The sequence below is a fragment of the Aythya fuligula genome, chromosome 12, assembly GCF_009819795.1.
Source record: "Aythya fuligula isolate bAytFul2 chromosome 12, bAytFul2.pri, whole genome shotgun sequence".
NCBI classification, from domain to species: domain Eukaryota; kingdom Metazoa; phylum Chordata; class Aves; order Anseriformes; family Anatidae; genus Aythya; species Aythya fuligula.
In genome coordinates this window covers 12,037,896-12,326,253 of record NC_045570.1, presented here as the reverse complement: position 1 = coordinate 12,326,253, position 288,358 = coordinate 12,037,896, and the positions used below count along the sequence as shown (strand labels likewise).

Here is a 288,358-nt window from a genome sequence, read left to right as displayed (position 1 = left end):
TGTTTCCCTATAACTTGATAATGATTTAAGGTACAATAAGTTAGATTATTTTTTCTAATCAGATAAATAATAGCTCAAAGGCAGACATTGCTAAAATTAGTTGTTACGCTTCACTGAGACTGTCATGAAGAACAGAAAGCTGTTTCTCTTTCCTGTATAGTACAGAAGATTTTAAAGCAATCTGTGCTTATTTGTTTGGTCTTTTTCTATAAGAAGACTAAAAAATTATTATCATGCACATTTCATGTGTTATTAAATTAGATGTCACCTGCTCTTTGAGTGAGAAGTAAAGATCGAGTTCTGTCTAGTCAGAGGCGAAAACTCAATCAAGTATTAATAGCTGAATTAATTCCAGCAGTAAGATACTAAGGCCAAGCAAAATGTCCAAGGTCACTACACTCCAGATGGTACACTAATATATTTACAGGACTGATGCCTCCTGGCATTTTCAATTTCTTATGTTGGGTTGTCTTTGGAACCAATCAAACTGAGAAGCTGGCAGCTGCAATTTGCCCACAAAATTAAATTTAAAGGATTATAACTCCAGTTTTAAGCAGTGATTTGACTGTATTGATGGGAAACCACTATTCCTGGCTCTTGATTTTCACTGAATGATGACCGTAGCATATCATAAATTCAATCAGGACAAAACAGACTGGTTGTTCATACAGATTTTTTCATGTTCACAGCCACTGATTTAAGCCTTAGCTAACAGAGTCAACAATTAGAAAGGTAACAAAAGGACCCTATATGAAGTAAGTGCTCCTGATATCTCGGATGTCTCAAATATTCTTCATTCTGCCACACTAGGGGAATTTTAAATGACAGGACTTTTCATTGGGTAATTGCATAACACATACATATTTTTATATATTGATGTTCCTACAACAATCAGTTATAGGAACAAGTGTTCCAAATCTATACCAGATTTTTTTGCATTTGTGCACAACTGAGTGCCCTCTTTTCTAACTGCTGTCTCCTTTGCCAGTACAGCCAGGAATTTCCTAGAAGTTTGCCAGTCACAGGTCACAGCGCCCACCTATGCACCCATGCAACCAAAGCCCAACTACAAAAGCAGAGTGGCCTGGGATGGCAGCAGCAGTTATCTGAACAACCTCCATGTTCAGCTAAAAGATGATTTGTGGAGCACGAGGAGCTCTGCGGGGCTCTAGGCTATCTTGTCACATAGTGAGATAGTAGGAAGAGACAGAAAAGCCCAGCTGATTATCCAACACAAAAAGCAAACAATTCCAGCTGTCTAAAAGTAAACAACACCCAGAACCAGGTGTTGAAGATGCATCCCCAAGCTTGGTTATTTCAGTTGAACAGTACAGCCTGATGTTTATACAAGTAAGGAACAGTGTTTTGCCATCTTAACATTTGACCATAACACATGTTTATATATATGTGTGTGATATATATACATGTATCTACACACACACACAGAGACACTATTTTGCATATATACACACACGTGTACATATTCAAGTAAAGGCCTTATTCCTAGGTTCTTTTATGCAGCACAGCCTGCCAGCTGTCTCTCTCTCAGCACCTGGCTTTGGCTCCTGCATTCATGGCCTCCGTTGTCCACACAGGCAGTGAACAGAGGAAGGCAGCCTGCTGGGCAGCACGACTCTGGAAGAAATGCAGTGCAAGAGCTTTGCTCTCTGTGCTGCCACCACTTTCCCCAACAGACACCTGAAGCCTTCGCTGATTTCTACCGAAAAGCTGTGCTTTGAGAACTTCTCTGGGCCCTTCAACAAGCTCCTGAGCTATACTAAGGAACCAAGGCAGCGTCCTCCTCCAAGGCAGATTTCCGTCACCCACTGGTGTCTTTCCAGAGCAACCATTGCAACTCCTGTGTTGATATTCCATCGAATTGTTCCAAAAAAATTACTGCTAACCCAAGTAAAATGCAATTTAAAACTTCCAGTTCCTCCAGGTCATTCTGTATGGTTTTTGCATTAAAATATAGTTATTTAATATAGTCTTCTGCCTGTCCATCCTTCCAGTGACCTTACTATAAATACCCATATTTGCCCTATTTGGTTTTTGCCCATCTCACTACCTGGCCTATGCTTCTGACCTCCATCAGTTCCAGTTTAGAGCTTTTATTACTGCATTAGCACACCTGTGACCAATGTGTTTTTTCCCTTTTAATTTTTTATCTTAATAAAAACTTCAACTATTGCAGTACGGTATCGGTGAACTAAATATTGCAACCTTCATAAATAAGTTATCAATCATGTTCTATTTATATTTTCATGTACAAATACACACATACAGAGTTAAAAGCAGAAATGACTTAAGATTTTTGTCACATTAAATGTGCAGTAGCTCCTGAGCAGCTTCAACAGAACTAAAAACATCTTTAAAAATACACATGCTCAACATACTGGTTAAACCAGGGTCCACAATGTGCCAGAATGGAGCTAACACAAAGAAGAAAATTGAGATATGACAGATTTTTCTTTTGGAAAAGACTGCCAAGGGCTGGGAGAAGTGGCTGTATTGAGCAGCCAACAATGATACAGTTTACAGTAGATACCTCCAGACAATAGGTGCTCAAACTCTGAAGAGAAAAATACCAATAACTCTTCAATTAGACTTGCTGATATTGGACATACAATGAAGCACACAATGATTCTTAAATTATTTACCTCAGAAATAATTCCCATATTTCAAGAAATTAAGCCATCAGTAGTGATGTCTCTCCAACCTCTTGCTTTCCAAGGAGGAAAAGTAAAGCAGAGATCAGAGTGATCTGCTGAAATCAAGCAATTCAAAATGTTATTTAATAATATGTGACTTTTCTTGTCAGAAATACCTCTAACATTACCTCTGGAGAAAGAGACACATTGTACATGATAAGAGATAGGCGATTTGTTTGTTTGTTTTTTACCTCAGAGCATGACCCAAATAGTGACTCAAATACCCATGCAATGTCAGAGCCCTCTGTGATTTCAGTGGAAAGTTCAGCAGTCTGCAGCCCAGGTGGTTCCCATGACACACAATGTCAACATCTGCCACTGTGATGGGCTGAAAAGCAGTCGCACCTCTGGTCACCGCGAAGCTTCACCGAGCAGCGTGCCCAGGACCCTCAGGCATTTTAAGTGCTTGTGTTCCTTGCACATTATTTTTCCCCATTGTGAGAGCAACAGGCACATCAAAGCAGGTAACATCTCTCTTGCACAGTGGAGTTATAAAGCAAACAATTCAGAAATGGTTATGTTCTCAAAGATTAAAAAATCTTGGATGACAAATTAATTCCTCAAAGTGATAAAGTGACATGTTTTCACAATTTCTTTGTAGTGATGATCAGGAGGCACAAACTTTACAAGGCTCAAGCACCAGCAGCACTTTTATATAAGACTGTGATATGTCTGGGCCCATTTGTACAAATGGCCCTCATGGAAATACTCTCTTTAGAAATGCAGAAAGCAGAAATTTAGCTATCTTTCACTTGCAACAGCAGCACCCTTAATTCCAAAATTCAATTTAAAAGTGAAATACAGTCCACAACTATTCTGAAGAGAAAGCATTGATTATATTTTCAATGCCTCTAATACAGCACTCATTTAAGAATTTCAATGCTTTCTTCAAGGAGATGTAAAATTGAGCTTCACTTTTTCCTGTATCAAAAATAAAAACCTATATTGCCCAAGGGTGAATGTATATAGGGATTTTACTAAGATTTGAGGTCTCCATCTTGCACACACGCTGCTGTACCTGGTGTAAGAAGGTACTGGGGATGCAAATGTCACGACCTCCAGGTAGGAAAAGCTAAGGAGTAACAACTGGAAAAGAGGAGGTTTGGCATGTTTGGTTTTTGTTTTGTTTTGTTTTGTTTTGTTTTTGTTTGTTTGTTTGTTTTGTTTTTGTTTTTTGTTTTGTTTTGTTTTTTTCTGTTTTAGAAAACCCTGGATGTGTTCAGTAACGCATGGGGAGTGGAGAAGACAGACGCTCAAATAGGGAAATGCTCTAAACCAGACCTGATTGATGATGGTATATCTCTGTTCAGACTGTGAACTGCCAGTGACAACATGTAGATGTTGAAAACATAGAACCATAGAATATCCTGAGTGCGGAGGGGCTCACAAGGTCATCAAGTCCAACTCCTGGCTCCACACAGGACCACCCAAAAATCAGACCATGTGTCTGAGAGCATTGTCCAAATGCATCTTGAACGCCAGGCTCAGTGCCATAACCACCTCCATGAGGAGCCTGTGCAAGCACCCAGCCATCCTCTGGGTGCAGAACCTTTCCCTAACACCCAGCCTGACCCTGCCCTGTCCCAGCTACATGCTGTTCCTTTGGGTCCTGTCGCTGTCCCCAGAGAGCAGAGCTCAGCGCCTGCCCCTCCGCTCCCCTCATGAGGGAGCTGCAGGCCACCATGAGGCCTCCCCTCGGCCTGCTCTGCTCAGGGCTGAACAAACCCAGGGACCTCAGCCGCTTATACGTCTTGCCCTCTAGATCCCTCACCATCTTCATGGCCCTCCTTCAGAGGCTGTCGAATAGCTCTATGTCTTTCTTATATCATAGTGAGCAAAACTACACACAGTGCTCAAGGTGAGGCCTGCACTTGATCTATCAAAAGCCTTTGCAATGTGAAAGGTCTGTTGGGGTACCCTTCTCAACAGAATGTCTGAGCGTTCACATTCAGAACATTTCAAAACTACATTTTATATTTCCACAGGGAGTATTTGTATTCCTCTGCACAAAATTAAGCAGCATGGTTGAAAGCAAGGGAAAAAGGTCAGGGAAAACACCAAACCATATACATTAAAACAATGAATAAATACAGAGAAATTGCAGAATCTTTGACTAGTACAGATAAAAAACATCCCAGTCAAATGTTAACAAGTAAATGAAAAGAAACATGGAAACTTGGGGTTCCGGGTGCAATACAAAGGTCTCTAACCTCTTTTGGCATATTTCTCATCTTTCCCAGCACATGGCAATGATAAGACTCCTCCATAAGAATCATCCACAATACGTTACTTTCACTGTACAAGCTAAGGAGAACCATGATGTCCGTGTTTAATCACAAGCAGTTTGATCAGCTAATTCTCCATCTTCTCACTGCTTTCACAAGGGTATGAGGTGCACACATCCTCCTCCAGTTCTTACACTTCTCATTTTGTTCAATGCAGGTGAAATTCAATAAATATTGTAGCTTAAAGTACAATCAGGGCTACAGATTCATGAGAAAGATCTCTCAAAATCTCATTAAATAACACCATATACAGAGATATAAAATCTCACAGTGCATTCATATTGTGAGAGCAGAAATTAACACTACCGTTTCAGGTATTCCTGCCTGACAGGAACTTGCAGGTATCATATTTAAAATGGTTACCAATATCTCTGGATCTTACCCTATGTATTAGAAGAATCAGCAAGGAAGCATTGAGGCTTTGACAGTTGTTCTTGTTTTTCAGTCCTTGCTTTGTTTCTGGATCGATGGACAGATAGCTGTAAACAGATTTTTGCAATGCTGTCTTAACACAATTACAGTACACAGAATTGATTGACTGTCTATGGATAGGCTATTCTGTAAAGGCAAGACCCAGAAAGCAAAATCCGAATCACAGTTTGTGATGTTTGGATAGTAATACAGAAAGCCAATCACTGTGAACTACCCTGTGAGAATTCAAAATGAACTGCTGCACCACTTTTTAAGATACCATGGATTGGTGATAGTTACTATTTATAGGAAAAGATTTAAAACTATACCATGCACTTCAAGTTCAGGTTATAATACATTTTCTCTCATTACCTTAGAGCAAGTGAGCCAGAAAAAAAGTTAATATGAAGTGATATTTCACAATACACTAAATACTGTAAGAAGAAATACAAAACTGTTCCACGTTGTTCTTTTAATTTTTTTTACATGCTTTTCTTTTTTTTATTTTTTTCTTTTTTTTTGGAAAAATATAAAGGAGCAAATTCTCAGACTGGTAATAAAACCTTCAGCGTTCAGATATGCAAGAGACAAATGCTTTGCTGTGAATAATGAAGAGCTGTTTTGAATTCTTTAGCCTTCAGGAGGTTTTTATTAGATGATAGCCTAAAACCAAAAGTGATTTATACATATATAAGAATATATACATAATCATATACATATAAGCACAGAATGAAAGTACATAAATACAAGGACTTCGGAGAAGATGCTAAACAAACTTACTCAAAAATTAATAAAACAATAGTCAGTTGGTATTGTGACTCAGTGGGTTTCTTTGAATAAAATAACCTTTCAGTTTTAAAAATATGCTTTATCTCCACCTACACAACTGTGTGACACAAACAGAATGGTAGAGAAACTATTATTTTAAGAGGAGAGTGTGTATAATCTTACCTCAAAGTATTCGCACAAAGCTGAAACACCGTGTCCCCACAGTAAGGATTTGTTTCTTACGTATCAGAAAGCTGGTTTCATTACCAGTGAGTAAATTTTGTTCTTTAGACTGAAATTAATAACCATACATGCCTAAGCTTTTCCATGACTAAAAAGTAACATTTTTTTGTATATGAATTACAGTTATTCTTGGTGTCCATTCTTTAGCAAGTGACAACCAGTTATTAATGCACTTAAAAGTGCTCTGTCTCCTTTTTGAGGGTATCCAGCAATGGCAGCACTTAGGATTCTTAATATCTGTTTTTTGTATGAATGCTTATTTTGCTTTAAGATATCTTCAAGATAATAAGCAGAAAATCATAAACAATTATTTGAATTTTAAAAATTCAATTAAAAAATCTTTATTTAAGTTTGAGGATTGCTGGGGTTAGACTTTTTTTTTTTTTTTTTTTTTTTTTAAAGAGCACTGTAAGGGTCAGAGTAACCTGTTTTGTTCAGACAAAGAAACACTTGGGAAAAAAAAAAAAAAAAAAAAAAAAAAGATACCCCTACCCCTCCCTATACATTAACTGCCATTTTGCCATTTACCAGGGAAGGGAACTGGGGAGAACAAGCAAACCTTCTTGTGCCCTGTATCCCAAGAGGACAGAAGCTCATAGGTAGGTACCTCAACACCACTGAGAGGCAGATGTGACTGCCCTTAAACACAAGTGCTCTTCTGATCACAGCAGTAGTAAAAGGACATCTGTAGACTCTGACCACACACAGGTTCTCTACAGCCCATGAAAATGCAGAACATGCTGGATGCAATCCTGATCTCGCACTACCCTAACTTGAAAGTTTTCAGTAGCATGAGAGAAAAGAATAGCCTTCTGATGACCATGTTGACAAGTCACCTAGAGAATCACACTGTATCCAGCTTGCACACTGCATCTGGGGCTAGACTTATCTAAAGAGCAAAACAGCTTGAAAAAGTTACGCAGGATTTACATGCACCATTTCAGCTTTGACACAGATTCCTATTATACAATCCTTGTGCTACTTACTCTTAGCTCATCTTTTGCCCCAATTTATGTAGGAAAAATAAAAGTTCACTGAGCAGAACACTTCTCAGCTGTGAAAGAATCATAGTTCCCTTCTGTGTTTAACTTTCTCCCAAATGATTCTCAGTTCTGCACTGGGCTCCTCACTTGGGGAGACAAAATGTCTCCATGTGCATTTTTAGAAAAGGAGCTGTGACAGTTTCAGGAACTGTCGTTGTACAGTGCAATGGATAAGCCAGAATAAATGATGCATTTTTAGTGGGTTACTGAAACTGCTTTTACTGTGCATTTTAACTCTTGGCCCTACGTACCAATGACCTGATAGCCTAGTTTTCCCAAAATGCTCCTGGGGAAGCATTTCATCTATCACTTTATTTTTATGGCAGCCTTAAGGTTAAAGCACCTTGGGGTACCCTACAATATTACATCAAATAAAATGTCAAAGCATATAAAGAAAGTCGTAAGTGCAGTCTAAGAGATAACGTCTGTTGCCTAATTCCAAAAAAGCCGATAGTTATTCCTCAGAACTTAACCATAACAGTAATGAATTTCTTTGATAAAAGCAAAAAAAAAAAAAAAAAAAAAAAAAAAGACTATGACTGAGAGCCATACTGACCTGTATTTTTAAGGGTCTTCTTGAGTGCAGAGAAATGATTGTCAATGAAGAAGAAAGAAACTTGTAGTAATGCATACTTCTGACTAGCTTTGAGAAAGTTTACAAGAAATTACAGTAACAGTTCACAGGGATCCTTTTTCTCTCCACCATAAAAACTATTCTTATTTGGAATCTCTGTGTCCCTTTGGCAAACTGTAGTAACAAATTCCACACTGTTTAGTTAATAGTATTTCTGTTGTTGTCTTTTTTTCCGTAACATCGAGATACCCAGACAAATGCTACAGAAGTGGTTTGCTTCTGTTATTGTACTTGCTTACACAACTCTGGACTTGGTTTTTGTACATCACATGTTCAGCTGGAAAGAAACAACCAACCAAAACACACACACTTTTGTTCTTGTTCCTGTCAGACCGAGCAGATAGGTAACATAACTCTTCCTGGAGTTACTTGTCATTTCTCACAAAATGACAAAGTGGGCATTCATATAACAGATCCAGACTCTATATATTACTGCTACAAATAATCTTCAGGGTAACACATAGACTTAAACTCAGCAGGTCTTCCAGCTACTAAGACATTTTCATTTGAATCCAATGAATTAACAGAGCCCATAATCAGCTTTCTGCCTCGTTTTAGTTTAAGCTGTCTCTATGTACTCCTCTAATCTTATTGTGCTTTGCTGTACCAGAGTCACTGGCAAGGCTTCCCCTCCACCACACTGAAAATGCAGAGAACGCGTATTAGGAGAGCTCTTGTAGCCCAAAGGGAAAGAGGGATGCTCACAGTCCTTCCTCTTCCTCATATATGCTACCCCCAGGGACTCATTCTCATCTCTGAAAAATAACAGTTCTGTTCTACCAAAACGCTGGCAGAGATGCCTTCTTACCTCTGAGACTAACATAAATAAAAACTGACATTTTATTTTGTGGACAACTCATCATTTCTGTTCAGCTGAAGACGCTCAGGAAAAGATGAATAGCAAAAATGTCCAGCTGGCTTACTTTTGATGTCTGCTATACTTCCTGAGTGTAAACTCTAGGGGACCTGCAGATACACTTGACCATAAATGATGAGTAACCTATTAATGAATTGAAGCCATCCATACAGAATTTCAAGTGCACAGAATACGAACTGCAGAAATACTGCACATACGCGACGTGCATATGCAAGCACTGTGTCACTTCATGCCAGCCACTGCTCCAAATGCCTGAGCTCTTTGACACAGGAACTTCAGCAAGCACAGCAAGATCGTGATGGGAGCGTGTGAGTCAACTGTCACATAAACCGTGAATTATAATGATATTCCTCATAATGTCAAACTTTCTAGACTTTTCTCTACTCTAAGGGAGAAATGTTTTAAAGTAAATTCTGCTCTTTCAGATATGTTAGCACTCCCATGGTGATTTCTACTCTGAATTTCTACAGAAATCAGCCGCTTCCATTTCACGCATCTGACATACTGACGTTCCACTGGATCATAAAGTTTACCAGATTTTGTATTTTATGTAGTCAATAAAATGTAGCAGGCATAGAAACCTAGTAATACTAGAAAGAAAAGAAAAAAAAAAAAGTGTAAAGAACTCTTTCTCAGTTTGGTCTAAACTATAAACTTGCCTATATTTGAAGCCAAACAATAGCAAAGCGTTCCGCCCAGGAACTCTCACCACATTTTCCTAAGACAACTGAAAGTTAAAAACTCTTTAAAGTGCAACAGCCCACCCAACAAATGGGCCTAAAAGATGTTCTCAGGCCTTTGGAAAAGTCAATTCTAACCTTCTGGGGGGTGTTTTCCCAGCAGGGTTCAAATGTCTGCCTGGCAGATTGTTCCTGCCTTCCACAACATACGCCACATGAAAGACTCATTTTACTAAAAGATATGCATGTCAAAAAAGCACATGAAATGTATTAACTACTGGTTCTGGACATCAGCTACATAAATAGTTTTTCAGAACTGCAGCACCCAAAGGAACCCCTTTTTGTAATTAAAAATTAGCATAAGCATTTTTTGACTTAATATTACAGCAAGCATGGAAACGGTGTGCTTTTGTGGGGATCTCCTTCTAAAGAGGTTCTGAGCAACCTTATCTGGGCTCTCGGTACTTCTATGGATGGCAAATCCTCTGCTGTTCTCAATGCACATTCCTCTACTGCTGCTCCCACCTCTGCTCAGCCCCGAGTGGGTCAGCGCTGTGTCGGCCCCTTCTTTCCACTCCTTACGTACCATAGCACCACACTTTATTTCAAATGCTATTTAATGTCATTAGAAATTTATTCTAAACTAGAAAAGAAATACAAATCATAAGGTTATCGTGCAGCAGAACTCTTTTAAATAAGTGTATTTAGTATAGGCCCCAATTAATTTCACCATTCACCAACATAGGTTATAGTGTTACTAGGCACTGAGGAAGGTCTGTGCTTTCAGCTGAGGATTTTTTTTTCTCTCTCTGACACACACACAAAATAGGTCTAAAATCAGTAATCAGCAGAAATGATCAAAGGACTCACGTATGTTTCTCATATATTTAACAGGAGCCAAAGCAGCACTTTGGTGCATTTTTAACTCATTTTAATCCCAAATTCTAATCACTCAACAATAACCATGTTGTTGAAAGCTGATGAAGTTTTATATCTACTCTTTGAAGCAAAACATGGAAAATTAGCACAGATAATACTTCAGTGTCAAAGAAGAACTGAAAGCTTTTTTTATTTCGCTTTTGCAGGTGCTGTCAACAGAACAGACAATAACATAGTATTTAGGCTTCACTAGCACTAAGTGACAAGCTCTACAGCAATTGCCTGCAACACTCACTTTCTAACCATTTGTACTTTCCCCCATACTCTGAATCTGAACTGCTATAAAGCCTGTCATATTTGATGGGAAATGCCATGAGGCTGCAATATCAGCAGCTTACATCATGAAAAGGGATGCTGACCATTTCACTGAGGGCCACCTTCTCTATCAGCTTGGGTTTCTTTCCTCTTTCATTTCAGAGCTGCTTTCTCTTTCCTTTTTTTGCCTTAAATTCCCAGGTAAAAGCCAGAGACGGTTTGGGAATGGTGTTTTCCTTACACGTTTTTTCCTTTTTCTGAAAACAAAATGCATGGACGTGTAAGGCTATCAGACATAACCTTTCCCTGTCCTGTTTATGAAAGAACATCATATATGTAATCATACTTGCCTATGCTATTGTAAGATCCTCTATGACAAAGACACTGTAAAAAAAAAAAAACTGCTTTGGTGTATTAACAAATACAAAAGTAATTATCTGCATTCTAACAAAGTTTTTGCACCAGTAGATATGCAAATGCCATTACCGTATATACAAATTAGACATGCAAATGAGTTGTGATTATTTCCACGCACAATTATCCCATTTGCACCTGCAAGCATGATATTTTCATATACAAATTAAGTTGGTGTGTTTTTTTTTGTTGTTTGGTTGTTTGTATATTTTTTTAAAAACATGTTGTCCATGCTTATTTAAGTTGCAATACAAAGACAACATTTTGATTGACTCCAAGCATAACCTCACAGTAATGGCACGTGGAACCATCCTGCCTACAGTTCCTCCAAGAAACAGAACAACATGAGCATCCGCGAAAGACTGGAAGAACAAATGAGACACCAAGTCACAGTCCCTATACCAAACATTTAACAGTACAAACAAAATTTTTGAACATGGGTGCAATGGAGCATTTACACCTGTTAAAAGCTAGGAAATATTCAGGAACACATCAATATCTTCCTGCTTCCTATCAGAAGGCAGCTCCTCTGCTAGGTGGTTTACCAGTGCCCAGTGAGCCCACTACACGTGCAAATACTGAGCCACGCTCCACGAGCAGGAAACCCACTCAGCTCTTTTTATGCATCTCTCTTGCTACTGCTTTGTAATAAGTGGTCTTTAAGTTCCAGAGAGACTATTCATCCATTCTCATCTCTCCGTTATTACGGTTACATATACTGTACTGGGGAATTGGTTTACTGTGATTATTTGAGAATTAATTCTATGAGCCTATGTATAGTGCTAAAGTAAATAATTTCAGGGCTTTTTTTTTTTTTTTTTTTTTTTTTTTAAGCAAATAACTAACTCAGCAATTACTTGCAATAGAAATGATGATTTGTGGAAATCAGACTGTTGTAGTCACTAGTTTATTATAGAACAGTTTATTTCATGCTTGCAATATTGCTCACGGAATTGAAGAAAAACCCCTACAGTACAATAAACAGATTATAAAACGTTGCATCAGAGCCTGGATCTTCAGTTCATTAGACATAAAAATTCAGTTCCATTAGCTCTCTCCTTGAAGATCTCTCTCTTTTACGCTAACCATGTTTAGCAGCCGTTTGCTCCAGCTGACCTTAATTTAATCTATTTTTCACAGAAGTGTTGCTTCAGGGTTAAAACATTTTTGTTGCTAACCACTGCACATGTTCTAGTACTTGGCCCTAAAGATCTTATATCTTTCAGCGAACATTTGCTTCACAAAAACACCGTGGGAGTTATCATTTTTAAAAACATATAACATAATTGATTTGTAATTATCAACAGGGAGAAATACCATTGCTTGTGTTTGCTAACCTAATTGTAAAATATATTGTTCCTTTCAAGTCTTAATGTATTGCCTCAAGTGATCACTATTTAGGCACCAACAGGCTAGAGTAAATAGAGTGACAGCAGGAAGTCTGAAAGATAGCATTACCCAGTTCTCTCCGTAATAAATGGTGTTCTCTTTCCAACTATTGTTCAGTCCATTAACGTAATTTCTGAGGGTTTTTTTCCCTCAGTGGGATGCAGACCAGGTGTCAGTTCTTTGAAGCAGGATCGTATTTTGTAACATAATTTACCTCGCCGGAAATTGTGTGCCATATGCTTAGCTAAATGAGGAAAGTGTGTAATTAATGCACAAACATCACTTTGCGTGCACCCATGGGTGCGCTCCCATATGCATGTATAGGCACCTACACACACCGCGGTCCTTCCTGTAGGAACTTCCATACTCAAAACCATTTCAAATCACACCGCTCAGCTACCTATCGTTCTGCATCTTACTCGTCTGATGCTCTCTATTGAGTGCTCTGTGCTTCTTAAGGCAACACTGAACTGAGAACAGTGATTCCCTCACAGCTAAAAATCTGTCAGTATCAGCACCACAGACAAACTTGAATACCTGTCTTTGTCACTACCACAGAACGTAAACAGATCAGGGAAAAATAGCAATTAGTTGGCCTGAGGGACAGTGGTACACGGGGCACACTCTAAGCTACATGAAGTCAGAACAGTGCCCACGCTTCAGTAGCTTTGGAGCAGCTGCCGTGGGCATAGTTCATATTTATAGTGTGTCCCCATTTGATCAGACAAAGTGTGTCTTTAGAAAGTGAGAAAATGTCCACTTCATTTCTAGCTTCTAGATTTTCCCTTAATATCTCCATTCCTTACTCATCCAGCCTTCATTTCTTGTAGCAGCTAACATGGTTACAGACTTTCTTCCCATTTCAGGTTCTTATGAGAGCTATATAAAGAAAGGTCTCCCAAGGGATTCATTATGGGGTTTTGCTAACTTTTAAACAATTAACAAGACTCGAGCTAAAAGTCTCGGGCAACACAAGTTGATTCAGCTGGGTTCTGATTCAAATTTGGTGAAAATGCAAGCTCTCAGAGGTTTTGCCCAGATTTATTTATGTACTTACTTATTTAACATTCAGTATCAATAGTTTCATTATCGGCCTAAAAAACATTTTTTCACTTGCAAACTGAATTTCCAATTCAGCAAGAGATAAAGCTTTCTACAGCATATCTTCGCCCATTTTTGTATAGCAGTTTTGTTCAGTCCAAAGATCCACCTGGCTGGATTCTTCCCCAAAGACAAGTTCTTCACATTTGTATGGACTATCAGCATACTAGGTTGTGATGAGACAATTTTGTTTTAAAATCAAGCTGTAGTGACATCATAAAATAAATGCAGCTACATGATGTACATGAATTAGACCTTTATTAAACATGTATAGACCAGTTTCTTGTTCGGAAATTAAAAATTAAGAAAAGCTAAATTAAATTCATAAATTATTCTCAGAAGGAGATCTTATATTAATAGTTATTTTGTTGATACGAATGGTCTCTGTCTGCTCTGCGCTTGCTGTCACTTACCCACTATATCCCCTCTGTCTCATCAGTAGCTTGCTAAAACGTGAAGGCAGCATTAAGCTCAAAGGGTACAGCAAATATAAAAATAATCCCAAAATTGCATTGTTGAGCCAGTAAGAAATTCAAACTGCTCAAAGTGTAGTACTCAATAGATGCATGAGGTCAACGCAGTCATATCACCATCAAACTATGATCTTTTTTGTGTTGCTATTATGGTACAGAAAATATGCTTAATGTTGAACTTTCAGACATCAGCGATCTGACTTGGAAGAGAGATGATACAGCAGGCCAAAAAGCAGTAAAATCAGCACCCGATAGAAATTTGTTTTTCCACAAACATGAGCAAGGCTGGAGAGCTGGAAAGCAGCTTCCTTCAGCTCTTGTGTTTGCGGAGCAGCTGCCTCAAAGTGCCCCCCAGCTCCATGCTCCCCCCTGGCACCCAGCGGGCGAGTGTGAGGCTGGGTGTGCAGCACCCCGTGCACCCTGCAGGTCACCAGGAGGGAGCAAACAACCCAGTTCAAGGTCAGTAAGAGCCGCACAGCACTGCTTTATGAGCAATGCCAGTTGGTAAGAGCATAAAAAACCCCTCTGGTTCCATCAATTGCCGGGACTTTATGGGGAGGAAAGCAAAGTTAGTTACCAGTAGTTTATATTCACTTTGTGCTTTCAAAGCCACAAGGTGCTTTAAACAAAGGGAGAAACAAGCCAAAATGCGTAGTGGTGGGTTTCATCCCCGCACAACTCTGCCTGAGGATGGTCTTGGAGCTGGCGAAATGCCCTGTGGCGGGGTGCCGAGCACACGCGACCCTCTTGTTCTCAAACGCCCACGGCCAGTGCACCACGGCACACTGGAAAAATGTAACGCCAGTCCTTATTTCAGAAATCTTGCTGTCTGGCATAAACAAGGAGACCTCACAGAAAGATTTGCAGGTTCTTAAACTACTGGTACACCTACACATCTACTGTGAAGTGATGCGTCTTCTGCTTGCTGACCTTAGCACTTGGGCTTTTTCCTGTAATTGTGCTTTAAAGGCAAGTTCTTGGCTGAACAAACCAAGCAGATGTTGGACTTCATTTGTCCTTTTTTTTTTCTTTTAATCCTAAGAGCAACCAAAAACCGCTTGCAGTAAGGCATTTAATTTATTCATCTGCAAAGGGCAAAATATACATACAGGCTATTTTTTTTCCACACTATAGCCTACTTAAGTCAATCCTTATATATAACACCACAGCTGAAGCAAGTTTGGGGTTTTCTTTGTGTTTTTCTTTTTCTTTTTTCTTTTTTTTTTAATTTTTCCTGCTTGGGGAACAACACAGCCCGATCTCTACAGGCTGCTTTGAAAACTGCCTAAAAGGCTTAGAAGTATTCTTTTTATACACACATATATTTTTAAATATGATCACACCAAGCCATTAATGTCTGCATGATAAACTAGCAACTTTAGCTTCTGCTATTAATTCACCATCTAACAGCAATTTTAGCCAACACTCAGTAACACTCGGTGCTATAAGTAATGATACAGTTCAAACGCAGACTCTGACAGCTTAACCTGCACTGACCCAAACATATATAAAAAGTCTGGCTTTCATGTTAGGCTGTTTGGCTGATGCATCATAGCTACACAGTAAAATACTTCAAAATGCCTCTGTCAGTCCTTTGGGGAGACTCAAGGAACACTTGAGAATTGTTCCCACTGAGCCCTGGTTTCTTATAGCTAGACAAATAAATATTATTACAGTTTGAACAGTCACCATAGTCATATTACAATATTCTCTTGATGCTTGCCTATATGTATATTTCACACAGGCCCCTTTATTCAGTCCCCTCTGCCCACTGAAAGCAAACCTTATGCAAGCGCCACAAAACTACATTTGGTCTCCTGCAAAGCCTCCAGCTTTGTGTTGCAAAAGAGTTCAAGTGGAAATGCCAAGCCACTTAAAATGTAGATGGTATCACTTCACGCTGGATTAGGCCAAGCATTGCCGTAATTCACAGTTTGCTTCAGTATCTGGAAATCTATATAACTTGTTAGATTTAAGGACCATAAAGAAAACAGACACAAATATGATAAGAAGTCTAAACATAAAGAGACCAACAAAGAGGGAAGGTATAATTTAAAGGGAAAACAGGTAAAGCTAATAGGTATTACGTAGCAAAATATTTAAAAATAAAGAAAAGCAGGTATGACAAAGAGATAAAAGCTGTAATCTCTCAAATGCATTATAAAGTGTGTTTTCATGTATTGCTTTGGTGGTGCACTCAGCAAGGAAGAGAAGAAAGCTCCATCTGTGAGTACCGTGTATGGTTGGGCCTGAGCCGATCGATACAACACTAAGTAAACAAGCAAGGAAGAACTACTATTGCTATGCTGGTTTTTTGTTTATTGGTTTGTTTGTTTAATCTGTTATGCTAAGAGGCACTCAAACACATCTTGGTTTTCAGTTTACAAAGCATCACGTGGTTTATCATCTTACAGAACAGCACACCAACATCTGAGAACAGGCCCGCACACAGGACCACGCACCGTGTTCTGCAGGTAACACATCTGGACTGTGCAACCGTGCATAGCAAATCACATTGCCAATACACTACTGCAAAAGAAACTTCTGAACCTAAACTCATTCGACATGCATTCGTTATTTACTTTGTACCTTAATCTCATATGGAATTTTATATTAGCATCATCCCCCAAGTTTTCAATTTAAGCAAAAGAGGTCAGAATGCCTAATTTCAGAAACATGCAATTATTTCCAGACTTTACACATTTTTATGCCTTGTTATTTATTAGCATTCTCTTGCCTGAATTAGCAAAGTTTGTGATCTACAAAGTTCCATTTTTCTTCACGTATATATTAGCCCTACAAAAAAGAAAATGCCTAGTCCTGACAACTAATAAATTATCAGTTATCATCTGAAAACACGGACTTGAAATGCAGCTCTTACGCCTGCTTTCTCAGGTCCCAGGACTTTTCACTAGAAACATGTTTGGCTCAAGCATGACACAAAGATACAAAGAAGAACACTACAGAAGAGAATTATAGCATGGCATCTTCCTTACAGTACCAGACAAGGATGTTCAAGTTCCCTGACACAGAAAAACACATCCTCATATGGCCAAGAGCCACAGAACACCCACCCACACCTTAGACAGCTGAGACAGCTCCAGAAATGTGAAAATTGTTCACAAAATGGAAGAAAGACATTCACAACTCTCCAGCCTCCTGCTCTGCTCCAGGAGGGGCCCAAACTAGCCTGCAGCTGGTCAGCAAAACCCAGAGACCACTGCAGCATCCTGGACCACAGGTTCCCCAGCCTAGAGAGCCCTCTGCTACCACAGACCCTCTATGGGGAGGTACATTTGCACTGTTCAAAGCTGCAGGATATTCCATAGCTAGCGGGTCTGCCCCCCTCATAAGGGGGCTGCTGGCCTTTCTGGTTTCATTTTCTTGAGAGCTGAAGGCGATGAGTGCTGATGACACCAACCCTGTGCAGAAGACACCTCTCAGAAAAGCATGTACATACAATCGAAATATATTTAGGCTGTTTTCCCATACGTTATGCACCATTGCTGACACTTCCAAGTAGTGAATGAAGTCTGAATGATCAGGATCTGAGAAGATAGCACAGTAAAGAGAAACTCTCCCTGCATTTCCAGCCCCACCACTGGCTTCATCTCTGAATGGAACACAGCAAGCAGCAGCCCCAAAAGCTGAGAGCTTCTCTTGCACACAGACAGGAGCAGGTACTGCTGTGGGTAACCATGTTCTTCACCTGCACTGGACCTTCACACATGAATGCTCCACTGAGCAGATGTAAAAATATTTTAGAAAGGCTTTCAAGAGAAAGCTCTTATTAAAAATCCTAAACTGCACAGTGTGTGGAACAATAACACTGTCTGCCTGAAAATGTCATATCCTTGTCTGAACAGCCCAATACCTTATGTGCTCTGAATAAAGATAGAGATGTAATTGCTTTTCTTGTTACGACTCACTTGCGCATCATAGATTTTTTAATATCCTGCACAACACATGTATTGTGGGAAGGAAGCAGGTGACAGCAGTAAACATATGTAATGTTATTTTTCTTTATGATAGATATGAGCAGGGAAATCTAAATGATGGCTTAGATTTTTAATAATCATCTGTAGAAATCTTATGGGGGAAGTATGCATTTTGCCAAGAGCAAAATCATTAGAACTTTAACTCTAACCATTGTGGGAAATTTCGTTCAGCTAATTGTAGCCATTAAGTGACAGGTTATGCAATGAAATTACTTCAGCCTCATCTACGTTTGAAAACAGGATGCCATCAGCAAAGTAGCTTTTTCTGAGAATGAATGGGTTTAAATATGCTTGGTGCTGTTACAAGTCTAATGGACTGCCATGTAAGAGGAGCTGAGCTGCTGCTAAGCAGCTTTCAAAAACCATACAAGGAAACGCAGAAGAGTTCTCAAAGAACTGCAGCTGGGAACGTCTTTATGTTTGCTTATACATGGAATACCGCTAAGTACCGTAAGCTAAATGATTCCTAAAACTTGGACGATTTAAAGCCATTCCACCCTGCCTTGGCACTTGTTGGCCTGACATAGTAACAGGTTGCATGACTACATAAAAATTTTTGTTCTTATAGAACGAAGCATGATTATTTCTAACTGTCTGATAAAGCTTCCCACTCTCTCCTGCACACTGCCCGAACTGCTAAGCTCTGACTGCGGGCATCTCCCCTCTTTCACAGCTTTGGTCCCTCAAGCCCTATAAACCTAGGTCTGTAAAAGGGTTTACAGATGAAGCCCCCCAGAAGGCAATCAGAAGCCTGTTGGTTGAAACCAAAGCTTTCCATGGAATAAATCTGAACAAAGATGCAACATTTCTCAAATGAAAATACATGTGCATAGCTGTGCTAGGGCAGCACAGAAAACTCGCACAGAAGCCACTGATAGGCACGCACCACACAGAAACGCCTGGGATTTCCACGGGTACTGCAGTCTGTTCAGGTATGCTGCACCAGGCATCCTGAAGAAATGTGGAAATTCTGATTTACCTGGAAAACTGCCCAAAGAGAGGAGGTCTCCCCATCAGCAAAATGCAGATCCACGGAAGTGGGGGTGCATCCCCCACTAACACAGTGCCATAGAGCTGCAGTGCCAAGAAACCAAGGGGAAGGAGAAGAGGACAGAGGTGACAGGACCTCTGTCAGAGCCTGCCCAACCTGCCAGCTTTGCCTCAAGGATTCACGTTCCTAGCCCACACATGCCGCACTGCCTCAAGGAAAGAAGAAATCCCTCGTGTTTCCTGAAGCAACGACACAACCCCAGATTATGCTTTCTATGAAAAGCATATAAAGCTTACTGCGGCGTTATTAATTTAATTAAAACAGCTAATCACTGTTTTGCATTTGTAAATTGTGACCTCAAAGTTTCTCATTATTAAAATGGAAAATCAGAAGCAAGAGGCACACCTGTACCCTTGCCAGGATTTAACAAGTTTGCCTCAAAGCTATGCCAGGTCAGAGAGTAGGATCAACCCATTCATTTATATGATGATGCTTCTGGCTGTTTTTGGAATTTCCCTCAGCTGCGAATAAATTCTAATGAAAAAGAAAGCTAAAGCAAATTCGTCTGAAATCCCCAAAGCTCAAGGCTGTTACAAAATGAAAAACAGTGCTGATGAATTGAGAGAGTATATTTCAATTCTAACCATATCCAAAGTACATTAAACAAACCGGTATTACAATACTGTCCTGGGACAGTCTGAATTCTGCTAAGTACATGGAAGTTAAGGAGCATCCTCTTGGGATTAAAGTCTGAGCATGGCACCTCCAAAGGGTTTTCTACACAAGGACTTAAATGAAGGCAAACCAACTTATTTTGTTAATCCAGTGTGATATTCAAGTATGTTAAGTCATTTATATGTATCTTATTGGTGGTCCTAAATTCGTATAGCTTAATCCTTATCAAAGTATTCAATTACAGTGATCTAAGGCAACTGCAGCCCTAATGGGAGATAGAGACTAGTGGTTTAACTTGCTTATTCACATTGCCTTCCAACCTCTACTCAATTTCCCAGCTTTCCAAATCAAACCCAAGAGATACAAGGCTATCTACTGTAGGCACAGATCCCACTTATATTTCATTTTTTTTCCAGCTGTACAGTCATACACAACCCTGTTAAGTTCCTAATAAATGGTTTCTTTTTTCCCCCGGTCAGATCTTGTGGACCGATCGGTTTGCTAAATAGGTTCTCAACTGCTCTTCTTCAAATGAATGCAGTCTGACTCTTCAGAATTGTTAAAAGGTCAGTCCATTACAACCTCTCTTCAGGTTTAGGCTATTCTCTTGCAAAACCAGCTTGGTAAATTGGTCTGAGTAAACCAGCATGCAGGACTACATCCATATCTGTGGGTATGAGCCACTATTCTATGAAGAAACGGTCACACAGCACCTGCCTACAGCTCCACCCTGTCTCCAGAAGCAGCAAATTACGTCCAGTTTTCAGACAATGCCATATGTAGAACATATTCACAGAAAAAATCCCCATCATCACTAATTTTTGACTCACAGACTTCCTCAGTCACTGCCTGGTCACTCCGTGCTTTGTAGTCCACAATGCACTTACTTTCACAAATGCTTCTTAACCTCATGTTTGTTTATTTGTTTGTTTGCTTTTTTCATCTACAATACTTTAATGTTATACAGTGAAAAAGGAAATTTTAAAGGACCTTTAAAGAACTGGATAGGCAGATTCCATAGGTAATGAAGAAGCAAAGACTTAGCTTCATTTGATCTTGGAAAACTGCAATTTGAAAATACATTTGTTTTCAAAATGAAGACTTCCAATAAAAGGCTTTATATACAAGGATAATATTTCTTGGTCAGAGCAAAAGCACACAATTTGCTGAGTTGGTTACATCAGTTCTGAAAGAAAAACCCTACTTTTGCAGATAGGAAGGAATTCAAAGTTCTCATGCTGTGTCCCTTCACTAACTGACCTTCATCTGAATATCTGGTCTGAGTCTCCAGCTCTACCCTTGCTAAAGATAATGGTTAACACCACGAAAAGGAAAAACAGTGAAAAAAAAAAAAAAGAACTGAAAATATGATATCCTGGTTTAAATAAATAAATAAAATAACATTCCTGGTTAAAAATTAGCAGTTTACCATCAGTCTGAAAAATAAAGACATAATTTTGAACGTTGAGAGGTTTTAGTTTCAAGGCCTGAAAACACCTTAAGAACATGAAGTTTAAAAATTGGGTTTAAATGCTAAGAAAATCCTTAGCAAAGCTAGTGGGAACTAGCATTATCTTCATTTAATTCCCTTGAACTTCAGAAAACTAATAATGGTTCTAAATAATTAGAAACTGTTATTACATTGAAATGCATGATACATACTGATTAGATCATATTACAATGAAAAGAATAATTTGAATTATTTACACAAAAAAAAAATGAGACAAAAAAGTGAGACAAATTTACAGACCATAAAGACAAAGAAAAGAATTCCTCTAATAGTAACAGCTCATTGCACAAGTAGTTCTCATAAAATATTAGTTATGTCTGAATTGCATCAAGTAAAGAATTTACACAAAAAAATACACATATGTACTTACTGCATTAAAGTCATTTAATGCCTTGGCTATCTCAGTTCAAAGCTCATTTTTAAGCTACTAGATGCAAGCCAATGATTTTTCATTAAATGCAAAATATTCAGTATATTACAAATTATCCAAGACTATGATGTGAAATGCTTTTGTGACAGCAGCTATATTTAATATTCATTGTCAGCTTCTCTGAGGATAGACTAAGAACTAATAAATCCAGAATGTATTACTATTATAATACACTACACAATTTATATTTAGGATTTTATACTAGCCGTAATACTTAGTACAAGGCAGGTACACTGAACACGAAAGATTAGATATACAAAATATATTAAGATATTAAACTAGCTATTAAAACATTCTTGCTACACCACTAGTTTAAATCTGAGGTTTAAATGTGAACACAACCTGGGAGCAACATTTCTGGGTTTTTGGTGACTTTTCTCCTTGTCTGTAACAGCAGAGCTGAACTCCTGGCCCTAGCTTGGTGTGCCGTGGTTACACTGAAGGAAGGGCCATTAAAACCTTCATACAATTTGATTCATAGCCCAAATAATGCACAAATCCACAATGAAATTGCTAACTTTCCTCTATAGTATCTCTGAGCAATTTTTGTGTGTTTTTATGTGAAGTTGGACCTATAACTGCTTAACCTGTGCTTTGCATGATGCATGTCCACAGTCAACAGTTTACGTAACTGCAGAAACTTTTACAAAACATGACTATAGAACATAAATACTTAAAAAAAAAAAAAAAAAAAAAAAAAAAAAAAACAGCTTCTACATTTCTCCCTGAGTATCTGTGCACTATTGCCTGAGAGATATCAGATACAGCCCCACGCATTTACAGGCTGGTTTCTGAAGCAACGGTATGCAGTCCCATCGCCTGCCTGCAGTCTGCCAGTCCTCTCTCTAACCGTAACATTCGAGCCTGCTGGCTGCTTGCAGATAGCAATCTTGAGTTTCTAACAAGGTTTGTGACTCTAAATGCCTCCACAGAGAAGAGAGATTCTTTTAATGCCTACGCTGAAGAAAAGCTCCTGCACAAACTGAAGCCTCCACAGACGAGCCAGGGAATGCTCCCGGTACTCACAGAAATGCCGCGCTTGTTGGGAAGGCCTCAGCCACCCCTCCGGCCTCCTCTGGAGTTTTGGCCAAAAGCTTCAAGCATGGAGAGCTGCCCAGTTTGTTGGAGGAGCAAAAGGGGAGAGGGGACTGTGAAAAGACAGAAGTATTCATCTGATAGAGGGTGGGAAGGGCATCTTTTTTAAAGCCTTCCTTGCTGAATCCCACTGTCCTCCAAGGCTTAGCCAGCCAGCCCTGCCCTTACCTCTACAGGCCTCAGCAGGTTTCTTGCTCTTCAGCCTTAGCAGCTGCTCCCTTGGCTTTACTCCAGTCACTCTATTTCTTGCCAGTTCCTTATAGAGAATCATACAAGCAGATCACACCCAAATCCTTGCTTCCCTGCCATTTTTCCCACCAAGCAGCAAAGCAGCACATCTATACCCTGTTCTTGAAAGTCATTCTGGCCAAAGCTGGTGAGGGGAGCAGGCATGCTGGGGGAAGGATGGGGTAGTTTCTCAAGGGCTACCAAGGTCATGATAGTATCTATAATTCAATAGGAAAGGTCAAAAAAGACTGAGGAATACAACAGGAAGACTAAGGAATACAAATAATCATATTTGACCCAAATGGGTGATGGATGACATGTCTCTGGGGAGCCAGAGCGCAGCAGGCCATCTGCAGAGCATGACAGACATGAAGACATTCTCCACCACGTACAGAATGGGAAGACGGAAGAGACGACACAGACCTTTGAGGCATTCATTCCTCCTCAGATTTTGCATTTACCACCCAAGAAATTGCATCAACATTTAATCATGTGTCCTTTGTTTGGCTCGGTTCAGTCCTGGACAATCAGCACATTCATAGCCCTCAGCAATTTAAAGTTGAGTGCCCTCAACACTTGCAGGGGAGGCAAGGGGTTGTGAATACAGCTCTCAAATCCCCACAGAAAAGAAACAGAGCATAAAAGCCACCCATAATTCTGAGGAAATTGGCAATGCTGGCACCAACTTTGTTGTGCTATTGTTGATCCTCCAGCATGTCAAAGTTTAGCTTCAACAGCCTTAGTAAAATTCAATTAAAAAAAGGCAGTCAGCTCAGACACAAATCCAATGGAAACCGGCTCCATTAGCTCTAGTCCTTACGAAAACACTTGTTAAGCAGTAGTTGTAAACTATTTATGTCTCAACAGACCTCTCTTTAAAATGAATAAAATTACTGTTTATCTAAAATGTAAGCAGTCAGCCTGAATCCATTTACACTTGTAAAGTACTCAGATCTCTGAATCGAGTCAATGTACAAATGATCACTAGCAAGTAACAGAAAAGTTTCTATCCTACTCGCAAGAACATAGTATGTGCTTCTACTTATGTCTTTGGCACTTACACGCCTGGAATCTGTTCAGGTTAAAAAAGAAAAAAAAAAACACAACACAAAAAAAAAAAAAGCCTCAAGTTGCTTTTTAAACTACGACAGCAGTGTTAGATCTTGCAGAACCGCTGGCACACATCTTAAACTAGTTGGGGGCCATCTCTGCCTTTCCTCAATTTTCCACCTAACTGACATCAAACTGACTTACTTCCCTGGGGGTGCAGATGGCAGGGACTGCTGACAATGAAATGCATAGCAAGATTGGTAAGAAAAATAGTCAGGATAGACCTCTATCAAATACAGTAGAAAAGGTCCTATGAAGGGAGATGAAATCATCCCCAAAATGAAGTAGTTATTTCCTGCTCTCTCATGTCCTTCACAGTTTTCAAGACTTGGAGTGATATGCTATGACAATATGATGTTAGGTTCAGACTAAGAACATTTGTCTTCTCAAAATGGCTTACAAAAGTGGAAGTTTGGAGGTAGTTAGTATGCTCTGGTTTTACAAATAATGACAATAGTACCAAATCCAGAGATTCATGCAGCCCAAGGAAATGCTGCCACCAAAGCACCAAGTTACAAAAAATAAATAAAAAATAAGGCTTACCAACTCACAAGCAAAGCCAACTTGGCACTTGGGCAGGTTATGGCTCAGCGAAATGCCATTCTTTAACATTAGCATACTAGCACTTCTAACGAACACTGGAGCAGAAGAAAGAGGACATCGGCTTCTCAAAAAAGTTTGGCTCTTGCAAAACAAAGGTAGTTCGCTCAGTCACCTTCTGAAGCTCTTGCTGATCACCTGGGAATTTGGCAAGGTTTCCCAACTACTTGTTCTTCTGCTGAACTGCCTACTAAACTAGTAGCTTTTTTCTTTTGCTGTTCTCCTAGTGCAGTACCATTCAGCAAGGGGAACAACATTAGTCCCCCAAAAACAGGGGGCTTAAATTAGAATTTACTTGTAAGCGTCATATTTCAAGAGAAGTCAAATCATTCTCCGGCGAAGACAGACTGCCACTACACGAAATCTTGCATGGTTTTTCAACCTCACGTTGAATTTTTGTATGACAAACCTGAGGCTGATAGCCTCTTTCACTGCACAAAATATATAGAACTGGTCATAAGTCTTTAAAGCCCTGATGTATTCCAGTCCATTAGTTTTTATGGTTCAATTTATGTTGTATTACGAGGAACTGTGCTGAACTGCCCGAAAGTACAGATTTGCCAAACTATCCAAAAATAATCTGGAAAGCAAGAAAGTCAGGATACCAGCCAAATCATAAGCAGTATGGGCATTTTGATACCAGTTCAGCTGGTAATAAATTTTTTAAAGCACTGTTAAACCTATCTAGACGAATTTGACTTTAAATCACACTTTCTGCTGAACGCTTAAAGAACTATCGATTTAAAACGAAACAGGCATACTAATACTAATACAGGTTCATGTACTGCATGAATGATGACAACAGACAACTTCCTTTCTTTTAGCTTTGCACACCATACAATTAACCAAGCTATTACATTGCCTTATGGCTATCAAAAGTGATTACCTCTATCAGAAACACAAGCTCAACGTGACTTCTGTAATATGGAAGAATTCGCTAGCAAAGACAGAAGTTTCCAGGAAGTAGAGTTAGAGAAGACACAGCATCATTACCATCACAACACATCTTCCTAACTTAAAGGAGTGAAACACTGTTAATTTAAGCTTATCTTCTGCAAGTCAAACACATGTTGGGAATTGATATTTGCTTACTTTAAAATTTATGTGATAACTGTAGTATTACCCAAACACGGAGTCATTATACAAGCGAAGAAGATCCTCTCTGATCACTTCCACATGAAACCATGGCAGGTACCAAAGGTTTGAATTATTTCTGCTTCTATTCTATGCAATATTTGATTGAGAATTCTAGGCTCCAGGGCCATCACTGTGCTGCTTTGCATTTCATACATATTCATGGAAAGACTCTCTGAGAGTCACTTCCATAACCGACATCTGACAGTCAGTTCTTCCCTGACTTCCAAGGCGTGCAGCCATCCATAACCCCTCCTGAAAACAGGGCAGATTAAAAACAATGTCAAGGACATTCAACAAAACTTGGTTGGAAGGTTGCCTTTTTAATGGTGGCCCAATAGAAAGAATTTCTTTTTTAAAGTAATGAAATAGGGAGAAAAAAACAGCACGCTTTGCAATACTAGAGAAACCGCAGTCAGATGAATTCCATTGGTACCCATGCAACATTTATAAGAAGAGAATCGAACAAAATCAGATACTGGTGAGAGATACAATGCCAGAAATTGCACTTAAAAAGAAAATTAGAAGTAAAAGCTTTACTTAGCTATAAACACCCTTTCCAGAGAAAGGAGAGAATGTGAACAGCTTTGATTAATAAAATACAGTTGTGTTTCTGTCTCCTTTTCCTTTTCTTTTGTTTTGCATTTAAGTGCACACACATCAGAACTGGTGGACACACACAAAGTAACTGAGGTGCACAGCAACAATACAAATGGAAGCAATTACCCGTTTCTAGAAGTTTCAAGTGGGCCTCAAATCAATGTCTCTTTTAAACCAAATACTTTCTTGAAACTCCACCTTTTTCAAGTAGGTTTCAGACTGAGCGTTGACAACTAAGAGACTTCTGCTGACCTAAGGGAAGGGGTGTATTAGAGACCACTGGAGGACTAGTCCATAAACAGAGCATTCCGTAGGATTTTACATAGCTACGCTGTGATACACACAGGTTTTGCACTGCCATTAAAAGCAAGCTGAGAGCAATTTTGTACTAACTAACCAAAGGTAATCAGAATTGAAGAGAACTTAATACAGACTATCTTTGAAAAGGTGTTCTGAAAGAATACTGAACAAAAGAAATTATATCCAATTGTTATTTGTATATTAAACATTTCCTCCTAGCCAGTAATACTTGTGCTATTTTATAAGCACTTTTAGCAAACCTGCTGCAGCAAGATGTTCAAATTCATTCAGATTTAGCATCTTCAGGCCAAGAAAATGGACTTTTAACAAGTCACAAATTAAAGTGTCAAGACCAATCATACAGACTCTTGTTTACAAGATTGTTATTTTGTTTTCCTGGTTCATGAAAGTTTGTATTTCTCGGGAAATGCTGTCCTACCATTTTCACCATTAAAAAAAAAAAGAAAAAAGTTATCATCACCAGGTTTTTGACACCTCATCTTAAATCACAAAATTCTTAGGCTAGGACAGAACCTCTCCTCACACAGGTCTCTAATCTTTCAGATACAATTTCAATAAAGCCAAATGTTTTAAGCTAAGGGATTGGCATCTGGATTTTTAAGAAGTACATCTAATTGTTTATCTCAGAGGGAAGCTGGGGAGGTGACCTTCAAATCATGATGTTTATAGCTGTCATTTTTACTGGGCTCTTTAACTGTATTCAAAGAACTTCCTTAGCATATTCATTTTTCATTCAAAAATAGGAAGTTCCGTAAGTACAAATCCCAATTCACAGGCACAAGATGAACACAGATTTCAGAAAAATCCTTAAGAAAATTAGGCCAGTAACATGTCCTATGTAATGTTTTACGGTAATTCACAGTCTGTCAAAAGACCATATGCTGGCCCCCACTTACATAGAGAACAATTTGCCCACTGCTAGAATCCTTTGAAGTAGCATCATTCTTCCTTGCAGATGTCATTGGTGGATAAAAGTAAGAAGTATCTGAATGGACTTAATCTGCAGTCTATTTTGATCAAAGGAAATGATACCATTTGGACTACATTGAGTCCTGCATCAAGAACTTCATGCCTTTTTTTTTTTTCTGTGAGGCGGTAAACAATTGGAATAAGATGCAAAATAACAAATATACTTTCATGAGCACAAATATGTTAAAGACTAATAATTATATGAGATAATATTTATCTACCAATAAATAAGAACTACTGTGTTCTGTATCAGCTCATACAGCAATGCTCATTAAAGCAATATGTGCCATCACCTCAACGTGACAGCTTCCAGTACTTAAATGGTTAACAGCTGTTACTGGCAGATTTGATTTTCCATCTTTTCTATATAGAGATAAAAGCAATGGAATATCTTGTTTTGATAGGGACTTTGGCTTGTGTTGCTCATATATATAGACAGAAATTATTATACTTTTATTTTAGAGGAGGTGAATCAAAGAAATGCACTTTGCGATTGGCTACGGTGGAGGTAATGTTTATGGCACTATCTTAAAAACATACAAGTGAGTCAGAAACTTTCATTAAAATCTCACTACACAGTAATCCATCTCTAGCAAGCAATCTATTTTTCTTTGAATTGACAGGTAAAAAGACACTGATTTCACTACTGCTACTTGCCTTGCTAAGAGACAGGAGCTATGCTGAAGGTGGAAAACTTTCCATACAGTTTCTTTCAGCTACTGGAACAAAGCTAAACACTCACAAGGGGAGGGTTGTTTTGTATTGTTCTGTTCTCTTTATTTCCAATTCATATATCCAAATCCTACAAGGGGTGAGGCAGTCACTGAGATATCATGATGGGTCAGATTCAATACTTTTGTATGACTGAACTGCAAATTCTTCCTTTTACCAGCTGCTTTTCTTGTCTGTATTTCACAGATTCTTCAGGAAATAAAATATAGAAAAAAGCTATTGTGGCTTCTGATGAACATTTTCCATTTCTTATTATATGAACTTTTAAAAGATTATTGTAAACTGATGTTTTGTTTGCATTCTACAGCACCCCACCAAACCAATCCGTGACTGCTTGGTGCTACAGAAACGCCTGGAACAGTGCCTATGCGTACACTGAAATAACAACTTGAAGTTCTCAAATGATAGCTTCGCTGGTCTCTATTTTTCACCCGGGTTTTTTAAAACATTTAAAATGGTAATTAAGCTTCGCAACATGTTTCTTTCATTCTGGAGGTAGAATTAAGACAGGGCAGTCAAACAAGTCCATAGGAAAGTAAAACTCAATCTCAAAGTCCTTGCATTAATCATACAATCCCAAAGACACTGTGTAACGTTTAATGGTAGTATGTTTAGTTCTGTCAAAGACAAGCCAGGGACTTGCACAGAATAAGCCACAAAACATCCTCTATGTCAATTCTTTCTTAAGGCCTCATTAATTAGCAGGTCAGCAACATGAAAAACCACAATGGTTCCCTCAGTATCCATCGAGGCAGTGCATAGAGCAGACTGATTTTTTTTTTTTCTTTTAAACACAACTGTTATTGCGTTCTAATTCCAAGTACTAACATTTCTTGCATATTTATTTGCTGAGTAGTGGATCTAGATCTGGTATATGATTTTCAAAGAGAAATCGCATGGTTGCATTATCAGGTTTGTAAATTGCCACAACTTCCCTTCAACAAAAGTGGTGCAGCAGTGATATCACCATGAGAAGAGGAAATCACAGGCGACTGTCACATTTTACCCCCACACCTTTTCACCCCATGCTCCATGAGGAAAACACACCTTGCAGTGCAAGATCAACTGCTGGAACAAAAAGCATGATGATGGAAGGGGGCTGAGTGCCTCAGCAGCTACCTCTGAAATCGCTGGGGGCTGAGCCACTCAGCACCATGCAAGATTGAGCCAAAGACATTATCGGGTCAAGATTTCAGGAAAAAGAGTTGCAGCTCTCAGACTTACTGAGGAGTTGCATTGTCTTACTGAAACAGCGAAGAACCTTGGGGAGGCTGAATTTCTGCTGTTACAATGCCTGCTGAGGAGGTCTGAATGACATCAATTAAGAAGAAACTTGGCAGGACGTAATCTGTTAATTTTATGCCATTTACATCCATTCTCAGAGCAATGCCAACTGTCAGCATTTGAACTGTTTAAGTTCTCTTTTCCTCCTTCTGTCTCCGCTGCGCAGGACTGCAAAAGCTTAAGTTGTAAAAGGAAAGCTCGGCAGCCATTGTCACTCCAGGCTTCAGTGGGTCTTTTCCTATGCCAGAAAATGTAACTGGCATCACTGTTATTAAGTTTCAGGAGCACACTATTATTCCCTGTGCATCTGTTATTGCCAGGATTGTTGCAAGCTTGTATGCTGGCTCTCCTCCCTCTGTACCTCATGAATTGCCATACCTCATGGGTGTATCTGCCTGGATGCATTTGCCTCTGCCCTCAAAGATCTCTTACTGCAGCACATAGTGAGTACAACTGCTGAAAATCATGCTAAAACATCAACTACACACCTCACAAAAAAAGGGGTAGCTATAATTTCAATAAATTGAGCTCTCTAAGAGGATCAGTGCAAAATTATTTAGCTTCATTTGCATTTTCTATCTATTTCTGGCAGCTATGCAAAAAGCTGCTTCAGGTATACCTGCAGATAGGAACTAAACAACAAGCATAAATATAATAAAAACCTGAACAAACGTTTCCACAACAGTCATGATCAGCCTAATGTTGGAGCAAAATACCGTATCGGACCTGCATATTATCACCAGTCTGAAAAAGTGCTTGCAGGGATGATGGGCTGTCATCCTCTACCCTCTCCTGATACAGAAAGTGGAAACAGCTGCTACTGGCCAGGGCAACACAGGCAGGCTGATAAACCCTGACCCAACAGGCCATGGGCTTCACCAGTGTAAATTCTGACTTAAGCTTAAAAATGCCCTTTCACTAATCTGATAGTTTGCTTTTTCCTACCTGTAACAGCTAAAAGATAAACTAAGATCAAAATATATATGGCTTTAAAAACTCCACAAAAATAAATTTCTATTTCCTTCTTCACCGTTGTTATTTCTCAAGATTGTTCATTATTTGCTTCTTCTTGGGTATTTCCTGTTCTTCATCCTAGTTGTTTCTTTTTTCCTGCTTTAACCTTTCTCTCTCCATATTTTTTATTTTCCCCTTCCCTTACTCCACGTTTTTTCCTTTCCCCTCCATGTTCTCCATCCCTCATTTTTTTCCACACACTACTTAACTGATTCTCTTTCATCCTACCAGCAACCACCTATCCTCAGTTGTCTCTTGTTCACCTTCATGGCCACTGATCGAATGTACTCATCAGAAATGCTTAAATTGCACTGATGTTCTCAAACCATTTATACAAACATTTTATTTCCTGTCTTCACTCCACATCTCTTATTGTTTTCTTCTCTTTCTCCCTCAATTTAAAAGATGCTTTCCCCGTTACTATCACTACCTTCTTTATCCATTCATTTCTCTGCATTCAGTTAAATTAATGTGTAGCAGACCAGAAGCCCTTGAACTACTGAGACGCTGGGACAGGGGAGGTGGATTTTGAAGGGAAGGATTTACTCCTGTGCCAGTCTCTGTCTTGAACCTATTAAGCCTCTTAAGGCAGTCTCATACTCCGAATTTGCAATCTGTCAGGGTCCTGGTTTCAGTGAGGTGGCTCAGAGAACTGAATAAAAGCTTTGTGGTGAATAAAAAACAAACATACCACTGAGCCCATCTGATTCCACCAATGACACCAGGTATTTGTCCAGTTACCAGTAATTTAAGCCACATACTTCTCTGAAATATTGGCTGAAAATATTCCAGATGCTTAAATACAGGCACTGCTTAAATTCTTGTACTTCTAAAGTGGGAAGTAAAATGGGTTCAGCTCACTGTGTAGGGTGGGTAGAATAAAATTGTCTTCCATTGAGCTTACAGTACCTGGACAACTCTGGCGGACGTCACCGCAAGCAGTTTTCATAAAGGTTGTTAGAGTGAATGAAAAGATACTGGGGCTAATATCAGAAAAGCTTCTATGTTGACCTTGTATCAAAGAACTGTGTCCTGTATGATAGAGGGTGTAATAGCTCACACTGAAAAGAAGAAAAATTTATCCCAGGCTTGGTTTTGAAATATTCAAGGTACAAGTGCTTCTGCTTACACACAGGATTCTTGTTACGTTCATTCTGAGCCAGCTCTAAGTACTAGGGAATTAAAAGCTGGGATATCCGGGCAAGGTAGCACTGGGCTTTTCTGCAGATTGCAACATTTTCTGTTAACATAATTACTGCTGAAATCTCCTCTTAGCAGCAAGCACAGTCAATACGACCCAGGAGCCAAGGGAAAAGGAAGAACAAGGAAGCCAGACACCTTGGGTCAGTTGGGTGGCCGAGTAAGAAACTGCTAGTGAGAGCAGATCCGAGCAGCCTGTCATCGTTCTCATCTCCAGTGAGTTCCCTTTGGAAGAACGCGGGAGCCGCTCAGAGACTACGCAGCTGCTCCACGTACCCTGCACACACCCTGCACACCTCAGAGCTGGAGGCTCACAGCACTCACCGGGGCTTCCCAGGGCTCCGGTTGCCTCCTTTGTGCCAGGAGGAGAAAGTGTCTCACAGAGATAAAAAGGTGTGTTTTACTGCTCAGAAAATTGAGAAACATTCGAGTCTTGTTTTACTCTTCCTGTAATGACAAATTACACGTTAACTTCTAGAAGGCTAAATTTTATACAGTTCTCTTTCACCGAGACAACCTGTTTGAAACACTGTCAAAATGCATCAATAACTTAACATTATCTCCCCTGCAGGAAGTATCAAGGTGCTCATAGAAAAGCTAGCATTGCAATATAACTTGCAGGTGAGTTAGAAAAAAAATGGCTATTAGGGTATGCTGGTTATAGCACAAAACCTTAATAATTCATCAAACCTTTAGTACAAAGCAGAATTTAACCTGCACTTTGTAGAACAGAGAATTCTTCTCCCATTATTTAGAAGTTCACCGACCTCCATTTTACTAACTAACCAGTCACCACTTCTGGCAAATATAGATTCATTTTCCTAACCATTATAACTTAAATCCAGATACATCCTCACTCATATTTAAGGGAGCATCACAAACAAGGATTTACTTCAGAGTCAATAGAACTATAGTGTTAATCCAATTTCACAGATGCAGTGGACCAATTTATTACTCCAGGGAAAAGTATTTTTTTTCCAGCCTAATGATGATGAACTAAATAAGCAGCAATCTCAATTGCCCATCATCAAAGTGTTTAGCACTAGTAGCTAATTAGTAATATTGACTTGCAACGTCAGACTACAGAAAGATGCATGTGAAGTAGGAAATGGACTGCGAGCATTTCTCAAGAATATTTCATAAATATTTAGACTGCCCATAGACACATAACACTTGCAGATAGGGCTTACAGGGGGTTAGGACAGGTAGAAGTCCCATGCATTAACTCCCACACCCTGCAGCACTCTCATCCTTATCATCACAGTGGTATCTCCCAAACAAAAAATGCACATTTCTTGAAAGAACTTACTGGCTAAAAATCAGTATTAGACCTTCCACTTTTTATTAACAAGATGTTTTCTATCAGCCCCATGTGAAATATATCTGCATTCTTCCATCTCCAGTTTGGGTTCCCTCAGTCCCTAGTAACACAATAGTTCCCTCCAAAGGTAAATAAATGACATCACTCGAGACACAGTTTGTTCAAGTAATTTTGTAAGACTGTCACAGCACTTTCCTTTTACTGCAGTCAGATAATATTGGGACGACAGTGAGACAAAACATCAGGGATCTTCTCTTGTACAAAGCAAATTATATGTTTAGTTAACCAGGAGTTTCCTGAATAGGTTAGCTGAAGACAAATCTATTCTAACATGCATCAAAAAAATTTATTTTTTTTTAATTAAATCGATGTGTTAACACAGTGATTATTTTTTCAATTTATCCAAAGATCTCAACTACAGTACGAAGAAAATGGAAAGAAAGATACTGCTGTTGCATTTATTAACATGAGCTATAGAGGAATAAGACTTGAAAACCCAGTGAAAATATTCTGTTCAATACTACAGAGCAGATTTCCTACAAGAAAAGAAGTGATCCGGTGTCTCCGTTCAGATCAACTGTTTAACATTCTTTTGGGAATATATCATAGAGATGTACAGACAGAAAGAACTGCATTACAACAAGCTCTGCTGCAATACCCAGGGTGCATATTGTGATACAAGATTTCTACCAGTGTTTTTAGTCATTAAGTGTCTTCTTATGCAGCTTTTGTAGAGCTTTCTACTGACATGAAGAATATATTATGTAAACTACATTTTGGGGGCAGGGTTGGGGGAAAGGAGGTTGCATATTAGTAGTTTTATGAAGCCTGCAACATTTCTGTGAAGAAGCAGAGTATCTCAGCTACAGCAACAGTTCATTTTGATTCTTTCGTAAAAGCTATCAGTTGACAGCCAGTAGAGTTTGTTAAATGTATGACTCCATAAGATTTCATTAGCACCAAAAGTACCAGTCTCCCCAGCTGATGAACTATCCCTGACAATTTATAGATACATTTAGAGCAAGTTTGCTACTACCATATTTTATGCCAAATCTATTTTGTCTCTTACCAAATATAAACCGAACATCCCATCCAATATTTCTTACCAGTCAGGGCTCTCATTATGCACAGCACTCCTTTGGGATGCTTCTTGTAACCCTGAAAGAAACAAACATGGAATAGATTATGTTCTGGGACTGGGTTTTGATACTACTTCAGATGAGCTGATAATACTGAAAGAATGTATCGGCTGTACTAGGTCCCCATGCAGATTGTGGGCTGCTCTTTACTACAACAAGACTCCTAGTGGTAACATATGCAAATGTGACTATTTTACCCTGTTGTGTGATCACAGGTATCGCTGATGCTCTGTATGTACTACTTGAATGAAGACTGGCTAGTTTTATTCTCATACATTTTTTAAGAAATGTTTATTATGTAGAAATTCGGTGTTTGTATAGAGATACATCACACTGTCCTTTCCTATTGCACTGGGAAGAGGTGTACTACAGCTTCCATTACTAGGATTTATGCCTAAAAACATCATTCTTCCTTAAAAGTTGAAGCCCTGAGTTTTATCGTTGGTGTCTGACCTTGTAAACGTAAGTTCTGTACTTGCCAATAACAGCCCCAAATTTTGTCCCGGTGATTAACTGCACACTTGATTCATAACACTGAGCCAGCTCATTAAACTGGCCCAAAGCTAAACATTTGAAATAGCCCAATCAAACACCTATAAATTACACCTGCAGTTCATCGTGGGTGTAAATCTGGACCACCAAACCCAGAAGCAGGTTCCTGTATGCAGTCTGCCAGAGCAGAGCACAGCCACCCAGATGCCAACAGGGGTCCCACAGCAATGGGACCAACTGCTCATACACCTCTTCTCATCCGGGAGGGAGCAGGAAAACATTGCTCTGAATATTTAATGCATGGCCTTAGTGCATTTCAAGTACTTATACTCTCACCTTCAACACTCCTTTATTAAATATCTCTTTTCTGGTTTATTTGGTTTCACCTTTACTTTTCAGATGTTTGTGCATGGTTTTTAGCCAACTGAGCTGGCTGCTCTCCATCATTATGCCCACCATTCTTTCTCCTTTGGTTTTTCTCCCTCCAAACTTCAACCACATTTTTGTGTTTGGGGTTTTTTTGAGTGTAAATTCAAAAGCATGCTGCTATTATGTAAGCAAAACCACAGTCTTATTTTTTTAAGTAAAAATTTATGAAATTCCTCCAGAATATATTAATTGTATCTGCCAAGTTACATGTTTTCAATTGTCAGTATATGTAGAGACACAGAGCTTAACCAATATCTAAAAGGCAAAAATCAGTAAACTCCAGGATTCAGTGAAGAAGAGTGAAGTGTTGACACTGGCTTTGGAAGGTTACAGTCCTACGACACAGCAATATATGCTTAAACTGTAACCAGCAAAGAAGCACTCTTTGATTCACACATGATTCACTCCACTGTTGTTATTATTAGGACAAAGCAGTGTTCTCAAAAGATGAGAGAATCTCAGGTCTGTACATTGAATAATAGCACTTCCTAGGTATTTAGCAATGCTGAAAACCTCTCACTTTGCAGACCTATGGAAAAATACAGAAACAGAAACAGTGGTGCTTACTTTAAATTCTTAAATAAAGCTTCTAAGAGATCTTATGTCCTGATACATATCTTCTGGTGGGGGAAAAAAAAAAAAAAAAAAAAAAGAAGAAAGACAAAACAGAAAGAGCTAAAAAGGTACACACAGCTGATAGCAAGACTAAACTAAAGCTGAACAGAAACTCTTATTCACACTACTGTGATGTTCCCATGCTAAAAGGATGAGTCCTATTAAAATGGAACATCAGCATCAAAGAGAACAAGCAGAGGTTATAAGAGGGATGTAGAAAAAAGCAATGCATCTCAAAAGAATTCCTGCCAAGGAGATGCCAGCTGTCTCCACTGCATTTACTGTCTTGTAGCTTAATAAAATATATAGAAATTATTATTTTGCAAAAGAATGATGTTGTAATTAGGTGATCCTATCATATGACGCTTTTTTCTTACAACACTGCAAATTAAAAATGTCACATTTACACAGCTAAAAAAGAGAGGGAAAAAGAGAGAATTACAGATTCATGGAAAGACAGAGTACCACTATTTTCATTCAGAACTCATAAAACCTTACTTCATCCCTCTTCGGTAAGTGTTTTCACTCTTAGATAAACAAGGTAAACTCCGTGTAGAGCATCCTATAGCCTAATCCTGTATTCCTTCTACAATCAAGGCTCCCATCAGCTGCTGTAAATCCTTGACCCTTGTGGGGCAAATACACAACCAGAGTGCCAAGTGCAGAACTGCAGGTATCTGATAGTCATGCCACTATCATCCACAAGTATTAACCAAGAGCTGGAAAGGGGAAAAAAATAAAAATAAAAAAAGAGTGAGAGAAAGTGAAGAAAAAAAAAAAAAAAAAAAAAAAAAAAAACCTATGGTCCTCTTTAAAATGGGCTGTAAACAGGTTCAAAACACAGGTTAAAGAGAGAAATAAAATATTTTTCCTCCCTATGTTCCCCCTCGAACATTTTACTTCCATACTGTGCATACACGACCACCACCAACTCCCTGCCTAATTGAGATGTCACATTTCCTCTGCCTGAATAAGGAGTGTTTGCTGCAGAGGCCTGCACCAGAGCGGAACGCCGCCACGCCTGTGCCTGCAGACCAGGTGCTGCACATGGTGTCACAGTGCCATTAGCCAAAATTGCTGTGCTCAGCTGTCATTTGCTCGCAAGTCAGGACACTATGCAGGCAGAATTGTTTGTCACCTCCTAGTTTTACAGAGCAATGTAATTTTGAGAAGCAAGAAGGTTCTCTAAAATAGAGCTGAATAGCAAGAAGATGCCACAATAAAATTTTGATCCCAGAAGAATAACAGCAGTGACAAAAACATCCCACCAGTTACAAAAAAAAAAAAAAAAAAAAAAAAAAAAGTTTTCCCTTGTCTGTCTATCACAAAGGATAAGTAAATGAAGGAATAAGAAAATGACTGGTTTAAGCTCCAAGAGTGTCCCTAGGTTAAAGAGCTCAGCTGTGCGGTTTAGTGTCACATTGTCCTTGGAGCACAGGGCTCAGTGGGAAATTTGCCTTGCACAGGACAGAAACATCCTAACTCATTGTTATCCTTCCCCTCAGCACAGGCTAACAAAGGTCCTCTTTGCCCTGACACTTGGCTCCCCGACTACATCCTTGGCTGTACAGGCAAGTTTACAGCTGCAAACCCACAATGATTAATACCTTCATTTTCGCTCTGATTTTTGCACCCTTAACCATGCCTGAGCACATCACTACCCATCCTAAGTTATATATCCAGGTCAAAGGACCAAAAACCAGATTGCTACTTATGTTTACAGACATGGAGCCTTAACATTCTTTTTGCCTGAAATGTTTTCAAATTACACTGCTTATAGGACAGACCGAACTGGAAAAGAGGACAAGTATTCACAAGCCCACCGCTATTTCAGCTGCAACGGCTGGCCAGGTAAGCCAGAACAACTGGGAAACTAGTGATACAAAAGGAACAGCCCCCTGTACGCTGTCAAAGTCAGTCACGTTCTTTGCAAGGATTTTTTTTAATCTTTGTTTTCCTTATTCCTGAGCAGAGGTCCCAGTATGACTGCTGGGAGCTGGATACTGGTCCCCATTTTTGCACAAGATGTTTCCAGCCATGGTGGCAGCCTTTTATTACTAATGCTGGAGCTCCCTGGCTGACTGTGAGGAGCAAGCTGGTTTCAAAGGGCATCCGTCTGTCTTTCTGGCTCCACAGGATGCTACGCTGGGTTCTCCTGCATATGTGCACACTGTGCAACCCTCTGCTAATTGCCACAAATAACAAGCACTCAAGCGTGACCATCTCGTGCATTCAGCTGTTCATCAGAAAAAGCCCCAAGAAAAAGGAGCAGATCCAGAGAACAAAGAATGGGCTACGGGCCACTGGCAGCTCCAGAAACTGCCAGGCAGGAGCTGGCCTCCCTTCTTCTGGAGATGCATTCAATCACATGTGCTGTGCTGCCTTTGAGATCTCAAAAGCCGCAGAGCAGAGCACAGGGACAGCATTTGGGGAAAAGGGGAGGCAGCAGGGCTGGGGACACCCAAGAAGGGCAGCGATGGAAGAGCAGCGACTGGCTTCTAACACGTTGTCTGCTCTTTGTATCCCATCTGCTGGGCACGGTGAATTGATAAATTGTACTTAACACAAAGTCGGGTTTGTTCCTGATGCACAGCCTTTTAAACTTTGCATTCCCAGCTCAATCCCATTTTTTGTTTTGTTGTTGTTTCTCTGGATGCTTGCATCCCGTAACAAGGGAACTGTGAATCTCAGGGATACAGAGAACAGTACTATAACTGAGTGCTCAGAAGCTGTTTGGGGTTTCTGAAGAGGTTCTTAAGCAGAAAGCTGCAACACAAATTCCACCTGGGTGCTTCAGCTCTCACGTGCATGCACTACAGCCATGGCCAAAGGTGTCACATTTATTGAGCACACACCACTGGGCCAAAATGCCTTAGATAAGTCACAGGGAATTCATCTACATGCGTCTTTTCAGACATCTAGATGCGTTTCAGCCAGGTCCACAAGTCCCAGTTATACACAACACATCCCAAAACTCCAGGCCAAGATTCCTGGCAGAGAGCAAGGAGTGGCACAAGAGATCAGGCAGAAGGCAGCCCAAGCTTCTGTGCCTGGTGCTGGGCCCGCTGGGCCCAGCAGCACCAGCACAAGTGCCTTCACTGCAGCCAACTCAGGCCAAGGGATGATTAAAAGCATATGAGACCAGGCTTTGGGGACCTGGAGAGAGCACAGGAAGTACAGTTCAGCTGCAAATGCTCCAGTGGGCTTGTGCAACAAGCCTGCCAGCTCAGGCCTGAATACCAGTACATGAAGGCATGTTCAGAGCAGCCACGAGGCCTGCCCATGCCACCTTGCTTGGCTGTGTTAGGTTGCTGCCTAGTTCAGCTCTTCCTCCCTTCTGAAACCACAGAATTCCTCCCTGTCTCCCCTTTTTCACTCTCCTTTGTTTCTCCCCACCAAGGTCTGTCAGGAGCTCTTTCTGGACATCACTCATTTCTTTCTGGGAAGATCAGCAGGTCCATCCACACAGTTGCCTTCAGCAAAGAGAAAGTAGCTTTTCTCCTTTATTTTCTTGTATTAAACATTTTCCCACTTTGTCTAGGGACCTCAGGCAGGCATTAGTCACACAAGCACAGAGTGTTCCCAGGTGCACCTGAAATCAATGGTGCAGCACAAGGGCTCCCTGCCTCCCACCAGCTGCGGCAGTGGCTCCTCACGCCCGCAGAGCCACGTGTAAACCACAGCTGCCTGGTTTACCGATACCCCTCCAACTCCGTATCCTCTCCAGCTCCTTCTGAGGCGTACGGCTGCGCTCCCCACCGCCCCGCTGGCTCTCCTGGCGCGCTGCAGCGAGCACCGAGCCGCGGCACCGCCTGCCTGCAGGGCTCAGCCGGCCCCCGGGGCGCTGGCGCAGCTGCTCCGGCGCCTCCGCAGCAACACAGAAGCTGTGCCGAGGATTTGAGGGTCTCACTCGCAAGCCCCAGCGGCACCTGGAGCTGCAGATCGATGGGTAAGAGCAGCTTTGTGTCTAATAGGAATATGGATTCTTCCTTGCAATGGATTTTCTCATCATGTTTGTGTTAGGGTACTAAGTAAAATAGACCAAGCTAGTTTCTTCCCTGTGCCACGGTCTCCAGATCGAGCTGTCCTAGAAAGCCACAGCACAGACAGTTGGCTTCAATGTGGTGGATAAGAAGTGCCAATTATGTCTGTGAAAAGGTAACATGACAACTCCATTTCCCAAGCAAAAAGGGGTGGCCTACCTTCTGCAAATACTTCTCGCACTGAAGTTTTTTCTGTGTGTTTCATTTGTTTGCTTTACACCTGTCTCAAAACTCAACAAGGCAGCGGGTTGCACCCTAGCAATGGACATGGCTGGGGAGAAAAAAAAAAAAAAAAAAGAGAGAGAGAGAAAGAAAAATTAAAGAAAAATGGTTAACAAAGCAAAACAAGTTCAGAAGGGACACACCAGAGGTGTGGAGACACGACCACAGCCCTGACCAAGCACAGAGAAGAGTCATCCCAGGGCTGCCATGTTTGTTTGCTGAAAATAGCACATCCACTAAATATCATTTCTTTCTCTTCCTCCCATGGGAAGAAAAAAGGTGTCAGCAAAGAAAACCTGAGGCATTGAATCCAGTTGTACACACAGCTACTCTACTTTTAAACTTTTTAATTGAGACTTTCTCTTGTACACTCCTACAGCTAGATGAAGAGACCGCTCCAAAAGGGCACCACACAGTTTAATTGACTGACCCAGGGCCAGCTGACCTTTAATCAGCCAATTGCTTGGCCAGCCAATGCTTTTTGCCATCACAAAAGAGTGATAGTACTGAACTATATTTAGTCACACCGCATTCTCTCACCTACACGTTGTGTTTGGCCACTGAAGGACAGAATAACATAGAGTCCCGACGCTACAAATCCTCCAGCATATTTCCTCCCTGCGATGGAGAACTGCAGTGAATAGCGAAGAGGTTCTTTAACAGAAGGTATTCAGGTATTCCCTATCTACAAAGCACACAAAAATCAGAAAGAAACAGAACTCTTTTTTTTTTTTTTTTTTTTTTTTTTTTTTTTACCCCCTGAAAATGGTTTATAAGAATAGATTTATGAGAACAAACCCAAGTTTGCTCTAGAAGGGAATATTTCAACCAATGTTCAAGGTACTATTCACTTTGACTTAATAATTTAAGTGCATTCAGCTCTCTGCTTGAAATCAAAATAAAGAAAGAGTGTGAAATATGCTTAGAACTACTTGTGTTTCCCTTATTAACAGCATATTCTCCATGCCTTATTTATTCCTTCTGCTGGCATATCTGCTGCAGACTTTGAATCAAAGTAAAGCTACGTTCTTTTTATTGCCAATTTTGACTGGATCCCTGATAATAAACCATTAAAATGACAAGCAAATATATAAAACAAATGGAATCATTGATGCTTATGTATCACACTTCTTGAATATAATAAGCACATCTCTCCCCTTTCTCTCTTGTCTTACATCTGAAGAGGATTTTTTTTTTTTAACCTAAGTCATAATTCAGAATTATCCTGCTTAGGTATCAAATCATGTCTACCACTAGCTCTTTTTGGAGTTTAATACTACATTTCATACAAAATTAAGTGAAGGCAAAACCGGTGCTCATCTGTGTAAATGTTCGTACTATTTCCCTATTTATAGACTACTTTAAATTGCTCTCACCTTAATGAAATTTAACACAGGAAAGTATTTGCTGCAAGAAATTAAACGTCCGGGAACATTTTCAATTTTCAATACAATTTATTGGTCAGTTCTAGGGGATGCTTCTACACGGATCTGTGCTCACTTAGGTCTGTGGTAGGCTTTATCTCAGCCATGTAACATCCACAGCTTCCACACTCAGGGGCCCACACACAGGTTTGCTCCTTGCAAATTTTTGGGCACATGATTCAAGTCACCACCACAAATCTGTGGCATCCAGGTAAGGGAAACATTGCATTTAACAAGATTTTATTGCAAGTTACCCAACTGGAGACAAAAGAGTCAGTTCCAACTGATCTCACATTCGATCTCACAGAGCTAGCCTTGCTGTACCACCACGTGTCTGTTCCTACCTATACGTCTGTGAGCTCTCCCACTTCTGTGACTTTCACGAAGCTCTTGGAGGGGCTGGATCTCAACTCAAGTCTGTCAGAATGCAAAGCCTAGGATTCCTCAGGATTCAGCAGCTGCTGCTCTTTGAGAACAGTCCTTGAGAATCCTCCTGATGTGGCGGATGACTTCATGCACATGGAAAATGAGGGCTTTCCACAGAAGTATGCCTACTAATGCTGGTACTGAGCAATGACATTGGTCTTTAGCACGGAGCTGTGCGCTGCAGGCACCTTACCAAGATGACACTTTTTTTTTTTATTGTTCCCAGAAACATATCCTATAGGATGAGATCCAGATACATAAGAAACGATTACAAAAAAAAAAAAAAAAAAAAAAAAAGCGCTACATCTTAAGCAAGAATTCACAAGTTAAACAAGAAACAAGAAACTAATTTGGCCTGAAAATTCATAAAGCACCTACCCTCATACTGCCCAAGAAGCGTGGGCCAGTTTCAGCACCATAAATGAATTCCTACCAAGTAACTGTTCACTAGGTGGGGGGTTCAAATGTAGGACCTAAACAGAGTAGGAAAGAGTACTGGAGACACACACACACTTTAGAACAAGCAGACCTGCTCTAAATGTCATGCATTTGTTTTGCTCCAAGCAAAACTCACAGAAGTTCAATGACGTTCCTGATTTCTGAAATTTCTCTGCAGAAGGCTTTTATTTCTAGAAGCTTCTAGTCATAATCTACAGCTTGTAATTTTGTTTTAAGTTCGCTATAGTTTGCAATCCCCACTTAAAATCCTGGAAACATTTGTTCCTCATTTCTGTGTGGTCATTTGGCAACCACCATAGTTATTTTTCTTGATAAAATAAACAAAACCACTCAACTAAATTCAACTCAAGCTGTCATTAGTCCAATGCACTACAGCAGCATAACTTCAGGGATGCTTTCCACTCAGCAGTAATAGCTGCTATTATAGCTGTAGGGGAAAAACAAAACCAAAAAAAAAAAAAAAACCACAACCACCTCTGACTAATGCATCAAAGCAGCTTCCCTAGCTCCATCCCACAATTCTCAACTCAAAATCAGGACTTGGTGGTCAGCAGCAGTCAGAAGTCTGGCACCGACGACTTCCAAATGATCATTCTGCTTTTGAAACGTAAGCTTTTGTTTTTAACTGTATAAATCTGCCAGGGTTGGGGGATTTATAATTACATGAAAGCAGAACTCGTAAATGATTTATCAGTTCAAAGGGTACCTCAGAGTGGCTCTTTGCCGCATCGTATTGCAGCGTGCCATGGACAAATCCAAAAGCCCTGCTGGGTGAAAGCCCAGTGACTCTGCAGTGCACCACTAAAACAGACGGGTGAAAACCAGGCAGAACTGACAGCTGTTCTGTTCGCCAGATAAAACTATAAAAGTAAGTCGGCATGTTTGAATCAAGAAAGTTACCCCATACAGGAAGTGAATTAAAATGAACTGTTGCAGAGCTCCAGAAGACAGACACGTGTGATTACTGCTATTAATTAAAATCTTTCCACACCTAATCCTGCTGTCACTAAAACCAGTGGAAAGACACCCTCGTCCCAGCTTGTGGTAGGCAGAAAGGACCTGTATGTTAGAGAGAAGTTTAATAAATATTTTCAAGGAGCAAGCACATTACCTTCCATTTAACAAGCTCTGAGCTAAAGCCTACCTTCCTGTTATACATCATTCATCTACAGGAAAGTCTTGTCAGCATTACCAGAACTTATTTCAGGAAACAACTGTATTTTATAATCCAAAATGGAGAGTTCATTATCTCAGAAACACACAGAGCCTACAGTCACACATCTAGCTTCCTACAGCCAACAAGCCTGAGACACCATGAAGGAACATTTAGGGTTCAATGTAAGGATATTGCAGGATGGTGGAGACAAGAAGCCGGAATTTTATTTTAAGTTCTGTTTTTAAATTTAAGTTCACTTATGTTTTTAACAACAAATTCTGAGTTCCCATGAATTGGGATGCCCTTTATCTCATCTGCTTTTTCACTTCTGAACTTTCAGAGCTGCCATCCTCCAGCTCCTCTCCACAGCCACGGAAACAAACAGAAAATCTGAAGTGTTCAACACGCTCAGGGTTTCCTGCACTGTAGCAGATGGTTACAAACAGTCAGTAAAGCAGACATGAAAAGGAATTTAGAAAGAGGAAAAATGCTCACTGCTGTTTCCATTCAAGGCAAAATCATGTTCTCCCACTCTCCTGAATGCACTGAAATCAATGTTCAGTTTGGTTAGGACTTACAGGAGTGATCAAAAGTGGCCTCACTCCCTTCTTCATGAAATCAATTCACCATGGACATGAACAGGATTGAGAGCAGCTTCCAAGTTTTCTGGTTTCATAACTCAAGATAAAATTTAGAAGGACATCCCAAAATAAGGTATTTAAAATTTTTAAGCCAGTATTAGTATTTCAAAGGAACTGACTCACAGTTTATGAAAGTTGGGGCTATGCGGCATTGCTAATCGAGCTCATTGTGGCAAAATAAGGCAGCATATAGCTCTAATTAAATTACTGCAGTCTACGTGTGAATAATACCACTTGTTTGTCACCATCAGCCTGAGAATTCTCTACACAAAAGACCATTCTCTTCTCCTGTATATTTTACCACTTTCTAAGACTTCAGACTACTTCTCTATGGTGCTTTTTCCCTTCTAACAGAAAGCCTCTCTCCCTAAGCTGTAGGGGTGCCTTTGAAATTCACACATTGGAATTCATTCCCATTACAAACCTGCTGATCCAAACAAGCTTACAACAGCAAGACCCGTGTCCTATATTTGCTAACCTCCTCTCTATATACTTTCAGCTTCTTCCCACGTCCTCCGCTCGCCTTGCTGATAGCGTGTGCTGTCTGGTTTGGTCTGGCTGCTGCCTTGCAGAAGGAACACAGATTGAATTCTGCCTGACTTTGCCACTCCAGGAGCTTTAATGCAGGTCTTTTTCCTCTAGCTGAGGATTTTCACCCAACTTGTGGAAACTTAATAACCCTGAAGCCTCTACATCTCTGTCAGCTTCAGTGGAAAGGGGCCACTGGATTCAGAAGCTGTCAGCAGGGGACTGATGAAGACGCACAGGCGGGCGGACAGGCCTCCTGCATTAGCCTGGTTTCCGAAAGGAAACCAGCTGAAAGTCCATCAGCACACAAAGTATGAAACAAACTAGTTACAATAAAAATAATCATTTGCCTGAAGCTGAATGAGAACGATGTGAAGGGGTCTCTGATTCCGTGACCCATGGGATTTTCGGCTCACCCAGGTGATTTAGGAGCCCTTTGCAAACGGCAGTGGGTGCTGCAGGGGCCGTGCAGTGCCTGCACGAGCGCCCCGCGGCCCTCCCAGCTCAGCAGCTCGGGCATCCCTTCAGGCAGGAGGTCAAGGCACCACCGGCACGACGAGGCAGACCAGAGGAACGGAACATTACCCACACACTGTTAGATAAAATGGATTTGTCCTACCAAAATCTAAGTATGATACAGTATTTGAGCTTTTACTTTTCACTTATTTCAACATTCTACTTCATGAATGCTATAATATAAAAGGCAATTCAGCCTTAATTATAGTGGTTTAGCTGGGTTGCTATAATTTTCCTGTCCCTTAATTCTCCCCATGTTTATAGCTATCTAAGAGCTTAGGCTCTGGTAAATTTTTTATTCTTCATAATTGCTAAGCCTGAGAGGAGCAATAAGAGCTCCATGCTTAGCATTTCCTTCTGTAATCTACCGGCATACTGTGCCAAATATAAGCTACTTGAAATAAGTCACTGTGGGTAGCAACGTACATCCTTTAACTCATGGTGCACAAAGTATCTGATGCAGTTTTTCGACGCACCCACATACCTATTCTTATTAAACCCTACCTCATAGCCAGTCAGCATTGTAATACTGCTTCTACGGCAAAAGCATTCTTCTATTTTTACCTTGTTGCTATCCTATGGTAGGAAATTACAACTTTTTCCTACATTTTGACTTTGCTGGAGCAATTCACACCTGAAACCCAACAAAGGAGAATTAACGCACGGCACCACGTTCACGGGATGGGGCTCACCAGATCTGTGAAATGAAGGGCAGCAGCAGGAGGGAGCGTGAAAGAGTCAGATCCTTCGCCCAGCAGCTTCCTCTGCACCGACAGAGGATGCTCTCCCGCTGTGACGTGACATCTTCCCTGCTAAACCACCTCAGACGTTCTGTGAACAGAGCAGCAGCTACAAAACACAGGCCCTACGTGTGTGTCTGTGTAACCTCCCCAGAACCTGCCGCCCAAATGGCTGCATCCCCCCAGGACCAGCCCTTCTCGTGCTTACTGACCATTTTCATTTCCCTCCTGCCATGTGTAACTGCAATTTTCAAAATCTTTGCCCAGGGCTCTTTGCCGGGCTCCACTGCTTTACATGATCAGAGCTAAATTCCCTTAGAGTACTTCATTGTCTGTTCCGAGTTTGCCCAAGCTGCTTTTTTTCCTGAAAGATTCCGATCTAAAGCCACGTGGCTCAGTGCCTCACAAAACAACTCCACACCTAATACACAAGCTAGCAAGAAAGCACAGACTCGAAGACAAGTTTACAAAGGCTCCCTCAGCAGGGCCCGACTCTCTGACAAACAGCTTGCTGCAGCTTCAGTTTACAGAGTTTATAATTGTTCAGGGAGGTGCATTACAGAGTAATCAAAATGATAACAATTCTCAAAAATTGCAGCGGGCTGTGTGGAAAGATTAAACAGCTTGGTCTTATTCTCACTGGGAAACAGGAGACTTAGCAAACACTGAATTAACATTTTTAATATTATGAAGGGGAATTAATAGCATGATAAATATTGGAGGGTGGAAACCAAGTAATAACCTATTGACAGCAGGTATTCTGCTGCTATCTGGAGGCTAAAGAAGGAAGAATTTTTCTTGAGAAACTTCAGCAGGGATCACAGCATGCAAGCAAGACTCATACAACAAGACTGTGGGTGGGGTGGAAGTGGAGCAATACATGCATCAATGCAAAGTCTCCTCAACTGGCTATACACCAGAAATTCAGGGACCCCTTCTAGGGGATTTCGTACTGGTGCCACTGAGCAGCAGGGGCAGGCTGCTGGGACTCCTGCTTGCATGCACCCAGTCACTCACAGACACCCACAAGAGCAGAGAGGGTGCTCTCGGTGACCCCAGATCCATCCATCCACCCAAAGTGGCAATTCCCCTCTGGCGTTCAACACATACAGTACACCCTTTGTTTCTTTTGACTTCTAAGCAACGTAATTTCCAGGCAGTGTTGCTATCATGCTTAATTTAGATTTTAGAATGTTCTAGAAACCTTGACGTGATTTGAATGATGGCTCCTTAAAGCATTCTCCAAAGCTGCCTCCTAGTCTCTACACTAAGGATAAGAAATTGAGAGGAGGCAGTCAGGGCATCATTCACTTTCTTGTCAACTATTTAATCATAAACCCACATTTTTTATACTAGAAGAGGCCTAAAAATAGCCTCGTATCATAACTAAATATTTAGAGCTAACACATAGAGATGTAGATAAAATTTCCATGCCATCCCTAAGCAAGCAGCGTAACTTTCAGAAACTTGCATCCTGAAAAAATCTGCATCTTCTTAGCACTGGGTCATGTAGGATTAATGCAACCCACAGCCAAGGCTGAATACATCAGCTAGTGTTAAGTCTCCAAGCTCAGGTATTGCAGTTTAATAGCTGTAGCCATCTGCACAGCTTGCCTGCTGGAATATCCATCCAGCTTCTTAAGTAGCTTTGGTCACAGTCTCCCAGCTCCTGAAGGCCCTTTGCTACCAGTATCTGCGCTGGGAAGCTGCAGCTAGTTCAGCTGGCAGAAGCAGAGGAGAAGGAAAACACAAGCTACAGGGCTGCAGGAACAATTCTTTGTTTGATGTCCAAGTCCAAAACCACTGATTTTCCCACAGCAATATAACAGAAATTTGTATTTCGGAGTGGCCATATATAGCCACTATTTGACTGGCTATAGCTGAATGTAGAGCATCTATACTGAAGGGCCAAATCCTATTACCAGACACTGTTTCTGTATGGCTCTGAAGCAAAGCTGGCACACAAGGCAGCCAGCGCTACGCTCTCTTCACGTCTCCCACAAACATACCCCTCACAGCACAACACTGTAAACTGACAAATCCTGTACTGGTATTATAGTAACTTATTTATTTATTTATTTATGCAAAAATGGATGTCATTTTAGCACTTATTTCCTGGTTTTGAGGTAATTTACTTGAGCTTTGTAATGCATAAGTGACAAGATGTGGGAAGAAAGGTTAAAAAAGCCAGCAGACCCTGTTCTGGAGTACAATTAGCACACGACTTTACTTTCACAGGGCAGTTCTGGCTTAGTAAACATAATGATAGCCTTACCCTGGGGTTAAAATGACAGGACGCTCATTTTTATTACTAACATACCTTGACAAAGGTTCCAAGATCAAAGACAGACTGTCTGCCTAATTGTAAAATAATACTTTCTTCTCCACTTTTAATTACATGAAATAGCTTTTATATATTATTAATAACATTCCCCACCATTAGAGCAAAACTTGATTAAAGGCATCATTATGCACAAACACAGAGAAGGTTTGTATAACACAAACAAGAATGAGTTGGGGTTTTGGATTGCGAACAGGCAACAAAGTAAGAAAACGTGCTCACTTCAAACCCAGCCAAGAGCTGGCAATTTGAAGGGAAACTCGGTTCCCCGCAAGAGGTACTGCCATCGCCAAGAGGCACTGCCCGTGACTTGAAAGGCCTGCCGTGGAAATGAAAAGAGACATTCCCCGCTCACCAAGTTTCTCTTCTGAGAATGAATTGCCACAAAATTTCTAATGCTTCTCACAGAAGAAACTTTGTGATCCCAAATCTGACCCAGAGTCCCTCAAACCTCTCTCTGTTCATTTTGGGGATTCTGGAGGAGTCCATAGGTACAGCCGCTTTAGCCACGGCTGGTGACTGGCATCCCCAGACATCCTGTGATTAGTTTCCCCTTCAAACAACATCACACTTGTCATCCAGAAGAAATACATTTCCTGGAATAACACAAAACACTTATAATTAGCAGTTTATACAACCCCTGGCTATGAAATGCAAGTAACATCCTCCTGCTCCTCTCGATACTGTTATCATGTTAATGAAACAAAAATCAGCAAAGTATTCTTTGATGCAGTTCTTTTAAGTTTGACATGTCTGCTCCCCAAGAAAATTTGCTGCATTTGGAGGTTTGAAGAAGTGATCCAACATATTATTCCATCCATCTTCCGTGACTCATATTTGACAGTTTTGGCCTGGCCTTAGCACTCAGTGAGCCATTTCTATAGATGAGTAGCTCTCTGCTGAAAAATACTTTGCAACATTGTGATTGTATTTAATAGAGGAATACACGACCAAAAAAAAATAATTTACAATAGATAATTTTTATGGATGCATTAAAAAAAACTTTGCTTTCCAAGTGAAGGACTCAGATTCTTTGCTAAAAAATGAACAAATGGCGGTCACTTCATAATACCCAAACCACTGAATACAACTGCTCACCAAAACCAGCCTGTTACAATCACCTGTTCCAAGACTACATGCAAACAAGCCACAGACTTTCACCATATTTCATGTGGCCATTACACTTATTTTTTCTAGGTTTTCTTGCCATGTACTTGAAGGACAGCTGTATCCACTCCGTAAAGTAACATCAGCCAGCCCAGGAGCAGAGCAGACCATGGCTCATGTAAGTAACTCACTGTAACCCAGAACTGGACCACCCAGACATGTATCATTAGGCATTTAACCTGCACTGTTAAACTACACCTAAAACAGCAAGAGTCCCGCAGCAAAGTTCTTGGTAGTAGCTAAAACTGCATTTCTACTAGTGTGGAAATGGGAGTGGATGAATGTGTCTGGAAGGAAAGATTAACTAGAAATGATGGCACAATTTTCTTTTAAAGATGTCTTGTCCCCTTGTGTAGGGACCCCATGATGTTTGCAGACCCATCAGGCTGCAGAAATGAACAGTGCATCTTCTCCAGAAAGCCAGAGGATTTTCTTCTTCAGAAAATCGCCCTGGAATCAGATCACGGCCAGAAAAGTTGGTTTGTCCAGACCTAAGAGACCCAAGACCTGAGCTGTGTGCAGTCTGACTCTCCAATTTCCAGCATTAGATTTATGTCTGGTGGAAAGATGTGCATTGTTTGGGCAGCACACTCACTCAGCCTTTCAAAGCACAGCCCCAACATACAGACAGGGGAAAAGGGCTCTTCAAAAATAAGTTTGTTGCTCAACATAGTCTTTTGCAGGACTCTGACTTGCTTTTGTTCATTTAAATTTCTAAGTACAAGTTGGGAGTCACAAATGGAAGAGGGATGTGACTGGCACTACAGCTTCAACTTGTACGAGACGTCCCTCTGGGAAATGTCCTTATTTTGTCTCTGCCTCACCTCCCAGTAACACAATTGTGATGGTTACACTTGTCCTCCTGTGTACCCATCCTCACACTGGAAATCACAACTAAATTATGAAACTTATTATGAAAAATTGTCCCACACTCTTGAAAATAAAACCCCAAGTCCACTCCACCACAACTAATTAATTTTCTTAAAACCGCATCCCAGAGTGATCAAATGAGACATGAGCTCTTTCATGAGAAGAAAATCCCACTGGAGTTCCTCAACATCAAAAATAACAAACACCAGTGTTTCAACATTTGCATCACCATGTTTGAACCCTCATGTTTGAATATGTAAACAGACATTTGCATGTAAGGATTATGTATTATTAATATTGATTAATATTATTATTCAAAGGTGGCAGCCCGCCTACGCTGTGTGAGGTTTGTTTGTATGCATGCAAAACCAGCTCGTGAAAGGAAACCGAAGTAGATTGATAATGGTTAAGTTCATTACGAGAAGGTAACACAGGAGCACATGAAAGAGGAAACAAAAAACCCCGTTCCACCTCTCAGCACCGACCATTCACAATGGGCGCCCTGTGAAGCGTTTCAGCATAGCGCTTCCTCTGTGTGCCCAGGCCTGGGAACCTTTGTGCACATTTTCATATAGTTTGTATTAAATATGGGAACTTCAGCTTCTCTCGTGAGACACAGTTCTGCAGCTATTTTCCCTAAATAATAGCCATCTGTTCTGAATGACCTCCCCAAACAACTCGCTCTGTTAATGGCAACTTTGCTACAGTTAATACACCAGTTGGGATTACTCCAGCCAACTTTCCATGGGCCCCTATTGTTATGAAAAGCTATTATCAGGCAATTAAATGACAGCAAGAATGTAATAAAGTACAACAGTTTTACTTGTATCATTATCCTGGGTGCTGATGTTAATGAAAGGCTATCACACCCCAGACTGTAATTCCTAGATCCTGTCATACAGGAGAATAACTCCCGTCAGCAGCTATTCCAACCTTAATGCTTTGAGCAATTACAATCCTTGCCGAAACCCTTCCCCAGTATTTTGCCCCAAATTAAATTAAGGACAGCTCTGAGATTATCTTCAGGACTTGCTGCTGAAGGCCAGATGTAAACCTGAGGCTAATCCTACCTAAAGTTCGGCCCTTTTTTGGAGGCACTTGGCTGTTTTACCGTCAGACAGGCGGGCCTCCCTGATGCGCGTTCACGATCGCTTGTCCTCTGCGTAAATGAAACAATAAAGCAGCTTCCCAAAGTCTCTGTTCTGTACTTGTCTCAGTAGAAAATAATGAAGTTGAATTGCCGGTGCAATCCTGTTAGTATCCCTCTGGCAGGTTGAATTTTCACATAACACCTTTCCTTTTCTTTTCTCATTTCTGGAAATGAGCATAAACTTAAATAAACCTCTCTAAGAAACAAGAGGCACATAATTGCCACAGATACCACAAGCTGTCTAGAACATTTCATCTTTCTAAATTATCCTGGGTCTGAAATTTATACAATCAGCATTTTGTATTTCTGATATATAACTTAGCAGTAGGTCTAAAACAAGTTCTTTTTTTCCCACCGTGAAAATAATCTCAAAATTTATGTTGACATGAAGTAGTACTTTCTCTATCACTGCGAGGATCCGACTGCAGTCATACTGGTTGGCATAGATTCAGCTAATATGCATTTATAGTTCTCCTTCCTTGACAGAAGGCAGTATATTTACCAGCCTGTATGTGCAGTTAGGCTAAAGTGTTGTTTTTCACTGGGACTCATAACCTCCACTCTCTGGAATATTTATTTTCTTCCTAAGATGCAATAGGGGAACTTTATGCAACTTACTATATCACTTCTACATCAATACTACATACGGGCTCCTTCCAGAGAGCTGATCGAAACAACTACATGGAAAAGCTTCCCTGTATAGCTTACCAGATGAGAGAGAAAGAGGAGCATGGAAATGAACTGTAAGCATTCTTAGATTGTTTTATAATTCAGGTGGTCTTACAGTGACAACATTAATTTTATAAGACTAAAGCGTTTGATTCAATCTAGTTACACAGGCAACGTGCAAACGGCTGCCCCAAGAGGCACTTTTTAGAGAAGTATTTTTTCAAATTCAATGAGAAACCCAGCATTCAGTTACACCACCTCTTCGAGGATATGCAATTAGTTTAGTTGCACTTCTCACAAGGAGCCACAGCAGCTGCCAAGGAAGATGGACAGACTGGATCATTCCTCCTAGCCCACTCCCTTTGCTATCCCATTAAGCAGGGACACAGGCAGAATCTCTTTTCTTGCTTTTGGGCAAGCTTATAATCCAAGCCAGAAATGGGAAAATCTATTGTGATACCTTACTCCTTTTTGCTATCCCACTATGCTTCATATAAAATATGAAGTTGTCTTTAAAAATTGTAATAAAGCACAAGAATATGTTGTAAGATATAGAAATCCTGCCTGTGTATTTCTTTCTAGTGAGAAAAAGAAAATAACATTAATATAAGAATACAGACAGATCTCTTTCTGGGAAGAACACTGATAACGATGCAGAAAAGTGGAGTTTCCTTCTATAAAACAACTTGCACTAGTACAAGGAAGACTTGAGCATCGCTCATGCTGCTGAGAGAGAAGGCATGTATTTCCCAGCTGCCGTATGAATGACAATTTCATCTCTTCCAACTCTCTGCATTGTCAACCAAAAGAAATATGGTGGAGATTTGCGTAACAGCCAAACAACTGACATTTGCTTTTGGTAGCCCCTCTGAAGCTGTGCACCTTGAAAACCCATATTTTTTATTAATACCCGTTCTGTTCCTCATCGTAACGATTGTTTGGATCTCTTTTTGAGACCTGGCTTACTGAAAATATCCTGCTAGAATGGCTGTGTCCTTCATACCTACAGTGTAATATTACATGATTCTCCTATTGACACCAAAGATATATCCAAACACATGGGTATTTCCCAAAGATCCCAAGAGAGCGTTTCAGGCTTAGCAGAGTTACTGCAATAAGCTTTGTCTGCATACGTTGCAATGGACAACTGCTAAAAAGGTCCGCAAGGTCAAATAGATTCAGCAAATCGTACTTCTGAAACTCCAAGGTTGTGTTTTTTCCCCGCCTTGTGTTATGGGTGAGCAACATGTTGGAGTAGATCTGGATACCAGGGTTAATTTAAAAAACACCCACGGGGAGATTACAGCTTCTACCCTACTTGATTCTCTCACCTTCCTGTTCTTCCCCCCCCCAGTGCCACGTTCACCAGGTCTCGACTTCGCTCTGCAGCAGGGAGGTCAGGCAGGGCTGCAGGGCTCTGGCGGTGCAGCTGCTCCCAGCTGCCTGCCCCGGGTCTGTCCAGCCACCGGGCAGTCCCCAGCATTGCCCCCACACACACACACTTATCTCCAGTTTCCAGGATCTCACTTCCAGGACCCTTCCTCCAGCCAGAATCAACACCTTCTCACTTCTTCCTTTGGCAACCCTTCTTTTTAATAGACGCTCTTCTTTCCAGAACCCACACGCCTCAGTTCTCCCGGCCTACATAGTCTACATGCAAAAGCCCAGTGCTGGTTCATGGCTCCTCATTAACTGGAGGATTTGGAAAGTGCCACTTGTTTAGACCACACATTATCAGAATTTACAGTCAGCCTGTACCAGGCTTCTGCCTGAATTCAAAATCCAGTTTGGGACATTTACACACACACAGAGTTACAGGCCACCTGTTAGCACTCACAACTTTGTCCACCTACAACACTCTGGGATGAATTCAGTAAAATGCCGTTTATGATGCACAGTCAGCACAAATTGCTGACTGCCTGGAATTCTGCAGTTAAGGTGCAAACCCTTGATGAAACCTGAAGGCCAAACAAAGCCTGCAGAACCACTGAGACATAGCAAGGGCTTCTCTCAGTATGCTTATGTTTACTACAGGCAGAACTGCGGGCACATGTGTTGACTAGAATAGTTTCCAACCCCATGGTAATCAAGACATTTGTATTTTGGGGGCGCTGTGTGCCCTTGATACGAGTTGCACAAGGGGTAAAGGGCAAAGTCTGGCCTTTTCCTTTGATGCTGAGTTTCCATTGGAAGTGACAGCCCCCACCAAAGGGAAGAGACGAGGGGGGAACAGTTCAGGCAAATACATGAACTAGATGTTTAAAAAGGTGGAACCATATGTTCACAATGCAGAAAAAGAGGACTAGCTTCTGCTCTCCCTTGCACCAGCACAGAACCTGAATCTCCCAAGGGAACTCAGCAGAGCTGACCCTACATGAATAATGAGTTGTAAAATCAAGCCTTGAATAGCAAATCGTATTCTTCCTGATAGAATCCATTTCATCATACTGCTGCCTTACCTGTCCTTACCTACACTAACTCACCTTAGAATAAGAATGGTTAAGGTTAGTATACCTCTGATAACCATCAAATAATAGATAAACTGCTCATTTGCTACATAAAAACCTACATGTTGCCTTATAATTAGGCTCTGAGATGAATGGAAAAAGGGTTGTAAATAAGACTTTTTTTTAATTCTAACAAGCTTTGGGAAATAGCATTTGAGACATCTACTTGCCTGTTTCACCTACAAAGACAGAGAACAGGCACTGTTAGGTTTTTTTCTTCCCCCCTACTGAGTGTTAGTCAGGCAAGCTTATTGCCTGCACACATCATTTGACATCCTGAACACAGAATGAGTGCTCCACTGGCAGTGAAGGAAGATAAAAACGTTCCCAACATTTGTCAGATTCCCTGATTGGTTCTCGCTGAGCTGTTTGGCATGGAAACGTGTGTAGGAATGAAGCTCTGCAGAACAGAGTGCAGGAAAAAGCTCCTGCAACAAAGCATCATCTGTTTAGAGGTGAACACTGAGTTCAGAGACCAAGACAGGCAAATGCATCACAATGATGCATTTTGATAATGCTTTTATGGAAATTAAGAGGAACTTAATTGTTAAGTCCCAGTTAAGTATGTGTTCACTACTTGGCTAAAATCCATTTATTTTCAAGAAAGCACACCAAAGCACATGCTTAGCTTCAAGATGGATGTAGCTGCAGTATGCACAGAGTGCTCTGCTTAATAAGGACAAACCCAAAGAGCTGCTCTACCTTCAGGCTCCGGAACCTGCCCCTTTATAGCCACGGTAGGCACGCAGTCAGCTTGGCTGGAATTTTACATCCAAAACAATGGTGGAACACTTGAAATCTACAGCAGCAAAAAAAATCCAAACCAAAAGAGAGTTGAATTACCCAATAAAACTGTATTGAATGCCATGCTTAACTTGATTGAAATTCACCCTCATCTGTTGAAAGGCTTGTAACCTTTCAGACACCTAGAATTTCACTCTCACGATGCACAGCAGGGTACATGAGCCACTTTTCATGGGACGAATTTCATTTAGAACTTTCTTCACAAACCTAAGAGCCTCAGAAGTCACATAATAGTTGCATATAATTTATACACTAGCAAACTCCCGTGTTCATTCTAAAAAAAATGAAAGGTACCCTATGATGTCTACTGATAACCAGCTGATGTAACACTCAAAATACCGTGTATGTACACGAGTCTTCATTTCTGAAGCCACTCGTAAGACTAACACACAGCGCTATGCCTAACTAACATACATAAAACTATTTCACTAAACAGATTATGTAGTATGAAATCATACAGTTGGTTTTGCCTTGACTTCAGCAGGATTAACATGCTTATGGTAAGTGCCGCACCTTGTGTTCTGCAATATATAAAAACAGTGTTTAACAGTATAAAAACAGTATTTAATACTAAAAATGTTTAGTAGTTGCTCTGCTGTTACTGATGATGAACTAAATCATTTCTAACACTCGGAGCTGAGCTTTGTCACCAAAGCACCACGTGTCCCACCACACAGCATCACCTCCCAGGCCGAGCACCTTCACTGTGCATGGCCAGCCCGCAGAACATCAGCACCTCACCTTGCTGAGCCAACGCCCTGCCCCAGCTCCTCCCAGCTCCAACACAAGCAAGGCAGAGTTCTGCCCTCCAAGACTCAACCCCTTATGTTTGCAACCAGATGTTTACTTGGAACTTCAGTTCAGTCTTATGTATTTATTAACAATACATTTATATAAATCACTGCACAGTAAATAGTCCAAAAGCAGTGACCAGCAGCCTCTGCAGGTATTGGAAAGATCAAACACATACACAGCAGAAAAACTTTAATTAAAATTGGAACCCAAGAAAACTTGGGGTGTTCCCTATTACCCAATATGCACAAAAGGGAGTGACTCAGAGAAGAACTTGTGCCTTCATTTTGAGCACAACAACTGGCACTCCTGAACTAGAGGAATCAGGGTCACAGAGCCACGGCTATAAATAATTCTGAATTTAAGGCTACAGTTAAATGAAAACAGAAAATACAACTGACAGCACCTATGCTTCTTGTCTATCTCTATATTCCCTCACAATTGACCTTGAGAATACTTTCATATTAGCCTAAGGGTGAAAAGAAATGTTCTTCACTACAATCATTTAATAATAGCTTGTCCTCCTTCTGCTCAACATGCAAGTAGACACTGCTTTTGTAATACCTTCAGAAGGTGCTTTGTTCATACTGTTCGCTACTGCAGAAAGCATAGGAACTGCATCTGCCTACAACATTATAATACAAGGGCTAAGCATCAAGCATTCCGGTACAATAAATCACAGTATTACAGCACAGGCCAATGCCATGAAACAATTCACCTGCCATTCAACACCAGCGTTTAGAAAACTGCTTCAAGGGTGGGGACTCCTGCCCCTCAACTGGAGGGGGAAAAAAATATGAAATCAAACTGCAAAGTGAATTTTGATTCAACAGGCATTTTGTCAAGAAAAAATGTCTGTGAGCGGTTTGGAGATGGGGTGAAATCAGATTGTTAAACTGTATTTTGTTCACATTTATGAAATGCTACAGTTTGACATTGTCATACGTTTGGTGATAGATGGAGGAGAGGAGGCACACACTTCCCACTGCCACTGGAGCAGCCCCTGAACCCTGGAGCCGCACTGCCCTCTCCCGAGCTTTCAGCACACTCAGCAGAGGAAAACACAACCTGCTTTTTCAGAGTGCATCCGCAAGCAGGCAAAACATCTACAAATGCAGTTCAGGCATGTTGGATAAACTTTGCTGTTTTGCAGCCACACTGAGAAACGGCAGAGAAGTCTAAAGCATGGATGCCACTGCCTGCTGCAATCCGTTACCTTTTCCTTCTCGGGATTAGACACCACAGATTGTCAGCAACAGCCAGGAGCTGGGGACCTTTCCAGAAGCCTGGACATGAGCAGTGTTGCTGTCTCAGGTTACCTTCTTGTAAATATGATGAGAACAACTTGAAATCAGGAAACTGCACAACAAAAACCTTCTCTCTTTCTCTGAAGAGCAGGAGCTCATCCAGGATGCTGCAGGATGACAAAACAAGGTCTGTCACAGGAACTGGGAGCTTTGCTCTCCTACAGCACAGCAAGCAGTGCAAGGATTAATCAACCAAATACCATCAGCAGCAATTTTGAAGATAGACCCTTACGAAGCAGCTACGCAGTACTGTCATTCCGGAAGGGAAAAATGCATGTGCACTCACATCTGTAATTACCATGATTTCTGCGTTACCATAATAAGTATACAGACCAGCTGCCAGGGAAAAGGCTGTTTGTGACTAGAACTAATGTAACTGCATACATCATTCTACCATGCAATGAGCTTCGACGGTAGAAATCTGGATCCAAGCTGTGTATAGCATATTTCCCTTAAAAGCCATTTCAGCCACTTTGTAGGCTAAATATAGGCTTAATTTTCAATAAAGCCAGTTAAATACTGCTTATCTTCATTTTCAGCTATCATAAAGTAGCCACTTGAAATATTTTTTTCCTCATTTTCCCTATTCACATAGTTCTCCATCCCTCTCATCTGATTTCTGATTTCAGCTCCAGCCCTGCGTTACAAGCCTGTGCCACCTGAACTGGTGAGCAGTTCTCTCCCATCTTTCCTGCAGGGGTTCACGAGGACACACATACGCCACACAACTCCATTTTGAAGGGCAGTGAGTTTAAAGGATTATAGTTTCACTTCTTTCTCTTCATGCTTAATGCTGGGTTTTTCCTTCCCTGTGACACTACCATTGCATTACAGGCCGTACATTTATTTAAACAGCAATCACAGGGCACAGAAAGCAAGATGACAGTAAATAAACCAACAAGTCTTTGCTGCAGCTCTTATGACCAAGAAGTTCGACAACTTGAAGTAGGAGGATTTCTGCAGTGGAAAGAGCTAAGGGACAGAAAAGGGCACAAGCTCTTACCCTGTCCTGAGGGCCCACCGCTACCACCAAGCTCAAGGCAGACTTGATGGCCAGAGGAGCAGTGGAGGAGTGCTACTGCCACACAACTCTGCACGACTACTCCTTGTGTTAGCAAGCCACCACTCCTGGGCTATGGTCATTTAATGGTTACTTTTACTGAAGCACCACCCATATATGCTACCTTCTGTGCTCACAGTTCTTTCTTGCAGGCACCTTTCCCCGCGATGCTTTGCTCTCTTCCATTTATAAACATCAGTTCTCTCTTCTAAACTGAGCTTAAATTAATGCTGTTGTTTTGTTTAGCAGCAGCAAGAACTTCAACTACCAAAGCACCTTTTCAATGCCAAAACATCTTTGTTTGTGCACCAGCAACAATGATTAATGTCAACGCAGCCCTGGGAATTGTGTTTGTTAATTAACTGCTGCTGTAGAGCTAGCAGGCAGAGTAGGAAACATGGCGTTCCTACAGGGTGTACACAAATACTTATTATTTTTCTTATGCAAAAAAAAATCCCCGTGGAAGATGTATTGTTTGGTTTTGTTTCAGGTAACAGATGAAATAGTTACTCTTTCTGCTAGGTGTTTTGGGGTAGGGTCTCCTCGCCTGGGCTCCACAAGGCAGAGAGCTGGAGCAAGTGAACAGAGAAGCAGGATGGGTTCCCGTATTTTATAGCCCTGTAAGCTGGGTCACCCCTGGAGCAAGGCAGTGCCTGCTCTAAAATGAAGTGTGATAAATTTCTAAAGGGATTATATGACACGGTTCTCTGCGACAGTACGAGACTGAGCTCAGGGACCCAGCAGCCCCTATCTGGCCCTACGTCGGAGCACTACCTCCAAGCAGCAGCCGTGAGAAGCCCGAGGACACCCGGTGCAGGAGAGCGTCTGAACTGACCCGTGGGGAGGGTGATGCTGACGGGAGGCACGCAGCATCCTCAAGAGGGACCACTTAAATCAGCTGCTCCTGACAGAGCTCTCTTCGCTGCTCCAGAGACCACAGCCATTTGGGGCATCCAGATAATGGGATGGCAGAAACAGCTCGATGTAAGTAGGATCTATAGCCTGAAAGCTCCTGGCTGAGGTCTCACACCAAACAAACTTACTGAAATATGCCCTGGCTAGGAACTGATCCATAACAATAACCTCTCCCTGTGGCTCACTGCAGAACCCTTTTTGCTATCCTGAATCCTGGGATGCTGCTGTAATTGACTCCATCCATTACCTTAAAACGTTCTCCAGTTTATCCTGCCTTTATCACATCTAGCCATTGTAAAAATCTCTTCTGTTTTACATCTTCCCTGTGCTTTCAGCAATGCTATTACTCCTATAATAAGCTTAATGAGGACACTGAGTGGAAGAGTCTTCACATAAATCATCACAACAGAAAATGCTCCGGAGATGCATATAGCAATGTCACACTGCCCTCTGTTGAAATCTGAGACACTAAAGCAATTTGGAAACAACTTCTTCCTAAGGACTAAAGGTTAATTATTTAATACTTTCTAACAGCAACAGCTCCTTGCAGCCATTAGAGAGGATGATTATTTTCTTCCACAGATTACAGCATACATATTGAAGTAAGTTTAATCAGCTGTAAGAGAGACATCCTCACAACCCCCCAGTCTGGGGGGCAGCACAGAGAAGCTGCGAGTTCTGAACTTGAGTCTCCCACTTAGACTTGAGGACTCGCCCATCACTAACCAGAACTGGTTGAGCCCTTGGAGCATCTGAGTTACCAGTTCACACAAGCCAAGCCAGCTTTCACCCAGTTCCCATCAACCGCCACAATGACCACATCCACAGCCTCTGGCAACCATGGCAAACAACCTCTCCTTCAGAAAAACCAAGGAGAGGTGATACTTCTTCCTTGGCAAAACTGGTCACTGCGTGACCCCAGGAAGAGGTGCTGAGCAGTGCGCAGGTATCGCTAACGTCTGCCCTCTGTGCTGTAAAGGACTCTCCTGCTGCAGAGCTCATCCCGTCTCCACGGCATATTAAAAGCATAAAACACAAATCATTCTTCTGTACTTATCAGATTGTGCCACATCCCCTATTTTTCAAATCCCAGATGACACTCTGTGATTACACCACAAAGCACCACAAAGAGTTTTGACGCACAGACCTATACTTTAATTAGCCCACTTTGCTTTGAACACATTGCCCCAGAGATGAGTCAGGAACAATGTGCAAGAGAAGCGTCGTACTCTGCGTTCAGCAAGTCTATTCTTAGGTACAGGAGGAAAATTGGACTGCTTGAGAAACAAGTGGATACTCCGACCCTGTTCAGCTGGAGTTTACTCTCAGTGGGTTGGAAGTTGGAGAAAACATCTTTTGGTATTATTGGCAGTCGGTCACTGTCCAGAGAGGCAATGCGCTGGAATGAAGGGCTCGAGCCAGCTGCCCTGGGTGCAGCAGCAGCAGGGTAGTGCTAGGGCAGTGGGAAAGAGTGATGCCCAGCGCATCCTGTCCTCCTGTGGCCACGCAGAACCGCCGCAAATGCCGTGTGTGAGAGACGATGAAAGCAGCTTTGCGCTGACATCTAGTTCAGAAGGAAGGAAAAAAGACTGGCCTGTATAATTCAATTGTATGCTTTGCCTGTTTAACAGCAGCGCAGTGCCCCCTTCAGAGACGTTCCCTCTGTAAAGCTGACAGCGTGCAGCCTGAGAACTCCTGAGTAAAGCCCATTCAATGCTGATTGTTTGAATGCATATTTTTATCCTATGTGTGACATTCACAAAAGCAAAGGCAGGCAAGACTCTTCAAAATGTATTTTCTAGTAAAGATAATGCTTTCTACCTCAATGACAGCAACAATACCAAATCCAACTTATCAGCATTCTTCTCTGATCTAAAAAGTAATTCATCAGCCATCCCATCGTATCTAATAAGGATGTGCTGTAAGGTCTCAACTTTGAAAATCTGAAGTCAAAAGCATTTTTAAGAACCCCATGGAGCTTGTTTCATTATCTAGCATTTGCTGCAGACACCAGAGCACCAGCCTTTTCTTTATTTCAATTACACTACAGGATGTTTTTTCCAGTGACTCTAAAGATTTATTTTTTTTATTTTAATACTCAACAAATTATATCCTCTGTAGCACGGCCCAAGAGGACAGGAGTTGTGGGGCTAAGCACTAGGTAAGTCTAACTCAAGCAAACTACTGACTATTTTGCATATTTGTTTCCCATTTCATCACCACTACAACAGGAATATACTAGCTGGCTTTGTTTACAAGACTCTTTCAGATCATAGGAAGAGTGAATTGCTATTATTTTGTCACCCCCCCTTGCAAGCTGGGACAACTATTTGAGGACATGTAAGGATAACACTATGATGGAATCTGAGTATTCTCCAAGCAACATTAGATTTAATTACATATATACACACCTCTCCCTGAAAGGAAGGTGGTCATAAAAAGCACACTGAGCACCTCCCCTTCTGTCAGGAATTTCAACAGCAACAGCAATTTGCAGACAGATTGCCAGTGTCACTTAAGAACAAACTTTGTATCAGAATAGAGGTAGGTATCAAACTTTTCTGATTTATAGACTTTTTCATTATTATTACCAGAACTACGTATAATAGAAAACTGAGCATGTGTATTCTGAAGGCTAAACATTTAGGTGCATGCTTAAAACACCCTGTGAAGGCCATAGGAAACAGACTGAGATCACGAAACCAATCCCAATAGTTGCCAGATGTGGACCTAAAAACGAAAGGCTACATCATTTCACGCTTGGAGTCAAATTCTATTAAAAAAAAAAAAAAAATAGCACATTGGGCCAACCAAGAACCCTGTGTTAAAACTCATGGCCAACCCCGCATCAGACTGAAGGAAAAAAAAAAAAAAAGAAGTTGTCAATGCTTCAGCTGAGTAACGCTTCACCCTATGGCAAGTCTGCGTGCACAACAGCTTTATAATGCTCTTTGGTTTAATTTTTCAATACTGATCCTGAAATATTAAACTCAAGTTCAGTCTTTAAGACTTGACATCAGTCAAGCCTAGAAAGAAATCTCAGAGAGAATGAAGATAAATGTGTTGAAACAGCAGGGGTGGGGAGGAGATTAACCAGAGACTCCTCTGTAGCCCTGTCCTGGTTATTCTACAAAGAAGAAGGGTATGTCTTTTTGTGCTAACAGTTTGATGCTAAAAACTCATATACCGATCTAATAGAGGGAAATCCATAAAAAAAAATAAAATAAAGTGTAACAACTTTGGTTTGTAATAGTATTAATAAAACATAAGCTTAGTCAATGGCAAGACTTGTGTAGGTCCACATCTGCACTGTGTGTTACTATCTGATAATGCTATTTCGTTGGGAAAAAAAAAAAAAAAAAAAGTAACAAGCACAGAGCAAAGCTACATCTGAAACGAGAAAGGACCTTTACTTTGTCTGCTCCCTTCTCGGTTTTCTTCCACCTCATGATTTCCCAGTATGTTTCAAACATAATTATCCAGTAGGCCAGTACTGCCGTAAAACTCTGGATAAAGCAATATATATTAAATGCATTCATTTCCCTTTGCGTTCAATAAACATGTCTAATTATCATTTGAACCCTGAGTTTAGATTGCTCTGCTTTCTAACAAAACAGAGGGCTTAACAATTTTGTGGGTTTCGGTGGTGGTGGTTTGTTGGGTTTTGTTTGCTTGCTTTAAAATCTGCCAGTTCGTTTGAAGAAGGCCATTTGACCAGCGTGAGCAACTTCCTCCCTAGCAGCAGACAGGCTCTGATTTTTCCTAGCTTCAGAAGTTTGCACACACTCTGCTCTTCACTACTTGAGAACAAAATAAATCAACCCAAACTCCCAACTATTTCTTTCACCTGAAGAGCCACCAAGGGCCCAACAGGGCATCTCATTGCACCACCTCTGTGCTGCTGCAAGCGGCAGATGCCGCGATGCGCTGCTGAACCCAGCCCCAGCACTGCCCCTCGGCCCCTGCAACCCGCCCATCTCTGCCAGACAGCTCCACAAAGAACTAGCACTTCACCTGGTTTCTTCCTCCCTCTGATGATGGGGAGAAGATGCTAATACCTCTTCAAGTAACTTCAATTTCCAGAGCTAGCTTCATCTCAGCAGCGCGCCCAGGGACTTAGTGGCCTCGGGACATACAGCGCTCAGGTGTTCAGTTGGATGAGCTATTCCTAATAGCCAGCGTTATCTTTCAATCTTATTTATATTATTTTTCCTAACCACTACCACTTGCAAACAGGACATACAAAAAAGGACGATAAACAGTTGTCCATTCATGTTTTTCTACTTAATGTTTAGGAAATTCCTTTTTATCTCAATCAAAAACAAAGCAAGGGGTTTACTGCACCTTTTAAGGGCATTACCTAACGTTGACAAATAAGAGCATGAATTTGCTATCACCTTGGCAGGAACTTGTGTTCACTGGAGACAGCAGGGTCAGACCAAGCCAGTGACCGCTGAAGACCCAGCCAACGCCTGTTCCTGGAAGTGGAAGAGGAACCTCATTCCCCAGGGGGTTGTCTCAGACATCCACAAGAAGAAGCAGAACGTTTTGCTCTCTGCTTCGGGGGAAGCAAAGGTATCATGTTTTGTTCATGTTTTCCCATGCAGTTTCCTGTGAATATTTATAAGGTAGGTTTAACGTCAATACATTTTCAAGCAAACCCAAAGAGCGCATCAGACAATCTGAGAAAGCATACATTAAATGCTGAGCTACTAAGTGAGATCTCGAGAGAAATAAGCCATGGAATTAATTTATAACACAATTATGTTTTTCTGAATAATATGGCCTGTTACATGGAAGGTACCTATTTAAATATTTTCATTTTTCTTCAACCTCCAGAAAATAGTTTGAAAAGCATTCTTCTCCTTAAAAGCTCTCTTCAGTGTTTTATATTACACATGAAGTCTGAATTTCTTCTACAATTATTAAGATAATTTGTCTACACGAAATGTAAAACGGATAATTTCCCAGCTATGAAAATACCAGTATTCTGCTTCAATACATGCTGTTATTTCCTTATCTACAAAAAAATCAACTGATGTCATTATCTACCTGTTACAAAGATACTTCAACTTCCTAAAAAGCCAAGATAAGTAAAATTGCCATTTCTCAAAGGTCTACTTTAAAGCAAGTAAGGTACATTTTATATTTAAAGGTGAAGTTTCTTCTTTCACCCTAAGGACTTTACATTCTCATCTTGATGTATTAATTAAATGCACATTTACGGTGAATTTTTAATTATCTCCCTAATAAATGGCATCACAAGGAATAAAATGGTCTCTTCACAAGTCTCTCTCGACTCCCCCGTGCCTTGGAAACAGCTCTGCTTCCACAGCAAAATAAGAATGCAAATTGCTAGTAGGGCTGTGAATGCTGATGGGCAGGGACCAGATGGCTGTCTTACACTCTCTCTTGATCAAGGCATGCTGCAAAATACTGCATCCAGAGTCAGCCACGCAAAACGATGAGACCGCTCCATTTCCTTCCTTTCACCAAAAATCAGAGGGAAAGGAGCATTTTGTGAGGTCATTTTCTATGCTCTTCCCTGGGGCAGTTTATGCTCCTCTGCACACCTAGGCAGAGAGGGGAAGGACAAGAAATTTGAGGTATTTCCACTCCCCAGTGCCATTGCCACTCACTGAGTCAGTTACAGATGGGAAATCTTCACCCCATGGAGCACTGGTCTGGGCGTGCACAGCAGCGACTGCACCTTGCGTGGCCAACCCAGGACCGTGACAGTCCAGCACGACCCGGGCTGAAACAATGCCACAGCACCAGCAGCAGCACGGGGGTTTTGCCTGCTAAAATACATGGCTATAAGGGCAAGCATCAGGACTGCTCTGAAATACCATCTAAGGTCACTCTGTTTCAAAGAAAAGAATGACTACGAAAAAAAAAGAGTCACACTGTCAAATAAGAAGAGGGGAAGAGTTTCAATCTCTGTACAATATAAGTGTAGCCCAGGCATTCAGACGGTAATGGTACATGACTAGTTTTTAAATGTCAAGTGATGGCAGCACACAGGTGGGAAACAGAACATTTACTATCCAAATGGCAGAAATTGTTGACTTTTTACCCATATTTATTTATGCATACACACAAGATAAATACACAGGATGGCCTCTAATCTTGTTGGAAGATTTGATTCTTGGATCTCTTTCCAAGATCTACGTTATACAAGACACTCCAGATCCCGTCAGGCAAAGTTTACAGACCCGTATTTATGTCAGAGTAAACCACGAGCACAATAAGCCTCTCCTCAGTGAGCTACAGTCTCCCCCTTAAAGAAACTGCTAGCAGTTTCTGCTGAGGGCTTTGCTTTTTATCACCCAGCTATCCCTCCTGTAGAATACTGATGATCAAATCAAGCCAATACTTTACACTTCTAAACAGCTTTTACTGCATTAAATGAGTAGAGATAAGTAGTACTAATTCACTCATAGCTGGAGCTATGGATCCATTTCTTTTTTTGGAAAAGCTTGAAGCCAATTGGTATCATGCAGCTAAAATCCTGCTTGCTGTTTTCAAAACAGACTGCACCCCGTGGCCTCAGTGCCTTTGGCTTGTCGCCAGTCCCTTTAAAAACAGGGGGGAAAAAATCAGAGTACATTACTGCTATACGGAATACTTCATTGATTAACAAGGAACTTACGACTATTTCTTTAAACCACAGCCTAGTTCTTCTAATCAATTTTCTCCACCTTTAGTTAAGAAAGCTATTCCAGCTGTGCGGAGTAGCAGAAAGTAGCAGCATTTCTAAACACCTTCCACATCCAAGACAAGACCCTAAAGTATTGAGCTACAGTGTTGCACAGAAAAGCATTAATGGACTACAAGACCACAGTCATAGCATTAATTGCCAATTACACATTAGTCATTTGTGAAATTGAGCTGCCTGTGTTTGTTGAGCAATGTTTAAAGGTCTAACAAGCTGTGAATGATTGAGAACTGGTATCTCCTACCTTTTACTCAGATGTGCCTGCATACACATTGACCACATTGAAGAGCAGGTGTGTAAATCATAATTTTAACATATACAACGATTAGCATCATTGTGGTATTTTCCTGTTCGACTGAAATGGGATGTTTGTAATTAACAATGCTTTAGCCATTACCTGTTTTCCAAACCGCCTCCTCTTAGCTGCAAAGTCTTCAGAAGTTTTGAAAGACTTTTTTCCCCTCACTAGTTCAGAAGCTATTATTTGCTCAAGGTGTTAAACAGCGAAGAGTCAATAGTATACATTATGTATCAGCATTACATGCTGGCATGATTCCCCTGCATAAGAGATTAGTCTACATCTCCAACATGTTGATTTCCTAATAAAGCATATTAATTTGTCTGTGACAGTTACTGCCTTAAACCACCACAAATTAAGGATGAAATAAAGTATTTTATTTTGAACATTTTCATTTATATGCTCATCTGTTGAAGTAGAGACATTATTTTCATGCAAGTTATGTGCATGAATCAGATTCACTTGCTTGTAAACTCTTAGTCACTTGTAATTAAGCAGCTTATTTTATATTCAATACAGGGTAGAGATTTACTGTGTGTGCACTGTCCTGGCATGTGCACAAGTTCCCTTGCAGACCTGCACAGTACAGGCACTACAAACCTCTCTTTTTTATACTTCATATTCCAAGTCACGCAGCCTAGAGGAGGAGGCCAGACACAAACTCAGGGGGTTGACTAACCTGCTGAAGGACACACCACCCACATCCCTAACACATATACAAAAGACACTGAAAAGCAAACATCTCTCTTTTTTTGGTCCTGGCTGGCCATGGTTAATTTACAGCTGCTCGCAGGAGCCGCACGTGCCAAAAGCGCAAGTAACCAGCCCGGGGAACCATGCCGGGCGGCTGCTGGCCGCGTCACTACCACCACAATAAAACAGCCAGATCGTATATCATGGGCCTAAATTGCAAAGCCTCCCCCATGGCATGGAAGCCAGAGCAGAGCCCTTCGATTTGAGCGCTCAGCAGTCAGAATTTTCATCAGCTTTAATGCACGCTTTATTACCCCCCCCAGAGCAAGCAGAGACGGGGACAGATCCTCTTTGCCATATTCTGCTCACAGCTCCTGCTCACAGCTCCTCCAATAACTCAGTGTCAGAGCACGGTTCCTCATTTTCATATTCCTATCTCATTTGTGTCACAGGTCCAAACTGAAACAGGAGCATTATTATGCCAGATATTGGAGGGAGGTCACAGATGCATAGCGCTAACTACAGCAATTACTGCCAAAGGAACCCAGCAGTTGCTACCGAGTGCTAATGTAAGGCACCTCGGCGTACCTGTCAGCCGGGGGGGACACTGAGGACTGCGTGATAGCAAGGTATGGGTGACTTTGCAAAGCAGCGTGCAGTAATCAGGATACACTTAAATAAAAAAAGTCTATGGCACTTACAGTAAAATAGCACAGATAGCTTGAGCCAAAGTCATGAGCATCATTCAGGAAGTTACTCAAGTATTTTGCAAAAAGGTCATTCGTTTCTAAATCACACTGCGAGCTGCGATGCCTTTTAAAGCCAGAGATGCTACCAGGCCACAGGCTCTTCTCCCTCCCAGCTAAGGCCAAGTCACAGCTACAAACCCCAATGGGGCACCAGGGAGACCTCCCACTGTCTCACAGAATCGCCTTTTCCTCTCCAAAGAAATCACACTGAGTGGGCCACCCTCTCACACAACAGCGATGCACTGAGTAGTAAACATGGAGACAGTCCCTGGTTTCCTTCTGGTCCCTTACGTCATCTCCAAGAAGCTCTTAAGCAACTGGTGTTACCACTGTGACATGAAACACACCAGAAATTGTACTATTAATCATCTCTTGCACTCGTCACCCACTGAAGTGCCAACCTTTTTTGACAGACCAATTGTTGAGGTTGTGTTAATAAAGTCTCCCTTCACCGAAGTAGTTCGGCAAAAAGCAATTTACAAATTCAAGCTGAAATACTGTAGAAATTACTAAGGAATTTGAAGAGGAAAACATGTTGAATTATACATCCTTTGGCTGAGTTTTTAACAGCAAAATATTTATCAGAAACTTTGAAACAGTACTTTCTTCCTGAAAATTCAACAAAGCAAAACATGGGTATCTGCCAGATCCCATCTGCATCTTCCAGCTCACGATGTACCAGTGCAGCTGCCCCGGCACCACGGGGAGCACTGGGGAGGTGGGGCACTGCCCGCGGGGATCTGCCCCTGGTCCTGGCTCAGTGCTGGTATCTGCACTGAGCTTTCAGTCCCGTGTTCATTTCAGTGTAGACCTGAACTCACCTGAATGGCTGCACCACGTTAATGACTACAAGAGAGCATTCGTCCCGGGAGTCGTATTTTTCCAGGACAGACATAGATCACAGCTTTATGTCCTTAATGGAGACTCTGTCAAGTGGCAGAATATAAACCATAGACCTGTAATTAAGCTTCATCCCTCTCCGCCACCCTTTGCTCCAGCAGCCCCAGCGAGCAGCCCCTCTGCCTTCCTTAACTGACCTAAACTGCTGACAGGCTTCTTCCTCAGCACCTTGGAGGGCTACCTCCTGAATTCAGAAAGGAGATTAAAGGTTCAAAAGTCTCCTACCACCTCTCACCAGGAGGTCTGGCTAACACCCTCAGATATTCCCCTTCTTGCAGCTGTATGAAGACTGCTAATCATTCCCCACAAGTCGCGTTGGCCTGCGCCAACCCTGCTCCACCCCAGCACCCCCAGAACCAGACTCCTCACCAGAACCAGACTCCTCACCGTGGTCACGCCAAGCCCATCTTCATCTGCTCCGTGCTTTGGAAAGCCCTTGCTCGTCACTTCCAACCTATCTAAAATATTTAATGAATATTTGAAATGGGTACCAACGTTTAGCTTGCCTCCTGGAAAACAAGGGGGAAAACATATGGGTAATATGCAGCTTGTTTTGCAAAACAATAATGAAGCATCTGGTAACTTCTCCAGGAAAAGAAATGAAAGCTGAGGGGATATTTTACAGAACTTGGAAGCATACATGGAATGGAGTGCTGCTATCCAGCATGTGTCTAAACACACACAGTCTCCTAGCACAGCTTGAGGAAAGATATTTGGTATATTCATTGTAAATCTCTGGCAAGCACACCACGGCTATCTGCTCACACTAGCAGGCACAGGATCCAGCCACGCTCCATGCAGCCAGGCCAGGCATCAGCCACGCCTGGAATTGCACAGAGAGGGCTCGGGACAGAGCTGCAGGCAGAATCCTACCTCCATCGTGGCATCAGCAAACACCTCAAACGCTAACGGATTGCTTCCTGCTAGAGGCAACAGACCTATCCTAAAATTTTGATATTTTTTCCCCCAAATAGAAAAAAAAAAAAAAAAAAAAAAAAAAAGTACCCGTGTTTAAAGTCTAGTTCCCTACCCCGCTGTGAGGAATAAGCAAATTCCATTTTTATGATTGAAATCTGAGGCACCAAAACAGATCCTCCAGACACCACTTTTCTTGCATTACCCTGCTCCTTACAGCCCTTCGTAACACGCCAGACTTCACGAGCACGGCGTGGCTGCACTCACACTGCTCATTCACATACACCCAGTGCTGCATTTTGAGCCACGCTGGCTGCGGATATAATAGACCCAGGATTTGCCTTAGTACTATAAGAAAGGAATATTAATTAGAGAACTGTAAGACAATTTATATCCAAGTTGTTACAAAATACTATAAAAAGGATGGGTGCTGAGAGAGGGAAGGGCATGCAGCTAGCATGCAGTCAGCAAGGACATGATCAAAGCCAGGACAAATAGACCACAAATACCATATAATGTGCAAACACCTCTAAGGTATGCATAAGAATCTGTGAAGCATCCTCGCAGCAGGAGGCTGAAAGCACATTTGGCACGGCCTAATTTGCCAACATATCACAGCCAACTAATAAAAGCATTTCTCAAAGACAAGCAAGTTCTGCTGGGCTGGCCTAGCACCATGTAGTAAAATTAAAAAGCTGTTCTCCATACAGCACACAGCATCCATCCAAATCTTTGTTACACTTTCAGCCGTGCATGTAATACATTGTTAGAGCACGCTGCCTTTTGCTTAAATTACCAGCGTGAGGGCATTCATCAGAAGGCAGCCTCACGCTCGCAAGGACAGCTCAGCAGCCGGCTGTGCTCTGGGTCCCTGCTTGCACCCAGCAGGGCACAGGATGGGACAGGATAGGATGGGATGGGATGGGATGGGACGGACCTGCTGCCCCACTGTGCTCAGAGGGGGGCTCACTGCAGCTTGCTGCCCCGGGGCAAGCAGGCTGCGAGGCCAGACACTGAGCTGCTGCACCCACAGACAGCAGCAAGCGCCTCTGAGAGACCTGCAGCTGGCCTCCATCTGTGCTGAAGATCCTCCTTGTAGGTTTCCCAGAACACTCCTAACAAACACCGTGACTTGGGTGTGCTTCTTCAACACACCAACTCTGTCCCCGCTTTGCTTTGCTCAGGAAATGCACGGGGGAATCGCATGCTGGAACGGCCCCGTGAGCAAATACTGAGAGGCTGGGGTTTAGGGGTAACCCAGTCACCACGCAGTGACCGCTGCCACGGCAGCTGCAGTAAAGCTTTACCTGTTCCCTGCGTGTGGTGCAAGAGCAACAATCCCACCACACTGGATAAGGAGGGCTCCATCCCTGCTCCCCAGCGGTGCTGACAGTTAGAGCCGACCCCAAGGCTTGTTTCAGCTCTCTGTACCCATCTCTGCAGACAGAACTTGGGTTCCCAAGTACCCAAATTCTTCTGAAAACCAAACTAAAGCAGAAAGGAACCCTGTCAGAAATTTCAGCCTTACCCCAAACCAGTGCTCTGTACAAGTATCTGTGATGCCTCAGCTTGCCGATTTCCAAGGAAGAATTAATTATTAATAACTTAATGCAATGAGAGCTGCTGTTTTCATTCTCCTCACAGCTGTCAGGGAGGCACAGATGCAGCACCACCTTCTGTAATTGGAATCTTTATTTTACAAACAGTGCAATAGACTGTGTTTTATCTCCTTTGATCCCTGTGTAATACAAACAAGGCTCACTAATCAAGGCTCCTTCCCCTTTGTTTGCCCTTCAAATGCTGCAGAGAGCCTCTTCCTGCTGGATATTGTCGTTATGTACGCTGCACAGTGAAAATGTGTGTGATACAGCAGGCATCACAGGTTTTGTCCTGACTTTAAGGTATCTCCGTAGTGCCAACTGGCAGCACAACAGCCTGGCCAGGTGCTGTTCTGCTGAAGATACCGTTATGTACCAACAGCTAACAAATCTATCAACAGATTTCCTTTACGATTCTTGGTGCTACTGAGTTAAAACATACTGCAGAAGAGTAATAGTGCCTGGATGGTATACAAAAACATATCTAGCTGGCAGACCTGAAGCACAAACAAAGCAAAACAGCTCAGCTAAACCCCAGAATGGATGGAAGTGCAAGCAAATCCTAACCCTGTGGAAACTCCTTCAGTCAAAGCCAGAAGCAGAGGCTATTGCTGCGGCTGCAGAAACCCATCTTCAGTTGGTAATTTGTCAAATCTCAGCTATCTGGGGCATTTGCCAAAGGGCAGAATTGTCTGTGAGCATTTCAGCCACAACACTTTGGTCATTTCTGAGAGGGCCCCATTAGAACAACTGGCTACTCCCCAGGTTAACTACAGATTTTTACAAGCTTTTTTTTCTTTAAGAGCAGGAGTGTCCCTGTGCTGTGGAGCAAGGAGACAAAATACAATAAACAGCATTACTTTTCATTATAACCTGCCTGATTTTGATGTAACTTCATAAGGGAAGTTCCCATCTATTGAGTTTCCTTAGAATATGCTGGAGCCAAGACATTTCAAGGAATGAGTTCAGAGTTCTTTTGGTCTCCCTACTCCAGCTGGTTCTAGGATGCATGAGGGGTAACAAAACTTACAATTTGTAAAGATAAATGCCAAATCATCAGGGACAGGAGGAAAGAGCAACACGCAGAAATAGTTGGGACTGACTAGGGGAAGAAAAGAGACAGAAAAGGGGATGAAAACCCAAACAAGTTTTAGCTACGTGCAGTACAAAAAGAAATGCAGAACTGATGAGGAAGCAATACACTGGGGAAACAAGCGCTCACCTGACAAAGAGCAGTGTCACTGGAACGCCAGAAAGACAGGAAAAGGTTGGATGAAGAGCCAGGAAAACTGTGCATGATGTGAGGAGTCAAGATAGTTACTGAACAGAGCTGGAAACTCCATATGAGGTTTTGCAGTGAGCCGAGTACCTACAGTAGGGAAATCAGGACTAACCAAGTAGTGAATGGGATCTGGGTAAGTGAGGAACGAAGTTTATATCAGGAAACAACCCACCTAGAGAAGGGGCTTGTTTGAAACGGAAGGAAAATCCAAGGAGTTTCTGGGTAAGTAAGTGGTAGAGCATGTGTCCAAAGAACACATCTTCTGCCTAACCTTCAACAGCACACTGTAGGGATATAGACATCTTCATTAGTTTAGGAATGGGGGAAAACTGTTTAAGCATAATTAGAAAGCTAATTAAACCAGTTTTTACATTATGTTGTTAATTTAGCTTGTGCAATCCACTGGTAACACTGCAATCCAAGATTAGGCCACCTTTAGATCATCTTTTTTTTTTTTTTTTCTCAGGGTGTGAGCTGGATCTCAGTAGCTGAGGCCTGGATGGATGTCTCTACTGCAGTAAGCTGTGGCCGCTTTTTTCCTTAGCCACAGCAGTGGCCGAGTAAGCAGGATTTGTGTTTTCTTATGCAGAGAACTGATAAAGATAGGCCAAGCTTACCTGCTTCCCAGCCGTGCTGTGCTAGGCCGACTGCTTTTCTCTTTGAGCACCCAGGGAAAGGTGAAGCCCACTCAGCTGCCCCTGTCCTGGCTCAGAGCCCCCAGCTGCCTGCGTGGCTTTCCTCCCTTTCTTCTCCTCAAGAGGTGGAAAGAGATCAGGCAGCAAGGAGATGAGGAGGCTTTGGCTCAGATTCTGCATTCCCTACCTAAATCCCAAGAGCTCAAAAGCTTTCAGCTGCATCCTATTCACATCTTTTCCTTGTCAGATATCCCTTGATGAGAACAGGTCCTGACAGGAGGGGAGGAAGAAGGAAATTACATAAACAAAAGTGTAATTAAATTCCCTCTGCAGATGAGCTGATCAGGTCTAGGCTGTTACTGTACTTCATTCTGTCACATTCTGGACTGCTTTTCAAAGAACTCACTGCTAAGTGAAATTAGGAGGGTAGCTTAATGTTTCCCTTCTCCAAGAAATGCCATATGTCTGGTCTCTCTTTTCACTCTTGCTGTCTTACGCCATTCCTACTAACGTGAGCACTGCCTGGATGAAGCAGGAAGCATGTATTTTCAAGGTACTAAAATGAAACCACCAAAACCATGGCTGAATTATGCAGGAAGAAAGTGTGCTTCTACCAAGTGCTAGCATCCAGAGGGTACAGACCTAAGCCGCCTTAGTAACTGCTTGCAGCAGTAACAAAATGCCAGTTGACTGACACTGTTAACATTTCTAAGGCATCTCATCAATCACAGCTTAAATCTTTCCCAGTGAATAACTTAGGAAAAATAAGGCCATTCTTCCTGCTTGTCCTGCTCTGATGATTTTCAGTGGCTCCATTATTCTGAGTTACTGATGGATGCTTTGTTTCTCCCATTGCACAACTCCTAGGTACAAATGCCTTTCCATTCAGCACAGATTAAGTCCTTACCCCACTTCACTTTTCTAATTGGAAACAGGCTTGAGGCAAATTTGAGAAAATTGGTTCATGCTTCCTTCTTTCAAAATGAAGGAGTTGTTATTTTTAAAAAGCACACAGAGTATGTTGGTGGTAAGTTTTCAACACTGCCTGAAAAAGAAAGAATATGAGTTCCTAATGAGAACACTAGGTATTATACTAAATTGCTGTATTTTTGTTCCAAGGTCACTATGTTGAACTACCTGAAGATATGCCTCATAGGGAGCAAACACGATTAACTCCAAGTATTTTGTCTGTAGACAGCAATTCATTCTGATGTTCTTAGAGCGCTTGAAGAGACCATGACAAACTGCAAAGTCCAGATATTCATATTTACACCATGGTTCTTGAAATCGTGATGCAACTGAAACAAATTTCAACGAAGAGTATGTGTGTTTGACTCTATGCTACACTGAAATGGCATAACTGCAACGAGTCCAATGCATTGCTTCTGCACACCATTACTTCTGTACCTGCCTCTACAGCAGCAGAGTATGTAAAGATGTGTCATGGCATTTCAACCTGAGCATCAGCACCTCCATCCAACTGTAAGAAGCCATCTACCGGGACTTCTTTAAGGGACTGGAATGGAGCTGTGAGTGCCATTTGCTACCACTGTGTTAGACATGCCCCAACAGCATCCTCCGTTCTGGGATATACACCAGAAATTAACTTTTAGAGCAACAACATTCATTTAAGAAGAAAAAAAGCTCAGTGAAACAAGACAAGCTATAGTTGCATATACTTGCAAGAAAAAATAAAATACAAATCACTGAACTACAGTAGGCTTCCTTTTCCCAATTCCAATGAGGCTGCTTCTACACAAATACATTTTTGCTTGATTTTTGATAATTTATTTGCAGCATATGCAACCTGAGACACTGTTGCAAGGCTACTATGAAAGGTGATGAAATGGTTGCTTGAATTAGTAATGTAATAGATTAAATGGAAACTTTACCTTCTTTTTCAGATATTTGTACCAGCTGCCTGTGAAATTATGGCAGGCGATTTGTCCAAAAGCTCTCCAAGAAGTCCAATTTATTATAAAAATTATGTCGAATTTTCTCTCAGTATTCTGATCAGCTGAAAGTTATGCCTTTTTTTTTTTTTTTTTTTTTTGAGATGCAAAAGAAGGGAATAGTAAAGTTATAAAGTTGGGAATAGAAAAAATGAACTTTCAAGAAAATTGGACGGAAAAGGAAGTGAATCTTTCAACTAAAAAATGCAAAGTAGTCACCCTCAGTGATTAAATCAGCAAAGACTACATCATGGTGAAATCAGGCTTGCTGTGCTGTCAGTTTTGTTTTTCAACTTTAAAAGATTTCAATATAGTTTTTTGAAATAATTGCTTTATATGCATATTTAAATTATTTTTAGGGTACTGGATTATTATTATTTTTTAAAGCTAACAGCAGGGTGACAATGATAGCTTAAAGCAAAAACAAACAAACAAAAAACCCCAGCACCTTCCATGACACAGCTACTTCTGAAATTCAGACTCCAACAACTACCGATTTAGTGCATTAGAAGGATTTGCATGCATTTAAATTCATGACTTAAAATACCAGCAACTGTGCTCATACAAAATTAACACGCACACACACTTGCCTACGTTCGCTCATTAGGATTTAAGTGACCTTTATTAAGAGCTACCAGTGTTTTCCCGGGCTGAGGAAGCCATTTACATAAATGATCCCTAGGAGGAGGAACAAGGCTTCCAAGCCCTGCCCTGCTCAGCCTGCTTTAAGATCTTACCCAAAGTAACTTCTAGAGGAATTGGTTCCTCATCTTTGAAGCAACATTTGAGACGGCAAGCAGCCACAGTGCTCTGCACCAGTGATGGACTGCATGGGAACACGGTTCCGATCCATCTGTACAAACCAGTAGGCTTGGCTCAATTTCACTACCACTAAATGATTTCTCATTATAGTAGCCACAGAGTTGATTGGTCCAGTTTGGGAAGGCATTGAATATGAAAGGGAATGGCTTTACAAATACTGCACTATACTTAATGATACACATTTTGAGAGGGTATTGTAGCACATACTTTGGGGAGGACTTTGTACATGCAGTTAGACAGATGGCTGGATGACTGCTTGTCTACAGAGTTTATTAACTGTATGAGTTACTAATGATCATATTTCCAGCCAGTTTTACCCACAGCTTCTAGCTTTTATCTCAAAACTGCGCAAGCAATTGCTTAATCTCTGCACTCAACTGCTCACCCCTCGGCCGCGCGTACCCCCGCCCAGCACGCAGGCAGGCGCAGCTCAGTAACAGGGCACTGCGAGGCCACAGAGCTCGGTGTCCTGCCAGCGTGCATACAGCAGGCGCAAAAGCAGCCTACACGCTGCATCTTTTGTGCACACAAATCCCCAGTTACAGGGGACAGCTTTCCAATGCCTGCCTTCTAGACTTAGGTGTAATTACATCATTCCAGGAAAAAAGCTGAAGCATGAAAGCATTCCTACGCTCCTTAAGAAGGTCTAAGTAATGAAATGGAACTGGATGATCTTTAAGGTTGCTTCCAACCCAAGCCATTCTATGAAGTAAGACTGTGAAAGGAGTTAGGGCTCGCAGTAGAGCCTGCCACTTCAAGGAACACACCGCTCTGCAGTCCCTGGACATTTGGCCTTAGGGCTCACACAACTGTGCTACTTAATGAGCCCGTGCTCACCGTCATAAAGAAACAGAAATCTGCTCTTGTTAGCATGTATTCAAACATCCCGCCCAACCGCAGAGAAGCAGAGAACTATCAGAGGCCGTGCAGGCAGCCCTATGGAAACAGGAGAATTTGTATGAGCTGAGAATTCAAAAGGAGAAGTTGTTGAGAGGGAGCTGCTTTCGGAGAGGCTTGGGGAATTATTGCAGGATCAGGGTTTTGGGGTGGTTGGTCAGTTGGCTGAAAAAACACCTTTATATGTCTCTCTAAAACTAAGATTATACTTCAGCTCTGATATAAAAGGAAAAAAAAAAAAAAAAGATATGTCCTTGGAGAATTTCACTATCAGCGGTGTATTCCTTTAAAACAAAATTCACGGAGTGAAGACCGAATGATGGCACAATGTTATCCCTTTCATCAAATCTAGACAATAATTTCCCTGTAAATAGCAGCATTAAATGTTTGCCTATCTCAGCTGCAAAGGATATACAGCTTATATGATCCAAACAATTGCCGGTAATAAGCTCAGAAGTAAGGAAAAAACATTATCCAGGCTAGTAAAGTGGCAACCTGCTGTAATATATCTATATAGTAGAAGTTGTAGAAATGCTCACTTATCTATTTGCCTAATGCAATGTCCAGTACATGAAAATTATACTTTGCACCATCTTATTTACTACAGAGGAGAAGGTTAATGCAGGAGAACATATTAAAGGTCATTTTCATTCCTTGAAATAATTAAGTGTAGCACTTGCAGAATCCTTTTGAGAGGATTTGCAAGAGTGCTTTTAAATAACTCCACAGGTAACTGCATTAAAATAAATCCTCAGGCAGCAGAGATCTAACAAAACACGAACAAAACAGCAGCACCGTTTTGAGGAAGGATAGCGCTTTCTTCTTCCAGGTTTGTTGAGTTTTTAAACCAGCAGTGTCCACTGCACACCATTTCATTCTATGGCTCTTGTAAGCACAACAATAAAATTCATTTCCCTTGTACTTAAAACGTGGCTAAATCCAGGTTCTCCTACTGGAACAAACCTTTAACGGAGTGCAAATATAACCCAGCCTTCACTGTCCTCTCACCCAAATCTCTCAATGGTACCAAAAACACCAGAGCTATCACAAAACTATAAAGGGAAACTCATGAAACAAGAACAGGAATTAAACTGAAACCACGAGGTTCCAGGGGGCAGCTGTTGTGCTGGACCCAGCAACTCCTCGTCTCAGCACACAGGTGATGGTGGTTGGGGTGGAAAGACCTGCCACCGATCACAAGGCAGCAAGGTGAAACTGGGTGTACAACCCAAGTGAGGAAACCTGGCAAACCTCATGAACACTGATGTCTTTGAGAGAACAGCACTTCCTGCGCTGGCTTGGGTTGTGGTGTCTTTGTTAGGTAGGGCACTTGGAAAAAATTATTTTTAATAGCTCTTACTTCAGTGATGTCTTCTTCCAAGGTTAAAAATAAGATCTACAAAGCTGATGATAATGAGATAAATGCACAGAAAAGGAAAAAAAAAAAAAAAAAAAAAAAAGGAAAGTAGTATCCTGTATTTTAATCAGCAGATCTAACATACATGGCAGGAATCTGTGCGGTCATACCAACCGGAGGACTGCAGGAGTAGCGAGCCTATTTTCCCTGGATGAGGTTATAAAGGAAGCAATGAGATGTGTCAAAATTATTCTGTACAGAAACTCCCACTTAGTACATTTTGGTGGTCTTTGTTCGTGCTGACAGCTACAGGGACACTGCTTTACTTGAATTACACCGGGTGACATTTTTCAAAGCAGTGGCAAGCTCATTATAAGCACTGCCTCACCTTGTCTCCATTTTCACCGCAACGCAAGGCAGCATGAAGCTGACCAGGCTTGTGCTGGGGGCTCGCTGGGTGTCAGCACCCACCAGGGTGCAACAAGAAGCCTGGCTGCCAGAACCAGCCATCAGCTTTGTTCAACCTCCTAGAGTTCATCATTTGCACAGTATATCACTTTTCAGACTAAACAACAAGCAGTGTCCTGCACGAGATCACTTCTGCTTACTTGTCTCTGCTTACTGCTTGCAGCCATTTCACTTGTTTATGCATGTGGAAAAGTCAAGGGGATGGGAGCTTTCAGAACTTTCTTGAAAAATCCCTAAGATGAGAGCTGGATGTGGTGGAGCCATGAACTCAAAGCCCAGTGCCTGCCCATTAATCCTCACGCTGTCCCTGGCTGGGAGGCGCAGGCAGGGCTCCTCTGTGTGCCCACCGCACCCCTCCACTCCGGGCAGCCCCAGGAGACACTGTGGAAGGGCTTCTCCTTCCGACACGAGTCACTGTGGCACAGACATCAGAAACATCTTGCTGCTGAACTCTGCTGTCATTTACATGGCCGTATTTTCACCCTCAGACACATTACAAGCATAATGGAGAATGCATAAATGAATGCGCAATGATTATAGATATTTATATGCATCCTGCGAGTGAGAGATCACGCCTATAATTCATGTGTGGCAAAGCCACAAAATTATGAAGGTCTTCTTACCACTGCCATTTATAATTCAATGGGAATCCATTACGTTTTTATTTCTTGTGTTACACGAGGCAATTTATGGCTGTCTGTATATCACATCATGTTCTAAAGGTGATGATAATATAAAAGCAGCCTGACCTCAAAATGGAATAACTGATTCAAGCAAAATGCTACTGCACAAAAAGTATATTTGGTTTCTTCGAGAAATAAGTAACTCTATGTAACATTTGCTATGCTTTAGTTATGACATTAATTTTGGGAAATCACTTCCATCAAAATCTGTTTCTTTATTCACTTCACTCTATTCTCATGTTTCATTTTAGGAGAAGAGGTATGGTTTTTTTTCTTTTATAAAAATATTTATTTAATCACAATCAAACATACAAATTCAACCTGTTTCAGAAGCTTTACATTAGCCCATCCTCTAACTCTTTCACTATGGTCATTCCCAGGCCATTCTGAGATCAATACCGAGCTGCTCCCAAGCCAGATGGAGATTTTAGGAATACTGCAATGTAACCACCTCCTAGCTGTGCCGTGAGGCGTAAGCGTGTGGTGCACTCAGCGGTACTGTGCCGACATCACTGGAAGAGGCCACAAACACGTCAGATAGTTGTAATGCCTAACCACGCAGGACTGGATCGGATAATGTCATACCCACTATCTTCTACCTGGAAATGAAGTAGCATTTGTCACAGCAATATCCTGTGTCCTCCACAGAAGCTGCAAGGCAACCAGATGATGCTGATATCCCATTAGATACATCATGCTGTTCCTGAACACAAGGCACAACACGAATGTTCCTTTATTGCTGTTATTATTTCTACGGATAAGGGTTCTGTGACACTTGTTTTGTTTCTTAACAGCAATACAATTTGGTTCATATTTTGGCAAACTTACCACACTTTATGTTTCAAATTCTTAACTTTCCAGTACTAAGGAGAGGATTGCCATAATCTGGTTACTTTTTTTTTTCTTCTCATCTGTGAAATCTGTTCTGTTGAAGAGCTGCCTGTCTGCGGACAAAAGTATTTCAGAGCAGATTCATAAAAATTGACAGCTAGCTAAACTTTATACATCTTGACCTCACTGAGAGCTCAGTTTCACCTGCACTAGAGGCATTTATATTGGCATAATGTGTTACACAAGTATAGTTGAAGTCAAATTACACTTAATAAGCTAGACTGTGTTTTAAAAAAGAAGATGAAATAATGGCTATAATATTTAATGTTCCACTTAACTGTCACATTAATGGTAAATCTATCAGTAAAGATGATGGAGCTGCAATAATTTAGCAATTTCCAAACCAGACCACTAGAGCTTTGTGAGTAATAGCAACCAACAGCATTGTGGGAGCGATTCATGCCTTTTCTGATACAGAAAATTAGTCTCTTGAAATTCCTGAATAGTCCCAACTAACTGGGACCAGTTATGAGGCTACCCGGGGCCAGTCAGCGTACCAGCGCGTGGCTCTAGCAAGCACAGAACATTACCTGTTTCCCAGGCATGTCTTAGATGGGGTTTCATGCAACACCTGAATGACCCACTGGTTGTTACTCCTACAGTGCCCAAAGACAGACAGCTCCTCTGCAGCATCAGACAGGAATTCCTCAGACTCACCTGCACTAACTGAAGGGAAACATTTCAAGCCAGACCAGGCCCCTGAACCGACTTCGTGGCATCTCATCAATGTGCCAGACCAGAGGAGGCAGTTCAGGAATAGCCTGTCTGAATCTTGTATTTGCTGTGTAATATATTTTACTTTATACAGGTTATAGTCTAGGTTCAATTCAAGTAGTAATTACATTTGAATTACAATATAGATTAATTCATATTTTTAAATCCATTTATTAAAAATTATTTAGTTTTAAGTTGCTTATTGCTGGAAATGCAAAAACAAGTTTATGTTTATCCTTCTGCATTTAGTGCCTGGCCTACTTCATCTGTACAGCTTGTCGTTTAGTACCTCGTAACAGATCTTAAATTGTCTCACACTGTATTTTATGGCAGTATCATTTAGTACATGCTTTAAGTCACTGAATATTCAAAAAAAATCCAAGAATTGATTAAAAAAAAAAAAAAAAAGTAAAAAAAATCAGGACAGCAAAATACTTGACCATCTGTGTCAAAACACATCCTGTGTTGAAAAGGACCACTCTCGGTATGCACTGCAGTAAATGATATTAGCCTGCCTGAACACGCAGTGCACTTTCACTGTTACACCAGTGAGATACAACTCCCATAAAGGAATGATGGACTGCTAAGCAAGGATGATGAATAGCGAATTTTTATCAATTCTTCAAAAATTCCAGAAGAGGAAATGATGCTGGTTCAACTGCTTTGATTCTGTAAACATTTTGCCCTTTCCCAGAAATGTCTCTGGTAGTAAAAGTGGGAGAAAATGCTGAAATTATTAGCCTTCTAGTGATGTATTTTAGGTCCTCCCCATCTATCAGGAGACTATTTTCAGGTTTTTTTGCATGTCATCCTGACTACACAGCACTTCATACTGCAGCACTAGTTCCTTATTTTCATAGTAAGTGAGCTTAATGTTGGACAAAGGTGCAGATCCATCTCCTGCAGCCTAATGCTTGAACTTTGGTTGAACTCTTCACTCACCAAGGAAAACTGTGAGTGTCCAACCAGCCTCCTCTTTAAGGAGAGACAACAGCTTGAGTTCCACTGCTCACTGCAATGACTGCCAACACAGGCTGAGCAGATGCTACATGGCCCACATACTCAAAACCATTTTTTCCTTGGGCACTGAACGTCGTTCCTCAGCCACATGCTAGAACCAGGGGAAAGCTCCACGGTCCATTACAACCATCCTGAGCTATTTGATCGCTGAGATAAGAAAGCCTCTGCAGATTATACACGAAAACATGCTGGTTTACAATTAGCTGCTTTAGGCTGTGTGCTGTATAAATTTGTGCTTGGTGAGCTCTATGCAAAGCTTTCTGAACAGAAGCAGAAACCCATGCTTCTATCTTTAATACTGACCTCCCCCAGCAGTAAGTTGTACGGCCACTGCGGTCTGTTGAGAAATTTAGTAGCCTCTGGCCACAGATAAGCATCCGCTAAGTAACCTTCCATAAGATGCTCTCAAGGTTAAAAAAATGTGTTTAAGATTATGCTGGCTTTCACTTCACATTCTTGTATCCTTCCTGAATTCCAGCTTCCCAGGAGATTCTGCTCCACGATTGATGCAATGTGTTTTTCCTCTTGTTCTTAAGAGCTGATTAATTCCCCACAATAGGTGGGGTACATTCTTTCAGCACTGGAATGAGAGCTGGCCAGCACAAAGCAGCACAAAAGGAAGATAAAGCTCTGGTGAAAACAGACCTGGGCTTGTGGCAAGTCATGAGAAGTGCTCAAAGCTCTACCAGGCACGAGACTTTCCGCCAAGCAGCTCACTGCATCGCCCTCCCCGAAGTCTTCAAGTCTCAACTAACGTTCTGGTTATTAGGAAACATCAACGCATCTTAACGTTGACCTGGGATATATACAAATGAAAAATTTCTCTCATCTTTGAGGCCTATTCAGGGAAGGCACGAAGAAAGAAAACTACTCAGTATGCAGGCTAGATGAATATTGTCTACATAATGAACCTGACTTAAAAGACAGAAATTATTCCAAGTATTTTCCACAGAACATTTTAAAAGACAGAGACTTTTATCTTCTCCATGTATATTTTCCTCTCTGCTCATCCTCTTAGCTCACCCGTGTAACTGCCAAAGAAGATTTTTTAGAAAATACAGACCAGCTTTCACTACAGCTGAAGTCTTACATTTCATTGTATATCTCATCTTTTACTTTTCACATTACAAATGGAATTAGGATGGAATTAACACACATCCAATAATAAAACCACTCATAAGATTACTGCAAAAAATTCCTTTTAAAATCAGAGGGCATGAGTAGTAGTGGAGGTTTGCCTTTGTACAGTACCGATACTCACACTTACTAAAAAGTCCTCAGCCATGAAGATTTGACTACTGTAAGCACAGCTGTTACTCTCGGGCAGGTCGGTAAGCAGAAGGAATGGAGTTTCCATCTGCAGTGCTAGCTGCTACTGCTTTGTGCAGACATACCCAAACTGATTGGTTTAAAACACACACTGTTTACATATGCAAAATACCACGTTTTTTTGCACATATTTTGAATGCAGAGCTCAAAGCACCACTGCACTAGTGGCCTAGAGAAAAATTAAACCTTAAAGGTGAAGTCTCTCTACCGCTGCTGATTTTCTTGAGATCTGTTAGTTAATTTACCAGTGCTATCAGTGATTTTACAGGCCAATGCTAATGATTTATATTTTTTTTTAATACAGAAAAAAGGCAGAAAAAATAGATGTTATAGCCACAGAAGAGAGACCAGGAAGGCTGATGAATACTTGCTGCAGTTGTACTTGCATGCAAGGTGATTACTGTATCTTGGGTCACAGCAGCTCTTCAGGATAAAATTTCAGATGTATGCAAACCACGATAACCCCTATCTAGGGTGGTGAGCTGCTAACAACAGAGAGTGTTTTACTTCTTAAATGAGATTCTTCTTTTTCCTTCCTCCAAGGTCTCTCATTTCTACAAGTTATTAGCATTAAAATACTATTCCAACAGAGAAAAACATTCTTCTCCTTTACGTTATACTTTGCTTTGTTTGTTTTGTCCAATAGCCACTTTTTTTCTGAAGTGTGGAGAGAAAGGAAGAGGAAAAAAAAAACTATTCAAATGGGGAAAGGCCTGCTTTAAAGGTAAAGTTTAATATTTTACAGCAGCCTGTAACTTATTTCAGCAGAAGTCCAAATACAATGTGCTTCCTGCCCCAAGCTTTGTTACACAGCGGAAATCCGTTGTATAGATGGGTCAAAACCAACCAGAGTTACTGTATTCAAAAACCAAACAAAACAAAGTTCCCATTTCCATGTGTAATTGCACTCAAAGTGCATTTGATAGCATTTACTGACATGCTGCAGTCACGATCTGGCACGTAAACACACAAATTTAAGCAGGGAAGACTTGCTTACTTGGAAGGAAGAATAGATCTGGGAGGTGTAATAGACAACAACGCTAGATGATCCCCAGCTACACAACAGGCTCAGCAGTGGCAGCCTCACCTTCCATCTCACCTACTCTCCGCTGGGGCCACATCCTTTCCACTCTAAGCCCACATCCTTGAAGTAACCCTCAGATTTATCTCCGGGATAATCTCTTACAGCTAAAGATGTGTTCAGGGGTGTTTTGGGGGTATGCTGCTTCATCAAAGTGTTCTTCAGTACTACAGTTCTGTTCATCCTGCTATGCACGTCAAAGAACTACTTGTCTTTGGTTACCCCCCTCCTGAACTACAGCCCTTCTCTTGCCTCCTCTCCTTTCACCAACACATTTCCTCTCTTTTTAGCGGAAACGTGCAAGGCAGTGTCCTTCAGACACTGAAGCGGACTGGTGTTCCAGCATCCTTTCAGACATCAGCTGGGCATCCAGACCATATCTCCCCCTCGCACCACGATATCGACCTTTCCCTGAATGCCTTCAGAGAGCTGAAGAATCACTTGTTCGTTCTCTTCAATAAAAGTCTCCTCTTGCAGCCAAGGAGGAGAGAAATATCCTAAGTGGTCCAATAAGTAAGCAATGAATGTCACAGGGAACACTGGCCTAGGGTGCTTGAACTCCACAGCACCTCCTGGCAACACCAGCCCTGTTTCTCTCTGTGACAGAGGGAGGAAGAGCTGGAGAGCCCACTGGGTCCTCTGCTACATTCCCCATTCCGCTCTCGTAAAAACACAAGTACTTCACAAGCTTCAGGGATCCTGTGGCCCTACACATCCCTACATCAATTGTTAAACCAGAGAAAGAAGAAACCCTTGACAGCAAGCAGGCCTCCCCTGACAATACAGGCAGAGCACGGTACGTGCCCTTCCCCTGTACGCCTCTTTGCAGCAGCAGCAGTGAAGGCTTTCTGCTGCTGAAGTACTTTGTGTTTGCTTCATGTATATAGCTGGAGGTAGCTGGCCCTACAGTTCAGTAATACATGTAACAAACAGAGGAATGTCACCAATCCAATTAAAACCCAAAGTCAGCTCCCGCTCTCAAGAAAATGAACACAACATCTGATTTTAAATGGTACTAAAAGTCCTCAAAATTGCTATTGTATTTCTTAGCACTTTAAACAGACACTTGCAAGCTGTGTCACCCTGCAGTAGTACAGCCAAAATTCAGATCACCTTACCCATGCCAGTAGCACCATTAAGGGAAATGGGACAATTCTTCCCAACGTGATGTAATTACTTGTACTGTACCAAAACGGTGGGTCATGGACCCGAATCTAGAACAAAAAATCTAAGCCATCCTTAAAGAGGGCACAATTTGCACAAAATCTAGGAAACTGGTAAGCTATTTGAGTCATTCACAAACAAATGTGTTTCTAGGGACTTCTTCTATATTCAGCCATAAGAATTTAAAATAAAGCCAATTTTAAAACTTAATTAAGCTACATCTGGGTAAGTCAATAAAGGAGTTACCCTAGTGCCTTCACCTCCTTGCAGAAGCAGAGTAAGGAGCGCTTTGTGGCCATGTCTGCCTGAAGATTTCAAACCAAAATGCCACCTGCCCATCGCTCTGCCCAGCAGGGCCCTGCTCCAGACACCAGGATGAACTTGACCAGCAAACTGCCCTGCATGTCCAACCCTAGCTTTATGATGCCACACACGTTTTTGTAGATGAGGTATCGATGCAGCTAAAATGAGGTGGTTTAGCCCTGAAACACGCGGCACCAGTGCGAGCTCCTACATCACGCTGTGGGAGGGTGGCTTATGGCATGTGTATCCAGTCACCCCAGAAAATACTTTTGGCATTGGTTAGGAAATCGTTGCTGGGAAAAAACAAACACAAAAGCAGGAAAGCAGGTTCCCTAGGTTCCCCAGCATTGCAGGCGGGGGGCTGCTCCCTTCAGCTGCTCCCAGACTCGAGGGGCAGAGCAGCACCCAACACCCCGCAGCAGGCGCAGGGGAAGAGACAGAACTGGAGGAGGCTGCAGCAGGGAGCAGGAGACGGGCGCATAATGGCCGGGCCGAGTGGCACAGGGAAAGGACATGGATGCTGAGCACATCTGGACCAGCAGGGAAAAAGGAGGAAATGCAGCATGGCAGCTGGCACGGGAAGGGGTGGGAAGGATCCCTACACAGCAAAAGAAAAACAAATTCTCAGCTTTGTGAGGGGAGTATCTGCAACCACCCAAGCACCACCTCCAGCTGCTCAGTCCCAGCAATTCCTTTCAAGGCAGCATGCCACGCCGCAGCCAGCTGAGGAATCTCTCCAGCACCCCAGGCTCCTGGCCGCACCTTATCAATAAAGGTGGCAAGCTAATAAGCTGCTCTGCATAAGAGGCACAACTCCTCCTGCAGAAGCAGGGAAGTCTCTGACCCTCCAGCAATAAGCAGAATGAAGCAAAGGTTCCTCTGTCACTGAATTCTTTTGGTCACACAAACCTTACAGATTTATGCTGCAAACTACATTTGTTCATATTTATTAACAAAGCCATGTGGTACAGCAGTCTCTTTTTTCACGTGCTAGTTGCTCTCTTGCTCTGCAAAGCCAAATCAGAACCTGAAATTTCTCATTTGCCTGATTTGTGATGCATTAAACACCTCGCTGAAGAGTTAAACGCCACGACCACCGTTGTTCTTCACACTTTTCTCTACCTCCAGACAGTCACGTCAAAATAAAGCACAGCATCGTTTCAAACATAGCCCAAGACACCTGAACTGGTCAATCACTGCTAAAGAAGTAATTCCACCATTTCAACTCTTATTCAAGAACTGTGAAAAACAGGAGTTTAAAAAGCAGCCACAGGAGAAGCCCCTTATATCTACACCTGTATAATTGTCAGAGATAATCTGCTCCAATAGAGTAAACTGATTCATCACAGAGAAATCTTCTCTTTTTACAGGTTTTCACCTAGTATATTAAATATCTCAGCATGCTGGTTGATACAGTTCCACTGTCAAAGCATTCTCTGAAGTTCACATCACTTTAGTCTGACTTTGACCCATGTCTTAAAGGAAATCTACTTTTTGTAATGACAATAGTAACACCTTCCCCCCCCCCCCCCCCCGGATAAGACAGGACAGAAAATCTTTGCTGTGACAGTCAGAGTGTTTGTGCGAAGCAAATAGTCCGTGATTCCACAGATGAGCTTCTCTGTTTCAGTGCTGGGCCGAAGAGGGCAGCTTTGTCCCACAGGACTGCTCCCAGCAGAGCCACCCAACACCTCTGCCCCCCCAGCTGGAAGCCACCACCGAGGAGTCACCAGCAGCCGCAGCACATTCCAGAGTGTTGACGCACTGCACTTCCCTGCTATCTGCATGCGTGCCTTTTTGTTTCTGATGAGGCAGATTTCAAAAATTGGCTCCCGTTTAGTGCTTACGTTTCAGAACACCTCTGCACTCTTCCTGTGTGGCAGGCCAGGCTGTGACAACGCTCCTCAGGGACAGCTGGAAATGGCTCGTCTGCCATCCAAGCCCCCAGCACAGCAACCTTTCTGAGGCTTTGAAGGAAAAACGTAGAAGGCGTTTTTCATTGTGCCGCTGTGCACCTGCAGACTCTGGCCAAGGGCAGAAGCGGAAACAACAAAATTCTTCAAGAAAGCCAGATCCTTTGTCTCCTGAACATGGGCAGGAAGCGCTGGAAGCGTCACGAGAAAGTTTTTCTAATGAGATCTTAGCCCAGTCTTGCCGAAGCCAAATAAAGCTGTGAGAAATCAACATGCTAGTAACATCTGGCTGCTTGAGTCAAGTACTTGAAGGTGCCAGATCCTCGCTTTCACGGAGGGTTCTGTGCTTCAGACCAGGAGCACAGAACAGCCCCAGCACACGGGCTCCAGAGGGCTGCAGGTCAGGCTTGGAGCCAGCCTGCTGGGTGAGGCTGGAGCCACTGCTCTCCCGTAACCTCGAGCAGCTTCAGGTGGGGCTGCAAGCTACTCTGTTATGCAAATATTACTAATTACTAGACATTTCAGCTCCAAGACACTTGAAGCACATTTAAAAACATTGCACTGAGAGTGCAAATAATACATAAAAGGTGATGTGTGCATGTTGTTTTATTTTTAAAATCAAGTGTTTTGTTCTTTTCAAAACCAGATTTGTAAGGTTAATTCAGCATAATTTGTAAATAATGCATTAAACTGGTGACAAGTCGAAATAGCTGCAAATCTACTTCCAGCAATTCATGACCATTTATCTTTCCTGTTGTTTACTGTAAGTAGATCTTAACACAATGATTTAGAGGCATGTTTTTTCAGGAGTGCACTCAGACAGACCCTAATGTAAGTGCTCATGCACAAACTTCACATACCACAAAATCATTCATTTTCTGATTCTCTGAATTTCCAAAATTTATGTAAATCCTGGGAAGTCCAAGCATGGATTTAAATGCCTTCAATTTTCCGTTGTGCTTTAAATACCTGTATTCTTCCATTTGAGATTCTGTTTGGATGTTACTGGGCAACTCTTACTCTTTTTAATCTCTGCTAAAGTGCACAGGGATGGGCACGGCACAACCATTTGTACATTCAAGATGAAATATCAGCAAAAGAAAATTGTCTAGGGCAGATATATTTCAGCATGAATCATTAATCCCTAAAGCTTGAGCCTTTTCATTATTCATTACACATTTTTCATCCTGCATCACTCCCTCAGTTAGTGAAGTTGCAATGAGGTACTTACAAACCAGCAATGTTAGCACGTGACTGGGGACACCCGTCCCGTACCTCAGCACTAATAAACTGAGTAATTCAAAGGTAGTCAGAAGATTAAAAATGAATTTTGCACTGCATTGCAAAGATGACAGTCACGGAAATTTGGCATTTAATAGACCAGACCCTTCAATCTCTGTGACTAGTTTCCCTGAGCTGTTTGCAGGGTACCTCTTTCTGCCAAAAACACCCAAACCTAAATTCTTGAACTTCCAACAGGTTTGTGCTCCCCCTATGCTGTCAGAAGCTAGGATTTTGTATGCAATTATAAATATATTTCTTCTATTAAGAATTAGATATTATTTTATCAGTTCTAGCAGAAGACTGAGACGTAGTATTTTACATTCCATTGCAAAGGCTAAATTCAAAGTAGCGCACATCACAGCAGCCTCACTGCAGAGACCAGCATCACAGCTGAGAATGGCCTCTAGTGTTTAAATAAAGGAAAATACTGGCTGCTGATGCCACCACACGGATGGATCAGTTTCAACAGGATAGGGGAAAAAATCCATACTGACTGATTTCCAAGCCATTAGGAGTTCTTACACATACACTCAGTGGCTAAAAGAGGCACAATGCAGACTGCAGAACAGGAACAATACATAGGGGATCGCCAGTGATACACTTAAACCATCTGCATTTGCACAGTGTTTGGCAGCAAAGCCAAAAATAAGGCAGCCTGGGTCTGGGGCTATAATAAAGGGAGTGCATATAAATGAGTAAAAGTCACTGAACCAATTTACAAGGCATTAGTGCATTGGCTCCCAGACTTAAACCCCTTAGCAAGAATTCTTTCAGAGCAGCTCTCTCCACCCTCCTTTTGGCAAGCGCTCAGACGCGCTCAGCCCAGTGGGCAGATTCATGAGCAGCTTTTATATAAAGCACATGTATCTACTTCCCTTCTCCCATGCGCTAGTTTAACAAAACAAAACCTCAGTCTGAAATCCTGTGCCCTTGGGGACATGGTGGCAGCAGAGTGAGCTGTGGGTCCATCTGATCCATGCCGTACGAGGCCGGGAAGCCTCACGCAGTCTGTGTGATGCAGCAGAGCCCAGACCCCACACCTCACGCTGCTCCACCCCATCACCGGCACCTCGCGTGCTGCAAGCAGGGCGCCGCAGCCTCCCTCCCTCTCCATGAGAGAGTATGCCAGAGAGATCTGGCCGGCCCCAAGAGCGATCTGCCAGCCAGCTGGGGCTGGCACGCTGGGCACCAAGCAGGGCCGTGGCTCCACAGCAGCGAGGCAGCGTGTGTGTGTGTGTGTGTGTGTGTTTGTGCTCCTTACCAGGCCACAGTGCTGCTGAAGATGCTCCTGCCACCTGCGTGACAAATCTGGGCAGATGAGGGCATGGCCGTGACCCGATGTGGGAGATGTTAGCGTCAATGGCACGACTTCATGCACAGAGAATAAATCATTGCAGCACCAGAAGTTCGATATAATACAATAAAAGGGAAATCTAGAGACTTCAAGGGGCATCGAGGAAAGCATTTAAGATATGGGTCAGCTCATGTCCTGTACACACACAGCGTGGTTTCCCTTCCAGGAACTTGTTTATTCGCAAGGACTCATCTGGAACTGAACAAAGCACAGCGAGACACGTTCCTGCTCTGGCAAGTTTACAAGTGGGTATGGTGAATCGAGGTCGGGAAAGACACAGAGGTGAAATGGCACCCCAAAGTCACCCTGAAAGTAACCCCAAGCCTGTGACCTACTCTTCTTTGTTCCCTGCTGTTTTCACCCCTAATGCTATGAAATCTTACTCTCAAGATAAAACTCTGCACTTGATTAGCCTCATAAATCCCAGCTTCACAGAGCTATTTGTGTGATGCAGCTTTTGGGATGACATCTCTCCAATGTCTGGAATTTTTATTTGGCACAAAGCTTGCAGATCGAGCAGTAATCTGACTTTTTATCTCCTCTGAGGCTCTCGCAGAGCACTAAGAGGCAGAAAAGTTTGATTTAAGTCTTTTTGAAAGGAAAATCAGCATTATTTCAACCTTTTTTTTTTTTTTTTAAGTTTATCCAAAATCTTCTTTTGTTTTAGAGATTCATGGCAGACATTTAACTTCAGAGCAAGTCAACCGAGCCAGCACTGCTGAGCGCAGAGATGAGATCCACTCCTCTTGATCACCCCACACTGAAGTCAGGAGCTTGCAGTGAAACATTTCAGCTCCCCATTAATGGGGAGAACGTCACAGAAAAAGCAGCATCAGGATGCATAGATCAGTTATGTAAATAGTGTAGGAAGGAAAGAGAGGAGGCCATATCTCTGTTTTTCTCCAGCTCCCTATTTCTGATACACTGCATCCCTTCCAGAGAGAGGAATTGCAGCACACTGTCAGAACACGAGCACAGTGAGTGGAGAAACACGAGGCAGGGCTTAAACAAAGCCCCCGCCCACCCAGCCTCTCCTGCCACAGCAGCACCTCAGCCCTACCGCTCCATCCCCTGCTGGAGGCTCTGTTTGGTTCTGTTGATTTTTTTTTAAACAAATGCAATGCGCATAGTTTGCACCGCACACTTTACCAGAAATGAAGATGGATGTTACCTGTTTCAGGTCAGACCTGGGATAACAGAGCGAAACTTCTACACCAAACATGGGCTTCCTACTTGCATCACCACTCAGAGATGAAAGCTGGGCTGGTTCTAGAAACAACCAGCTATGATGATGAATGGCAGGTAACTATTACCATCAGTTTTGTTTAAGTGGGAGAAGTTTGTGTAACTTTTAAAGAACATTTCTAATGAAAGCAGACACGTTCTTTGGGTTAAAAAGTTTCACTGAAACCAGGCTTATAAAAGTATTAATTTCTGAAAAGTTTCAGACCAGCTTCACACTTCTGCATTAGACCTGTTCTTCAAACCCAAACCACAAATCAAGGTTAGTGGGCCCCAGCTAGCCTGCAGGCCTGTTTGTTAAAATCCCTATGGACTGCATTTTCATTGAACTAATCAGAGGGATTTATTGTTCCTTTCTTTCAGTTCAATGGTAAGGCAGTTTCATTTTACAGCTCCTGCTCAGAGTGCTATGAAGACTTTTAGTACAATTTGGCTGTATTTTCTACCATCTTTATTTTCCTGTCTTTTCCAAACAAGGAAACAAGATAGTTTGGAACCATTCCCCACTGAACATATTAGACTCAAGTCCTGCAGTCATCAGTCTTCATGCAGCCACAGGTCTCTCATATGATGAGCGATTTGCCTGATTAAGGAGCACGGGATTTGACCTTCCAGGAGAGCTCGAGCTTAATGAAATGCATATGGCACAGCCAGAGCACTATTCTGGAAAACATTAAAAAGAAATGCTATCACATGGCCCCAAAAAAACATCAAATTCCCCCAGCCTCAACTAAAATTCCTCAGCAGTTTGTTTTTTTTTTTTTAATACACCTTATATTAAATAAATAAATAATAAATTAAATAATTGGAGCTACATTCTTTTGTTTAACAAATCTGATGAAAGGAAGCTGAGTCAGACTCCCTGCAGGATACGCACCTCAGCCTGTGACAAAAGCAAAGCATTTACCCTGTGGAAGTGACTAAGAGTACTGCCCTGATTAAAAGTCCCAAAAATAACAATGCAACTTTCTGCAGAGATTAAGCTTTCCACATGGAGCAGTAATTGTTATGTTTTAAACTTTAAGCAGTGTTACTTCCAGAGAGGCTTCAGACAACTGTCAGACACAACTGCACGTTTAAAATGGGAGGGGATCTTACAATGATTATCTAAGCTGTTCAGAATTAGCATTTCAGGTTTATTTTTATAACTGACGGCAAGCCTGCGCTCCCTTCTAGCACAGGTCTTAGCTGGTCATAAAAATACGGACACAAGTAACATTGTTGTGGCTGAGTTTCCACTCTTGGCAGACCTTCGCTTGCAGGGTGCCTGTAACACACTGGTTTTGGGAAGGCAAATTACAAGGTCGAACCTTACAAATCGCTGCAGAAGTATTCTTCAGCCATGTCGCCACTTGTACAGCCCCCCTCCAGTGAGAGTCAAATCAAAACATCAGCTGCAGCTGTGTCAATAGCTATCTTTAGTTTTGACAACAGCTTATTAAGGGCTTATTTATCAGATGCAATTTCACTGTAACTACAGTTAGTTGCAATGACAAAAAATCCACGCTTATTCAGTGAAAGCATGGGCTTTTCTACCAACTTTGCTGGAACTTCTGCTGGCTAGGAACACAATGAACTTGTTTCTACAACTTTAGTATCCATTACTTCTTTGAGGCAAACTTCACAGACCATTAATCAGATGGGGCAACAAACAAGCACTTCAGAGGAAAACCGAAACAAGATGTAACTAAAAGCTATTATCCTAAGGGTCATCTTGCTTTGCTGGCTACACAGAACAGGATGAAATCTGAGTTTCAGATCACCTGACTGATCTCAGCAGCAGAAAAAATGTAATTCTGAAAAAAGATGCAAGATTCAATCTCACATTTATTGTGTGCCGTTATCGCTTCCATTAATTTATCCTAACCCAATCCCAGGTATCCATGTATAATAAGAACAGTCAAATGTAATAGATTTAGCATAGTCAATGAGGGCTCTGTTTCTGCCCGATATAACACATTATTCCTTCCAGCAGTTACAAGATGACAGTTATTACTTTAGATTCACAGAAATGTCAAACTCAGACTGTGCACAAGCACCTCCAAAGCGAAGCTAACGTTCACCCCATCCAATAAAGGAAAGACTATTTTAAACTCTCCTAGCATAAGCAGTCTGCAAGATTGCTCAGACACCAGCCACGAAGTAACACAGGCTAAGACAGAAACCTTTGGAAGAGCTGCTGATCTGAACCAGGCACATCTAATCCAGGTGCCACAAACTCGGAAACAAGCAGCTAACAAACATCTGTGAGAACAACTCTGGGAAAAAAAGAGCAAGTGAGCCAGTGGGAATGGATGGATATAACGAGGTCGAGAAGTTGCACAGCAGTGCTGAACAGACAATGCAAAAGACTTGGTGGTGTTTGGAACAGGAACTTGACAACAGCAGACTAAGGCTGTGGAATGAGAGTAAATAGTTCTCCCTCCTTTTGCTCATCCCTAGCACGAGTCACTGAGTAGTGGGAAGTTCCTACATGCTAAGGATGCTCTTCGTTTTTTACTCATTCCTTTGCCTTCCAGAAGTTTTACCATTAAATAAGATTTCAAATATAAAATGAGGAATCTAGAGGGTAAATACACCTGCTGATGTCTAATCATACACAGGACATTTCCTGTTATCAATACTCATGTAAGTTCCCAGTATTTTGTTTAAAACGTTACCTCCTTGCTTGCAAAAGCAAGTTGGTTTTTTTCCAAAGCCTTACGATTTGATAGTAATGATAAAAAGTCTGAAAGTCTACAGGGAAACCTCCTTGCTAGTATTTTGTGTCAGCAGCTTTGAAAACTTGATGAAATTCACTACCTAGAAAGCGCGGTACCTACAATACATGGGATTAAATAGAGGAAATGAGGCGCTTTGAACCATTAGGAGCTCTGCCTTCTGTTGAGAGGGATGCAAAGATAGGTTGCTCATTCCATAAAATTTCAGTGCTCATTTCTTTATAGCCAGAAAAAAACTTCAAAGAAACAGGTCAGTACAGATGAAATTTGTTAAACAGAATATGGAAGACTTTGAGATTTTCATAAGGTTTCTAAAATTTAAATGAAATTATCTTCCTTAGAGCTCATGGTTTTCAGTTACTCTACTGAGCTCGGAAACAGAACATGCTGAAAATGCCTTCAGAAGCATTCTCATTCTTTTCCTTGAACTTTTCACTAGTGATAAAACAAGTTACCTAAAACAAAGCTTATTTAGTAGGCATCAAAACAAACCTTGATAATCTAGGCCTGCTGCCTCAGGGCATGCACAGAAAACATAGCGCTTTTCCCCTTTCTTTCTTTGGGTAATGGACATGAAGGGCTCTCTTATCCTCATCCTTTGTTTAGATTAGCTAAATAGCATGCTTACTCCCAAGTCCCAGATACAAACATCAAAGGCTATGCAACGGTTGTAAATACAGTTGAAGTCATTTGCAAAAGTAAATCATATCTGGGACAGCTGTCTGCTGTGGGTACCACTTTATCATTGAGCTACATCCTGACCAGATAGCTGCAGTTCCCTGGAAAACCCCTATCAGCATCCTCCCTGCTCTTCTCTCAGCAGTGAAATAGGAACGGCTTATTTTCTTGTAAGGGATCTTAATTCTAGTTGGTCTCCTTAAATAAGACGTTGAAAAATGTCTTCTCATTAGTTGCTTAACTTTTCTGAATAACTAATGTATCAAAATTTTTAAAACGCCATTCATCTCTGCTGCTGTACATCATAAAAATGTGAAATAATAAAACCAACCTCAGCCTTCTAGAAAGCTAGGAAATCAATCCTATCACCTGTGCTGGGATGTGATGACAAATAGGAGCAAGAGAATATTTAACCATGGATCATTATTATTTAAAGTCCTACTTAAGATACGCTGAACATTTGCCTACTTTTATTGTAACTGTTTAAAAAATACAAGTGGGTTTTGAGCTAAGTCCCACATTTCTTAGATTTCTGTGTTATATACTAAAAAAAAATAAATAATCCTCTTTCACTTGTACTGTACCATGCCAGAGGCACACCTCTGTGCTCGGTTTTAACACGCAGGCAGGGGTCAGGCAACAGCAGGTGGAGCAGGAGGCACCTCAACCCACAGGCTTTGGGTGCTCAGGCTAGGCTGTAAGGCAGCCCACGGGATCACCAGATTGGCCTCACTGAGCAATATCCTAACCAAAGCCTCATGCAAGTGACAATATTACAGACTCTGAGGTCTCTAATACTAAGGTTCTGGAGAGCTTCCCTGTGTCTGTGAACTGCACAGCCTGAAACTGTCAGCTTCAGTAACGGAACGCAAACACTGCATCTGTCCCTCCTGACTGGCCTGAGTGGTCTAGAGGCATAAACCAACCGTGATCAGGATGATTCAAACACTTTCTCCTTCTGCAAGGCCCACCCACACTGTCCTGCATCTGGCGCCACAATTTTACCTGGGAAAAACAGTGTTAAATTTCATTTTCACGTTCAGCATTGGTGGATCTTACAAGAACCTTCGTCTCATTCACATGTGGGCTTCAGCTCTTCTGCTTGTGGATACAAAAATCCTTACGGAAAGGACATCTCCAAATGACTTTAAAATATCACATTTGTGCAAAACAGGCATAGCCCATGCTGGTCAAATATCAGGCACTATTTAAGGTAACATTTTTGATAATTTCTAACATTCTTTACAAAATGACACTAAATAACTTACTGACTTTTGTGTCTCTCCTAAAGCCAATTTCCTTTAATTCAGCTACCTCATCAGAGGCAGCAACAAATAAGTCGGTATAGCAATAATAAGGCTAACTTTATCTTGTTTCCTCCACTCCCTTTTCTCTCTGAATTACTAAGACTTGGAACAATAACAGGATGCCGGGATGCAGGATGGGAAAAGGCTGACTCCCAGATGGAAAACCTTGGAGATTGGATTGTGAACACTCCCAGTATTGCTCAACGAAAAGAGAAGTGGATTTTTCTGTTTGTTCTTCACTTTCTTTGTCCTGCTTAACATTTCGGGATACTGTTGATTTTAGTTTGCCTCATTTGGGAACAAACTGAAGCTCCACCAACTCTGACTCAGGTAAGGAATAAACAGTATTTGCTGTCCTTCAGCTGTGAAGTTAACTGTAAAGATTTCTTATCTCCACCAAAAATGCCTCTAACGTTTTAAAGAATTTAAGTAGTAACAGTGGACTGGCTATGAATTTAATACCTATCCACACCAGCCTTTGGGCCTAATACTGCTATCATATAAACCAAATTAAGCATAGGCAACAGCAGAGCTGTTCCCGGTTTACACTGGCAGAGGAAAATTTCTAAACTTCCTGGGCTATAGCACAATGGTCCCGGATCGCTTCTTTGTAGTTCTGTTCTGTAATATTTAGATTATGTTGCCCATGTTCATTCAATATGGAAAAAAGACAGAAATTACATTGCAAATTGCACCTGTAAACCGTTTATGAGATGATTTCACCTGCTGTGTGGAGAGTTACAGGCTTGGTACAGTTTGTAGCGCGCAGGTGTACGCTGGGCTCAGATTTAACACGGTGTGTTCCATCAAACGAGGGTTGCCCTTGGTGTTTAAAAGGCGCTTTGACTTGATCATTAAAATGCCAAGAAGAGGTGAAAGCCACCACACAGACCAGCCAACTTTGGCACAGCGCGCTTGCTAAGAGAGGTGCTTAGGGCTTATAGGGAGAGTTTATATAAACACCTCAGTGTCTTGCTCTCTTCAAGTCTCAACCTTAGACTACCAGGTTTTACAGCCTCTGTTTGCTTCCTTTAAAAGTTTCTTGAGCTCAGAGGTCCAAAACAAACCATTTTTTTCTGACAAGGTATTTCACAAATGGTGGCTTGACGCAAAAATTTGGTTGAAAAGGTTTTTATCTTTTCCTACAGACAGTGTAGCAAGCCCCTGAGCTAACAAGTTTGCTGTACAGCTTGCAGAGACCAAGCATTTATGCATAAGAGATGAACTGATAGTGCTTTTTGTGTAAGAATTCTAGTCCGCAGTAGCAGGGCTGTCAGTGCACACAGCACCTTACAGCGCCGGTTGTCACGCTGTAATAAAGGTAAAGGAAGGAAAGAAATGCAAGGAAAAAAGATATGGAAGAAGATGAATTTCTGTGAGAAAATCTGTTCATTTTCTGCTATTGAAAGCACTGAAAGTTGGTTGCTACTGTAGTTAATGAAGGTGTAGTTAATCAATGCGTTCCTGCTTCCATTTATTATAAATCATCGTATCAGCATTTGTGAAAGCAGAAGGTGTTATAAATGTTTGTAGGAAAAAAATATTAGACAAAAGCAAGGATACTCCAATGATTTACAAAAGGTTCTCATCTCAGGTTAATTTGTGCCTTGCAACAACAGCCAATATACCAGAAACATGTCACAGAAATGCTGACTTGCAATTCATCTGAGGTATCTCCAGGAGTTACTTCTCAGCCATAAAAAAAATAAAAAAAATATTAAAAAAAAAAAAGTGACCATCAGGAGAAAGGGACAAAGTTTTAATTTAGCATACGAAAGCCTTAGACTAGTACAGTAACTAGAGAACTGTATGTGAACTTACAAACAAGACAACAAATGAAACAAAAGGAAAAGATAATCTCGACAAATCATTCCTGCTTTGTCCGTGAACCGGGTTTATTTTTCAGAGTGCTAGAGCTGCGCTGCACTAAGAAATACTTCCCAGTGCCTTGCTCTTTAACGTTAAGATCATAAAACTGTTTCTTAAACATTTTAAAGCAAATGCTGACTCTGAAAGTAAGCCATGAGGCAGCTCTGTGCCATTCAGTAACCTGTAGCTTGCACAGAGCTATCCGCTGGGCTCACTGCTAAAGAGAGAGCTCAGACAAAGGAGGTTCCACCTAAACAGTTAACGGGTTTGCTGCCAAAAGAAAAGATGGGTTTGTTTCATATCCTGCCTCTGTTGAATGAAACAGCTGAAAACAGGATATAGGTGAAAATCCCTGGTTATGGTTTAGAGGCTCCCCTGACTTACAGCTGTATGGAACAAAGGATTGCACTGCATATCCACAAATCAGTGTTTTAATTAATATTTCAAATGGAAAATGGAAAAACTTCATTTTATTTTGGTCTGGTTACATGTTTACAGAACTACAAGCTTGTTGTATCTGTCCAGATAATATTTTGTATTTTCTAAGAAGGCAGAGGTTCACAGAATAGAGAATTATTTCTAGCAACTGAGCTTTTTGTAACTGATCTTAGTGCTTATTTTTGTCACTTGTCCATAATTCTGTTTTTACTCAGGTTCTAGAAGTTTAATTCAGAGGCTTAAGTGTTAGTACCAAAGAAAAAATAAGAGGTTCTCTATTTGTGAGAAATGTGTTGAAAACAAAAATGTTTTGGTGAATTTTTTTTAAATCACTGCCTTTCCATTTGTTATCCTTGGATGTTTACAAATCAAAAACCCCCTCCAGCTTCCCACTGATACACTGGTTTCCCTTCTACTTTAGAAGGCATCAAAGAGTGATTATTTGTGTAAACTGGAGCTTTGCTAGGACAAAGAGAGAGATGACCAGCTCACAGTCGCTATGCTAAAAGTTGTGTAAAAATTCCCCACACACCTCTTTTAAAGCTGATCAGAATTTGGATTAGGAGAGCAGACCTTAGTGCATCCCCAGCTGGATAGCAAGAACCTGGCAGACGTCCTGCTCAGGGCTTGTCCTCAGCCATGCCATAAGGGATCCAGGACCGGCCCCACTGCAGGCCCAGGAAACCCACCAGCAGGGCTAATGCCAGGAATGACGATGTGCAAAATCAATGCACATCACTCACCATACCCCTTCCACCTGCCTCCTAAATCTTGCAATGAGTCTGGTCTCAAAATACAAAAAGTTCAATAAAAATTTGCCAAGATCCTGCTTATGGTTCTTCCATATGGGGATGTAAGTCAGCCTTCTCATTCAGTAAGAGCCTGAGCATCGCTCCTCTTAATACGAATTTCAGATCTGTTGATAAGCACAAAACAAGCTATATGCTGCTTGTAAGATTTTGCTGAGTATTTTATGTACGCTCTCTCTGTAGCACTCTACTGAGATGGATGCTATCTGTGCCTTGAGCCTGTTTTGTACACACACTGCCATACACAGCTGTTGCGCAGGCAGTGAGAAGACCTAGGGCCATGCCCCCTTACGTGTTTAATTAAAGCCCACAAGCACTGGAAGAGCTCAAAAACTGTGTTTTTCAGGGCAGGGCAAAGAGAGAAACATCCATCCACTGCAGGTGTTTACACTGCCTGCTTCGGTCTTGGCACTCTGCGTGTAACCTAGCTTTACAATCAGTAAACCACAAAGAGGCAAGCAGGTGGATGGACACTCTGGCAGACTTATCGCCAGACAAGTATTTTTGTGAGACAGAGTGAGAGGGAGCAAAACTGTCTTACAAAAGATTAGGAGCAACATGTGGAAGTGTTATCAGGCAACCTCCACGGTAGGGTCCAGAGTTGATAGTGAAAAATAACTGATTTTTCAGACGAAAGACAAGCACGGCCACCTGGTACACAGTGCAGAAACTGCAGGACACCTTTCCAAAGGACAAGTGGAGTGGCAGGAGTATTCTCCTGCCCTAACATCTCTACCTGAAACGTCAGGAATGACACCTGAATAGAGCACCACCATAGTCAGAGGTAGGCCAAAAGCAGACACCTTGTAAATTCAGCAGGGTTTTTCTTCATGGTTCAAAATCCCAGAACAACAGCATTCTTGCCTCAGCCTAGCTGTCACCATAACCCTCCTGTTCCTATGGGATTTTGCAACCATCTTTTGCCAAAACTTGAGGAGAAAAGGCCCTCTCTTTCTATTACACATTCTTTTAAAAAGCCCACTGCCAGCCTTCACCAGTCAGCAGCAGCCCTCCTGGCCCTGCACCATGAGGAGCAGTCCTCCTGCCACCTGGGGATGTTTGTGCAGGTAATGCACCTTGTGCACAAGGCAGCAAACCCTCAATGCACCTTGTGCACAAGGTGCATTACCTGCAGCACGCACAGGCCCTTGTCCTCGTTATGTAGGACCATATAAAGGGAAATTCCACTTCCACGGTATGTCTGGAGGATACAGACAGTCACATTCTTTCTGCTGTCTTTGTCCACGTTTCTGAGCAATGCCTTGGTAGGATCAGTCTTCCTTTTCCCCTTCCTTTTATGATGCTATCTGTTATGAATTTGTATTCTGGAAATCCTCTCTAGGAGCGCCAAGTGTACCTTAAAACATGCTGCTTGAGAAGACTAAGGGCCTAGTGCTGCTGTCCTGCGAACAATAGGAAATCCTGCCATTGATGGGAACTGTTCCTGTGTTAGGTTTGGCTTCACAGTCTCAACTGGCACAGAGTTTTAGCTCAGCTTCCCCCTTGATTTTGTGGGGTACTCCCTTCCCCCTCCTCCAGTCCTACAGCTGTATTCAGAGATTTGCAGTATCTGACTGGATTTTATTGTCACCTTCTTTTAGATAAATAGGATTTGTCTGCCAGAGAACCAGTTTACTCGTGTTAGGGTTAGACCTACCAATCATTACTACTAATAACATAACAGATTTTTTTCCACCACGTAGTCTATGACTCCAAACCTACGATTAAATAATATATACTGCCTATTTGTTCAGTTCTGTTAGCGATAGGGGGATTTATGCTGTCATTAAAACATAACAAATATTGCTACACTGTGAATATTTTAATATCATCCAAATGCACTCCAGCTAAAACACATATCCACATGGAAAACGAGAAGCAAGGCAGAAAGAGAGTACAAAAAGCATGGATGGGTTCATTATACAAAGATAATAACGGGGACAAACACACTTGCTTTGTACACTCAATTTGCCAGCAGCAGCCTTGGTAGAAGTTCAGGATTAGTATTGTGGCACTGTCCAGTAACTGCACTTGGAGATGACTTAAGCTTTTAACAGGAAGAAAGAGGCCCATTTCTCTTTGGAATATATTGTGTCCTTTTCCTGCTGGGAAACGGTGAGCTTTATTATTTGCCTTCTATGGTTTGGTCTTCAGCTTCCTCAAATGAAGAGGAAGGCTTCATTCATATCAGAAAAGTGTTTTAGGTAGTCACAATTCAGATACGAGCAGTGGGGAAAATAAATGTTCCACTTAGGTACCACTAACTGAGAGTCAGAGTTCCCACCTCAGCTTAAGCAGTATCTCCAGCTGTGCTTCAGCTTCAGGCAGCAAACCCTCAAAGTGCAGCTCTGCTGGGAACAAGAGCTCCCCAAACAGTCAGCCTGCTTTCAAGCCGTTTGCTCCCAGGGGTGCTCACCATGCTGAGCTCCAGTGGGGCAGCAGCAGCTGCGGGGCTGCATCACCACCACAGCTCCCACCAGCGAAGATGTGGGAGCTGCGAACTCCCAGGGTCAGCCAGGTGAAAGCCCCCAGCTCTCCCTTTTATCACTTTCACAAAGATCAGGTGTAAATAGCACCACCTGCCCTGAAACAAGGCCACTCCTGCCCTCACATCTTACATGCTGACCCAGCACCTACCACAGCTGGGGTTTGTTTCAGGAAGAAGGAAGCTTGGCTTAGGTGGGGGTTTTCCTCATTGCCTCTGGGCTGGGGTTGTGAAATTCATTAGATTAATGACCTACTTACGCCAGTGCACAGATAACGGAGCAAAACACAACACTGTTAAATCAAAGCAATTTCCACCTGGAAATGAAACCTTAGGGAAAACAATCTAGCTCTGAAGTCTGCCATAAAACTTACAACAGCTTTCCTCATCTTTTGAAGCTTTCCTGTGTCTGAGGACTGAATTTCCAGGCTTTCCAGCTTCGCTTCATCAGCATTGTAAGCTGGAAATTTGCTTCCCTAGTTTTATTTTGATTCAAAACTGAGGTTTTCCGGACTCCAAAAGCTAAGCTATAAGTAGCTGTAAGTAAAAATATTGAAAGGCTCATTGTAAATTCATAAAAGTAGCAATAATATCATCTGTATCATCTCACAACACACAGAGAGCATAACAATGGAAATGTTCCAGGAAAAGGCTGTAACTATAGGGGTTGGCAGAAAAGGTCTTGAAGTTAATTAAGCATGGTCTGGAAGTCTGGTTGAATAAGGGCAGGAAATAGAGAAGAATGAACTGACATTTGAATTGGACATTTTAAAAGGGGGAAAAATACTGAATACTAATAACCAAACAAAACAGATCCAGACACACCCTGTTTTTCTAGCCTCTTGCCCAGCCAGAAAATTAGATTTATGTATATGTATATGCTTTCTTTATCTGCCAAAAAATAACTTTCAGAGGAAATACCAATGCATTAAGTTACTCAGTAGCATAATCTGGACAAGGGAATCAGAACACACATACAGCTGAACATGCCTTCTCTGCTTCAGAGTACAGTTAGCACAATAAATATCCCTTACTGAGACCTGCGCATGATGCTTGTGCTAGAGACAGATCCTTTTGCTTCCAAGCTTTTGTTGAAGGAAATGTCAAAAAAAAAAATCTTATCTGCAGCAAACACAGCTACATTGTACTTTAAAAAAATTATATTTATTGCATACAGTTCCTCAAAGGATGGGGACTTTTCCTTAATCAAAGCTCCTCAGTTGGAGCTCTGTGCTTGGAAGCCTCTGTGATACTAAAGCTTTATCTGGAAACAAAGGGGAAGTGGAAAAAGCTTTATAATATATTATTCTCAGAGAACACCTTTTTTTTTCTTAGCTTGGACAAACTCTTAAACATTCAGTGACAGCTCCAGCTGAACTCTGTGTACAGCAGAGCTAACCAGGGGGCAGCATCAAAACAGATCAATTCTGAACTGCACGTACCATTTATTGCAGCAAACAAAGCTTCTGGTTAGAGATGCCTGAGAAACCTTTTTAGCAATTCCAAGCACCTCCAATATACCAGAACTGTTCCATCTCTGCATGGGGATAACCAAATAATTACTGGAGGGTTCCTTTGTCCCCCTCTCAGTCAGAGCCCTGCTCCCCAAAGTCGGACAATGCAGTTGTGGGAGCTGCTGGGATGGGGAAGGCTGGGTGCTGAGACACCTGCCCCTCCGCCTCTCCTGCCAGAGCTGCCGCAGCCTGGGCTACACAAACATTGACTGGCTGAAAGGAAGCAGGGAAGGGGCCGGCTCTACAGCCACTGCAGGTACTGCCAAGGAGACTGACAGAGACTCGGTCATTCTTCTGTGTCAGTCAGACCCTTCTCAGGAACGAGTACACCTGACTGCAAGAGCATCAAACATACTTATTGCACACACAGAAGAGAACAGGTTCCTTGCCTGTGCATAACACTGGCCCTTCATCACCATTTCCAGCATGTGTCCTTAGCAATAATTAATCTAGATGGGAAAGATTTTCCTCTTAGCTTTCTATTTCAGACAAAGAATTCACAGGGAAAAAATATTTACTCCTCCAAATTCTGCATGCAGGGTTTATTCCACTTATCTTATTAGCTCATTTCAGAACAGAAGGGCTGTATTTAATGCAAAGTAAACCCCTCAAAATAGCTCAGATTTCAACAGCATTTGGCAACTGTCATCAAAAGATGTGGCCAAGAACAAATCGTCTGTCATTTAATTGTTAGTTTCAACCCTGCAACATCTGGAAAGAAATCATATTGCTCATAAGTCCTACAAGCTTGCCGAGTTCCAGAAATGGAACCTTCTAAATGACTAAAGCACAGAGATCTGTGACATGATGCTGACGAGGTGGTAATATCCCATACCGAAATCCAAACTCCACCTCTGGGCTTGGACACACCCACTAAACACCAGAATACTTCTGCTCCTCATTCAGCCCTCATATACGTGCACCCGACGCTCAGGAGCTGTACAGAGATGCAGGAGGCTTATGACCTTACGCTCAATGCGTCTGTGCCATCAACTCTTAAGAGAAAGACAAAATCTTCTGTTTACGATACTATATTCATTAGTTATGAAGCGTCACAAAATGGCTTAATAATCTTGTTTGATCACAAATAAGCATCAAAAGATTTTAACTCTGGTTAATCTGGACACTTAAGGTAGGTCCTCTGCTTAAGCCCACCTTATCCCTTGTTGCGTTTTGTACTACCATGTTTGTACATGAACTGAAAGACTTCATGCATAGAAAGACAGGACAATACCTTATTTAAAGCACAATAATGCAATTTGCTGTCACTTCAGGGAAGGCATCTGTAGTAAAGCATTATATGACTACAGCAGCACGTCCATCTTAAGAACTCTTAAGCAGCACCAGTCCAGCAGTATTTCAGTGTTTCATCTATCTGTTCAGTTTCAAATTGTTTCTCTCTCAAGTATCTCTACAGCCTCTGTGATGACAAATAATACTGCTGTGAAAAATGAGTAAGACATTGATTCTGCACCTGGCATGATGCATGATCTGCATGCTGAGAGTGTGAAATGAGGAAGATTCTTAAAACTCACCTAATGATTCAGTGTGGCTATAACAGACCTTCACGAGTATTTGTCTCCTGGGAGAGGGAGAAGGCCACCAGTTTCACTAAGGCTGGTGGATTACTTTCTAAACATACCTGGATGCTTACAGAAAAGGAAAACAGTCATCCGTTAAAATGACAATTATACAGCATAACTGATCTGGGTGGAAGAGCAAAAACCAGTCAGTGCTGTTACAAATGCTGATTGTAATGCTTTCAAAGTATTGTTTTGCCTCCATCACAAATGCCATCCTCACCAAACAACCTTCACTTAAATAATGCACCACTGTCATGTCAACAGCGGAAGTGATTCAAGAATTATTCATTTACTCCAAAAATAATGCTTTCTCAAAGTTCATGGGGAGACCAGCCCACTAGTTAAAACTTGCACTTAATTGGCTTTTCAGTTATCAGATTTGCAAGTAAGAAACTCAGATTAAAAACGTATTACTGCAGATTGACAGAAAAATGATTTAGTTCAAGATTGGAACTGGAATCAAAGCACGTGCACATGAATCACAGAAATAGTCCTTCTTGGTTTGATAACTTTACTATGTAAGATCTCTGGTGTGCCACATACGAAGGAAAAAAAAATAGCCTACCCTCGGCTATGTGGAAGTTGCCAGATTTCATATATACTACACAGGTACATAAAAATACAGTCAGATGTTTTCTTTGATCGTATATGGGATTCATTTCCACAAACAGAAATGTTTCAGATCCATGGAGGTATCTGAATGACGCTATCCACAGAAGGCTGCCATTCCCCAATGATCACAGAACAACTGTGCACAAATTATCAGCCCATCTCTTCTAAATCGACCCAGAAAAGGGGATTGTTTGAGGTTGCCTAGAATTCTAACAGAAACCCAATTCAGAGCTCATTCGAAGTGTATGTCTGGCATGCAGACAGGTACATCAAGATCTAAGCCAAACAAATTGAAATTAAAAAAAAAAAAAAAAGAAAAAAAAAAAAGAAGAAGCTTTTCTAGATTTTAGAAACAGTATGAAATATGGCCCAAGTATCTCTAGGAGATACCTGATTGTAAAAATTCCCTTGAGGTTTGCTATTCTTTGTTCTTACTGAAGAGAGAAATCACTGAACCACCAAACCTTAGTATCTGCTATCAATCGTGTCCACAGTGGCATGTTCCTCACCTCATTACAGTCAAGAGCCACATGCAAAAACAAACGAGCTCCTATCCCAGCTGGGAGCACATCATTACTCCGTCACTGCAGCTGCTGTCCAGGGACCAGCTGGCAGAGAAACAGACACCAGCTCTCCAAAAGACTCTTACGCACCTAGAGAAGAAGTCCAGCCAACATGGATGAGCACAAAACACAGCGTCTCCTGCCTGCTGTAACAGCTGACTGCTTCTGTAGTACTGCACTGTTCACAGATCAAAATAAGCAAAGCCTCCTGTAGGCTGTTCTTTTCCCACTCACGCTGACATTTTTGTTTTTGTTAATCTAGCCAGCTAAAATATTATCAGGCACATCACTGATGTAAAACAAACTCCAGTACAGTCCGAATTTACAGATGCAGGATCAGATCCTACCTGACTCATCTTGCTTCTCCTTCAGGTCTGTGATGTGGTGACATTTAGCAAACAAAATGCAAACCCATTCCAAAATAACCCTTTTCCAAAAAAGCTTCCTGGCAAGGAACAAAGAAGATCTTTGTGACCCCTTATAACTTTCTTCCTCACTCATTTCTCTAAAATCATTCTCTTTACAGCAAATGTCCTCTTAGACCACATATTTGTAATTTTCAGTTCGCATTTGCCTGTGTGACTCACTCAGCCTTCTCACATAGCCACTCTCAGTATTTCCTGCAGCTCTTTAATCCTAGAGTCAGCAAGTCACTTGCTGAAATGCAGGCATGGGAGTCAGGAAGCTCTGGGAAGACATTACTGTAGGTTTCATTACCTCTTTTCACCCTCTTCAGTGCATGGGCATTCTCTCACTAGCTTGGAGGGTAGCTCTGTTGTCAAACCAGTGCTTGCCTCCCCATTTTTATCCAGCTCCATAGCAGAAACCACAGGGAGACTGGGACTCCTGTCTGGCTGCCTGCTTTCCACCACTCTGTGTGGTGTCCTTTGCTTGCCAGGGCAGGGAAACCTTTCTTGTTGACTCTGCTGTCCATTCAGGAGCGGAGTGTTGGGCTCTCCTTCTAATCAAAAGCAATAAATCTTCAGCATGCACGTAGGAATTTACAGTTCCTTTATAAACAAATTTCTTAATTTCTGAAAGAATTACCTGTCCTGGCTGAGGACTCCATCCAACCATCAGAGGAAGTTTTAGTTTTTATCATCCAGGAGAAAATTTTTTGGTAAGTTAAACAGTAAGGGAAAAAATCATTGATATATTTTCCCCAGACCTACCAGAAACTTAGAGCTAAACTCATGAAGAACTTTCAGATTAGAATTATTCTTTTTTTTTCCCCTGGAACATGAGGAGGCAAAACAGGATCCAAAATCAGAAGTGCTGAGTTCTCTCTTCAGCTATATTGAGATACAGTGCTGCATCACCAACACCAACAACTGACCTACACCAAAACCAAACAGCAGTGCCTTCACAATACTCAGTGACGTCTGGTTTTTCTTAAAGTAGCACATTTAGTTAAGATATTGCTGGAGCAGCTTTTCACTCAAAGGTACTATCACAAGTATAAAATGTCATTTTATCATCAGTTTTCAGGCAGGCATTTGCACTCCAGATTGTTTAGTCATCAGAGTACCTATTTACTCAAAGGTACTATCATGCATATAAAGAGTCATTTTATCATCAGTTTTCGGGTAGGCATTTGCACTCCAGACTGTTTAGTCATCAGTGGGAGGCACTTCTCAGATGCATAAAGATGACAGAAGGACAATCAAAAATATAATACTAGGTAGTCGGGCACTAGGCACATTTAAATCAGTTCAATAATCTGGAAACCAAAAAGCAGCACAGTAATCTCAGGAAAGACCTGTTTTGAAATGAATCATTGTATATTGTTGAGAACATGAGACATGACAGCTTTAATCAGAAATACGAGAAACGCTGAGTAACCATCCAGAAAAAAATTGTATTTGAAAGAGCAACACAAAATGATTGCTCCAAGTCAAATGTTGCACAATTTACTCCGTTTTTTTCAGTGATGTTACTAAAGTTTGAAGGTCTACCATAGTTCCCATTCTCACTGAACTCCCCATGTACTATTCTCACATTGTAAGCTCAAGGGAGCAAAGGGAAGACCACATTTTTGCAAGTTAGATGCCAATCAGAAACTGCAGCACAGGTAACAATTATACCTATGTGATTGCTTTGCTGCCTTGTCTCTCTGGGTTTGTTAGACGCTGGTTAGAGCAATGTTGTCTAATTATGAGATGAAAAAATTGGGAGAAAAAAATCCGAGACTGTAGCTACTCCTGACCCTGGTCCACCGTCAGGAGATAGCAAAACATTTAATTCCTCTGTGCTTCCAATGTACCTTTTGAAAGGGATATAGCTTTTCATCTAGCTGCAGTACTTTGCACAGAGAACTGAGGAGGCTTTATCGATTCACGTTTGCACAGCCAGTTAAGGTACCTGAAATGTAGCGTTAGGTACTGCTAGAGCTACTTTCTTTTCATAATGTTTTGTCTGCTTACCAAACATGCTCCTTCTGCAAAGCAAGCTAAGTACGCATTAAGCTATAGGCATTGCAAAAAATACATAATTTATCCCTCTAAGGTTTAATAGATTACCTTTCTGTTTCCCATTGCTTAATGCATTCACACATTTACCTTTGGTCTTAAGCATTAGACAGAAATTAATGGTGAAAGTGGATCCTGTAAGGCAGTGTTGTTTTGGTACTTCACACTGGGTCAGATTCTGCTCTCATTAAGTTCAGCGTGGCTTCATTAAGCACAGGAATTTTAGAAGTGTCTAGATGACGTAACAAAGTAAAATTTTTGCATCTGAAAAAATCTCAGTTTGAAGTGTTGCATACTCTGCACTGCTGGGATTAATCCAGTGCAAATTCAACAGATTGTTTTCACAGAGCTACTTACGAACATGAATGGGGAGCGGCAGAGAGGAAGGGGAAAGACAAATGAATATATTGATGAAAATACTAAAACTAAAGCTATCCAAAGTTAAATTCTCTAGTAAAAATTCTGCCAAGAAAATTTTCTTGGGCCTGCAAGTATCGAGTTACCAGAAGATATTCGGCACAGATCCCTTGGACAGAAAGCCTGCCATGTGGTGAGGAAAACTATTTCAGATCCAATAAGCTGTCATTTTCCAGTGAGACTTTTTCACTTTTTACACCGAGGTAGATCAACCCAGGGTGCTCTGGTGGGGTCTGTAATGCCTCTGCTGTTCTTGCAAGCCAGTTCTTCCTTGCCAGCCACCCTGTTGAGCACCCAGAGCCCGCACCCACATGGAGCCCCTGAGGGCAGCACAGGCCCTTGCAGGGACAGGGCCAGCCAAAAAGCCCCAGAACACTCAGCCAGGCCGGGAGGGCCCTGCCCCACCACCCCACAGGCCCAGCAGCCCCAGCTGGGCCAAACGCTTTCCTTCAGGCTTGCCATTTCTCACAGCTGACTGAACGCGGTATTTCTGATATTTAATATTCCCTGCATCTACATTGTTGCAGGCGTGACAGCTGAGGTTTGACTAACAACCAGAAACAGCAAAATTTCCAGTACTATGGAACGGAATATATCCTATCCTGTATTATTCATTTATCAGTAATTTTGTTAATTTTTTCCGCTGTGATGAAACTCTCATTTTTGCAAAGGAGTTTTCATTTGCATTTGCATTGTTCAGACTCCGACCAAGATCCTGTTAGCAAAAGCAATCATTAAGTTTCCAGCTCAATAATCAATAATCCTTTAGTTTCCAGCTTTCCTGACAATCAGGTATGCAAATTACCTGAACAATATCGACAAAATCCTTTTAAGATGTATTACAGGAGATCAGGAAGTACTTGTTTCTTTTCTGATATATAATAGCCATTTCTAAACAAATTTCTCCCTCAGGAAAATCCTTATCACTATTTCTATCTTGCCTGGAATCAGCTTCAAATGCTGTAAAACAGAAATTCTCTACGACTAGTACAAGATTTTAATCTGATCAGCACAGCATTTCAGCTACAACTGTCTGCTTATTTATCAAAGTCTCCATGCAGAGACCTGGCGTAACTTCGACATAACATGCAAGCACAGAACAAGTTTCTTTACTAACCACACTACCCTCACACAAGCAGCAATACATAATTTAAAGAGAAAATTACACCAACTAAGAGGCAAATACCACAAAGAAAAACAAATGTTCACACGAACATTTCATCAAATGTGTTTTCATTACATGGACACTTTATTTATATTTGCTGCTCATCAAACTTACACTTGATTACTTACAAAAACAACTCATAAAATGCAAACTTTTAATTAGTACAGTATTGTCTGCATCTCCACCTGATTTCTTTTTTAATAATTACTCCCAATCTGCAAATAAAAACTACACCACATGAGCCATGTGTCCCACAAATCAGTTTGAATACCAAAATTTCTCAGTTAACTGTCTATAGCACCCTGCAGACCAAGAGTTATTTGCTGAAATAATTCAGCACATAAAATGAATAATGTTGGTGGAAAAAAAAAGCATCATTTGCTGAAAGAAAATTTAAGAGCATAGCAAGAAGCTTAGCTATTTGAATAATCCATTCCCCTCTAAACTTTAAGGAACATTTATGCCCCTGCTTGAAGTGAAAAAAAAAAAGTTTGAATTATTGGTCTAATCAGTTAGAGACAGAAGGGTAACTGGAGACTGTGTGTTAAGGCAGACCTGCAATGTGACCTCATGTCAGCAAGGCCGGGAAAGGCACACATGGGACAGGTCAGTCACAGCGCAAACTGTGCTGTCCTCTCCTCCAGAAGTGTGGCCACAAGGGTCGTCACTTCAAAGGGTGCTGCTTATTTGCTCTTCTCACTCCTGGCAGCCACAGTGAATGTGAAAAGAAATGAAAAGCTGATCCTTGCATGTCACCCGTCTGTCACCCATCCTAAACTTTCTTGCTTCTGACTCCATGGGACTGCATTCCCCTGCTCAGGCATGGGAATCTCTCTCTTCTGCTGCTACCTCTGCCATTTCAAATGAGATCTGCTGCTGGAAAAGAAAACTATCATGGCCAGAAAAAGACAGAGCATTTAGTAAAGCCTGTCAAGAGCTAACAGCCATGGAACGTGGCCTTCACACCAGGACAGTGCCCTTATCCAGTTACTGCTCGGCAGGGTCCTGCTTCTGAAGTGTTTGTACGCGCTGCCAAAGAAGGGTATTCTTAAATACTGTGATAAATTCAATTACGGATTCGACAGCAACAGAGGCTTCCAGCTGCAGAACGGAAAACTGGCACGGTATCACAGAGGAACTCCTCTCGGAGTCAGACTGTCCTATGGAGTCATACACATCAAACGCCCCTAGGAAGGACAGCATGCACAGTGCTCAGGAGTGCAGTGTTGCTTCTACCAAAATAGGACATGCTGAAAGATGCCAAAGAAGAAGCAGGAGTCACTTCCTGCAAGAGGCTCTTTATCTCAGTCTGCGTGACATGCAGTGCATACAGGAGGGCAGACCTGAACTCCATCAAGTTGCTTATAAAGGGACCTTTGCCTTTCAAAGGATGCTGGACAAGTATTAACAGGCAGCCCATTAAAGGGAAGTGAAACCGCCTTAAAATGAGAGAACATGAAGATAGGTCAGCCAGTGAAAGGGTTAGCTTATGCTTCAGCTGAAATGTGCATCTATTTAAAAGATCCAGCCTAGTGCAGAGAGGTTATAAAAGGCCTCCAATTAAAACAGCGGGTTGCGGGTATTACCACAATATACAGCAGTATCAAACACAAGCCCAAGGGACATCTTAGCCTTCTCATACGTGCTTTCTCTATCGATAGCCAAGCTTTCAAACAAGGCTTGAACTGCAAAACACATACTGACTACCTACTTCAAAGAAGAGTTGGATCCTCAGGCGTAGTCAGGATATTACCACAGTCCCAGAGCTCCTAGACAGGTAACTGCACGCTCATTATGAATTTGAGCCTTCAATTTCTGATAAGCAGCGCCCCTACGTGAGGGTAGAAGGGGTCCTGGAGTTGCTGTTGCTGGTAATCTTTCTCAGCACCAGCTGGAGAAGGCCTACCTGAGGGTGTGGCAGGCTCTGAACTGATGAAAAGAGAGGCATCACTAGAAGAAGATTATAGGGAAGACACAAACCTTCTCCTTACAAAGCAGATCCATACAGAGACCAGTATGCTTTAATGGAGATTTGACTATTTAAGCTAAAAATGCTTTCTGCGAGGATATTTGTAGATGCATCAATCACAGTGAAATGCATGGCAGCTTAAGCGGGCAGTGCTGTCCTCAATTTCCCCAACTAACCTCTTCCCTACAGCAATTCAGGAGATCCCCACTGGACCACAGCACCAAGAGGAAATGACAGTTCAAACACTGCGGTCTGTTTTTCCAAAACTGTGGTCTGTAGTAGTTGACATTAACCAACTGCTTTTCCTTTGGTTACCACGTTTTATAATTTTATGAATGAAAGACAGATCACAGCAGAATCACAGCAGAATCACACTCAATGCCGTACAGCTCTAGTTGTAGAATATTTGTGTGAACAAATCACACAAAGCAAAACAACTCAATCTTACTCATTTTCCTTAAAAAAAAAAAATCCTAGCCAAAATAAGTGCGCAGAATGCAGAGAGACAGCTGAATCAAAAAAGTGTTATGTAAATCCCCCCCAAAAAAGTACAAAGCACAGCTTGGCTATTAAAAAGCAGCTTCAAAGCCAGCCCATTCAGTGATTTCCTACACATTCACAAAAGAAAGAATGATCTGCAGATCATGTAAAACAGTGTAGAAGAGAGCAAAGTAGAGGAAAGCAAAATTTCATGGTAAATAAAATCTTTTTACTGATAATGATAATGCACTGATAATGCACTGCAAAATAACATTGATTACCTAGTTACCAAAGAGTAATTAGGAAAATGTTTCAGCAAATCCTGCCCAAAATATTAACCTTGCATCTATGAATCTGTGCGATGTCAACTTCTCCATCACAATAAACTGTTTTATTTTTGATGTACACACTGACACAGCTCCTAAAAGCTAATGGAAAGTTATTTATGTGTAATTTGAAGTCTGATTATTTGAGTGTTAAATTTCCCTGACAGTGCTTTATATTGCAAAGGGAAAATTTAGTGGAGAAATGGATCAACTCTTCCACATCAAATGAACTTCTCAATCTGGTGTGAAAGTCAGGCCTAAAGTTTGCTAATATTAACAAATGAAGTTAAAAAAAAAAAAAAGAAAAAAAAGGTTTTGCCTGAAGATAAGTTAATTAATTCCTTCTGTATATGTTAAAATCTGACAATAAGGGATAAAGGAACTTTATATATGCCTTCACACATTTCAAAAGACAAGGAATTGAATCAATAAACAAGCTCTCTGAGCAAGATAATTTGCTACACTGTACTTGGAATTGATTGAAAATTCCGTATGAATCATTTTTTTTCTGTAAAAAGAAAAAAGTTTTATTTTAAATCAATATTTTCCATATGAAGATATTGACTACAGTATATTTTGTGTCAGGCCAAGTCAAAACATTGCATTTTGGTTTGTCAAGCTCTACCATTTCATTTCAAGTTGAGTTAACATAAACTTTGATCTGGTTCAGCCTCAGTGTTGCGTCCCATGGCTGCTCAATCCCAGGAGCTATGATCTGCAGCTGAACTACACCTTCCATGATGCACAAAGGGTGATCTTTGCTGCTGATCCTTCTCTTCAGATTAGCTCAAGTGGATGCTGACACCTTTAAGCTAGCTTTAAAAACATTAACATTTTTTACTTAATTCAAATACTTTAAGTGGTTCCTACAGTTGCCATCTCATCTAGTTGAAACTGTTTTGTGCCTGGTATTTCAATTTTTGATTCTAAGGCAAATGTAAAGAAATATAGAGAGTAATCAAACTTTCCTCTAGGAGAAAATCATATTTGCACTTCTTTGTGTGCTCTCTCTGATTAATCTGATTCTGTTGTTATTTACACACTTTTCATACTTTATATTACTTCCTAGGCTCAGAAGAAGATGAAGCTTATTCTGCTTTTGTCATTGTTCTTGGCTCCAGCATTTGCCTACAAAGAGAGTCAGAAAACAAAACAGAACTTTTCTTCAAACAATACCAGTCATAAACGACTTAAGAGAGACTGGATATGGAACCAAATGCATATCAAAGAAGAGATTGATACGCCATTACCACACCATGTTGGCAAGGTAAATAGGCTGTCAGCAATGAATAATTAGAAATGCAGGCAGCAGATGAGTATCTTGAGAAGAATTACTTGTTTGCAGTTTAGGCAGAATTCACAGGAGAAAAAGGAAATAGAAGTCAAACTTAATGCTAATGTAATAACCTGTTACAATCTTAAAATGGGCCCAGAGTAAATCAAGAATGTCAAAGAGATTCTAATTCTTTTGAAGAATACAAACAAATTTTAGAGAATGACAAGTATGGAGCACCCACAGTGAAGAAACAATTGCATTGCATGCAGGTACACAGTTAGGAAGGAAGTCTGGCAGCTGATATACGTTGATATTTTTCTGGTAGCTTAAGATTCTCTCGTTCAAAAACCTGGGAGATCAGCTGATAAAAACATATGTGTTAAAAAACATATGGTTTACGTCCCCAGCTGGGACAAAAAAAAAAAAAAAAAAAAAAAAAAGCTTAAGTGCTGTTTAGGAGTACTGTTACACAAACAAAAAATTTGTTTCACAAAGTGAAGGAAAATATTTTTTAAAAATAATAACAAACACTGACCTGCCTGAAAACTTGTTTTCTTCAAGACAGTGCTTATAAAATCCTATGATGAACTACATATCACCCAGACAAAGTTCTCCCAATCTAGTCTTTCAAATTGAACTACTTTGACACTTTTCAGATAAATGCAGTTGTACGTTTTCCTCCCATGTACAACAATCAGCATCTGTCAAGGCTGTTTTGGTAAAGTGAAACAGACCTTTCTGGATCAGTGCTGCTCACTGGCAGAAAGCACAAGAGAGAGAGAGAAAAGAGGCCATAGGGTACTCTCAGCGAACACTGGGTATCTGTTTCATTTCAGACCAATTCAGTAGCAGATTGAGAAGAACACTTTTATTCCTGGAGCTGTCCTAAATAAGAGTAATTCACTTTGTACTGTGCTTTGTGGTCTTTCAACAGTGGAATGCTTCTGATTACTTTTGCAGTATCTGTGTTCAGTGCATTGCATTTGCAGGATTGAACACTTGATAAATCCCTTAAAAAAGGCCACAGCAGCAGCACAGCAGAACTGAGTGACAGCTGCAGGAGTATGCTGATATGTTTGGATTTTATCTTTCTTGACCTTGGAGGCTTCCCTTTGTACGTTCACTCTCCATTTTAGCAAACGCAATCTTGGAATTGTATACTTTTTCCACCAAATAAGTAAATAAAATCTGAGAAAGAAGGCGCAGACTATAATATCTTTGAGACAAGGGTGGGGATATTTCTCCTCTTACATCTCCGGAGTTGCAAGCTGTTCTACAGCAGCGCCAGCAGTCAGAAGCATGATTAAGTATGTGGAACGAGGAAAGAAAATTTTAATAACACGTTTCAAAATAGAAAACATAAATAAAAGAATGTTCAACAGTAAATGACAACTATAGGATAAATAAAATCCTGAATACCAAACAGCTGCAATTTATGATAACATCAGTAACAAAAGACTAGAAATTCTTGGTCAAACCCAGCAATTACTGATAAATAGCTTGCTGAAATAATAATGCTGATATAGTGCACAGAAAATTGTGGTTTAAACCCTGCTAGCAGTATACTTAGAGGGGTAAAGGTATGGAAAGGGAAGAATCGTCAGATCATCTCCCAGTTAAATAAAATAATGTGCAAAAACACTTAGAATTGGATTAAATAATATATGGAAAATGATTAATGTTTATTCCTTTTATCCCATCCTTTTTTTCATAGCATATGATCTTAGATTTTAAACTCTGTGGAGTGAAAATCTAATCTTGCTGTCATAGCCTTGACTCTACAGACTGACTATGAAGTAACTGCATGTGACTACACCCAAGAAAACTGTCAGCTATGGCAGGAATTCTGCTAAATGACAAAAAAATAGAGAATAATGCTAAATAATGTCAATAGCTATGAACACAGATTTGATTCCATAATTCTGTGAAATCTAAAAAAAATCTCCACTAAATTCTGAAAGGTATTTGCTAACAAGAGAAGCTCAAACTGAATGTGGTGGTGCATGTATTTCAGACACAATGAGGTTAACGATTTTTATATGTAACTGCATCAACAATTTATATCTTTAGGAAATGTGAGATATAATGATAAAAAAAAAATGCTTCTTAATATATAAGCAAGCATGTTTCAGTCTGGATGCATTTTTCATCCTATAACCTGGATAGCTGTAGCTACTGCTTTGTTCAGTAATACCCCATCTGGCAACACAATTCCTGAGGGCTGTTCTGGTTTCAAACTGAGTCAGAAGGAGAGGTCAGTCATATTTGTGTGCACCTTCTGGTAGAAACTGTTTTGAAACCAGACTCCAAATCCCGCCTTTATCTCTTTGAATTATACCTTCTAGATCACATCGAGTGTAAGGAACAACAACGCTAAGTACATTATCGAAGGTGAATATGCCAATACCATCTTTAAAGTGGAAGAGACCAGTGGTGATGTATATGCCTTTGAGAGGTTGGACAGAGAAAAGAAAGCAGAATATGAGCTGACAGCTCTCATTATTGACAGAAGAAACAACCGGTCACTGGAACCACCATCTAAATTTATTATCAAGGTTTATGATATTAATGACAATGCCCCTGTGTTTGTACAAAAGGTATTCAATGGATCTGTCCCAGAAATGTCACCAGTAGGTATGTTCTTCCATCACTCATTTTCCTTCATGTTGTTGGCTAAAAAGCAAAATTTATACTAAATGTGTTGTTTGATAATCCTTTTCTAGGAACCTCAGTTACCAAAGTGACAGCTGTAGATGCTGATGACCCAACAGTTACAGGTCATGCCACAGTTACCTACCAAGTCATTAAAGGAGATGAATATTTCACAGTTGATGACTCCGGTAGGTCAGATATGCAAGTGTCAAACTTCTACCTTAAGCTTTTATAAAAACACAATTTTAAGCCGCTTTCTTTCTGGACAAGGGAGATAATAAGTCAAAAATTTAATTTCAACTATAATTTGGAAAGATTTTTCATTCACAATGACACAATGCCACTGTCTGCATCTGAAAATGAACTAATAAAGCCAGGATATTAGGTACCTTGAACTAACTGAGAAGATGAAAGGTCATTTTCTTCCAACTGAGGAAGAGGCTGACTAGGACATAATACACATTTATGTTTCCAGTTTAGCATGGATACCATTTCTTTGACCAACCAGTAAAAGAGGAATACATAAAGAAGCAGCATTCCTAAAGATTAACTGAGAAAAAATGTATTTAAAAAAATAGTCAAAGGATAAATAGTGATTACAACCCAAGAGTATTCCCCACTTTGCAAATCTGGCACACGAACGATAGGTTACGCACTTCACAAATTAGCTGAGACCTGGAGTAGGTCATTACATACAAAATGAACTGCATTTTATTGGGATGATTTTGATTTTGAAGTTTGGATTCCTGTTTCTACTCAGTAACTCATCCCATTGCCTTCCTAAACTTCTTTTGTTTCAAGTTTGTCCAGTTTTAAAAATAATCTCAACATCTCTGGTAAGCACAAAGCATACTGGTTCTTTGGAGCAACTAAATCAGATAATGAGGTGGCCAAACAAACTCTCTAGATGCTGGAGTGGCTGAGTGTAGACGTTTTTTGGCTGTTTCTAAGCAGCAAAGATCAATTTAAAGGAATGTATCAAAAATCTCCCAAATATTCCATCGTATAGAATGACTTCTAACATTTTTGGTCTTAGAAAAATATCACTGTAAAAACACTAGTTTCAGTTGAATGTGTGGCATAAGACAAAAACTTGCTCTCAAAATTAAAAGATGTTGGACATGCTACAAAATCTAATCATATTCAACATTATATTTTTAAGGTGTGATTTTTACAACCAGAGCTGATTTAGACAGAGAGAATCAATCTACGTATGAAATTATTGTTAAAGCAAAAGATGCCCCAGGGTTTTCTGGGGATTCAAGCACAGCTACAGTCATTATCACTTTAACAGACATCAATGACAACTTCCCCGTATTCAAACACCGTAAGTATAACACAAGTGATGTATTATTTGGAAACCAAAGGCTGATATGAATAAAACAAATTTACATGAGAATTCATTGTAATTCAACTTTCTTAAAAGTGAACGAAATTATCTTACATATTCAGAAGGCTTCTGTATTTCAGCACTAGCTGCATTTCCTGGGTGAAGCACACCTAGAGTAGAAAATAAAAATCAGTATTAGTTTTTGGTAACTTTATAAAAAACTTAAATATTTTGAGAAGAAATTATACTTCAAAAAAACACTTCAGTGTTGTCTGTAAGAATCAATAATGCTAAATTCTCAATGATTTTCTGTATGTCTATAAATCAAGAACAATCTTTAACTAAGCTCTAACTTCCATGTGCACAATCTTTATGACTTGTTTGTTGTTTTTTTTTAACAGAATCATTTCACTTTAAAGTTCCTGAAAACGTTTCAGTAGGAGGAGAAGTTGGCAGAGTCAAAGTGGAAGACATTGATGAACCACAGCACAGAAATACAAAATACAGTTTCGTCAGAGGAGATTACAGGGACACCTTTGAAATTGTAGCAAATCCATACACAAATGAAGGAATTATTAGACCAAAGAAGGTACTTTTCCCTGTAACAATGAAAGATGATGATTTTCTTTTTCAATGTGTAACAAGTGTTTGATTCGGTTTGGGACTAGCAGCATGGAAGTCACAGTGCAAAAGGTATTCATCCTGAAAACCCCATTCTGTAAGTTCTGCAAGAAAAGCTGGTGATTTACCAGCCCGTTTCAATTGCCAGTACTGGGAAAATCTGGGATTACTGCAGAGTGCAATGGGGACTATGTCAGATTTACAGATTACATGCTTCGGGCTCCTCTCAAACTTCAGACATTTGGATGCTTCAAAGAGTGAGTGAATTTAAGAGATGAACCAACTAACCAAGTCAAATAATCTTTCTCTTCTACAGCCAAAGAGAAACCAAAGTAGAAAATGTGCACACATACCTGACCACTCTTCTAAAAGTGCTCTTTACAAGCTTGGCACTTGCTCCCATCTGAGCCACGGCTCCCTTACTTTCCTCAATGTTTTCAAAGTTTCCCCTTTACTTCCTGCTGACTCTTTAAGAGGGCCCAGACTTTCCAAAGCCTTTATTATGGTTTGTTCTTTGTTTTTTTAATTCTCAAACCTACTTAATTTGTACCAAGGGACATTCTTGCATTATGCAGAGCACTGCCAAGCCAAGCATTCATTGATTTTATTGATTTACAGTGAAAAGGGGGGAGGGCGGACTACAAATTACCTCCTGTAATCCTCAGATTGACATGAATGTGTTTTTTACTTCCAAGCATCTCTAACTATTAATACCAGAAATGTCATTAAGAATAAAACTTTAGTGAAAAAAAGCAACCAATGTTCCAAGACTTGCAGTAAAGTCTTTGGCCGTGCTCACACTAGATGTTAGCAGCAGTCCTTCACCAAACGCAGCCCTTCCCCTGATCTGCCCAGGGCCTGGAGGAACGTGTAGTTTGCCAACTTCTGCCCTGAGGAAGAGCCCCTCACACACACACGGGCTGATCCAGAAGCAGCTCATCCTTGACCAGGCAGTGGGCAAAGTTCTCCCCAGTGTTATGCAATCTGCTTTCAGCCACGGGTGTATGTCATCATTTTAAGTATACAGGCAGGTGAGATACTATTTCAAGTGATAGATAAGCACTGCCATTTCCATTTGCACTGTCTACTCAAACAAAAACACAGAGTCACCTGTGTTAACTGTGGCTTATTTCACAGCATATGATCTCGGGGTACAGTGCATAGGGACCCAGTCTGGGAGACAAGAGACAGCTGGGGCATTTCTTAGTGCCCTAGCTCCTGGCCTTCCTTCCATTGTGGGATTCTTTTCATAATCTCGGTTATAGGAAAAACAAGAAAGCGGATGTCACTTATCACTGAATTCCCCAGCTATCACTCAGTGCAGCTATGAAGTCTGCCTGGAAGGAAAAAAGGGAAAAGGAAAATCTGGCCCTCAACCCTGGAAGAAAAGGAGCTAAACAATTTTTGGTGGCTACAGAATTATAAAAAGAAAAATATTTAAACCAAGAAATAATTGCTGCACTTGGAATACTGACCGAATCTGTTCAAAACCAGAAGTTGCTCAAGCCACTCCATTAATGAACGAGAAGTTCAGTTCAGATATGCTTCCCCCAGAGTCTAGCCAGAGTGCGGTTTGATGTTATTTCCCAACAAAACTAGAGCACACAGCTTTAATTTGCATAGGTAGCTAATGCAAAGTTTACTTAGACATGACAAAAGAAAGACTCTCTGTGTTTGTCTTTCTTCTAGCCCCTGGACTTCGAAAAAGTAGCAGAATACAGGTTTGACATTGAAGCAACAGATCCCACCGTTGATCTTCGCTATTTTAAATCCGGCGGCTCTAGGAGCATTTCAACAGTTACCATTGAAGTCACTGACGTGGATGAGCCCCCTGTCTTCACCAAGCTACCATATGAATTTAAAGTAAGGGAAAATGATCCAGAAAAAAAAACACTTGGTTCAGTTTGGGCATACGACCCTGACGCAGCTAAACGGAAAATCAGGTAACACAACACCAGCTTTAGTAATTCTATTTTAAAGTGAAGAATCTGTTAACGAGTCCAAGAATTGGGCAAGCGAGACATTGGCTCTATTTTTCAGACACTTACAAGCATGAAAAAAATACGATCTGATTTTTTCAGTCGCTGCAGCCATAAATATATATCGCAACCAACAAATACAAGCATAAGTTATTTGCACCTATTTAATTACTGCATAAAGTCACTGATAAACCACTTGAGTATTTATGGGAAAATGCATAATCTGGGATAACGTTACGTGGTTGCGGTTGTAATTTACTGTTACAATTTTTATCATAACTTTCTCGAGCATGTGATTTGAAAGGAAAATAAAACAGATTTCTTAAACAGCAAAAGAGAATAATCTGGGAAGTTTTAGGACGGGTATGTTATGCTCTCACAGCTTGCCTAATTTTAGGGAAATCTTCAGAGACTGGCTAGTCCTGATATGAATGCAATTTGTTATACAGCCGTCTGGCCTTGTACTATGAAGAACTGAAGGGAAACACAATATTATAACCCTTGTACCAACACGTCTCTTTTTAACCAAAAAAAACAGATTTGTTCGACGAAAAGCTAGTCCTAATGGAGACTACATTAGAGTATCTGACACTGGAATTATTCAACTTCCCAAGCCCCTGGATAGAGAATTCAGCTCCTCATACAACATCACTGTAGCAGCCCAGGAAATCCTGGAAGATGGTAAGTGCTATCCATTTCCTTACTTGAAAGAAAGCAGTGGGTGACTTTACAGCAGGACTGTACCTTATCAAGAAGGAAAGCCACAACCTGACAGCTTGTTTCCACTAAGCTACGAATGAAATGGATGTTCGCAAGGTTTGCACAGCAATCTTCCAAATCAAGTGAGTGTCTACAAATAGGTCAAATAGAGTTTTAAGATTTGGGCCTTAGCTATTGCAAAAATCCTTTCTGTTTGTTAAAAGGAATGAAAGGGGCATGAGGAGAGGAAGGAGCTTGGGAAACAGGCATAAGCCTGTGTTTCGAGCAAACATCCCAGCCAGCGTCACCCCCCTACACGGAGGTACAGGACCTGCCCACCAAGCTTGCTGCTCAGCACAGCTCCACTCAAGCTGGGGAAGCAAAGCGGGCTGGGGCCCTCCCTAAAGTCAGTTTTGGGGAGGACAGGCTTTTCTGCAGGGCAAAAGGTACTTAATAGTATGAACGTACTGTGCCAGTGTCCTTAGGGCCCGAGAATGATCTCGGACATCATAGCCACGCAGTCTGGGAATCACAGGGCCACAAGTAATTGTCATTTTCTTCCTCGTGCATCCTTGATGAATTAGGCCGATACAATAGTTTTCAAAAAATAAATCTGAATCTGTCAAAGGAAAAGTTTGTGGATCTAGAAACTGTGGAAAAGTTTCTAGAAAGTTTTCTAGATCTAGAAAAGTGGAGCTAGAAACTCTCCGTATTCAGCATGCAGGAGTCACAGAGGTGGAAGTGAGCAGTGGAAAGGGGGAGCTTTACAGCCCCGCGATTCCGGCTGTCTCAGAGACGTGCACTGTTGTTGCTCTCCTTTCAGGCCGTCCTTCTGACAGAGAATCACATGCCCAAGTTCACGTTATAGTCATCGATGAAAATGACAACGCTCCAGAACTTGTTTATCCTGAGGAACCCAGAGTGTGCGAAAACGCTGCTCCAGGAAAGGTGAGACAGGAGGAGGGTTTCTTCCTTAACCCTGGATTATCTACGTGCAAGCTTAAGCCAAAAATGTCTTTTAATAAAAGATAGTCCCAGTTTTCACATTCAAACACCTGATCATTTCAGTGATTTCCAAAGTGTCAGTGGTTAGAAATCTCTCTTCAGCACTTCACGCTGTTGGAATATTGACTTTCACCTCCTTGCACACATCGGCTGCGCGGTTCCTCTCCCTCCAGCCTTTTAAGTATGTACATGCTTTAGCATTGAACCCTGAAGTAAGGCAGCCCTTGCAAAGCAAAAATTAGCAGTTCAGTTCTTTTATCACATGAATGTTTACACTTGACAGTGAAAACAAAACTATTTCAAAAAATTGAGAGAAATACTGGTATATATAACATTACTATAGCATTTATCAGAGTGCAAGCACCTGCATGCACAAAGAGTGATAGTGTTTGTGGATTTAGGTGTTTGACCTCAGACACAAGAACTTGTGCAGCCTACACATACAATGTTAGATTAAAAGAGACACTGCCACAGACTGGATGCACAAGGTATTATTAATTGAATCTGTTAGAACACATAAGGTATTATTTCACCTTTAAATTAATTTTTAAATTACCTTTGGGACATAATCATATATATTTTTTATATTTTATACAGCTAATGTATCCCAGGTTGAGGTTTTGGAAAAAAAAATAAGAATGTCATTCAGGAGTAGCAGTCCCAATGGCATTCAGTTAATGAGCCTCATGCTTCTAAATAAGTTAAACACTTTAGATAATATCCATTGCGGATATATAAATGAAAATTCAATCCATGTGTCTCTGAGCATAAGACTTTTTTATGCTTTATTGACACAAGATTTCATCTTTTGTTTCCCATCTGTGAATGAAAGGGAAAGACAGCTCTTTTTGAAGAGCTACAAGGAAATTACTTGCCTTGAAAGAACTGAAGAGGAACATCGTAAGATATCTTTGTCCTGCCCTTTATTGAGGGGTTATACAGGATACAAAGCCCAGCACTAACTTATATACCGTAAGCCTTTTTATCACTGGAGGCAATGTATACTGAAATTTATGACCTCTTCCATCTTGCCTTTATAGGTAATCATCAGGATTTCAGCTACTGACAAGGATGAAATATCACCTAGAGGTTTCTTCAAATACTCCCTGGCCACAGAAGATAGCAACTTCTCGTTGGTTGAGAACCACGGTAATGTATCCCTGCAATGCATTTTCTCATATAGCCGAAGAGAGACACTAGGGCACAGGGGAGAAAAGCTGCAGCAATGACCTATGATTGGCCTGGCTGAGCTAAGAAAATATTTTTAAAGGCTTAACCTACTGGAAAGAAAATGTCATTTGTTGCCACCCAAGTTTTACTGGGTTCCCTAAAGGCTTGCTCTGTCAAAGGGGACGATGTACCAAATGACTGATAATCTATAAGGAAAATCAGGTAGAGATTATCACTTAATTAGATGTCGTTACTTCTTCCAGATAACACAGCTAATATCACTGTCAAGTATGGACAGTTTAATCGTGAACTTGCCAAAATCCACTACCTGCCTGTCATCATCTCAGACAACGGTGATCCCGAGCTCAGCAGCACAAATACACTTGTTATCAGTGTCTGCAAATGTAATGAAAAAGGCGACTTCACTTTTTGTGAGGAAAGAGCTAAACAAGTTGGAGTTAGTATACAAGCACTGGTGGCAATTTTTGTCTGTATCTTCACAATCATCGGTAAGTTATTCGATTTTGGTAATGTTCTCTGACTTGTGGGGATTTCGTTTTTGTTTTTTCTTAACTGAGGTCCAAATAAGCTTTGTGGCTATAAAATGGTCACAAAGGCAGAAAAACTGTAACTATTTGATTCACCTCACTTGCTTTTCTATTTGGCTTGTTAGTTTAGTTTCAACTACAAATATGTTCATTCTATTGGAAAAGGTGAGTCATTGGAAAGGTCATTGCACGTATGCATAATATACTTGATTTAGTATTACCAGGCTCACATTTAGCTATAAAAAGGAAATTTGTGCTGGGGCAATAACAACAGGATTCCTGTTTTCAAAGGCTGGAAATACTTTCAGCAGCACAGTGAACTTAAATACATAAGTAAATCCATGAATTAGCAGAACAGAACTTATTTGCTCTACTTCGAATCTGTCAAAGAATGGGCAAATTCTTGCTTGCTTGAGAAGAGGCCTCCTTTGCAACTACCATGCAAGAAGCATTTGATGCCTGGCATAAGAAGATTTAGCACTTCCAGGCAGTACTATGTGACACTATCCTTTTGCACCTGTGATTCTACCTCAAGAGTCAGTTGTATGATTCCTGCTGAGACGTAACTGCTTTGAGAACATACAAATCCTACAATTCAGCAGTATCTGAAACTATTATTTTTAAAATACATATATAAAAAAATGGGGAAAAGTACACTTCAGATAGATGAAATGCAATTTGTTTTACTTTGTTACTTCTGTTTACAATTGTTCAAGTTTTGCTTGCAGTAATCGCCTTGCTAATTCTTCTAAGAAAGAGACACAAGAAGGATTTGAGTGGTCTCGGGAGGAATGTGGCAGAGATTCACGAGCAGCTTGTCACTTACGATGAAGAAGGTGGTGGTGAAATGGATACCACCAGTTATGATGTATCTGTACTCAACTCTGTGCGCAAGAATGGTATGAAGCCGGAAACAGTGCCCTCTCCATATGCACAGGTCCAAAAACCTCCTGCAAATCCAACCTCTGGTGCTGAAAAAATGGAAATTATGATTGAGGTTAAGAAGGATGAAGCTGACAATGACAGGGATTTGCTGCCATATGACACACTTCACATTTATGGCTATGAAGGTGCTGAGTCCATTGCAGAATCTCTCAGTTCTTTGGAATCAGGCTCCTCAGACTCAGATATTGATTATGACTTTCTAAATGATTGGGGACCCAGGTTTAAAATGTTAGCTGAGCTGTATGGATCAGAACCAAATGAAGATTTTGTGTATTAAGTTCAAACTAGTCATGAATTTTCTCTCACCCAATGCAGATAGATACAACAGCCTGCCAATGGCCAAAGAAGATTTCACAGTTCTTCACCCAAGCAGTATAGGTTTTCAAACAGACCAGAAAAAATAAAATAAAATAAAATGACAGAGGTAGGGATAAAAAGAAATACAAATAATACATATCCACTCCCCAGCACTGCTATCCTTGCTGACATTTTGTTCTGTCCCTAAAATTGCTGCTCGCGGACCTAGGGTCTTCCAGGACATGACTTTTCTCCCTACCCAGATAGATCCTTCTCCTTAAAAAGTGGCTTTGTCTCCAGTGTCTCCTTCATTCCTCTCCTCCTGTACATCAACATGCTTTTCATCCATCCGCTGAAACAGAGAGGTTTGGTGGCACTGAGAATAAATGTTTTGTACAACCTCCTGTATCTCCAGCCTGCTGGTTTGCCTGGCCCTATTGTAACATCTTTATTGATATTCCCCGCTTATGCTTACCCAGCAGAGGAAAGGAGGAACATATGGTTTATCACTTAATATTAGAAATTATTCCATCACTTTCAAGAAGAGGCATGGTTTTTCCTTCTTTCCAATCTATTAATTATTCTTGCTTTATAGTCTTTGACTACATATATGAGTTACTACAGATAAAATGAGACAGGATTTTTAGATGCGCAATCTGGTTTCATCTGTCATTTTTAACAGCCTGATGATGATTTCAGGCACCTTTCTGGAGTGCTAGAATTTCTTCTAGCTAGCAGCAAAATTGTTTTTTCTCTCTGTAAATAGGACCTCAGTGTTACTCGATGGAACATATCCTGCAGGGCAGGAAATGCGGAGATCAGGGGAATGTTAAGACTCCAATACTGTAAATCTCTCTAGATAGCAACATAGGGTCTCTCTGGATCTCTAAAAAGGGTGAATAGCTTTTTTATTCAACATTACTAAAGGAATTGTATTATTTCAGGGACAAACAAAGGAAGGGCCTCATTACTGTGAAACTGTTTTGATTTTTTTCTAAGCAGGTACTGTAAAACGGGTATTTTCCACCTAGGAAAATATTGTAGACTTCCAAACCAGAATGCTTCACACCCACACATTTGTCTGCATAGAACCACAAGTGTAAGTATGGTTTTGGAGCTGCAACTAAGTCCCTGGTAAGCATGTGTTCAGTTTCTCGCCTGATGAAGAGCCACACAATGAACAGAATGAAAACTCTCATGCCTGAAGTTACCCAGCCAAATACATTTTGTTAGAAGTGGGTCTCTAAGGACAATGGCCAGTCTCTGGCTTCTGGCCATGCAGATTCCTGTTGCCTTCAAGAGGAACAGAGCCCTACTATACACATACTCAGTTTTGTAGAGTCTGTGCTAGAGCTGTATGTATTAGTTTAGCTGATTTGATTATTTAAATTTGGTAGCTAACCACGTAACACTAAACTTTTTTTTTTTTTTTCCTAAACCGGTGTAGTGGAACCTCACGAATTTCCTTTACAATTATTCATGTCCTCTCCCTTCCCCCAGTTCATTGATCAGCAGGAAAGAGCAATGCACTGTAATACAGTCCCACATTAGTCCACACTATTAGAGCAAGTGGTCTAATACAATACTTAGTAGACACTAATGCATCACTATCAAATATTTCAAATCACTTAAATTTTCACATACAAACTAACAGAAAACTAAGTAGAATCCTGCCTATCAATCAAATCACCTTTGGATCAAATCCTCTATAAAGCCAATTTTGGGATGATAGCCTTGGTTTTGTTTTTAATGTGATCATTCTCTTCTGTTTTGCTTAATCCCCTCAACAGTGTATGCTATCGAGGTTCCATGTGTTAGTATATTAGAAAGAATTCTAACTAATAATACTTACAGTTTAAGGTTTTCATCAGTAATTAAGGTATTGGCAATCAAAAGGTAAAGCTAGTTATGAAATTATGTAGTGCAGTAAATAAAATATTTTGGTAAGCAACATGCAGATAGTATTACCTGTAATCGCTGTTCTTAAGCCTGTTTTATAAAGCTATTTTAAGGAACACTGTATTGATTTCCATTGTATAGAGACGTTTGCACTGGATATTTTCTTTTTGTATTGCTGTACTGTATTTTATTTTTTGACTACATAAAAGCCAATCTCAAGTGTGGATTTTCTGTGCATTGAGTTTCACATGGAAGACAATGACATGCCATGTACTACAGTGACCCCAACCATAAAACCACTGGTATCTTTAGCGTAAGCACTCAGATTAGACAAAAACCCACAAAAAGACTTCCTGTAAGAGACGTTTTCTCCCACTCTTCAGAGAGCTGTCAGTGAAGCTCCTGGGGAAGGAAGAGAAAAGCCCCAGAGGTGCAATCTGCTTTCAGCAGCTGGAGAGCCTGAACCCGCTGACGTTGGAAGACCCGTGCCTGCCAGCAGAACAGGATGCTCTCCGTTTCCAAGCAGATGTTTGGTATTTTAGGAGCCAGGCATCGCAGTGATTGTGAGGCACCACATTTACCGAGATCCTGCCCTTCCTTCCCACTGGAAATGCACTCCTTCTGGATGGTGGGGGACACGGGGCAGAGCCCCTGCCTGCAGGGGGGCTGCACCTGGGCCCTCTGCCTCAGTGGGCTACTGTGGGCGCTGCCAACAGCTGACACAACACGACAGTCCTCACATGTGACAGAAAAATGAAAAATGGCTAGCCCTACATTTGCAGCTTTTCCTTTCTCTGCTAATGATCACTGCCCCAATATATTCCCAAGATTATTCAAGTGCTTTAGAAAATCCCATCGATTTTCCCCAGATATGGCACTTACAAATTACAAAGCTTGGAATAAAGTAAAGAAGTTCAATTCCTTCACTGCTAATTGCCATGAGCAAACTCCAGATCAAACACACTTTAGCTCAAGTTGTATTAAAAACACAATAGATGTGCTAATTACGTTATAATGAAATGCACTTTTCCAAAGAAGGAATTTGATTAAACAGCTACTTGCAACTTGTAGCAGAGACTCTCATAAAAGTTTTCATTATTCATTTAATTAATATGCATTTTAAACTCTTATCCCTAAAAATATAAATTATTATTTTATTACATTCATACTGAGAAGTTCATGCCATTTAATAAAGGCTTTTTACTCCCACCCCATCAGAAAATTTTATGAAACAACACCTTGTGACTGGAATCCTTGATATGTACAAAGCAGCAATGAAAAGCTGTCTGATTGCTGCCACCCTGCCCAACCAAATCAAGGGAGCTAAGATCCCCTTACCAAAACCCATTTCTATGCTTCAGAGAAAAAACAGCCATATCAGGTATTATCTGATTACAGTCCAGTATTGCTGAAGTAGTCAGTAAAAATGTAACAGCAAAAAGTGAAAATTAAGATTTGTTATAGAAGAAAAAAAGGGGAAGGGATTGTTTCTCAATCTTTGCTTTCTTTATTCAATTAGTAGGTTCTTCCCTTTTCTTCCTTCAGCAACGCCGGCTTAGAACAGCACCACAAGGGCTCCAACCAAGCTGTTGCTCAGACCAGCTTGGCACAAGCACTGTCATCCGGCCAGGCCTAACAGAGTAAACAAGTCACATAAAGCAATGCTGTTTTTTTGCTGGTAATAGATCCACCCAAATACATTTATTTTAAATGTTTTCACTCCTGACACTGCTGTGCATATGTTGTGTGCATAGGAATGGCCCTCAGTGGTAGTAAACATGCAGGTAAAACCATCGTATGGTAGGATTTAGCCATCTTTGGCTAGGAGCAATATATTTATTTCCATTATATTTCAGGTGGGGGTAGGACAGAGAAGAAGAGCAACTGTAATTTTTCCTGACCTGTTCTGCATTTTTAGCTTTCTTATTGTTTATTATTTTCTTAATACACTTCAAGTTTGAGGGATTAAATAAGAAAACTCTTGTGGATTTACCTTCACATACTTCCTGCAATGAAGGAAATCACCAGGGCAGTATCTCTCCCGTTTAAGGAGCTCCCAGTTTTAGTGCAACGTAAGTCATCAAGTCCCACCACGAACTGAGTAGGAGTATGATCAGATCAAAGTGTGTGATTTATCCTAAACCTATTCCATACAAAACGCAGGACAGAAAACACCCTTTTGGTCTGCATCAGAAAAAGGAAGAGAAAACAAAAACAGAGAAACTCTTTCATGAGCAATAAAAGCCACGGATTTTTCCTGACCTCTCTCAGCTTCCTGACTTTGTTCCTGCCTGACCTGAAAGAAAACGGAGACGGAGCGCTTCCTTCCACAAGGGCTGTCCCACCTGCGTTCCCACAACACTTAACTCATCGATGCCACACAAATTGCCCTCGGCAATTCTCATTCCTCGTTTTTCCAGGCAGCCCCTCACAGCCCGCAAGGGCTAAGGCGCGCTGCGCGCCCCCTGAAGCGGCACCCGGCGGCCAGGGCGGGAGCGGGAGGGAGCGGTGGAGGCGTCCTTTCGGGACAGCTTGCTGTTCTCCCTGCTCCCCCTTTTAATTGCAAACCCGCAGAACCTGACGGGGCTGCGAACCTGAGGGGAAGGCGAAGCGGCACCTTTCTCTGCCGCACATGAGGGCTCTCCTCAGGGCTCTCCTCAGGGCGGGTCCCCGAGGCGCGCAGCCCCGCGGGGTGCCGTGTGCCGTGCCCGCCCGCGGCCGCCGGGGGGCGCTCGGCCCCAGCGCTGAGCGCGGTGCGGCCCCACCTCAGCGCGGCCCTGGCACAAACCCGCGGAGCCGTGAAGCCCCCAGGGCCCCCGAGCCCGGGGTCATGACGGAAAAGCGCGGATCTCACACAGGGCCTGGGGAAGGGAAATAGTTCTGGGAAAGGATGCGTGCTCCAGGTGTCTCCTTCAGCCAAACGACATCCTTCCCCGGCAGCCACACTGCTCAGGGCACGTATGCCTGTTTGCCAGGAGTCAAATGCTAAATCATACTGGTTTGTCACACGACATTGAAATCCATGCTTGGTTTTGATGCTAGATATGTTGTCTAATCCTACTTCTTCAGAATATCTTTCCTTCCGCACTTGATCAGAATTTTCTCAAGTATTTCCAAATCATTTTCATAGTCAGTGCCTCTTAAAGTTGAGATTTGCTGTGAACACATGCATTTGTGTATGAACACAGGCATTATCCACCAGCTGTCATCTATGTATTATATATATATATTAAAAAAAAAAAAAAAAAGGCAGCAAAATTTCCCCAAGTAGCCACACAACGAAACCAGAAAAAAAAAAAAAAAAAAAAAAAAAAAAGAAAAAAAAAAGCACTGGGAGCCTTTCAGTGACCCGCCGCCACCTGCTCCTCCGTGCTCCCCCAGAAATCACGCATGATGCAGCCTGCAGCCAGTGATTCTGTAAACCACAGGTCCCACCCTGCCAGATGGGACCTTCTCCTTCTCCTTTAGAGAACCAGAGCACACTTCGTCCATGTGCCCAGCTGCTGGTAGCTGGGGACTTCTTCCTAAAAACACAGTGGTCCTGGCAAATGGCCGGGCAGAGAAGGCAACGCCACGTCCCCACCCAGCCCACCCCAGCAGCACCTGCAGGCAGCGCTGCTTGCACCACCTGCGCCCGCTCAAGCAGTGACATGAGGAAGCTTTGTGCACCTTCCCAGCATCGTTAGCATCAGCGTCAGTGAAGCTGCCACTGTGGTTTACCATGCCTCGCTGTACAGCAGTCAGTGGCTTCCTGGTCAAGGAATTCCTGTTTGAACTGGAGGGAGTAGGGACAGAGATGACACCAGTGAACACAGCTGGGGAGACAATGATGCTGTTCTCTGCGTCACTCAGTGGCCACGAGTCATCCACACAGATACTGAAACTTCTTGCTAACCACTCCAGCTTTGGGTGGCTGATGACTTTCCAAATCTGAAGGATTTTGCCACCACAAACATGGTAGGCAAGCAGACACAAGAAGTGCATTGCACTCCTCACAGTACCATGCTAGAGAATGACTTGAGTTCTGCAACTGCAGCCAAGTAAGGATCCAGAGCAGCAGAAACGATCACCTTTGTGTCCAGTGTAGCACTGGGTCAGAAACATGATATGGCTATGCCCAGTCACACTGCCCTCTTGTACTTAACAGCAACGGGCGGCAGAAGCAGAAGGTAAGGCTAGCAGGGATCCAGTCAAAAGCCGACTATGCAAAGGAGCTGGCACCGAGGAACACCCCTAGAAAGCTGGCAGAGGGCTGGATGCAGGGCAGTCAGAAATACTGGGCAGCAGAGCTATGTCTCATGCTGACACAAAATCATTGTCTCATTATGCTTATTTGGCAGTCACCACTTGTCACCTCACTGCATTAACACCTTGTACAGACTCAGATCTGTCTAGCACAAAGAAGACATACAGATGCATCCCTATACCATCCCAAGGGCCCGTTAATGTGCCTGAAAGTGTTCTGAAGACGTAACATTCTCTATTGCTTACACATTTCAAGGACAGAAGCTTTAATATTTTATTTTCTAGCAACTTCTAGGCAAAATAAATTTTTGCAGAAGATCTATAATTAAAACACGCACCCTTGCACATATTCCTGGTTCTGCATGAAGTATGGTATTATTCCAACTGCAGTTAAGAGGAACTTGTAGCCTACAGCATGAGTAGAACCTGTATTTCATAGGATACTGTGAGCAAGAGCGATAGGTAACGCAGAGAATGTGAAGGAGACTTAGAACAAGACAGCCATGTACAGACTTTGAAATTAAAATTACAATGTTAGGCACTTAAAATAAGTGCCATAGCCACACAGTATTTATTACATGCAGAAAACACTGTTAAGAATTACAGCACAGACTTTATTTGTATGAGATGCTAAATGTGTGACCAACATACTTCACATGGCTTTGTATGGGGTTTACACTTTATGGGACTTACATAAAGGACTTACACTTAGCCAGGGGACTCAAGTTTCAGTGCCTTTTCATTCCTTTAATTCTGCCTCTAAGAAACATGTTTATTTAAGCCATTCATATTACTTACACCAGACTTTTATTGCAGCTGCCCAAATTATCCTATTTCAGCCCACAACCAATAATGAAAACTCAGCTTTTTCTTGCATAGCTATGAGATTCGCCTTTTTAAATGTCTGCCCATCTCTGATGTTGTCAGCGACCAGGTTCAGAGGACCTCTGGTTCAAATCCTTTACAGTACAGGAAAGGACCCATGAAACACACTCACCTCTAGATAAAATTCCTTTGATGACAGAAAGCTCATCCCAGGACAGTTCTGAAAACCACAAAGAACAGCCTAACAGCTGAACAAGCTTTCATTTCCATGACAGCAGCTGTTTGGGCTAACGTCCAAAGGATGAGCCTTGGAAGCATTAGCACACAGAATTTAAACTTAAGAGCTGACACACTTCAGATGGGGCTAAACTGTATTCCATTTAGGTAGAGAACAAAAAATAACTTGCACAACCAAGGTTTTACACTATATGTGTTTATGGAGTGCCTTTGTTTTGATGCTTCTCAAAGGTGCCTAGATTGCATCACTATAAAAAGGACTCACTTCTAGTCATCCCTGAAGTGACAGCTGTAGCTGTACAAACTAGGCAGAAGAGTCACTGAATTGCCCCTAATGCACAGCAACCAAGGCACTGCTTACAGGGTACTTTTCTCAAACAGAACTGCTTGCAGCAGGCAATATTAAAGGGATAATGACTCAACACCTTATTTTCTGGCCTTCAATAACTGTGCTAGGAAAGGAGAGGCCTTCACACACCAGCATTCATATAAAGCCAAGTTATGAGCAAATGCTAGTTCAGAATTGCTACCATCTTTAGTTTAAGTCTTTGGACTCGCAGCTTGCAAAATCCATGAATTAACATTGTACCTTATTTATTTATTGTTGGGGCTCTGAAATACCTATATCAATCCCAAAGGAGATGGGAGAGACCCAGGTTTGGATTATTCTAACCCTAGGAGACTTTCCAACACTGCACAAGGAAAGAACGGGTCAAGCACAATCACTGCCATTCTCCAGCAGCGGAGATGAAACCAGAATCTGACTCTGACTGTCAGCCCCCTGTAATTTTCCTGTAGTCTTCTGAGTGCTGCACAACTACTTAATCATGCAGGGATAAGGCTCTTACTGAACACATATGCTGTGATTTCACCAGGCACACATGTTCAGCTGCCCATTTCCCCACAGGCAGGACTGTGTGCACAGAGTCAACGCTGTCCGAAGGGCTCTGGCCCATTTATACCGCTCTAAGCACCTCTGATCTGATTGAGAATCCACCTCTGTGAGAGCCCAGCTTCACACTGTAATCTTTGGACAAAAGTTAAATCACAGCACGGGGCATTGTGAGCACCAAGGAAAGATTTGAAAGCTGGGTTATAGGACCCTGAAGATACGTTTAGCATAGAAATGCTGGTGGAAGCTTAATTACAGTGACACTGCTATAGGCTGCTCTGCTAAGCAAGCTATTTAAGCCCTTTCAATAATGTTTTGCTGTAATGGGAACAGCTCAAGCTGCAATAGCAGTTTGCTACACAGAAAACATTAGAGCAGTTGATCTTATTCTTTCCAATGCACTTATTTTAACAGTTTTTTTCCCTGCTGCACCGCCTATCAGATTGCCTTATCTCCAGAGAACACAATTGCCTTTTTTCTGCCACTTGCAGGTAGTTATGATTTTCAGATTCAGCTTAGAGAAGCTTCACTCAACACAAAATGAGGCTTTTTCACATATTTCATTTATTTGAGGGTTCTCATTGAATGCTGGGCATGAGATCACACTGCACACAGGTAAATCTTTTCTGCTAGGTAATGAAGAGCTGTGGTGCCTACCCTACCCAGAAGCTTGGAAAACTAAATACCCACTAGATATTTCTACAGAAGTAGATGAGGGATTGACGAATCCTTAAGTTGGGGCCACCTAGCCAAGCAGTTTTCCAAGCCCTGACATGCAGCAGTGAAAGCCAGAAAAGAATGAGAGATACTGCCTCTTAGAACAGAGTTTGGACCTGCTCAGCTTCATTTTTGTTTTCTCATCATCCCACCTTCCCAAACCAGGAACAGTTCCCTCTATCCTCCCTCCCACACACTTTCTCTCCTCCTTTGTATACCCCTTTTCCAAACAAGATCCCTAACCCATCTTGTCATGCCTTTACTCATCCAAATAATTCTCACACACTTCCCACCTCTTTACAAATAATACCACGAGGTTCCTATTTAAATTCAATAAATCCCATCTGCCTCACTTTTCTACAATTCTACTTCACATCACCTAACTCAGGAAAAAGACCCTTTCTCCAACTGAAGATAAAGCAATCGAGCCTACTGGGAAATCAAACCTGCTCTGTCTATATGAAATTTATAAATGTCAGTCACAGTAGGTACCTACTGTGAAAGAACAGGGCACTGTGGCACAAATCTGTTCAGCAAAGAGCAGATCTATTCAGTGTCAATCAGCTTGGATTGACTCATCTTCAATGGCAAGACATGATCTAAACCAATTTGTGTACAAACATTATTATCAATTGTCTGTCATTTATCCTCAGCCTCTAATACCATGTTTAAATATTAAGATATTTCGCTTAATCCCAATTCTAGCCTCCCTAGGATTCTGATTTTTCTTGTGAGTAATCCTGCTTTTCATGTAGCTGCCTAATGATCTGTCAAATAACAGTAAATTATTTGCTTATCTAAGTGCTTATTTTTATAAGGCATTCTAAAGCTCAGATGATGACTGTAAGCCTATATTTCTCAAAGGAATAAATAAGGTCAGGTCACCTGAATTATACTTAACCTAGCAAAACACAGTAAAAATACATTATTCACATTACAACTTTCTACTGTCCTGTGTCTTGCATTAAAAACATCCTTTTCTGATAAACTGATTACTTTGATGGACATTTCTCAGTGAATTAACCTGGCTTTGCTGTCTTTACATGATAAAACTTGAAACATTAAATGTCAGACACAAGGATATAATTTTACTGCAGTTTGTGTAAACTTCTAAACTTTCATGCAAACCCACATAAGTAACAGCAGTGACATGTCTGGTTTCCCTATTTCTTGTGCCCATTTCATCCACAGAGATTACAAGGGAAGCACCATGCTGTTACCAAATCCAAGTTCATGTACAGCCTGCCTAAGAGCTGCTTCAGGGTAGAGAGACTTTGTAAATAAATCTCTTTACAGCAGCACTAATCCCTTTCTATCAATAAAAGGAGAGCTCTTCTTTACTCGCCCTCATCTTGGAGCTCCTGCCCCACAGGCTTACATCTGCAGTGATTTAAATGCAGCTGGATATTGGTTTCTAGTGAGTGTAACATCTCCATCAAGTCCCTCACAGGAGGCACGTCAGCATTCGAGGGTCAGCTAAAGGGAAAAGAAAGAGCAAGCGTGTACAAAATACCCTAAGTGGGTGGGACACATTTTCATTTTGTTGTCAGTTCACATTGTCAGAAACAAAATGATTTTGAAAGTAATAGAAAATCAGTGTAATAACACTGTCCTCAGCACGGCTCTGAAATCCATTTATGGGAGCCCCACCGGTAAAGTACATATATAATTACAACTGAAGCTGTGTTTAGCTTCACACTAAACACCATCATGAGGCAGTGTGTTAAATAATGCATTTCCCTAGTGCTTTTTACTGAATATGTGATCGTTTCATACATTAAAGTTATTGTTTTGATAATAAATTCTAGTAGTTTCACAACTAATAAGCATACACTTTTCAAAGATTTCAGCGAAGCAGAAAGTGTCTGCACCCACAAGACGCAATCACTTATATGTAAAAATTTCACTGTGTTTCTGCTGTACCCTCCCTACTTCACCTGGGACTTAAATTACTAAATTAGAAGCATTCAGGAAAACAAGGGCCTTAATGCTCCACAAACAATGCAGCCCCAACAACTCTACCACTTGGGAAGGTTTCCCTGTTGGGCTCTGGCAGGAACCATTTTGTGGTCCACAGCACGCTTATTTCTCAGGTGGATGCACAGGAGCAAGTGAGCAACAACTACAGGCACTCCACTGTCATTGTCACTGCGAGGAATGTTAGCTTACCATATTTAAAACATAAACAAGAGCTTCCTATCTTTTCATAGCATGCACCAACTCTCTTCGTTCCTTCCTTGTCAGAGACACTCCCTATATAAACACTCTCAGACATTTTTTTATTTTAACTTAAATGTCAAGCTTCATTACTAATTTTTTTTATCAGTGTTTTCCATGCCAGAGGCACATGTGTGTCAGCTGGCATTGGCTTTCATACTGCCAAAATAACAGTGAACCAAGAAAAGACAGCAGTTAAATTGGTGATACCAGTTATTTTCTGGGCAGTTATCATGGGGATATCACTGTCAATTTAATAAAACATTTCATAGCAGGGTGGAGATATGTTCCTCTATTCTGAAGTGTGGTCATAGGAAACTTGCTAGACAAAATGATATTACAATCTCTGTTTTTATTCTTTCTCTGTTATTAATCTTTGCTATATTTACACGACAAGAAATGCATTTTCTTTGCCAGGACAGCAAATATAAGTTCAAATTCTGCATGTTCTCTTTCCTTCTTAACCCTGGGGACTTTATAACCAATTTTGCTGTACTATGTGCTACAATACTCTCTATAGTGGTTATCTCAAAATCCAGTAGAACAAGTATATAGAATCATTATTATATACATATACATATATATATATTTCAATGGTAAGGTTTAACAGCTATTTATTTTTGGTCTTGAATCTTACCTTTTGTAGTAACCAAAATGTGTTATCTTCATTTTGCTCACAGGCCTCACCTAGAAGACAGATACACAGATGAATTTATTATTTAGCAAACTGCAAAGTCTAGCACTGTATAAATAACTTATGCTGAACATAATAGGGTATACACTCATAAACCAACTAAACTTTATCTTCTGAGCTTTTCACCACCCAGTGGCAGTTGCAGCTAGAATACAGCAGATGGCACAGAAAACACTACTAGCTGACACATTACTGTTGTAGATTTTCCCTGAATACATACACAAAAATGTTACAAGCCAAACCTTAAACAGGAGTTTAACCCAGAGTTTTGCATTGTCCATAGTGAGCATGTCTACGGAAAAACAATCTACGGACAATACATAGATGAAAACACTTAACTTTGGGGACCTATGTTGGCAGAACACAGCAATTCTTGGTGCATCACTGTAAAAGCAATTCCTTGGGTGGTATCAATCATCCAAGTTCCCCTGAATAAGCAAGACTTGACGTTCTTGACTAACTCCAAAGCCTGAAAAATTGTGTTACTTTTTTAGAGTGGCTTTCAGACTCATTTACTGTGTATCCTGCAGTACCTGGAAGCAGAAGGCAGCACCAGCTGAGTCCCTTTCAATGATGAGTTGAGAGGAAGTGACTTCCTCTCAGAAATAAAATGGGTCTCGAGTGTTTTTTGCACAGGCGAGTTCTAGATTAAACTTGGAAATTAGCAGTTCATACTATGATTGTTTTGGGTTCTGTCCCCACATTCTGCAGCCCAGATAACCAGCAGTGGAAAAGACGACGACGCTGGCTGGGGAGAGCGCCCACACTTCCCTGCAGAGCAGGGCAGGCAGGGAGCGAGGGAAGAGGCAGCAGAAGGAAGGGCAAAAGCCGGGCGCTGTGAGGGCGCTCAGGGGGGTGAGCGAAGGTACTGCTGCAACACCACTAGCCAGGGACCGGCTCTGCTGCGAGCTCCTGCTGGGCCCAGCGCCTGGCAGAGCATCTGGACACAATGCCAGAGGAGGCCAGGGGCAGAGAAAACAGACGGGGCAGGATTTCTCCACCTGTTCAGAAGAGATCCAGGTAAGGCACTGGCACCAAAGTTGTGGCACTGAACAGAAACGCCTAACGCTGACCAGAACTTTCAGTGATCAGAGTAAATTATTCAGAATGTCCCCCTGTGGGACAGACAGTCCCCTCGTGGCAGACACAACTCAGGTGTGTGTCTGTACCACTTCATTTTTTCTATTGCGCTTTTGATAGAAGTCAATTGTCCTTTTAAGTGCTAAGGAGCACAGAGCTGCCCTCTGACTTGTGATTACAAGTCACTGTCCTTCGTGATTACAAGTCGCTAACTCAAGCAGCCGGTGGCTTCCTTCCCCTTCAATTCCTTTCTGTTTCTGCACTGAAATTTAATCATAATTTCCCTTCCTCAAATAGAAGCCAGCTATAGTGGCTTTTGCTCGCCTATACCCTAGAGCAGTCACTCACCACTGCTTCTTTATAATTTTATCCTCAATTTTGAGAATATCTTGTTTTATCAAAAGGATACACAAAGGCTGACTAGAAATTGATGCAGCTGATCTCTTAAATGTGGTCTCACTCACCCGCCTTTCAAGTGCTGCAGCAACCCACTTCATCTGAGTTCTTTTTGATATCTTTTTACTAGTTTCTGTCACACTGTTGTTTGCTTTTTCCACTGCATTAAACACCAAACCAAAGCTGTCAGAGACAAAGTTTTATCTGCTCTTAAACCCCGGTACAATCTTTTTGTGCTGTATAACCCTCAGGGTCCATTTCTTTTTCTTAGCTTTGCTCTGTTCTGTCTCCAAGCCTGCCTTACATTTCCTACAAATAAATTGCACAAGCCACTTAGCTGCCCTGGCTTCCCACCTCTCCCACCCATTTATCACTGGGCTTCTCTGTGCCAGCAAGTGAACTTCTCTGCTCTTGAGGTTTTAAATTAATTGCCAGTTTGCTTATCCTACTGCATATTTATTTCCACAGGCAAGACCTATTAAACCAGTGAGTATGTTACATTCCTATTTTAACTGTGAATAGTTTATAAAAAAAATATGTCTCACTCTAAGTGGTGCCAATCTCTCCGGATACGGCGGGAGGCTCACCTGGAGGTAGCTGACAGATTTTTTTTAAACCACTTTCATGCAAGATCTGGCTGCATTGTAATCATCCCCCATGTGAGTTCTTCTCTCTCACTCATTTCTGCTTCTCACAGCAATTCCTCGCTGGCACAAGCCTCACCACTGCATAAGACTGAGCACCAAGCACTACTTCCAGGGCCTTATTTTACCCTCATCTTGCATGCACGTGTCAGCGAAACCCAGGCTGAGCTGCACGAGGGCTCCATGAGCCAGAGGGTTATGTCCCCAAGCATTTGATCGCCAGTCTCCATCTCTTCACTGACAATTATAAAAAATGTTCACAGTTCCAGTGAGGAACTTTGCACTGTTCCATATTTATAAATGTTTTACTGTCTTTCAGAGAGCCTATAGATTCAGAAAGACTTCATAAACAGAATAGTAATAAAATCTAGAGATATTGGTTTGTGTTTTCATTGGTAAGATGCAGAAGACAGTGAGTTATAAGGTTTATACTTCACCAAGGTGCATTAAATATTTCTTGTTAGTACACAACAGTTTCAGAAAGATAAAATCAATTCTGAATACACATTTTGTTTGCAGCCATACTGACTTTTTCTCAGTTGTAGTTCTTTCGTTTCAGGTTAACATACGCATTGCTAGATTCCAATGCCTGCCTACACCAGTCCTGCAGGGCAGGCCTTCCTCCCGAGAGCTCCCTATCAAAGGCCTTTGCAAAAAAGATTGCTGATAGCAAAAGACAAATACTTCACTTCAGGGTCCACCTGTAAAAAACAGGAAATAAGTCACAAAACCCCTAACCTCCACTGACCAACAATCTCCGAAGTAGTAAAGAAACCAGTTTGCTGGATGAAGCTTCCTTTCACTTCACTATTTCTTGTCCTGTGACATTTGGCACACACAGGTGGGGCCCTGTGCTGCAGCAGAGTCCCCAAGCCTACCTTACCTTCTCTGTGTCATTTCTTTCTGTGTTGCCCCAGAGACCACAGAAACCTGGCCTCCAAAGGCCACACAGGACCCCAGGTGGAGCTGCTGACCCCAACGCTGGACCTGCAGCACGGAGCGGGGCGTATCTGTTAGAGCAAACCTCCAGCACCCCAGAGCTCTGGTGATGTTCTGACACGAGGCTTGCTGCCATCGCTGGTGGCAGGGGGGTGCCTAACCCCACACGCTGTGTATGGCACGGGTCAGTATTCCTTTACATAGAGTTGTGTGTATTTGTATTGATGTATCTCCAGGGATGCATGTTAATACTCGTTAGCAATCCGCTGGCTATCTTTAATTCCAAAAATACAATTAGAATTTGTGATAAATTCATGCAAGGACTAATGGAAATAAACAGAGAATCTGCCTTCACTGTCAGATGCTTTAAGGTCCTTGAAAGGTCAACACAAAATAAATCGCAAAATTAACTGTAAATTTAATTAAGGAGTCGCAGAATGAGAGGGAAAAGAACACAGAGATCAAATTTTCCATTTTACATCCTTAAACATTAACTCATCTGGCATCAGGAAGACTGAAAACACAGGCAGACACATAAGGGAAATGTTATAGACTTTTCAATAACAATCTTGGACCCAATTATTTCCTAGTGCATGCACACATACTTGAAAAATATGTATGTACACAAGGCAGACAGCAGAATTTACCATCCTCTTCAAAAGTCTGCAAGCAGGTGAATAAATAAGAGACTCAACCTGGCCCCATTCCAATGCCTGAGACCACCTTTTGTTCCACAGAAAAAGATAGTTGGTAGCTCTAAAAATCAGAAAAATAGCCTCTGAGAATTTGGACATGTCATAAAATTCCCAGAGAACACTTTCTTGACACAGCAACTATAGAAACAGAATGAAGAGCCTCTCCATTCTAGCTCTCATTTCATTACATGGCATGTAAAAGAAGATGACTTCTGCCTTCGGGTCTCGGCACAACTCTAAAATATTTTTTATTTATATGTTTCATCTGTATTAGCAATTTAAAATTATTTTTCCTCTTGACAGATTTTATGCCTAAAGAACTAAATCACTTGATTCAAACCTCTAGAAAATATTTTAAATATAAATTTACCTGTCCTATAAATGCTAGCTGAAAAATGTTATACAGAACTTTATATGATATATTCAAAAATCCCATCCTTTTCATTAAAATAGCTTTTGGCACAGAAGAAGCTTTTTTGTTAGTAATTCTACGGTTATGTCCAAACTCAGAAAACCTTTAGTATCTTGCTGGTAATTCATTTCAGCTTAATCACATTCAAATCCATTGCCTGAAAATTGCCAATCTGAAAATTAGAAACTATTTTCACCCTAAGATTTCTTAGAAATGTGATTTAGTGAATATTAAATAACTTGAAAATCTAACCACCCACCCTAACCCTGCAGGAATTCCGTTCACAACAGATCTCAAAACATCACTGATTTCATTCCTTCCCGTCACCCCTCCTTGAAATACAGCATTAAGATGGGGGAAAAATATCAAAATGAAGAAAGTAAAATGGGGGTACTGACACACAAAATCCATAAGGATTGAATGCCCTGGCCTGTACAAAGGGAAGGACACAGCAGTTGTGCTAATCCAGGCTATGATATGCACGTAATATCTCAGACTCTTCCATTAAAAATAAAATCCTTGCCCCCATGAGGTTAATCCTACTCACTGTACTAATGCAAGTAGATCCATAGGCAGTGAAACAATTTCTTGCATATGGCAAACACGAGTTGCCTTGAACCTGAAATCAGCCAGAACTGCTCCTCTTCCATTGAAGGTCAGTGGCAAGTGTCCTCCCTCAACCTCACAACCAGCCACATCCATTGCAACAGCATCATGTGTAACACATCCTGCTTATGGGCACTGCACTGGAATTCAAGACAGTCTTTACTTCCAGGAAAGAGCTCAGCATGGAACACTACAAAACAGACAATTCTGATTAGATATCAGGAAATGAACATTTATTTTTTCAAAAGAGTAATTTGAAAAACATTTCCATCAAAAGATTCTTTTTCTTCTCACTACATTTCAGAACAGTGCAAGCGGTGAAAGCATGAGATGCTTCCCATCAAACCCTAATCCCTCTCTCCTGCCCTCGTTTTCAGCAGCACACACAGATTTGTACAACCTCGAGCACCCGGTGGTGTAAACTCCCAGCAGGGCACTGCCTTGGCCCAGGGCCTGTTACAGTCAGCCCAGCCAGAAAGGCCAGACGCAGGGAATGCCCGGTGCTGCTGCCTCACGCAGGTGCAGGGCTGGCAGAGCTGGCCTTGGACCTGGCCAAGTCACAGGCAGGCGGCTATTTCCACAGCCATTTGGCAATGAGACCTCTCCAGCAGCTACCAGATGACCTCTCACTGCCACTACATCAGTGCTGTCACCACTGACAAGGCACACAACTTTGGACACTGAGAAGACTGCCCTGCTCCCGCAAACTGAGACTCATCTGTTTCGCTCGTCCTGAGGCATTTTATCCAAGAGTAATTATATAACCCAACTGACATTTATTTCATTACCACCTTTTCCATTAAAAAAAAAAATGATGTGATGAACAGTATCCCCCAAAGTCTTGTTACTAACACATTAAAATTTTCAGTCAAAAAGAGATCTCATTTAACAGCAAGATTTATTTTGCCTTCCAGAAATCAGCTGTCACAAAATGTCCAGGCGGGCAGCACTGCAGCCACCACACTTACGCATTGGTTCGGCACTGACCTCCGCGAACCTAAAATGAAACCACAGGAGATGGTAAGTAGAGCGGAGGAGGTCTGCCACTTCAGCAGACTCTACTAAACTGTACAGTTTGATAATGAAGTCCCTGGATCAAAGAAAATGTAAAATCATCCAAGAATAAAATTATCTGTCTTCAGCAAGGGCTTCTCACACTGATTGCCTGTTATTAGTAAAGAGGGAAACACCCACTGAGTGAGGATGGCAGCTTCTTATGCTGCCGACTGTAACAAATGCCATCCCAAACCTTATGGAAGTGTACCTGCACTCCTTGTCCAGCACGCTCCTTATTTTGAAAGGCTGGGGGAAAACTTTCTCAACAAAGTGACAGAATTCAGACTGGGCACACAGGCTGTAAATTACCAGAGACAGATGCTGCCTTGGTGCTGCTTTTTTTGTGATGTTATGAGAAAGACAAGTCAATTAAAATATAAACAGATATAAGCAGCAGAAATTCTGAGTATTTTTTGTCTTTGGCCCAGCCCTCCCAAATACAGCATATAAACAGACTTCTGTGTAATAAATCGTTTGCAGGAAAATCTTTAATGCAAATCTATTTTACCAAAACAGAAAAACAGATGCAATTAAAAAAAAAAAAAAAAAAAACATAAATAATGATGTAAATAATCCTACACTATCTCCCTGACACATTACTGCTGAGGGACTATACTAGGTGTGCAAATGAGACTCCAGCCTGAATTCACCACAAGCAGGTTTTGTTCCGGAGCACAACTGAACCAGAAGAAAAGGAACCCCCACAATTTGAAATACATATGGAATAAAAGGGTAAAAGAACTGTCCCATATATGTTTAACACAGATCTGGAAATGAGTGGGGTGAGCAAAAGCTGGAAACATTTCATGTAGATTCAAGATGAGCGAGCTGAGCACTGACAAGTACCAAGAAAGTCAGTGTTAACTGTGACGATGCTTCTGTAAGGCTGTGCTGGATTGTACCTGGCACGTTATACCACCCGACCCAGAAACAAATGTTCTCTGTCTCAAAAGTCATCCCAATTTCTCTGGACATAAAGATTCCTCTGGACAAGACTGTCACTGAAAAGGGCCTAAAAAGGGCTTAGCCAGGATTTATATTTTTTTTCCAGAATTGCCAAATATGAAGCTGCTTACTCCAAAGTCAGGTAACAAGGCCTCTGTATTTTCAACAGCATTTTTAATTAAGTATGGGTTTTGCAGTCAAAGATAAGACTCTTAGTCTGTTCGAATTTAAGTTAGTATGGATCCTATGACTAAATATAAGGCACTATTTGGGAAAGACGCCATCGCCAAAATTTGCAGAAGCACTAGATATTAGAAATTTTGAAATTTAACTGGAGAAAGTATTTTAATATCATTACGTACAGTCTTGCATATATACTTGACCCTTCACGTGTGAATTCAAAAAGCCTGCACACAGAAACCCAGCTTCTGATGGTGTGAATGTGAGAATTTCTCTATGCCTAACTAGATGACGAAGGGCCCTGAAATGAAGTCATACGGTTTCCATTTATTGAAGTGGTAGAGAAGTCTTTCATGGAGTCAAGTATTTTGATGGGTTGAAGAAATTAATCAAGAGGTAATTTTTGCAGAGAATTCTGAGGGGATTTTAGCATAGAAATTGGTTAATTAAGAACCGAGTTCCTATAATTTTGGTAAAAAGTGCAAGTACTGCTGAGCCATAATGAAATCTACTTGCAAATTTCCAGGAAACTTTCAACTACCTCAGACACACTTCATGCTTGCCTGAATTTAAAAAGTAAAAGAAAAAATAAGTGATCGATGACAGCAGCACACGTCTGACAGGAAGACCTGAGAGTTCACAAGCATTTTATCAACCCCAAACTTCATTACAACTCTGCGACCATCACTACTGAACCAAGGAGAAATTAAACAGCCTGGACATTGATGGCAAAGGTATTCCATTCCTATGCGAGAGAAGTTGCTCACAGGCCTGCAAACAAGAAGTGAAGGAGCCACCTGCACGAGCAGTGCGGGGGGAAGCACCCCACCAGCCGGCTTCTGCGGGCACCAGTGGGGCCAAGAGGAGTGCACAAGAGAAAGGAATTGCCACTACAAGTTGGTTCCTAGAAAAATCCAAGCTGCTGCTAAAAGGACATGCCAGAAAGGCTGCATTTCTCACACGCTTTGCCTAAGCAGTTGATAACGTGTTTTTTCTGTTATTTTCGTACCTAAACGGCCCGTGATGAAAGTTCACATACAGCAGTCCCTGCTGCAGCCCTGCTCGCTTTATCTCCAGCACCGGGGCGTTTATCCCGTGTGATGGCAAACATTTCCGAGATCCCCGGCAGAAGCGTGCCGCCCTAGTGCAGCCGTGTTCCAGCTGTGCCTTGCACTAAATCCTGCAGGATCGCCCCGAGCCGCCCGCACCGCTTCCCCCGCAGCGCCGGCTAATCCCGGCCGTGCCCTCCTTTTTCCTCTCCTTTCCTTTCCTTTCTTTCTCTCCCTCCCCTCCCTCCCTCCCTCCGCCGCCGCCGCAGCTCCCCAGGAGCCGGCAGCCGCCTCCAGCTGGGAGCCCGAGCCCCTGCAGCGCTCCCGTTCCCCAGAGCCGGCACCGGGGCGGGGAAGGGGCCGGGCGGGACCCCCCTAGGCCGCGGCCGGCCCCCGGGGATGCGCAGCCCGGAGCCCCCCTCCCCGCGGCCTGCCCCGGGGGCGCCCCTCCTCTCCCCCCGGCGGCGGCGGCGGGCAGGGCCGGCCGGGGGGGGCCGCGGCGGCCGGCCCCGGCGGGGCGGAGGTCGGCCGCCTCCACACGCCCCCCGTCCAGCAGCCGGCGGCGGCTGAGGGAGGAGGAGGAGGCGGCGGCCGCGCCCGCCTCGCCTCCCGCCCGCCGGGGAGCCGCGGCTGAGGCGCATGGAGACAGCGGCCGGCGCCGCGGGCTGGGGTAAGGCGCGCTGAGGCGGTGGGGCTGCGTCCCCACGGGGCTCTGTCCCGACAGGGCTCTGTCCCGACAGAGCTGCGTCCCGGGGCGTGGGGCGCGATCCCGCGGCGGCTCGGGGCCCCCCGGTGCTCTCCGTGCCGAGGGGCAGCGGGGCGGGCGGGGCGGGCTGAGGGGAGCCCCGCAGCTCAGCGGGGGCTGACAGGAGAAGCCGAACCCCGCGGGGTTTGGGGGGCTCGGAAGGAAGCCCCGAGGTGCAAGTGGCAAATGCCGCGGCTCGGTGCGCCGGGCGCTGTGTGCCCATGAGGTGTGCTCCTGCCCCACGCAGCCCAGCGGCGCTAACTGGGAACCAGTCCCTCGGTGGTACTGGGCGCCTGCCCCCCGACTGGGGACGACCTCCCAGCGATAATTACCATATTTACATAACCCGTTGTTGTTTATACGTGGGCTTCTGAACCCAGAGGCATTAAAGTCCTGTAGAATATCATTTCCTGAACGGGAGGGATTCCTGGAAGTATGAAGCAACGACTTGCTTATTTATTTTTACCCCATTCAAGCTCCATCTGTGTGCATATCGGGTCAGAAACGTGTAACGCTGCCCTAGAGAACAGGACCCTGTTAACCACACCGTGTCTTCATCTGACATCTGGTCCCCAAACAAAACCAAACTGCTATTAAGGACCTTTTTTTTGTTCCCTCCTTAGTTCTTTTCTTCCATCTTCATCTGATCTCTGGAAGCTCCATCCGTATTGGAATAGGCAGCAATTATTCCAATCTCTGTAAGTAGTCTCTTTTTTTTTTTTTTAACTGCATTAATGGCATGCCTTGCAGTCATGTACAGCTGTAGGAATATTGTATTTAAAGTCCTCTAGCAGATAAACATCAATCCATTAAAAAGCAAATAGCTTCCTGACTAAGAAAACAACTGAGTTAACTGAAACTGACTCAAGCTTGTGATCTCTGTACAGGCAAAACTCGCAGAAATTAGAGAAAGAATTGCCTGAAATAGAGGACTGTACAACTAGTCCCAGGCACAAGTACTTCACTATTTCTTTTTCAAAAAAAAAAAAAAAAAAAAAAAAAAAAAAAAAAAAAGCTTCCTCCTTCTCAGCATTTTCTCCTACAAGAAATTAGCACATAGCTGCTGAAACTGATCGACAAATTGAGCACACTGACATCAGTCAGAATTTATGTCATTTTGGCACTCACTACTGAAACAAATGTGGCTAAAAATTACTTCCACTCACCGAAATACAACATAACTCCTGACATTTGACTTCCTTCCATTCTCCTTTTAATGACTGACTTTTGTAGTTATTACATGAAAGTTTTTTGAAATGAAAATATGACATTGTAAGAGCCAACTCTGCCTATGTCACTGGCTGTATTTCAGTAGAAAACCACGTGTATGCAAGGAATCACATTAGCACATCCAACCTCTTCGATAAAAGAATGCATAATGATAAAATACCTAACAAAAAATACCTAATAAAAATTAAACTACCAGGGTATCTCAGAGCAAGTGCTGCATCTCAAGAAAAGTCATACTGAAATGTTATAACTAGATTATGTCTTCTATAACAAAACTTTCAAGCCAAGATGTCCTTCATGGGTGAGAAATAATAAAACCTGAAATTTACAGAAACAGGCAGCAGGCAAAAAGTTCTCGCATTTACTTTGGAATACACATAAAGCATGACAGAGTCAGGCAGCTGTTATCTTCATAGACTGGAAAAACTACCAAGGTGAGTGTTTGCTGCATGCCCTACCAACTTGGAGGAGCTATTCGTATTGTCACCACCAGCATCTGTCAGCACTAGGTATTTGGAGGCTCTAACCCTAAGAGGCTCTATGGCAACTAAGAGCAGAGTTTGATCAGTAAAGTTGGTTACAGTGCAAAACCAAGTAAACGCAAACTGCTTTTCTTCAGACAGTCTGGTAATCCCTTAAACTCCTAAATAAAACCGTGCTAAAGTTGGGCTTGAGTAAGTGCAAAACTAGTAGCTGCTGATTAAAACTTTTCATCCTCTGTCTACCTAATGTATGACCAACTAGCATCACCTAAGTCATAGAAAATACAAAATAACACAAAAATGACAGGAAATTGTAAAAGCTAACATTGCTATAGCCACGTGTAGCAGTCTATAGATTTATTAAAAATTTCCTGTAGATATGGCAAAAAAAAATAAAATGTACTTGCTCATGTTGTTACAGGTTAATATTACAAAATATCATTTCCATTATTTCCCAAGATAACCATTATTTTAGTATTATGCGCACAATGACATTCCACAGCACTTCATTGCATACAAAGTCACTATGTGCTTAGTTTGGGAATTCAGAGCAGAGTAATACAGTTCTCTATCCAGTCTTTGCTTTTGTGTTTTTTGACCCTTCCCTACCACTGCCCCTCCCAAAGAGACCAGTTCTTCACAGCAAGACAAGTTAGGATTGCATTAACTGTATGTTAGAGGAGCTTTGTGAAGCAGGTATTGCAGCAAACATAGTTCAGAGTAGTCCAAGTATTGCCCTAATTTCCAAATGGGTGCCTACTTCTCTTCAAAGTTAAGTGTTGGTAAGACAGCTTTTCTGAGTTCAGTTCAGGTAGGCCCAATGTTCTGGCCTTCTTTGTGTTTAATTACTGTAACGTTTGGACTGTGAAATGTTAAATTATGTATTATATCTAATGAGTTAACACAATAACAGGCGGGTGTTAGCCAAAAAGAAAACCCCATAAAATGTGGCTTGTGCATTTACTGCAAACCCAGAAAGTGTCTCCTGTTACGTATGAATTCATGTATACCCAGTACTAGACCCATCTACTGTCCAAACACTGAATTTCCTACGTGAATGGAAATGCCCAGGAGCAGGACTGCAACTCTTCTCATGCCAGGTGTCCGCTGTGCCTTGAGAACACCGCATCTCATACAGGACAGAGAGGTGAAGTCACTCAAGCCAAGTCCACGCAAGCTAATACTCAGGAATGGAGAGCTGTGTGACTTCAACCACACAGTACCAAGGCAGGTGGAGAATGTCAATGTTTAGTGGAACTTTCTGATTAGAAATAAAAATTGCAATTAGTTTTGTTGCTTTGCGTATTGCAGAGAAAAAAAAAAAATGTATTTTTTAGCTTTTGGTCAGAAGATTGTTTTAATAAGTAGTAAGTCAAAATTCTCTCTCAAAAATGTTGATGTTATGAGTATTAATCATTATCAGCAGTCATGAACCACAGCCACCATGTAATAGATGAATGAAGGGGCCCAGAACTGTCAGAGCAGTAGAACAGCAGAGAAATATTTGTAACTAAATTGCCTTCCCCTCTTGCATGCTTCCTCCTCAGGAGGTCCTAGATTCACCTCTGAAGAAAAGTGTTTCAAGCGTAGGAAAAAAAAAAAAAAAGACTTTTTCAGTCAATTACAAAGTCAATACTTATCAGCTATTTTAAGAACATAGCTATTTTACAACTGTCAAGTGACTGTATAGTTTTGTATTTAAATATTAATATGTCTTGATGATAACCATATTTAACTATAATATCTCAGCTGTTACATCTAAGAGCACAAGGAATGTCCACAGATTTGTAAAATGTTCATTTTGGCACAGAAATCAAGAAAAATAGAACTATAAAATATGCAGACTGTTTAAAATTCAGCCTTAAGACTCCTGTGTTATAACCTTTGCTCATATTAAACAGTGTTATCTCACAAAATCAAGAAGGAACAAAAGAGCTCACACTGCGGCTTTCTGTATGAAAGCACACCCAGCCAGGCACAGGGACAAACTCGCGTTAAGAAAACGGTGCAGCAAATCCTTATCCTACGACCAGTAGGCCCCTGACCAGACACTTTGGCTGCTGTCCCTCACATCCAGCTCCCACAGCTGGCTCCCAGCTGTGTCACTGACTCCAGCACTGCGAGCTGTGCTCGGACACCCCAGGAAGACAGTGGAAGGTTGAGCAAACTCAGAAGCAAGGAAATCTTTCTGTACACAGCAAGAATAAATTACTCTCTCCCCTGCTATAGACTAGGGAGTCTTTAGCTCTTGTTCTTGATAGAAAATCCTGCATTTTTTCCCAGAATGGTCTCCAAACCCAGCCAGGTTAATACAGTCGGCTAGATAGCAGTATTCAAGGAACGTAACATCAAATTCGTGTGCACGTGGAGCCCAGTGCCTCAGTTCAAACAAGAGAAGGAACTGGCTGTGTAGGTATCTTAGAGTGGTCTGTTAGCTGCACCAGCTGTGAGACATACAGAGGGACAAGAGATTGCTTCTAGCCTGTGTGTGACAGCTCTGCTGCAAGCTGTGGAGCCAGGATGATGCCAGGATGTGCTGTGGAGCGAGTGATGGGTGTGCACTAAGACTTGTACCCGCAGGATGCCTTGAGAAGTGTCAGCGACCGAAGCACCACCATCTGCCACTCACTTCCAGCCTGTCTAGCCACAGAACGCCAGAGACCACGTAGGTCTGTGATGCCAGGCAATGGGGCAAGCGCATGCTCTACTAGCCTCCTCTTCTCCAAATACACAGCAAAGTTTAATCTAAAAAACTGGCTCTTTCTTTTCTTCCACTGTCTTCTTCTCATAGCGTGGATGTTTTCTGATGGCACCAGAGGCTCCCTAATCCCCTTCCTTCAAGGTGCAGCCCATATCTCCCCACAGTTTCCCATGCAGCATTTCAGAATGTGCAGAATCAAGGACATTCGAATGCTTCCAGAACTGTAACTTAGCATTCTTTGTTCTTCTCCCCTAATAAGTCATATCCTGCTCAGTATCCTTCTGCCATCAATTTATTTTGTGATGGCTTGGTATCATTTCAGTTATTCACATCAGGAGTGTTTTTTCACATTTTAATTTATTAGATTGGATCCTGCACTAGGAAGGTATCTATTTCTCACCAAGCCTGACAATTTCTCATTCTCCTTTATGAGGATGTAGGCTGACTATTCCAAATCATTCATTTCCACTTTAGCTACTGACTTGATTCCTCAGTTTCAGCAGCTTCTCCCCACTCCTACCTCCCATGCCTGATTTTTGTTTATTTTTAGTGTGGAGAACAATAGACTGAAATTCATTCCGTGCAACTACTAGGCAAAAACACACAGATTAGAGACCAATCCTGCTCCCTTTTACATAGAAATTATGCTTTAGTTTTTGAAAGGAACTGACCACACTGGTACAAGGAACAAGACTGGAATAAGAGCAGGAGGGAAGTTGAGTTTTAGAAGTGTTGATCACTATTAATTCTGTCCTTCTGTCACTTCATAACTGTGTAATGACTGAGCTAGATGTTAAAGCATCTAAAGCTTCCCAGCCACCTCTCATTCAACATTGAGGGGTAGACACCTAATTGATTAGCAGCTCTTGTAAAGTCTACTCACAGTGTCTGTCTTCAGATGCTTTGAAACTTTGGCTGCAAATTCAGAGCTGGCAGAAGCAAGCAATTCAGTTAGCTTTGGCAGCATTCAGGCAAATAGTAAGTTTGGTTGCAAAACTGAATCCATACAACTCGCTACAACTTCCTGAAACATATTTTATTTTTTTTAATAACGTCATTGACACACCTACAGTCTTCAAGAGTCTGTGTGAAGATAATTTGTTGCAGCCTTTCAGACAAAGCCACCTGATCACCATCTAGTCTCAATGCAGATCTTGCTTCTACAACACTTTCTTTCCTGGGCCTAAATTTCTTATCTTTAATTGTTATTTTTAGCTGCAAGCACGTTAATCCCTTCTCTATTATTAAAATGGAGATTTTCCTTTCAGCAATTGTGTTACTGCATTAAAAGACTACATAAGTAAATAATGAAATACATGCGTTTTGGTCACTTTTTGCTTTCGAATCTCTTCTGTTGGCAATTAGTCTTTGCTTAGTTTCAAGGTTTAAGAGAAACAGCTCTCCAAGCATACAGTCTTGACAGGTTTTCAGCATCCTCACTTTATTTGGATTTAGCTACACAGTTGTGACATGATTACTTCTACCAGTATGATGGACACTTAAAGACCCAACTGAGACCAAAGCTTTATTGTGCTAGGTCCTGGACAGAGAAATGGGCCCTGTCCTTCCAGATTGTATAGATAAGACAAAAGGTTGGAAGAGAAAGAGAGTGGCAGAGAAATTAATTGCTTTGGATTACACAGCAGTTTAAAGAGAAAGCCAGGCTCTCTGGGCTGCTGGACTGCTATCTGTCCTTTGCTTGGCACACACACCCTGCAAAGAAGAGCAACAAAAATTAGCTATTTGGGATGACTTTTATGCATCGCTTGAAGTGCGTGTTAAACTATGCTAATAATCCAGCTCCTCGCACTAAACACATTTATGAAATCAGATGTTTCTTTGTAAAGAACATGGGGAATTCAACAGTAGATTGACAAAGCAGCTCTGACGTATTTGTACTGTTGTGTGCTGGGGTATGTGCTGCATGGTAAATTACTTAGCATCAGTCCCAATCAGGAGCTGTCAAAACACACAGGAAGAGCAAGAAATTGGTACATCAAGAACTAAAATTTTGTTGTTTCATTTTGTGCTGCCCCTTCCAGCTAACATCATGTTTTTGTTTTCAGTCTTGCAAGACAGTTTGAAGCAGAATGGGCAACTGAAAAAACACATGGACACTTTTAAAAAGGGCTTTGATTTTAGAACACCACAGCTCTGAATGGGAACATGAGTGGAAACTATGATTTTGCAACTTGATCCTATTAGATAACCTGATCTGAGTGCATATGAAAGCCTAAAAAACTACTTCGTTCAGCAGTACATTTCTGTGTTTCTGATTAAAAAATGTTTCTGCTGAATGAAGCAAGCTGCAAATTGGAAACTTTCCCAAAGCTTGAAGACATAAGGTAATAAAGTCCTGGAACATCTTTAGAAAAAGAAATAATATATTTTTGTCCAGACCTTCAAATGTGAAGCTGATTGCCAAGTACAGCATTGTGAAATGCTGGAGTAAAGGTGGTATTAAGATACTTTAATAGTGTAGAAATGACATCTTCTCTAAGATCTCCACTTTAGGATTAATGTAAATTTCCTTAGTTGCAATCAATGCAAGAACTCTTAGGAACTGAGGGGCACAAGAAGTCACCACAGATCAGAATCTCTCTTCTTTATATGGTGTGCATGCTCATCTAAATCATACAAGCACAGTAGAGCATTAAGCATCAAGTTAACACGTGCCACAGGCTTTCTCTTTCATCTTCTCACCAAACTTAAGAGTGGTTAAATGATCTCTACGTAGCTGGAGGATCCTTCTTCACCAGGCCTATTTCCCCCAGCTGGCTGCAAAGGTTTCAAAGCCAGGCTGCAGTCAGGAATGAGGACCATGCTTTTACAAAGCCCAGATGTTATGTTGCTGGTGGATGATCTGGGCATTATCAGACTCAGTGGTTGATGTAGGAAGTGTGCTCCCACTTTAGCAGATAAATTGTTACTTGGATTTTTTTTTTTACATAGTGTTAACAGAGAAATAGAAATTCGGCTAACCTAAATCTAAAACAGCTGTAATTTGTTATGTGTATTTTAATGGCACGGGTTCATTTTCAACTTGTGGATTAATTTCATGCATCACAGTTAGATAAGACTGCACCTTAACCTAAATTTAATAGGATCGCTCTATGTTTTTAAATTATTAATTTTGAAGTCATAAATTAATTCAATCGTGTATAGATTTGGAGTACAAACCCTGAAAACCATCATCATGCCTGTGCCTGGCACACTCAGATTGGAACAGGTGGGCTTAGAACTGGCAAGTGCTTCTCCAGTGGAGACTTTGTTAGCTCCCTGTCATCTGTAGTAAAAAATGTTTTCAAATCAATTTACCTCAGGGTACAATGTCCTGTAAAGACAAAACACTGTGTTCTGGCCTCTACTGAGATAGAAACATCATTTGGAAAGTAATTCATTTTTCACAAATGAAGCTATCTGTGCTCCACAAGAGAAATCTGATTACCTGAAACTTAGACAGTATCATGTGTTCCGTCAGAACTAAGACCAAATTATATGCCTATGTCCCTGACTGCTCCACGAGGCCCCAGCCTTGATTTCCTCCTAAAAATCATATTTACATATTTTTAGTCATCGTGTTTTACCAGGTATTTTGCAGCTTCCCTTGGCAATAGCTGGAACATTTACATCATCTGGATTTACTAAAGACATATTTTACTCTTGCTATATTCTGAACAGGCAGCTTTATGGGATAGGTTTGCACACCCTTCTGTGACTGCCACTGTCCCCCACTGCTCTTTAGTCCAACGAACTGCATCTGCCCCTATCATTTCTTATAGCATTCAGTCTTAATAGTTTTTCCTGAAGATAATAAAACACTGCTGTGGTTTTCTAACATTTTCATAAGAAGTGTACCCCAAAGTGGCTTAGACAGTTCAACAACAACTAGCAGAAACATGTACAATTACTTTCTGGATGAGGCAGGAGGGGCATTTATTAACTGACCTTCAAAGAGAAGCCAGTAAGGTGGTAAAAAGTAAAACAGAAATTTGCTGTCACGGGAACTGTAGAAAAATTTCTAGCGTCAAAAATGGGTGCAATTGTAGCCACTGATAGAGGGGAATTGTGTTGAACTAAAACAGGAACAGTGAAGAAGAAAGATACGAAAGGGTATAAACTGGAGCAGGTTCTAAGAGGATTAAAATAATTAGTGCACTTTTAGATTAGGTTATAAACTAAATGGGCTTTATAGAAAATACAAATGTGTATATGAGATGCATACGGGGACCAATGACTTGAACAAATTTGCAAGCACTGTATTTTTTCATTGGCATCATTTCTTGCAGGTGAATTCCTTCTTGATATTTGCACTGACGATGCAAACAGTCTAAAGCTAACAAAGCTGTTGCACTTCCACAATGGCTACCTTTGATATCACAAAATAATTATTGCTTAGCTCCTTCTTCTGTAATACTTTAACTCTCTAAAAAACAGACAGGAATCCCGGCAACCTTAACTGCTGGGAGCTCTATTCCATTTTACCCAAAGATTGTCTGAGATACCCACCAGAAATACAGAAGCCATTTGGGAAATGCACTGCAAGATGTTCTGAAAGTACATAACACTGTGATCTGATTATTGGCCTCTGGATTGCTGAGCTGCCAGGTACAAGCACACAGCATAAGATTTACTGTAACAGTATGTCCTCGTGCTGGCGGTATTTATAAATGCATTTGGGGTACCGACGTTTTCCACTGCAGCAGCTGTGTGGAGAACTGGAAGTCATGAACAATTACTCCTAGCTGCATGATTTTGCAGATATGAAGACTGACAAAAAAGCACCAAATTAAAAACATTGGAGAGGAAACAAAACCCTGAAGTAGCAGAATTGTTGGTGTTCTGTTGGGTACCAATTTGAACGCTAGTCCTCTGTGCATTTGCTTTCAGGAGCTGGTGTTTCTCAAGTTGGGCCTGAACTTGTATTTGCCTGCATTTGGAGTATTTCAGATTGGTTAGAAAGCATATATATATTGGTTACACTATATATATTGTATATATATATGGTTATATATATATATATTGGTTTAGAAAGCACATATATATGCTTTCTTTGAAAAATACACTTTTTCCCCCTCTTTTCCCCGATAACTTTCTGACTTCCTGATCTCCCATGAATTTGTTTGCCCCATACAGTATACAAGTAGATTTTAACCTAATGAGCTGGAATACATTTGAACATAACCAGCTCTTCTTCCAGCTTTCTGTCATTTTCTCAGCCTGTTTTCTATGTATGGCTAGGCACTGGCATTCCATGGGGTATTTTGCAGTGTGCAGTTATTATGTCCAAATAAAAAACCAACAGATCCTCTTTCTTGCACAGAGGTACCCCCAGCTCCTTTAACTTTTGTATCGGGACACTATTGATTGTTTATGAAGATCAAATATAACAGCTATTTTGAGTAGCCAGTAGCCACTCTCTCCTCAGGCATGCCCTTAGGACATTTGGATGAGGAAAAAGAGGTGCTGTTCAGACATGAGAAGTGACATCCCTTTACACAATGCCTCCATTTCTTGTGCAATATTATGACTCAAAACCCTATTTTTCTTAAGTAACGGGGTTTAGGCAGATACATATCTCTCACTTAAGAAAATTTGGTTTCCCAAAGGAATCAACAGTTCTGCTGGGAAGGCCCTGCACTTAAGCAGCCAGAGGCATGGTGTGTACACAGTGCTGCAGACCCTACCACAAAGTATCTAGTACCTCCACAAACCAAACCTAAACATTTGTCTCCATAAATTTACCCAATGGTTTAAGTTTATTCAAAAAAAAAGAAAAAGCTTTCCCACCCTATCAGATTGAGTTCCTATCTTTCTCCATCAAAGGGTTGGGAGAAGCCCTTACTCCAGTCCTTCAAACCTATACAAGGTAGTACACAGTAATTTATTTATTCACCTCCATACATTTTGTGTTACTAAACTGGGGTAAAGAGGGATTGTTTTGGTTTGGAGTTGATGCCTAGAGGTAAGAAGGCTAGGTGCCTCTCAAACACGGTGCCCTGGTGTTTTTGTTGGAGTATTTCACCCAGACCTCATCCTTCTCTAACACTATTTAAATGAGCAGCAACAATAGCCTAGGAAGCATTTGTTTAAGTCTCAGACCCTTCGCAAGTCTAACAGAAAAGAGAGTATTTTCATCCGCCCAGGGCTTTCAGAAGCAGGAAGGCTGCCTTGCAGTAGACACTGCGCTTTGTTACCCAGGAGGGAGTTGCTTGTTACACACAGTCATCAACTGTTTCTCCTCCTTTCAGACGAACAGAGCATTCTGCCTTGTAAAAAAGAAGAACTCCAGTGTGGTAACGGCCTCTGCCTCTCAAACTGGCTGCGCTGTCACTACAAGAAGGACTGTGGCAGAGACTACATGTCCATCCAGCTAACCTGCTCAAGTGAGTTACCCTGCACCTTCCTAAATTGTGACAATGTCCTATATGAATGCAAATCCGTTTTCTCACTGAATCTGTCTTTGTAGCAATATACTGTTCCACATAGGAGATTTGATCTGGTTTTGCTGTTGCAAGGATACAGATATTTAGAGCTTTACTTATGTCTAAATCATTTATGCTACATGCATTTCAAGTGGAATAGTAATCAAGTATCAGCGGTAGCGGGAAATGGAAGATTTGGTCCAGATCAAAATGCATTAAGCTAATGTATTGTGAAGGAAACTGCTCTGAATTGCCAGTTGGGAAAATAAAATATAATAAAATAAAATAGAATAAGGCCTTAAAAGGCAGTCATCACTGCTGGAAACAATTAAACACTGGCGGCTCTACAGAGCAGTAGCTGCTGGCTGGGCACTCTGCCTTTGGAAATGTTGATGCGAATAAACAAACTGCCAGTGGATTAAAATTATACTTTGGGGGAGCAGAGGAGAGGTAAGAATTACTGTCAAGTCAGTGATATCCAGTGTATTTAAAGGAGTAACAGGGTAACCACTGTAAACAGTGCAGATAGCTTTAGCCATTTGTTTCAGACCGTTCTGTCAAACAGGTTGAAAGATGAGTTGGAGAATTTCTGATGAAGGAGCATGTTGTAATCTCAGCATAGCCATTTACTAGCAAACCTGGTGGTTTAACCATCTCAGCTTCTTCTGTTCCTACTTATTCTCATCATGTTTACTTCTTAATTTCAAGCTACAGCTCTAACTCTAAAATCTTCCTTTTAACATACCCATTTTGTAGCTAGCAACATCCAAGAGCACAAATACTTTTAGACGCCTATTTCATGTGGCAAAAACTGGAATGATTCCATACTGCTGTCACTGCTTGCCAGAAATATTTGTTGACTTTGGTTTTCGAGTTAACACAACATCGTACACAAAAGAGCACAGCCACAGGTCTGCAAAAATACCACAAGTTACAATAGGGAAAGCAAAATGACAGCTACTGGCAGATGAAAGTAAACCCAAAACTGAGCTTCAGGAGCGAGCCCAGTACACCCATCCTCTTAAGTGGTACTCAGATCCACAGAGGCAAGGCAGAGCTAAAGCAAAGTCAAAGCCTTTGAAACATGCACACCATAGACAGCAGGTCCTCGACTCCAAGTGTTTAGTCCACAGAGCCGTGCCTGTCACAACCCACTACCTGGCTTTACACTGGAGTTCAAACATTAATACAGCACAACCACACTATAGAATTGCTCACAGCCCATTAAATAGAGCGGGCTCTGGATCCATGGAGCATGCAAAGATTTGGGGTTTATAGACGAGAATACAGAAGGACTAACATGCCCAGGAGGACATGAGCTGAATTTAGGCAAGACCTCAGCTCTCCATGCTTTAGTCATTAATCTAATCAGCAGAGATTAGAGCTAGACATGTTTTGTTTTGTTTCTGCAAGAATGTGTTGGGGAGTGGTGGTGGAAGATTAGTAGGAACAGCTCAGTTTTGATGATCTTATATATCTTGCCTAGATCACATGAAAACCTTTTAACAACTTATATCTCACAGTAGTATTATTTTCTGCCCTTCCACAAAGGTGTGCATAAAGTACTGAATGGCAACCAGCTCTTTTTAATATACAATAAATATGTATTTTTTGAAATGCAAAGCTGTCAATTCCGTAGTAAAAAGCTACAACAGTGACAGCTGACAAAACAGAGTCAAATAGTCACACATTTGCTCTGAACATATTACAGTTTGAAAAGCTCAAAAAGACAAAACCAACAGATCATTTGCAATGGTTACAGAAGCGCACGCAAATCAGAAACTGCCTAGAGGAGAAATTCATTATTTGGAATGGAAAGACTGATTTGCTGTTCACAGCTGAACTTGAGAGCAGAGTGTTATCCAGCAAGGCACTAACATCTGTCACTTCATCTATACTTCACAGACACAGAAATGTTTCAGACAAGACGGGTGCCAAAGCACCTCTGTCGTGTGTTGATTTTGCTGAATAGCAGCAAGACCTGCTAAAAAATCAGCACCAACAGAAAATCTACACAGAAAGGCTGTGCAGTTAGATCCGGTTTTGTGGTTCCTTTCAGCCTCATACCGTCAAAAACAGCAGCACTACCTATTAAAGGAGGACAAGGCAGTGACAGAACTAGATAAAACTGAAAACCTGACAGGTTTCCATACACAGCAGCACTTGCAGTAAGAAACCTGAGCACGTGGCTGTGTGAGCACATGAAAATGAAGTGCTTGTGTACAAAAAAATCCCCTTGTGACTAAACTACAGATAACATTATATAATTTGTAAGATGACTGTGTACATTTGAATATTTCATCCATATTTTCTTTCTTTCTATAGATGTGTAAGATAGAGCCATTCCACTGGAATTGCTGTTTCTAACTCGTTTTTTGTAATACTAACATCTAAACATTTAAACCACAAGACAGACCTTAGTTCACGCTGGCTCATCCTAGCACATTTTAGAATTTCCTGGCAGGAGCCATGCACCTGTGAAGCTCACTGAAAGCAGCACTCATTTAAAGCATTTTACCCCTGAGCTGCAAAGCTTGTATGAAAGTATCAGGAAAACATTTTATATATTAGTTACCATTGTTCTTTCTCATCCCAAATTCGTTGTTTACTTTACAGTTAGAGTAAATGTCTGGTAATAGACATTTTTCAAGATGGTCTCAACAAACACACTCCCAGTGAGAATTTTGGCCTTTTTATGAAAAGCAGTGCAGTTCACTCCCCGGGAGCTTACAGACTTCTAAACAGACGCCTAACTGCAGATCATAACATCCAGAAACATGTCATGTTGTGCCTAGTGCAGCTTTTCTGATCAAATAGGTTTTCCAGAGTCTACCTGTTAGAAATTTATTTGCCCAGCATTTTTCCATAAATGGAAAAACAAATGGCCAAGTTCCTCAGTTTGTTTTAGGTGCACACTGTATATGTACATTCACTCCAGGGGATTTCAGATTTGTCAGAATCTAAGGGGAACGTGTGAGATCTAGCTCTTAAAACACTGGCAGTACATCAACCACAGAGGCAAACTAATGATAGAGTCAAAGGGAAATTACTTCCAAATCACCTCCTGCTCAGTGTGTCATTAATGCCTAACAATATTCTGGATTCACTTACATAGGCATTGCGAGTGAATAAAATAAGAACTTTTTGTCCTAGCATTCATGAAATCAGATAGAATAGTGTCTGTAGAGGGGGCTCCCTGTAACCAGTAACCACCACTGCGTGGTCTCTACTCATTTAGCATCAGAGGTTGCTTTGTAGAAGCTATGCAGGTAAGCAGCACCTCAGAAATGGGAAGGGCAAAGAAAAAAAGAGACCGCTCCCACTGCAGAACTCTCCAGATTGTGACTTGCCCAGTTCTAAGCAAATGGCAGAGACTGCAGCATATCCTGAGACAGTGAGAAAGATTCCAGAGGGCTTACACAGTGTGCTATTTATAAGGGAAAGACAGGCTGTAGTATTTTACACATCCTTTCAGAGCCAGGCACGTATGGGAAAAGCTCTGCAGCTAGCCACAGTAAAGTGAATTTTCGGGGACAGGAAGGAAATCAGGAAAATATTGTGTCCTCCAAATCATGAATCAGCATCTACTTAGATGAAAAGCGGACTTCTGAGTGAGGCTACATTCCAGGGGAGATTTCCATCCTACATTTAGCACACTGCTACAAGATGGAAAACGTTTGTACTGTTGTCATCACAAACCATATTCTAGTTCACAACAAGTTTGCAGGATAAGCTCTCTTTAGAGGAGGGATTCTTTGTTCTTTTTGTAGCACCTCACACATCCAGGTTCCTCACCATGTTACCATAATGTCTAGAAGCCTTAAGTAAAGAACAGTACCAGTCTGCGTGTTAAACCACAGGCCTGACATTTCTAAAAGGCTGTTTATGGCACTACAGTAAGCAACAGCAGCTTGATGAGCTGTGTGTGTGCATTCAGAGATGATTCTTAAACAGCCAAGAGTATATGCTTACCGACAGGTGATGTGTGCATTTGTATATATAAACATATTTCTGTAAAAGAGGTGACAACTTAAAAAACACAATTACTCATTTCACACTGCAGGATTATAAATTCCCACAATTCTGTTGATTTTTACCCTCCCTGTGTAGGTAGATTTTACCCTCTAGAGTTATTTTAGTGTTCAGAAACAAATAATTACTCTCTTAGCATACTCTGGGAGCTTAGTTTTAGCATTTAAGAGGCAAAACTGACACAGAAGTTATTTCATTTAATGTGCAGCTACCAAGAAATTTCAGCCTAATGGGAAAGAACTTGAACTATTTAAAGTGTATTTCAAGCCTGAATATATTTGCCTATATACTTCCTGTATCAGCCAAACAGAATCACCACAAGAAACTGGATTCTTGTGTCTTTCTTCCTCTCTCTTTCTCCCCCTTTCTCTTTCTTGTGCTCCCTTTTCTTAAATTGACTGACAGTGATTTTTTTCCCATTAAATTCCCTTGACTCAGACGTAGAACCAGTGCTAAGTCATAACAAAAGCAGTGTACTGCATGTACTCCACAGAAACCGCCCTGAGAAGCAATGCATAGATTTGTTCCAGTTGAGAAAACAAGCTAATATTTCCCTTGCCATAAGAAGAAATCAAATGTATAATCTTTGCTCAAGGGTTAACCATGTATTTCTTCAGAAAATATGCTCAACAAAATGGTGTTGACCTGTAACACTTAAGACGTACTTGTCTTTGCCTATTTTTCAGCTCCCAGTCCTTCAGCCAGCTTTATAGGATAGAAGCTCACTTGCATACCAATTTTTTATCTGCCTTTTAGTGTCTCATACAACCTATCTGCTTTTTTAAGGCTCTATTATTTATCTAGACAGATTTCGAACTCATGAGAAAATAGTATTAAAGGATAAAATTCTGCTTCAGATTTAAACATAAGTTTTCATTGGAAACAAGGAAATTTTTCCCACTGAAGCTACAGATCATCATAACCTGTACAATTACTGCTCCCACTTCCATGGGTTACATGGCTGGAGCCTTTTGTGCCAAAGGAATCGTGTCTCATGTACTTCATACTTTTTTATTACCAAAATAATTAAATACTGCAAAACTTACAGTAAATTTCCCCAATGACTTTACTTAAGGCTCATGTTAACAGGAGCCAGACTTAATGTTTGTTCTAAAAGCTGCATCTATACAGACAATCCCACAAACTGTCTTCCCATCAAGCATCACAGATCATTCGGAATAGCAACCTCCATCACTGTAATTGCAGCTTTATATATTGCCAATCTGGTAATCCTGCCAATGGAAAGTTCTTTACAGGTAACTCTGCTTGGAGTCAACTAGGATAGTTAATCTATTCCTGAGATTATTGAGGGAGGTATGTCTAAATAGTATGCAGTCTTTGCTTTTGTACAGTTTTTGTTGGAAAAGCAAATTCTGAGAGAGGCATGGCAGCGTTATTTAAACATCTGTTACATGAACATAACAGCTCTTGAAATAACAGTGACAGCAGTCGCTGAAAATATTAAATTTCAACCCCATTAATGCATCCTGTTGTTTCTGTTCATTCCAGGTTAATTCCATTAGGTACCCTTTCAGAGTCATTCCAACCAAAGAAAAGAAATCTGTCATTTTACCACTGCCTTGCAAATTTGTATCCAGGCTTCAGCTAGTCCTTGCAGACAGTTTTGGGGAGCGTATTCACACCATCTGCCAAGGAGCTTATGTACGCTGTATCAGCTGTGGACAGGGACAGGAGTTCATGAAGCTCAAGGAGTTCATCAAGGTCCAACTTGCTCTGTAGATGCATCCACTCTGTTGTTAGTGCCCAAATGGGAGACCCAGCGAGCTTTGAGTCTTAAAATAAGCTGCTAGGTAAAGTTTCAGAAGTGGGTGAATATTGCACTTAATCTGTACGGTACTGTCACGCACCACTGAAACAGAGTGAAACCTAGTTGTAGTGACCACCGAAAGAACCACAACTGGGAGGCATGTCAAGGCACCCTCTTGCAGGAAAGAGCACGAAACTCAAGCGAACTGTCTGTCCTGATTGTGCCAACTTCTTCCTGAGAAAACATTTCATCTTCCTTTAACTTTGCTTCCTTACCTAGTAAACATTTATAAAGCTGTACTTGTCAGCTTTGAAAAACTGCTATATGATAGGCACCCTAACACTCTTAAAGAAGCAACATAAATGTTATTCCTTATATTCAGGAATACCACCGTAGTGTATTCAAGCTTCTCTATTAGGACAAGGACCTAAAAATACCCAAAAAAGATGGAGGGAGAGAATGTGCAGAAGGAAGGGGGAAAAAAAGAAACGTCTGCATCTAATCCAGGGGCATCACAGCATATGAGTTCTGAGCTGACTTGCTAGCTCAGTTTCGTAGTGAAAACCTATCTGTATTGCTATACTTTGAGACATATAGAAACATTTCTTTGATTTTATTTTTACTGGAAGAGAATCAGAAGTTTAAAAGGAGAGCTGCTATCAAGGCAACAGGCCAAAGGCTGCTCTGTAAACCTACGCAGACAAGGAACTGATCCAGTTATGGAATTGTCTCAATACACACTTTCCTCTGAATAGTAAAATGAAGTATATGAATCTGAAAATAGGCTACTTTAAAACATGTAACTAATTTCTATTGTAACTGTTGTATAAATGCAAGCTTTCAAAAACACAAGACAAGAAAAAGAGCCCATCAGGCAGGCAAATAGCTCCCATGACAGAAATGTGTTTAACAGTGACAGTTTTTGAACATGCATCTCAGCAGTCCCCAAACTGGAGAATTTAGTATGAATCAAATCAAGAGTTTATTTGAAGTGCCTGAAGTATGCACATAAGCGGTTTCCTGAATCAAGGCCCAGTACTTTGTCCAGTCTCCTTCTAAATAAGTGGCAAAATCCAGCTTTTTGGCACATTAGACTTACAAAACATGAGTTAGTGAGAAATAATATATGCAATGGAATTGAGAATATGATGAATAGAGAGCAAATACGAAAAAGAAAAAAAAAAAAAGTCAGCAGGGCCAGGGGAAATAAAATCTACTTAAAATCCTAAATTCAAATATGCCTGAAGTTATGACTGAAATAATTTGCTTGGTTCCATCTGAGTGCCTACCAGAAGAGGTTTGTTCAAACCATTACACTGCAGTATTGCTGTTAGCTGCCGGGCTTTGTTTCAGAGAGCACAGTGGCAAATAAATACAGATTATGTACAAATACATAAGCAGGGCAGAAAAAATACATAATGGTAAACGGAAAAGGTATTTTCCTATCTATATTACTCAGCACTGCTAGGCTCCCATTAAGAACAGGAATTCACAGAACTAGTTAATGCTGCTTGTAAATGAATGAACCACTGCTGACACCCTATCTGTAAGATCCCACCGCATGGCAGAGCCAGAGGAAGGCACATACTGCTCATGTGAAAGGAAAGCTGAACAGTTCAGCCTTCCTTCAGATCAAGCTTCTGTCCTAAAGGAAAGCTCTTCATCTTTGTAACACTGCACCTGCTATAAAAGTTACATGGGCAAGAGGATTCTTTGCTGGGAATTGAGCATGCTTTCATAAAAAAGCTTCAGGGCAACTACAGGGATAGCCTTTGCCTTCCATGGATTTAGTTGTCTGGCTCCAAGACTGAGGGATTACTTTGAATTTGAATATATAGGATTCATACTATGAAGATGCAAATTAAAAAAAAAATGTAAAAAATCTAACCTGAAGATTCAGGTTACGTTCAAATTGTGAAGATCCCAAAAACCTGAATGAGCAGGGCTGCAGTTTGAGAGCAAAACCTTTGGTTGCAAGAGCAGAGGGAAGACACCCCGGGTGTTTGGTGTTCGGTGTGCCCCGCCAGCGCAGCGTGGTGACCCTGGGTGTTTGTGCAGCAGGCACGGGGACTGAGCCTGGGTCTCTAGGAGCAAGGTCAGGGTGCTGATTCTGCTTCTAGGAGCAAAGTGGCATGGGGAAGGTTTTTATCTGCTCAGTTCCCTCCTCCAAGGTGCTTCACAACATGGCCATAAAATGTTGCAGTGGGACCTCAGGGATGTGCTCTGCCAGGTGCAGGACAGAATGGGTAAGGCTGGCGTGGCTTCTGTGTGCCTCTGCTCATAAACCCCCAAGTCTGCTGCTAGGAACAGTAACACACTGGGGATTCTCCCGGGAAAGAAAAATGTCAGAACTGACGCAATGTTTGCAGTAATAAGCTGTGTTGGCAAAATTCTTGTGGATGTCACCAAAATGTAAATGAACTCCACTGACTCAGGGAAGCAATCTCCAGAAGAAAGAGACACAGAACTTATTTGCATTTAGCAGGGGATTACAAATAAAATTGTTCTCAGACTGAAACTGTTGGCTCAGTGTCAGCAATGCAGAGATGCATTTCTTTTCCTTGAAACTTTAATGCCACGAGAATAAAATTTGTATCCCTGTGCTTGTTAGCTAGCTGGTTTTCACACATAGTCTGATTCAGGAATCCTGATTCTCAAGACTAGGAATATATCGTGTGTACACTACATAGAGAGCACAGCAGGGATATGTACTAGTCCATAATTGATAGAGAAACAAGAGGTCAGTCCATGAAAATATAAGACATTCGTCGCTTCATTAAGATACAGTGAGGTTACTCCACAAGCTTTGGTTGGGCTCCAGACATATTCTTGCCCTGAGTATTACACTGGGGATAGCTCTTTGTAAAGCCAGTGCTGAGTACTATAAAATCCCTGTTCTGGACATATTCCATAGGACATGAGCTAACAAGGACAGAAAGTTTTCCTGACGATGAAAATGAATGAATGAAACAGAGCTATGTCTCATAGGTCAAACTTTTGTTGACCGTAAGAGGGAAATATCATCGGGATAAAAAACAAAATACAGAAATACAGTAGAGGAATGTTACTTGTGTTTCCTAGGTTTTAAATAATATAAAGCTAAATAAGAAAAATCTAACTGACATAAGTACTATACTTTCAGCATGTAGAATAAATAACACAGTAACCCCCACTGCAGAAGAAATGAAAATGAGAAAAAAAAAGTTCCCTCTGTCTCTCTTTTTTTTCTTCTATTTTCCATCTTAACCCATGTAATATTAATCATAAGTAAATCCTTCGCTCAACTAAACATTGTGCTGGTAACTCATCCTTCTTCCAAAGATCACAGAAAGTGCAGGAAAAATATGCAGGATTAGAACATAACAGCACAGAGCACAGAACGCAGATCATACACCACAGCAAACATCGATCGAGTTTAATTTAAATCACAAGTCAATTCAAGGAAGAGCAGAGTCAAGGGGCTGCCCTTGTGGTTGTTGACTTACAAAACGTCCAGCTAAAGCTCCACGCCACTCCAGTTTAGTGGTGCGTGCATCCCCAGCCTCAGCACAACCATCTGTCCTCAGAAGACTGCAATGCAATTTGATCATTTCTGGCCCTTTCAGGAGGCACACAATGAAGTGTACTTCTGACAGAATTGGATCATACTTGTACTAATAGAGGTCAGCATGGGATTTCATGACTGAACAAGACAAAAAAAAGGGTCACAGTCTGGATATGCTGAAACTGCACATTTAGCTTATTGTTTGGTGCTTGAGGAATTGATTTCTTTGCCTCATGAGAGATACTGGCATTGTAAGGACTCGGAGTTGGGCAGCGTGCCACCTTTTAACACTAATACCACGCCTTTCCTTTGAAAAGGCATTTAGCCAACCAAGTTCCCAATACACTGTCTTTTCTACCAGGGTACAAAAAACACGTTGGATATACAGGCAGTAGCTTTCCAGGCCTATAGCTGTCATTGCTCTGCAAAGTCCAGCAAGTACAGTGTCCTCACAATGCGCGGGCTGCTATTTTATCCTAATAGGTAGCTAATACTACACAAAGTAGGTCCAAGGAACTTCCTTCTGTAACCCACCAAAAGCCGTGGGCCCTGTTACAGAGGGAACCACAAAATGCCCGGCCACATGGTCCTTTCCGAAGTGGTGCACCTGCAGCATCAGTTATACGAGGATAATTCTGCTCCCTGGAGCAGTTATTTCATCCAAGTTGGAAGGGAAGGGGCTGGGCAGGAAGCCTCCTTAATTCTCCTCTGCACTTATGAATGATAAATGAAGCAGCATTCACCAAACGGAAATGGAACATGTCTTAAAGTCAGCATCTCTCCTACTGAGTTAGAGACATGAAAAACTTGTTTCAGTCTGCTAAACTGCAGTGAATAAAGCCTAATTTCATCTGCAGATATTGCCAATGAAACTGAGAAGAGCTCTTCATTAAAGGATGATAAGTGAAAGTTAAGATTAAGGCTGACATCAGACAAACTGATTTCATATTAATCTTGATTTGGGATTGTAACACAGCAACTATTTGTGAAAATATATGCATATACACTTGTAGGAGGCAGGCATGGGTTTGATGTAGTCATATTAAATTAAGTAAGAATTCAAAGGACAGTGTTTGCAGAGTACATAAGACTAGTGAAGTATTCCATTAAGGCAGAGACATCCATCATAAACGTCACCACATCCCTACCACAGAAGGAAGTTCTGTACAAATGTCACATGCGTCCTGAAGGGGCCCAGGGCTGCAACCCACTCCTTTCTCCCCAGGCCTCTTAGCCAAAACTGCACACTGCCGCTGGGACTGCTTTCTGTGACAAGGCAGCTCATGCTTCTAAGGCAGCCTCCGAGCCCTGCAGCACACCCAGCGACACGGCCGTGTGTTTCTTTCCCCAGGAAAAGCCTCGGTCTGTCGGTGACAACCCAGTGCTGTACAGTCCCCGTGCTCCCTTACATTCAGGGCACAATATTGGTTTTAGCTTTTATCCAGATTTCCAACAAGAAGTAAAGGTCATTCTTCTCAGGTAATAATGTTGACAACCCTGCACTAAGAACGCAAACCAGATTTTGAACAATTGATTAGTGCCACAACTGCAAAGAATTCGATGCACAGACTTCTGTGAAATGACAATGGATAGATATTTTTTATTCAGTACTTGTTAAGTGGCTTTCTTCTAAGCAGTTTTCTGTGTCTATGGGCATGCTTGAACACTAGTAATCAAACATATAATGTCTGTTCTTGGCGCAGCACGTGCACAGATGTTTGTACTGTGGGCAGACATGAAGGAGAAGCTAACCCAGAACAAGTGGTACGAGCGGTTCATTACGGAGAGCTGCCACGTTACCAAATGCTCAAATAGTGGAGCTGCACTTGTTGCTCAGGTTCCACACGCACACAAAATGCTCATACTTAACAGCATGCAGCACCACAGTACTCATCACCACTGTAGCCGGGGTGCTACAGGCACGACAACATCTAGCTCCCAACTGCCTGTACCCAGCCACACTTCCCAAAAGAGAGGGCAAGACAGCAGCTGGTCTCACTGACTTCCACAGCAGCTCCACGCAACCTCTTCTGTTTGGGCAAGAAAGGATTTCCCTCTCCTTAGCCCTATATATACATAATGCATTTTTTTTCTGCCAGGTTGGAACCTGTAGGAGGTGGATAAAATTGTGGACCAGTCTGGCTGAGATTAATCGAACAGTTATAAAGGGGAACAGAAGGAATAAACATTAAAATTATTAGGATTTCTCGCATCTTTCCTCTTCATAGACAGTGTTTATCTCCAAGTAACACGAGTGAGGAACTGGAGCAGTGACTCCTTTGAGAACCAAGAACCGTACTGAACAGCCTCAGCATTTCTTGAATCAACAAAGTTGCCCACACCTTCACAAGCACTCAGTGCCTGCAAGCTCAGGTATATTGTTAGCAATGAAGCCATCTGTTTTTATCATCAACCCTGTCTTCCTTGGCCCATCTCTTAAATCTGGTATTTTAAGAAACTATGGAGCAGCTGCTGTTTAGAAAAATCTGTGATCTCATCCCCAGAAGGACTTAACAGGCTAGTATTAAGAAGCGAGACAGTAAATATGAATACATCAATTATTTCCATAATCCAAACAGCGTGATATTTCTTGCATCGTATGCTGTCAGCACAAGGGAGATCAGAGAGAGGATCTAAAGTGAAAGTCCCTGCACTATGTGATATTCAGCACAGCCTTTAGAACAAGATGCAGTATGACAGTAAGCCCAGGCTGAACATTATAAAGCTGTAGCTCCATTAAACAGTGGTTTTCCTTGTTGACTTTTCTAGCACTTTTCTCTAATTAATACCAATGCAGAAGTTATCTAAGAAGGCAAGGGTTCAAATAAGCTTTTAATTTTGTATAGTGTTCATAGCTTGATCAATAATTGCAATCTGCCACTGTACCTCCATGCTAACCATCATGAGTTCACGCATTAAAGGCCAAGAGCTTTCAGGAGAAAATAGCCACTTCTTTAACCTTATTTCTATTACATTTGAGCAACCTGGCTACTTGTATCTCTCCTCATTTAACCAAGGCTGAGCCTTCCATTCTGTCCCAGAGCCCCTGTCTGCCTCCCCTCTGAGAGCAAGAGGCCCTCAGAGGTCGCTGACCAAAAGGGAACATCGCAGCCTTGGAGCCACTGCACCCACCCACGGAAACAGATACCTCTCCTGGCCATCCAAGGCCTGTGGGTTTACTGCTGCTGGAAGGGATTTTCCCCACGTGTTTAATTGCAAAGTCATTATAAGAAAGTGGCCAGCACAACAGAGATAAATCCCACTGTATTTTGCTAGTTGTTATTTCTCTCAGAATCCTGGCACACTAGGTTCTCTCCCTTTTATTTCTTTCAGTGCTACATCACTTTCATAAAAAAAGCCTTTTTCAGAATAGCATTCACTTTCCTACAGCTCAAACCCTATTTCTACTGTGTCATATAAAATAGGAGTTATTTTCATGCTGTCAACTTCTTCACAAAAAAAAATCATTATCTACTAAAGCAAAGAATATAAAATTTCAATTTGCTTTTAATCTCTGAATGTTTTTTACATCCCATTGTTCATGCCTAAAAAACTGAATTTGTTCATCCCTCCACACCAGAACCGAAGCAGCAGCACATCCAGCTATCTCATGCAAATCCTACCCATAGACCAGGTGCATACAATTTACATATCTAAGTTTAGTGACTTCTTTGAAAGGGTTATGAATTCTGATGGGAGCTTTTCACATCACCCTCATAGCAAAGAACATCCTGAATTCTCCTGTACTGCATGACTATAATGTAATATATAGCTTTTTGTTAAGGAAAAAAAAAGTGTGTTGGGTTAATTTGATTAGAAGCACCTTACTGGACTCAATGCATGAAGCCTCTTGGCCTTATTATGAGTCTACCAATGTGGCTTTTATCTGTAGATAAAAATAATTAAGGCAGATAAGAGGAAACTGAATTAGAGGGTCAGCTCTTTTTTTTTTTTTTATTTTATTTTTTTTGGTGGTGGTGCTGGGTTGTTTTTTGTTGTTTTGTTTTCACGTGATTCTCTTTTGACTTATTATTAGGCAATTGTGGAAGTCCTTGCTGTTAGCAAGTACACAGATGAAAATCTCCCTGCAGTCACATGTGATCACGATATCCAGAAACAGAAATAACTTCATCTTCTATTACAAAGTTGTTTATATCTTCCTCTATGTATTTACTCACATATTTATAGGATTTCCCATCGGCCTAGATACTAGTTTCTCCACCAAGAATCCTGTATCTTTGTTTCTTTTTTTTTTTTTTTTTTTTAATAGGAACAGAGGGATTTCCTGCAGTGATGGACTAATAGCCAAAGGAAGATCATTTTGTCTCATCTGAAATAGCAAAGTGTATCCAGAGATGAAATCAGTTACTTGATAAACTAAATGTACCATGCTCATCTCTTTGATGTGCACATCACAGCTGTGAAAAAGGTGGAAATAGGTTTTTATTCCTCTGTGTTGTTCCAAGCAGTATCCCTAAAAAAGCTTTTATTTAGGTAGTCCATCTAAATTTATGTAGAACCACCCCTGCAGGACACACACATTGTCTGCGACTGAGGCATTTTCTGGTTCCATTTGTTCAAAATGCTACAAAAACTGCCTGGGCTTAAAATCAGCCTGAATTCCAGTTAAGGCTTTGTCAACCGTGCTCCGTGGGCGTCACAGAGATTCTAACCCACAACACTGTTCATTGCAAGATCTATAAAACTTTTGTACATTGAAATTTAACCAACTTCCCCATAACATACAATTATTTAAATAGTCTAACCTAAGAAGGTGTGCTCACAGCAAAAGGCAAAGTTCACGTCCTAGCCTTACTCTTTCAATTACTTTCTCACTCAATCTTGTTCGGTAGCAGTGCAGAACCATACTCACAGCTATTTCTGCTTTCTTTACAAATACCTGTTTTAAAACCTCTTTGAAAATAATAAGTAGCTTAGTTATAAGAACAGGGAGAAATAACCACAGCCTGCATCTCTTACTGCCTGGAGAGAAATTGGTGCAGCACACACAGATGTTTCTGATGGCATTTGTAAATATCAGCCCCTAACATGTATCTTCTATTAGGGGAAAAACTTCAGACTTCCCAGCAGACAGGACGGTGTAGCTACCCACTCTAGGTGCTGTCAGCACTTACCCTATGCTGAAAGTAGCCTTGGATACTCCATTTTATGTTTAAAATGTGCACATTAAACACTGCAGTTTAAATAGGAAGGCAAATAAATAAATACACACTTTCCTAAATGCCACACTTTTTTTTCCTTTTTTTAGAGGAAAAGTCTCAAAGAGGAACCAACGTTGTATTATTTATGAGAAAGAACCATGTGGAACCTATTAAACCAGCTATATATGGAAGGCAGCAGAGTGCTGTGCTACTCCAGAGAAACACTGCTGCCTTTCACCTGGGGAGAAGTTACGTTCTGCAGCTGTTCAGGGCTGCCAGTCTTCCCTCCCACTTGAACCTGACTCAGCTCTGCAGGCCAAATATGACTACGGGACAGGGCAGAATGCAGGATGTGTACTGAGCAGCCCCTAGATACTGACTGGCTACATCATGAGTCCTGTACTCTGAGTTACCCATCCTCTAACTGAACAAGTCTTCTACAGTAAACAACCGTGTTTTAAAGAACGAGATTTTAACCCCCCAGGTTTTACAATAGCAATGTCTGAGTAATGCAATTTCTTAACATCTTCTAGTGTCCTTGAATTTTCGTGGCTCCTTTAGCAGCAAAGAGGCTAGGTGATTGCAGCCGCCCCGTGAATCAATATCTGGTTTGCTATTACTGACATTCCCGCAGCTGCCTAAGCAGAAGTCCTTGACAAAATCTGAGTGAGTGAAATAGCTTCTTAATGGTACGGGAAAAAGCCTTGATTTATGCGGGCAGATACTGCTGTAGCTTTTGCAGATACATATGATAGCTTAAGTCCTACTGTAGGCTTTGTATGCTCTGGGACATCAACACCATAATTCATATGGAGCTGCCTAACAACACTACAAAGCCATTTTAATTATTTCAGAGTCACCTTAAAAGGAAGGCAGAGAGATATATTACATACAGTAATGCATCTTCAAGTTAGATCTTCAATTTCAGCATCTGTTAGCTGATTTCTCTCTTAGCAGCCAGTGCCTTACATAACTAGCTAGTTCAGTACTTTTGTTGTAATTATTTTCTACACAATTAACATCAATCATCCCTCTAATATTTTTTTTTCTGGTAGATTATTACTATTGAAGATTAGAGGTGAGGATGGACTAAGAAATAAGATCATTTCTATAGGATAAGTCCTAAATAAGCAGCAGCACATAGCCAAAAGCTCTCTAGGAGACTCATGGTGTAATGTGGCTAGGACTCCTGAAGCCCGGTTAGTAGTTTACTCTTAGAGCTCTGTTGCAGCTGTTTATTAGCTCTTTTATTGCAGCTCTTTATTAGCTGTATTCCAGAGTTTCAGATGCCGTGAGCAGGTCAGATTACTAACTGGTTTAATTTAAAAAATGTATCTTAAATATGGAAAGTAAAGTTTGTGAAGAACTGAACTTTTCTCTGTGAAAGTTTTGCCTTTTTGGACCCCTCCCTCCCCACCAAATTAGATTGGGTTTCCAACCTGGGCTACATCTTCCCTAAGTTGTTGTCTGCCCTAAGGCTACCTCTTTAGGTCACATCATAGTTCAGACCTCCCCAAGAGACAACATGAAACTCCCACATCACAGTTCAAGGAGAAACACTGCTGGGGTAAAATAAAAATATAAATATTTTCCAACTACAGTTCTTCAAAACTTTCCACCTCAGAATAAAAAGAAAAAATATTATTTTGCTACTCTTCCCTCCCCCCCCCAAAAAAAAAATATATTCAAAATAAAAAGTTCATATGTCAAAATAACAGAAATTCTCATAATATAAAAATTACTGCTTTTACCCCAGATCTAGTCACTATCAGCCTAAGTTGGATTTGAGCTCAGGAAGTAACTTTACCATAATAGGTAAAATAGGATTCTCATCATACTTATTTCCAAGCACTAATATGGAGTTTCTGAAAAAAGTAATAGCTTCAGGTCCTGCTTATAAAATCGTATTAGTTCAAAGTTGTTTGTATATGAGAAAATAGGGGAAGAAATATATTGTCCATCCCAAAGTGGGCTGTTTTGCCTCCAAAGTGATTTGTTTCACTGCAATGGTATTTATCATGTTGATAAAATAGACCATGGATCTGAAAATTGGAAGATTTTTCCTGTTAATTTGAAACAGCACCTATACATGCTGCTGTGACATCAACATAATACCCTAAAGCCACAGAATCTGAAAAGATTTATTTTCTGAGCCCTTATGCAGCCACATTCTCTTTGCTTCTGACATTCCCAATTTGCAGGCTGCTGGTGATCCAATCTTATTCATTCTGGCTCTATAATAAGGATGTCAATGCAAGAAGAGAAAAGCCATTATCTGATAGCCAGCAGACATGATAAAAAGGCAGAGTTAGATATCTCAGAGGAAAGGCCACCCTTTCTGCCTTGGCTGAGCTTCTCAAGGTCATGGGCAGCTTTTGTACCTGTAAATATGATCCAAACTCACTTGAAGCTGAGTGCATCAGATAAAACTGAAATGCTCCTACCACACAGTCTCATGTTCTGAATATGGATTTGTTTTTTTAAACTATTGATCTGTACAAGGCTTTAATTATGATTAGAACATGTATATGTAAGTGAGAAAGATCAAAGGCAATGTTAGCTGTAGAGAAACTTAATCTAAATTTACAGGTTCTGCCTGCTTAATGGCATAAGTATGGGTTTGGGTTAAGCTAAAAAGCCTCCCACAATAGCAATAATCAGGCAAGACTAGATAACCATTTGTATACAAAGATCTTTACCTCAAATTTAAAAATAATAATGAGAATCGTCTGGTTGTGGGAGCTGTTTAAATGTCACAGCTGCAGCAACTGACAGCAAAAATATATTTATTCTTTGACTTTGTCAAATAGCTATTATGTTCTAGAAGATAAGCTACCATCAAGCGCAAGCTAATGGGCTCTCAAAAGCAGTTAAGTGGATGAAATAGTGTGAGCTACAATATACATGAGCTAATTATATCAACTAATCTTTAACCTACGAATACATACACCATACGATGCCCTTTACAAGCCACAAGTTTGAAGCAGTACCTATGCAGTTATTGCTGAATATCAGTTGTAGCTTATGAGGCAGATTAGTTTTACGCATTTGAGTCAGAGAAACACACAAACAGCACTGCAACATGACTGGGCCCCCAGCTGCACACAGCAGTAAGCAGCATGAGAGAGAATTTAATATGCTCCTGGGCCTCCTGAACCAAGAATTCTTTTTTCCCCGTATAATTTATATGGCTCTTGTAAAACTGATTTATAATGGAGGCAGTTTCCAGATTATTCTAGTCTTCACTCATTTGCTCAACTGCAAGATAATAAGATAAATGCAGAAGGACCAACAGCAGCCTTGCCTGTTCTTCGTGTCATCATCTGTTCCTGCTAACACTACTGAAAATCCTAAGGTAGCAGGACGTAGCTGCTCTTTCTCTGTAACATAGGAAGAAGTGATGCTGTCTTCCCATAGTTGAATTAGTACATAACCGGTGTGCTGAGAGGTTTTATTCTTTTGGTGCTAAAAATGCAGAGATGTGAATTTGCACTGTAGCCTGACGGTCTGCACTACTAGAGAGCTTTAAGATGGCAAGAACCCAAAGAAATGCATCCAAGTGTGAAGGCAGTGCCACCTAATTCATTACAGTTGGCACAAGCCATTGCCACAGCCACAGCCAGACCTACAAAACCTCTCCTTACAATCACTCACCAACTCTCCACCTTCCAGATCTTAATGACAGCTCCAACCTCACCGTACTTTCTCAGTTTTTAACTCTTTCTGAGCCCCTGGTTATTCCTACCTGAATACATATGCCATCACAGCTTATGTAGGACCTAAAGTAGATTGCAAGAAGTTATTTGAGAACAGGACTTGTTTCTTCCCCATCCAAACTGGTCAGAATCAGGCAAGCAGGACAAGAGTGTGAGCATGGTGTTCTCCTCTTCTATAAAGGACAAGGGGGCAGGGGAAAGAGGAGCAATAGGCTCCAATTTTATCATTAAGCACAGCTCTTTACCAGGGAGTCAGAAGAAAGCATAGATCCATCAGAAGTGATTAATGGAAAATGTGCTGAGTATCATGTCTGACAGAACTGAGTTGTTCTCATCAGCAGTTGCTTTTATGGAATAACTGAAATGTTTTCACTACGACCAGGGACTGGAAAGGTTAAACAAAAGACAAAAATAAAACCTTGTTAAATCGCCATTCCATTTTAAAATGGCAGATTGTCTGTACAAAAGTATGAGTGGAACAAAGTATAAATGTAAATCAAATGCAGACCAGATATAGATCTGGAGCTGCCCTTGAGTAATACTGATAACCAAGGTAAATCCTGTAAGTCGGTGGCATCCTGGTGTTTATGTAACATAAATGAGAGATTCCAACCTTCCTTATAATCCAAAAGGAGTAACTTGGAATCGAGAGGTTCTTTTTTATTTTTAGGATTTAGCTCTTGTGGGACATCTGCATTCAGTGACTTCAATAATATTCCTTTCTCCCTTGCTACAGTGATGCTCTGTACAAAACCAGTGGCTCTGATTCAAAACCTTTTTCGATTTGTTTTTGCAGTGTGCCTACCTTACTCATTTTGTGAGCTCCTGTCTGGGAGCTACAGAAATAAGCAGCATGATGGCAGCCCGATAGCAGCTGCAGCCAGAGGCCTATTTCACAGTATAGCAGCAAGTGCATAATCCAATTGGTCACCCTTGGCCAGACTAAATCATCTTTGAACAGGAACTGCTCAGAAGAGCAGAATCAACAAAATCTTCGTCACTTTCACTAATTTAGTTCACCTGTGGGCCTCACCAGGATCTCTCAGCTCCTTCTGGCCATCTGTCAATCTCCTCCCCTTGATAAAGAGGCTGCATATTCCAAAACTGTCCCAACCAGAGAAAAAATAATTAAACGAGGCAATCAGAAACATGCTTTGAATTGCTTTGGTGTACGACGTACCGTATTGTGATCATTTAAAATCAAAGCATACTATGCACTATCTTCTACTGAGCTTCCTCCCACTTATTTCCAGTCCCATATGCTTCTGTAGATTTGATTTGTTGAAGATAATAGGAGGAGCTAGATCATCAACCCCAAACAGCTTTTCCTAACCTGGGGTGTAGAAGTAATACAACATTGTTCTGTCAGCGTTTCAGTTCTAGTTCAGCAAGTAATTACCAAACCTATTCTGTCTTCAGACAAAGCATAATTGAGCCTGCCAGGGATGTAGAGGTGGATGATTCTGCACACAAAATCCTTCCAGTACAATGAATCAGCACTTCCTTGTGAGCTGTTTGTACAAAATTCAGTCTGGGAAGCAAAACCACTACTTATAAAGGGCTTTATCTGGAATGACCAAGCTCCCATGACACATCTGCATGCCAAGACTTTTCACTCTGACAAGATCTGACCCAACCAAAACTACATTACTGACCACTAAGTTAGAAAGGAGTAAAAAGTGCCCCTCCAAAGCCAGGTTAATGAGGAGGAAAAACAAGACGACATACACCCCAAAAGCCCGGTCGTACTGCACCTCCCTCAGCTATGTGGAATTACTCTAAAAGCTGGCTGACTGAGATGGCAGGATCACTGGGTAAAATATTGTAATGTCATGTTTAAGGGATTTTGCAGATGGATCATTTACTGTCTAAAAGCAAATGGAGAGTGGGGGCAATTTTCCACTGGTATGTTCATACTACATTAAATGCTTGCTCAGCCACGCGGGTTCCTAGCATTGTATTCACAGCTGCACTTGCCACCATGCACACCATTTGCACCATGACGGGTTACACAGCTCCTACCGGATAAAAGCAATGGTTTGTGCATACAGTACAAATCATATTTAGAGAACTAGATATAAAGTATTTACATTTATGCATGCATTGTTTACAGTTTGAAATTTCGTTGAAAAAATAAAGCTGACCTCAAAGAAAAGGTTAGCACTCGGCTATTGCTGTTCTAGTTGCAGACCCTACATCAATCTACAGGTCCTTCTATTCTGAATAAAAACCTATAGCATTTTTACGTAGAGAAATACACGGTTTATCAAAAGAAGAGGTATTTGGATAAGAGAAGAAAAATGTACAAGACATTCTTTGCCAAAGTAATATGAACATCTTTTGATCCCCAAAAAATAAAAAACTAAAGATTTTCTGTGAAGGCAGGGTCTGTTGTCATTAGTCACTTAATCAATTCCCATTGTAGTAAGCCAGGGCAGCTACTCACAACAGCAAAATCTGGAAGGCTTACAATGTCAAATTGAAAATAATACCAAAAGAGAAGTTTATCAACCACAGATTGTTTTAGGAGCTAGGCTAGGGGAGTGATTCATTCCGTCTAATAAGAGCAATATTGCAATGTAACCTGTCTCTGCCAGAGACTTGGTTCTATTAGATTAAGAACATAAAAAGAGAAAGATTCATGAGAGTGAGAAACAAGAGATAAAATAGACAAGACTTGGAACAGCTAAGGAAGTCCTGAGAATGTGCTAGATAAATTGGCTGTCTTGTAAGAAAAAATTACTCCTCGAGTACAAAAGGAGAGTACAAGAGAGTACTTTCTATTTGAAGTCACTACTAACCCATTACATTCCTATAAAGCAAAACAGGACCCAGTATTAGTGCTCACACTGCGTGGTAACACAAGAATCCCCAGAAGAGTCAATGTGTTCACACACAAGCTGGCTTCTATAGCAAAACAATGTACTGAAATGTAAAATAAAATAATTTTCTTTAGGAAGCCGCCTCCTGTTAACAGGACTGTTGAGAAGTTGTCCAGGTTTCATAAGATCCGTAGGCACTTACTTGCAGCCTTTCTTCTTCCCACTGAACTTGCTGGGAAATTTGTCACCAGCCCATTTCAGTGCTACTTGACTTCAGCTGAACACTACAACCCCAGTAGCGTATGTTGGAACCTCATACCTCAGGCTCACGTTCTCATCATGATAGGAACAAAGTTGATTCTTCCCTTTTATCATTATAAGTCAGCCAAAATTACCAGTAAATTATCTGCTAGTGCTTTCGATTCATCTTCAGAGGTGTCAGTTCCTTGATACAATGCTTTGTAGAAGCTCAGCACATTTCTTGGCTGTGTATCTTAATTGCTCATAAAGATTTTTAGCCAACAGTCAAGTGCTTCTAAAAAAAAGATGAAAAAACCAACCTACTACATGCTAATTCCTCAGTTTGGTTTATATTTCTAGTCAGTTCTCTCAATGTCAAGTGTTAGCCAATGATGAGATATATTGGCCTGAAGCCATCTTCTTCTTTTTAACTTACTGTGACTGCAAGGCACCAAGTTGTATGTCCCAAAGGGAAAAAGCTCAGAAAACACTGCTACAAACTATCGGCTAACAACTATCCATGTAAAAAGCACTTGCACTTTTAAAAGCATGTATTTACTTTATAGAACATGCAAAAGAGCAAAAAATTGTTAGCTTCAGTTTCTGCAGGAAACAAATTATATATCTGTTCAACAGGCATATAGCCAGATATAAAAATATAACCATGCTCTATATGAAAACTAGTCTTGGTAGATATATATATATGCATCTCTAATAATTAATTATTTCTCCCATCAATAAAATGCTGTTTTACTCCAAATGCTGCTTACAACCCGAGCAGCAACCATGAGGAATTTTGTTTGCTTGTTGATTTGTTTTTTGGGGGTTGAAGGGGTTGGCTTTTTGTTGTTTCCATTTTTTGTTGTTTTGCATATGCTGTGAATTAGAGCTGTAGTGGGTTACAGGATGGGAAAATGTGAGCTTATTGCTACTTGTTTCCAAGACCTAGGTCCAAATTTGGTTACCGTTACTACCTGCCCAAGCTTTTTGCACAAATAAACACTAAAAAGCCTTTTTTTTTTTTATGTGGGGATTCCATCTATCCACTGAAATCCCAAATCCTTTATCCGTTTATTCTACCATTTACCTCTTTTTTTCCATTAGCAATGCAGTCTACCCAAAGAACACAACAGGTAAGCTACACATTTTTAGAGTTAATTGTCACAGTTAGAGGACTGATTCTGCTTATCACCCAAATATTCAACACTGTGTCATGACCACCACTTAGCCACTTCCAGATAGTAGTCACCTAACGTCAGGAGCATTACAAACAGTCCATAACCAAAAGAACTGAAAAACATCCTAGTCAGGTGTTCCAGGTGGACAATTATCTTCAAATTCATTGTAAAGATCACTAATTTTTTTAATCTTTATTTTGAAACTCACTAAAATCTATATTTAGTAAATACAAGAGCAGCTTAGATGGAAATAAAGTAAATATAGTCTTGTAAAGATAATGAAACAATCAACAGAGACAGATGGTTTCCAACACACGGGCTGAACACTTGCATCCTTACACAGCATGCTTTGCCGTGGTCTAAGAAACTGTGCTTCTGGTTGGGAGCCAGAAGTGTTCTGTCATCACAGGCATTCTCCTAGTGGGACAGCTCCAGTGGACTCCATTAACCCTTTACATAAGCAAGGTCCAGAACAACTTCTCCTCTTCCCAAGTGCAAACTTTGTTTCTCATAGCTCTGCTGCCTTAGGCAAATGAGTGATTCCTACATTTTCTGGTAACTTAAAAATGTTCTTTCGCAGATTTCCAGCTGTGTAAGCTCAGTGTTATCTCTTTGAAGAACACATGCTAGTGTAAATTTAAGAGATATGTAGGCAAAATACAGCTACTTTTTACTTGGATTATGCAAAAACACATGTAATACAGAAAAGTTAAAGAAACAGCAACCTACTTATTCGTGTCTCTCTCTGCCTCAATACCTTCACCCTTTTTCCACACAGAAATGGCTGAAGAGAAGACTCTGAGTTGGCCAAATCTGACAAGTCAGAGGACCCCCTTTTTAAGGGCTGTTCTCCAAGCCATGACTCTCTTCTCCTGTCTGCTCCAAACCAATTTCCTGTAACACCAACCCATCCCTCAAACTAAAACAGGCCCCGTGCTACACAGGCATGCTCCTGTTTCACTCTTGCCCAAAACTTTCTCTACAAAACCCTGCAGTCTTGTCATACCTGGTAACAACATCCGATTCCTTTGTTCTACTTGGTATTGAATTTTTTAAATTTTATCATTCTTCCCTGTGCACTGAGGTTCTTTCAGCATCAATCAATTCATGATGCAAAGAATCTTTCCAGAAATCAGCAAATTGACCATTACGCAGCGTACATCATTGACTCCAGCAGGATATTCCCCATAACAGGGGAACGATTGCTCAGTGAATCCCCCATTGTCAGTTAATTAACAGCTCCAGAAATCGGTCTAATAAATGGGTTATCCATAAAAGCCTGAATTTGTACAATGGATCTGGCTCCAGCTGTCTCCTAGCGCTGTGAAGAAATCTTTACTTTGGGCATCTGTATAACCACACTGCCCGCATTTCTCTTTTCACAACTGACGCATTCTTCCTCTCTCTGCTGTGCAGAAGTTCACTTGAACCAGAGCAGCCCAACCAGTGAATTCCCCAGCTACAGTGAAAACGGAAATGATACCAGTTTGCTTGTTTCACCCCTTCTGGTGGCTGGAGTAGTGATCGGCCTCGTGCTATTTCTCTCCTGTGTTACAATCATTGTTGGCAGTCTGCGGAAGGACGGACGATTAAGGCACCCACACCAGAGGAGAGACGCTGTTTATGGTAAGACAGCTATGGCAAAATAATGCTTACCTGTATTAATAACTGGTGCTAAAGGCAACACAAAACTCAACCACTGTGGAAGGGATAAAAAAAAAAAAAGTGAGTAGACAGTTGTGAGGAGCAGGTGCCAGGCAGCTCTGCAGTCCAGTACCATCTTTGTGCTGGCCCTCAACTGACGCAGCACAAGGCCCCCAGCTGCTGGTTAACATGAACGAGGCCAATGCCAACAGCATTTCTTAAACAGCACGTTTTTCCTTGATACACTGCATGATTTTTTCCTCCATCACTGGACTCCTGATAGTTTATTTTCATATCCCTTTACAGCCTTGGTACAGAATATAAGGTAATTTTGCTTTGTTGGAAAGCCAGGACTCCCTCACTTGTGCAATGTGCACCAAGCTACAGCAGTGACTTGGCAATTACCTCCTTTCTTAACCACAGAAGTTCAATCTGGGTATAAAGAGAACAGAGCATCAAAATGTCATTACACAGACAATCGCCATCATCATTAAAGAGACTGGTTTACTATTAAATAAGACTTTTTTTTTTTTCCACGACAAAAATCCTCCATACTTCAAAAGGATTTGGGAATATGAAAGTGCAATTTTGTATTTTGGACCCATATGGGGTTTGCTGACTGAAGTTAAAGCAGAGTCAAGAAAATTACAGAATCAGATTTTTCTGTATTTAAGAGAAAAGAGTTACGAAAAGTTACTTTGTAAGCATTCAGCTAATAAAAAAAAAAAAAAAAAAAAAAAAAGGTAAATGGATTCATGAGTGGAGCATCAACAGTTTTTGTTATCTGTGGCTTTGCTCTTCTATCTGCAGTTTGTTATGAGCACACTTATTTGCATATCTTTTAATTTTCTTCTTTATATAGAGAAGACAACAATACCATGCTGTTTTAAAATGCATTGGATCAGATCTTGATTTCACTGGGGTACATCAAGTACCCACTGAACTCTATTGGACTCAGAGCAGGCTTTTTCATTTCTAAAAGAAACATTTTTAGGATCAATATGTCCACCCAAAGCCAGGAATTATTTGTGTTTCTTTTTTTTTTCTTTTACTTTTTTCAGAAATATTTATCCAGATATATGAGTAATGTCTGTGTTTTGAGACTGAAGTTTAAACCCCAAAAGAAGTGAAATGCCAACTCCACTAGTAACATACTGGGGGGAGGAAACAGACAAACAGAAAAGAATCCCCACAACTCTACTATTTTTGTAGCATCTTTTTGTCCTATTTTTCAGCAGCTAAACTTGGGATTAAATAGTTAAACACAAACTGGAGTTAGTTTTACTCATGAACAGCAATATTTTGGCATGACAACATGCTGAACACTGGGATCCAATCACTACATTTACATTTGCTATGTTAATTTCACCACCTTTAAAGTCCCTGAAGTCAGGCCAAAATGTAAAGGACCATTTTCAAACTGCTTCTTAGAAATAACAATACCGCAGAAATGAAAAAAAGGAAAGCATGGTGACATTTTCAGAGATATTCAAAAGAATAATCTTAAACTAAATTCTGCCAGTCTGCCTAAAAGACAATTTTCCATTAGCACACACCATGCTAGTGTCTCAGCACGCGTCCCCTGGCCAGAATGGGATCAGCGGGAGTCGCTGTGAAGCTGGCTCCCTTCATTTGTCAAGCAAAAGGAATGCACAGTGCGTGATAGACTCGATTAGCCCCAGTAGAATTCCTTGAGCATAAATTGGCAGAGGTGAAAATTGCCAGGAGGAGGAAAAGCCAGCCCAAGGACAGCAGGAGCGAGTCCTGCCCTTTGCCCTCTGCTCAAGAAGCGCTGCTCTGATGGCACTTGAGAAGTTGGCCCTGCCTCCAGGTGCCATTTTAAAGCACTGAGGGAAAAGGAAGGCTCACTGTATACAAATGAGTGGGGGATTTGGGAATTGCCTTATTTCCACAATTCAGGACATTCTAACAGAAATTGATGTTGGCTGTCACACATTAAGCATCATCACAGATACACACACAATAGCACAAACTGCTTGGCATTTCTAGAGCTATGACACTCTTGTGTGAAGGTATTAAGAAATCCCTGGATCAGGTAGCAGGATAGTTTTTTCTACTATTTGCCATTTTTTCCTCTTTTTCTGTGAGCATTTTTAATAAGAACAGCACTTCCTTAAGACAGGTATACTTACAATCAAACACCTAAGCCTGCTTTTAAACAGCATCACAGCACTGGCCAGGCTGCGATGCACACAGCTCCTGGCAACTTCAGCAATCTTGCCAGTGCTTGAAGTTGCATGCAGCTTACACTCCTTCAAGGTACAACAAGAACTTTAGACACCAGCGTCTCTTAGGATAGTGCTAAATACACGGTCCCTGTGCCACAGCCCAACATGCTGCCATTCACCCACAGGTAACAGACGCTTGCTCTAAAAGGAACAGAAATGTCCTGTGAAAGCTGATTGCTCAGAGTAACAGCAATTCTGCCTCAGATAGGTTTTATTTTCTGATCTACGGATGTGTTATAAACACTGACACTGTCTCAGAGAATCCATCATGTAGGGGAAAAATGCAAGAATTATCTGCTTGTTTTCCAGCTCCGGATGGCTTCTCTTACGGCGGCTCTTTTGGGGAGCTGAGATCCACCTGCATGGAGGAGTTCCCCCCAGCTTTTGATTTTGGTTCCTATCTGGATACGCTTTCTCAGGTCAACATCATGTATCCCGACTCACCTCCACGGTAAGCGCTCTTCTGAGATTCTGTGTGTTTTATAGACCTGCACTTGAAAAGCCTGTTGAGAAGGAAACTAAAATTGCTAGACCTAAATCCACTACAAAAACACAGATCATACAGATGCTAGATACAAACAGACTATTAATGTTTTTTGAAGAAATTATTTTGAAAGTCAAAGTTGCACTCCTTGAGGAAAAAATATTTTTTTTTCCAAGTAGAGATCTCCAGCCGTGGTTTTTTACTACACTGTTATTGCCTCCAAGAACAAGGAGTGCCTCGGTTGGTGTCCATCAGAGTAGTGCCCAACCCACATTTTACTATCACCAGGTTAAAGGAGACTTCAGATTTATACTCCCTCAGAATCAGAACAGAATTGAACCACATAGACAAGTTTCCATGTAAGGAGTATTTGCTCCTGTTGCACACAAGCGATATTCCTCTCACCAGCTTTATTTCACCACCTGCATGGATGCAGAAGCCCTTTAATTTTTCCTCTTCTCCAAATACCACTACCCACTCTCAATTCCATAACGCTTGCAGAAAATTATTTTCAAATAAGCAACCATCATGAAATGCACTTCGTTTTTTTTCTGTTGTTCTTCACACACAGTTAGAAGTATAACCACGTGAGAGCAGGAGTCAGCCTGCTCAGCAGAGTTTCTGCCTAGAGTGCACTGCTATACACATGCACAGAAGAAGTCTAGGTATGTAATTAGTAATCCAGAAACCAGAAAAATCATCATCAACATAATTTAATTGCAAAAAGTAAAAAAAGTAAATCCAATATGCCTAGCATTCAGATACTCACATATGCTGAAACATTACAGATTGCATCCACAAATTAGTATGTAAAACCATCTCCATCATCTCTTACCTGTCATTTACAAGTGCAAAGCTAACAGACGTGATTCAGCCTAGAAGAGAGGGATCTGGGGGTCGTGGTAGACAGCAAGTTGAATATGAGCCAGCAGTGTGCCCTGGCAGCCAGGAGGGCCAATCGTATCCTGGGGTGCATCAAGAACGGCATCGCTAGTAGGTCAAGGGAGGTGATTGTCCCGCTCTACTCTGCGCTGGTGCGGCCTCACCTCGAGTACTGTGTGCAGTTCTGGGCACCACAGTATAAAAAGGACATGAAACTGTTGGAGAGTGTCCAGAGGAGGGCTACGAAGATGGTGAAAGGCCTTGAGGGGAAGACGTACGAGGAACGGCTGAGGTCACTGGGCCTGTTCAGCCTGGAGAAGAGGAGGCTGAGGGGAGACCTCATCGCAGTCTACAACTTCCTCGTAAGGGGTTGTCAAGAGGCAGGAGACCTTTTCTCCATTAACACTAGTGACAGGACCCGCGGGAACGGGGTTAAGCTGAGGCAGGGGAAATTTAGGCTGGACGTCAGGAGGGGGTTCTTCACAGAGAGGGTGGTTGCACACTGGAACAGGCTCCCCAGGGAAGTGGTCACTGCACCGAGCCTGTCTGAATTTAAGAAGAGATTGGACTGTGCACTTAGGCACATGGTCTGAACTTTTGGGTAGACCTGTGCGGTGTCGAGAGTTGGACTTGATGATCCTTAAGGGTCCCTTCCAACTCAGGATATTCTATGATTCTATGATTTGACAATCTAATGAGCCCCACATGCCACACAAAAATAAAAATAGCTCTTAATAAAACACATTTTAAAAGAGATTTAAACTTTTAAGTTACATTTACTACTGGCCTTAAGACAGCTCAGATAAGACTAAAAACCAATAAAAATGCACAAAATCTCTCTAAACCTCTTCATAATTTCCAGCAAGTCCCTCTTCTCAGGAAGCAGAACTGAAGTAAACACACTGTTCTGACACGCCTAGTAATGGTACTTAACCTCCTAGTTTGGGATTCTTCATTTTAAAGCAGTATTTTGTGAAGGAGGAAAGCTACCTTTTTAGCTTTTTAACCCACACCTTCACTGTGGAGCCATAGTTGCCTGAATTGGTAGCATTTTTGGAGAGGAGTGTCCTTTAAATATCAGGCAACCGCAATTGCCTAGACGAGCAACACAACCAGAAGAGACTCGTTCCCAACAGAGTTATTCCAGAAATTATATAGCATCCCCTTCCATATTTATGACTGATTTCATGCATTTAGAGGATACAGGAACTGCCCTCTTGAGTGACAGAAGTCGCTCTTCAGGCCATCTCTATACCCTGTGTACCCTGTGCACCTTGAGTTAATACATGAAGGAATTCAGTTATTCCCTCCAAAGAAGGAGGAGAAATAGCGTTAAACAGAACATTACTCCAGGCTTTCTGTACTGCTGTATCTTACACACAGCAAATAATGGCTGGTCAGCTTTATTTTTTCTTTCTTTCTTTTAAGCAGACTCTGTTTTGAGTTAAACCTATGCGCATAAAACCAAGCCCTTCTCTGACTGCATGCACACATAGCCAATATGGAGAGAAACTTTTTTCTGTTCTTGCTTAACAAGGTCACAAAAAGTGGCTATGAAAACTTTCCTGAGCGCTTCTGGGATCGCCAGAACAGGGAAAGCAGGTAGCAAGGACACAAGCACTAGGTGACTAGCATATGAAGCAGGCCTTAAGAAGAGCTCTTCAGGAGCACCTCAGCAGTATGAATGTAAGATACGTAGACCTTGTGTCTTCTCTGTTCTGTACATGTTCTACAAGCACCCTTTTATGTATTGCAAAGCCATACCAGATACTAAATAGGCTTTTAGAGATGGTGTAAATATTTTAGCAGAAAGCTCACATGTGAAAAATTATTCTGAGGCTGGCATCTAAATTTGTAGAACTTCACAGAAATCCACTTACAAATTTACACTAGTTTTTGGACCCACACCCACAAGTCTTTACTAATAAAAGTAAACCAGCTGACACCCAAGCAACAACTTGAGTGGGCATTTGGCCAGATTTCTGAGAACAAGCCCGGATTTCTGTGAACAAGCTCTGAGAACATGCTTCTTTAGTACACGGGTCTCAAAAGATTGCACCAAAGGTTGCTCCATTTCCACCCTGGAAGAGGCCCAAAGCTGGATTTTCTATGTCTGTGGAGTTTTCTGTTTGGAAGCACATACATGAGTGGTACAGGATAGCACTGGATGATCTCTGCTTCCCTGTGAAATCTCCACGTACTTCTGTCATAAGCCTGGCAGAAGCCAACTGTCTTGTGTCTCACCTTGTTCTACAAAACTATTCTGGGCCATCAATACTAGGATCAGAGAGACAGCAAGGTGCCCCCAAACCACTGCCTCCTCAAGGTTCACCGCTGAGCTGTGGGACCAAGACCTGGCTCTGGATACAGAGAGCAAACACTGCTCATCCCATCACTTGACAACTGTGCATCACAGGTCACAAGTAAAGATGACTTTTATTGTTAACGATTCTTTCCACTTTCTTATTGCTACCATAGCTAAATGTTTTAGAAAAAAAAAAAAGTACTTTTGGCAAATCATCAAAATCTTATTAGATTTTACATCTTAGCAACACAATTCGGAGAAAACTTCAGGAAAAGTAGAGCTTAGCAGATGGCTGAAAGCAAAGCTATGTAAAAAGACATTTAAACTTACTATTAATACATTTTACATCCCATTGTAACTTTCTCCTCAGAAAAGCACTACATCAATACATTGTATTATGCAAGAGCCTGGTAGATTTCTGTACAGCTGTCTTCACACAGCCCTCCATGGCATAAAACTCCTGTGTGTGTTTTCTAATTAGTAGGGCATTAGGAGCGCTGTGGAGAATATTTGGACTGATGGGTCCTAACAGCAGGAACTGGCTGTCAGATGTGGCCTTGAAGCATAAACAATAAACAAGACATGCTTGACCTTGTGGATTTAAAATATTAAGTCCCCAGGATCGGTCCTATTACGGATTACAGCGTTTTGAAGAGTAGGTTTAATGAAATGTAGCGCTGACTAAGTTAATGGAATTCCTACTTCTAATTCATGCAGTGCAAGATGTAATTTAAAACTAAGCTAGCATACCCCTAAGCTAGTAACCCAACTGTAGCATAAACAAGAGCAAGAGATGAAGAGCAGCAAGAGAGGCAACTCCCTTGGCAAGTACCTCTCAACATGCATTTGGAGTGAAAGATTTCAGTGAGTGAAAGCTAGGGGTTTTAACCATGGTCTGCAAGAGGCAGCAGCATTACATCGCTGCATAGCAGGTGCTGCAGAGGTAAGCATTCTTCAATGTACCAATTTTACTAAAACCATACTTTCTGAGTTGATTTCAGTAGAAATTTTACCACCTTACCAAATCGTTATCTTATACATTCTAAACACTTCTTTGAGAAGCTGCTGGGGATAACAGCTTTATAGAGCTTGTGCTCATGCTCACTGTGCCCAGTCAGTGCAACATACTTCTAATGAGCTTTCCTAATTATAGTCATATACATGTATTAAGAAAGTTGTTTAAAAATAATTTTAGCTTCCATGTTTTAAGTGTCTTGAAATACAATACCAATCAAGGATCAAGCAAATTAAGAATATCTGCATTTTCTTGATGAGTCATTCTGAAATTCTAACAACAAGGAGATTTGAGGTTCCCTTCAGGAAAGCAATTTTATCAACCTCTCACCTTTTGGCCAGAGGAGAAGCACTTCACCCTACTTGACTAAGTGCTTTTTCACTCCCTAGAGATCAGCTAGTAATGGTATGTACAAAGCTTTAGGCAACCAAGGCTCTCACCTTTTTCATCTGTGACTCATGACTGTCTAATACAGTAATAGCACCGAGGAACGACTCTTGAGCAAGATGGAGGGATTTAGCTTCAGGAATAGCTTTAATGGAAGCTACACAAGTCCTCTCCATATTTCACACTGAAATGTGTCCTGCAGCGCATGCTGTGATAAAACTTGTTAGTCACTCATTATCCTAGTATGCACACTAGAACATTTTTTTTCTCCCCTTTGTTTTTCGGTTGGGTTTTGTTCCATTTAAAAATAAGCTTACTACACCACATCTGATCATCTTGCCCGATCTATAGATAGGATCAATTCTAAAGAGAAGTGCGTTATGCAGGCTTAATAAATTCCAGCAGTCTTAACACGTCTGTCCATTCATCATTGTTTAACTGGCAAATCCATTTAAAATTACTTTAAACTAGCAAAAAAAAATGTTCACATCTTCAAGACAGACCTTAGTTTTCCTCAGAATATGAAGCTAAAAAATAAAAATAAAAAATAAACAACAACAAACTACTTCTGCTACTTTCTTTCCTAAGATATCCTTTTCCATCTCTAATTTCTGAGGAAGCAAGTCAGCCGTACCTGAGACAAGAAAGCTTGAACCAACTTCCAGAGATTTTCTTGAAATAATTAGGTTTGCAGGAAACGAGCACAAAAAACTCGTTATGTTGGGCTGTATTCCCTTGCCAAGGCTACTTTTCACACCCCTCACAGTCAGTAAACTAAAAAATATCACTGGAAGTACAACACGATGAAATCCACTGGCAATCATGACATAAGATAAAACTCGATTCTTTCATCTCCAAATTCTGAATGAGACCCGCAAAACCCCTTCCTTTCACATTCTAGTTAGTGCTCTTCCTAGCTACTATTAGATACAGAAACAAGGTAATTGCTTTTTGATTAGTTGGTCACAATTTGCTGTGGAGAGATTTTTATGACACATTTCAGGGCCCACCAGGTGACCCTGAGAGGTCAGTGTGCAAGCCTCATCCCAACCATTGTGCCTGCACAAGTCCTGCAGATGCCTTTGGGAGCTCTGTAAAAGCAGCCCTGCCCTGGCTAGGTGCTCAGCTCATGAGCATGGCACCAGACAAGAGCAGCTCCATCAATTTATACCTGCTGTGTTGGCAGTTTTCTTCCTCCAACTGCTTTCACCTCACTTCCCTGCTACAAATCATCCTCCAGGTAGCCACTACCGTCAGAGGAATGTAGGCTCGAAAGGATCTTCTGCAGTTCACAGCCCCGTCCCTGCTGCTGCAAGTAACCACTTTTTACAGTCAGTCAGCTATCCCCTAACACAGGCTGCGGGGATCTTTTTCCCCATTATACTCATTCCAGAATACCTACAGACAGTCCTAATTTTAACTATTACGGCAAACGTATTTCCAGCTTAAATTTGTTTACAGACATGTTATGAGTTTCCTTTTGTGTCATTTCCCTTCCTCTAAAATGCCCGTGCCTTTCTTTCTGTTAACTTGCTTGTTGTATTTGTAGTCAAAAATCATCTCGCACCTCAGCCTGCACGTCATGAGGCTGTGGCACAAAGTGTTTTTAGCTTTCTGTCATCAAACATACCTGGTGGGCCACTGTATCATCTGACCAGCCCTTCTCTACACCTGTCCCAGTTTCACTCTGGAAGTGCAAACCATTGCTGCCTCCAAACACCCTGCAGCACTGAAGGCAGAAAACCCTGATGAAAGATAAGCACCAAGTATTTCTAACCAGAAACTTACTGTGCCATGCAGATCAATCACAGTACTTAAAGCTCTTACATTAGTACTGAAAAAAAGAGTATTTTTCTCTAGTTTCCCACTAGTTACACTTTCTGTTCCATATCGCAGGTACTGTTTCCTTTACCTGCTCAGAAGTCTTTCCTAGAATAATTAAAACAAAGCCCTTTTTAGGAATATGATCCTAAAACACATCACGTGGCAAACATTCCCAAATATCAGCAGGTTCTAAGCACTTCTGCTGACGCACAAAAATGAGTACTGTTGTTTAGAAATGTATTTGTGGCTTAACTCCACGGTACAGGAGGCTACAAGAGATTATTTTAAAACAAATTTGTCTTCACTGATCATTACTACAGTGCCCATAGCTTAATTGTATAAAAGTCCCCTTTTTAAAATAACCACATTTCATACATAATGTAAAACATTTATTTTTTTTGACAAAACCTTCCCAGAAAAAACTCCAGTGACTTTATTGGATCATTCCATCAGGGCCCTGCCTGACACGGCAGTCTGTCATCTGTGAGTGTTACGTGCCTGTTACCCCTCACCACCAAAATCTGGGATCAGCCATAGTAAAAATTCTCATGTTACCCAGGCCCAGAGACAGATGGGTTTTTATTTCATATGAACACAGTAACTAGGAGGACAGAAACAGGAAGTGCTACTTAACTACACTGGCTTATTCTTGCACTATCATTCTACTAATTACTAAGCTCCAACAGTTTGGGGTACTTTTTGTAACACAGAAATACATTTTGGCTCTTCATCCTAAGTTACTGTTCAAGAATTGAAAGTGAATGACTGAGATAGAGTAACATGAATGGATCGCTACTGCATGAAAATATTAAGCTAACGTTCAATAAATCACTAACAAAGCATGCAGAAGTTAAAATACAGTTAGCAAATGCACCTATTATCTCTAATGGAAACTGCTGATATCAAAAATAAACCTAAGAAAATGTGCTGTCTCATGACATCTGTCACTGTAAGAGCAGTTCTGCTAAAATGGTTATGTTTTCTCTTGGTAGTTACAGATAACCAAAGCATACAAGTATCATCTAAGAAAACACACTGACATTTCCAAGCTACTGTCCTCCAAACGCAGCTGTTGGCAGATCAGAGATAGCATCATCTGTTGAACTACTTACATTGTTATCGAACACATCCAACACATCCCTTTGATTCTCCTTTAAATAGTTACAGAACATTTGTTCTAATTTCAGCTTTTCTTTCTCAGGCAACATCATCACATAAACATCCTTTGTGGTGTTTTATCACAGTTTAAACCTGTCAGCACATGCATTTTCCAGGAAAAGATTAGTGTTTACCATTATTAAAAGACAGTAGGTCATCAATAAAATGGAAACAATGCAGGAGCAATTTTCATGGACTCACAACATATACCAGATGAATGAAGTAAACAAAAAGACATCCATTCCACACAGAAGAATTTTTCATTCCCCAGATTTGTCTTTTAATCACTAGCTAGTCTGCAACTCAAAAAATTCCGTAAGTAGAAACTCCTTCTTTCTCCAGAGAGTAGGTCATAATTTATGAATGACAGCTAGTTAAATAAGCTCTTTTGTGTTTCCTTAGCAACAAAGCCATCCTAATTCTTACTGCAATGAGACCTGACAAATTCATGAAGTTATTTCACTGCCTCCAAACATTCTGAGCCAACAAGGTCAGCCTGAAGATCTGCTGGATTTTTTAAGTAACGTTCTTTTCTTTGCGGGTCGTATTTACATGCAGCATGATGGCGCTAACAGATACCAGTCTTCCTTCCCTTTCCTAGAATAGTTATCCCTTAAAAATTCAATAGCATAGTCTGCGATGACAATTAAGTTATTTTGACAGGAAACAAGGCAAAGAAATACAGACAACAAAACATTTCCATGTCAGTAACCCCTTCCTCCTCACGACTAAAAAATAATGAAGTGAATTCACCACAAGTACTGTAATCAAGGTTTTTTAAGATTCAAAAAGAGATGGATGATATTCACAAGATGCAGTGCAACAAGCTCCTGTGGTCCATTACTACGTTACAGTAACATAATGCTTTCCAAAAACATTGTTGTTGCTTAAAAGGATCTTCCTTGTCAGTGCTGTACTGAACATCAAGCATTAGTTACTTCTTATATGTACAATAACTTTGCAGAACTGAATCTCAGATAAATCATAACTATCATCATATTTTTGCTAGAGCTCTAGTCACCTCTTCCTCTCAAACATGGCTCTTTATTTTTAAGACAGCCGTGAGGATTTAGTCTAGTACCACTCACATCTGTACTTGGCAATCAACTGCAAGAAATGATTGTTAATAGAATTTTTATAAGTGATCCTTTAAATCTTCTGAGGAATGATTTTTCCAACCATTAACATACATGGACAGTGAGTACCTATGGAATTGTATATTACTTATTATAATACATTCTTAGAATCCTCTAATAAAAAAAGACTGGGTAAAGACCAGATGCACAAGCTTACATATTGTAGACTGTGAAGGAAAGCATAATTTGTATATATAACCACGAAGGTGTTAAAAGTTACTTATTTGAAAATTCATGTTCCTTACTGTCCTATAAAACTTTTAGGATGTGAATTCAATTGCTAAAAATGATGATGGAGAGCATTACTTGCACTGGAGTATGGAGAAAAAAAGATTTATTTTTTATCCGTCACGTATAATAAGAAAAAATACCCTAACAATAATATATTGATATTTAGAATAAAACAACAAAATGCCAAGTCTTGAACTCTGTAATTTCCTAGCCACGGCTTGATGCTTAAAAGCCTTCTTCACAGAAGGCCATTTTGCTTTTTATTGCACCAAGCATTTTAGTTCGAGCAGCACCATGCAGATGACCAGGTAAGAGCAGTAAGTAGAAGGTTTATACTGTGCCCATTGCTCCTTCAGGCCAGTGGCAGATTTCCCTTGTGCTGGGGCTGGGCCAGAATCTGGAGACAGACAAACTTCTTCCCTCTGGTGTCTCAGAAAAGGGATGCCAGATTTTCCACCTTGGAACTTGCATTCCTGTGGGCTTTCCAAAACCAAAATTCTTTTCCCTCTTTTGCTATGGTAACAGGACCCAGTAGTGCTCTTCATTAGCCTGATTAAGTCACTCAAAACTGGTGGAAAGATTTCAAATAAATTCACTGGTCTTTAGGTCAGTAAAATGTAAATTACGTAAAGATGCAGTTCAGAAGAAGTAATTCTGCAAAGAGAGGCTCTTCCTTTACTCTGAGTTTGTGAAGAATTGAGTTTGGGGCATCAGCTCCTCAGTCTCTGACTGAAGTAATAGAATAACAGGTATGCTTGAAAGTGTCAGTGTGCTTAGTAGACTCTTGACTTAAATCTTTTCCAGGTGCTACATAAAACCAATTTAACCTTCTACCTGCTGAGATTTGAAGTATCCAGCCACCTTAGGGTCTTCAGAGCAGAGTTACGGTTTGCAATACCATTCTTTCTGGTAGGGAAATGAGAATTTTAAGTCCAGATTTAAAACCATTGTCCCCACGAACGTAAAAATAAGATTGTGGACAAGGTAGCTTAAAAACACTTCTGGATATTTAGACTATTTAGTAACCTAGTGCTAAGATTTCCCTTTCTTACCCAAAGATTTCTCTCCCTGCCCCCAAAACCACTTTCATCACCCACTCTGGGAACAGGAACAATACCATCAAAACCAACAGGAGCAGTCTGAGGGAGAGGTACGAACGAGTGCCACAGGACTGAGTGGCTTTTAGGACTGGAGGCCCTAAAGCAGGGCCTCCATGGTTGATTTCAGATTTGAGCTCTCTGCAACTGATGTGAGCTGCCCTGTTACAAGTCACTTACAATCTGCAAGTAGGGTTTATTAGCTTGGGTTTAGCCTGGCAGTAATGCAATTACGGGGGGCAGAAAGACTGCCTGCAGTCTACTGGGAAGACGTATGCTAAATATCCCATCTTTCAGGAAATATCCTAGATCTTAATAGCTCTGCAGCTACTGTGGTTGAGGAAATGGATTCTTAATTTGTCTGGCTCCAGCAGAACCATTTTTCAGGTCAGCTGACCGAGAGAAGGTTGTGTGTTTTTCCAGTGGTCATTTTTTGTTTGGTTTTATACGTGTGTGTTCTCTCAGAACACGCGCATGTCCTCTTCAGAATCCAATTAAAAGCGATCAGAAAAATTTTAAACAAGGCAGCCATAACTAAAGCAGGTCCAACATTTAGGAACAGGATGTTATGCCTCTTCCTCACTTTTGCCTGCATAGCCAGTGAGCTCAGAGCACAGGATGCCCCTTCGGACCACCAGACCTGGGCTGGTTGGACAGCAGAGGCAGTGGCAGCTCTGTTTCACACACAAGCAGGTGATGCTAAGGTAGCCAGGTAGCGGAGCACCCAGATAACAAACCAGCATCGCCAGTTCTGGCTGAGCACCAAGCCTGCCAGATCACTGCCTGGCTCCTGCGGGGCCACAGCGCGATTTGCACAGAGGGCTGAGCAGCACCAGCGCAGTATGGTGCTCACCTTGGCTGCAACCATTCCCAGCCCCCTCCTGCACCAGTGGACATGGGAAAACACAAGCACTAAGACACACTGCTCCGTCCTGGCTTATTATTTTCCCCTCTCAGGCCTCCCTAGGTTGCACAGCCCAAGCTCCAATCCTCATCTGCCTGTCTGCATTCGCCCCAGGGCAGCCAGGGCTGAGCGCTGTGGTGCAGCGAGGAGGCAGTCGGTCCCTGGCTCTCGCTTGGTGCCACCGACAGAAGCACAGAGCCTGGGCAGACATGAGCTGGCTCCTCGTGGAAATCCCGCAGATCAATCTTTCTTGCTTTCCTGCTATCTGAGAGGAACATGATGAGGAGTCTGCTGAGTCTCAGAATGGCCAGCATGAGTCTGTCAAGATTATTCGTCACAGCTCTGCACCTCAGCAAGCAATCCTGCTGTCCCTGCAAGCACAGATCTGCCATCCAGACAGCCCACCGCACATAACGGCTGGCTGAGCACAGCAAGGAAGGATGTCCCAGAGACCTGCGAGTCAGGAAGACAGGATTTGATGGGATATTCCACCTAAAGCTCTCCATATCTATCTTTAATAAAAATGGCAGCACCTCTTCTTTTGCCTCCCCCATTTCTGACCTTGCCAGACACAAAGAGCAGAGATGGGGACTGCACCCCCCTGCACCAGCAGTGACTGGTGCCAGCTGTGTGCTCCCCTGGCTCCCATATAAGCAGCAGCAAGGCTCATCCCCCAGCGTGTCGCTACCGCAGCTGCAGTTCCTGCAGAAGGACGGGGGGCTGAGCCGTCACCAAGACCTCTGCCATTACCTGCAGGTACTGGGAGATGTGCTTTTAAGTCTGGTGCTCTCAGTGTCTCACATTGCAAGGGCAAGCAGGGCTGTGGGCTGAGGAACAAAACACCAGATGATCCTTTTTTTCTCACTTCACCTGCCCCTGTTATGCTGAAAATGATGTACTGTGGCATTTTTCACAGGAATCTAATGAAAAATTTGTTTGTCTTGCAGCTACGATGAATGCGTGGGGCCAGGAGCAACACAAATGTATATTCCCACAGATGATCCCCCTCCCTATTCTCTTACGGACCCCTGTCAAGGAAATGAAATATCTATAAACATTAGCCTGGAAGAGGAAGAAGCATCTGGGACTACAGGACAGGCTGCAAATTATGCAGTCAGGCTGCAGGACTTGCAGCAGCCCATTTCATCCATCTCTTTGTCGTCTCTCACTCTGGAGGCTGCTCCTCTGTACGAAACAGTGGTGTGCGAACAGAACATCCCCATCCCACTGGTTCCAGTGGAAGTACTGAAAAATTCTCCCACTGACTATCAGACTGTTCTGAACCAAATCATGTGAATAAAAGCGGCTTTTTCCTTCCATCTTTCTGAAGAACTCAGGCTGAGAAAAAAAAACACATTTAAATGGAAGAATAAAACCTCTGAAAGTTTTACCTATTTTATATCTTTAAAAAGGGATGTAATGGGATTGCTTTTTTATTTTTTACAGTGAATTTTGAAAGTTTACCTAAAGTTCCCTCTTTGTGCTTCAGAGTGTTCCATGGCATCATGCACCACAAAAAAGCAGCAGTGACAAGCAGCACATCCGACCTTTTGAAGCATTTCCAATGACACTGCAGTTAGCCTCTCAGTGTAGATACATGTTACCCAGTCAAGCTAACTTGTTGATTTTACGAAATTTTGCATGCTTTAGAGCAAAAGGAGAAAGAAGAGCATTTTGTTGTCTTTGTAGGTGCCATTAGTACATTTCATTCAATGTCTTGACAACAAAGCGTTTTCTTAAAAATTCTTTGTCTAAATCTGTATTTCAGTAGACAGAGACAGAACACTGCCTGCAAAACATGATTAGCAGTACCGCATAGGAGCCAAACAAAAAGAAGCAGAGTATTTTCATACTCCCATTTTTCCTTCAGAAAGCCTGGCCAGTACCAAAGCCTGCTGTAAATGGGCAAGAGATGAAGAGGGGGCAACGGATCCTCACACACCAATTGGCTTTACCCGTCAAGTGGTGCTCCAGCTGTGTGCAGGCCTGGGAGCTGGACACCCTTCACAGGGACTTGATGTAGCTAAGGAAAGGCAGCATCTAGAAGCCCAGAAGATGCTTTGTGTTGATTCCCATCACGCACGACTACATTTTCAGGCACTAACTGATCTCATTCTTCAGTTAGGAGCCTGTAGCACTAAAAAAAGGACCTTGACCTCTAGAAATTGAGCAAGTGGGATGTACGTAATAGATGCTGCACTCAGCAGGCACAATAACAGAGATTCTCACTTTGTACAGAAACTCTTTCTATTAGACACGATCCTCTTCACTGAAATTTTGATACTCATAAACCTGATCTCCGCTCATAGAGCTGGACTTCTCACATGTTCATTTGATGAATGCGTAGAAGTTGCAAATGCATGCTGGCAGGAACAACAGAAGGAACTGCAGGCATGAGTTTAATCTTGCACGGTACACAGGCGTCCTGTCTGCATTTAAGGACTAAGCTGGATCTTCAACCAGTACTAGTTAGCAGAGTTATCAGGCTCATCTGCATTCAATCTCTTACGGGTATTTTCACTGAAAAAAATGTTTAACTTTTACACTGATAAAATGGACTTCAGTTTGTTACCCCCAATGAAGGATAAGTAAAAAGGAGTATGGTACACATACAACTGTGTTTCAAAAGAAGCATCATTCCAATTACGAAAACTGCACTTAGATTTTCTATAAATACAAAATAATTTTCAACAGTAATCATTACTCAACACTCCAAAGATCGACACAAATATAATTAATACTTAGATGGGAAGTAATTACATGATTCTTACTGCTCGATGAATTATATCATTGCTGAGTCATACGCACACAATGGGGTAAGGTAAGTATGTATTTTTTGCTAAGCAGATAAGAGTAAATATGTATTTTGCTAAAACAACAGAATCTTTTGCAGTTCTCCAAGATTTTCAATAGACTATACCCAAAACAATAAAAATTCACCATTTTGCATTGCAAAACATACTGGCAAGTACTGCCACAATCTAAACTAAATTATTCAGCATTCACATTTTTACCAGACAGAACCATTCTTCTGTATAAAGTACTACTGGAAAGAGTTTTGTGGCATGCAAAACACCCTGCAATCAGAGAGACGAAACCCTACACCGTTATGGCCAAGAAAAATCAAAAAAAGAAAATCAACATAGAAGGGTACCAGTCAGTTCCATTGGCAGGAAAATAAAAAGTGAAGGAAGGTGCTGAGGTTTATTTATGCTTCCATAGTTGTGTCTTCCTGCAGCTCTTGGAAACCTGCCTAGAACAGGGTAAGGCACTGGGACAAGACCGTGCCCACTTCACGCTGCTGGCAGGGACTAAAGAGGGAATTAATATAGGTTAGAAAGCAAATGTGACTTTTTTTTTCTTTGACAAACTGTCTCTTCCACCTGTACAGCAAACCTGGCGGTACTTGCAAAGACTAGCTGAGGGCTTTTCATGTCCGACAATCAAGCCTCTAAAGCCTTTACTCTGTTACAAATGCTTGCATTTTCTATGTATTCTGGGAAATGCTTCTGGCTGTTTGGCTTTACACCTGACAGGGATTTCAGGCCCTTCTGCTATCTAAATGTGGAAAGAAAAAAAATATATATTTAAAAACAAGCTGATTTTAAGCAGGGTTCTGATGAAAATGGGAGACTTGCATTTTATCTCATGACAGAAATGCTTCACTAAAATTTAGTAAACTAATCCAAGTCTTTCTCGATTTGAACACAGTTAAGACATTATCAGTATGGCAATCTGGATTGCAGGTAGCAGCATTATTGACAAATAAATAGCCATCTGCTCCCTCTTGTGGTACACTGCTTCATACAGTCATGTAGTCAGCACACCACTACACCCAGGTCACAGCAGGGCTCGTCCAGCCAGATAATCCCAGTTTCTTTGTCACAGGGATGAGGAAGCCAAGCAAAACATACTTCTGTTCTGTCACGCTTTCCTTAGTTAGCACTAAATGTACGGGTTACATCACTGACTATCAACTAACATCTTTTTTAAATAAATAAATAAATAAATAAATACATTTGTGAATTAAAGATACAATGTGATACCTTAGCAAGGCCTCTTGCAAGAGTAACTTAGAATTTTCTAGTCTTGATAATCCTTTTAACTATGTTATATCCAACGAAGTCAAGAGAAAAAGCTTACAAGTCCAAACTGTATGTCTCCACAGAGACAACACCATAAACAGCATCTCCTACATTTAATGGAAGGTGAGTTATACCCTAAAGAAATTCATATCCTCTTATTAGATTTTAACCTAAACTCTGTCATCATTTTAATGGCAATCCTAAAAACAAGCTGAATGCAGGCCTTTCATCTATTACATGATTAATGTGAGAAAGCAAACTGTTTGGATGAACTGTTTCTTGATACTTGATAACAATGCTGTATTTCTATACTCATCTGTTTTGCTTCGATTTTTAGTATATGAATCTTTACAACCTTTAGTAAAGAATATACACGTATTTGACACAGCTTCTGTGTTTTTTATTGCATCACTATCACACTGGGGCTAGCCACAGCCCATTGGTAAGGCAGCTCAGCACCACTGTGCCTCAGCCACTTGCACAGGGATTTCACGTTTGTCAGAAGGCACAGGAAGGAGCAGCCGCCGGCACAGGTCTGTGGGGCACTCGGGGCTCCCCAGCTCCAGGAGACGAGGCAGCGTGTGCACAAGCACAAGCAGGAAGCAATACCACGGCAGAGGAAGTTGTTGCCTTTGAGTGAGGTGTTCCCAGGCTTTTCAAGAAGCATCACAAACCATCACAAACATCCATACGTACCTCAGAAAATTATTAAGGTCAGGAGGCTGTAAAATGTCAACATACCACCAGGAAAAGAAGAGGAAAAGCTAGGAAATAACAAGCCAATCTTTCCGGAAAGTTTTAAACCGATCATTTTTAAGCACAGCAAGATGAGTAACCACATCAAACCTATCTAACTGGTCATGGTACAGTCTGACAAAAAATTCCCCTCCATCTAGAGAAACATGCTATGCAAAAAATTATAATCACAGACTCAAATTAAAGTCATCGTACAAGCAAGTATTTATCCTTTTCCTCTGCTCACAGTAGTTTATGTTTGAACACTGGCTACTGAACTCATAAGCATACGATAAATTCACAGCTTGGATTTCAGACAGCTCCATATGCATATATATTTTCTCACTTCACTTAAAGCAAGAAAAAGTTACAAGCAAAACAAATACAAATGAAGCAGCGCAAGAGCCCTGTAAAAAATACCATTATTTTGTCATAGCTTTACAAATCCTATAATGATCTTACATTTTTTCAAGAGAATAACATCAGTAACAAGCAAAATTAATACACCCACCCAGAAAAGAACAAAACTTATTCACAAAACATTTCAGAGTTCCTGTTGAAGAAGGAGGAGCAAAGTGAGAGCCCTCGTAGCTCGGGGAAATGCAGCTGAACTTTCAGGCAACCGAGCCATGAGCAAGCACCCTAACCTGCTGGCAGTGCCGGCATCGGTACCACTCGCATAGCGGGGAAGTGATCAAGCTGTCCTTTTAGAGAACAGGCTTTTGAAGTATTAGGACCTTCAAGACATCCTTGGAGGCTATACTAGGAAATGAATTCAGAGAAAAACAATGCACTGACAGCTAGATAGATGAAGCAACTCGGTACTTACTATATTAAGTAAATTTGCAAGAATGCTGTACTGAAAAGCGAAACACCAGAAAAACAGCAACAAAACAAGATTCTATGTACAGTTCTTTTCAAATGCACCAGACTAACAAAATGCAGCTATTCCCTATGTGAAACAGAACTGCAAAGGTTAAAGAATCCAAACCCCACCACGGGAATGGGCGTGCAGAAACACAAAATCAGACCCGCTCATTTGGGTCAATAAAGTTTTGCATATGGCGAGAAGCGAGCTGAGCTGCCTGCAGGCACCCTACTAATAGCACAGCCAAGCTTGTCTGTGTATGCATGCACATATGGCAGGGGAGGAAACTCAGACATTGCAGCAGATGGCCAGATGGCCTCATTTTAACATGTGATGGTAGTACGGGGATTTTTCCCCTCTTCCCTCTTGGCTAGATCAGCAATTTTTATATAGCAATTATCCGTACACAAATACTGCAAAAGTATTACCTAATGACATTTCACTTGGAATGACGATCAAAAACATATGTTTTTGTGAAAGCCCTCTTGCCTAAAAAGTCAGAGAAAAAGCCAGTTTGTTTGCAACAGTCACCTTCAGCAAGACAAGAAATAGAATGACTACGGTCAAGTTAGCCAGAGATTTCCCTTAATCATGAGAAACCAGGCATTCCCAGTGGTTAACGGTATGACTGATATTTATCATAAAATCTATTGAGTAATGAAGACAACCTATAATAAGATAAGTCATTAAAAAAAAAAAATGAAGGCAAATTCACACTCGCAGCAAGTCAGGTCAGTGGAGACACAGCTAAAGACACCAGCCCAGCTGGTCTACAACAAAAATTAAGGTCACGGGAGGCCCATGTGGGCACTAATTTATGAAATCACACAGGCATGCAGCACTGTGGCAGCCCTAACAAGTGACTGTAAAATCCAGATTCCAAAATCCAAGATGAGCGAAGTCGTTTGGCTCAAAGACAAGCTCGTTTCCCAGCTGCTGGACCCAGCCTCCACCTCCAGCCCACCCCAGGAACTTCCCCAGCCCTGGCCACAGAGGACACCCAGCCACCTGGCTGAGGCATTCTGAGACTGCGCGCAAAGGGCACAGGGCACGCGCCTACTTTCCTCACGCAATTTAAAGAAGAGAGCTTCCACGCAGCAGCCATCCAAGCACAGCTCTCACCTCCCAGCCCACCCCACGCATCGCACTAGGTGCGTGGTGAGGGAAAGAGGCAGCGAGACCACAGGGAGGCCACTACCGCCAAGGATGAGGAGCAGGAAAGAAGGGAGCCTCACCTCAGCACGGAGACAGCACAGCACACCCGCTGCTATGCGACGCCTCGTCCTTCACACAGCTGCCGTTACATGACACCTCATCCTTCACACTGCTGCCATTACACGATGCCTCATCCCCCACGCAGCTGCCATTACACGACGCCTCTTCCTTCGTGCGGCCACCACTACACGACGCCTGGTCCTTCACGCGGCCACCACTACACGACGCCTGGTCCTTCACGCGGCCACCACTACACGACGCCTCCTCCCTCACACGGCCCTGGTCACGTGTCACCAGGTCCTCCACGTGGCCGCCATTTCGCGACGCCCTCTGCCTCCCTCCCACGGCCGCCATTTCGCGACGCCCGCTCCCTGCAGCACGTGCCGCCTCCTCCCTCACGCCTCCCCGCTTCCCGCTCGCGGCCGCCTCCCTCTCGCCCCGCCCCGCGCCCCGTTAGCGGGCAGCGCTCCCCGGCGGCCGCCAGGCGTCGCCGTCGCCATCCCGGGGCCGCCTCTGGCTCCGGCTGGGCCGTGCCGCCCGGCCCTGCCCTGCCCTGCCCGTGTGACGCGGCGGGGCCCCGGCGGCCAATGGCGGGGGGCGCGGCGCCGCGGGGCAGCGGGCGGGCGGCGCCATGGAGGAGCGGCCGGCAGGGGCGGCGGAGGAGGAGCGGGTGCTGCGGGACTTGCTGGCCTACTACGCGGCCCGGGGGGCCGAGGGGCGGCTGGCGGCGTGCGACGAGGCCGCCCTGAAGGCGAGGGCTCGGCGGCTGCTGGAGCCGCGGCGGCGGCGGGGGGGCCTGGACGTGCGCGGCGTGGCCGAGCGGTGCCGGCGGGCCCGCGGGCAGCGGGGGGGCGGCGGCGGCGTCCTGAGGGACTTGCTGAAGGCGCTGGAGGTGCTGGAGCTGCTCTGCGTCAACCTGCTGCTGGCCCCCTGGAGGAAGGAGATCAGGTCGCTGAAGGTAGGAGGCCCCCGAGGGAGGCGAGGCCTTGCCCGGCCCTGCCGGGGGCTCCGCTCGCGGAGGCGCTGGGGAAGGGGGGGCCTGGAGCTGCCGGGCCGGCCCCGCACGGGCGGGCTCCCGGCCCCTCCTCGATCCGTGGGGGCAGCCGGTGTGGGATGGGAAATGCCCTCGGAAGAGGGCTCCTGAGAAGACACGCTGCTGCTGCCCACAGCTGGGGATCAGGGCTGGCCCCCTCCCCGTGCACGCATCCTCAAGCCACCTGAACTTCAAGTTCTCCAACCTCAAAATGTAACCCTATCTCCCTTCCTACAGCACCAGATGCTGGCAAGGAAAAGCCATTTCTTGCTTTCTTCCTGCCCTTAGGTACCATCTGTGGATTCTCAAACAGCCCTAGATTACCATTTCACATTGATCTTCCTAAAACAGGGTTAAGAATTAGTGTAAGATATGAAGGTCTACAATGAGCAGGCTCAGCTTTTTGTAGTACACAAACTTTAAGTTTAATTTAGAAAAAAATACAGTAGGTAATACAAAATACAAGATACATCCTACTGAAGGCCTGAAGTAATTGTACTGAAAGGCACAAGCTGGAGAACTAGCTATGTCCGTGCCCATAACGGTTTTGATAAAAGTTATTGGTTGGAGACATACTTAATGTTTTGTGTCTCTCACCCACACTGATGCCACCCCCATGCCTGCTCATTTCTTCCCATCCAGAAAGAACAGAAGCTGGGCAGTGAAAGCTGCTGCTAACTTACCAGGAAGTAGATTGAGGCTCAGCCCTATGTTATACCATGGCATTTTAATTTAATAGCCTTTTAGGGGGGGCAGTATTGTTTCCCCCAAGATGTCATACTTGTGAGAAGAACACTTAGCAGTAGGAAGTAAGTAAGCAGGTCTCAAAGGGCAGCCAGAAAATACAGCACCCTAACTGGAAGTCAGCTCTGCGTTCCTAATTCCTTTCTCTTGACTTACCTGGAGTTGGTCATGCTTAGGTAAACAGTCTCTCCCATCACAAGATTTATGGCAAAACCAAAAAACACTTTGACTTTACAAACTAGGCCTCATGCCTTGGGTAGCTCCAGAACAGAGCCAATGGTAACTTTCTGAAGTTGTTACACAGCAGCAGCATTTTATAGAAGTCGTGTTGTGCAGGCAACTTGTGGGAAGAGAGCATGTTTTAGCAATATCTCCCCTAGAATAGCGTCAGCTCAGAAGGGTGCTTTCAGAGAAGTGGTAACCCAATTTTGGGAAAGTAAAGTTAAAGCAAGAATCTGAACCACTGAGAAAGAAAATGGTATGTTCTTGTCACCAATGAAGAAATATGAGTAACCGTGAGTGCATCATGTCTTTCACCTTAGGAAAAATTAGACCTCGGTGATTGATTCCATGAATCTTCTGTTGAATAATCTTCCATTCTTCAGTGGAACACATAAGACTCATTTCTGAATTTCTCTAGTTTGAATTTCTCTAGATTTGTTTGTTTTTGTTTTGTTTTTTTTTTTTATAGTATTCATGCTTTTGGCTAGTATCTTAGCAGGTTTAAACTGGCATAACTGCTTTGAAATTATTATGCTACAGCAGAGATACAGTGCTCAAGAGGCTGACAAAATAATGCTTTTAGAAAAGCCTCACTGATTCAAAACTCAAACTTCCAAGAAAATAGTTTTTAAAAAGATTTAACTGATCTTGAAGTAGTTTTTATTTTAGGGAGTCTTTCACACATCTCCCCATCCCCCTAGAGTTCATCTGTTTTTCACTGTTGCATTCTGTTTCAGACATTCACCGGTAATTTTGTCTACTATATTCAATCTGTGCTCCCAGATGACATAGTAAAAACAGTACTGGAGAAAATAGGTTACATTGCAACAACAGAAACAGAGTTTTCACTTGTCAGAAAGAGAAACAATGAGGAAACAAAGCAGACTGCATTTGAAATATTCCTGGCAAGAATTGAGTGTGAAACCATCCTCGAAATGACAAATGAAGAAAAACATGGCAATTTGGAGAAGACCCTGCAGAAGCGAACACAAACGCACTGGCATCACGGAAATAAGGACAAAGAAGATGAGACACCCCTGAGAGAAGATTCTGAAAACATAGAAAATAAAGAAAACAGAGAAACATCTTTGTGCCTTGCTACGCAACCGAAGTCTTCAACTAATAGCGATAAATCCTTTGAAGCTGCTGGGAATCTGAAGATCAAAGACGACATGCCTCAGTTAGCGGTTACTCAATCCACTAACAGGCTTCAGGAACACCAAAGGCAAGTCATTAACACAGCACATTTTCCAGGCAAATGCTCAGACAGCGAGGACTTCTTGATCGAATATAGCGACATTGTCATAAGACAGACACCTATTTTCAGTGAGAATCTTTCTCCAAAAGCTTTTGAAAAAAAGCCAAGAGCCAGTCTAAGTGAAGAATGTGTTTTGGCAGTCACTGCACAGTCAGCTGTAAACGAGATCAGGCCTGTGCCACTCTCACCAGGAGCGAGCGGTCCGCCAGCCTTCGCAATATTTGCTGACAGCTCTTGTGACAGTCAGAACGCGTTGGAGTACGAAGCTCAAGAAGTGCCTGAAGAATCAATTGAAGCAAAAATTAACGATGCCATAAATTGTGTAGACCCAGACCCTGCGGACGAACCCAATGAGCTGAAGTCTCTGCCATACAAGGACATTGCCTCTGTCCAAAACTGCGGTGTCACTAAGGAAGAGGAAGTTTGTGAGCTGTCTGTAACCTTCACAAAGCTACAAGTCAAGGACACTCAGGAGGATTTGATGTATCCAGTAGAGGAAACTGGGCAACCTCAGTCAGTATCATATGCAACTACTAGTGACAGGAATGTCAGAGAATTTAATCAGTCCAAAATGAAATGCACATACCTGACCAATGCTCAAATGCAGAACCAAGCAGCTGCATGTACTGAGCCATCTTCAGATCTGTGCTGTACTACTGGGAGCATGGAGGATCCCACTACTGATTCTGATAGCAAGAGACTATTAATGGATACTCCTCATGCACACGCAGCTTGTGAGTGCTTCAGACGTATTAGAGAGCCCCCAAACCCCACCTACATTCCACCACGAAGTATTAATGTTCAGTCTCCGAGCAGAAGAAGCACCAGTGCACCAGGCAGAAGGAACCTCTTGCAGCCTGATAGTGATTCTCCCAAATCCAGTGAAGTAAAGCTGGAGAACTATAATTCAAAAGTAAATGAAATCCAGGAGCCTTATGTCATTATTGACAAAAGTGACCAAGGAATGTTGTGCCAGAACACTTGATCTAAAAGTGCTTTATTTGTAATCCCCCCCGGGGTAACCCAATTAGTTTTTGAACAACTAATTGCTGGAGTCCTGTCATCAGGGCAAGACTGCCTTCAGCTTTCGATGGTGGTGAGGAGCAGGATAAGCAGATACTGTGAACGTGCACACAGATTAATACTTCTGTACGGGGTCTGGCTGGGATGGAGTTAACTTTCTTAATAGCAGCCTGTACCATGGCGTGTTTAGGAGTAGTGGCTAAAACTGTTGATGATGCCCCAGTGTTCTGGCTGTTGCTGACGAGTGCCTGCACAGCGCCGCTGCCTTCTCTCTTCCTCACTCTGCCCCCACTCCCGTGAGTAGGCTGGGGGTGGGCAAGAGATGGGGAGAGGACACAACTGGAACAGCTGACTAAACTTAGCCAAAGAGATAACGTGTAACATCATGCTTAGCAATAAAACTGGGATAGCGGAAGGTGGTGTGTTTTTTTTGTCTGCTTTTGCATCACTTCTTCCTTCCCCTCTTCCCTTCACTTATTAAACCTCTTTCAACCCCAGAGTTTCTTGGTTTTGCTCTTCTATGTTCCTGTCATGCAGGGAGGTGAGCAAGCAGATCCACAGGTGCTTAGCTACTCACTGAGTCAACCCACCACAGCCTCCTCGCTCTTCTTTCAGGTATTTGTGTGTTCTTCCTAATCATTTTGTTTTTTCTAAGATATATTTTCCTCCTTGTGGGGGGTTATTAAAGCTGTGCTTTAAATCTTAAACCCCTTACAAATGAAGATGCCTCAAGTATTTATGTGACCACCAGTATTACAGATCCACACACCTAACATCCCATTTTAATCTTACCTGTAGCCATAAGGTATTAACAGCAGCTTACACAGGTGAAAACACTGCAAGAGGAAACTGAAGTCTACCACTTGAAAATAGACCATGTTGAGCATCTCAACTCTGTTACTGCCCTACTGCTGGGCTTAAACGGTTAACATCTGCTGCGATTAGCTGCCACTCTTTAAATGTTCAACTTCCCCTGACAGGCCTGTTCGCAATTGCTTCTGTCTTCATAGTATCTGGCATACGACATAGCTCTTTACTTTGCCCCATTTTGTGCAGAGTTTTGGACCAGTGTTTTCCATGTCTAGGAGCTCATGGGCAACCTGACAGAGAGAAAACAAAATACAGGTAGGGTCTTTCTGAAGAGCTGACTTGCTAACAGCCCCACAGCCCGTAGCTCCACCAAATCACAGCAGTGCTGGTTGAGATCATGACATGAGTAATATTAACGTATCTTTTTTCTGCATGAAGCCCACCAAAGAAACAGTTAAACTGCACAACATTTATGGAATATAAAAGGGCTCTGAGAATCTACTTTTTGTTCATGTTTTTGTACCTGGATCATTCTTCTCTATGTCAGACCAGGATTGTTAAGTGTTCTGCCAGCCTTTGAAGGGAGAGCTACTGTCTACTTAGAAGACCTGAATATTTTCATCTGAGTTTCTTTCTGCCACAAGAACATTTTTAACTTCTCTTCCTATGCAAACAGTAGTTTTTTTGAGGTCTTGTACTAGAAACCACTGTCTTTAAGTTCTGTGTGCTAGTGCCCTCCTGTCCTTGTTACTAATGACCACTGCACCTCTCTGCGGCTAATTGACTTAAATGAGAGCAACCACTTCAGCAGCACTGCTAGCCAGCACGAGAGCTGCCTGAGACTCTTTCTAAAGGAGGGTGATTTGTGTTTGTGAAGTGTGTGCCCATCCCCTTGTGTGCTGTCAACTGTAATTGTGCTACAGCTGGTCCTGATTGTCAATGAATTGAATGGGGATTTACTGTTTTTTATGGCTTTCCATTATAGAGACACAAGGCCAACTTTGTTCCCAAATTTATATGCTGCGCACAACCACTTTGAATTGCTCAGCTCTCACAAGCCTTGGATTAGAGAAATTCTCTTTTGATCTGTGCAGACACAGAGCTTAGGCAGCAGAACCAGTTGCTGAATGATACTATTCAATCACACCACCTCTCCCCCACACATCTCTCAGAATAGTCATTTTCCCTCCCCTTTGCATTCATATCACACATGCATTCTTGCCCTGTCTGGAGCTAAGGTGCTCAACAAACAGTTTGGCTTTAGAATCAACTGTTTTGTTTATAAATCCAAGAACAAAATTTCACTGGGAAGACAAAAACACCCAGCATGCAGGCAGTGAATGAACAAAGAACTACAATTTGCGTCAGATTATAAGCGAAGGTCAAAAACAATATATCCCCAAGACATAAACAAAAGCATACCTGAGAGGGATTGGGAAGCACTTGCAAAGGTAAATGTCTGTACTGTTGGAGTTGATGCAAAGAAAAAACAATCTCTGAAATATCACATTTATTTAACCTTGTATCTAAACACAGAGATTAACCAGTAACCCACCACCACTGCTACAGGGTCCACCCACTGAAAATTTAATGGCACAGTTCTCTAAGTGAGATAGATGATCAAATACCTACGTGGCTCATTTTCACAGCATTAAATAGTAAAAGGACCAAATAAATAAAAAACCCACAACCTGTGGTTTATAGGAATTCCTATAAATATATTTCTATAAATATATTGTGGAATAGGAATGTGTATAGGAATAGGAATGGAATACAGTAACATCTGCAGAGCAGCACACTCACAGTCCTAATAACTTAGTATTTACCGTGGAGGGATGCACTGCTATCAGACTCTAGGGTGGAGCAGAAGATTCACCTCGAAGCCCCCTGACATAAAAATAAGATCAAGTAGCACGTACAAAAGACAAGTAAAAAAGCGTTTCTCTATTCTGCCACGCTCTTTTTTGACCTTTGTATGTGTTCAGAGACGGATCACTGGTAGGAGCATGTTTACCCAACACTTAGCAAAATGGTGCCCTGATCCTAATATAGCACAAATAACTATCACAAGCCAGTCTCTCTTAAAAAAAAAAAAAAAAAAAGATCAATGAAGATATCATGTCAGCTAGACAGAAGACTCAATTTCTCTTACATAGGAATTAATCTACAAACCACTAGATACTGTTCTGAAAATTAACTCTTACTTTTCAGAAACTTGCAACTGTTAGCCCCCTCAAATGCTGCAATTAACCAAGCGCTGTAAAAAAATTAAAAAATAAAATCCTCAGCTGACTTTATTTTGCTTTAGAACTGTATAAACGTGTAATGTCTACTTAAACCTCCATACTCTACAGGAAGGATTGTATTCTCAAAGTCAGGACAGTGACTTGCTAGGAGAGCCAATATTCAGGAGAGGGACAAAAAGCTTCAGGTCTGAACGTTTTAATTGCAACTGATGGCAGAATGCCCCATCTCTGCAGGAAGGCGTTCCATGAAGAGAGATGCTGGATTAGTTCCTGGCATTGGCAGTAGTTCTGTATGCTAATTACAGCAGTGAACCTAAGTTCCAAGGCTTCTTAGGACCTACAGCTTTGGACATTCAACTCTGAAGTATTTAATCAAACAAGTAAAGTCTAAACATGCTTCCCATGCTAGAAGAGAGTACACAAAAGGCCAGATGACAAGAATGCAACTGTTTAACATTTTGAATTTTTGCCAGTCTCTGTCTTCAAGTCAATTGACACGCTGCTCCCAGATGGTACTGATTGCTAAGACACCTTGACCACAACAAGGTCAATGCCAAAGTCTGGAGAAGATATGCAGCCAGACTAAGTATGAAATAAAGAAAAAGTAATATATAAGGAGAAAATCTCTTTTCACAAAGTTTGCAGTTTAGATGTGGACCTCATTGGGATGAGATGTCAGAATTTATAAATCTTAAATTATTTGCGAACTGTTCCAAGAGGTAGCCACTACTAGCTACCTAGGTATTGGGAAACAACACCACGAAGGCTAACTGGCTCACCAGTCATTTCTGCAAGAAGTTAAATTGCTTAAATAAAATCGAGGTAATCTGAAACTTTCAGAGTGAGAATGATTCTCACCATTCACACTGAGGATGCTCTGATGCAAACCTTAGCACTCTATTAGATTTAAATTAAAAACAACATAGGAAAATTTAATAAATTATCTCACTTCTTGATATCTTGAAAGTCAAGAGAAGGGGCAGCTTGTTTATAGGAACTATTCCACTGGTACAGAAGTTCAGCATGCCTACAAACCCAGAATACTTTCTGTGATACTTTCCAACTTGCTGCCCCATCATTCCTTCTTTGACATTCAGAAAGGAATAAAATCATATCAGAATAATGCTGATTGTCCTTTTTATTCTCCCCCTTATGAACAGAGAAATTTCAGAGAAAGCAAATTCCAGGTTTAAAAACATCTATTTATGATTCCTGCAGTATTTTTATCTACACATCTATAGCTGACTGCAAACATTGTGCATTCATGACATATAACTAACAAGCTGTTCACTTCTGTTTCCAGTTCTCAATACATATCCCAAATACATGGAAATCTATTTATGAAAACAGACAGCAAAAGACAGTAAAACATACTCTGTAGTCATTGAATCTGTAATTTTTAATAAATTATATAGTTGTTTCCTACATCTTTCATTATAATTATGAATATCAATAACTCCTGTTCAAACTCCTGTTCCGATCATGAAGAAAAAAAATAAAAATCTGTTCAAAACCAAATTGCTTTGAAATTCAAAAAGATGACAGTAAGATTCTCGGTACCACAGGATTCTCTTTAAAAAACAATTAAGTGCTCTTTTCTAGACTGCCAAGCTAGCACACAAAATACTTATCATTGGCTCCTACAAACCATAATCAAATTGAAAATGAGTGAAACCTACAGAAATATTTATAAATATTTCATTTGGTCTCTTATAGAAGAAAAAAACTTGGAAAGTTTAACAGAAGGTTTCAAGCATGACCACTGCTCCTACACAAATAAACATCAATAAGATAATTATTTAACATGCAAGATCTTATTTTTAAGATAGAATTCCAAAGCTTTAAAACAGAACAACAGAACAGCAACTGAGTTCACAAGCTTTAGCATACTAATACGGTACTCCACTAAGAAATGCTCAGTGCACTGATCACTGTTAAGTTGTACTGATTTGGGGGAAAAAAGAAAAACACCAGATGGGAATAACAAGAAGAAATGAACTGCATTTCCTGATTTGGAAAAAGGTGCAGTCATTTCAGGTACAGCTACCACAAAACTACGAAATCAAAGATGTGATCTCAAAAAGTAATACAATAAAATATTGTTCAAAATCACGTGAAACATGAAAATGTCAAGTAACTGAAAATTACTGTCAACAAGTTACAGACATTTAGGCAATTAGTGATGGAAGTACTAACTAAAGTCTTGAAGATTAGCCATTTTCAGGAGCATTCAATACAAAGCCATGACAGATGCTCACCAACATTAATCCAAGTGTGTTTTAAAGTACTGTTAACATTGCTTGTGCAAATTAAACCAATCAAAGCTGTTATGAAAGTTATACCGTACTTCAGAAATTATCCCCCCCCCCAAATTAAACAGAAAAAGCAATGCAAAAACAGTCATAACTGCTCCATTAAAAGCATTATCTTGAAGACAACACTGAAGAGGGTAACATGGAAATGCAGAGCAACTTAACGCTTACAATAACAACCACAAGAATTACCTCCCCCCCCCATTTCTCTACTGTCCAAGTACCTGTAAACCACAATAAACTGATCAAGGTGTAATCTGAAAGAACTTGGTGCATTTTTCTTTATTAAAAAAACAAAACAACAACAAAAACACTCAAACATTTAAGAATCCAAAGCAGTTAAAAATCAATTAATTCTACTACTTATATCACCATTTGAAAGGAATAACAGAGTTCTGTGCACACTGTATTGTCACTAGTCCTCATGTAAGCCATAATAAGGTGATTTCATGGAAAATAGAGAAGCCCTTTTAAAAACCTGCCCTAAAAAAGGCGGCCTCAGAGCCATTCTATATTCCTAGTCACAAGAAATATGTTACTCTTATGCCACTGAATTCAGTGTGGCTCTGCTGATACATAGCTATCTCAGAACTATACTGTGATTTCATGTAAAGCAGAAGAAACTGAATTCAATGAAATTCAGTAGTGTACGTGGGATTAAAGTAAGAAACCCACACACCCTATTTTGACATGACCTGTTTTACAAACCTACTTTAATGTGATGCACTTCATTTCCTTCTTCTAATAAAACATGACATCCCACCTTTTGTATGGAACTACTTTTTTCAAATTACAAAAACAGCTTTGTCATGGTGAAAAAAAAGAAGAAACTTAGGTTATTTATAGGAAACAGCAGTAAGTGGGACATGGGAGAAAGAGACGTATTTCAACAGAACAGCATCAACACAGAAAAGCAGATGGAGAACCTAAAAACGTGGAAGGGAATTGGAGCATATTCTGTTTGTGACCTGTTTCGGAACATTTCATAGTGGGAAGTCCACAACATCCTACAAAGCATAATGCTAAAGTAGAAACATTTACATTCAGAAGTACTGCAAATACTCAAAATTGCCCCCAAACAGGACTTTATAAATACAGTTTGTTTGTTTTAAAATACAAGTACCACAGACTTCTATAAATGGTGTTGCATATTATATGGATTTAGTATTTGGTCCCGGTTTTCTTCATACTTTTCTATCATTTTCTGCATGTCATGGTCAGCTCCAATAACCTTGAAAACAAGAACATGAACATTAGAAATAACGTCATCGTAATATATATTTGCTTTTGAGCAAAATAAGACTACCACTGAAGCCAGAATGAAATACTTTCAGTAGATTCCTAGAAATCCATTTAATTATTTCTCTGTTCAGAATCTGGCATTCACTGAAAAGCTATGTGTCTGATCCTACAAACAATCAGAAGTGAACAGCCCCCTACATTCCACCTATATGGTAACAACCAGACTTATGCTATTCTCTGTGGATAGCTGTAAACATTTTTCTGACATTTTCTTTCTCCAAAGGTTATTAAAAAAGCAGCTTTATTTATTTTTACCACTAATTATCTCTCTTAATAGTTAAAGAGTACAATAATCCATGTGCTTAATTGGTTATAACTAAAATTATACTCACAAGCACTGGGCAGGAAACTTTATATAAGGTATGTTTAATGAGCCACTCCTCGTAGAGCTGATGAATAGATTCTAAATATTCCTAGAAAAGAGGCATTCAGATAACACACGTTCCCAGGGATGAAACACATAGCAATTTTTGTATGTTTGTTAAGAAATTAACAACTACACATGAAAATGAGCATCAGATAGTTCCACTAACAAAAACTTAAATCTGAGAAAAAACTTGTGAGAAAAATTAATTCCAAGTATATGGTTTTATTCCATAAAGAACCTCTAAGAGACAGAGTTTAGAAGGGCACAGGGCTCTCAGCATGTTGTAAGATCAAAAACGGTGCTTCTGTCCCACTGGTATAACCTGGCCCAAGATTTGTCAGGGAAAAACACAGCGAAGGGAGGTAAGGACAAAAAGGGTAAGACTGCAAAGAAAACATACTGAAGGCACTTCCTGTGTCGATGTTTTTCCTAATATTGCCAGTTCAATTTCTCCTAACTGATTTAATTTCCTCTAAAAGCATTTCTGCCTCTCATCAACTATTAGATTTTTTTCATGGAGATCACTTAGCATTTTTCATTCCAACTGGTTTCTCCCCCTCCTGCCCCTCGGTAGAGCTACAACATAACACAACGTCTCTTCAAATCCACCCAAGCAAGGATTTATTCTCCGAGGCAAAAAAATCTGGCCCAAAATCTAGCTTTTTGCATGTACCTTTGCATAGACATTGAACTGACAATTACTTCTACTGAACTATACAACAGTAGATAACCTTGTAATATACAGCATGTCTCCTACAAATACATTTATTTCCATTCAGGATTTCTTTAGGAGAAAGCCTGTTCAGTGAAAAGCTACTGAGTAACCTGTGACACAGGAAGCGACCATTCTACTGATTTATTTTTAAGCAGGTTCCCAGATACTAACTACTTTCAAGATGTTGCTTGTTTTGAGACACAAGCAGAGACACTCTTCAAGCATAAACTTCCCGGTAATAGCAGATGATAAGTGCCCACATAATTTTCAGCATCTGCATGCACGAGTATCTGTGCTTCAAAAGGGTGCCTTTATGCTATTTAGTAATACAAAAAACAATTAGCTTCTTATATCTTGGAGAAGATGAACAGTTGATTAATACTTCACTATAACATTCAGCTATAGTATACTGATTACTAAAACTTAACGCTTGGGGAAGTCAGCATGCACAACAGATCATTTTTATAAAGTAAGCCAAAATCGAATAACGAAGTTTTAATTCACAATGGAAATAGAACAGAACAGAATATCCCAAGTTGGAAGGGGTCCCCAAGGATCAAGTCCAACTCCTCCAGACATCTGCAGTTAATTTTGGAAATACACTCAGGATACGATTTAAGCATTATATCGGCATTAACAAGTTTTTCAAGCTCATTGTAACCCCATATATCAAAGGAACTCCTTACCAGAGGAATTATTTTTTCCTCTTCTCTACATCTTCTCTTTAATCTCTCATAACAAACTTCAGGAGAAGTCTGCAGGTAAACTGTCAATAAAACATATATATAATATATATATAGGTAAATAATAGTTACATTCAAGGATCAGCTTTAAAAGCAAAGAAGAAACTTCACAAATTAAAGAAGAAAAGGATCCTGATTTGGGTACCACCACTGAACCTCCCCTTTGGCATTACTGTCAATCAACCTCTGAAACATCCATGAATTCGTACTGTCTTATGATACACATCATAGCCACTATGATAATTAATAATGTGATTATTAAGAAAAAAAGGTACTTTTTCTCCTCAGATTAAAGACCCACTTTAATCCCACCCACCCACAAATGTGCCCCACCAGATCCCATCAAAATTTTACCTATTAAATCAACTGAAACATCAGTGTTGTTCTGGATCCAGTCAAACCATTCGCTTAGGACAACGTAATCCACCTCTGGCATTTTCCCGCTGAAAAAAAACATGACAGTCATCATTCACTGAACAATACACAAAGATCAATTTTAAACTCATATGGACTGTTGCTTTTTTGTGTTTTTTTTTTTTTTTTTTTTTTTTTTTTTTTTAACTACTCCCAATTTATTCCAGCATATGTGAAATGAAAACAAAACCAACATTAAAGGCCTTACAAAGCATTGTCTATACAAATAGAAGTCCAAATTTTTCCTCTTCCTAAAAACAGTGACTAGCATAAAGTTTCTATTATTAACAGTTACAAACATGAATAATGTTTCCTACCACAATTAAGAAATAGTTACTTGGTGACTAAGAAGAAAAAACATGACCATGTAGTGGTATAAAGTGACATTTATACAATAATAACAAATGAGTGTCAATGATATTTATTATATTTATTACTCATGTTTCTTACATCAGGATAATATCAAATATATCTGAACTGCATGACACCAGAAAGTCCTGACTTACTCAGAAGCAATGACATTTCACTATAGAAGCCAAAGTAGAGAGCAGTGAAAAAATAATGACACCATGTAAATAAAATTAACTCCTACTGTAAGAAATATTTGTGTCCTGAAATATTCAGCATGCTTAATTTGAACTTTGTATTCAGAACACACAGACAATATTGGAGACAACTACCCCAAAAGTTATCTCAATAAGAATAATAAAATCTCAAACAACTCATGTAAAAGGTAGTCTACAGATGATATATTAAGGATCACATTACTTCTACTGGTATCAGAGCTTTCTCATATTACCATATTCCTAAATAGTCAAATATTACTAGTTTCAGATTATTTTGTATTCCAAATTGATTACAGTAATACATACTCTATTCTTTTCCCTAAATGCCTCTGTAACAGAAATAAAGTAAGGAAGAAGGTATTGAGAGATACCTGTCCTTTCCACCTGAATGATTAAAAACAATTGCAACATTTTAAATACTGCTGAATAAAAAGATCCTACAGATTTCTCAACCATTCTCCTGGCAACATGTTGATTACTTGCAAAACCAAATAAAGATAATCCAGAAAGATATTTCCACTTAAGTATGCAAGAAAGCAAAACCAGTATTCCTACCACCTCCCTTTTTTTTTTTTTTATCTGCCATCCAGCTGAATATCTTCCAATTCACTGCTATTCCTCTAATGTATCAGTAAGTGGACATTTTGGATATAAATAAGCTAAACACTGATTCTGCTGCTTTACTCTGGAAGACAGGAAGCTCAAAAGAAATTAGAAATAAGAATATTAAAAAAAAAAATAACACCATTCTTAACCTAAAGGATACATCCACGTCAGTTCTGCATTGACCTCCCCTGAGGACAACATGCCTTTGCCTTCCCTGTGTCAGCAGAGTCCCCTGGATAATCACATGAGGATTCTGTATCAGGCTCAAGGTCCCTAATGATACAGGTTTCACTGCATCTTTGAAAACTTTACTGACATTTGACTCCTACCAAGTAAAGGGTTTACCGCAAAATGAATTATAAATACCTATGAATTCAAATGGGACAAAGTGCAAGCGCTTACCCTGCAACGTACCATGTATACTCACGTGCACACATTTAAAAATCTTCTACAGTTTTACACCTAACATGAGCGTGTCTTTCAGCGCTAAACTCAGATGTGCAATCACAACAAGAACTTGGACACTCATGCAGTCAGTGCATGCCGGGGAAGCTATCAGAAATGGCTCAAAATTTAAGCCTTCCATCATTGTCGTAAATCTTATGCTATTTCTCTCTCTCTGGGAAAAAGCCTGCAAAGCCAAAACACAAATACTGAGTGACACTGGATCAAAGAGCTCGTATTCCTGATATTCCAAAGCTCTTCATCTTTTGCTTCAACTAAACATTCACCTAAAGGAGGAGGACTTGTATAGACCAGGAATAAAAAGGAATTCTGCATTTTAAGACCAGAACCCTAAGCAATACATTCTCTTATGTAAAAGAAAGCAGAAAAAAAAACTGATCTTTGTAGCATGCTTACAGCATACAGTCTGAGACTTTATTTTGAATTTAATGGGAAGCCTTCCACACACCTGAAAATATCTGTTGAGCAGCATGAGACTGAAGGCTTTTTCTGATAAAATTTTCAGTAAAATTTAAAGATGTGAGGTCAGTTTTGTTTTGCAGACCTTTAATCTGACAGGAATAATTCCATTTCTACAATGGGCAACATTCTGTGTTCTCTGCAAGCTTCTTTTGCATATTTATTAACCTATGTAATAATTAACAATACTACCCTAACAGACAGCAGTTTCCTTCTCGGAACACTAATAGGGAGAGAAAAAGCATCTGGATGGATACGAAGACATTTTCCTTTGCCAAATCTACTGAGTTACAACATGATTTTTTAAATTCTCATGCAACGATCTAACAAGAAACATAGCATGGGAAGTAATCTTTTTAAGTTACAAAGCCTTTTCCCTGCCACAGGGTACTATTATCCTTCTACATAAATTTACCAAGCCTGAAGTTTGTATTTTCCCTTTGTTCTTCTGCTGGAGATGACACTATCTTCTAATTTTTCATCATCTAATGTATCCACAGCTTTTATCTATCTAATTATTCTTCTGTTGTTATATTCTTCAAATATCACTCCCATTTTTATTGTTTGCAGCTGGTGTGCCAATAGATGACAAGCGATTATCCCAACTGTTCTGTACGAATATGGCACTGTTTTTGTCTTTTTAAACAGGCTTTCGGTTCTTCTGATCATTCCAGTATCCCAGCTTCACACCTGTTTTCAGTTTTAGTTCACAGATCATGCATAAGCAGTAAGAAGTGTAAAAAGTAGTGTTTCCTCCTAAAAGCTCCGTACAGAAGCACTAGTATTTCCTTCTGTCCTGGAAACTTTTTGCCAGATACTTCCAAGAATTAAATACACTTGTCTCTGAACTACACAATGCTCGCATTATTTTGTAATCAATCAATTCATATATATATATATATGCACACATATGTATATAAAATAACTGTATAGAAGTTATATATATTATATATAATAAAAGGTGTGTTTATATTTTATGTATCTGCTTTTCAACTTAGTACCTTCCATCTTACAGTTGAAATTTTTGTCAGCTCAGCTGAACGATTGAGCATATTTGAACCTTTGAACCAAAGCAGCAATCCAAAGACTGATCCAACATGAGAACGTCCTTCCACCCTGACACTTCCCCTCTCACTGTCTCTCTTAAGTGAGATTTCCTGACATGTTACAATCACCAGCTCCTGCACTTCCATGAAGAATTGTTCAGGAAAGTCTCCAAATACCTCCCTGACAAATACTTAACTTCAGACTGATTGTCACAATTCAGAATGACTAGATTAGACTAATGTGATGCATCTTTGATCACTGACTTTACATTTACAAAACAAGTGCCTTCTGTCCAATATTAAAAACTGCTGAAGCAACAAAACATCTTAGACACCATTAAAAATTTTATTACAAAATTAACACAAAGCTGACATGCAGACTTTGCATCATAGCAGCCAAGTTTCTCTTGGGACAAAAGCAGTTTGTCTACCATGAATAAAATGTTGCTAATTAAAAAAAAAAAAAAAAGACTGGCATTCCAGTTACATTTCCACTGTATACAGACTGGGATAAATAATGTCTCTTCTTGTTTCTGTTTGCCTCGCATCTTACTGTCTCTCCGTAAAGTTTCGAACTAGTTCAATAAATGCCTAGAAGCTTACGTAGCATGGGTGCCATCTTGTGGCGTGCCACTGTGCTCCCTGCACACAGGGGCAAGAAACTGATTTTGTCCCATTAGACCACTGAAAAAAAAACAATAGAACAACATTACATATTTTCAATATACAATCACCATTATAAAAATACCTGTGCTGATTGCTGCACTATTTAGTTAGTACAGAGTGGATGAGTTATACACAGGCCAGGTAATAAATGTGTTTATTAAAACATTTATTTATTAAAAAAAGGTTAGAACCAGCTGCTCTATGACTGCACTAAGCACATTTTGGGGGGCTGGGAGGAAGACCTCAATTCAGAAAATGGCATTTATAGACAAACAGTTCTTGTTCTTTCTTTACTCACTCACCGACCAAAGAGTTTTGAGTCTGTATTGATCCTGTGAACCCTGATTCTGAGCAATACCATGTGAGGGCTAGAATGCTTGTTGCTTGAGTTCCTACCTGCAAGACATGACAGTCCTGGATGCTAGGCTTGATAATACTACCTCGTTCCCTCCCTCCTATAGTATACTTCATAGCCCCATGTTTTTTGAGCTATTCAGTATTTGTTTGCTTTCATTTAAGCAAGACTTGTATATTCAGCTGGAGAGCAGATAACTTCAATTAACAGTTTTGTAAATGCTAAGATGTTCTAAAGACAAGAGCACTTGTGAAGAATGCTGACACCTGTCCCACATCCTCCAGAATTTACTCTGCCAGTGGACAGCAGGCCCTGTACAAAGCACACAGCCACTCCAACACAGAGTGGCACAAAAGCACACACTATTTAGATACAAATTACCAAATAAATAATTGGACACTTTTATTCATTTAAACACATAAAATAAAAGTATAAAATAATATACTGTACCTTCGATATAAATTTTCTACAAAAATGTATTTTGCACTGTGAATTGATCTCTCCATCATTCTTACCGGGGAAATCTACAAAATAAAATTTGACAGTCACCAAGTAGTTTACATTTTATCAGCATTTGTGTCTTTTCAAGTTCTTATTGTACATGATGTCCTGTACATTCTGAAATACAAAACATTTTCAGCTCTTCCAGATCCCATAATAAGAAAAATCACTGGGGAAGGGGAACACAAAAACGAAGTGTAAATAATCTTATTTGTGGTCACTACATTGTTAAACACCTGTGTAATTAAATTTTATTCATATGCAAGTTTCGAGGCAGCTACAGAAGTACTCAACACAGCAGCTGAAGTACAAAATAAGCAGCAATCCACTTAGGACTTAAGAGAGCAACAAAAACTATTGCTACCTGAATTGCTGCCATCTTGAAGTTTGTTACTGTCTCAATAGCACAGAGCTTACCTCAGAAAAACTGTAGCAAGAAACCAGCACTTTAAAGCTGTCTCAAGCGTTCTTCTACCCCCCAGATGCCAAAGAAATCACTGACAAAGAACAGTTGCCTTAGCCACTCTTGCATGTGTTCAAACAGTGCTCCATTTTGGAGAAGATATTCTCTGACACGGTCTGATTCCTGCAGAGCAATGCCATCCTGGAAGTGCTCTTTTCAATCAGGTATTCTGCATGTTAATCACCATGGAATCATCATTTGTTTCAGCAAGGTTCAAGTGGCAGCAAAGCACAGACTAAAATGCTGGACAATCCTTAGGAATTTTTATGAGCTTTTTCTACAACAGAATGAGATTTTTATCATTCTGGAAAAACAGAAAAGCACCGGTATGAAATACTTAACAGAGAAAAAGAAGATAAAAAAAAAAAAAGGGCATAAACCATCTGAAGTGAAGCAACAGATAAAATTTGAGTGGAAATATTTTGGATAAACATGAGAAACAATAGCTAAATTTGTGCTAGACAGCAATGGAACATCTTTGTTATTAATTAAAACATGCCAAAGGTTTGAAATAACTACGTTTATATAGGGTCAATACAGACAAGTCATTAGCATGTGATGAAGCTATTGTCGCAAGTCTACCTCTTAAAGGGTGATGCAAAAGAAGCAGTATTACTTTTGGGAAGCAAAGGATCTGAGCAGATAGGAAGCAGGTGTTTCACCCTTCTGGAGCATGTGTAGAGCATAACAACAGTATCTTTGCATGAAAAATGCATACACGCTGCAGGAACAAAGAATACACAGAGAATCCTAATTTTCAGATACAAGACGAAAAGAAATATTTATTAGAAATATTTATTCATAACCACATCTTACCAACTCTTTCATAAGTTAAGTTCTTTAAGTTATAAGAAAAGCACACTTATTTACCATTGGTCTAGTATGCTGCTCCAACATTGTAAGCTGTATGTAAGTCTGTAATGTTATCCCCCATCTGGATGCATCTTGGTACATTAAGCCCTGGGGTTAGAGATAGAAGCAAGACAAAAGTGGGTTCTATTTTTTGTTTTGTTTTGTGTTGTTTGTTATTGTTGTTAAGGTTGAACAACAAAAATTGAAATTGTGTACTTCAAAAACTATGCACTACAGCAATACATTTACTAATTAAAAACGTATCTGATACTACATTTTTGTGCAGTGACAAACTCTCTCATAATACTCCAGACTCTCGTCCATCCAGAAACACATCTATGGTTCCAGTAAGCATGTCTCAGGCCTCAGAAAAGATAGCTTTTCAGACAGACTCTTACAACTTCACCCCCCCCCAAGGGACCCTCACAGCATTTCTCAGATGGCTTTCTGAGATTTCTCAGATTCTCCTTCTCACTGCTTCAATTCCCCCCGACATTTACAAGCACCAGTCCCTCCTGCGATGCAGTTAGAAGATCTGACTTGAAATAAAGCATCATTCAGTGTATTCACTGAAGTAGCATCGCTTCAGTCCATAAATCTGACCTCTTTTTCTCCCTGTTCACGATCAGAACAAAAAACTAATTTGAAGTACACAGATTGCTGGGATGAGATGTGACACAACCAAGCATGCCTCACCCTTTTACTAGTAACAGTAAAGCACAGCCTCAGCAAATCCTCACAGGGGAATCACCTTTTCCACAGGACCTACACTGGCAGTAATGGTAACAAATACTTAATATTAATACAATTATTAATACAAATGCTTAAGCACACATGGCTTAGGGTGTATCCACAATGCTGTGCTGACAGCAAATTCCAGATGAGCTTGGGCACTGATCTTGGTCAGGAACTAAATTTTTGCAATGGAGGTGATCATACAAGCAAGGAAGGCTGACACCACAAACCAACCATTCCAGCAAAAGTGTATCTGTGGATATAGTCAGAGCCCTTAGGTCCCTGTCTCAGAGCACAGACGTGACCAAGTGACTTACCCACAGGGAACGGTTACAATTGGTAACCACCTTGAAGAGAGCAGAAACTCTCACCTTCCAGGATTAAATTTTCTATCTTTAGCAATCTAACAGTGAACTGATGAAATTCACCTCTTGTTTTCTGAGGCAGATTAATAGCAAAGACATTATTCCCTTCTTTGAAATACATGTAAGTCGGTTTAAATACAACTGTCACAGTTGTATTCATGGCTTTTTATGCTGTTGTATTTTTTATGTTTTTATATTTATTCTCTTATATATTTTATATATTTATATATAAAATTTTATATATTTATATATAAAATGTATTTTATATATTTTTATATTTTTTACATTTTTTATGTTTTTAAGTTGTATTTTATGGCTTATGTATTTGTGGCTTTCTGTGAAATTCTTCAGCTTGTACCCAGTAAAAAAAGTGTATAATCTAGCATTATGCCTGGACCTCTACCTACAACCCCTTTCATGCAGCCAAGTCACACTCCCTTGGCAGAGTTTTGGTGTTTTGAAAGCAGGCACTCCGTGAGTACACTGCCCCTCATCACTCAGCTATGCAAAGATAAAAATTCACAAGCCCTGCTGAAACAACATTTAATATTCTATGCGTTTACTATACGCATGTCTTAATCACAGTAAAAGTGATTTTTGCATCATAGAGCTTTATTTTCTTGATGTATGAAATTACAACCACACCTTTCATAACAGTTTTACTAAATGGTAAGAAGTCATCATTTGTGTTTTCTAAAAAGAATAGTTATTGTAACTGTGCAATCTGTTTCTATCACTTACCAGAATATTATGACCACGAACGTTCCTCCATTTATTCACCGGTTCTGTCAAGACCTTATTAAAAAAAAAAAATCCATGTTAAACATCCTTTAGAGTTGAAATACTTACTTGACCCTACAAGTCTACAACTACTTTTAATGAATGCTCGCTTGGTAAGTCAGAGTATTCAGGACATGTACTGAAAAGTTCATCCCTCTTTAATAAAGAGCACTGAATCCTGCAACACAAAATATAACAATGAACCTTTTTTTTTAAAAAAAAAAAAAAAAAAGGAAAGACAAATATAGTTTCTTATCATGATCTTTTTATTATTTTTAAATCTTCAAAATTTAACACTGGATTGATTACAGGCCCAGATATAATTTCACTTTTCAAGTCACTTATAAATATGATGTAGGGGAAAGAATGGCTAGCTGAGTGCCAACTGCATTTCAATGACCTGTTTGTTCCTTCACAAATTGATTTCCCAGAGAATAATATTTCTTAGCAAAGGAAGAGAAGATGAGAATGCCATTGTGCTAGTTTCAGGTTTATTATTGTGATCTAAAAGTCAAAATGCATTCAAAACTTTAATAATGTTTAAAAATAATCAGGAAAAGCTTCTAAGTAGAGCAGGTAAAAACACAAAAGACTCATATGATTCATAGACGGTCTAAAATTGCTGGAGTACTGTAGAACCAGAAAATCTGATAACCTGGGAAATTAACTGTGTTATTATAAAATGTTGCACTACAAGCAGATTAATGTTTGCTGTCTTTTTAGTTACTAGTTATTTATTCCACAGGATTTACCAATAACCAAATAACATCTGGAAACCAAGCATTTGTATGTGGAATCCTTTTCCCAAATGTATTCCCAGGTCCTCTGCATAAAGTACGAACGTCTGACATACACAAAAGCAACTGTTTACTGAGGTTTGATCTCAAATCTTGTTTAAAAGACAGTAAAGCCCAGCTTTCCCTTAATCCTGTTCTAAACAATATGAAAACAAATTCAATATTGGTCTAAGAAATTCCCAGGAATTATTATAATAGATGTATTATTTTATCTATTTACTGGAATCTCTGTTACATTACATCAATATTTGTACATCGTTATTGATATGTCTTTGCTTTTTACAAAACAAATGTAAGATTATTTTTTTTAATTACACAAAATGGCATACAAGCAAACATGCCCAAACATGCCCAACCCATTAGGGCTGCTGTCAATTTACAGAGGTACAAACTCTAATCTACATGTTTTATTGATACTTTAGCATCAAGTAGTATACTACGCATCATCTAAAAGTCTCTTCCACAACTTGACTATAAATACTTAAATATTTGCAGTAGCAAGTACACTGGCTCACAACATGCCGCTCCTTTCTCAGTAGCCCAAGAAGGAACAACAGTCCTAAGTTAACTGTCAATTTTGTTAAGACAAGCAAACACTTCATGATGTAAATAAGGATAAAGAAATGCAAATCCAGTACCTCAATATTAGTAGTCTGTGCAAAATAATCCAGACATGTTGTTTTTCCACTTGCAATGTTCCCCTCAATACATATCTGATGAAAAATAGTACCACCGTTAAAAGCCGAATTATTGCAAAGAAGTAAACGCCATATGTAAAAACTTACTTTTTCCATACAAAGTATACTACTGTCTTATAAAATCAATAGGTTATTCTATAGAACTACATTAGGGATCAGTTTGGATTTTGTGGCTCCCCAGAGACCACCACCTTTTCTTCTACCCAAAGTACATATGCCAGCAGTTCCTTTACAATGCAGGGGGCAGCTTACTCTTTGTCCCCCGCCCCACATAGCCAGCTGCTTTCCACCACCCTGCCCTGAGTGTGCAGCCACTTCCCACATCCTCCCCAGGGCCCTAAGGGCTTCAGGACTGTCACCTGCTGCTGCTCCTCCTACATTCCCACTACACCACCTGCCACACCTCAACCTCAGAGGCTTAAACTTCACTTTCAACTTGAAGTAAATGCCAAGTGGAGTAATAATTTCACTATCCATTAAATAGATGTCTTAAAATTGATTTATAAACTTAGTACTTTTAGAAGCCTACACATTTAAAATTTGGGCACTGAGATTTACAAAACTAAAACAAGAAAAAAGCTCACAGATTAGTACAGAGCAACTGCTATGCTACGCACAGAATACCCAACCTCAAACTGCAACTCGTCCCTTCAGCAATTCCCTGCACTTGCTAAAATCCTTCACAACTGTACTGCAACTAACAGACAGAGATAAATGTAAACCTGCATTTTAGGCTTACTGTTTCTGTTATCTTTACAGATGTAAACCTGCTTTAGGTCTTCACATATATCTATAAAGATAACAGACACAGTAAAGGATCCACCACCTGGACACTGGTCAACGAACAGACACATTTAATGGCTGCCAATGCATGTACACTTACAGAAAGTAAGATGTTAAACATTTTACATTCTTTTTCAAAAAAAAAAAAAAAAGTAAATACTTACAACAGTCTTCTTATCATCTCCTTTTATGAGATGTTTATCTAAAGTGAGGAAAAAAAAAAAAAAAAGGACAGGAGTTACAACCAAGATCTTCATAATTTATATTTATACTCAGCCTCTTACTGTGAGCTATTCCACTAAGTTGTTGTGTTCTCTGCTGGCTAACATGAACACCTGCAAAACTACACATCATTAAGGCTTTGGGTAATCATTTGACCATGTAACAGACAGACTGTAGCGTTCACTGACACAGCTTTAGCTTAAGTTCTCTGTTGACTTTAACACTGGAGTCAAACAGTGAGCACCTACACCCCGTCAGCACACTTCTGCTATGCTGGGCTCCTCAGGTAGTTGCTATTTGCTGTGGGGTCACAGTGCGAGGCCCCAGATCTTCACGGGCTTGATAAGAACGAAGATTTTAGGATGTTTCCAAGGCGATAACAATCTCTGCAAGCAGCACCGCCATTACCGGCCCTTAACCAAAGCACACAAACCGCAACAACCAGCACCAGGGCACGCCGATGCGCTGCGTGAAGGCCGGTCAGGGGCCACAGGGGCACGTAAAATGGAAGGCAGGGGCCCTGCGGGCACACAGACGGGCTGAGGAGAACCTCGCTGCTGCCCCTTAAGGGAGCCGGCAGCTGCTTTTACCAACGTAACCGGGGACACGGGATTAAAAACAGATAAATAAATAAAAACAGGCAAACGCGCCTCGCTTCCCCCTCTCGCCCCCCGCCCCGTTTATCGCGCCCTGTCGCGATTTACAGTCGCCACTGCAGCGGGGGCCGGGCCGGCCGCGCAGCGCGGGGCCTGCCGCCGAGGAGCTCGCCGCTGCCGCTGTCGCCGCCGCCGCCCTGCCGGGACAGGCCGCGCCCGCCGGGCCGCTCCTGAGGCCGCGCCGCCCCCGCGCCCCGCGCAGCGCCCAGGCCGCGCTCAGCCGCCACATCGCCCATCGCCACCGCCACCCGCACCGCCACCGCTTCCGGGCGCCCAGCGGGGCGGAGCGGGACGGAGCGGGGCGGTTCGGGGCCGTTCGGGGCGGAGCGGCGCCGTTGGGGTCCCCGCCCGGCGGATCGCGGCACGGCAACGCCCGGCGCGGCCCCTGAGCCATGGTGGCGGTGGATGCCGGCTTCCCCCGCTCCCCGCGGGGCGCCCTGAAGCTCGGCCGCATGGTAGGGAGCGGGAGGCTCCGGCCCCTCAGGCTCCCCGGTACCTGCGGAGCCCCGCGGGCAGAGCTGGCTGCGGGGCTGCTCGGGGCTCTGCCCGCGGCCGGCAGCAGCCCCGGGTGCCCGCTCATCCCCTCCCGTCTCTTCCCGCAGCTGGTGGCCTTCGTAGCGTTCGTCTGCTTCGTTGCCTCGAAAGCCCATGAAGCGTACACGGCGCTGGCGATCATGGAAGTTATCATCCCGCTGTTGTTCTTTCTACTGTATTTGCTAAAACTTGACAAAAAGATAACCAAGCTATTCTGGCCTTTAGCTGTGAGTATCGGCTCGCGGTCGAGATGAAGCCTGTTCAATGCGTGTTGTTAACTTGAATGGAAGTACCCCTGAAAGTCTGCTCGGGGAGTTCATTTGCAGAGTTAATTCAGTCCTGGTTTCTATGAAGTTAAAGCGAAAATAGCGTTTCATTGGTGAGTCAGGTTTGCCTAGCAGCAACTGTTGTGTTCTTTTGCACAGACTTCTAAAGAGCTGATTTATATCAGTTAACATAGGGGGTTGTTGGTGCATGTGTTTTTTGTTGGTTTTTGTAACAGTTCCTCCTCTGGTGAGTATCATTTGCTTAACTTTATCATCCTGCCCCTTTCATCTTTCACATGACAAATTAAATACACACTTTCCTTAAATATTAACGAGTTCTCCTCTAACGACCCTTTTAAAAAAATACATTGCTTATTGTTTTAGTCTGTCAGACAGATAGACTTGCAACAGAAAATTTGCATAAATTCGACTGCCAAGAAAAAAGAAGTGAAGAAAGGTAAAAAGAGGATGTTCTGTCACGAGTTCTCTTTTACCATCAAGCCACTGGGTGTCACTGTTGATCTTACACGGGTTTAATCCTATTGTCAGAGTAAAACGGCAGCTTTTTAGTACCTGTACCATACTGGGAGCTATTCATATTCTTCTTCAGACGTGTATTTCACAATATTTTGCTTCCACTGCCTTTTTCAGGATATTTTCAACTCAGTGATATCGGCTGTGTTCCTCCTAATTGTGTGCCTGTGTGCAGTAATAATTAAGACCAACGAAGTGACACTGGCTGGAGGAGTAAGTAGAAAAATATTAATGAATTTTGATTCTTAAAATCGACATGATTTTGTATCCTTACGTTTTGATAAGGCCATGAAAGTAACTCTCTTATGGAAAACCAGTCACAAAAAGACGTGAATGCACATTAATTTATCTCACTTAATCCCCAAATCAAGTAATTTAAAGACTTGTCTGTATTTAGGAACTACTGTGTAGAAATAATACTAATGCTGAAAACAGTTAGCTTAGCTAATTTGAGTAGCTGCCATTTACTTAAATAATTTAGAAATTCTAGGTGGGAGAATCTGTAGTTCTTTTCAACTATCCAGTTTGGTTACAGGATTTAAGAAGAAATGCCTGCTATCTTCCTAAAAAGGGCTGAAACTTTTTATCAGATACGCTGGTACTTCCCTTGTGAAGCATATTTTATTTTTTTTGACAACCTGAGAAATTACAGCACTTGAAAAGGTCTTTTTATACTATGAAGACTTTTTCGTAATTATGATCAAACCAGTTTACTATCTTAAGCTATTGGTATTATTAACTTGAAGGAAAGCTTAAAAAAAAAGAGCAGTAACAAGCAGTGAGGGGAAAAAAACAATCAGTTTTGAATATATTTCAGTCTGTTTCCTGAAATACATGTAAAGTTAGAGTGTGACAAGCAACCAAAAATAAAATAATAATGAACAGAACTTGTCATCTGAGTTGTTCAAAATCAGCCTAAGAGTCAGGGGGATGCAAAGCTGTTGTCCTCATTGGTGCTGATAACTGACAACCTAAGCAAAAAGATTTCATGATAAAGTGATGGATTAAGGCAGAATGTAATTTATATTCTCAGTTACAAGATGAACATGAATTAAAGTTAAGCTGAAAGCAGAAGACCTTCCAATCAGATAGCTTGGAAAACAAGTTTGGGCAGAATGCATGACATCCTCAGTACTGGGAGAAAGAAAATTGCCCATAGGCTTGTATTCCTTGGGCACAAACTGTCTTGAACTATGCTTTCCAGAAAAGGCTTGCCTTAGCATTACTCCTGCTGATCAGACAATTCAATTTTAAAACATGCTTGAATTAAAAGAAAGTGTGGAATCACACTGAAAGGGAAGGGCTGAGAAGGTTAACTGTGCAGTCATTCTGCAAACACACTTTTCCAGCTGCCTGCCCAAAGTCGTATTTTTAAACACTGATGTACATTTTCTTTGAATTCAAATGTTTCCAGTTCAGCGTTCCTGACAAGAGGAGCACTATTACTTTCCTCCTAGGCTTGTTTCTACAAATGCTGACTGCTCTGGGCCAGAAGTTAGACAGTTGTTAGACACAGAATGATTTTCTTTTTGGATAAAAGCATTGTCTTGTTTAATACCGCATCATTAGCTTCACTTTCAAGGAGAATATTTCTAGCTCTTGAGACAAACATCAGAAAACGACAGGGTGTAGACTGCTGTATGAAAGGTTGATGGGATTTAAATAACTAATTTATCAGCTGTCTTAAATCATACACAGATTTAGAAGGCCAGAAGCACCTTGGGCAGATACAATTACTGCTTCTTTGAGGCACAGCAGATGAGTCACTACAGCAAAAGATAGAGGTTCTAAGAGAAAACTAACGTTATCGTTATTTTTGCAGGTGCTTGGTTTTGTATTGCTTGTTCTCTGTGTTGTTGATGCAGTTCTTCTTTTCCAGAAGATTAGCATCAGTGGACCAAGAGAAAGGAATGGTTCTGCAAAATAAAATTACTATCTTAGCAAAAGAATAATTTCTTAATTGATTATTGTTAAACTGTTCTCTTTTACAGAATTGGTATTTTCATGTCTTTATCTTTGAATTTCCTGTGCATTTCTCTACATTTTTTTGCAAGTATTGTTCATAAGTATTATTCCATCTATATGTAGTTTCAAGTGTTGCAATTTCACCAGTTTATACTTCACAGAAAATTCTCGTGTTTTTCTAAACTGAACTACATCTTCATCTGGATGAAAATTAATTTCATAATTGTCTTTCTGTAATAAAAAGATTTACAAATGGCTCTGAATGCATTATTTCATGTTATTTGTTAAGTGTACTTAGAAGGAGAAGCTATCAGCAAACATCTTAGGAACAGATTTTTTTCACCCTTCCTTGTGTTCCCCACTCCACAGGTGGTGAGCATCAGCCTGTGTAAATGTTTTATTACTGAGACCCTTTGATCCCTGAATTTTCATTTTTATGTTTGTGATAGTGTTGGAAGTAACTCTTCCGTACCAATCGCAGTGATGCTGCGGTGTTAACATGCAATGAAGGTAGCAGATAAAGTGAAGTTTGTGTCTTCCATCACAAACTATTACAGTGTGTGTAAGGCTTGCTGCTACAACTGACTTCACGCTCAGGAAGCCCATCATAAATTTAGGCATCAACTGAGCAAATCTGAGCATTCAAATTAAAGGGCAAGCACCGGTGTGAGGGATAGTTTCAAGGCAGAGGCAGCACAATAGCCAAAAGCAAAGGAATGAAAGGCCTTGTGCTGCGGAAAGGGAACTCGCAACAGAGCACCTGGTGAGGTACCGAGCTGCGGGCAGGGCAGGGAGAGGCCGCCTGGGCTACCCAGCACAGGAGTGAAAACATCAGGAGTGCAGGGGGAAGGGGAAGCCGGGGGGAACGAGGTGCTAAGGGGAGAACCGAGGTGCTGGGGGGGCACTGCCCCCTCAGGCTCCCTCCCGCAGCCACCGCGGGGCAGCCGGCGGATCCCGCCCCCCCGGGGGCCCCCACCCCTCGGATTTGGGGATGCTGAAACTTTTTTTTTTTCACGTTTCCGCATTGTCACGATTTCCGCTTCCCTCCTTCAAAAAAAAAAAAAAAAAAAAAAGCAGCAGCCCGAGCCGCCCGCGCTCCTCCTCGCCAGCCCGCGGCCGCCGCAGCCATGGAGGAGCCCGAGCCGGGGGCCGAGGCCGCCGCCCCGCCGGGGCTGCGCTCGCTGCTGCCGCCGCGGGACTTCCTCGGCTCCCGCAAGGGGCAGCTGCTGCTCGCCGAGTCGGTAAGGGCCGGGGGCGGGCGGCAAGGGCGGGGGGGGGGGCTGCAGCCTGCGGGTGCCGCGGCCCCGGTGCAGGCAGAGCCCGCTGGGGAAGCGGGAGAGGGGCCGGAGCAGCACCCCGTGCGGTTTGTGTTTCATTCTGCCCCCTTTGCACGGTGCGCACAGGCAGCACGGTGCCCGGGTACGGGCGGTAAGTGCTGGTGCTAGCACGGGGCACACGGCAGCCTGTGGTGCCTGCTGCAGACCGAACTCGGTAATTGGTGATGGGTGCCCTGCTGCAGGGGAGCGCAGCCTCCAGCCTGCGGGGCTGAGCTCCCCCACACTCGTTTGTCCCTGGTCACCCAGGAGGACACAGGGGCTCACCCAAAGGCAGAGATTTACTGTTAACGTACCGAATAGCACAGAACAAGCTTGCTCTGGAAAAACTGCTCCCATAGAACTACACTGTGGTTTTCCTTAGGGTCAAGTAGTGAGGTCTGGGATGGCCTTAATTACAGGCCTTTGCCCATCAAGGGCTTCAAGTGTTACACCAGCGAGCAAAACACCAGAAAGCCTGACAGATGAACAGTTGGCAGCTGGCAGGCAAAGAGGGAACACAGCCACATGGGTAGTGGGTACTTAGAAAGCAAAAGTTAAACTGAAAGTTAAGTGATTGAAATTACTTTTAGCATCTTTAAACTTCTCAATTTCCAAACTCAAAGTTGTCTGTAATTTTAGCAGGAGATTGACAGTTTTGACAGCAGGTAGCCAAACACCAAGACCACCCAAACCAGGCATGGGTATGTTTAAGATCTGTAATATGTCTGTGGCTATCCCCTGCGCTAACCCAGAGGAGGAAATAAGGCAATTCAAGCAAGAGAAAGGAAAGGGCCAGCAGCACAGGCGGGCTCCTGGCTGCCCTACACTGCACAGTGCCCATGGTGATGGGTGATGGCAAGGGGCCAGACAGCCCTTCCCCATCGGCTCCTGTGAACCTTTGGTCTCTGGGCGCAGTCCTGGGGCAGGCAGCGAGGGGAAGCAGCCTGGCGCTGTAGGACTGGCATTGAGAGGAGCCTGCTTGTTCAGGAAGTGAGGGCATTTTCTGCGGTGGGGAATCCACACCTGGGGCTGGGTAGCCGCAAGTCACGGGGCATGTTAGCTCTGCTGGGAAGCCTTAAAACTCCACATAGCTCCGCTCCCTATTCATACAGCATCTGCAGCTGACAAGAAACACATTTAGATGATACGAAAGCCCAACCAACTTTGCTTCTTTGGCACCTATTTTTGTTATGCACTATGACATGTACTGGAATTCCGCATAAAACCTCACAGCCAGCAAATGACAACTTTCAGGGTGCCTGGCTTTTTAACATTTCTGATGGGTGACATATTTGAGGAATAGTATTCTGGTCATGGGATCAGACTTACCCTTCTGTTGACAGAGAGAAGTACTGATTATGCCTCTCCAAAGTAATAAAAACTGCTGTGTCCTGACACAATAGGGATTTATCCTTTGTAAGGCCATTTAGGGCTTCCTGAGGGTTTGGCGGACTGAAAGCAGCTCTAAGATCCATCTGTCGAAGCTGCAGCGTAAGCTTTCTGTGAGCTCCTTGCAGGCCAGCCCACATGTTTAGGATGACATTTCTTGGCAGAGGGGAGGCAGCAGTAGTTTCTCTCCAGTAGCATCAGCTTTGCCAGAAGAAATCCCTGAAAACAACGCAGACCCCTGAAAAAAAAAGTCTGTATACAATTAAAGAAATACAGTGCCAGATATTTGAAGATGAGTCCAAGTTAAATCTATCATAGTTGAAATCTGTGTTTCAGCTTTAGCTTTCCATTGGTTGCATTAAACGTCTGATTCCTGCTCTTTGACAGTACTAGGGTTGGGTGAGGTCCTGCATAAATGCATGTAAATTGTATTCGTGGGATGCAGATTTTGAACAGCATCTTTTACTCAGAAACAAAATGGGTTTCTCATTATTGCTACTGAATCTCTCTGACATTATTCAGCAGCTTGGCAAGTCACAAGAAATGCACTTTATTTCTCAGTCATTAAGGTCATGCAAATATTAGCACCCCTGCAGGTAGTTCAGAGGTTCTTTGTTCAGCTACTGAAAATGCCAAAAAAAATTGTTTCAACATCAAAAAAAGCAAACCATCATATTCTGTAAAGTATCATACCACCAAAGCAAAGAAGCAACTTGCAAATATATCTGGGCTATATGGCTGTACTTCTTTTCAGTCTATGACTGCAAGGAACAGAATTGGGATTCAGGAAATTCCTTCAGCCCAGCAACCTTGCTGCTAATGCACTTGGTGCCAGTAACTCCATTAAATTGTCTTGTTTTGTCCAATAGACCTGGCTGACATACGATCAGTTCAGCTGTCATAAATTAGAGCAGACTGACGGACTTTATGAATTCAGACAACTGCCACATTCAACCACTCCTTAATTTGCACCATTTGAGGTCTTGGTAGACACAGAAGACAATGTGGCCTTTCTTGGAGAAACCAAGCCCCCAGCCTTCACAGAACACAGCCAAGGAAACGGAATGAGCCTCTCAGCCTGCCACGTGCAGCACTGGTACCACTTTTGCTGGGGCATCCTGGAGGAGAGCTGCACGGAGCTCCAAAAGTGAGCCTGCTGGGCAGGACTGCGGAGCTCAGAGGGAAGGAAACTGCCAGAGCCAGCTTTTAAAAAACATTTTGAAAATATTCTTAAAATAACATTCACGCACATTCTTCTACAAAGTGAAAGTGCACCCAAACACTGTCAGCATCCAGTCTTTCATGTCAGCTGCTCTGTGGGCTACCAAATCTGGGCATTCTGGCACTTCCTCTAGAACAAGTTACGCTGGTGATGAAACTAATTACAGCTAGAAGCTTAATCATCTCAAATTTTATTCAGAGAAGGAAGTTGTTTTTCCCCCTGCTCCTTTTCCTTTTGATCTTCCTACCTTATGAATTTTTTATTCCATCTGGGATAGCTACACAGCCAAAAAGGAGCAGCAACATCAAATACGTATATAAGCTTTGCTGTCTCTCTCCTGATCCTGTTTATTCTGTCTGGCTCCACTGCTTTCTAATCACCACTCTCTCTGACAAGGTTATTTTTATTTTCCTTTCTATTTTCTCTCCATACCATATCTTCTATATACTTCAAAACTCATTTTAAGCTGTTCATTTTTCCTTAATATTCAAGTTGCCATCTTGAAGGCCAACACATCATCCATGCTCTCCTCCTGCATAAGAGGCCTATTTTCTAGTTCCCTCTGTCCCGTGTTGGAACCATTGAACAGCCATGCTCATTCCCTAGAATCCACTATGCAATAGCATTACGAATTGTGTAATAAAAATATGACTACCTCAGGTTGTCCTGTGTCACCTTTGTGACAACACAAAGGATGTAGAAATTGTTTTATCTGTTTTTTCTTCTTTTCCTGTCTGTCTTCTCTTCTTTTATCTTTTCAGTCTTCTCTGAACTGCACTGCATAACTGACATTTCCAGATTCTCTGTGCAAAGCCGTCCCTGAAGACAAGCCCTGTGACTTTCTCTGGGTCTGTAGCCAGGCGAGCCCTGCCACTAACTCTGGGTGGACCAAGAACCAAGGTGACTCCACAAGGAACATGAAGTAACTCAACAGTAGAGACCCCTAAGATCTCTCTCTCTCTGCTAGTGAACAGTAACAAAATACACAGTTATCCAAAAGACATCACTGCTAGTCACTTTTTAAACTATTTAAGCAAACCTGTTCTTTTCTGTGGAGGGGGAAATGAGCTGCACACATTTGGCCACACAGAGCAGCAAGTGAAGTACAGCAGGGCGTGTGGAGTTGTGTACAATGATGTAAGCTGCTTCCTGGCATCCGTGTCATCCCCCCACAGGCTGGAGTGGGTCTGTTCTTCATGCACAGGGGAGACAAACGCCTTCACATCCTGCCTGTGACCTCAGCACTTTAGCAGTCTTCCCTTAAGGAGCACGCTGCTTTAATCACACTAAGTAATTTTATTTTATACCTTACATTGAAAGCTGGCTATGCGATAAAGTATAGCCTTCATAGTGTCTGGCCAGTTGATGAAGCCCAGAAACACATTATTAAGTAAATACTGCATGGAAGAAGTTTACTGTATCAAATACAATACCAAGAGTTCCTTTTTTAAAAAGTAATATTTAATTATATTTTTCATTAATTGGGTACGTTCCCCCAAAAAAACGTGCTTAGTGAAAAACTGGGCCTCTTCTCTTGACAAGACTTTTTATATTCATACCACGGCCAGAGCATGATAGGATCTTGTTCTGCCCTTTGCTGAACAAGAGCTTTTTGCCTTCAAATATTCCTCCACAGCAAAGGTGGCAAGGATCACATTAACCTTTCAGCAGGAGGGCAGGAACAACTCAGACTCCTTAACTGCTATCAATCACAAGGATGTAATCCCAGGAGCAAAAGAAAACCCCCCATGTAAATACAAATTAACGCAATTGATAAACACTCCCCCATTTCACCCCCCCCCCCCCCAAAGCAGCAGTACTTTCTGAGTTTGAAAGTGCTAGAAATAAACTTGCAACTGCACTGAGCCTCACAAACTTCCTCTCTTTTTTTTTTTTTATAGCTGATATAGAGCTGTTAGAGAAATGACCTCTCTGAAGTGAATGTTTAAAAGTGCAACTTCAGTTTAAAAAAAAAGTGTGAAGCAAGCGTGACATGCACTGGATCATTTGACAGTCCTTTAGAGGGGTCAGGCTACATTCTGAAGGTTGCTTTGATGTAGTCATTTTAGAGCAACTTTCAGTTTGCTAGATATTTGTCTCAAAGATTTGAAATCTGGAGAAGTAAATAAATAGGTGTTCGTTATTTCTGGGTACAAACTGGCCCATCAGTGTTTTTACTGGGGGAAGAGAAGTATATTTTAAAGTTACCAAGTTTTCAGATGGTATCAACTCCTTCACTTACTAGCACTGCAATTAAAAGGTCAGATGCTAACAAGTTACCTAGTCACTTTTATGTTTCAAAAAACAGAGAAAATAGTCTTAGATAACAATACTGTTAGGATATTGCTCAGGGAGTCTGTGCACTCCACCCATCAGAAGGGGAAATGAGCTCTACAAGAAGAGAAATGAGAAACAGTCAGAAGCTGACAGCTTTGTGTGCTCTTGTATTATGCAGAACTGTCCCCAAGTTACAGAGCAGATCAGGCATTAATATCCATGTCAGGGCTCTGACATAAGCACCAGACAAACAAAGCAAGAAAGCCAAAGAACAAGTTGCAGCACAGCAGCCACCACCTGACAGAGCCATCAGGCACCTCCTTCCTCTTGTTTCATTTTTTCTTCCCAAGCCTTGCTGCTTCCCTCTGAGTGCCTTCCAGCCTCACCTCGTTGAAGGCTCTAACATCTAAAAATACTGTCTGTCAAACCTTCATTTTCCAAAGCTGATCCAGTATTTTGTGGGTGGGTATTTCACTTATGTGCTAGTAATAAAACACTCCTCAGACCTTTTCGGGCTCTGAACACCACTAAAACAAGGGATGAGTAGAGGAGCAATTATCACTCTTTGTGTTGGCTTCTTTCCCTTTTACTATTGTTATCAGTAACTACTGAAATCAAGGGAACTCTTGCAATTCAGAGTTTTTTAATCCAGCCCTGACATGTCCTTCCTGAGCACGATAGGATGCTGACAAGTAGTGTAAGGCACGGAAAGCTCTGAGTGGCTGGACCCCAGCCAGCAGTCATTTTGGTGGTTGAGCTGGGAGTATGATCACCATTCACCAGGGTTAAGGAACAGGCAGGAGATTGCTCCGATTCTATCAAAAACTAAGGCATTTGTGTGAGCAAGTAACCAGCCAATTGACTAGGTTTTATAATAGACAATACTTTGCCAGATGCCACCTTCTTTGAATGGGACCAGATTAGAAAGCCAGAACGCTCAGGCTGATCCTTTCATCTGTCCAGCAGTTTATTTTTAACCCAGACAGGAACACTGTCATCACACCAGCACAGAGGAATAGGAAAAGTCCCCTTGGAGTGCTCTTGCATGAAACATGGTTTGTGTCCTGAGCTGTGTTGCAGCACCTGAGGCTCTGCTGTAGAGCGCTTCATACTGCTGAAGACCTGCTCAGGGCCACGGGGTTGAAGGGAAGAGCATGGGATCCTCAAATTACACAGATTACCATAAGGCTGATCTTAAGAGAACAGAAAGGCCCTTCATTTTACCTAATAATTAATGCTTCTGACAGAAAACCTTTTTCACAGTTTAAAGGCAGCATAGGAGTTACCGTATCAAACGGAACCGAGATCAAAGTCATCTCTGCTGTGCTTCATGAACTTACAGATCTGAAATTTGCCTCTTTACCTTCCCTCACTGCTGTCATATGATGTATTATTTAACATATAATGCATTTAATTCTCTCATAAAGGATCTGCGAAGTGTAGGTCAGGTCTAACTTTTTGATGTTGAAAGGGTTTTCCTTGGTTGGACCTACCCTGAATGCATCTCCTCCCTGCTGCTGTTCATCCCTGAGTATTTCTCTGTCTCTGGATCACGGCTGTCATACGCTTTCCTGTAGCCAGAAAAAAAGGGAGAGTTTTTTTTAAACACAAGAATAAACATGAAAGAGATGTCCTATCTACATAGCAATTTTTTTGAACCTAGAAAACTTGAAACCAAGTCTAAATTACGTTCCACAAACATGGGTGAACCAGATACACAAAGCTGAAGTCGAGTTCTTTCTGTTCTCATTCCTTGGGTGGGGTGGTGGGAAGGAATGGGCAGTATGACAAGGAGGAGGAAGAAGTCCTCTCTCCTCCTATCAGTTCTCAAGTTCTGTTACGTCCATCTTCTGTTCAAACAATATGTATTACTTTTCATTCACAGAAATAAAATAACAGGATAAGATACATGTACATCGAGTTCCCTCCCACTATATGAAAACTCTGGAAAAGCCTGCAAAGAGGTTATTCAAGCAATAGCAAATAATAGTAAGAGAAATAACAACAAATAGGATAAATATTAACAGACAACAGCCCTCAGTGTGGAAATGAACTCTGTATAATAAATCAAACCATCTTTCTACAACTTAATGAAACAAGAACTGCACAGAGGCATTTTTAAGATAAATACAGTATTTTTCTGAAAATGTCACATCCTTTCAAATTTACCACCCAGTCCTAATGGATCAAAACAATATACTCCCGTTACTATGGTCCTGGTCAAGAACTGACTGCTTTTACAGAATTTAGAATAAAGGCTTCTTAATTTATCAAATTAACAAATCATTTCAATAGGATTGAACTGCTTATTTGCCCACTATATGTAAATGGGCTCTTTTGATGCATGTATGTGAGGTTTGACATATCTCTCATAGGCGCAATTAATGCCTTACCTTTCAAATATAATGAAGGTATTTATTTAAGTACAGGTGGTTCACAGGAACACACACTAGCAACAATCAAATAAAGCCATGGTTATGAAATTTAATGAGGGAAATGCACTGATGATCTCTGTCCAAACATTTGTGCTTTTTGAGAACCCAAAAGTCCCAAGGTCCCAAAGCCCTCAGAGGTACCATGTAGGGGAGAAATATGTCTATTTTTAGGGTTAGATGAGTGAAAAATATGAATTCCCAATTTAGAATTAAAGTTGAGAAAATCCTGCTGGTCTAGTACTTAAACAGTGTCTACTGCTATGGTGACCAAAAACATATCTGAGCACCCAGGGCAGAAATTTGCCTTCAAGAGGAAAGGCTGCGTACAGCAGCTCAGGTGTAAATTAACACATAATAAATGCACTTACAAAAAGTGTTTTTATTTAATATGCTAGCTAGACAGTTGTTTACACTGGGAAACTAGAACCAGAGATGTACAGAAAGCACATAACTAATTCTCGGGTCTTTTCTATCCATCAACAGAATACTTTCTTTCAGCTCCAAGGAGATTATAAATGCTGAGTTACTTTGGGCTATATGAACTAAGATTTGTGTTTCAAATGAGAACTGTCATAGTTGAAAGCTTAAAGCTCTGTTTGCTTGGCAATGTTCCACTCTATTTTCAGAATTATGTTATCAGAGTTGCTTACAATCCAGAGCAAATTATTGACTCAGATAGGTGCAAATGCATCAAGCTGTCTGGAAAGTTACTTTTACATACACTGAAATAAATGACATTAGAGTTATTCCTCAACAAACAAGAATATTCATTTGGTGCAAGAGAAGTGGGAAGCAAGATATGCCATCACCAGCAGAGTAACACTTCAAAGCTGCTCAGCTGCCTGAGGCTTTTCCATGCGAATAACTAGTGTTTTCCTTTTCTTGTAGGTGCTGTCATTTATCATCTTTATCTGCTATATTGCATCTTCAGCTGCCTCTTTCATGATGGCACCACTCCTAGAATTTCTGCTGGCGTTGTTTCTTTTTTTTGCCTATGCCTCCAAACTTAATGAGAAGTTTAAAGGACTCTACTGGCCTTTGACGGTAAGTGAAATGTGAAATACAAGCACAGATTTAATTGTACAGTAGAACATCAGAGAAGGGACTGTACTGGAGTTTAGGCTGGCTGCTAACAACTTTACCATCTTACAAGAAATATGTCCATATTACCTCTCATTCAAAAGGTTCCAAAGCATTCTTTAAACTGTGATCTACTATATACTTTCTAGGTGTTGACACAAAGCACAGTTTTACTAGAGCATAGAATTTATGCCTGATTCTGCGCAAATGGTTTAGCAGTGAAATTTTCAAAAGCAGCCAATATCAGCCTGACCAATGTTGCCACCCTTACAAATGCAGAAACTGAGGCACACTGCATTGTAATGCACCTACTTCACTAAAATGTTTGAAAATTCTTAAGTAAGTACTGTTCAGATGCAGAGTCGTACTCACATGCAAATGGCTAACTACATTTGTTAAGTGGGGATGCCCTGCAGCTCTTTTTGGCAGGGGCTCACACACACAGTCACTGGCTACTCATTAGGGAGTTTTCAGGTTTGCAGTTGCAAGTAATTACTGCTCAATGACCGCTGGATGTCTCTGTTGCTTCAAACATACATTAATAAGGGAACATTTATCTAGCAGTACAAACACACACACACAAAAAAACACTAACCCGATCGATTTGGGTTCTCTTTTGATACAGTCCAGCACAAGTTCACCCTGGTGAGATTTGAATGGGAACTCTTAACTTATAAAGGGAGCATTAGCAAGGCCTTTTTGTGGATAAAACAACAGCAGTGACAGACTATGAAAGTTTGTGTGCTTTTCAGATGGTAATCTCAATTTCACTATCCAGAACTAAGACAAAAAAGCATTTATGTTTATTATATCCATTACTATAATATACTCCAGCCACAGAATGTAGATAACTAACCTCAGTCTGACTCCAGAGGAATCAAGTTTCTTGTAGAATTTGTCTCTTGAGATGGTATCTTATCCATCCATCTGTTCTGAAAAGGCAGAAGATCTAATTGTGAACAGAGGTCAAGATACCATTCTTCCATTCACATGATTTACACATGCCCTAGCAATCACAGTTCTTCATTTAATACACAGTTCACAGATATGGCTGCTCCAGCACATCACTGCTTGTATTAGAGGGCATGGTCCTTGCCCTGCAGAGCTACAGCAGCACATATTTCTATGATAAAAATTGGTACGTTCACTTCAGGCTAGCTGCAGGAGGCCCAGGTATACATAACTAAGTATAAATGATAGCCCTAACACTACAAGTGTTTATTTCCTGAATGAGGAGTTCCTACAGACAAGGCTAATTCTGTAGGGAAGCAAGCACACTTGTGCAATTTTCATTTTGCGTTCTTCCCATAGGCAGTGGTACCCCTGCAGAGCACTTGCTATTGCAGTTCTGCTTACAAGTGAAATTTTTTAAGGCATTTCAAATTATTCTTCCATTAGTCCTTGCGATGCCTCATGTGAAATGTCACAGAAAGACTGCCCTTGAAGAAAGGTCTCAGAATGTGATAAAAGGAGGCTTTATACCAACGTGTAGGAGCAGAAGCTAATGCTAAGATTTCAGTCATCTTTCATTTAATAATCTTTCCCAGATGAGCAACTCATCTGCTGCAAATACCGTGCTGTAGTCACACTTCAGCACCAGGCAAGTCCAGTGACTTAACACCAAACATTTATAATTTTTGAAGCGATTCTTAGAGGAGTTTGGATTTTGAAATTACGTGACTGATCTGACAATGCAAGATGGTTTATTTTACAGGATTTCTTGCGCTGCGTCACTGCTGCTGTTATCTACTTCGCCATTTCAATCGCTGCTGTCTCAAAATACAATGATGGAGCATCTAAAGCAGCAGGAGTAAGTAGATGTGAGCTTCCCACTTAAGTATTTTGGTGGATTACATAGGCACATACATCAGAAACAATGAAATTTTGACCCCACTGCAAGTAGTAGAAGCTTCTTCAATTAACTATGTAAAGAATTTGCCCTAAGCAAGGAAGAAATGGCCAGTTATTTAGAAAAACAGGTTTTGAATCAACGAACGGCTGTTTTCATCCAAACGCTGCTGCTCAATGTTAATTGTACTACTTTGGGAAGGCATCTATATGTATTCTGCTTTTTAATTTTACCAACTGTAAAATGAACATAAAACTTATCTGTTCCTTAAAGAAAAAATTACTTGAATGAAGGGGAAATTATAATAATACATGTAACTTCTAAGGATGATCCAAGTTAAAGTAATTTCAACCTTGTGCCTCTATTGCTTTATTTTATTTGGATGAGTTGAAACAAGAGCAGCGTCATTTTACCCTCCAGGATACAGACTGTCCAGGCAAGAGCCTTTGCTGTCAGCATTTTCTGTTCAGAAATAAGATACAGCCTCTCCATCTGCAACTTGACTCTAGGCATCAATAATTTATGCTTCATAAATGAAATTTGCATTAAGACATTAGAAGACAGGGAAGAACAATACCCAGTACTGTTAGCCACCGATCTTTACCAAGCAATCTCATGTTATACTCAATTTCACAACAAGGATCTTGTTGTAATTTTTGTCACTCTGTTTAGACATGGAACAGTGCAACATAGCATTTACCCTATCTGCTGCTTTGACATTGAATAGATAACTCCAGAATCATTTTATCTCAACCCAATTCATGCTGTAATAGACATGTGTCTCCCCGCAAATAAGTTTAAAAAAAAAGATTTCTAGGGAAACTGAGGTGATTTGTGAGTGGTAGAGATGCCCTGGGATGGTGGCAGTGTAGGTTACACTCTCCTGTGGTACCTGGTACAGGACACTCAGGACATGCGCAAAGACAGAGAGGGATGTAGCCCGGGGAAGGGCTAAGGACACACCTGACAGAGCAACTGCAGGGATCACTGCTCAGGCTCCCAAAATAGCTCTCAGTTAGTTGATGCCAGCCAGTCACAGGGTTTTCCCATCCCCATCTTTTTAGAGTGAGGCAAGCCAAAATCAAGCCCAAGTTTTCCTCAAGAGATTTTCTTTTGTCACTTAAGCTTATTCTGGTTTGTCATTGATAGACATAAACTGTTGTTAAAGATAATATTATTTTGCTATTTTAGGTATTTGGATTTATAGCCACAATAGTGTATGCTATTGATTTCTACATAACGTTTAACGACCTGGTTACTTTCCTCAAGCAAGGCAATTCTGAGTCCCCTGAAAGGCGCAAGTCAGAAGGTAGGTAAAATTCCCCATTTTGGTCATACAGCACAGAGCATGAGACTTTCTCCTCTATTCACCCTTCATATGAGAGCAAGAGCACTCATTAAAGAGTTTCCTTTCTTGGCTACCTGAGATTTCTATGCCTTGAGCAGGCTGAATTATGAAGTTCCTCAGTCTTAAAACAGAACTGGAATTTTAATTATTTATAAAGATACTAGCAAGCCAAGAATTTGAAGTTTAGTTTCTCAGTTTTGTGCCATCTACGTTTGAAAGTCCTCTAAATCCAACTTCCAACTTCTACTGTAGAAGTTGGAAGTTGGATTTAGGGGACTCCCATCAAAATGTCTTAGTTTAGTTGTCTAAAAAGCTCTTTTCTCTTTATCATCTCTTTATTATTACGACTTATCCCAGAAGATACACAGTAAAGCTAACGGTCATTTCCAGATATTTTAGTAGACTGTTAAGTGCTTTGTAAGCTTTAGGCCAAAGAGACTAAGGAAAGAAGACACAAATGAACAGATCACAGGAAACAGACTCTTAGAAAGACAAGAACTTTCTCCCCACAAACTGAAATTACCTCAGAACAAATCAGGTTATTAGGGTATAAAATTAGGCTAAATATTGGGTCATTTGCCTGGAGATAGAGAAACATATCAACTTACAAACAGGTAGTCATGCACCTTTGTGTTGGTGATGTGACCAAGAAAGAGCTCTGCCCAGCAGCACTGCTCCTCCAATACAAAAACCCACATCCATGCTGTTACTCAACTGCGAAGGCCAGAAATCTCTTGCTTCTTGCAAGCCCAGTCTCAAGCTCGGGCAAATGTATCTCTATAAGCCTATAGGGATTTCTTAATGCCCTAAAGCTTCTGGCTTTCAGATCCGTTTAACTGGCAGTGCGTAACCGTGACCCACAGCAGGGAGCAATACTCTAGTACAGGAAGCACATCTTAAGCAGACTTCCTCTTGGTGGTCATGCTAACAATATCTTTGTGACTTCTTTCACTGTAACTGTTATCTGTGTTGCCACTGTCTAAATGCCTCTCAGCAACATTTCACAGGTCCTGTGAAATACTATTTCAGGCTCTATCAGGTTAGCAAGCACTGTCATTTTAAAAGCTTCCTCCTAAATACGCCACATCCTTCAAAGCAGGCACCCACAGAGAAGCAGTAGGTCTCTCTCAGCAAGAGCTAAAGCTGCTGCAACTTCCAGTTTATGTTTTCATTATTATGATTTTTTTGTTTGGTTGCGTTTTTTTTTTATTATTAATTTCAGATGAGGACTCTGATTCTGACTCAGACTGAAAAGCCAAACACCAACGAAGCGTGAAGGGAAGATGATCAAGCACCTTCCTCTCTGCTGAATGCACTGCCAATTGAAACATCTCCCTTAATTCAGCCTTGATATCCTCTTTCCACTTCACTGTTCATGGAATCACCAAAGCATAGGGCAGTGATGTGGAAAAGGACGCTATTCCCATCGCCATTAAACACTGAGAAGTAAGGATTTACAGTACAGATTCTACAGATTTCAACCTGTTACAGATGTCTGTATCCAAACAAAACACCAGTTCTCCATTGCCCCTCATTACTCAGCACTGCAATGTACTGAGTAAATGAGAACATAGTATTTGAAACTTATAGCAGAGCTTTTAATATGCTTTCTTAATTCCAAGTCTTTAACACTTATAGCTTTAATACTTCTTGCTGTGCCAAAGAAGAGAGGCCCAGAATGCCTCTATTTCATTTATATTTTTCTTGATTAACTAATAATATTTCTTTATCTAAAGTCTGAGTATTCCCATATCTCAGCCGTATCAAGGCATTGATTGATTACAGTTAATGTGTTGGTTTCAATACATTAATATCTACTGCCTATCTCTGACAAGAAATGACAACTGGAAATCTGCAACAAGAACAAAACTCAAGCGTAATTGTGCCTCACGTTAGCTGGCACATCAAGCATTCACGATCACTTTTGAAGCTGCCTGGATGGGGTCACATTCCTGTCTCTGCAATTTCACCGAAGATACGACGTAGAACGGAAGAGGCATCAACTTACTCTGCCCTTCCTACCATTTGCATGGAAGCCCTCGTACATGTTTGGACATACTGGTAAAGAAGGCTTGCCAAATACCATCCAACAACACTATCTGCTCATCAAAGCCTGCAAATATTGGTGTGCAAGATAGCCCTGTCTGATCTCATGCTCTGTATTGCGAATACTGGTTCTCAGATGAGAAGTAGCACTGCACTTGGTCTGCTGGCTCACAAAACAGATGATTATCTGAAAAACTCAGGATACCTGTGCCCCCAAGGGCAACATCTCCTTCCCACTGTGAAGAGGCAAAAAAGTCAACCTCCAAACTAAAGAACATCTGCAAAGAAATTAATTTTCCCAGCCCTCCCTCTCCCATTCCCTACCATCCTGTGAAAGGGCAATTCATCTCTTGATCTAATATTTTGAGGGAAAAACTTTCTGAATTTCCATCAGTTCATGTTTTCTTGGGTAGCACAGCCTACCTTGAAATGCGCATCCACATGTAAACATGTATTACTTGGAAAAAGCGTGGCATGCTTCTCTTATATGGCATCAGGTCTATTACTAAGAAACCTGTATACATTAAAAAGATTAATATAGCACCAGAACAGGTGGCTTTAACAAAAATAATTAAAATGAGAGCAGATGGTACTAACAGAGTAAATGAAAAACAGAGCTAGAACAATAAAGGCAGATTTCATTTGGAACAAAATGACCGCTTGGGTTCCAATTCCCTGCTAGCAGCTGGCTGCTAACAGGCAAAAGCACGGTACCTAACAGCGAGCTGGTGCTTGGGAAGGTGCTGGCCAGATTCAAAGATGTCTGACAGGCAGCTTCTACAACTCCTGTTTCCAAGACCACTGAAGGAACAAAAGCAAAACAAATGTTTGCTTCCAAATGTGATAAATACACTTTGCTTTTCTGAGAAGGAATTCTTTGGACCTTTTCCTGTAAGAAATCCTGTATTTCTTTCCTCTCTCTTGTCATGTTTTACTGACACTCACTGTGACGTCAGGGGACCTGGGCTCATTTTTATATTCAATTGTTTTGTACATATATATTTTTTTTTAACTGTACTGCATGTCACAGCTGGAAACTAGTACATGGTTAATATTTAGAAACCATGTTGGATTAAAACCTCTTTTAATAGAAATTTGGGTTTTCTTTACTTATTTTAAGATCTCATTTTACTGCCTTGCCTCTGACCAGCAGGAATAACGGTGTTTTGGGGAACTCCAACACAAAGGACACCACAGGCTGGGGAAGCAGTTGATAGCACAGAGCCAGCACCCAGAGACCAATTACACATGGTTACATGTCTTGCGAGGAGAAACAATATCTCTACTGTTAAAAAACAAAAACAAAAAAAAAACAGGCATTAGTTTTAGCACATTTAGCAGACAGAGATACACTGAGCTTACTTGGCAACCAGTCACATTGTAAATAACACTCCCTTTAGGTTTAGCCATCAGAGATCCCTTATCACTAGAAAACCAACAGATTTTAAGTTACATTTTCACATCAGAATATAAAAAAATCAACAGAAGAGGCAAACTTTCCCATTAATTGCTTCAGGATTACTTTGCCAGGCATGTATTGAATAGCCTGTTCAGACAATTTTATTATTATCATTTATTACTCTGAATGGTCAGACAGTAAAACAAAATTAAGATGTATTCAAAAATTTTCATTTTACCTTCTATTATCCTGAAAAAAGAAAAAAACAAAAACAAAAAAACAAAAAACAGTGTTTCCAATGTTCATTTTGACCAGGTAATACTTGTGCTTTTATTTTATATATTTTGGATGTTGTCTGTCACATCTTGTGAGCCTGATCCATTAAGTAAGCAGTCAATTACAGTCTTCCCAGGGGAACGAGGTCAGTCTTCACTGTTCAGAAGTTAGATAGAATAAACATTTTTCTATTCAACCGCTGACAAAGCTTCTCTTGACCAAGGAACACCACATCAGCAGCAATATGCCATTATGTCCAGCGCTAATTGTTTGTTTTCTTAAACACTATCAATTACATTATGGTCTGATCTCTAAGCAGATCCAATAGATGCAACACCACAACTCATTAACATCTACTCCTGCTGACAACCCCCCACAGGCAGAAAGAACTGGTCTATCTTGCAGAAGAGTTGTACAAGCACATGACCCTCCACAGTGAATCCCCCTGTAAAAGCTCATCAATCATGTCCCCACCATTGTCCACCCCCCACACGCTCATGTGACTGTGAAGCATGTCGTCCATATCTTCCCACAACTCATTCAACCATCTGTGCGTTTTCTTATTTCCTACCCTCTGAACTCCGTGCTTTCACCTTGCACCTAAAGCAGCTGAATGCCCCAAATCGAGATCACACCAAGGTAAGATACACAATCTTCACCCCACGAGGTGGCAGTTACCTACTCACTATGGCATTTCAGCCCCCAAGTCCTTTTCAGTCCAGAACATGCTGCTGCAAACCACAAGACACAGTGTTTTGTTCCATTCCAGAGTACAGACAGAGAAACCCTCACCAGAGCAATCCCGCCACAACCACTTCAGCAACAAAGCGGTTCCATATGCTTTCTGCTACATATAATCTTTCATCGTGGACTGCTTATACATGGTTTTTCATTAACTCCGGCATCTATGAAGTTTGTGTTGTCAAATGCAGTCACAAAAACGTCAGGCAGAGTCTTTTGGTTCAGTTGTTTTAACCTCTATGACATTGTCTTGCATACGAAATACATTTAGCAGCTACACTTGCTGGATAATCAACCACAACACCTTGTGCTGAGTTTATATGTTGCCTTTACAGATGAAGACAATGTTTTAGTGCTTTAATATGTCCATTTATTGAACAGGAAGTCCTTCACAAATGATTTCATACTATATTGATCAAAGTAAGTGTTAGAAAACTACCATTTTCCCTACATACAAAAATACAGACTTTTAACACTATGAAGACATAATCAGAGGAGTACCATGAAAATCCATAGAGCTCAAATCTTCAGATATCAGAAAGAAAAAAAATGAAAGACAACTAAATAAAAAATTACAAAAAGTAACGTGCTCATATACAAAAGACTGGAAAAACAACATGACATTTAAAAACGATAAATACACCATTTAAATTATGCTAGGATGGTATGGATTTAAAAACAAAACAAAACAAAAAAAAAAAAAAAAAAAAAACAAGGACTGCTTTCTGTATTCCAAGAAAATTCTTCAGCTTGTGTTTTTGTTTATCATTAAAACTGACAGAAAAGAAGTGAACAACAGACTGAAAAATCATCATTGCTGTAAAACACAAGTTAGAAGCTAGGTTTTCTTGTAGAGTTACCTTGCCTTTGAAATTGTCCAAGCATTAAGAGCACGATTTTCACATACAGAGCTGGAAGATGCTATGCTTACACATGTAAGCTCCCGCTGTTACTGAGAAGTAACATCAGATCACAGATTGGTGGTACCTCTACAGAAAGCATCAATTTTATCAGCTGGCCTTGTGAGCAGTTTAAATGAGACCACAAATACTTACCAAAATAATGTGAGATTGCTTCAAGGCTGTACATTGTCTTTATATGCACATTTGCTAGCTTGTGATATTCTTCAAATCCTTGATCAGAATGTGTTTATGGTGATAAATAGATACCTGATCCTGCAGTCCCCCAAATCAATGGGGAATTTTGCCTGAGTAAGAATAACAGAGACAGGTTCTGCATTTGCAGCAGCACATACAGAACGCTTAGAAGATTTTCCTTGGCAATACATTACAATTTTTCAAACTTCAAAAGCAAAATACCAATGGTATTACATAGCAGAATTGTGCTCGTATGTTAAAAGGAAAATTGCATCCCCTTCGCTCAGTCCGAAGACAGAATTCTAACACACTATTTTGACTGATACATCTGAGCTGTTCACAATTACCAATCTGTCAGTACAGAAACTATATCCCCAAGGGATAAGTCTTCCAGGCCGGGATGCTCCTTTCTCAGACACCATAAATTGTGAATTATGAGCTAGTATCAGAAATGTTTAGATTATGCCTACTATGTTTTTCTAGAGGACCCTGAATCAGCACCAAGGATACAGACATCCCACACTGAGCATTTCTTTATACAAGTCTCAAGGAAAGGGTTGGAATACCTTCTAGCTCACTCCAGCAATGTGCTTTATCTCCATCTTTCAGGTAGCAGCTGAAGGCAGAGAAGAGCAAAAGTGATACAATCTTTTGATTCACCATGAGACCATATTTACTATGCAGTACACAAAGGGAAACAATGACTACAGTAGCCATAAAACTGTTTTTAGTGAAAATAAAGCACAATAAAGCCAGAGATGCATTAGTGACTCACATTACAAAAATAGTGTTTACTGGTTTAATAAATTTACATCTCTATTTTTTGTGAATGACAAGTGTTTATACCACACATGGAAGGCACCCTAGGTGAAGCAGTTTTTCGGTATTAGTTTACAATTCTGTGAAAAGACATACAAAGTGTCAACTTTTAAATCAAAACTGAGCATTATAATGAGAAATAAATACATACTTTACTATTTTATTGTGGGTTCCTGAACCCTTACAAACTTCAACATATACAAATAGATTCAAAATGACACTAACACAGAAGAGAGTAAGTTTAGACAGATAAAATGATGAGCTAATTATTTGTTATTAAAATGTTATTAAAAATGTTGTGTCGTAAGTACAGAAATCATTTAAAAATGCAATTGATTGGCCACAATATATAAATCAAAATATCACCTTATTCTAGAACCGTGACATATGAGTTAAAGCTGGATGAACTGTAATGCTATATGATACACTCTCCTTTCACAATATCCAACAAGTAGAAACTGTTAAACATTCAAGATTAAAGTATAAACAGTAGAAAATGAAGGTAGCAATTGTTGTAATAAAAGGGTGCTAGCCAGAACCATTTTAACCTGTAGACATCTGGATAAATGTAACATTACTGAAAATATTTAGACTATAATACCTTTGGGATTAAAAGGTTACCAGAAGTGATAAATCAGCCTAGTTAATAGAGGGTATTTTCTTTAAAATGCATGAAGGTTTTAACTAAATATGTCTATTGAGACATTTGTCCAAAGCAAAATAAACAATACCCTGAAATTTCCCATATTCTAGACAATAGTCCTTGACAGTCGGAAGAGGCAGATGGTCATATTTCATTCATTTACTCACATCCAGATGTTACTAAAATAGCTGTAGGGACCAGCCCCAGTCAAAAATAAGAAAAAAACAGATACTCTGTTAATAAGATCTGGCTATTGCTTTTGGAAATGCTCTGATGTCCTCTTTCTGAATTTATGAAGAAAGTTTCCATATCCTTCCATATATGGTAACTGTATTTTTCTTTTTTTCCTTTTTTTTTTTTTTTTTTTTTTAAACTTCTACCCATGAAGTCCATGGTATATGATAAAACCTTCATAGTAAACTCAAAGCTCTATGTTATAAATACGTCAATCAAGGTAACTATGTATATTGTATATAAAATTAAATATCTTCTGTTTGCCAAGTATAATTTAAAAAGGAATATCTGTGGCTAGTTATAAAAAAATATTTATTAACCCATAGAGATTAAAAGGCAATTTCATTAACTCATCCATCCAGCACACTTTTGAAAGAGTTGCACTGGGACTCTGGATAGGTAACTACCTAATCACATTTTCATGATAAATAGACAACTTTTATTTCCGGGCATATATAAGAACACTTTTGAAAGCTGCATATCCCAAAAGAAAATTAGATTGTGTTGTATACTCTAAATTAAAGGCTACTATAAATCACAGTGTAAGCAGATTTTTTTTTTAAAGATTATTTATAGAATACAAATGGTTAAATTATAGACAGATTTTAAAAAGACAATGCAAAAATAAGACCTAGACAACAAAGGAACCCTTTCAGGCTGGACAGCACCATTCTGGTTCTGTTGAACAGATCGATCTACGTGACTAACAGGGAAAATAGCATATCAGGAAAAACTCTATGGAGAGAGAATTCAGAAATTTCCTGAATATGTGTATGAATTCATTTTTAATCAACTCCTTCTGTTAAAATAAAGAGAAGAGTATGACAAACCCTACACTTCTTTTTTTCCAAGAAAATATTGCTAGGCAAAAAGTACAACATTCTGCTGTTTGTTTGTTGTTGTTTTTTTGTTTTTTTTTGTTTTTTTTTTTTGCCCATTTCAGTTTCATTGTAAAATGATTACTTTTGTTGCCATTAAATTTGAAATACATGATATCTGTATCTGCACAGTCTTTGATCTTTGTTGGCTAAAAGGCCCTACAAACAATCTATTATTTTATCCCATAAACAGCAAACTACGCACCCAGTTTCAGAAATGCTACTTGATGGCTTTACTCATCGCAGTGGGACTAAGCAGAAATCCCAGTCTGAAAGAATCCTTTCTTCCAGATACATACATCCCTCCTGATGCAAGCTTCTAGATCCTGCAGGTCTTTGCGAACCAACCATGACACTTGAGCTCAGTAGAAGTCATCTGATAATCACAATGATTTGTCAACGTACCTCAGGTTTTAATACACCATTAACAAAATGGGCGTAGAATCTCTCCAGCCATAACACACAGGCAGCCTGGCCCCAGGATTAGGAACAGAGAAACATTTCTACATCTACTTTTATCACCAAGTCAAAGTGTCTCTGTAAACTTCTCTATGAAGTGCAGAAAAAAAATTTCCTTCTGCAGTTGAGGATTCTTCATATTCACACGTTTTGAAAACACCAAATTACTAAGCATCAGGTTTGGTTTTCTTTCTCCTTCCCATCCTTTACTACGTTTCATGTTCATAATCTAAATGAGCCTACATTTCTCTCTCCTAAGTATCTGCTGAAGATGCTTGGCTCCAGAGCTTTCAGCATAGGATTTGTCATTTACGCTCCAATTTTCATGCACAAAGCTGCTCAGTATCTCATCTGACTACAAGTGGATATATTATTTTCTACCCTATTTGAATTGCTATTTTTTTTTTTTTTTGGTGAAATTATACAATTATACCCTAAAAACACCACAACCACCAAAAAAAAAAAAAAAAAAGAGAACAGGTAGCAGAATGCTTACATTCTGTTCAGGAACAGAATGCTTACAAAGGTGTCACAGGACAAGAAAAGAGCAGATACAGAACAAGGGGGGGAAAAAAAGGCTGCATTAATAAAGCCATTTATTACGTAAGCGTTTACTGTACCTGCAAACTCCCAAATCAGCACAAAGGTGGCAAATATAACATTTACTTTGGGACCTTAACGTTTATGGAAAACTAGTGGTTAATTCATAGTCCACATGCAGCTTGTAGCAGATCAATTCTGCTGCTGTTCGCAACACTTTAAGAACCAGTAAATCTGCTGGATTAGGAAGGGACAATCATTATATGGTACAAAGTAATTCATGGAAAAATAATCATAATAATTAAAAACTTGCAAGTTCTCCCCAGTTTTCCCCTCTTCTTTCTACACTCAACAATGAAACACAAACAGATACAGTAAAGCAATTCTAGATCATGTCATAGGATGCACAGTGAAACATGGGACAAAGCCTATGAAGAAGCACCCCACGTTACCAATTTAAGTTCACACCTAAGAGACATCTTTCAAGCTGAAGACAGCAAGCTGCTTCCACAGCATGGCTCATTGCTGATGAATATAAAGCCAACAATGAACAGCACAAACTGAAATATAGGCATCAAATCTCAAGGATCGTCATGAATCTCTGGTCCTCAATCTCTGAGCATGTGGCTGCTAACAGAAAGCCTAGAAGAAACGAATACTATACCAGCTAGCTTCCAAAGTCCATGGGACAAAATAATAAATCCCCCAGCATATCCAGCCCAAATAACATAAGCTATCACAAAAGGTAAGAGTACATACTTAAGCAAAAGGACATGCTATTCTTGTCCTCCTTATAGTAAAGCAGACACTGTACAGATAACAAAGAAGGGTTAACAAAACTAAACATTAAAACGTAAGACAAATGAGGCATGAATTTATGAAATGGAAGGAACAAGCAGAGAATAAAAAGGAACCAACTTTACTAAGGAGCAATTAAACTGTCAAATCAGTTCTTATTATGGTTTTAGAAACCTGCTTCTATTGTAGGCAGTTTGCGCATCATTACATGTATGTATAATAAACTTGAACTAAGGCTGACCAAACTGACCATAGCCATTGAAAGGAAGATACCTACTCTTGAAACATTATACAACAATTGCTATGCTGTTGCTCCAATCATTTCCTATTGTTTAATGGATATTTCAATGTCTGCATAGCTTGCAAAACTTGCCCTCATTTCTACATGCAGAAATACATGGAGATTGCACACCTGAGGGCTTAGTTTTGACTTGAGGATTAATCAGAATGCCACTACAGCTTCAAGCATCCCATTCATAGAAGTTTCAGGTGTTTAGCTTTCATTTAGTTTTATTTACAGTGGTTTTGGGTCCCTTTGTGAAGCTAAACAGCATTCTTTAACACTAAAGGGAAAATTAACCCTGTATGCTCAGGAAAAATTAACCCTATATGCTTTCAAATAAGATTAGGTGGCTGGAAGAAGCACTTTTTCCCATTTAAAATTAAAAAATAATATAAAATTTAAAAAAATTAAAAAAACAAAAACACCTTTTTACCTCAGTTTTATTCCTTAAGAGACTTTTTTTTTTCCCTTTTATGATGACTGCAGTTCTGATAACAGTCTTAATAAAACATCACCACCTCTTCAAACCATTATATAAAATTGTCTGGGGGAAAAAGAAAAAAAAAAGTCAACCACTTAAGCATCATATGATCTTAATGCTTCGATTTTAGTTGTCCATCTCATGGTCACTTTATCTCCCTACTCTATAATGCAAATAGTAAATAATGTCTCTGAAGAGTAATAAATGCTTAACTTAGACTTTTAGAAAGTATATACTGTACAATACTAAAATCATCTTTGGTCCCCAAAATAAGGAAATTACAAATTTACATTTGTTTTCCTGTTTTCCAACTGTATCAGATAGTATTTTTTTCAATTCATATTCTCTTTGAATTCTATCCTGAAAGCTGTGCTAAGCTCAAGTCATTATTGATGTAAGTAATAAATAATGGCATATCATTCTCAACTCAAGAAAACTTATTTCATGTGTAAAAGTACTCAAGGTCATACAGCTATACTATACTACAGGATGAAGTATTATATGATATTAGAAATATAACTATCATTCATACTAAGTAAGCATTTGTCATTCCAGCTAAAAGATAACAAAAGCTTTTCATGATCTCACTCCAGAAAAAGCTCTGTGAAGTTATCTTTAGTCTAGGTATGGAAAGGTGTAAGGATTTGGAAGATAAAGCCATAAACTTGTAGATGCATGAGACCTCCCATATTTCTGAGAAATCAGATGAACTGAATCAGCACAGGGACTACGGAAGAGAGAAAAGGGCATTTTCTTTCATACACACCATTTCAATCCTTTCATTAACCAGCATCAGGATATACTCAATGGAAAGCCTACACTTTTTATAAGACATAACTTCTTACGTAAGACCTAACTTCTGTTTCTTGACTTCAGATGTGGGTACCACTCCAAAGCATGGATCTTCTGCAGGACAATATTCTGTGAGTAAGGCTTTATTTATTTTTTATACTATTATTTTAAAATGATACTTATGCCAACTGCTTTAATGCTGGTTTACAATACCGGTCTAGATACACTCATGCTACTTTTAGAGTGCTGAAAAACAACAGGGCTAAAGCAACTATGCTGGCTTCAGTAACTTAATTATTTCATGCCAGCGTGAACACTGAGCTGTCATTTTCTTTTCATGAAACACCCATTAATCCTGGTGAGACACCACCTTAATTAAACATCTATGCTGTAAACCCAACAAGAGATTAGCTACTATGTTTTGATCCTTTTTTTAAACTGGTGTTGCCTTTGGTATTAACTTTCAATGAAGCTAAGTAAGATGTTAATACAGTAACTGGCAAACCACTTCTAGTTTAGAAAGGCAAGTTTTCTCTGACCTCATTAGAACTCTTAGTTTTAATCTCAGTCTTAACAACTCAGGTGAAATGCACTGTAGACATCAGAAAAATCACGAATTGTGGGAAAGGAATTTGCAGGTGGCTCTGCGCTGTTTCACACATCCCTGAAATAGAAATAATGAGGAAACAAGTAGTAGAAACAAAACCTTGAACAAGGTTGTCAAAAAGAAAATTGGCTACAGTGTTAAAGATGAGCTTTGGGGCAGTGGCCAATTGGTGGCTGGCTCAAGGCGCGTCTGAGGGTCTCTAACGAATTGTGTGACAGATTCAGGCACGTGGGGCTATGTGGAAAGTATATGGAGTAGTGAAAAGGGGCAATAAAGGCCTTCTGTTCTAGAGCCATCAGGAGTCCGTGTCTTGCATCCTTTCAACAAATGAGATCAGTTTTGTTGTTGTGTTTGTTTAGTTTTTAACCAGTTTTCCACACATAAATTTCCTGCTGCTTGATTCAAACATTGCAATGTAAGGTTTAAGTCTGGAACTCTCTCAGTTCCCTCAAATATTAAAAAGCCCAAGCACTTATACTGATCTTCTGTTTGGCAATAACCTGGTTTTAGTATTTCGAAATCACCTGTCTGCAGTGCATTGCCTTTTGTTCTTAAGCTTCCAGTTAACTGCATTCAACCACTTAAGAGTACAGCTAAATTACAAACAATACAAAATGCATTAAAGTCACATGTGAGATAAATTCAGGCATAGTTCCACTAATTTCAATTACTTCATTAGCCTAAACCCGGAAGGAATTCAGCACTTGAGATCTTTACCCTGCAACATTTCTTCATGTAATATGCAGGCATCCATATGCCAAATAATAGATTACACAGATAAAAACACCGGCCATAAAACCAGAAAAATACTGAGGAACTTCTTTGTTTTAACATTGTAAAACTGATTACTGCAGAATTCGAGTTTTGATTAGAGATAACACCCTCATCTTCACTGGAAGTACAATTAAGAAAACTTCAGTTAGGTAAAACAGTTCTTAAATAAATCAACAAATACTAGAAAAACTTTTTGCAGACATACCCAATTAAAATAACATTTTGCTTACTACTAACAGTTTTTAGAAGAAGCAAATAACCCTCTGAACAAGGAAAATGTGTCTTAGATGAATCATAATACAGTGTTCCTAAGATTACATTATAAGTACAAGAATTTTTTGATAGTTCTTGCTTACCCTATGCTTCTCAGAAAGGTTGAACCTTAAAAGAACAAAAAAATAAAAAAAAACATGACTGGAATGCAAGTTTACTGAATGACAATTCATTCTTTCTCCCCTTCATTACTGTGCCCCTCTGCCTCCCCCTTCTCCACCCTGCCTTTTTCCCCATTTTGGAAAGCAAAATAGTACGTATCCCAACGTTAACAGAAACCCCACGTACTCGTGCTGGAAGCATTACAGTATGGTGACCATTCAGTAAACACGCTAATCTTGCATAAGTTCAGATCCAACAAAGGTCATGCATGAACTGAATGTGGTGATTTCAGAGTAATCCAAAGACAACTACCTCAACATTAAATCGATCAACCCAAAGACATGATCCGTCTGTTTATTTCAGCTATATGAGTGAGCCACCAATGAAACTGCGTGAGATCTTGCAGATGAGAATTGAACTGCACTGCCAAGGCTGCACAAGGAAGGACACAGAGAATTGCTGGACACAATACACGACTGAAGTTATTGCTATTTGCCCCTCACTTCCTTTTCACAGGTATGAATTTTTCTTCTGGTGGATTTCTTTCTTATATTAAACAAACAAGATAGTGCTGGTCTTAGTGTTTATGACAGACGAAGATACAGTGACAGAATGTGTATCCAGAGCTTGCACTTAGGAGAGAGAAGAAAAGTTTTGTGCAGTTAATCCAACACATTAATGTACTTCGCAACATATATATATATAATATATATTTTATATATATGTATATATATATGTGGATGTCTTAAATGGCTCTTGCTTTTGAATGACCAACATTTACTGCCTTCATGACAACAGCTTCTGACTCAATTCATCTACGCACATATGCAGGGCTCGACATTCTTTGCCACCATCTGATCTTCCTTTCCTTCCTTAAATAAAGAAAAAACACTTTATTCCATGAGGGAGTTTATTCCACGAGCACTTCTTTTCCCCTTGCAGTCCCATTTGAGTATCGCTTTCATGCATCCAGACGCTGAATCTCAGGGCGATGATCTACTTCTCTGGATTCTGTCCGAGCACGTATGTAATCACTGGTCTGACGACTGTTTTGTTGTCTGCTGTTCATTCGCCACTTTTTGATAGCTAAATATGTGTTCACAGCATACACTGCCATTGCCAAGAAACCAAATATCTACAAGAGGTAGAAAGACTTGTCAAAGACAATTTCTGAAAACAAGAACAACAGTAGTTTCATAAAAAATTCTTCAGAAGTTAAGTTTTCTATCTTACTGCACTGACAAATCATCATAATATTGATGTTCCTTCCTCAATGATCTAGAGAATCTGTGAAAGCTACTAAGATTAATGATCCCAGGAAACTGAGTTCTCTGTCTACCAATGTGACAATTAAATCTTGCAACGCAACTTCAATGAAGAACCTCTTGTAAAGAAGAATACAGCTCTTCATCCTGCGGAATGAACTGTTTGGATGAATGTAACAGTCGACAAATGACAAGAGATGACCAGTCCAGACTATGTATGAGCCTGAAGGAAGAGTTGATTTGCAGGGCTTTCTGTATGTTTGGGCAGAACTCATGATTTTCAACGCCCACATTTGCAGAAAAAAAAATAAAAACGGGAGCACAAAATTTATTTGCTTGACCTTACTGCTCTAGATTGAAAAATCTAAAAACATAAAGCACCACTATACTCCCTCTACAAAACAAAAATTAGTGAGCAAGAAGAATTCAGCAAGATTAAGTGTTAGCAGCTCCAATTTCATAAGAATCTTTGGCTATACCTTTTCTGTAAGCTTGCAATATACTGCTGTAACACCTAAGCTATCTGTAGAGAAAGATGCAAGACAAAACTGTTAGTGTTCTCAGCAATCTCTTTTCCTGTTTCTTCCTTCAAGACTTGAGACAAAATTCAAAGATAACCAATTCTTTTAGAATCAAAATTAATGCATAGCCAACTGTAAAATTAGAAGTAAATTGGGATGGCAAAAGTAACAGAAATACTCCAAGAACACAAGGGAAAAGTTAATCTTAGTTTTAATAGAAGGCATTATTGCATATAAAGAAGTTCAAATTCTTACCACAGCAGCAATCTCTGCTCCAGTTTTATGGTTTAAAGCAGCAAGTACTACAGAGGCAATGAAAAAGAACAAAGTGCTGAGTCCAGTGTTGACCAGATCCTAAAAAAGAAAAAATAATTAGCATTACTGAGCAATAATAGTTACTTGCTTTTATTAGAATTGACAAAATGGAAGAAGGTTAGAACAAAAACTACAGTAATACGGTCCCACTTCCTATGCAGTTATCACATATAAAGGATGACAAAGTCTATTACAAAGGAAACAATTCTATTCACAATAGGTGAATAGAAATCAAATAGTACGTATGCATAAGGCACCAATGTGGATTCTGGATGTTTTACTTCAATTTGTGTTGGGATTACTAAGAACAGACTGTCAGTACAAGCAATAAGTAAAGCTGTTCCACCTCAGCTGACGCTGAAGCAATCTGAGTCTCAGACTCCAACACCCCTGAAACCCTTTGGTCTCTTTCACATCACAACAACTCTCCAAGCATTGCCCACATAACACGCCTAAAATTTTACTAAGGTAAAATTTTAATAAAGTTAAATTACTAAAGTAAAATTTGAGGCCTTATCTGTACACTAGTACATATCTAATGGTCAATTTTATGAATAGCAGCTGCCTGTATTGTAAAAATGCACAGGAGGTTTATACATATCTGTTGCATAGGATTGATGTTTCAAGCAGACATTTAAAAACATAGGCACAGTGACACCTCAGGACATGTAGGTTCAGGGAAAATTCTTGCTGTTTTTCAAGCACTGAAAAAATATTAAGCAACATGCAATTCCGTTATTCATGTGCTGCATATGCCACTTGTTCAGATCATTAGGCTGCCATACCTTACAAAAATCAAGGTCAATAACGTATCAGTGGGACATAACTAAATTCTAGCCACCATTTATTTGAAAATGCTTTAGAACGTAATTTCAAAAATTGAGCATTTCTGGTGCTGTGCAATCCACGGGGCAACTACCCATCTAAAGGTACTGACTCAGCGACAGCTAAATCAAAATTAAGCATACCAGGGGATAAACTGTATACTTGAGCACTGTGGCCTGATCCTCATCAAGAATGGGGACTTTCCCAAGAAATCCAAGTGGTTTCCACTGCCCACTGTTTTCTCCCCATGTATTCAGATTTCACGAGTCCAGTGAGACTACCTTAGCAAACAGTAAGGAAATGTAAGACAACTGCAGGTCTCTTGGAAACTATTACCATGTCTTCACCTGGTAGTGCGTAACTAGAACTTGGACAGGGTTCAAGTTGAGATAGATGTTATCTGCTACTAATGGCATCACATACAATCAGAACTTTATTTAATAGTTACTGTAGTTTGAATGATATAACTTCTTGGCTTGGAGAGATGCTTTTAAGAGAGAGATATTAGAAAAGAAGTGACATTCCAGAATGTCTCCAAGTATCTCCCTCTCCAACTTTCGAGTTTAGCAGCTCTACCTGTAATTCTGAGGTCTCCAAAAAGAGCTTTGGTTTTCATCTGCACGCACCTTTTTTTTTTTCCCTTACTCCCTATGTATGTCAATAGACACCAGACTCAACAGCATACAACATTTTCATCAAGTCTCTAGAGTACACACAGGTATGTCACCAAGAATGACGAAAACAAACACTGAGGAGAGGGCAACCACACTTACACATTCCTTTGGATATACGGACACAATAGGTGTAAGGTGGTTATCTCACCCTTGTAAGCAACATTGGAATGCTGCATTCTGTTCTGCTACCCACATTTTTAAGATTAGCTTGAAAAATTGGACAGGGTACAGAAGAGAGCCACGGACATTACTTAAAAGGAGGATAAAATTTCTCATAGTATAAATCAAAGAACCTAAACTGCTTTGAATATTAAATAGTTTGAGCTGTGTACGTGAAGATTGATGTTCATATAATCAAGAAATACTGGCTGAATTAAATAAGATAGCATAGAAAAGCACATCAAAACTGAAAGCATAACAAAATCAATAGCTGAAAGGTTAAGATCAAAGTCATATTCAAAATTAAATAAGTTTTAACTGTAAGGTACCATTAGAACAAACAGCCAAAGACACACTTAATATTCCTCTTCTTATTTCTTACGATCCAGATTTCTTTTTCAGACACATTTTGTACTTCCTCATTACCACACTTAAAAAATGACTAAATGGATGACACAATGTTGCATGATTTACAGGGTTAGATGTACTTATCAATTAATCCTGCTGACCTCTGAATTTTGAACCTAACAGCTTGATCAAATTGTCAAAGGAGGTTAAAATAAGCAAGATCGTTAGACCTACCCACAATATAACGGACATCATCTGTCTTCATGCTACAGATTGATTGGAGGCTTCTTATAACAAGTTTGAGATAATTGCAGAATTTGAAATACTGCTGAAATGTACCTGTAGATGCCTTTGTCATGATTTTTCCAGGAAATCAAAGATATAATGATGAACTTTCAAAAGCACCTATGACTGTTTATATTTTATTGCACTCTTGACAAAGAATATCAGATTTGTCTTTGCAAAGAATCCAACAATTCAAATCTGAATACTTTATTCCATCTTGATTCATTTTTATTTATTTTTTTTAATTTCTGTCATTTCATTTTCCTTGTTTAGGTAAAAACCTTTGAATGCAATTAATAATTGGTTCACATCTGCACAGTAAAACTGGTCTCTTAAAAACCTAAAACTAAGACAAATTTCATATCCACAAGCCAGATTCTTTGGAGCTTGAGGAGCTACAACACATCAATAACATTGTTGTATAGGTACATAATGGTAAAATCACCAACGCACACATTCGGGGATGTTTTTAATCCCAAATTTGGTACTTAAACAAGAAAGATAAAAGAAAAAAATATATAATGGTTTTGGAAAGAATCAGAGCAGAAACAAAAAGAGAATGAACTACAGCAGGAATTCAAGAAGCAAAGGACACTCCCTAAAATAATGTAGCTTTTTTCCACGTAAAAGAAAATGAATAATCGTGACAATAAAAGAATAAGCTAATTGAAAAAAGATGAGCTCTTTCAAATCTGGCCATGATGTAGCTCAAGTTCTTACTATTATATTTATAGACAAAGTAAAAACCACATCACACAGATAAAAGAATTTCTGCTGAAATTACAGCAACCTCATGAGACAGTATGCTGTGCCATAAAACACTGTACAAAGCTGCCATCCATAACAGAGAATAAAATCTATGAGCTGAATCAAATCCACTCTAGACTGCTGCTGGTCCCTTTCTCCTTTGCAAAACAATTCAAAATCAAACGATTGACTTCCGCACCCTTCCTAGTTACTCACAAGTCATTCTGTTCAGTCACCAGCGGTCCTAACAGTGGCATTCATCCAAAGGAGAGTATCCAAGGACACATATTTGCTACTGCCATCTCCAGCTAGCTATCCCACTCAGAAGGGATCCCACTTTTGTCATTTGCTTTCCAATATCTAGATCACATTTAGATGGAGTTTAAAGCTGCCACATGACTAATCTAGAAAAACCTGTGCATCTCAACAACCTGAATTTGTCATGGAAGGTCACAGAAGTTACTAGCTGCTGTCCAAGTTAGTTTCAACAAAAGGACGCTCAAAGTAGCATTTCCTTTTTCCTCTGTTTTTCTCCTTTTTCTGTTGCCTTTTTTTGTGGGGGGGGGAGGTAGTACAAACAATGCCCCTGGTTTTTCTTCCATCAGTACTTCAATTACATGGCTCAGGAACTTGTTCCCCTGGTTCCTATATGAAGCTATCAATCTGAAGTTTACAAACCCACCTGTCCATCTTCTAAACCAAGCATCCCTGGTCAAAATCACATAATGTTATTCTCTATTTGTATTATTAAACTTTGTATGAGCATAAAAAAATACTAATTGAAATAATGGTTTCCTCAAGCACAAGTGCTAGGTAGAAGGAACCAAATTACCTGTAGGGGTATTAATTCCTATCTCTTTTTTCATATCTGTTTGGACTTGGGTAAGGGAGACTTTACTCAAACACCACATCCTGCTATTCGAGGTTCAGGTAAACATCACTTCGCTCTGACAAAATAGTCTGTGGCTGACAGCTCCAGAAACACGCTAGCGACCTGCAGGGCTGGATTCAAGCTGTGCAGAAGTGCCTCAGTGCCTGTCTCACCACCTGGGACCACGCCGCCCGTCCCCAGCGCAGCTCCGCAGGGCCCCATGGCCCCAGCAGCCCGCCAGTCTCAGGGGTCCCCCTCCAGCCCCAGGTGTCTGGGGCTTGCTGCAAACAGGTTCTGGTGCCAGCATCTCAAGCAAAGTACATTAAAAAAACATGAAACAAAACAAGTGACTTTCAAAAACCTCAGTCAGCTCACCAAAAGGAAGGTCAAGGACATGATAGGATTTTGAAGAAATGGAAGAAGTGGCTTCAAAACCAAGACTCATATGGTTTATTTCTTGTTTCTAACTATTTTTTTGAGTTGGAATACAAGCTTTGTTAGACGCAGTAATCCTGCTGTAAATGACAAGATATATTCTGGAATTAAAGCTTCCATAATCCCTGCTTTATTTTGGTTCCTTGAAGATCCCCTATTTCCCCTCTCAATTCTTACTTAGCTGCTCCTTGCTGCTTCCCACGCATTTTTCTGACAAAAAATTTGTACACAGACAGACCACCAGTTTTCTTCACAATGCAACAGACCTACTAGCAAAAAATACCCAACCAGGTAATATTTCTGGGTATTTCAAGCTCGTGTTTGTATTGCTTACAGAATAATGCACCACTGTTTACACTGTGCTACACCAAATAAGAACTGCCCACAAAGAACACAAACCAGAAAAAAATAAATTCTTTCTAAATTTATAAAATACCAATTTCTCATCCTTAACAGGCATTGCTATTTTGACAATTGAGAAATTAAATAAGTCATCCCTCACTTTCACTTTCAACAGCAAGGCCAGCCAAAGAAAACCAAGATGTTTGTTCACAACAACAACAACATAAAAAGTGAGGTCATGGGAGAATAAAATTTATCAAGATTGCTCCATGAAGGTCTTTAAAATTCAGCTTTGCAATTCCACTCTTCAGAGCCAAGGTTGGCAAAGACCTTCGTCTGTCTGGCATCTCTTCAAGGTTCCTGTCAACTACCTCAGTGTCAGTTGCTTGCCCCCAAGGCTTTACCTTCCAAACAACTGAGGGGAAAAAAAACAACTGTGAAGATGATGAAATAAGTTTTGAGGCAGCACAAAAATACACCCACCAATCTGTGTATTCAAAGAGATACACCTGACTTTTGTTTCCTCCCTGGAGCAGTGCTGCCCAGGGACTGAGCCCAAGCTAATAAGCCCAGCAGAACTGTAATTAGTTTGTGCTGTGCTCCGCTCAGTGCCTCATTTTTAAGGCTGCTCCACATTGACAAACTCTGTATTCAGAACTGCACAGACAAAACACACTTACACAGTTGCAGTGAACATGAAAAAAAAATACAAATAAATGGTCAAAATCTATTAGAAGATTTTTTTGTATACATAAGTAGTCCTTTCTGCTGGCTGATTATGCAACAGTGTGTCTAATGGCCTGGATTTATCTCATCAAACTGTCATCTAAGAGACTGCGTCAAATTCCAGCTATTTGCCATCATTTCCCTCCCTCCCCTAGTCATCTTAGGTACCGCAGCATTTCCGTGGCTCCACCCTGCAGAGACAGGAATTCTCAGAAAGCCTGGCAAATCAGATGCAAATCCACCAGAACAAAGTTACCACAAACACTTCTGTTCAGTTTCCTGCTCCAGCCCTACTGGAGGGCCATGTCATCCACACCACTTGGATGCAAGATCTCAGACTCTCATTGTAGATCATATGAGATTCAAATAATGATTTAAAAAAACAGTGATAATAATAATAATTTAGCCAAACACAAAATGAAAGATTCAGTTATTAGCCAACACTGAATACAAGCATTTCAAAGTAGCAGCTCATCAGTTCAGCAACGATCTCTGCTGTAGCGTGCACTACATTCCCCTCTGCCACTTGCAAGTCTCCTTGCAAAATAGGCTCCTTTTCAGCTGTGAAGCGTAAAGGAAACAGAAATTTCCACTGACAGGTTCCCCAGCTTTTGCATTTCTGCATAATACTGATAGTGCTGTGCAACACAGGCAAGTGACTACTCCTTCATGTCACTGTAACAAATCCATCTTGTTCCAATGCACCCAAGCACAGTTCTTTTCTGATCTCACCATCTCCAAAGTTTGTTCCATGTTATCTGAGAAAAATGTGAACATGTCCCGAAGTCCCCAGTTAGGACCAAAACAAAGCTCTTTTCCCAAATGGCTAAAAATATAAAAAACAGAAAATGGCTATTTTAATAAATATGCATTTTTCTGCTAGATGCAGAGTCTCATGTTCATTCTTACCACAGACAGCAGATAATATCCATAACACATTAGAAAGCCGTAATTTTAATGAAGTACTAAAGGTAATAGTTGCGTGTTGGATAATAGCAGTTGATGGTCTGGTCTTCTAATATGAAGGAGGATTTGGAAAACAAATGGTTTTCCTAGAGAGTTTGTGTGCACACTGTGTTTGAAGACAGACCTCTTCCTAAATTTAACACTGCTTTTTTTCCCCACACAACAGCTTCTTCCTCTCAAACAACTTCTGAAAGCTAAGTTTGAGACTTTTCACAAGGGAAATGCTCATTATAAAGTCAAACATATTTTTTAAAAGCACTACATGAATTTCTGCATAAATAGTGATTTTCTCTTAAAGGATTCAGGAATGGGAAAACATATTGTTCAGAAAGCAATTCCTGTAATAATTGTCTCACAGGGGCTGCAAAATTATGAAAACTGTTAAAATACAGGCAAGTACGAAATATTGGAATAGGCAAATAATGCATAAATAGACATTTAAGATGTAAGGAATAAAATGCCAAAATAAGCATTTCTTAAGGCAGAAAGCACATAATTCTGCATTCTTAAATACCCTACTAACTTCACAAAGTAATCTCCCACAGGTTTTATTAGAAGCTGTTAATCTCACACTCTGTACATGCACCAGCAGACTCCATCTACCTGAATAATGAAGATACACCCACGTGACTCTACAAGTAAAGGCCATATCAGACTATTAAATCATACCAGATTATTAAAGTCAGTAATCCCAGGAGGAAGGATGGTCTCCTCAGTTAGTGGACGTCAGAAGTTCTCAATTCTGCTAGAGGTCTTTGGTATACATAACCAGAAGAAGAGACTTGCAAGATCACAAGTATTTACTTTTCTCTCTGTTGATCAGCAATACAAACTGAAGTGAAAGCACTTGCAGATTATTCCATTTGTTCTTCACGTTAAAGTCTGACCATGTCATGCTGCTCCATGTTGAGGTATGGGATTGAGTGTAACCATTCCCCTAAACCAAGAGCTCAATCCATGTTTGTTTTTTTTTAATCAGTTATATTTTTAAGTACTCTTTTCTCTAAATATCTCTAACACCGAGTGCTATGCAGAGATGAGTAATGCTGCCCTCAAACCAGCAGTTTTTGTCACTCCACTACTGGAAAGGTGCTGCTCAAATCTGTAAGAAGTCAGAGTGGCCGAAAGGATGCATCCAGTTACACTACAGGTGATATCCTGCTTTTTTTTTTTTTTTTTTGTGGTCAAAAGGCAGTAAAAGATAGCTTTCTGTATTTATGTATGTTCAGCTTACTACCTACAAGAACACTTAGACTGTAAAAGCAAGCCATGGTTTTACACTCAACAAAAAGCTACTCAACAAAAGCTACTGACACACAGAAGTAAGGGCATGCAAAGTTATTAAACTGACTCTTCCAGAGATCCAGCTTCAGCTCAGTCATGAACACCATGCATAATACTCAGTGGTCTCTTGATAAAAATACTCTTTGCCAAGCTTACTTTCACCGTAAGCTGACTCAGCATTTACTGTTAAACCATTCTCATCACACCAGCAGAACCACCACGTATCTTCTGTGTCACTGATGCACTTATGCTCTTGCACACCTTACTAGCGTGTCACAGAGCTGTGCAGTTTACCAGGATGGTCTTCAGTTGCTGCTATCACCTGTCAGACTGCTGTGATGCCCATTAAACAACCAGGCTGCCAACAGAAACAGACCACCTTCTCTCTGCAGTTGCTACTTTTCAGCTTGCTTTGAACACAAACAGTGATAATACTTGCCGAACGGAGATAAAAGAAGCAAAGGCAAGGCAATCCAATAAAATTCCTGTGGTTCCACTGGTTTTGTTTCGCAAGCCACCTGGCTCTACCCTACCTACAGTTACGTGTCACTTTCTTCAATCCTTCCATCTAATCTGATCAATCAAACACTCCTAGGAAGAGTTCCCTCAATAAATCATGCATCCCCAGGGTACAAAAAATCATCTATTTCCACATTCCAGTCTTGTTTTAGAGAAGTCATTTAAGCTTACAAACAACTATGGTAAATGTACAAATTGCAATAGCAACATTAAAAACAAAACAAAAAAAAAAATCACACAGAAGCCTAGAAACCTCTGGGACTGTTCTGCAACATCATTTGAAAATTACTGTTATAAAATAAAATAGAACATGGGCACAAAAATATCTGTATTGTCCAGAGAAGTTGATATAAATATTGTCCTTAGGCTGACAGATCTTTTGCTAGAGTGACTCATGTTGATTTTGTGACCTGTGTTTATGCAAACCAATCTGAAAGTTTAATTCATAATACAGCATGGAAATGGAGACTTGTACAAAAGGAATGTGCATTGCCAGCAGTTCATTTCCTAAAGCTCCTCGTAGTTGAGAGCACATTAAGCACTGCCAGTCAGTTAGGTGCATAAGCAATTCAACACCTGATTTTCACAAAAAGCACATGATTTTTTACACTATTACCCAATGATTACATTAATCTGTTTAAGAAAATATATGTAGCACCAGAATCCTAAAATGGAAAACAGCTTAGGAGAGAACAACAGGCTACTGTAAACACAGCATCTGTCAAAGTTAAATAACTACAGACTGTATTTTTATCCACTTCATCCACAAACAGTAATTACTGGCATTAGCATAAAGTCCTTCCTTCCAAAGAGAATCTAACAAAAAAGAATTTTAGCTCTATTTAACATAGTTTAATCTTGCTACGTTGCAAAGCTCATTCTGCTGTTTGTATTCAAAGTGAAATGTACACTTAACTCAGCATGAAGAGTACTCATACAGAATCTTAAACAACAGCAGAAAGTAAAGTTCAAAGACCAAACTTAAGATCAGTTTTGCAGACATTTTGAACAGAGTAAAGATTTGTATGAACTTACAGTAAGATTCCAGTTGATCTGTGGTATTCTTGTGTGAAGATTTAGACTGAACATTAGCAACAGAACTCCAGTAACCACCAATGCACTACAGCTCACAAACTCGAAGAAATAAAGGCCTTCGCAAGGGGAGCATTCCATGATGGTCTCTATGCAGATGAATGCAATCAGTGCCAAAACCTAGGAAGAAAAACAAGTGGAAAAAATATAAATAGATTTCCACATTTTGAAAATAGCCACAAGTATTCCTGAAATTTCCATTGGGAACATGATCAGTTTACACTCAGGAATGTGTGATTTTAGTTTATAACAGGGCACTGTCTGAGAGCAAAAACAAAGGCAAATTAATGCAAGACTTTCTGGATATCTCCTGTTCAACGAAGTATATTTTAGCAAAATTACAAGGAGTCTAACATGAAAGTGACTGAGACACCCAGAAATTCACGAAACCCCTTCAGGCCTTTGGCTGAACATGCAAAACGGTACCTCAAACGTTTTATTTCATTTTGTACTCATGATAAGCTATTCCAAAACTTGGAGATGGAATCATTTGTCTTTTGGGCCAACCTCAAGCTCAATTATATAGTATTAACGCAGTATGATTGTAAAAGACATTTCAATAAAGCTATTATTTAAAATTCAAAATGACGTTGAAATCTAGATCAAAGCATAAGTTCAGGATCTCTACCAGCCTCCAAAAATGCCTGCCTGATTCCTTATTTTAGGATAACACAGTGAAAATCACTATCTGTTCAATGCACAAAACTAAAATATGTAGAAAACACACATCAATATTAACTACCATTTAGATCTACAGAGAGTATTAAAGTTAAATATTTTAAAGTACATTTCAAACATATTCCTCTATAAATTGAACTGGTAAAAGAAAACCAATGGAATATATGCCTTTTTTTCCCCTCTCCCCACTTTCCATGAAAGCAAGGAAGGCCTTAAGAGCGCTCTGCTTTGTGTTTCAAGACAACACCCACCCACCAACCCACTCACATTTCTCAGAAAGAATTCACTTTTTTGCTCTACCACAAAATTCTGCTGAGACCGTCGTCAATCCGCTTCAATTTAAGGATGAAGAACTTAAAGAGATAGCCTCCTCCTCATAATTTGAACACTTTGCACAAACGTTCAGATTAACAGAAGCCACAATACAAATCAATTTCTGCCAAACTGTTCTTTGCCAATTTCAATAATAATTTTGCAGCTACACTTTCTTATAGCACTTCCTATGCTTCATACATTAGTTTGTGTCTCTGCCTCCTATCAACTCACCTGGCAAAATGAAGAAAATTGATTTTGTCACTAATATCAGCAGTAATTCTAAGTAAAGGACAATACTGTGCACTTCCTTTGTCGTAGACTTCAGAACACAGTAGCTAATTTAAGTTTAAAATTTTATTAAAACACAGCAAAAAGAATTTTAATTTAAAAAAATCACACTAGGATATAAAGTCTCTCAAAGTTCATTTAGCATGCCATCTCTAAGATGGTACATGCTATACTAATTTTTGCCAGCTAATAGAGCAGGCTAATTCCCAAACAAATTCTGAATGGATACCCAGTAACTAAATGCTTAACGTTGGATTATGTCCTTGATATTAAATAGCTATGGAATGGGGAAAAAAACATGCAGTGAAACTGAGCATTCAAAAACAGAAAGTCAAGATCAAACTCCAATTATGATTTCAGCAATGGCATGAAAAATAAACAACTCTGTCCAGAAAGCAGCTTCATTTTACAGCATTAGCATGCAATGAAGTCCATGTTTTCTGTGAACACAAGCCTCATTACTGAAGATGACATAAAGATCAAAAAAAAGAAAATCTTAGATTCTGTCTCACATGGGATCAACATCAAGGATTAATGCTAAAAGTCAGAGTTAGCTGGCAAAATTTTTACTTGTAGATGTTCCAATATAATGAAGCCTCCAGTGCTCTTGCCACTACTTGTGATACATTACAACACTTCCAAAATTGTTATTGTTTTAAAAGAAATGATTTTGCAATATTCTCTAGAAAGTAGTACAAGCCCAAACAATATTAGGTTCATTTTCTAAAAATATCAACAGCTCTGGATTGTACCAGCAACCAGCATTAGCGTACAGCAGCCTAGGTTGTAACAGCATGAGTCTATTGGTAGCTTTTACCAGAAAACTTGAGAGAAAATCTCAACTGCCTCAGTTTATGATGGAGATTATGACAGCAAAACTCAATCTGCCTTTTGAAAACATGGGTAGAATAATTCACTACTAACGTGAGTTATCATCACTGAGTTGATCAGGGCACCTGAAAGAACATTCCCATGAAAACAATTCTCTTGCAACACTTTCTATTTATTGATTTATTGAAATAACAATATATAAATGTTAAAATATAAATAAATATAAATAAATAAATATAAATGTTTTTTATTGAAATAACAATAAAATACTTTTAAGCATACCTGAAGACCATCCTTTCTACCAAAGTTACAGATAATACTTCCTGGTAACCATCTGTTATTTGTCTCACAATGAATGCTATTACAAAAAAAAAAAAAAAAAACACACCACAAAAAAACTATCCTCCCACAGATACTTCCCTGTTCGCAAACACCATAAAACTTTACTGTTTATTAAGAAATATTTTCTCTTTGAAAAACTGGGATAATCTTGTCCCCCTCCACATTCATAAATTTGCCAGAAACGTCCTTTCAATTAATTACAAGTGATGCAAATCTTTTTTAAAACACACTAATGCTGCTTCCACTGCCCATTTCACTCTGAAACAAACCCAATTTTATTTGTCTTGAACAATTTTATTTGTCTTGAAAAAGCCAACTGCTCTGAACACATGAAACGAACAGGAAATACATCATAGACTCAAAACCGTGACTTAGCTACACTACTTAAGTGTTGTGTAAATTCTGTGACATGAGCCCAAGCCGCTTGTCACAGACCATGGTTCAACAAGTGACCATATTCTTTTAAGAAACAACAAACAAAGAAAAAGAAGCACACACATTAACATTGCAAGAAAACCGATTCATTTTCACTGCATTATTAAACATATGAAATAGATCGTGTCAGACTCACTGTGTAAATTTGGCAGTAAATTAACACAATTTTGCCACCCAGAACACCATTCGGCTGATGTGCCACAAAGCAGGTTATGTTCACACACATGAACCCAGGAGCTCACCACTGCAGACTGGAGACAGACCAGAAGTCTTTATCCCAGCTTATTTTCTGACAGAACTCATTGCAGGTTTAGAGCTAGCCATTTCCTCCTGTTCTGTCACAGAGCTCCTTAACCGTAACAAAAACATCTCTTCTGGCACCTACGTTTGCCTCCATAGCCTGCCTCTCTACCCACCACTGCCTACTGAACTAGCTGTACTAGATGAAGGTGACTGCTTCCCAAGGCTCAAAGTCCTGAAGAGTCACTTCTTCGCATCTTCCTACGCTGTTCCCACCATCCCAGATGTAGGATGTCTGCCTTGCCCACACACAGCCTCCTCAGGAGAGAGGGAGGCCAAAGGCCGCAGGACAGCTTCTCTAGCCCCGGAGGCCTCCACGCTCCATCTGGAGGTGCCCAGGGCAGCAGTGCCCCACACAGTTGCAGCAGAGGAAAATACCCACTCCCCAGATGCCAGCGCTTTGCTCTCGCTTGATAACACAAGCGGCCAACATTCCCTCAGGAAACCAGGGCACGGGAGCTGCCTAAGCCTGAGGCCACCTCCCGTGACTGCAGTGACAGCTAAGAAAACAAACAGCACCGTATCACTGCAGGGGCCCCAGTCAGTGAAGAGCACACTGCAATTTACCCAGTGCAGGGGGCAATCCTTACTTTTGAGTCGCACACCTCTTTTCATGTTTTTAAAGCGATGAGTTTTGACAAGAAGTTTTTCCACAAGCAGAAGTTTCAAGGTTGGTTTACTGAGGAAAAATGAGAAGTTGAATGTGGCATAGATCTCCTCTTACATGAATTACTGCTCTCTCCTACAGACAACACAGCTACAGCTTTCTTGGATAGAGTCAAGAGAAAGTTTCCTCTGATGGATGAAATGAAACTTTTCAGCTGTTTTTCTCTGCAGTGAGTACTTTGGGGAGTTTTCTATTCCACCCTTATTTTTTTTCTCCCCTCCTTTTTGACAGTTGTTTCTAGTTTCCCATCTACCTCCAGCCTTCCCGAAAGAAGCAAAGTAGGTATTGCATCAACATGAAACACCTTCACGGTGAAAACATCTGCTTATTCTGCTGGACATGCAGGTCCATGCTGAGGCACCCTAGGCCTCCTGCAACATCACATTTCCCCTGAGCACAGGAGATGGAAGAGCTAAGTCAACAAAAGCAGGACAAAGAAGAAGGAGCTGCTGGGTGAGCCGAGAACAGCGGTGGGTCTGCCCAGGCTCGCAGCACAGCACGTGCCATGCAGCTGCAACCCTGTGATGGAGGAAGCGTCCCAGAGCGCCTCATCCCTCACCTCCCACCAACACAAGGCAGAGAAGTCTCCAGCTACGGCTTTAGGTGTGAGAAGTATTTCCCAATAACGATTTCTGGGCCTTTTTGGTTTTTAACAAAATTTGAAAATAAACATTAAATTGTTAACCAGTTTTATTGTTTGGGATGTTGAGGACCACTAAGGTAATCCATGTACAATCCGAGGCTACTGCATTTCTGTTACAGTGCACTGAACCCTGCATAAAGGCTCTATTCAGAAGAAGCAGCCCCTCACTGGAAAGGGATGAAGCTACTACAATTAAGGGCCGTTTAATTCTTGAAAGAGAGCCTGTATGCTGTATTCAGTCTTCTTTGATTTAGGCACATTAGCCTCATACCATTATTTTATTCATCTCAACTTTCCTGTAAATTCCCTTGGAGAAGAGCCTTTAATGAAGAAATCATCTGCCTTAGGCCTACGTAAATGGCTTATATTTACATCACTTTCTCGGCAACACAGACACGTCAGACAAAACACCGCATCTCCCCAAAATGGAGAAAATGCACTATGACAGGCAAAAACGCTGAAAGAGACCTTTTAGGAGGTTGTTAACGGTGCATCTTTCCTACCAACAATAAAAGTACACTGTATCTTAATTTTGAATAAATAATAATGATCATCAAACAACTTTGCACTAAAAATAAAGACAGTTCCGCAATGAAAACAAAGTAAAAAAAAGTTTTCCTGTTTATCTAAAACGTTACCACAGAAAGCCTTATTGTGTGGTTAAATGACATAATTACGCATGATTTCCAAAAAACCACAAAATGGTCAGCATTTTTTCTGCCTGAAAAATACCCACAGAATTTCAGTAAGAATGTCACACTACCAAGACATTTTTACATCCAGACTGTTTAAATCAATGGTACAGCACAATACATATGCACAAAATTGAGAAGAAATAAATTGCTTTTACACCACTTAAAGTATCTGAAGATGTTAAACTTTCTTGAATTAAAATCTAGATTTATTGTTCTTATTTACTTGGCCCAGCAGTCCTAACTTAATGTACGAAACCAAGTGGGTCTCATTCCTTGCAAAGCACATGCATTTCCCACATCTAAAACAGCTGGCACAGATACGAATATTTGGGATCATATGGCTTAAACACAGTACTGCTTCTCCAGCAGGAAACCATCTTTTACCCTAAGCAGAAGAATGACTGATTTCCCGCCTGTTCTTAGCCTGTATCCTTAAGACTAAAAGAAATGTGTTATTAACTGGTAATTGGACTGCAAGGAGCTTTAAATCACAAATGAGCACTAAACTTTTCTTAAAAGAAAATTTACGAAAACGATGCTTACCAGAGAAGGAAGCTTAAGCAAGCATAAGTAATTCAGCACCCTGGATAAATTAAACTGTGCTCTAATGGCACAAAATATAACATGGAACAAATTCAGAGAAACTCAGTGAGACCTCTGAATTCAACTTGGATTTGGTATTGGTGGCGATGATAGAAATAATAGCAAAATACTCAAACTTCAAATCTTTGTTGCACCTCTAGGGTTTTGCATGTAGCGGCAATCAAGTTTTTACTACTTCTTAGTTCCTTTTTGGGTGTAACATGGCAAGACTTCAGCACATTTAATACTGTGGGATCTTTATTAAATCAGCTGATAGCTTGCCACCTCCATCAATTTCCTATAACCTTTGAAAGACTCATCTACTGCTGACTTCCCTTCCTCAGCTTAGGCTAAAGACCAATTCTAAATATAGAACACATTTCTGAGGCCAGAAACACTCTGCTGGAGTATTGTAAGAGCCATATTTAAGAAGGAGGGTAACTTTTTAACAAAGTTAACAGAAAGTTACTTGTTTCAAAACACTAAGTAGATCAAAACTAACACTAGAAAGAAATTAACTGGACTGAACTAAGCTAAACAGAAGAGATTATCAACTGGCTAAACCTGAAATCCTGAAGTTTTGAAAGTGAAATTAACCATCGAGTCCTGAATGGAAGAAACCCGCACAGGCAAAGGAGTGGCATATTTCCTGCTCCGTACGATTGGTGCAGGATTGTATCTGTTGCTTGGACACACCTCTTCAACAAACATTGTGCTAGATACATGCAAAGCCAATTCCAGTTCAAATACTGTAAAATACAGTCTGTTTAGTAGTAAGGAAATAGTTTATGCAATGTCGTTTTTATGGTGGCTTTTTTTTTGGTTTTTCAATAAAAAACAGTTCTTCCTGGTACTGCTAAGCCAAATCACTTTCTTTTTCTTTTTTTTTTTTTTTTTTACCTTACATTAATACCATTCTCCAAGCGAACACTTTAGTATTACAAGCAATACACCAACGTGGGGACAGGCAGGGTGACAAGAGCCCCGACCCCCTGGCTGCCGATCCCTGCACAGCTGGCACTGTTGCTGGCAGCCACACGTCCCCCCAAGTGCTGCCTCCACCCCAGCGCCACCACAGTTCGTGGCTACCTACACCCAAACCGCCCAAATCCACCAAAACTCCCCATTCCCTGGGAACAGCTCAGGGAGACGAAACTTCACTAAGACCTCAAAAGGGAAAGAAGGCAGCTGGCTTAATCTACGTCTGCAATGACTTCCCTGGAGCATCTGCAACAGCCCAGCACCTCTGAAACAAACAGGCATGGGCAGTCTTAAAGACCTGCACTACCAGACCCACGTCCTGCTCTGCACAGGGTGACCTCATGCTGTGGCAGCAGACCCCACGGCCACAGTCAGCTCCATCGCCTTCCCCCCGACAAGAAAGGGGCGGCTGCCAAGTGTCCATTAGCATCAGAGGTGCCCCGAGCCAGGAGTGGCTGGGGGGCAGGAGTCACCTCGCGACACCTGTAAAGCCCTGCTAAATGATTCTGCCAAACAGACGGCGAGTTTGTCTTCTTCAGTTACAGCCAACTAAAACACAGACATCTTCGTAATGAAGAAAAATAAATAGATCACTCTGACTGAGCTGTATTTCCTTTTCATCCAGTCAGATGACCAAAAGAACCACTGAGCAGAACCTGAAGCCAAGGCACATTATGAAGAGATGTTTGTTTTATGCACATTGAATTTCCTCACAGAAATCCGAACAAGATGGAAACATACCTTCCAGGTTAGGCACAAAAGAAACACGGTACACCACCGGTCCTATAAACAAAAGCCCATCAACAGTTTTGTAACAACCCCATCCCACATCCATCTGAAGATTGTACACGATAAAGGCAAACAAAACATACAAAATGATTTCCCACTGATTTCTTACCATAGGAACTTAAACCCCTGGTCCCCAGGAATTACAATTCCTGTGCATTTTAATTCCACTTATTTTCATGAGCAGCAGGTAACAAAAGACAGTAACGAACAAAAGCCCAACGTACCAAGCTACAGCATATGAATGGGAAAGGTAGAAATATCTATTACACACAACTCCTATATAACCAGGAACAGCTCAAATTTAAGGGTTTATTCTGTACCTACAGTACACTGAATGGTGCCGACAGCTTCAGTGAACGCACATATAATTCTCAATGATAGAAAGTGGGTTTTCCCTCTGCTTTTCATAGTTTCCTGATATTTGAGGCTTAGTTTTCCTATTGTCTCACCCTCATTTTGATGGATATCCGCAAGCCCAGCTTTTTATAGCCATCTCTCTCCTATTCTCAAACTTTACAAGCTCGTCTCCGTAATAGCACTGCCTGCTGCAAGACTGCAGGCTCCTCAGTAAATCCTTCCAAACACCTCAGCGAGTCTCGGTACACCCCTGCCTGTGCCAGGCAGAAAGCACCAGCACGCTCTTACAGACCCACTGCTGCAGTATGCCCATGTTGGACTTCAGGACAGCATGCTGGAGTGCTGGCAAAAAGCATAATTAATCATACCCATAACAGAAAAGTGGAAATTATTTACATGTGAAGCTACTCAGCTAAGTTTCTTCAAGTCTAATTTTATCACAGTTTGACTGCCATCTGCATAGTATGTTCTTAGACATGCTAAGTAAGAACAGGTTAGAAAACATCACACATTTCTTCTTTGCTGCACTAAATATAATATGTTGAATCCTTTGCATCCTCCTCAGCCACTGGCAGCTGCACTTATGGGGGCAGAAAGAGGGAAAGAGGAAGAATAAAATGCTTTTCCAGAAGTCCGATTTACTGCTGGTCTTACTCATGTGGGCTTCATTAAAATAGTAACACAGAGTAAAAACTGACTAAAGGAAACAGAACAGGGGAAAAATTCTATCTTAACAGCTGAGTTCAAGAAAAGTTTAGCAGACCTCACTTTCAGTCACCAAGACAGAGGAAGATGCATCCTTAAAACAAGTGGTAGCTCTTGTTTGTCTTTTTGACTAACGTAATTGTTAGTTGCACCAAAAGTCACTGGTTTTGTTTCAGCATTTACTTCTTGAAGAACAATAAAATGTTTTTTATTACACCAAGCTGTAAGAACTCATAACTTATCATATCTTTGTTATTAAAAAACCTGGCTACATGGTGTTACCTTATTTTGTCTCCAGGCTGCACACACATGCTCTGTATGTTAGGTACAAACATGCTCTCTGCTGGAACACAATGCGTTACTGGCTTGTGTGATTTCACACAGGCTTGTGTGAATTTTAAATAAAGTATAAACATTTTGACTATTCCTTCACTTTTGAGAATTCTCCACTCAACTCTTAAAGCAAAGAAAAATCAACACTTCTGAACTGGCTTCATGTTCCCATTCGCATTCAAATGCCAACCAGTGTTGGAAACCGGGCTAGTCAAAACAATATTAAAACACAGTACTGTAAATTCTGTAACAAACAGGAGGATAAATGAATTGGTTTTAAAAAGTAAAGGTGTACTCGTAAAATTTGTCAAGGTATTTGATCCGTATGGCCCCGTGTTTAACTAGCCTTTTCGGCAGTTTTAAAGTAAGTGAAAGTTCTATTTTAAGACTATCAGAATCAGTCTGTATCCTTTAAAACCCCATTTAATCCTAATTACAAGTAAACATCAAACATCCCACAAATACTAAAACAAGAAAGGAATTTTAATGAGAACACAACCAAGAACTTAAAGTAGTCCTAAAGAATCCATTAAAGTTTTTTGAGCTTGTTTTTGTTTAAAGGAAATGGTGCAAAATGTCCTTGCAATCCCAACGTTCCCAAGATTGCAATCTGAAGGCCCCCTTAGATGCCATGCCTTAAAAGGCAAAAAGAGTCTAGACATACTGGTAAAACAGAACATTAAAAAAAAATAGATGTAGGCCAGAACATTAAAGAGCACTGCCAGCTGTACCGGGGAATGCATGAAACCTTCAAGCCTGTCTTGCTGTTTAGACTGTCTTACAACCGTTATATAGTAATATCTCACCCAAAATAGAAAGGAACCCACAAACTTGCATTGCATAATGGCAAATCCACCTACTCATGATTTTATAACTCAAGAACAGATCTGCCTAAAGACTGCAAACAAACTCAGCACACTGCAAACACAGGACTATGAAATGATGTTAACAACGCAAAACCCTTATGACTCCGGCAACAACATCTTGAGCTTCTTGGTCACGATTCTTATCGTCCCACCACTGTGCACTAAACATACTGAACATCCCAAGGCCTTCGGAAACTTTGCTAGAATTCTGAGAAGTGCTTTTTTTCTAGATACTTGGAAGATGTGATACCATCATATAAAATCAAAAGATCCCACACTCCCTGAAAGGTTTCATCTGCATCAGTTAAAAGGTTTCCAAGCATTAAACGCAACAATTAGAAAAAAATAGCGATAAAAAACCCTACGATGAACCCCCTAATAAATTTATTCACAACAGTCAAGTGGTAATATCAATTAGTAGTGTGAAAGGAATTTCACGGGACAAAGGTAATCAAAGGTTGAAGGCTCCTAACACTTCCGCATTTCATCATATTCACAATGTGCTTGTTGCTTTCTTGCATGCACATTTCAGTTTTAAATGTCCTAAAAGTATAGAAAAATACTAAAATGAAAACACTTGTAGTTGATTCATAAAATAATTCAGAAAAAAAATTGGCAGAACACCCCAAGAAGCTGTTATGAGCACTGCTATATTATAGCCAGATTTTTGCATCTGACAATGAGAGCATTTAGTCTAAGTGAAAGTTCCACCAGAAGTGCCACTGTTTGTACCAGACTGCAGTACAGGACATATTTCCATGCACCAGGTACACAGCTACTGTGCTTTTAAGCCATGCGCTAAAGGAAGAAACCATCACGAACAATTTCAGGTGGCTTGCAAGGTGAACACTTTGTGAACATACATGCAAGCTAAAGAAAACTTTAAAAAATTTCTTGTCTAACACCACCTGAATATCAGGTTACATAAAAAAAATGGTAGACAAACCTGAAGACGTTGACTAAGGTAAAAATACATCATTATATTCTTATACAAATGAGGACCCTAAGTATCAAAGCCTTCGGATCAGAGAGTTGGAATTGTGACACTGGAAATTAAAGTTCCCAGTTTAATTTGCACAAAATTAGATAAAAACTTGCCAAGTTACTCTGCTTACCTGAAACCCCCTTTCACCTATTATGCTATTCTAGCAACATGCTGCAGTGTGACTGTGGATTTCATCCTGGACACCCACTAAACAAAATGACGCTTCAGACCTGATCCCTGCAGGGACTGTAGCACTTGATTCATGCTGTTCCACACTGCACAGACCTCTTGGTCCAGGCGAGTGCTACGCCAGCTCTGAGACCTCTCTGCCCACGGTCAGTACCATTTTGGACCTATCTTTATTCATAATTGTGTGTTCTTACACCTGCTCTATGTAAGGTTTGTGTAGCAAGCTTTTGCTTTCCTCCTCCTATTATTCTGCAGAGTTGATGATACAGGCTCCAGAGAAACCTTAACTCTTCCATATTTTGGGAGCAACTGACTACACAAATCAACTAAGAAATAAGTGAGTTTTGTTTTTTTTGTATAAGTCAGAGCGTATTTTTTAATTCATACCAAATTTATAAACAGTGACTGCTACCACTACAGACTAACAGCATTTGACCTGCTGTTAAGACTTCTGTTCAGATGGCTATTCACTGTATGTATACAAAAAATTCAGTACCTTGTTACACCAAGTAAGGTGGGTGTTTCTGAAATACAACTTGGAGCATGGGATGACGACTACCAAGACATGACTATTAACCTGAACTGACAAATGATGCATTAACCGGTATCAAAAGGAACTGATACCTCCCTTACAGCAGTAAAGTATGCTACAACAAAAATGCAGCCTCTTAAATTTCTAGTCCTTTTTCTTACGTTACATGATAATTAAATCTCTAGGGAGGCTCATCAACCAGAGAGAGATTAACAGAAAGATTACAAGAAAAGAAGGTTGCTTTCCAAATCATAATCCCATTAGAATTACCATTCTCATTGCAGCATCTACAATTAATATAATGTACCCATTACTATTAAAGTGGTTCATAATGGTAGGGGGGGAAAAAAACATATATATTACAGACACAATAGAAGTTTCTTCTGAAAGCAGAATTCTAAACTATCCACCATCTTAGAGAAAAATCTGCAACTGGAATTTCATCTGCAACTGGAGTTTAATGACTGTAGGACAATGGCCCATGGCCCGACTGCATCTAAGGGACATCACAGAAGAGACCAAAAGCCATTTGCTTTGCTGTTGGATGACAGCCACAGCAATTTCTTCACATGCACACAGAAACAATAAAAACCAAAGCTAAACAGTGTTATCTCATCATTCTTCCTTCTATGGTAAATGTCAGTACAAAAATATCACCACACAGCAGCGCCGATCTATAACCTTTCAAGAGAAAACTTTCCCAAGAGAAATAAGGCGTCTCAGAGACACTGTACAGACATGCTCTACCTAAATAGGATTTCTAAGCATATGTGCCTATTACAAATGTTATCCCTTTAATGTATTATCCCGACAGGCTTTTTTCTACAAGATACCAAAGATCACCAGTATCCACTGCCATACTCCCGTTTTCTGAACGAGCTACAAATACCACCAAGCATCAACCATTCAACGTCCAATAGCAAAGTCACAAGCACTTCTTATACAAATGCCAATTTATTGTTTGGAAATTACAACAGAATAAAACACGGAAGATGCAGTGGAACAGCTCTGAACTGCCAGCATGACCCTAGCACACAGCAGGGGAGGAATTCCCAGCAGAGGTGTGATAAGCGCCAAGGTCACTGCGCGCACTGGTACGCCACCCCTGCAGGCTGCCTTCTCCTGGGCCGTGCTCCTCCGAACGGATCCCCGGTCAGCAGGCAGTGCCCGGGCGGGCTGCAGGGGAGCAGAGAGCCCCAGTGACGAGCAGAGTCCACAACCACCCTGCCTGGCTTTGTGAAGCGAGGTGACCGAGCGCACACAGCCGTTTCAAAGTACGTGGAGCAAAGCGCGGTTATGCAAATCGGCAGTGTTGACACAAGGACAAATGGGTATAAATTTGCTAGAGCTAAGTTCACATGCCAGAAACGGAAGAGGCTTGCATACCTCAGAAGAGCAGAATAGAAGAGAAAAAGCTAACTTTAAAGGTGAAACTTGATCGCTTATAGGAAAAACTAAGGCATGAGGTCGCCAGTGACACTGAAACTGCTTCAGGAGGCTCAGGTGTCTCCTGCAGTGCTCCACTTCTCGCCAAGACCACCAACACCTTTCCAGCAGGACCAGCGACCTGAGCAGTGACCCTGCCACACAATCCGTGACAGACAACGTCAGCTACTGACCTCTATCAGGTACAGTAATTGCCTGTTCCCACTGGTACTACCATACATATACGCAACAGTATTTCCTAACAACACGCCACAAGGTGCAGAGCTCTGGATTGGGGCGGGTGGGATGTTGGGGCACCCAAGTGACCCTCCCCTCCAGCAGCCATCTGAAGGTTGCTGAGCTGAAGGCACGGGAACACTGTAATAACAAAACTGACTGCTGAGCACTTTGGACTAGTTTTCAACCCGATTCGAGCAGTTAGCAGTTACCTTACTACTTGGAACATAAATTACGGCTATTTTTTAATGTAATTAACACTGAGAACTCTCAACAGTCTTATTGACGTACATGTAGGTAGGTACTACGGACCTTTTCAATGCTAATTTCTTCATCACAATAGACTCTAACAGCAAAGAATGTCAGAGTAGTCCTGGCCTTAACCAACTTCTGGATCTGGAAACGTGTAATGATAGTAAGCCACAGAACAACTTTTTCCAACATTCAGCTACTCTCCACCAATGAAGATGGAACTTTTTATACATAAAATTGTGAACATATGAACTGCTATTCCCACCAGATTTCAGTTAGCCCAAAATCTTGCCTCCACCACCAAGCAATAGCACACATTACAGAGAGCGAGCCCCAAGCAAGCATGCAGCAATGCTTCCCAGTACGCTCATCAGCAACTTGTAGCTCGGAGACCTCCCAAGCAGAAGCATTATCTCCATTAACATGGGTCTTTGATGAATTTCTGTAGTATTTGGAATGGGCACATTACAAATACAAAGTCTAGTGCTGTCTGGTGCAGGGAGGCCACCACTGCCTACCACAAATGCCATTCTTTCCCGAGGCAGCACGTGGTAAGGGTTTCCTGTAGCTGTTATCTTACTGCTCCAGTTAAACCATTCCTAACCACCACCACCATCGCAAGAGCTGGCTAAGCACCATTTTTTCAAATTTTCACATCAAGCTCCAGTTATTTTACCTTAAATCAAGTGCCTGCGAATACCTAGCAGGAGGCTGGTGAGAACCAAGGAGGCTCCCACTGGGATCCTGCCTGCTTTCCTCACACCTCACCTAGTGACCCGAGGAAAAGCCCACCAGGAACTACGGCTACCAAAGAAAATATGAAGCAGGCAATGGGCAGTCATCATTTCCTGAGGCAACGTCAGTGGTAAGTATATTCCTACATCCAACTCTTGTAACAGTAAGATTATTAAAGATGCAGTATTAGAGCAATGAAGGAAATATAACAATGCATTTAGAAAAGTTGAAGGTAAAAACAAAGCAAGAATAGAAGCAGCACTTGTCTAAAGTGAAACAACTTCCCATGCAGAGGTGCTACCTGCTAACTGGCCCATCTGTTTTGGATGGCAGCCATGGGCCCTTCCCAATTCCTCATACAGCAAACAACTTCCTTCAGCAAGCGCACTCAGAAGAGGAGAATCTCTTTAGGAAACTGAAGAAAAAAGGGAAGAGGCACTGAAAGGTAACAAATCATTTGAGGATGTTCATTGAAAACTTTTCCAGGGATATCTGCTTGATTGTACAATAATCTCCATGGGAAGTATTAAAGCCCTTAAAAACACGAGAAACATAAAACCATGCCAGAGAGTAATGAAAATAAACTCTAAAGAGCTTTTCTGCTCTGGTCTCCCAGGACAGCTACATAATCTTCCACATCTGCTGCACGGCAAGGTACTGCTCCATCTGAATGCTGGAGAGCTGAGCCCACCTAGACTTGACCTTCCCAAAAGAAAAAGCATTTCTCTGTGTAGTGCACAAGTGTACCAGCTTCTCCTCGCCCTCCTCTTCCAGTTCATATCCTCGTTATCCCAAAAACATCAACACCCCATATTACTTTGAGTCTTCCTCCCTGTTCATTTCCCTTCATGCTGTTTTCTTCCCCCTTATCAGACGATATCTGATCAGGTCTGTCAGCCTCCCCAGCCCCCTGAAAACTCCTTTCCTCATCGGGTCCAACACCCACCACCCCTCCATCCTGCCAGCTGCCTCTTTACAGAGCTCGCAGCTCTGCCCAGCCTCAGCAGTGTCAGAGATTTCCCCTGGCAGCCAAACAAGCACAGAGAGCGAGCTCACCCAAATGGGAAGACACAGGTGAGCTATGTGCTGAATATCTCACAGACTTAGCAAAGCGTTCAAAAAAAAAAGTGAAAATCAGTTCAATACCAAGCTCTTCTACATTGGACTTCTTGTTACTTCCTTGCTATTCTGAACACCAATCATCTTTAGCAGTCAGCCATACGTACTATTAATCACTAAGCTTAGCCTTGAATATTCATGAGAAACTCCAAATATTAGAAGTTTCCTTAGTTTTAATTCCCAAATTATAATTAACAGGAACACCCTGTAATACTCTTCAACCTTTTCTGGAAGTCGAGGAAATGAAAGCCTAATTAAGTCTTGGGAAAGTGCCGCACAATACTCTACATGAATCATTAACGTTATTGTAATCCTTTGTGACATTGCCCCTTTAAAGGACAGTTTCAGGCACATTCTCTTGAGATATGAATAAATGAGTTGGAACTCTTCTCACGTCCAGCAGCGCTTAAAACTACCCCACAGGCCTAAAACATCATGCTGCTTTTCAGCTTGCAACAGCTCCTGTAGTGGTATTTCGAATCAATACAGACAAACCTAGAGCCAGTAACAGAGCCCTGCAGTCCCCGTGCCTTCATTTGCAGGCATTTGACTTTTTCCCTATTCCTTCTTTTGACAATCAAAAACGGGCACCTGGAAAAGAGCCATTTCAGCCACAATGCCCTGCAGTTACACGTCACATATGGCACTACGAGCTAAGCTGTGGAAAGTCCTTCAACCAAAGATTACAGTAAGCGGCAATGTTTGTCTTCAACTGATAATTTTGTCTGCCAATCATGAATGTATTTTAATACGAATCCTGACATTAAATGAAGCATGTGCATTGTAATCTTTCCTGCAGCATTACTTTCTTCTACTAGAATATATTTAGAGACATTTTATCTTAACCAATTTTTGTTGAGGTTTTATTCTGTGCAATGAAGGGTGCTCCTTCTCATTTTTAAAAATGAGTCAGAGTGCTGTACGACAGCCTGATACACATCAGTTCCCACAGTAGTTTTGAAGGTATTACTAAGCATTACGACAACAAAAATAATTATCTTAGGCAAATAAGTCAATTAAGAGCATCGTGGAACATGTTCTTTCTCCTCCTTTTCCAAAACTGCTCACTTTACCAACAGTTTGCAAAACCCAGTAGTTTGCTCTACCAGTCATTACCACAAATCAGATGCAGCTCCTTTGGAGTACAACCACACAGAAACTGAATTTGGTGAGACGGTACATAGGCTTCCATCCTATCCAAGCTAATTTGTCAGCTTCCGACCCACTGGATTCATACACTCCATATGCACCATGGGTGCTATCTCAGGCCACTCATTAAAAAAAGGCACAAAATATTACTCAGTTCCTCCAAAGAAACTCATCTGCACGTACGCCTTCGTATGTCCTACGACATACTGGAAGTTGCAACATACTCATTCAACAGACAAGAAAACTCCCGTGTCTCTAAGTCCACCATCGTATGGTTTTTACCATTATCTTTTTTTCTTTTTTAATTTTATTTATAAGCCCTAAAAATTTAAGAGGCGTGCTCCAAAATTTTTTCATGTTTGTTCCAAACGTATCAGTTTAATAATAGACTATTTACTTACTCACAATCAATAATCACTCATTTTAATTAGACGCTTTTAGCGTGACTTGCCAAAGTTATTAATGTACCGCAAAGATCAGCAGTAAGAACAGAAACAAAAATCCTGAGGGCAGATTATTTTAGCATATTAGGAAGCACCATCCCAGAACTTCTACTGCCTGGATGGTTTTTAATAGTTCCAGGACAGGTAGATGTTGCACAGTGATGACAGCTTCTTTGGCTTCAGTCCTGAAAACACACAATGCAAATGCAGCTGCTCCCTGTCGTTCAGCCTACTCATGTAATGCTCATTGCTAACGCTTGCAGACCTCGGATTTTGTTCTACACTGTGGAGATGAGAAGAAAACAAATTGCACTTCCAAATCCTGAATTTTGCTGGGTATTTGCAAAAAGGGCTATACACTGATCACCACAACCCTCTATAAACTTGTGCTCACTACTGAACCTAGTACACTCTGACTATATCTTACACGAAATCTGTCCATGCAAGCTTTGTCTTACAATAACTAGCAGTGGTTTTAAACAATGAAGTAATACACATGAAATATTTAAAAGTTGGTGGGCTTTTGGTGTAGTTTTTCTTTTTAACATTATTGTCCTCAAAGAACTTACTCATATTAAGGGAATACAATTCATAGCATCTCTGTAAGGAACTACTTAAAAACCTATTTCAGGCTTACTGTCATTTTCATAACTGCTCTAAAACACCCTTAAAAGTACATTTGCTAATTTCAAAGATGTTAATAACAACGCAACTTTGAAGTTTGATCAGATGAAGACATGCATCAGCATCATCAACAGAAAAACCTCAGGAGTTATTACGCGTGTAATTGTTACAGTGCTCTAAGCTTCACAAGGACTTCAAACTAAGCAGTGTAGCTATTTAGACTCTCTGGAGAAACACAGCATGTGTTTCCTTTGAGAATGAAAAATGTTTTCAGTTTGGTTTTTTTTTGTGTGTGTGTGTGTTTTTGGGGAAGGGTTGTTTTAAGGTTTCTTCCCACTTTGTGCAACTAACAGAACTTCAGGTGTGCATTTGGAGGGTTGTTTGTTTGCGTTTTAAGGTTTCTTTCCACTTCGTGCAACCAACAGAATTCCAGCCAGCTAAAACCAAACCTAATCAATGTGCAAGGGACTCCTCACCGGCACCCCAGCCACCCTGCATGGCCAAGGCGCGGCTGCAGCCCCGCACCTCCCGGGAGCTCCGGGCACCCTCTGCTGACCGCGGGGCCCCCGCTGCGCACCTGGCCCCGCTCTGCGACCCCAACCCCAATCCTCCTCCTGCAGCCCTGACACACCGCAGCCGCTCAGCAGCGCCCAGCTGGGCACAGCGGGCTGGGTTAGGTTGGGTTGGGTCGGGTCGTTTCGTGTTGTTTTGGACCAGCACACGCAGCCCCCCGAGGTGTTTGTTTGATAACCCTGGGATCCGATGACTTGCGGCGGGACCCAGCGGGCGTGCTGGGTGGGGTTTTACCTCAACCAGCCCAGTCCGGGGGTACCCACAGGCCCTGAGGCCGCCCCGACCCTCGGGCCGCCGAGCACGGAGCCGCGGGGACCGCTCGGGCTCAGCCCCCGAGGCGCCTCGGGCTCCGCTCCGCACGCTGAGCGAACCCCGGCGGCTGCCGGTGCCTCAACGGCTCCTCCGCCACCCCCAGCCCGGGGCGAGGCTCGCTCCCACCAGCTCCCCACCGGCCGAGGGGCCGTGGGGACGGGACCCCCCTGCCCCTGCCCCCGCCGAACCGCAGCTCCCGCCCGCGGCGGCCCTGAAATGGAGGCCGTTGGGCGGCCGCCAGGCGCAGGTACGCACCTCGCCGCCGGGCGGGGAAGGGAGCTGGGGGCGGCCCGGGACTTACCACCTCCGCCAGCTTGATCCTGCCGAAGGTGCCCCGCAGGTAGTCCAGGTCGCAGCGGAGGCCGCCCAGCCCTCGGCGCTGGCTGACGGGCTCGGTGGTGGGCTGGTAGGGGCTGCTGGCCCCCGAGATCATGGAGGTGCTGGACGCCTCGCCATCGAAGCCCTCCAGGTCCTCGCCGTTCCTCATGGTGCCGGTGCCGCCGGGGGGCCGAGGGAGCGGGCTGCGAGCTCCAGCCGGCGCCTAGCGGAGCGTCGGCTGCATGGCACGGCACGGCGGGGCAGGGCAGGGCAGGGCAGGGCCAGGGGGCTCCGTCAGGCGGAGAGGAGCGGGGACAGCGGGGGCCGCATGGTGCCGTGCCCGGCCCGGCCTCAGCCCCGAGGAGGAGGAGGAGGAGGAGGAGGAGGAGGAGGATGAGGAGGAGCAGCGGGAGCGCCCCGCCGCCGGGGGGCGCCCTCACCGCGCTGAGGGCAGCGAGGGGCAGCGAGGAGCCGCCGTGCCCGCGGCCGCGCCACCCGGCCCGGAGCCGCCCTCAGCCCGCTCGGCGGCGAGGCCGCCCCGCGGCTCCGCTGCTCCCCTGCTCCCGGCGCCGCTCCCGGCAGGGCAGCTCCGGCCGGGGACGCTGCTGCCGCCGCCGCCGCTCCGCCCCCTGCGCTCAGCGGAAAGGGCGGGGAGAGCCCGCCCCGAGCTGCCCGCCCCGAGCCGCCCCGCCCGGACCCGGCCCCGTCCCCGGCACCTGCCCCGGGGCCCCGCTCGCCTCCCCTCGGCCGCCGGGGCCGGGCCGCTCCGTGCCTCGTCCCGCCCGCGCGGAGCGGCGAGTTTGGGTTCTAGGCACCGAGGGGGCAGCGTGAAGACAGCTTCCCCCGCGGGTGAAAACGAGCCGTACCGCGTTCAGCTGTTCTTCAACCATCTCGTCCTTCCCCCCGTCCCCAATAAAAGTTTGTCTCTGGCTTCTAAAACACTGCAAACCGCCGATCTAGGCTTTTGTGTTATTCACTGCAGCTCTTGTGTAGGCAGAAACAAATGACACTGTTTGTCCTTGGCACGTGCACGACTAAAAGGCGCGTGGAGGTTACAGCTGGTGCTGCCTGCTGCCTTTGGCACTTCTGCAGGCAGGAGCCTGGGCTTCGGGGTTCTTGGAAATGCACTGATGTTGATACTAACACTGGAAAACGTCAATAATAGTGGCAGCTTACATTGTATTTTTAACACAAGAGTTTATCCTCTGAGATATATCAAGCTGTTCACACCCCTCAGAATTACCCTTTCAAGCTGTTATGATACTGTACCTGCACCCGTTCAACTAGTGAAAACTCCCATGGTGTTCTTCTGTGAGTGTTAGAAACATTTTGACGTGGAGTTTTGAAGTTTTCCAACGAAAGAGTTGGTTTTGACACTTCTAGACACTTCTCATGAAAGCATAAATAGGGAGAAACATGCAACACAACCTGACAAATACAACAGCAGCAAATGCAAATGAAGAAGGGGTTTGCGTTGTATTTTTTTTTCCCTCAACCTACAGACTGCCATGCACCACTAATGGAGTTGGAAACTCAAGGAGCTGAGTATTGTATCCTGTGATCTGTCATATTTATCAACCAGATTTCTGCTCTCAGTCTTAGTAACAATCCACATTCTTTTCTCTTGTCTAATTTTCTGTGATAGGATTTTCACATATATTAATTGTTCTAGCATCTTCCTCAGGCCTCTAAGAAGGTGTTGGTTTTGTTTTTTTAAACCATTACAGTAGTTCTGTTTTCCAAGAGCAGTGTGGATTATCACCCTTACATCTCTTTTCTTCCAGTTATCTTTATGCTCTGCTTCTTTTTTCGTTCTCTTGAAGCTTCTTTCATCACCCTTCTTTTAGAGGGTTCTGTCTAGCGTCACATATTTTTTAATTTCAAGAGATTTTCCTCCTCTTTGGCCTCCGCATAAACAGACCCTAAGAAGTAGGGCCAAAGAGAGAACCAGAGAGCACACCAGAAACCCTGGACACAGAGTTGATTTTTCTGGTCTACCTTTATCAGGCACAGCTTGATTAACTGGAGACGTATTGACAGCATGCAGTCAGGTCTTTCCATAGCATCTCTGGTACACCCTGGTGCTGGAGGAGTCTGAGATATTCTCAAATGAGATGAAGAGCTAGCAAACATGCTTAAGAAAAGAAAAAAAAGTTGGCCTTTACTGAAGGACAAATAGCAGGAAAAGAAAACATGAGCAAGGCATGGAAAAGGATGAAAACCTCCGTTCCTTGGGTCACCCAAAACTAGTCTAACCATACAAAATTATAAATGGAAAGGGAAAATTCTGTCTGTGATGGACTAATAGGTTTTTACAGTCTCTTTTCTCAGTTCTTGTATAATTCCGGGGGAATGAAAGGTCACACAAAGCTCCTTTTCTTGCAGGAAATATGATGACAAGGTGGCTGCCGGTTAGAAGAGCTTTCATAGATTCTTTTTAACCTTACAACTGCACAGCTGTTCCACAAACACAGCATTTCCACATTTACCTACAGAGACACTTAGCATCGGCTTTGAAGAGCTCCCGTGGTGGTTCTAGAAAGGCATTTGTGAGCAAAGGAATTGAAACATTTTTGAAGCATCCAGCAAACATTATT

At 41.0% G+C, this 288,358-nt stretch overlaps 7 protein-coding genes across 11 annotated transcripts; 5 read left to right on the top strand and 2 right to left on the bottom strand.

Moving 5' to 3' along the window:
- Positions 1–96,969: 96,969 nt before the first annotated feature.
- On the top strand, positions 96,970–128,159 carry CDH5 (cadherin 5). Of its 2 annotated transcripts, none has more exons than XM_032195638.1 (12): positions 96,970–97,144; positions 114,582–114,779; positions 117,134–117,422; positions 117,512–117,628; positions 118,603–118,767; positions 119,172–119,359; positions 121,081–121,334; positions 121,909–122,051; positions 122,893–123,017; positions 124,115–124,223; positions 124,508–124,753; positions 125,521–128,159. In XM_032195638.1, the coding sequence occupies exons 2-12, from the start codon at positions 114,594–114,596 to the stop codon at positions 126,012–126,014; spliced, it is 2,316 nt and encodes a 771-aa protein (XP_032051529.1). In that variant the 5' UTR covers positions 96,970–97,144; positions 114,582–114,593; the 3' UTR covers positions 126,015–128,159. The 2 variants fall into 2 exon arrangements, with proteins under 2 accessions (XP_032051529.1, XP_032051528.1); XM_032195637.1 differs by having other exon boundaries at positions 125,509–128,159.
- Positions 128,160–146,307: 18,148 nt separating this feature from the next.
- On the top strand, positions 146,308–198,240 carry LOC116493850 (protein BEAN1-like). Its single transcript, XM_032195454.1, has 6 exons — positions 146,308–146,432; positions 147,131–147,205; positions 157,172–157,306; positions 181,224–181,433; positions 184,010–184,151; positions 196,071–198,240. The coding sequence occupies exons 1-6, from the start codon at positions 146,402–146,404 to the stop codon at positions 196,417–196,419; spliced, it is 942 nt and encodes a 313-aa protein (XP_032051345.1). The 5' UTR covers positions 146,308–146,401; the 3' UTR covers positions 196,420–198,240.
- A 4,417-nt stretch (positions 198,241–202,657) lies between these two features.
- Positions 202,658–209,218, top strand: LOC116494088 (spermatogenesis-associated protein 2-like). The gene is made up of 2 exons (XM_032195790.1): positions 202,658–202,984; positions 204,763–209,218. The coding sequence occupies exons 1-2, from the start codon at positions 202,658–202,660 to the stop codon at positions 206,266–206,268; spliced, it is 1,833 nt and encodes a 610-aa protein (XP_032051681.1). The 3' UTR covers positions 206,269–209,218.
- Positions 209,219–210,743: 1,525 nt separating this feature from the next.
- On the bottom strand, positions 210,744–226,340 carry TK2 (thymidine kinase 2). The gene is made up of 10 exons (XM_032195392.1): positions 226,279–226,340; positions 225,517–225,554; positions 224,510–224,584; positions 223,036–223,089; positions 221,213–221,302; positions 219,829–219,902; positions 215,156–215,244; positions 214,745–214,824; positions 213,309–213,389; positions 210,744–212,905 (listed from the first exon to the last, which is right to left on the bottom strand). The coding sequence occupies exons 5-10, from the start codon at positions 221,294–221,296 to the stop codon at positions 212,807–212,809; spliced, it is 507 nt and encodes a 168-aa protein (XP_032051283.1). The 5' UTR covers positions 221,297–221,302; positions 223,036–223,089; positions 224,510–224,584; positions 225,517–225,554; positions 226,279–226,340; the 3' UTR covers positions 210,744–212,806.
- Positions 226,341–226,556: 216 nt separating this feature from the next.
- LOC116494214 (chemokine-like factor) lies at positions 226,557–229,722 on the top strand. Of its 3 annotated transcripts, none has more exons than XM_032195976.1 (4): positions 226,557–226,685; positions 226,833–226,991; positions 227,682–227,777; positions 229,447–229,722. In XM_032195976.1, the coding sequence occupies exons 1-4, from the start codon at positions 226,623–226,625 to the stop codon at positions 229,489–229,491; spliced, it is 363 nt and encodes a 120-aa protein (XP_032051867.1). In that variant the 5' UTR covers positions 226,557–226,622; the 3' UTR covers positions 229,492–229,722. The 3 variants fall into 3 exon arrangements, with proteins under 3 accessions (XP_032051867.1, XP_032051866.1, XP_032051865.1); XM_032195975.1 differs by having other exon boundaries at positions 229,444–229,722; XM_032195974.1 differs by having other exon boundaries at positions 229,387–229,722.
- Positions 229,723–230,610: 888 nt separating this feature from the next.
- Positions 230,611–245,585, top strand: CMTM3 (CKLF like MARVEL transmembrane domain containing 3). The gene is made up of 5 exons (XM_032195667.1): positions 230,611–230,770; positions 239,057–239,212; positions 240,963–241,058; positions 242,289–242,406; positions 243,668–245,585. Exons 1-5 carry the CDS (start codon positions 230,657–230,659, stop codon positions 243,694–243,696), a joined length of 513 nt encoding a protein of 170 aa, XP_032051558.1. The 5' UTR covers positions 230,611–230,656; the 3' UTR covers positions 243,697–245,585.
- A 7,608-nt stretch (positions 245,586–253,193) lies between these two features.
- Positions 253,194–286,120, bottom strand: CMTM4 (CKLF like MARVEL transmembrane domain containing 4). 2 transcript variants are annotated; one of them, XR_004253808.1, is made up of 5 exons: positions 285,745–286,120; positions 267,005–267,181; positions 257,729–257,827; positions 256,000–256,822; positions 253,194–255,693 (listed from the first exon to the last, which is right to left on the bottom strand). XR_004253808.1 is itself a non-coding variant. In XM_032195494.1 (4 exons), the coding sequence occupies exons 1-4, from the start codon at positions 285,928–285,930 to the stop codon at positions 256,649–256,651; spliced, it is 636 nt and encodes a 211-aa protein (XP_032051385.1). In that variant the 5' UTR covers positions 285,931–286,120; the 3' UTR covers positions 253,194–256,648. The 2 variants fall into 2 exon arrangements, 1 of the variants encoding a protein (XP_032051385.1); XM_032195494.1 differs by having other exon boundaries at positions 253,194–256,822.
- Between the last annotated feature and the right edge of the window lie 2,238 nt (positions 286,121–288,358).

Bases quoted from the DNA above. Each gene is read 5' to 3' on its own strand.
- CMTM4 (XM_032195494.1), bottom strand. From the start codon at position 285,930: ATGAGGAACGGCGAGGACCTGGAGGGCTTCGATGGCGAGGCGTCCAGC. The intron at 267,182-285,744 runs GTAAGTCCCGGG...TTTTCTTCCTAG, and splicing joins GGATCAAGCTGGCGGAGGTG to GTTTTGGCACTGATTGCATT. The intron at 257,828-267,004 runs GTAAGTTCATAC...TTTCTTTTTTAG, and splicing joins AGATCAACTGGAATCTTACT to GATCTGGTCAACACTGGACT.
- LOC116494214 (XM_032195974.1), top strand. From the start codon at position 226,623: ATGGTGGCGGTGGATGCCGGCTTCCCCCGCTCCCCGCGGGGCGCCCTG. The intron at 226,686-226,832 runs GTAGGGAGCGGG...CTCTTCCCGCAG, and splicing joins CCCTGAAGCTCGGCCGCATG to CTGGTGGCCTTCGTAGCGTT. The intron at 227,778-229,386 runs GTAAGTAGAAAA...TTATTTTTGCAG, and splicing joins AAGTGACACTGGCTGGAGGA to GTGCTTGGTTTTGTATTGCT.
- TK2 (XM_032195392.1), bottom strand. From the start codon at position 221,296: ATGTACCAAGATGCATCCAGATGGGGGATAACATTACAGACTTACATA. The intron at 214,825-215,155 runs GTAAAATTTTGA...TTTTATTGACAG, and splicing joins TGTTTCAGTTGATTTAATAG to TTTACCTGCAGACTTCTCCT. The intron at 213,390-214,744 runs GTAAGGAGTTCC...CCTCTTTTCTAG, and splicing joins AGGAAAAAATAATTCCTCTG to GAATATTTAGAATCTATTCA.
- CDH5 (XM_032195637.1), top strand. From the start codon at position 114,594: ATGAAGCTTATTCTGCTTTTGTCATTGTTCTTGGCTCCAGCATTTGCC. The intron at 114,780-117,133 runs GTAAATAGGCTG...TATACCTTCTAG, and splicing joins TACCACACCATGTTGGCAAG to ATCACATCGAGTGTAAGGAA. The intron at 118,768-119,171 runs GTAAGTATAACA...TTTTTTTAACAG, and splicing joins CTTCCCCGTATTCAAACACC to AATCATTTCACTTTAAAGTT.
- LOC116493850 (XM_032195454.1), top strand. From the start codon at position 146,402: ATGGAGACAGCGGCCGGCGCCGCGGGCTGGG. The intron at 147,206-157,171 runs GTAAGTAGTCTC...TCCTCCTTTCAG, and splicing joins CAGCAATTATTCCAATCTCT to ACGAACAGAGCATTCTGCCT. The intron at 184,152-196,070 runs GTAAGCGCTCTT...TTTGTCTTGCAG, and splicing joins TATCCCGACTCACCTCCACG to CTACGATGAATGCGTGGGGC.
- CMTM3 (XM_032195667.1), top strand. From the start codon at position 230,657: ATGGAGGAGCCCGAGCCGGGGGCCGAGGCCGCCGCCCCGCCGGGGCTG. The intron at 241,059-242,288 runs GTAAGTAGATGT...TTGCTATTTTAG, and splicing joins GAGCATCTAAAGCAGCAGGA to GTATTTGGATTTATAGCCAC. The intron at 242,407-243,667 runs GTAGGTAAAATT...TATTAATTTCAG, and splicing joins TGAAAGGCGCAAGTCAGAAG to ATGAGGACTCTGATTCTGAC.
- LOC116494088 (XM_032195790.1), top strand. From the start codon at position 202,658: ATGGAGGAGCGGCCGGCAGGGGCGGCGGAGGAGGAGCGGGTGCTGCGG. The intron at 202,985-204,762 runs GTAGGAGGCCCC...ATTCTGTTTCAG, and splicing joins AGGAGATCAGGTCGCTGAAG to ACATTCACCGGTAATTTTGT.